The 288358-nt window shown below is 42.8% G+C and overlaps 3 protein-coding genes across 8 annotated transcripts in view; 1 reads left to right on the forward strand and 2 right to left on the reverse strand.

Moving 5' to 3' along the window:
• Positions 1-8997, reverse strand: part of LOC111154172 (UBX domain protein 2A) — a 52764-nt gene extending 43767 nt beyond the window's left edge. For 2 of the 4 annotated variants that reach the window (XM_022513605.1, XM_022513601.1), the window contains exon 1: positions 7264-7798. The gene's annotated coding sequence lies outside the window, so the exon portion shown is untranslated. Of the gene's footprint in view, positions 1-7263; positions 7799-8000; positions 8144-8431 lie in introns of those variants that run through there. The other 2 variants (XM_022513602.1, XM_022513603.1) reach the window with 2 other exon arrangements.
• Positions 8998-24207: 15210 nt separating this feature from the next.
• Positions 24208-181081, forward strand: LOC111154089 (ATPase family, AAA domain containing 2B). 3 transcript variants are annotated; one of them, XM_022513459.1, is made up of 29 exons: positions 24208-24718; positions 50065-50216; positions 56652-56701; positions 57051-57204; positions 58895-58997; positions 60267-60375; positions 61203-61244; positions 63220-63336; positions 65918-65993; positions 72880-72978; positions 75441-75552; positions 78155-78270; positions 80297-80471; positions 85903-85991; positions 95517-95676; positions 101342-101432; positions 108089-108400; positions 112380-112515; positions 120660-120846; positions 131129-131314; positions 143839-143974; positions 146448-146629; positions 150210-150369; positions 163396-163518; positions 166275-166412; positions 169860-170543; positions 174519-174646; positions 174970-175098; positions 177603-181081. In XM_022513459.1, exons 1-29 carry the CDS (start codon positions 24503-24505, stop codon positions 177642-177644), a joined length of 4404 nt encoding a protein of 1467 aa, XP_022369167.1. In that variant the 5' UTR covers positions 24208-24502; the 3' UTR covers positions 177645-181081. The 3 variants fall into 3 exon arrangements, with proteins under 3 accessions (XP_022369167.1, XP_022369166.1, XP_022369168.1); XM_022513458.1 differs by lacking the exon at positions 61203-61244 and having other exon boundaries at positions 146448-146644; XM_022513460.1 differs by lacking the exon at positions 61203-61244.
• Positions 181082-207739: 26658 nt separating this feature from the next.
• The window catches only part of LOC111154102 (kelch like family member 29), a 301414-nt gene continuing 220795 nt past the window's right edge, over positions 207740-288358 (reverse strand). Inside the window, exons 4-14 of the mRNA XM_022513488.1 lie at positions 269044-269185; positions 265996-266508; positions 230708-230846; positions 222074-222276; positions 221015-221274; positions 218384-218582; positions 218047-218229; positions 217681-217861; positions 212309-212502; positions 211811-211955; positions 207740-209916 (exon numbers count right to left, since the gene is read on the reverse strand). Of these exons, the coding sequence (XP_022369196.1) occupies positions 209733-209916; positions 211811-211955; positions 212309-212502; positions 217681-217861; positions 218047-218229; positions 218384-218582; positions 221015-221274; positions 222074-222276; positions 230708-230846; positions 265996-266508; positions 269044-269185 (2343 nt within the window). The 3' untranslated portion in view covers positions 207740-209732. The remainder of the gene's footprint in view (positions 209917-211810; positions 211956-212308; positions 212503-217680; positions 217862-218046; positions 218230-218383; positions 218583-221014; positions 221275-222073; positions 222277-230707; positions 230847-265995; positions 266509-269043; positions 269186-288358) is intronic.

Here is a 288358-nt window from a genome sequence, read left to right on the forward strand (position 1 = left end):
CCACCCAGACAGCCCCTCAACTTTAATTTCAAAAATTTATTTTTAGATATATTTGGAAATTATCTTAGTTACAGGGATTCCACATGACTGTTAAGTTTACTTAATAGTCCATCTTTTCATTATTTATTACCTTTTTTTTTAGATCCAAGAGTATGGACTCATGGGTTTTTTAGTCAATGAGTTTTGGTTTTTTTTTAAAGATTTTATTTATTTATTTGACAGATAGAGATCACAAGTAGGCAGAGAGGCAGGCAGAGAGAGAGGTAGAAGCAGGCTCCTTGCCGAGCAGAGAGTCCGATGAGGGACTCGATCCCAGGACCTGGGATCATGACCTGAGTGAAGGCAGAGGCTTTAACCCACTGAGCCACCCAGGCACCCCTAGTCAATGAGTTATAACTCACTAATATCACCATTTATTTTGATGTTCCATTTCTCAGATTTGTCCAGTGGGAATCCCTTCAGCGTGATGTCCTTCTGATACGTATTTATCATCCTGTAAGCATCTTCTTAATTTCTGGAGCAAGAATATGCTCCAGGATCATTTGTTCTTTCTCTGCCCCAGTCCTGGAAACAGACTTATCTCTAAGGAGCCTAAGGTTACTTTTTTCTTTTTTTTTAAAGATTTATTTATTTGACACAGAGAAAGAGTACAAGCGGGGGGAGCCACAGGGAGAGGGAGAAGGAAGAGGAGCCTGACACAGGGCTCAATTTCAGGACTCCGGGATCTTGACCTGAGCTAAAGGCAGATGCTTAACCGACTGAGCCACCCAGGTGCCACCCCCACTTTTTTTTTTTTACTGTATTTAGAAACCAAGATCTGGGTGTTTGGCATGTTTGTTTTTTCTACTGTGTTGTTGTTTCCAGGACCTCTCAGTGGACAGATGGCTTGGACTACTTTAAACATTGATTTGTTTGCTTAGTTCTCACAATATTTTGTTATAAAGGCAAAACACTAATATGGAAAATTTGGGAAAAGAGAGAAAATAATCCATACTTTTATTACCCCTAAACTTCTGCTTCTTCCTCTCCATTTTTCATACACATTCAAATGAACTGCTAGTATATTAATGATTTTTGTTTCCTTTATTTTTCATATCTGTGCTCTCTTTTTCCATTCGGCTATATAAATTGCTTCATAACTATTTTTAAAGGATACATATTATCCCATTAGGCAGCTATACCATGACTACTGGGAATTTAGTTTCTTTCAATTTTTCCTAACAAATAACAGCTACGGTGGGTAAATTCTGTATATACAGCTTACTTTGTCGTTCCTTTAAATTCCCAAAAATGTGGAAGATCAGTGTGAAGAATATATGAGTATTTCTACAACATGTTAGTGTACCTTTATTTAAAAATGTAAGCATGTTTGAATAGAAGACAAATCTGCAAAATAATACCCACCAGACCTGTCCTAAAGCTATGAGAATGAGAAAATGGCCACAAGAAGCAATCCACTGCTACCATGTAAAGCTCTCTCTCAAAAAAAAAGAAAAAGTCTCCAAAGTATCTGGAGGTGAATTTAATCTGGTAACTAAGTATCTGGTGGCAGCAGCCTTTCACCAGATAAAAAAATCAGTCTGAATGATCTTAGGGCCTGCTAATGGAGCTGGGCCAAAACCCATAAGAATTTGTGTTGAGCACTAATTCCCCACTTAGCCTTTGTTTTGTTAAGAATTAATGAAGGAGACTGGGCTCTGCTCTGGAAAATATCTATCACTGAAAGTTGTTTTAGATAACTCTAGCTTTAATTATGATTGAATATAAATTGATAGCAGATTTATTTCTCAACCTTTTCATGAGAAAATTGTGAAGAACTCTTAAAGACAAGAGGAAACAGAAAGGCGAGGAAAAAAGAGGAAATGCAAAGGGGCTGAGGAGTGAGTGTGGAATACCAAGTGAGGAGGGACAGCACCATCAATGGCATTCCAGACTCTTGCCTTGTAGCTAGAGGGTAGGATAGGAGTCACTAAAGCCACAGCACCCAAGACTATGGCATCCAACAACTAAGGCAAACTGGATGTCTCTACTCTATTGAGTATTCTGTATTTCTTTTTTTTTTTTTTTAAGATTTTATTTATTTATTTGACAGACAGAGATCACAAGTAGGCAGAGAGGCAGGCAGAGAGAGAGGAAGGGAGAGAGCCCGACATAGGGCTCAATCTCAGGACCCTGGGATCATGACCCAAGCCGAAGGTAGAGGCCTTAACCCACTGAGCCACCCAGGCACCCCGGGGGGGTTGTTTTTGTTTTTTGAAGCACTTACTTTAAACCATGTTAAGTTTATTTTTTATTATTATTTTTTAACTTAAATTCAATTAATTAACATATAACAGATTACTGACTCAGAGGTAGATAGAGCTCAGTGATTCATCAGTCTTATATAATACGCAGTGCTCATTACATCACACGCCCTCCTTAATGTCCATCACCCAGTTACCCCATCCCCCCACCCATCTCCCCTCCAGCAACCCTCAGTTTGTTTCCTATAATTAAGAGTCTCTCTTTTTTTTTTTAAAGATTTTATTTATTTATTTGACAGACAGAGATCACAAGTAGGCAGAGAGGCAGGCAGAGAGAGAGGAGGAAGCAGGCTCCCTGCTGAGCAGCGAGCCCGATGTGGTGGGGCTCGATCCCAGGATGTGGGGCTCGATCCCAGGACCCTGAGATCATGACCTGAGCCGAAGGCAGAGGCTTTAACCCACTGAGCCACCCAGGCGCCCCAATTAAGAATCTCTTATGGTGGGGCACTTGGGTGGCTGGCCTGATCTTGATCCTGGGATGGAACCCCACATCCGGCTCTCTGCTAGGCAGGGAATCTGCCTCTCCCTCTCCCTCTACCTGCCACTCACTCACCCTCTCTGTGTCAAATAAAAAAATAAAATAAAATCTTTAGTAAAAAAAAGTCTCTCATGGTTTGTCTCCTCTGATTTCACCTTATTTTATTTTTTCCTCTCTTCCCTTAGGATCCTGTTTTGTTTCTTAAATTCCACCTACCAGTGAGATCATAGGATAATTGTCTTTCTCTGATTTACTTTGATCTTTTAGTTTTTTTGTTGGTTTTTTTTAAGATTTTATTTATTTATTTGACAGACAGAGATTACAAGTAGGCAGAGAGGCAGGCAGAGAGAGACGAGAAAGCAGGCTCCCTGCTGAGCAGAGAGCCCGATGTGGTGGGGCTCGATCCCAGGATGTGGGGCTCGATCCCAGGACTCTGAGATCATGACCTGAGCCGAAGGCAGAGGCTTTAACCCACTGAGCCACCCAGGCGCCCCGATCTTTTAGTTTTGATTTCACTAATTAAACCTTTTAAAACTTTTATATATTTACTGAACCTCCAACCACTATGTGCAAGGCACTGGTTTAGAATTAATGAAGGAAGGGTTAATGGGACAGATACAGTAGCCTAGGAAGTTTACAAACTAACAAGAAAAATATACTGAATTAATAAATATACTGGGGGCGCCTGGGTGGCTCAGTGGGTTAAAGCCTCTGCCTTCGGCTCAGGTCATGATCTCAGAGTCCTGGGATCGAGCCCCACATCGGGCTCTCTGCTCAGCGGGGAGTCTGCTTCCTCCTCTCTCTCTGCCTGCCTCTCTGCCTACTTGTGATTTCTGTCTGTCAAATAAATAAGTAAAAGCTTTAAAATAAATAAATAAATAAATAAACAAACTGAATAAATATACTGAATTAGCAAACATGGCATAGAATTATGAAGTAAGGGCGCCTGGGTGGCTCAGTGGGTTGAGCCACTGCCTTCGGCTCCGGTCATGATCTCGGGGTCCTGGGATCGAGTCCCGCATCGGGCTCTCTGCTCGGCGGTGAGCCTGCTTCCCTCTCTCTCTCTCTCTCTCTCTCTATCTGCCTGCCTCTCCGTCTACTTGTGATCTCTGTCAAATAAATAAATAAAATCTTTAAAAAAAATTATGAAGTAAAAACTGAATCTAAGATGGACATAAAGTCATTATTTAAAGAGTCATCAGAGGTGCCCAGGTGGATCAGTGGGTTAAGCCTCTGCCTTCAGCTCAGGTCATAATCTCAGGGTCCTAGGATCCAGCCCCGTATCAGGCTCTCTGTTCAGCAGGGAGCCTGCTTCTCCCCCTCACTCTGCCTGCCTCTCTGCCTACTTGTGATCTCTCTGTCAAATAAATAAATAAAATCTTAAAAAAAAAAAAAGTCATCATTATTTTAGGCATTTCTTATCATAAATGAGTAATATGTAATAAACCATGTAAAATCTATTTGTATCAGCTGAGTCAACTACAGTCATCACAGTCATGTGACACAAATGAACCTAAGTCATGCACTGTACTATAGAGAATAAAAAAAGCCATCTGACAAATGTCTGTCACCAGCATGAAACTTGGTATTAGAAGAGACAGATGAGTGGAATTTCCTTCATTTTGCTTCAGTTTACTTCCAATTAGTACCACTACCATCTTATATTTTTATTGTGTATCACAGTTTATCAAACACCTTCCCAATTATTATCCCACTTACTCCCAACAACTGCAGTGATAAAATCAGTCAGGAGAGAGACTAGACTGAGCTTTCTGGAACATATCCACCAGAAAAAAAATCCAGTCAAAATAGATTCAGACTAGTAAGAATGTATACATTAGAATTCAAGCAGAAAAAATCTGCATATTAACAATTGTACTTATTTTTGTAAACGTACATGACAGACTGAATTTTTTTTTTAAGATTAAAGTACATAAAGTTTATAAAGATATACCGTGGAGTATGCTATCTTTGTGTAGAAGCTGAAGTTTCTCCTTAAGGATAAAGCCATTCCTGGCATTAAACACAGCACAAAGGAACCCACGGATCACATTTCCATGTGGAGTCCTTTTCACTTATGGAATGGAGTGCCAGCCACCAAGCCTCCAAGAGCAAACAAATCACAGTAGCATCAAAATCAAACACTTCAAAAGATACTTTGTATATTTAAAGAATTCTAGTTTCCTGTTAAATAATAAATTTAAAAATTTGGAAAGTTTCAGCTTATCTTAGTTGCCATCAGAGTAACTGAAAATACTTTTTTGTCTTCTCCTAGAAAAACTGTTAATGAGAAAGTTAAATACCCCTAAGGACCAAAGTGATAAGTGACAAGAGTAACAGGGGAAAGGGGCACTTTAGCAGAGTCTGTCAAAGTCTCTAAGGCAGCCATCCTTTGACACCAAGACATTTTCATTCCAGGGCTCCACTCTGAAGTGTTATCTACCTTGCAAAACCAAGGGCAAACACAAATTCCCTTAGAAAACTTGCCACATTTTCTCTGAAAGACTAAACATAAAATTATTAGCAGAGTGAGGAGAGATCAACTATGCACCATTAGAATATGCTCTCTCTTCACAGCCACAACTCTAGGCCCAAATATGATCTCTTGGTGGTTTCCTCACTCCATTCTTGTCCCCACCTCAAGGGAGTTTCTACACAGGAGTCAGGATGCCCTTTTCAAAAAGATCAACAAATAAATAAACTACCCCCAACATGGGATTTGAGATCAAGAGTCTCATACTCTACCACTAGGCCAGCCAGATGTGACCTTTTTGAATAAGACACTAATTTGAGGGCTCCCTGCTCAGCGGGGAGCCTGCTTCTCCCTTTCCCTCTGCCCCTCTGCCTGCTTGTGCTCCCTCTGTGTCAAATAAATAAATAAAATGTTAAAAAAAAATACAAATTTGACAGAAACTTCCCAGCTTGAAACCTTTCAATGACCATCCACTGCTCTTCAAGTAAGGTCCAAATATTCTGGGTTAATATTATAGAGAAGTTCACTGTACTGTTAGCTCATCACATTTGAGTAGTGTGAAAATTTCACTATAAAGCTTTAAGGTAAAGGAAAAAAAAGCCAGTCCCAAATTCTTAACACTACTTAAAAGACCTGGCATTATCTCTCTTGCCCCCTTTTGCATTCCACACTAAATTCCACTTGCTTTGACCTTTCAGTTCCTTAAATTTCCCTAACCTCCCTCTGGGGAACCTATTTCCTTCACCTGGACCTTTCTTCCCTCCTTTGGGGAGCCACCTTTCACCAATTCCTATTTACCCATAACATCTTAGCTGGAAGATTACTTTCCTAAGAAAACTTTAACTGATTTCCCAAGCTGGTTATCCCCTTGTTACCTGTTCTCACAATATACTACATTCTTCCTTTTTAAGCTTCTGTCTAGGTTTACTGGCATTTACAGTGGAGCCTTGAACAATACAGGTTTGAAATGCAACAAGTCTACTTATATGAAGATTTTCTTCTACAAATACAGATATTTCTAAATAGTGCATTTATAAATGTACTATATATATATATGTATAGCATATTATAAATGTCCTACATATAGTATATTATAAATGTATTTTCTCTTATGATGATTTTCTTCATAATATTTTCTTTCCTCTGGCTTACTTTATTATTAAGCACACAGCATAATACATGTAACATACAAAATATGTGTTAACTGGCTTTAAGGCTTTCAGTCAATACCAGGCTATAAGTAGTTAAGTTTTGGGGGAATCAGAATTCATACACAGATTTCCAACTGTGTGGGGGCTGGCACCCCTAACACTCCCACCCACTCACTGCTCAAGGGTCAAATGATGAGACTTGTGTAAAAAAAAAAAAAAAAAAAAAAAAAAAAATCTACAGGGGTCACCACGGTATCATGGTCGCTCACCAAACAGTAGATACTTAAAAAATTTGAATAAATTAAGTAATTAACATTAAGCACTGAGTAACTGAAGTACGCATGTGTGTGTACACCACAGTGCAAGGCTAAGAGTCAGTACCCAACAAATAGGAGTTTCTGTTAATACTGCATTCTGCCTCGTATCGTTACTACTTGCTTAATTGATCACTCTCTCCATCCTGCACACCATTCCTTCTCGTTTTTGGACGCCATCAGCGCCTAGCACTAACCTCAGCGATATAAATAGATGCTCAATATTCACTGAATTTAACTGCCTTTAAAATCAATACGCCTGGGGCACCTGGGTGGCTCAGTGGATTGAAGCCTCTGCCTTCGGCTGGGGTCCTCCAGCAGGGAGCCTGCTTCCTTTCCTCTCTCTCTGCCTGCCTCTCTCTCTGCCTGCCTCTCGGCCAATTTGTGATCTGTCTGTCAAATAAATAAATAAAATATTAAAAAAAAAAATCAGAACGCCTTCCGGCATATTTACACACAAGACGTAACACCAACTTTTAAGGAGTCTTCCCCTTTAAAAACTAAACAGTAATTTAAAAACACGTAAAACACTCCCAAAACACACCTGAGCCATGACTTTGAAATACGGAGGCCGATTTTCACGTCGTTCATACAATGTCATACTTTCCAGTTCCACACGGACATCAATAAAGACTGTCAGATTCCTATCTTTATTTTCCATTATCTCAAGTGATGTACGGAAGAAGCCAGGCTGGACAACACCCTAACGTTCCTTACTGCTAACGACACACTGCGAGTAAAAGGGCGCACACACACAAAATTAAACATGGAAAAAAGCAAACTCGAAACCTGCAAAAAGACTGTCGGGGGCGACTCGGTGGTGAAGCGACCTGAGAAACGGCCACCCCAAACAAACGTGCCTGGTACTTCTGCACCGTGCTTCTGCAGCGCACGCCTTGGGAAACGGGAGCATCTTAAGTGCGTCTAACTCGAAGTTTCCGAGCCCCCCACCCCCAAACCCCGAACGGAAGCCCTCGGCGGTGCCGGCTCGGAGGTCGCCACCACGCAGGAAGCAAGCACAGGAGGCAGGCCCGGAGACGCGGCTCACCTGAACTGGCCAGGAGTCTCGCCCCAGCCGCCGCCGCCAGCGAAACCGCCCGGACCCCGGGCTCACCGAGACCGAGACCGTCTCGAGCGCTGCGGCTCCACACGACCCAACGACACCCTTTCCCCGTAACCCGGGACAGCGCCCCGCCTGGGAAACGCCCGCCCGCGGCCGGCGGGGAGCGGACGTCCCAGCCCCTCACCCCGCCGAACGCGGCGCGGCCCCAGCGCACTCACCTCCAGGCGCGGCCGCTGGAGGGGGCCGCGCCGCGCTGTCGCCTCGCGGCCTGGTCCTCGGTTCGCTCAGGGGCCGCGGGCGCCACCGCCGCTGCCGGGCTGGAACCCCTCAGACTGGGAGCGCCGCCGCCCCCAGACCCGCGGAGGCTCGCGGGCTGCGTCGCTGGGACCCAGCCCGCCTCTCCGGGTCTCCGCCGCCGGGCGCCGAGCGCGCGCCGGGCAGGCTCCGCGCAGACCCGGGAGCGCGCGCGGCGGGGGGCGGGGCCGGTTGGCTCAGCCGCCGCAATCGCCTGCTCAGCCCTTAGCTGACGCGCGATAATGGCGGTAGTCTACTGCCTGCCATCCGCGGTGTCGCTGGCCGCCTCCTCACCCGGCCCCGAAAATGCTAGGAGCGAGGCGTGGGCTCAAAGAATAGCCCAGCGTCTACTTACCTCTGTACCTCCGCAGCCTCTGATTGAGTCCGCGGAGAGATTTCCCTGCATTGTGACAACGTAGAACTTAACCCGAGCCCTGTGATTCTGGAAAGCGACGTTAAAGAAATCCCCCACCCTTTTGTGCTCCCGAAAGGATTTACTGCAAGGAACCACCCTTCCCGGTGTAACTCAGATATGACTCACGCGTGCCCCCTTGTTTTTACCTATGACAGGTCAGACAGAGACCGTCCAAATTGCCTTCGTTTTTGCCTCGTAAATGATAAGGTGAACAGATTGCACTCACTGACCAATCTGGACGAAATACGGGCTCCCCTGACTTGACCAAACTTTAGTTAAGCAGCTCTCTTTCCACCAGGCCCCTAAACTTTGACCCACCCTCAGCCTGAGCGGGTCTGCAACCCCTTCTCATCCACCACTCCTGAAATTTCGGGAGAAATTTCACCTCCCTGCAAAACACTGATGGGCTGTGTGATCGTTGCCACCTCTACCCGCTCCTCCCACTTCCCCACACCCAGTTCCTTCGAGGCTTTGTTCACTTCTCCCGGTGGAAGAAAAGCACCCCCCCTTTTTTTTGCGTGACCTTGGGGACAGTTGCAGATCCCCTGGTCAGAGTTCCCCTGGAGGCATAGTGACCCTTCACCCTCCACACCCCGTTGGAATAGTCTTTTTCCCTCTCCTATCTCCTGATGCTGCCGTTGTCTAGGTACCTCACATAACTAGAATCATACAGTATTGGTCCTTTTGTGTCTGTCCTTACTTCACTTGGCATTGTATTTTCAAGGTTCATCCACGTTATAGCAAGTACCACAATGTATTCTCCTTTATGCTGGACAATACTCCGTTGTTGTATATACCACCTTTTATTTATCCACTCACCTGCTGATGGACATTTGGATTGTTTCCACCTTTTGGCTATTGTGAACGATGGAACTATGAACATCTGTATACAAGTATCTAAGTCTCTTGCTTTCAATTATTTTGTATGTATCTAGATGCAGAATTACTGGACCATATGGCATATGTTTAACTTTTTGAGGAGCTGCCAAACTGATTTCTACAATGAGTACAGCATTTTAACATTACCTGCAGCAATGCATAAGCATTCAGGTTTCTCCATACCCCTGACAGCACTCATTATTTTCCATGGTTTTGCTGTTTTTATAGTAGCCATCCTAATCGACGTGAAGTGGTTGGTATTCATTGCGGGTTTGATTTTTATTTCCCTAGTGACTAGTGATGTGAGCATTTTTTTCATGAGCTTATTTTTTTCTTTTTTAAGACTTTGTTTATTTGGGAGAGGGAGAGAGCAGCAGGAGCAGTGAGAGAGGGGCAAGGGGAGAGGGAGAAGCAGACTCCTCCCTGAGCAGGGACCCAGTGGAGGGGCTAGATCCCAGGATCCTGGAATCATGACCCAAGCGGAAGACAGATTCTTAACTGACTGAGCCACCCAGGCTCCCCTTTTTTCATGTGCTTATTCATGATTGTATATCTTTGGAAAAACGTCTAATTAAGTCCTTTGCCCATTTGTATGTATGTATGTAAATTTTACACCCAACCTGGGGCTCAAACTCATGACCCTGAGATCAAGAATCCCGTGCTCTATCAGCTGAGCCAGTGGTCATAATAAATTAAATAAATAAATAAATAAATAAAAGGTTTTATTTATTTATTTGACAGACAGAAATCACAAGTAGGCAGAGAGGGAGGCAGAGAGAGAGGGGGAGGCAGCTCCCCGCCAAGCAGAGAGCCCGATGTGGGGTTCAATCCCAGGAGCCCAGGATCATGACCCAAGCTGAAGGCAGAGGCCCCAACCCACTGAGCCACCTAGGTGCCCCATATTTGCCTATTTTTAAATAGGATTGTTTTTTGTAATTGAGTTGTAGTTTTGTGGGGTTTGTTTTTTTTTTTTTTTTTAGTGTCTTCTGGATATTAATTCCTTATCAGAGATGTGTTTTGTATTTTCTCCTATTCTGTGGGTTGTTCTTTCATTCTGTTAATGGTATCCTTTCATATACAAAAGTTTTAAATTTTGATGAGGTTCAATTTATTTATTTTTCCTTTTTTTCCCTATGCTTTTGGAGTCATATCCAAGACATCATTGCCCAAATTCAATGTCATGAAGATTTTCCCATTTTTTCTAAGCATTTTATAGTTTTAGCATTTAGATTAGGTGTTTGATGCATTTTGAATTAATTTTTGTACATGGTGTAAAATAAGGGTCCAACTTCATTCTTTTGCATGTGTATATAGTTTTCTCAGAACCATTTTTTTGAAAAGACTATCCTTTCCCCATTTAATGGTCTTGGGATAAATATCACTCAGAGTTATGGTATATACTTCTTTTGACATGCTGCTGGATTTGGTTTGCTAGTATTTTGTTAAGGATTTTTGCATCTATATTCATTTTTTTTTAAGATTTTATTTATTTATTTGGGGGCACCTGGGTGGCTCAGTCATTGTCTACCTACAGCTCAAGTCATGATCTCAGGGTCCTGGGATCAAGCCCTGTGTCCAGCTCCCTGCTCACTGGGGAGCCTGCTTCTCCCTCTCCCTCTTTCCCTGCTTGTGTTCCCTCTCTGGCTGTCTCTCTCTCTCTCTGTAAAAAAAAAAAAAAAAAAAATCTAAAAAAATATTTTAGTTATTTATTTGACAGAGAGATACAGTGAGAGAGGGAACACAAGCAGGGGGAGTGGGAGAGGGAGACCCAATGTGGGGTTCCACCCCAGGACCCTGGGATCATGACCTGAGCCAAGGACAGACAATGACTGAGCCACCCAGACACCCCTATATTCATTTTTTCTGAAAAGAATTTTATTTATTTATTTGACAGAGACACAGAGAGAGAGAGAGGGAACACAAGCAGAGGGAGTGGGAGAGGGAAACACAGGCCTCCCACCAAGCAGGAAGCCTAAGGTGGGGCTCCATCCCAGGAACCTGGGATCATGACCTGAGCTGAAGGCAGACGCTTAACAGCTGAGCCAGTCAGGCACCCCTGCATCTATATTCATAATTTTGCTCTGTAGTTCTTTTACTGTGATATCTTTGTCTAGCTTTGGTATTAATATAATGCTGATTTCATAGAATGAGTTAGGAAGTGTTTCCTTCTCTTCTATTTTTCAGAATATTTTGAGAAAGATTGGTGTCAATTCTTCCTTAAGTGTTTGGTAGAATTGTTTAGTAGAATCTGTGAAGTCATCTAGTTCTGAGCTTTTCCTTGTCAGGAGGTTTTCGATAACTGATTCAATCTCCTATTGTAGGTCTGTTCAGTTTCTATTTCTTCTTGAGTCAGTTTTGGTCATTTGTATGTTTCTGGAAATTTGTCTGTTTCATCGAGATTGCTTAATTTGTTGTCATACAATTGTTCATAATATTTTTTTATGATTTTTATTTCTATAAGGTTGATAATAATGTCCCCACTTTCATTTATTATTTTTTTAAAAGATTTTATTTATTTATTTGACAGAGATCACAAGTAGGCAGAGAGGCAGGCAGAGGAGGAGGAAGCAGGCTCCCTGCTGAGCAGAGAGCCCCATGCGGGGCTTGATCCTAGGACCTTGAGATCATGACCTGAGCTGAAGGCAGAGCCTTAACGCACTGAGCCACCCAGGAGCCCCTTCATTTATGATTTTAATAATTTCTGTTTCCCCCCTTTTTTTTTCTTGGTCAGCCTATCTAAACTTTTGTCAATTTTGTTACTCTTTTGAAAGGACCAGCTTTCAATTTAATTGATTCTCTCCATTGTTTTTCTATTCTCTATTTTTTTAAAATCTCCACTTGAATCTCTATTACTTCCTTCCTCCTACTAGCTTTGTGGTTTTGTTTGCTCTTTCTTTAATTCTTTTCTCTGTTATTTTTGGTTTATTTGTTTTTGGGTGCCAAAACCCAGGATTGAATCTGTTGGCTTTTTCTAGTTGTGAACCAGTATAAGCTCCTTAAGGATGCAAACTGAGTCATAGATTTGTTAGATATTCTCCAGAGCACTTTTAAAAAAGATTTTATTTATTTATTTGACAGACAGAGATCACAAGTAGGCAGAGAGGCAGGCAGAGAGAGAGAGGAGGAAGCAGGCTCCCTGCTGAGCAGAGAGCTCCATATGGGGCTCGATCCCGGGACCCTGGGATCATGACCTAGCCGAAGGCAGAGGCTTTAACACACTGAGCCACCCAGGCGCCACTCCAGAGCACTTTATACAGTAGCTATTACACAGGTACATACCAGGGGCAGTAAACGCATCTTGAGTTGATAGAAAAATGATAGGTGACCCTCAGGAATCTGCTCCTGATGCTACATCCCGTTTTCCAGTTGGTATCCCTTCCAACCATCCAGTCAAATTACAAATACAGTCATCATCTTTGAGCAATTCCCCTACCTCAGGATGAATATCTAGGCCAGATCTGTCCAATAGAACTTTTTGAGGTGATAGAATGGTTTCTGCACTGTCTAATATGTTAGCTACTGGCAATATTTTGCTACTGAATACTTGAAATTTAGGTAGTATATCTGAGGGACTGGATTTTTAGTTTTTTTAATATTTCATTAATTTATTTGACAGAGAGAGTGAGATCACAAGTAGGCAGAGAGGCAGGCAGAGAGAAAGGGAGAAGCAAACTCCCCCTTGAGCAGAGAGCCTGATGGAGGGCTTGATCCCAGGACCCTGAAATCATGACCTGAGCCCAAGGCAGAGGCTTCACCCACTGAGCCACCCAGGTGCCCCTGGGTTTTTAGTTTTTTAATTTAAATTTAAATAGCCATATGTGGCTAGTAGTTATCATATTGGACAGTACAGAATTCTAATGTCACCAATTCTGATTTTGTCCCATGATTCAGTATTTATTCAAAGTGTCCTGTCTTTTTTTTTTTTTTTTAAGATTTTATTTATTTTTTGACAGAGAGAGACACAGTGAGAGAGGGAACACAAGCAGGGGGAGTGAGAGAGGGAGAAGAAGGCTTCCTACTGAGCAGGGGGCCCGATGCAGGGCTGGATCCAAGGACCATGGGATCATGATCTGAGCTGAAGGCAGCTGCTTAATGACTGAGCCACCCAGGCGCCTGACATGCTTCTTAAAAATATAGCCTCTTGGAACTCACCCTATGCCTACCGGATCAGTATCATCTCTTCCCTGAGGACCCCCTTATATAGTTACAGTATTTTACCTGAGCTCCATCAGAAGTAAAATTAGGGGCACCTAAATGGCTCAGTGAGTTGAGCTTCTAGCTTGATTTCAGCTCAGGTCAAGATCTCAAGGTTATAAGATCAAGCCCAAAGTCAGGCTCTGTGCTCAGCAGGGAGTCTGCTTGAGATTCTCTCCCTCCCCATCTGTCCCTCCCACACTCATGAATGCCCTCTTTCTCTCAAATAAATAAATCAATCTTTATTTTTTTTAAGATTTTATTTGTTTAATTGAGAGAGAGCACAAACAGGAGGAGCAGAGCAGCAGAGGGAGAGGGAGAAGCAGGCTCTCCACTGAGCAGGGAACCTGATGTGGGGCTTAATCCCAGAGCCCTGGGATCACGACCTGAGCCAATGGCAGACACCCCACTAGATCCCTCTAAATAAATCAATCTTTTATTTTTTTATTATTTTTTTAAGATTTTATTTATTTATTTGACAGACAGAGATCACAAGCAGGCAGAGAGGCAGGCAGAGAGAGAGAGAGAGGAGGAAGCAGGCTCCCCACTGAGCAGAGAGCCCGGTGCGTGTCTCGATCCCAGGACCCTGGGATCATGACCTGAGCCGAAGGCAGAGGCTTTAACCCACTGAGCCACCCAGGCGCCCCAATAAATCAATCTTTTAAACAAAGTAAAATTAAAAAAACAAAATCAAACCTAATTGTGTTATTGCTTATCCTTTCTGGGTTTTTTTTTTTCAAAGATGTTATTTACTTATTTTACAGAGAGAGACACAGTGAGAGAAGGAGCACAAGCAGGGGGACTAGGAGAGGGAAAGCAGGCTTCTCACAGAGCAGGGAGCCCAATGCGGGGCTCGATCCCAGCACGGTGGGATTATGACCTGAGCCAAATGCAGACGCTTAACAACTGAGCCACCCACATGCCCCTCTGTTAAGTTTTTATATCCTGTATCATTATTTCTGTTTTTATTTTTACTTTCTCCCAGCCTGTGACTTGCCTTGTAAAAAGGTGTCTTAAAAGTGTTTTTCAGGGGGCACCTGGGTGGCTCAGTTGGTTAAGCAACTGCCTTCGGCTCAGGTCATGATCCTGGAATCCCAGGATCGAGTCCCACATCGGGCTCCCTGCTTGGCAGTGAGTCTGCTCTCCCTCTGAGCTCTCTACTCTCACACTCTGTCTCTCAAATAAATAAATAAATAAATAAAATTTTTTTAAAAAGTGTCTTTCAGGGGCACCTGGGTGCCTCAGTTGGTTAAGCATCTGCTTTCAGCTCAGGGCATGATCCCAGGGTCCTGGGATCAAGCTCTGCATGGGTCTCTCTGTTAAGTGGGAGCCTGCTTCTCCCTCTCCCTGCCACTCCCCCTGCTTGTACTCATTCTCTCTGTCAAATAAATAAATGAACTCTTAAACAAAAGAAAACAAAACAAAAAACAACAACTTTAAAAAGTGTCTTTCAAAAAAAAAAGTGTCTTTCAAAGAGCCTAATTTATTAACATCTATAGTTTACGTTTTTGTGTCCATTATAAGAAATCTTTGCCTACACCATAATGATAAAGATTTTCTTTTAGGCTTTTCCTTAAAAAAAAAAAAAAAGTAGTTTTAGCCTTGTGTTTAAGTTTATAATCAATCTGAAGTTAATGGTCAAGGTTTATTTATTTATTTTTTGCATAAGAATTGTCATTCTAGCATTACTTATTGAAATGTATCCTTTCCCTGTTAATCACCTTGGCCTCTTGACAAAAATCTATTGATTATATGTGTGAGTCTCTTTCTGGACTTTCTATTCATTTCCATTGAGCTATATGACTATATATTTACACTGCCTTGATTATTATAATTTAATAGGAAGACTTAAAATGAGGTAGTGTAGTTCTCCACTTTTGTTCTTTTCCGATTGTTTAGGTGACTCCAGGTTCTTTGCATCTCCTTATAAATTTTAGATTCAGTTTCTTAATTTCTAAAATGTCTTCTGATTTTTACTGGAATTGACTTGAATCTATTGATTAATTTGGGGGATAATTTTCATCCTAACAATATGAAGTATCTGGTAAACCTCTCCACTTGTTTAGTTTTTCCTCAGCAACACTTTTTAGTTTTCATTATATAGATTTTCCATATTTTTAAAAATATTTATTTATTCATTTACTTGTCAGAGAGAAAGAGAGAGAGGGAGAGTGGGAGACAGAGGGAGAAGCAGGCCCTGCTGAGCAAGGATCCAGATGCAGGACTCCATCCCAGAACCCTGGGATCATGACTTGAGCCAAATGCAGATGGTTAACCAACAGAGCCACCCAGTTGTCCTTAGATTTTCCATATATATTGTTAAATTTATCATTAGCATTTCAAACTATGTCCAATTGGTCATTGTAAGTATATAGAAATAATTTTTATAAATTGATCTTCTATGCTATGATTTTACTAAATTCACCTATTAGTCCTACCAGAGCTTTTTGTTGTTTTTTAGATTTTGTAAGATTTCCTATGAAATTATCATGTTTGCTGAAGACAGTTGCTCTTCGTTTCTGAATTGTCTATCTTTGGGGTGCCTGGCTGGCTCATTTGGTGGAGTGTGTAACTCTTTTTCTTGGGATTGACATTACCTAAAAATAAAAATCTTAAAAAAAAAACTATATACTTTTTATTTGTTTTCCTTTACTATTGCTTTGCCTAGGACTCCTAGTACAATTTTTTTTAAAGATTTTATTTTATTTATTTGACAGAGATCGCAAGTAGGCAGAGAGTGAGAGGGAGAGAAGCAGGGATGCTGAGCAGAGAGCCCGATGCGGGGCTCAATCCCAGGACCCTGGGATCATGACCTGAGCTGAAGGCAGAGGCTTTAACCCGCTGAGCCACCCAGGCGCCCCCTCCTAGTACAATGTTGAATAGAAATTGTTAGAGCGGACATTCTTGCCATGTTCCTGAAATTCAGAGGAAAGCCATCATCCTTCACCATTTGTTGTTATATTAGCTATAGGACTCTTTAGATGTTCTCTGTCAGTTTGAAAAAGTTACCTACTAATTCCATTTTGAATAAATGTCTGTCTGAATCTAAGACAACCATATGGATTTTTTTTTTAAGAATTTATTTATTTATTTGACAGACAGAGATCACAAGTAGGCAGAGAAGCAGGCAGAGAGAGAGGAAGAAGCAGGCTCCCCGCTGAGCAGAGAGCCTGATGAGGGCCTTGATCCCAGGACCCCAGGATCATGACCTGAGCAGAAGGCAGAGGCTTTAACCCACTGAGCCACCCAGGCGCTCCCATATGGATTTTCTCCTTTATTATATTGATATGGTGAAATACATTGTTTTAGTTTCAAATGTTTAATTTTGTATTCTTGGGATAAATCTCACTTAGTCATGATTTATCATTCCTTTTACATATTCATGGATTTGATTTGTATATGTGTTATTAATGTTTTGTTACAAAGGTTTGTGTTCCTGTATATAAAAAGAATAGCTGTTTGTGTTTTCTTTATGTTATGGGTTTCAATATCAGGGTAATGCTGACTTATAAGTGAGTTGAGAAATGTTTCCTTTTCTATATTCTAAAATAATTGGTATAAAATTGGTATTGTTTTTCTTTAAATATTGGATAGACTTCACAATTGATGTTATCTGGGTCTGGTGTATTATTTTTGGGAAAGTATTTAATTACATATTTAATTTATTTAATCAATGATGGGGTATTCAGATTATCTTTTTTTTTTTTTTTTTGAGTGAGCTTTAGTAATTTCAGTTCAAGGAATTTGTCTACTTCATCTATGTTTTGGAACTTATTGGCATAAAGTTGTTCGTTATATTTCTTGTCTCTTTAATGTTTATAGCAGAGGTTGGCAAATAGTAGTAGCCCACGGGTCAAATCTACTCTATGGGGGCGCCTGGGTGGCTCAGTTGGTTAAGCGACTGCCTTCAGCTCAGGTCATGATCCTGGAGTCCCAGGATCAAGTCCCACATCGGGCTCCCAGCTCCACAGGGAGTCTGCTTCTCCCTCTGACCTTCTCCCCTCTCATGCTCTCTCTCTCTCTCAAATAAATAAATAAAATCTTAAAAAAAAAATCTACTCTATGGTCTGTGTATATGTGTGAGCAAAAAAAGATTTTTGCATTCTTGTTTTTATTTATTTATTTAGATATTTATTTTATTTTATTTTATTTATTTAAGAGAGAGTTAGAGAGAGAACAAGACGGGGGACGGTCAGGGGGAGAAGTGGAGTCCCTCTGAGCAGAAAGCCTGATGGGGCCTCTATCTCAGGACCTTGGGATCATGACCTGAGCTGAAGACAGATGCTTAATCAACTAAGCCACTCAGGTGCCCTAGTTTTTGCATTTTTAAAGGATTGTTAAAAAGCAAAAAACCAAAATGAAACTAAAACAAAGAAGGATATGTGTGACCATATATAGTCTGGAAAACTTGATTTATAGACTGGACTTTTATAAGAAGAAAGAATTCTGCTGACTTCAAGTCTGTAAGATCTTGAGTGATGCTTACACTCTCATTCCTGAAATTAATTTGATTCTTCTCCCTGCCCTCCCCCCTTGATTGATTTGGCTAGTGGCTTATCTTTTTTCTTTTTACGGAAATCAACTTTTGATTTAATTGAATTTCTAGTATATGTGCTGCCGAAGCGAGCACAGATTTAATTGAATTTCTATACTGTTTCCTGTTTTATTGTTTTATGCTTTAATATATATTATGTCCTTCCTTCTGTTTAATGTGTAGTATCTTTGAAATTCATACAAGTTTTTGCATATATCACTAATTAACCCCCCTTTATTGCTGAGTAATATTTCATGTTAGTGATATGCCACAATTTGTTTATTCATCTATGATGAACATTTCCCCCCAGTTTTTTTTTTTTTTTTAAGAGATTTTATTTAGTACAGGCAGAGGGAGAAGCAGGCTCCCGGCGGAGCAAGGAGCCCAATGCGGGACTTGATGACAGGCTCCTGGGATCATGACCTGAGCCAAAGGCAGTCCCTTAACCTACTGAGCTACTCAGGCACCCTTCCCTCGCAAATTTTTGACTATTACAAGTAAAGCTGCAATAAGCTATGGTCTAAGGCTGGGAGGGTGGGTTTAAAAAAGGAAACACAGAACAAAACAAAATTATGGTCTACAGGTTTTTGTATGAATATAGTTTTCATTTCTTTGGAATATTTAGGATTGCAATTGCTGGATTATATTGTATTTAGATTTTTAAGAAACTGCCAAACTGTTTTTTCAGATTTGGGCTGGCTATACCATTTTATATTCTTACTAGCAGTGTATGAGATTTCCAGTTTTTCTGCTTCATCACCGGCGTTTAGTACTGTCAGTGTTTTTTATTTCATTTGTTTTAATAGGTATATACTGATAACTCTTTATGGTCATAATCTGCATTTCCCTACTACTGATATTGAAATGTTTTCATAAGCTTATTTTCTCTATTCATCTCCTCTTAGATGAAATATATCTTCTGGGGCACCTGGGTGGCTCAGTGGGTTAAGCCTTCTGCCTTTGGCTCAGGTAATGATTTCAAGGTCCTGGGATGGAGCCCTGCATCAGGCTCTCTGCTCAGCAGGGAGCCTGCTTTCCCCTCTTTCTCTGCCTACTTGTGATCTCTGTCTGTCAAATAAATAAATAAAATCTTAAAAAGAAAAAAGAAATATATCTTCTGGTCTTTTCCCCATTTTCTAATTGGAATTTTTATTATTGAGTTTTGAGAGTTCTTTTTGATGCTATTATTATTCTTATTGCTATGTTATTTTAGTAAGCTCTATGCCCCACATAGAACTTGAACTCACAACCTGGAGATCAAGAGTCACAAGGTCTACATATCAAGCAAATCAGGTGCCCCTCTTTTTTTTTTTTTAAGATTTTATTTATTTATTTGACAGACAGATCACAAGTAGGCAGAGAGGCAGGCAGAGAGAGGAAGGGAAGCAGGCTCCTTGCTCAGCAGAGAGCCTGATATCGGGCTCGATCCCAGGACCCTGGGATCATGACCTGAGCTGAAGGCAGAGGCTTTAACCCACTGAGCCACACAGGCACCCCAAGCCCCTCTTTATATTCTTGGTGAGTCCTTTGTGAGATATGTGGTTTGCAAATATTTCCTCTTGGTCTGTTGTTTGCTTTTCATTGTCTTAACTGGATCATTCATTATTTTAGATTTATTTATATATTATATATTTTTATTATTTAATTATTTATTTTAATAATTAAATTTTAATATTTATTGATTTTAATATGTTAAATATATTTTATATTATAAATATTTATTTTACACAAATATATATTTATTTCATATAAAATATATTAAATATAATAATTTAAAATAAATTTAAATAATTCAAAATAATTAAATTTAAATAATTTAAAATAATTAAATCTTAATATGTAATTATTTATATATTATTTATATATTATATAATATAAAATAAATATATTATTTATTTATATATTTATTTATTTGACAGAGAGAGACACAGTGAGAGAGGGAACATAGCAGGGGGAGTGGGAGAAGGAGAAGCAGGCCTTCTGCTGAGCAGGGAGCCCGATGTAGGGCTGGATCCCAGGATCCTGGGATCATGACCTGAGCTGAAGGCAGACTCTTAATCATCTGAGCCACCTGGCCATCCCTACAGTTCTATTTTTAAGTAATCTCTACACCCAGCGTGGATCTTGAATATACAACCCTGACCTCAAGAGTTGCCTGTTCCAGTGACTGAGCCAGCGGGTGCCCCCAAGGAACTAAGTTTTAGATTTTCCCGAGATGTAATTTTTCATTTTTTTTCCTTTTATAGATTGCCCTTTTGGTGTTACCTTTAAGAACTCTTTTTACTTTTGTAATTCCTAGCTCATTCTTTTAAAATTCACCATCATTTTTGCTCGTTATTTTTTAATCTTTTATATTATGTACTTGAATATCAATTTGTAGGCCTCATTCTGTCGTCTATTCTTTTCTGCTGGCTGTTTTTCATGATTTTTTTAATGTTTTGTGATTTTTTTTAAGGGAGTCATATTTATGAGACTTAATTTTTTTGCATGTTCTGATGAAAGTGCATTCTTTCACAGATAATGTATGTTTGCTTTTCCTTTGTGCGAAGAATCATTTTTGGCTTAAGCCTGTATAACTAAAGTTATTGTCCCAAGTTTCTTCAGACCTAATAGATTTGGTGGATTTAGGCTGTAAATCTGAGGACCACTTTGTTGTTCTGAATTCTCAAGGGATGTGTTTTTTTCCTCTTCATTCTTAGTGTAGATGTTGGGAAAGGCAGTTTTCCTCACAGTTTCCTGAGGATGGGTGGTGGGAAGGTTGGCAGGTTTATTTCTAGTTCGTCCTTATATTTAGGTGTATCCTTTTGTACCAGGATTTTGCAGGGTGATTGCATTAGATGCTTTAACTTGAGCAGGTTCTGGGGTTTGTCTAGACCTTTTTTTTTTTTTTTAAGATTTTATTTATTTATTTGTCAGAGAACGAGAGAGCACGAGCAGGCAGAGTGGCAGGTAGAGGGAGAAGCAGGCTCCCTTGCTGAACAAGGAGCCTGATGCGGGACTCCATCCCAGGACTCTGGGATCATGACCTGAGCTGAAGGGAGATGCTTAACTGACTGAGCTACCCAGGTGTCCCACCAGCTCATGTAGTTTTTTTTCTTTTAAGTGATTTTTAAAAAATATTTATTTGACAGACAGAGATCACAGGTAGGCAGAGAGGCAAGCAAGCAGAGAGAGGGGGAAGCAGGCTGCCTGCCGAGCAGAGAGCCTGATGTGGGGCTCGATCCCAGGACCCTGGGATCATAACCTGAGCCAAAGGCAGAGGCTTAACCCACTGAGCCACCCAGGCAGCCCCAGCTCATGTAGTTTTAAGCAAAGTTTAAAAACAGATTTTTATCAACTTTTTCTCTGGTTCATATTGCAGGAAAAAAAGCAACTTTTTAGTATCTTCTTCAAGTCTTCCTTTTTTTCCCTTTTTTTTTTTTAAGTCTTCCTTTCTTTTGTCCATAATATTCCCTTATTCTATTTGGTGGTTCAAGATGCATCTCAGGGCTTTAGTCCTTAAGTTCCTGCTTGAATTAGAGGTCTGTGCCTCATTCTTAATCACGTTATATTGCAGCTTGCTGGTTTCTTGCCTGTCTTCTTGATTCCCTCTTGCCTGTAAGTAATTTGGAGGGCCAGAACTATGTGTTGCTATTTTTTTCCCCTATTTCTTGGCCTGGCAGAGTACCTAAGACCAGATGGGTTCAGAGCGGACATTTATTGACAGTAAATGGTACTGATTATTGATGTGGGATTGTTGAACCCAATGGTGAAGACAGAATTCTTGAGATGTTTCACAGTGCAAAAAGGTGTGTCTTAATTACAGTACAGGGACAGGACCTGTGGGTAGAGAGAGCTGCATTGTGACTGTGAGGAGTGACTAAATATATAGGGTTTTGTATCCTGTGGAGGTGAAGTTGACCTTAGGGCTCCAGGATGTTGAGTCTGTAGGTTCCTGGAGGGCTATTATTGTTTTTCTTTTCTTTCTTTCTTTTCTCTCTCTTTCTTTTCTCCGCCTCTTTTCCTTTTTTAAAAAGCTTTATTTAATCTCTATATCCAACATGAAGCTCGAACTCATGACCCCAAATCAAGAGTCACATGCTCCTCTGAGCCAACCAGGTGCCCCAAGATTGTGTTTTTCTTGTAAATCATTAAGACAGCTACAAACGGGTTTTAGCTCAGGTTGTGATCCTGGAGTCCCGGAACTGAGCCAGGTGTTGGCTCCCTGCTCTGCTGGGAGGCTGCTTTTCCTTCTGCTCCTTACCCAGCTCATGTGCTCTCTCTTCTCTCTCTCAAATAATTGAATTAAATCTTAAAAAAAGGGGCACCTGGGTGGCTCAGTGGGTTAAAGTCTCTGCCTTCGGCTCGGATCGTGGTCCCAGGGTTCTGGGATCGAGCCCCACATCGGGCTCTCTGCTCAGTGGGGAGCCTGCTTCCTCCTCTCTCTCTGCCTGTCTCTCTGCCTACTTGTGATCTCTGTCTGTCAAATAAATAAATAAAAATCTTTAAAAAAAAAATCTTAAAAAAACCCCACACACAACAACAAAAAAAATAGCTACAAACAAAAATAGTGAAGTTTCATGTCCTACATAACTGGGATATTTATCAGTTGACTATTTGTTTTTCCCCTGCTGTTGTTAGGCAGTCACTAGTGCCTGAGGAAAATTAAATATATATCGTACGTTAAGCGGGGGAGCTTTATGGGCTGCCAGCTTGTGTTTTGCCCTCTCATCAAGAATAATAGCTCAAATCATATCCTGGCTTTCTCAATGGAGGACTATATAAACAAAGACAGAAACAAAACAGGGAGGAAAGCACACAAATCCTTCATATTCTAATTTGCATGCAGGACACTTCATATACAAACAAAAACCTGTCTCTTTCTTTACTTTTTTTTTTTTTTAAACCAGCCTCTTTCTATAGGAAAACTGTATTCCCTTCAGGGGTCTCCTACAAAGCTAACTGATTCAGGAAAACCAGGTCTGTTTCCGTTATAAGGTCTCCACACCCATAAGACGCTGGTTTTTAAGTGGTGGGTGGTATGTTGCAATAATGGAAGTGGACTTTGCCTATTATCCTGGCATCCATACTTCTTTCCAAGCAGAGCTATTACCTCCATTCAGTGCTGGACGAAGTTTTGTTCAACGACGGCGCTTAGATGGCCAGAATGCTTTAATTTTGATGCAGCTTGAGTATTTTTACAGGATTTTTCTTGAGCCTTCAATTTTTCTTACTGCAGCAAACGGGAAGAACTTAAGCCCAGAGAATAACAGACTCTCTATCGCGAATATATCGAGAATTTTGGTGAAATTAACATAATTTCTACTGTACTGGAGAGCTTTTCAATTCTTTTGTTTTAAACCTTGAAAGTTAAATCACAAATTTTATACTTTGTGTTCAGCTTTTTATATTCTTAATTATTGCGCGGGTGGGAGCGACCGTGATAAAGGAGACTCTTAAGAGAAAGAATTCATTCTTTGTGATTCTTAGATCTACCTGGCTAAGGTTACGGAAAACGACCCTTTCTTGTTTTGTATACAGACGCAGGGGCCTAGCGTTTGTACTTCCTTAAACTTAACATGTGCCAGAAGCCGCATAGATCTATTTTACTATAGTCTTATTTTTACAGCCACGAAAAGTGAGACTCAAGTTCGGTGTCCTGCCTCAGGTACCTCTGGGATTTCCAACTCAGGTCACCGCGCCCTCGTGTCCCCGTCTATCTCCCGCCTTTGCCGGTCGTTCCTTGCTCCATCCAGCCCATCTGGGGCGATGGTGCAGATGCTAGGGTACTAGGGCCGGGAAGGGAGTGACAATTCCAAAGACAACACCCGCGCTCTTACCCCCAAGCCCCTTTTGGTTAGTCCCATCCCCCTCCCGGACTCCCGGCCAGACCTGGAAACCATAGAGCTTACACAGCCCAGAGCGTCCCTTCTCGGGCAGCCGAGCGCTGACGCCGCGCCGCTGGGCGGGGTCTCCTCGAGGGGCGGAGGGAGAGGAGGGGGAACCAGGCAGGAGAAGGGCTGGCCAGCCTTGCAGCGCCCCGCAGCGGCCACGGCCGGAAGCACGGTCTCGTCGGCCCTGCGGCGCTGGATCCCTGACGCACGGAGCTCGAGAGCGAGAGCGAGAGAGAAAGGGGCAGAAATGGCGGCTCCGCTTGGCTCCCGCTGAGGAGGGTGAAGCCGGTGGAGGGTCTGAGCTGTCGGCCTGGAGCATCGCTCCCGCTTCCCGCTTTCTGCCTTCTCACGCCTACTTCTCTTCCTCTGCCCTACTCTCGCCTGTCCTCGTCTACGCTCCGCAGAGTGCGGGTCGGCTCGTCTCTCCCGGCCCGGCTCCACTGGCCCTGATTGCCCGGCCGGCGGGCCGGCCTTCCTTGGCTCTCCCGGGCGCGGCGGGCGCGGTGTGGACCCCGTCCCCCTGGCTGGACCATGGTGAACACCCGGAAGAGCTCTCTGCGTCTTCTCGGGTCCAAGTCGCCTGGGCCCGGGCCTGGGCCTGGGGCCGGAGCAGAGCCTGGGGCGACCGGAGGCAGCAGCCATTTCATCTCCTCTCGGACCCGCTCCTCCAAGACCCGCGCTGCCAGCTGCCCCGGCGCCAAGGCCGGGGGAAGCGGTGGCGCCGGCGTCGCTCTAGAAGAGGCCCGGGTAAGAGCGCGGCGGCTCGAGTCCGGAGGCTTGCGAGTGCCGGCCCAGCCGCCGGGGCTTTGTCTGGCCGGGTTAGGGCAGGAAGCCTCCAGTGGAGACCGCTTGGGCGGCTGGAGACCGGGTCTGCGGGTGCGGTGAAGGATGGCACCCGGCTAGGTAGGGCTGCGACAGCTTTGCTGGTCCGGCTCTTTTGTGTAAGGAACAGGACTGGAGTGTGGGGGGAGAGAGCTCTGGGGGGTCTTTTCGGGGACATTAGAACGGTCTGCTTTCGGTGTCCTTGCCGTGCCTTAGAGGGGGAATTCTAGGGAAGCAAGAGCGGAGGGCCGGAGTCGCCGGGTGGAAGGGCTGGGGAAGAGAAGTGAAAGTTTTCTGCGGTGTCAAACCCTTCTTGTAAGTGTGTCAGCTCCTGCCGGTGTCTTAACTCCAGCTTACTCTCAAACTGTTTGGGGGTGGTTCAAGTTGGTGAGGAAGTGAACGGAGAGCTCCAGTTGGCAGCCAGGCAGGGATGCTGAAAAAAGTTTGTAGCTGCTCTGACACCAACTTTAAAAACAAAATCGACGCTATCGCTTCTCCAGGCAGGAGAGATCAAGCATGATTTTGTGGCTGGGGAACCAGCCAGCTAGCTAACCAGGGTTCTAGCAGGGACCCAGTAGAGCTTTCCAGTAGAGCTTCAAGTCTCAAAAGGGGCATGTCGAATGTTTTGGATTGTACACACTGTCTTCAGGTTGTTTGGTTTCCTGGATGTCTGCATTTTTGTTTTGGGAATAGTTTATAAAAGGTGAACTAACACCATGGTCACACAGTCGCAGACGTGACATTTGAAGAAGGCTGGTGATTTAGTTTTTTTAAAAAGTGGTTGAAAGATCTTATTTTATAAAACTCTAAGCTAGCACTTGTTTTGTCACTTTAAGGGAATGGATAAGTTTGTGTTAGGAGGTTGGTTATGAATTCAGAAAAGAGTATTGCTTCTGTCTAGCAAGAGGCTAATTTACTGAGACTAATTTGGCTGGAAATTGTTACTCAATTAAAATGCTCCTTTGATTTCACACCATTTTATTATTGTGGGAGGGAAACAATATTTTATTTTCTATGGGGTCTACAAGATTATGGTTTGTGTGTGCTTTTTCTCTATCACATACTGTTCAGACACTAATCAGAATGAACTGACGGAAATAATCATATATTTTTCTGTACTAGCCTGAAATATATTTATTGTATCTCTGAAAATATATTTGGTTTTTATTTTGCTAGAAGTCTGGAAAACATTTTAAAAAACTGTCTTGTTAGACTCTTTTGGGGCAAACATCTCTTAGGTTGAAATAAAGCTAAATCTGAAAGTTGTGCAAACTATTTAGAATAATTATTTTGAAAACTTGGCATTTTGTAGAAATTACTCCCAATGTGTACAAGCTTATTGACTTTCTGAAGCTGACATATATTTTAAAACAGAAGTAAATTTAAGAAAGGTCTGTCTTCTACACCTAAGTACAAGTAAAATGTTTAGAGTGTAAGCATTTAATTGTAGTATAATGGTTTGAATGCCTAGTCTATTAGAGCAGTATCTAATTCATCTGAAGCAATTAGCTCATCTGTCACTGATCAGTTTGTGGTCCCATTTTTGAATTCATGGATATCATGCTGTCCTTACCCCCTGAGGAATAAGGTGAAGTAATTTGTCAAGCAGCTGTTACGGAGATGTTAAAAGGCAAGGAATCGATAATCTAATGTAGAAATGAATGTTTGGTAGCTTTTAAATTGCTGGAGGAATGAAAGGCAGTACAGCTTTTTCTAGAAGGATGCTAATGAAACTTTGTTTCAAGGATCCCTTGAAAATGTTTTAAAAGGCTGTAAATAACAGGCTAATGAAGATTTACTTTAAAATATTTGTTTTTCTGTTTTAGACTTGTCTTCTGGCTGTAGTAGATGATAGAATGATCTAATGGCTTTCTCTGAGAAATTTAAGAAATTTACTAATCCTGTCATTGGTCCTTTAAAAGTGGATAAGTTATAATTCTGAGTTTAAGTTATGGACTATATATTTACGAAGCAATTTCTGAATATTTCGTTGTACGTATTTCTAAGGTGGGTTGATATGAGTGTGGTAAGGTCTTCTCTCAAGTTTATTTTATGAACTGCAAGAATTTAGTACTCTTTCCTGTGTATTTAAATAGGCACCCTCTGTGTCTTTGGAGTTTTAGCCATTTGCTAGTGTTTGTAATGACTTACTTGTTGGAAAATGGAGTTGTTCATGCTGTTGCTTTAGGAGACCCTTATTTTTGTAGGAAGAAATGTGTTCCTTTTTATAAGATACATAATTAAGGAGGTCCTCCTTTTTCTTCTTTTATGTTCTTCACCTGATGCTGATTTCTTCCCTTATTCCCCTCAACCTCTCTGGATGCTTTTTAGATTTCATGTGCTGTTTAGAGTTACTTCATTTGCTTTAAAAGTCATAGGACCATGAGCTGTGCCAATAATTTTGCCTCCCCCCCCCCCCCGTATGTGTAGAATTGGGAAATACACATATGATACATTTTGTAGGTTATGGCCATGATTTTCTTGTGCCTACACATTTTATTTTTTATGATTATTTACTTATTTATTTATTTGAGAGAGAGAAAGAACATAAGCAGGGGAGGTGGCAGGCAGAGGGAGAGAGAGAAGCATGCTTCCCGACAAACAGGAAGCCTGATGGGGGGCTCGATCCCAGGATTCTAGGATTATGACCTGAGCTGAAGGCACAGCCCAGGCGCCCCATGCCCACACTTTTTAAATGTCAACTTGATTTATGTAGTTAGTTGTGATACTCTGATAACTGGGTTTTTTTGTTTGTTTAGTATGTATAAAATTTCACCTCTTTTAGGTCAGTTAATATGATCAATTAGCATTTATTTGCTCCACCAAAGAGTCACTCTCAGCAGACTAATATTATATTCACAGAATTGGAAAGCAGTTTTTGAAAAATATTTCAGCTCTTTTTTTATTTCTGTTAGGCCTGTTTGCTTTTGACTTCATCACTAGTGTGTTATGTTTTTTGGGAAGGTTATATAGTACATTCTGAGGCCCCATCTTTGTTGAGAGGGTTAAAATAAGTATTTTGAGTAACTTTATAGGTAAACTTGCTTTATCTTAATTTCATTAAAACAAGTCTTTGAGTCCTTTTTTAGTATGCTCTTTTATCACCTTGTACTTATTCTTTTCCAACACCCATGCATTTACCAACATAATAGAAGCAGAGTGGCAGAAATTGATGGTTAAACATGAAAAAGAAGTCTGAGAGCAAAATGTAGTAATGCATAGAACACTCAGATGAGTAGGGAAAAACACAAGTTCTTCAGAGTAGAGCAAGTTTTTCGTCATATGTATCAGGGTCTTGAGTAATGTGTTAAACAATGTCCCCTGTTACAGTTTTGAACCAAAATAGCTGTGGAGTTCATAGGGATTACCTGTGGTAGCCAACTGAAAATGCAACTTTATTTTTTAATTTTATTATTATTATTTTTTTAAGATTTTATTTATTTATTTGACAGGGAGATAGAGAGCACAAGTAGGCAGAGTGGCAGGCAGAGGGAGAGGGAGAAACAGGCTCTCTGCTGAGCAGGGAGCCTGATGTGGGACTCTATCCCAGGACCCTGGGATCATGACCTGAGCCAAAGTTAGCCGCTTAACCGACTGAGCCACCTGGCACCCTATTATTATTATTTTTAAAGATTTTATTTATCCATTTGACAGAGAGAAAGAAAGCACAAGTAAGCAGAGCTGCAGGGAGAGGAAGAGGGAGAAGCAGACTCCCCAATGAGCAAGGAGCCCCATGAAGGGCTTCATTCCAGGACCTTGGGATCATGACCTGAGCCAAACACAGATATGCCCAACCGACTGAGCCACTCAGGCGCCCCTGAAAATGCAACTTTAAACAATTCAATTACTGGCCATTTCTGTAGTCTAGATAGAGTTTCAGTTTTTAAGGTCATGAATGAAACTTAAAATATCTGTATCAGTGAATCCATATTAATTCCTTAAAGCATTTTCGCTGGCACGTAGTCTTTGTAACCATTCTTTGATAGGTCCTTGATTGCATGTTCCTTAAATACCTAATTATAGATAAACCTGTATAGCCTCTAGAAACCAGCTGGACGGGTAATATAGGATTATTACTTGTTAGGAGGGCTAAGGCCCAAACCAGTAGCTTAGCATGAATGAAGAGTGATCCTGTTTCTTCAAGGATCCACCTCAGAAATGTGCTGTATTACTCTGAATTGTATATTTGGCATTTCTTTTCACACATACACAATGAAATTTCATTTGTGTGCCCTACTGAGTTGATTTCTTGGTATTTGGGTTTTGGTCTTTTATTGGGACTATTTTATCTTTGTTATACCTCTCTGCTGTGGGAGGATTTCATGAAAAATGAGCTATTGAGTAAAAGGCAGTTGGGATTTTGGGATAAAAACTTATACGAAAGTACAAAGTTAGAGGGGAAAACCATACATAAAATGTTGTGTTTAAATATAAACTAGAGGGGCGCCTCTGTGGCTCAGTGGGTTAGGCCTCTGCCTTCGGCTCAGGTCATGATCTTAGGATCCTGGGATCAAGCCCTGCATCGGGCTCTCTGCTCAGTGGGGAGCCTGCTTCCTCCTCTCTCTCTGCCTGCCTCTCTGCCTACTTGTGATCTCTCTGTCCAATAAATAAATAAAATCTTAAAAAAATATATAAACTAGACAGTTTTAGAGAGTTATGTTGTGCGTGGCTTACATCAAATAATAGAAAAGACATCTAAAAGGGTGCCTGGGTGGGTGGCTCAGTCGTTTGCTCAGGTCATGATCCTGGGGTCCTGGAATCGAGCCCTGCATTGCGCTCCCTGCTCAGCTGGGAGTCTGCTTCTCCCTCTTCCTGCTCATTCTCTCTCTCTCTCTCAAATTAAAAAATAAATAAATAAAAGATTTAGACTCTTACAGCATATACTCAAAGGATATAGTAACAAATACAAATTATAAATAAAATAAATAAAAGATTTTATTTATTTATTCATTTATTTGTCAGAGAGAGAGAGAGAGAGAGAGCACAAGCGGGGGAGTGGCAGGTAGAGGAAGAAGCAGGATTCCAGCTAAGCAAGGAGCCCGGTGTAGCGCTCCATCCCAGGACCCTAGGATCATGACCTGAGCTGAAGGCAGGTGCTTAACGGACTGAGCCACCCAGATGTCCCAATAAATAAAATCCTAAATTAAAAAAAAAAAGAAAGAAAAAGACATCTAAATTCTAAATTACAGTTACTAGGCTATAATTTGTATTTGTTACTACATCCTTTGAGTATATGCTCTAAGATTCTAAACTTCAGGTGCTTTTGAACTTTAACTATGTTGTATTTTTTTTTTTTTCATTTTTAGATTGTTATTTTAGTTTCATCTGGAGGTAGAATATGTATCTTTGGTTAAAATTTTTCTCCCTTGGGGGTATCTGGCTGGCTTAGTTGGGAGAGCATGAGACTCTTGATTTTGGGGTCATGAGTTCAAGACCTACGTTGGGGGTAGAACTTATTAAAAAAAAAAATTCCTAGACTTTTCTATTAGAATAGTGTATAAGCTTCAGGAGGGTAGGCACTGTATCTTATTTCCCCTCAGTTGCTGTATTCCAAGGGGCTAGCGCCACATCTGACACATAGAAGATGCTCAATACATTTCTGTTAATGAATAGTGTGTTAAGGAGCCAATTATGTTGTGAAAATATGGATGTTTAGAGTTTGAGAATAGAAGATTAAATACAGTTCCTACTTTTAGGGGTATAGGTATACACATAGTATACATACAAGAAATTATTAACAAGACAAGTCAATTCAAGTAGGGGCTAAATGAATGACACAGATAATCAATGGGGTGAGTTCTAATCCTTTACTCAGTGTTTTGAGTGGAAATGTTTGAGGTCCTTTAAAGACAAAAATTGTATTTACAGCTGTTTCCTGAATGCCTGCAGTATTGCCTGCCAAACATAGTGCTCAGTAAATAATTTTTGAATGAGTGAATGGAAAGTATGCTTCATTTTATTTATTTTATTTATATTTTTATAGCTATGCCTACTCTTTCTTTCTTTCTTTTTTTTTTTTTTTTAAAGATTTTGTTTATTTGTCAGAGAGAGAGAGAGCACAAGCAGGGGGAGTGGCAGGCAGAGGGAGAAGCAGGCTCTCTCCCGAGCAAGGAGCCCGATGTGGAACTCGATCCCAGGACCCTGGGCTCATGACCTGAGCTGAAAGTAGATGCTTAACCCACTGATCCACCCAGGTGTTTCAAGTATGCCTCATTTTAAATTGTTTTCATGTTGGGGCACCTGGGTGGCTCAGTGGGTTAAAGCCACTGCCTTCGGCTCAGGTCATGATCTCAGGGTCCTGGGATTGAGCCCCGCATCGGGCTCTCTGCTCAGCAGGGAGCCTGCTTCCTCCTCTCTCTCTGCCTGCCTCTCTGCCTACTTGTGTTCTCTGTCAAATAAATAAATAAAATCTTTAAAAAAAATTATTTTCATGTTGGCAGGCTTTACTTTAGCTGTATTTACTTGTTGCATTTTGCTTTTCTGCCTATTAGTGGTAGCCTGATAAGGAGGGTAAACTAAGGTTTATTTATTTCATGCCAGGTGTTTAATGCTGTCTCATTTAATCCCTGCAACCCTGTAAGGCAGGTGATGGTACCCCCATTTTACAGTTGAGGAAATGAGTTGTCAAAAAGGTTAAATGGTGTGTAGAAGACCAATTAGGTAATAAGTAGTAGGTAATAAGTAATATTAAATAGGTAATAAGTGGATTTCATATTTAAATCTAGTTCTGTTTTCTCCACTTTGGTATCTGTTTCATCTGTACTTATCACTATTCTTTGATGCTGTTCAGTCAGTAGTTTCCACAAATATCTGGCAAAGCAAAGAAGGCGGCTGGTGTGCAGTCAGGAAATTCTCTACATACTGTGTATAGACAGATTTTTACTAGACTGTCTAGAGTTGTGTCTTGGATTGTATTGGGACTAAAAGTGGGAATAGTGGCCTATAGGGATATGAAATATTGGATAGTGATTTTCAGTAATTGCTGCCTTACTTCAGGGGGTGGGTGTAGGAAGACAAACAGATACGTTGTAGAGAGATCATTTTGCAGTATTGTAAAGATGACTGGGGGAAAAAAATCCCTATAAAGAGAGCACTGTGGTCTACAGTAGAGGTGTACTTGTGCTGCCATCTTTCCCTTCTGCTCTGTGGTATTTGGCAAAAGTGTGTACATTTTCTTTTTTATAAAACATCTAAAAAAAGATATTATTTATTTATTTGAAAGAGAGAATAAGAGAGAGCCAGCGTGAGAGTCGGGAGGGTCAGAGGGAGAAGCAGACTCCCTGCCGAGCAGGGAGCCCAATGTAGTACTCAATCCGGTAACTCCAGGATCATGACCTGAGCTGAAGGGAGTTGCCCAACCCACTGAGCCACCCAGGCACTCAGTGTGTACATTTTCTTTTATGCTCTGAGAATCTGTTTATTTGAGGGGGTAGGTAAGTGTTTTCCATTTGAAAAAAATGTGTCATGCTTTAAACCTCTTGAAAAGAGATTATATAGCATACTTATACAATAGAGATACATACTAGTGAATTAAACATGTTTAGCATTATTAGTTTGTGTCTGTATTCTAGGACCCAAATTAGAATCTCTGGACCAGTGGTGCTTCACATCCCCATAAAATGATATGTTCTCTGATCTTGCTAGACAGGAACTTGGAGAAATTCAGCTTAACTTTGGTGGTGAGGTGTGCTTATTCCTTTGTTTTTTCATTCAGTCAATAAATATTTATGAAGTACAACTACATTAAAATGTAAGTGGGCAAGTGTGGGTAAGTATGGGCAAGCATTTTTGTCTTTGGTTCACTCTTACAGGACTGCCATGTTGTAAAAAGTCAAGGAGGCGCCATTCACCCTGTAGTCTATGTGAATTGTATCCCCTGGAATTGTGCACTGCAGTCTTTTTATGTTATATGCTGCAGTTAACATCCTCATACAACGTCCCTTGAGGACTTGGTATAGGAATTTTTTTTTTTAAAAGATTTTATTTATTTATTTGACAGGCGGAGATCACAAGTAGGCAGAGAGGCAGGCAGAGAGAGAGAGGGAGAAGCAGGCGTCCCGCTGAGCAGAGAGCCAGATGCGGGGCTCGATCTCAGGACCCTGAGATCATGACCTGAGCTGAAGGCAGAGGCTTTAACTCACTGAGCCACCCAGGTGCCCCGGTATAGGAGTTTCTTTGAGATACCCAGGAGTGGAACAGAGGATACATGTATTTAAATATTACTTCACATTTGCTGCTCTGGTCTCTACTTCTAAGAGTAGTTTATAGGAGGTCCTATATCCCCAGACATCTGCCAGTATTTGGGAATATTTAGCTCCCCCCCACCAGGATTCTTATGGAATTTTTTTTTTTTTTTTTACAGATTTTTATTTATTTGACAGATCACAAGTAGGCAGAGAGGCAAGCAGAGAGAGAGAGGAGGAGGAGGCAGGCTCCCTGCTGAGCAGAGAGCCCCATGTGAGGCTCGATCCCAGGACCCTGAGATCATGACCTGAGCCGAAGGCAGAGGCTTTAACCACTGAGCCACCCAGGCGCCCCTGGAATTTTTATTTATTATTTTTTATTATGTTTAATTAGCCAGTATATAGTACATTGTTAGTTAATACCTAGCTTTTTAATTTCTTTTGTTACTAATTTTATGAACAACACTTTATGTCCATAGTAATGTTTTTGATTGATTATTTGATACTTAAATCTTGTCTCTCTCTCTTTTTAAAAGATTTTACTTATTTTGCAAGAGAGAGCATGTGTGCACCAACGTTGTGGGGGGGTTGGTAGCGGGGGAAGAGGTAGAGGGAGAAGCCGACTCTCTGCTGAGCTGGATGTTCAAGGATGCAGGACTTGATCCTAGGACCCTGGGATCGTGACCTGAGCTGAAGGCAGACGCTTAACCACTGAGCCACCCAGGTGCTCTCTCTCATCTCATATTAGGATTCTACCTAATTCTTTGTTGTTCAAATCTTCCTGTTGTGTATATATATGTGTGTGTATATATATATATATATCTAGATATATATATATATACGTGTGTGTGTGTGTATTTAATTTAATTTAATTTAATTTTTTAAAGTAAGTTCTGTACCCAACCTGGGCCTTAAACTTATCACTCCAAGATCAAGAGCTGTATGCTCTACTGACTGAGCCAGCCAGGAGCTCCCGTATATCCCCCTGTCCCCCCCTTACTTATTTTAAAAAAACTTTATTTTGTTTTTAAGATTTTATTTATCTGTCAGAGAGAGTGTGCACAAGCAGGGGGAGAAGCAGGCAGAGGGAGAAGCAGGCTCCCCACTGAGCAAGGAGCCCAGTGAGGGACTCCATCCCAGGTTGCTGGGACCATGACCTGAGCTGAAGGCAGACGCTTAAATGACTGAGCCACTCAGGCATCCCTCTATATATTTTTATTTTTTATTTTTTAAAAAAATTATTTATTTGAGAAAGGGAGAGCATAAGCAGGGAGAGCAGGAGGGGAGAATGAAGAAGCAGGCTCCCCTCTGGGGAGGGAGCCTGATGCGTGGCTCAATCCCAGGACTCCCTGAGATCACAACCTGAGCTCTAAGCAGATTCCCAGCTGACTAAGCCACCCGGGAGCCCTCTCCCTATATTTTTAAAGAAACTTTTTATTTTAGAATTGTTTCTAATTTCTTTTCTGCTTTATTCTAGATTCAGTGATTGTCAAGAAGTATATTGTTTACTTTTCCAAACAGTGGGCAATTATTTTATAATTATCTTTTTGTTATTTACTTCTAGTTTAATACCACTGTGTTCAGAGAACATACTCCTTATGATTTCAGTCTTTTGAAATTCTGATTTATATTTGTCACCTTATTTATGATTAGTTTTAGTAAATGTCCTGTGTATATTTCAAAAGAATGTGGATTTTGCATAGATTATGTCAATAGGTCATATTTATGAACCTTCTGATTTTATTTTATTTTATTTATTTATTTATTTAGAATGGGAGGGAGAGAATGGGCAGGGGGAGGGGAGAGAGCATCTTAAGCCGGTTCCACTCCCAGCACAGAGCTTGCCTTGGGCCTGATCTCAGTGTCATAAAGCTTTAAAACTGGCTCCCCATCCAGCACGAGTGAGCCCAGTGTGGATCTCCAGTGGGGGGGGGGGGCTTGTCGAGGGGCTTGATCTTATGACCTGAGCTGAAATCAAGAGTTGGATCCTTAACCTACTGAGCCACCCAGGCGCCCCGTTCTTTCTAACTACATGCTGTTTAACATATTCTGGTAATGTTCTACCTTCCTATCTGTATTGTCTAGAATTTTAGTTCTGACTTTTTTTGTGGGTATAGGTACTTTTTCTCTTTCTTTAATTTGTTTTTTTTTTCCAGTAGGAATAAATTTTTTTAAGGTATCAATTTGATTATCTTTTTATATTTCATATTATCATCTTTTATTTGTCTTCTTTGTGAATACTTCCTCCAAGAATATTTTTAGTTTGGGACTTTTTGTGACAAACTCTCTGCAGCATTACATGGCTGAAAATACTTTCATGATGCTCTTTTATTAAAATAAAAAGTTGGCTGAATACAGAATTCTAGGTTTAATACTTAAAGAATATTACTTTATTGTCATCTTGTATCCAGTGTTACTCTTTAAGTTTGATGTTGGTCTGATTCTTTTGTAGGTGTTCACTCTCCTTTGAAGCTTATAGTTGTTTTTTTTTGTCCTTGTGCATACATTTTGCTAATTTTATTTTATTTTTTAAAGATTTTATTTATTTGTCAGAGCGAGAGAGCGCGCGCATGCGAGCAAGCATGAGCACAAGCAGGCAGACTGGCAGGCAGACGGAGAGAGAGAATCAGGCTCCCTACTGAGCAGGGAGCCTGATGTGGGCGTCGATCCCAGGACTCTGGGATCATAACCTGAGCCGAAGTTAACCAATTGAGCCACCTAGGCGCCCTGACATTTTGCTAATTTTAGGCATCGGTTTTTCCTTTACCTTTTTTTGTCAATCTTGGCTCTTTTATTCTGCGGTTTTTCATCTTTTTAAGACTGTGGTCAACTTATTTCACTTCATTTAATTTTAATTTTAATTTTTAAGTAATCTCTACATCTAGCATGGGGCTTGAACTCATGACCCTGAGATCATGAGTTCATGCTCTTTTGACCAAAACAGCCAGTTGCCTCAATTTTTTTTAAAGGTTTTATTTATTTATTTGACAGAGAGCACAAGCAGGGAGGGTAGAAGAGGGAGAAGCAGGCTCCCTTCTGAGCAAGGAGCCCGATGTGGGACTCGATCCCAGGACCTCGAGGTCATGACCTGAGCTGAAGGCAGTTGCTTAACCAGCTGAGCCACCCAGGTGCCCCCAGTTGCCTCAATTTATTATTTCTTAGTAATAATTTAAAATTATCATTTCTCAAGTATTACTTCTGGGACTCTCATTATTCAGAAATTGGCACCTACAAAAATTTTGTCCCTAAATTTACAATTAAGCAGACTGTTTTTAAGGACTTTTGATGGCATACTGGAGAAATTTACGACAGTTACTTTTTTTTTTTTTTTAAAGATTTATTTATTTATTTGACAGATTACAAGTAGGCAGAGAGGCAGGCAGAGAGGGGGGTAGGAAGCAGGCTCCCTGCTGAGCAGAGAGCCCGATGCAGGGCTCGATCCCAGGACCCTGGGATCATGACCTGAGCCGAAGGCAGAGGCTTTAACCCACTGAGCCACCCAGGCGCCCCAACAGTTACTTGAGTAAACAAGAAACTTACGGTTACTTAAGCTACTTGGTGTTCCTTGTGGCTGTCTTCTGTTGACCATTTTGGTTTGATTTCATTTTCTTAAGGCAGTGTAATATTCCATATATATAGATGCATATGTATGTGTATATACATACATATATTCATATGTACACATCTATCTATATATATGCATCTATATATACATCTCTCTATATATATCCCACATCTTTGTTCATTCATCTGTTGATGGACACCTGAGCTCTTTCCATAGTTTGGGTATTGTGCATTGCTGCTATAAACATTGATGTCCCTTTGGATCACTACATTTGTATCTTTGGGGTAAATACTCAGTAGTGCAATTGCTTGGTTGTAGGGTGGCTCTGTTTTCAACTTTTTGAGGAACCTCCATATTGTTTTCCAGAGTGGCTGCACCAGCTGAGCATACACTTATTTAGAAGTGGCAGTTCAGTTGAAAGTGGAAATTTTCTTTTTTTTTTTTTTTTTTTTAAGATTTTTATTTATTTATTTGAAGAGGGAGAGAGAGAGTGAGGGAGGGAGGAACACAAGCAGGGGGAATGGGAGAGGGAGAAGCAGGCTTCCTGTCAAGCAGGGAGCCTGATGTGGGGCTTGATCCCAGGACCCTGGGATCTTGACCTGAACCGAAGGCAGACGCCTAGCCACTGAGCCACCCAAGCGCCCCCCCCCCCTTTTTTTTTAAGTAATCTCTGCACACACCTTGGGGCTTGAACTCATGACTCTAAGCTCAAGAGTCGCAGGCTCTCCTGACTGAACCAGCTAGGTGCTGCAGGAAATTATCTTTCTTAACATTCTTTAATGTTGTTAATTGAGTAACTCTGTGTACCAGATAGACACTGAAGATAAAGGAGTACGTAAGACTCTAGGTCTTAGCTCTTTGACAAAATATTTCATTTTTATTTAAAAATTATGAATTACAAAATAAAAAAATTATGAGGGGCCCTTGGGTGGCTCAGTTGGTTCATGATCTCAGGGTCCTGGGATCAGCCCTGCATCAGGCTCTGTGCTCAGCAGGGAGTCTGCTTCTCCTTCTCCCTGTGCCCTTTCCCCTGCTTGTTCTCTCTCTCTCAATAAATAAAATCTTTAAAAACAAGTAAAATAAAATCTTTAAAAATATTATGAAAGAAGTATCTCAAGCAATATGGAAGTGCACAGAAAAAAATAAGTCCTTCCCCTCCTCCCCTGATTCCTCCAGTTCATTTTTCCTAGTGATAACCTCTGTTAAAGCTGATGCTCATCTTTCCAGACCATGGCACATGTATTTATGGGTGATTTATATGTGTGTCTTTTGAACAAATGGAATTATAATCTATATATTATTTGATAGTAAACTGTATATGTTTATTTTTTTCGTATTAGTCCTTCTTGATGACTTTCTAATTTTTTTTGTTGTGTCGTTATACCATTTATGTAACTGTTCCCTATTGGTACACAGGTTGTCATCGTGTTTTTAATATTATAAATAATATAGTAGAAAATGCCTTTTTTAAAATAGGTGAAGTGGAATTACTGGATCAGAGGCATGTATCTTTTAAATTTCTATAGGTTTTCCAGATTATTCTCTAAACAGGTTAAATCAATATGCATCCCATTCCCCAATACTCTCAGAATTGCTAAGTTTTTATATAACTTTTACTGGCTGATATAGGAGTTAGGCTTTAACTTTCTTTCTTTCTTTTTTTTTTTTTTAAAGATTTTATTTATTTATTTGACAGAGAGAGATCACAAGTAGGCAGAGAGAGAGAGGGGGGAAGCAGACTCCCCGCTGAGCAGAGAGCCCGATGGAGGGCTCGATCCCAGGACCCTGTGATCATGACCTGAGCCAAAGGCAGAGGCTTAACCCACTGAGCCACCCAGGTGCCCCAGGCTTTAACTTTCTTGAAGAGCAGAGACTGTCTTGTCATCAAGTATTTTTAGTATCTAACACAGTAGGTGCTTAATAAATTTTGTTTGTGAAAGAAATGAATTTACTAAAGAGAATTTTTAAAAAAAAGATTTTATTTATTTGACAGAGTGGGAGAGATTGCAAGTAGGCAGAGAGACAGGCAGAGGGGGAGGGGGAAGCAGGCTCCCTGCTGAGCAGAGAGCCCAGTGTGGGGCTCCATCCCAGGACCCCGAGATCATGACCCAAGCCGAAGGCAGAGGCTCAACCCACTGAGCCACCCAGGTGCCCCTAAATAGAATTTAATAAGCCTACGGAGTTATATTAATCCTGTAAGGCCAAGCAAGTGCCCTTATTTGAGAGTTTATCTGCCGTCAGTCTGTGGATAACGTTTGTACTTCTGACTGCCTCACTTGGTTCTTCTAAACAGTCTTAAGAGGTGAATAGTATTTTTTAATTTAATTTAATTTAATTTAATATAAACATATATATATATATATATTTTTTTTATTAATTTTATTTTTTATAAACATAGAATATCTTTTTATCCCCAGGGGTACAGGTCTGTGAATCGCCAGGTTTACACATTTCACAGCACTCACCGTAGCACATACCCTCCCCAATGTCCATAACCCCACCCCCCCTCACCCAACGCCCCCTCCCCCCATCAACCCTCAGTTTGTTTTGTGAGATTAAGAATCACTTATGGTTTCTCTCCCTCCCAATCCCATCTTGTTTCATTTACTCTTCTCCTACCCCCTTAACCCCCAATGTTGCATCTCCTCTCCCTCATATCAGGGAGATCATATGATAGTTGTCTTTCTCCGATTGACTTATTTCGCTAAGCATGATACCCTCTAGTTCCATCCACGTCGTCGCAAATGGCAAGATTTCATTTCTTTTGATGGCTGCATAGTATTCCATTGTGTATATATACCACATCTTCTTTATCCATTCATCTGTTGATGGACATCTAGGTTCTTTCCATAGTTTGGCTATTGTAGACATTGCTGCTATAAACATTCGGGTGCACGTGCCTCTTCGGATCACTACGTTTATATCTTTAGGGTAGATACCCAGTAGTGCAATTGCTGGGTCATAGGGTAGTTCTATTTTCAACATTTTGAGGAACCTCCATGCTGTTTTCCAGAGTGGTTGCACCAGCTTGCATTCCCACTAACACTGTAGGAGGGTTCCCCTTTCTCCGCATCCTTGCTAGCATCTGTCATTTCCTGACTTGTTAATTTTAGCCATTCTGACTGGTTGGTGTGAGGTGGTATCTCATTGTGGTTTTGATTTGTATTTCCCTGATGCCGAGTGATATGGAGCACTTTTTCATATGTCTGTTGGCCATCTGGATGTCTTCTTTGCAGAAATGTCTGTTCATGTCCTCTGCCCATTTCTTGATTGGATTATTTGTTCTTTGGGTGTTGAGTTTCATAAGCTCTTTATAGATTTTGGATACTAGCCCTTTGTCTGATATGTCGTTTGCAAGTATCTTCTCCCATTCTGTCAGTTGTCTTTTGGTTTTGTTGACTGTTTCCTTTGCTATGCAAAAGCTTTGATCTTGATGAAGTCTCAATAGTTCATTTTTGCCCTTGCTTCCCTTGCCTTTGGCGATGTTCCTAGGAAGAAGTTGCTGCGGCTGAGGTCGAAGAGGTTGCTGCCTGTGTTCTCCTCAAGGATTTTGATGGATTCCTTTCTCACATTGAGGTCCTTCATCCATTTTGAGTCTATTTTCGTGTGTGGTGTAAGGAAATGATCCAATTTCATTTTTCTGCATGTGGCCGTCCAATTTTCCCAACACCATTTATTGAAGAGGCTGTCTTTTTTCCATTGGACATTCTTTCCTGCTTTGTCGAAGATTAGTTGACCATAGAGTTGAGGGTCTATTTCTGGGCTCTCTCTTCTGTTCCATTGATCTATGTGTCTGTTTTTGTGCCAGTACCATGCTGTCTTGATGATGACAGCTTTGTAATAGAGCTTGAAGTCCGGAATTGTGATGCCACCGACTTTGGCTTTCTTTTTCAATATTCCTTTGGCTATTCGAGGTCTTTTCTGGTTCCATATAAATTTTAGGATTATTTGTTCCATTTCTTTGAAAAAAATGGATGGTACTTTGATAGGAATTGCATTAAATGTGTAGATTGCTTTAGGTAGCATAGACATTTTCACAATATTTATTCTTCCAATCCAGGAGCATGGAACATTTTTCCATTTCTTTGTGTCTTCCTCAATTTCTTTCATGAGTACTTTATAGTTTTCTGTGTATAGATTCTTAGCCTCTTTGGTTAGGTTTATTCCTAGGTATCTTATAGTTTTGGGTGCAATTGTAAATGGGATTGACTCCTTAATTTCTCTTTCTTCTGTCTTGTTGTTGGTGTAGAGAAATGCAACTGATTTCTGTGCATTGATTTTATATCCTGACACTTTACTGAATTCCTGTACAAGTTGTAGCAGTTTTGCAGTGGAGTCTTTTGGGTTTTCCACATATAGTATCATATCATCTGCGAAGAGTGATAGTTTGACTTCTTCTTTGCCGATTTGGATGCCTTTAATTTCCTTTTGTTGTCTGATTGCTGAGGCTAGGACTTCTAGTACTATGTTGAATAGCAGTGGTGATAATGGACATCCCTGCTGTGTTCCTGACCTTAGCGGAAAAGCTTGAATAGTATTTTTTAATTACAGGGGTAGTGCTGCTATGTAAGACTGGTCCTGTCCAACATTTAAGTCTGTGGCATTTTTCTGTACCCATGTCTCTTTCTTATTCATTCATTTATTTATTTTTAAGGTGTTATTTATTTGAGAGATAGAGGGAAAGAACAGAAGCAGGGGGAGGAGTAAAGGGAGAGGGAGAAGCAGGCTCCCCATTGAGTAGGGAGCCCAACATGGGGCTTGATCCCAGGACCCTGACATCACAACCTGAGTCGAAGGCAGATGCCCAACCAACTGAGCCACCCAGGTGCCCCTCTTTCTTATTTTAAGTAATGTATTATTTTCAGATTAAAAATTATTTTCCACAAAGAAAAATGTATCCTAAATTATAGTAGACTGTTTCTGTTTTTTTTATACAGTTCCTCAGCTCATTTCGATATATTTTTATCTCTTTGTATATCCTTTTATATATTCGTTCATGTTTAGAAATCTTAAACTAGTAAGCCATTGCTCTTGGGATATGTGAGGAAAATTTAGGATCTTTTGTGAGTCTGAAGTTTTAGGACTTTGTTGGAATAGCATTGGCTCTAAGCAAATAAATAGCCGTGTGAGTTTGTTTTCTGCAGTCATGGTAACTGCTGAAAGAAAAATTGACTACTCTTCTAAGCTTTCTCATGAAAGCAGGAGTACTTATTTTGAAAAAAGGTAGATAAAAGGACTGTCTTATATAGGAAACTGGAAAAGATTGATTGTACTCATACACTTTTTGATCTAACCTGGGTGATAATGTTCCTATTTATTTTTTGTCTCTTTGAGGATCTTTTTCTCATCAGTTATCTTACTCTTTAAAATTTTATCTCATTTATCTATTTTTTAAAAAGATTTTATTTATTTATATGCCAGAGAGCACAAGCAGGGGGAAAGGCAGAGGGAGAAGCAGACTCCCCGCTGAGCAGGCAGCAGGACACAGGGCTCCATCCCAGGACTCTGGGATCACAACCTGAGCTGAAGGCAGACAGTTAAGACTGAGCCACCTAGGTGCCCCTGAAGTTTTTTTTTATTCTCTTCTGTGGTTCCTTCTATTTATAAGAGACCATGTCATTATTTATTTATTTATTATAACTATTTTAAAGATTTTATTTATTTATTGGACAGAGAGAGACAGTGAGAGAGGGAACACATGCAGAGGGAGTGGGAGAGGGAGAAGCGGGCTCACCGCTGAGCAGAGACCCCGATGCGGGGCTGGATCCCAGACCCTGGGATCATGACCTGAGCAGAAGGCAGATGCTTAAGGACTGAGCCACCCAGGTGCCCCTGTTTTTTATTTTTTGTCTTTATCTTTTTTTTTTTTTTTTTTTTTAAGATTTATTTATTAGAGCGTAAGAAAGAGAGAAGGTGAGGGAGTGAGAATCTTAAGCAGATTTCACACTGAGCACAGAGCCAGTCGCAGGGCTCCATTTCACGTCCGAGGGTCGGGACCTGAGCCAAAACCAAGAGTTGGACGCTTATTTAACTCACTGTGACTGTGCCATCCTCTTTATCTTAAAAGAGAAAATTCTTGGGGTGTCTGGCTGGCTTGGTTGATAGAGCACATGACTCTTGATCTTGGGGTCATGAATTAGAGCCCCACATTGGCAGTAGAGTTTACTTAAGAAAAAAGGGCGCATTTAAAAAAAAACCAAAAAACGAAAGAAAATTCTTCCCTGACTTTTTTGACTTTGTAACCTCTTTAGACTGTTGTCTCATTTCTTTCTTCACACTGACACTTCCTATAATAACTCTCTAGTCATCACTTGTATTTTCTCACTGCTCACTCAGTCCTTCACCTGGCAATTTCTATCCTGCATTTTGGAGAATTTGCCCTATCAGAAGTTATAGTGATGTTCTAATTACTAATCACAGGTTTATCAGCTTTTTTCCCATTAAGTCTTTTTGGAACAAACTTCCACTCCCCTCTTTTAGTGAAACACTATATATTTTTCTCTAATTATACAAAAGCTGTCTGCTCTTTGATTGAATGTAGGCCTTTTTAAGATTTTTTACTTGTGTTCTGTTTTTTCATTCTGTATGTTACCTATGATCCATCTTTAAAAAATTTTTAAAATATTTATTTGAGACAGAGTGAGTGCCCACACAAACACCTGGGGGGAGAGAGAGGGAGAAGCAGACTCCCTGGTGAATGTGGTGCCCACGTGGGGCTCCACTCGGGGCTGGATTCCAAGAGCCTGAGATCATGATCTGAGCTGAAGTCAGATGCTTAACCAACCCAGGCCCCCTTAACTATGATTCTTCTATAACCATGTCATATCTATCTCTAGTACTCACCTCAATCTGTCTCAGAGTTGCATTTCCCACAGCCTGATAGACATCTCCCTACATTTCTGGCTAGAATTCTAAACCTAACTTTTTGAAATTCAATTCACCATTACACTTCTTCCATTAACATCTATCTCCTGGATTCCCCTCCATTCCCACTAAAAAATAACCACTTTCACACCTGCAGTTATTGTGCTTATTTGAATGCTAGTGTCAATAATTTCTCAGTTACTCTCCTTTCTAGAGTCAGTTTCTTATTTTCTGCTTCCACAGTTCTTCATGAGGCCGTCATCAAGCCTCAGATTAATCTCATGGTTTGCTAATTCACTTATTTCCTTGATTTTCTCATTTTTTACTGTTATACTTGGTTATATTCTTTTTTTCTTTACATTAAAACCCAGGTTCTAGATTTCTGATGAATACCCCTCTGGGCAGGAAGTCTTCCCTAAAAATTAAAGCGGTATAAATTCTTTTCTGCTCTATTATTCTCAAGTTCTTTTGCCTAGTTTTATGAAATTTGTGGTAGAATAGTGGTCAGTATTTGTAGTAGCTGATAAGAATGACTTAAGAGACTCTAAGACTCAAGGAGAAAATGATTCTTGCTAATTGGAAAAATTAACAGTTTTTAAGATTAGAGTTTAGAGTAAAAAGTCATTTAGGTGGGAATGACTTTATGTTGTCCTTGTACTTTTATTTTCTGTGGCATTTGGCCCTATTACTATGATACTTCTTTTGGAAGTTATCTCATCTTTGAATCATGTTCTTTGTGAACATCTGATCATTCTTTGTTCTCCATTCTTGTGTTTTAACAAAACAAAGTCCACATCATTTATGATATCTTTGTTCATCTCTACTGACAGTTACCATTTTTTCTTTTGTTTTTAGAGAATTATGTACTTCTATTGTATTTACTGTAATATGCCATATATTGACATTGTGACTGTCAATGCAGTAGATTGTGTATTGAGTTCAGGTAGTTCTTAATCTTTTTTACTGTTGTCCTCCATGTCTTAAGTACATAGTAGGCTCCTCAGTAAATGTTAAATGAAATTATTCCCTTGTCTGAGATGCCTTTCTTACTCATGGATTGTAATCACTCTGACACAAATTGCTAAATGACTGTGGGTAGGTTGCATAATCTTTCTTAAGTATCTTTGTTCTGAAACTGGCAACGCCTTCCCTCAAAGGGTTAGGTTATAATTAACTAGTAAAATGCTTTGAAGATGAAAAAGTTAATGTTGAGCATTATGATCATCCTATTAAAGGCTACTGTTAGTACACAGGTTTTGTAGGTAAAAGCTTTCCCAAAGCTTTAAGTTAATTAAATGGTGCTGAAGTAATTAATTTCTATGTATTTACATTTTGGTTTTTTGCTTTACTTAAATCCCTAGATTTCTTTGGAGGGAAGGAGCTTTTTGTGATGTTACTTATTTTAAGATCTCTGTCATGGAGCCAAGTCCAAATTGAAACCCTACCATGATAAGAAAAAGACAACAGAATAGTGCAATAGTAGGATGGTGTGACTCAGATACTTAAATTGTATTATATGTTAGAAGTCCTCAAACTTTTGGGTACTAAGAATCATTCAGAGGCCCTTATTAAAAATATTCCAACTCCAGAGATTTAGTTTAGCAGGTTATGTTTCTTTAAATGAGAAATCAGGTGATTTCTGATTCAGTTAGTATGTGAATAACACTTTGAGAGACACTCCTGAATGGAACTGAAAAAAGCTAGTACAATCCGAGAAGATGACCTGAGATTAAGGGTTGCACATTTTACCAACTGAACCAGCCAGGAGCCCTGGAAAATACGGGTCTTGAGGGTTGAGTGGTGGGATTTGGTTAGGAGTAATGCTGACCAGGACTGTCTACATTGGTGAAGTAGTTCATAGGTTATCAGTTTCTGTATTCACAAACATGCCTTAGTGTAGAACACATGACATTGCTTCCTCCGTGACTGCTTGTCGAGAACATTATATAATAATGCTTTTCAGACATTATGTGCACAAGAGTCACCTGAGGATCTTGTAGAGAAATGTTTTCTGATTGGATACTGTGGCATGGAACACATTTGGAGTGACAGATGTAGAGAGTAATCAAGTCTTGGATGAGTAGTTGAATTACATGACCTTTAAGATACACGTTAACCTTAGTGTTTTATAAATTTCTAAGGTGGAGTGTCTGAGATAATAGAGAACTATTGTATATTAGGAATGGCAGGACCTAATTTTTTTTTCCTTAGTTCTGTCACTCATTTCGTTAGCCATGTGATGTTGGGCTAGCTAATATACTCCATTAAAGAGTGGGGATTAGAGAAGGTAAGAGCCTGAAGAAGTGAAATTTAGTGCTATTTTAAGATTTTCTATTTTAGAGTGAAAGAGGGGAGGGGCGGAGGGAGAGGAGGAGACAGAGAGAAGCAGACACCCTACTGAGGGCAGACATGATGCAGCTTGATCCCACAACAGATCACGGCCTGAGCAGAAATCTAGTAGGTTACTTAACTGAGCCACCCAGGTGCCCTAAAGAAGTACATTTTTAAAAAGCACTCATTTGTTAAGTACAGTAAGCGTGTTTATTGATAAAGTACTATTATATGATTGAATTGCATCCTGAATAGTTTTTCCCCCTCTACTGAGGATAGATTGGAAGTAGCTAACCAGTTTTTCTTGGAAATTTAAAATAATAAGTGATGCTGTATGTTATACAACTAACATGTTTATTTTCCTTAATTATAGACACTCTGATGTTTGAATATCTAGTAGTTTTTAGTGCGAATGTAGTCTTGTGACTTAAAAAAAAAATAGCTCTTGGCAAATTGTATTACACTACAAAATTAGAAATTGGTCTTTCTGTAAAAAAATTTTTAGTAAGTGAATGTTAAATCTATAGGTTATGCTTGGGTATGTTTAAACATATACAATGTTACAAGTTTTTGTTGGTTTGTTTTCAAGTAAGCTCTAAGTACAACGTGGGGCTTGAACTCAAGACCCTGAGATCAGGAGTCCCATGCTCTACCAACTGAGCCAGCCCAGCACCCTTATTACAAGTATTTCTTAAGTTTGTTTACTAATGGCTACATTTTGACTAGTTATTGTGTAAGTAGTTGTCTTGCTTTGGGTAAGTAGGATTTAGAAGTGTGCATTTATGAAAAGGATAGTTCTTTTTTCTTTTCTTTTCTTTCTTTTTTTTTTTTTTTAAAGATTTTATTTATTTATTTGGAAGAGAGAATGTGCCTACAGGCGGGGTAGGGGATGAGGCAGAGGGAGAGGCTGAGCAGGGAGCCTGAGTAAGGCTCGATCCAAGGACCCTGATACCATGACCTGAGCCAAAGGCAGATGCTTCACCGACTGAGCCACCGAGGTGCCCCTGAAAAGGATAGTTCTTATGTTTTACTTAAATTTCTAGTATAGGGGTGCCTGAGTGGCTCAGTGGGTTAAAGCCTCTGCCTTCGGCTCAGGTCATGATCCCAGGGTCCTGGGATCAAGCCCCGCATCGGGCTCTCTGCTTAGCAGGGAACCTGCTTCCTCCTCTCTCTCCTGCCTGCCTCTCTGACTACTTGTGATCTCTGTCTATCAAATTTAAAAAAAAAAAATTTCTAGTATAAAAGGAAATAAAACTTTAATATATTTATTTGGTAGCATATAGGAAATGATCATGTATACCTTTGAAATACTGATCTGTAATATCAGGTGATGAAGTATTAGCATGTGAATTAAATCATCTCTAAAGTAAAGGTTAATCTTCCTGTGCTCGCTCTCTTTTTTTTTCCCCCTGTGCTCTCTTATTTCCCCAATATCCAAGAAATTAAGTGGTAAAGAGGAGAGCTGCTGTGCGGATACTGACATTTCTGTAGTCTGAGGACATGTGGCTGGGGAGGGAATAATGGAAATGCGATGGAAGGAAGTCTCTGGTTGAGAAATTGGTTATTTTATTTATTTTTAAGAGATTTTACTTGCTTATTCATATTCAGAAACAGAGAGAGAGGTAGAGGGAGAAGCAGGCTCCCCAGTGAGCAGGGAGCCTGATGTGGGACTTGATCCCAGGACCCCAGGATCATGACCTGAGCCAGAGGCTGACACCCAACCATCCGAGCCATCCATGCACCTGAGAAATTAGGTACTTTAAACAAATTAACTAATTTGTTTAAAAAAGCAAATAAATAAATGTATTGAAGACAATGGAAGCCATGGTTCTTCGTGAAGAGCTTACAAACATGAAAGGGGAAAGTCTAGAAAGAAATTTAAGGCATGGAATTAGAATTAGAAGTCTTGGTGTACACATGTATGTTATTATTCATGCACAGATAAAGAAATAGGTATGGATGTGTACATTTATATGTATGTTTATATTCGTATATTTCTTAGCTGTCTGTGCTGAGAGGACTCAGTAACAGTGAAAGCCCAGTAACAATGAGCACACCTAATGCCCACATCTTGGTTTCTTTCTTTCTTTCTTTCTTCCTTTTTTCTTCTTTTTTAAAGCTTTATTTATTTGAGAGAGAGCATGTGTGTGTGCACGAGTGGGAGGAGGGACAGAGGGAAAGAATCTTCTGGCAGACTCCTGACTGAGCATGGAGCCCAACAAGGGGCAGGATCCCATGACCCATGAGATCATGATCTAAGCTGAAACCAAGAGTCAGAGGCTTAACTGATTGAACTATCCAGCCGCCCCAATTTCTAAATACTGTCCTTGATTTAAAGGAGTCAGGGCTCTTTAGAGAAATGACTAATTCTAGAGTCAGGGAGGGAAAGTGTAGGGTGAGTTTAGAGATTTCTTTTCTGTCAGAAAACAAGGAAGTTCACAAAATGATGGGATAAGGTCGAAAGGGTACTGGAAACACTTCAAAAGGGCCCTCAGTTGCCAAATCTTGTGTAAATTGAGCAAGAAAATAGAGTAATGGATTATAACCTGTAGTTTAAAATAAGAATCCATGAGTTAATACTGTTAAAAGTAATGAGTAAATGAATTGGGCAAGGGGATGGAGGGAAAGCTCTTTAAAGTAAAATTGGGGGTGGGGGGGGTGGCCTGGATGGCTCAGTCGTTAAGCCTCTGCCTTTGGCTCAGGTCATGTTCCTAGGGTGCTGGGATTGAACCCTTCATCAGTTCCTGCTGAATGGGAAGCCTGCTTTTCCCTCTCCTACTCCCCCTGCTTATATTCCTCCTTTTGCTGTCTCTCTGTCAAATAAATAAATAAGATCTGCTGTATGTTATACAACTGGAAAAATAAAGTAAAAAAAAAAATAAAATGTGACAAAATGTAGAAGGACTGATAGGATTAGGTAATCACCATCACAGTGGTATTGGATGGAAACAAAAATAAATAGTCAATGAATGCTAATGGCTGGTGGGTGGAGGTTTGATGAGGAATAGGATATTGGTGAATTAGCAGAATAATTCCTCATTAAATCTAATCACACACAAAGGGAAAAATAGTGACTTTATGGTGGAGAAACCTGGCAGATACCACCAGCTGGACCAGGTAATCAAGGTTATACCTAATGTTGGGTAAGTAGAGTATAGACAGTATTATTTCTGTATATTTTTTCCCAAGAATGTATGGTCTGAATTTGGTTATGAGTAGTGTCAGACCCACATTCAGGGTCATTCTAGAAACTAAAGAGCTGTACTCTTTTTTTTTTTTTTTTTAAAGAGCTGTACTCTTTATTTTATTTATTTATTTTTATTGTTTTTAAAGATTTTATTTATTTATTTGACAGAGATCACAAGTAGGCATGACCTGAGCTGGAGGCAGAGGCTTTAACCCACCAAGCCACCCAGGCGCCCCTCAACTCTAGTTTTAAAGAACAAATTGCTAACACATTCAGAAATAACAAGCAGGGACAGAAGATAGACTGTTAACAACTCAGAGTTTAGGAGATTTTCTTAAATTGGAATTGGAGCAGAAAAATGGAATTTTGGACTAATTTTGGTGGATAGTAGATACACCCTTTTTTTTTTAAATTATTTTTTAAAAAGATTTTTATTTATTTATTTATTTGACAGACAGAGATCACAAGTAGCCAGAGAGGCAGGCAGAGAGAGAGGGGGAAGCAGGCACCCCGCCGAGCAGAGAGCCTGATGCGGAGCTGGAATCCCAGGACCTGGAGATCATGACCCGAGCTGAAGACAGTGGATTAACCCATTGAGCCACCCAGGCACCCAAGAGCTGTACTCTTTATAGTTATAGTCAAAGGCATGAAAGATGGGGGAAAGCTAAAGAGCTATTCCAGATTGAGGACGGCAGAAGAGATCTGATAACTGAATACGATATATGTTCCTGGATAGGATGCTGAACCTGGATCAAATAAAATTTGAATGTGAATTGGCTCTGTGTTATATCAGTGTTGACTTCCTAATTGGAAGGGTTATATGATGGTAATGTATCAAAGTATCTTTGTTTTGGGATGTATGCACTGGAGTATTTAGGAGAGAAGAGGAATCATGTCACAACGAGGTTCATATGCACATCTTTGTAGGTTTGAAACTATTTTAAAATAAGAAACTGTATAGTTTTCTGATTATAAATGTAATCTAATTCCCTTGTTTCTGTATTTACAGATTATTACATTTACATACTTGTAGAGTGATTCATTCAGTAAATACTTATTGGTTGAATACATACTGTACTTTATCAAGAATGTAGGAATTCTATGTTTTAAGAGGAATAATAAATTTTTAACTGTCTTTCAGAAAGCTGAAGTCGATGGTAGTTTAAGTGATAGCCATGTGTCTCCTCCAGCCAAACGCACTTTGAAACAACCTGATTCTGTTTGCAAAGACAAATCAAAATCACGAAGTACTGGTCAGCGAGAGGAATGGAACATATCAACTGGACAGGCCAGGTGAGGAGTGAGAACTCATCCACTGTTTTTTCATGAATTATCTGATATGATTGAGGGCTCATATTAATGCTAATTTTCTTAAATTGTAAAGCCACTATTATCTAGAAATACAAATTTTTAAACTTATGATTTTGTATGTATTTCCTCTAAATAGCACATAAAGTATATTTGCTATGTAAAAATATTTAGTATATAATAGAAACTATTATTACTAAACAATAAGGATTTCGATAGATCTTGAATATGCATACATCTTTATACTCCTGAAAGTTTTAAATAAAGATATTTGGTTAGAATTATATATTTATTTGAAAATAAAGTCTTCCTCTTCTAAAATTATTAAATATTACCCTTGAATTGATATACTGAAATGTAATAAAATAAAAATTAAATTAAAAAAAATCTTTTCATTTGTCTGCTTGTTGTCAGTTTAAATTTGGTTTGGTTCAGTATGTATCAGGAAAACTTACTTTTACACACTTACCAAAGTAAATAGTAATAATTTAATGTAGATGAAAGAGGCACACACACAGAAAAGATTTAAACTGTGATCTCAGAATTTTTAGCTTCTCTTTTCTCCAGTCTTTAACGTAGAAGTGCTGATGATGTGCTGACTACAAACAAAAGTGAAAGGGAAATCCTTTGGTTTCCTTCCTCCTTGAAGTACCTAAAAATTACTTGGTTTTCTATGTGCACATAAATTCTGGGTACTGTTACTCTTTTTTATTTTATTATTTTTATTTATTTTTTTTAAGATTTTATTTATTTATTTGACAGAGATCACAAGTAGGCAGATAGGCAGGCAGAGAGAGAGAGAGAGAGAGAGGGAAGCAGGCTCCCTGCTGAGCAGAGAGCCCGATGCGGGGCTCAATCCCAGGACCCTGAGATCATGACCTGAGCTGAAGGCAGAGGCTTAACCCACTGAGCCACCCAGGCACCCCCCGTTACTCTTTTTTAAAAGATATTTTTAAAAAGATTTTTATTCATTTGAGAGAGAGAGAGCGCAAGCATTAGGGAGGAGCTGAGGGAGAGGGCGAAGCAGAGTACCCACTGAGCTAGGAGTCCTTTGGCCAAGGAGATCATGACCTGTACCAAAGGCAGATGCTTAACCATCTGAGCCACCCAGGCGCCCCTGGATACTGTTACTCTTTAATGAAAAAAAAATTGGGGGGTTATATAGACTTTGATAGGCAGTATACATTTACTAGTCCTTAAAGAGTCTTTTACCTATTTCAGTATGTTCCAGAAGATGCACCATTTTACTCTAAGTGTTTATTTTGCATTGTCTGGGAGCTAAGTAGGAAAATCTTGAATCATAGCTTGTTGATCTTTCTTTTCCCACACTCATTCATCTGTTTTATACAGATCCAGGTCACTATAATGATGTTACTTAAAATGAGTACTGCCCTTTAATTATACTTCTAGACTTGATCTACCTGTTGTAATCTGTATCCTATATTTATTAAATGAATGAATCAGGTGGCTTTTTCTAGATAAACGTTTCTTAAAAATGTTCTTCTAGTGTCAGAGTTTAATCTTTCACTGTAAGAAAAATAACAGTTTGAATATATAATGGGCATAATAATATATAATATATAATATATAATGGGCACTTGATTTTCTTCATCTTAGCCACTCAGAGGCCTTTGTGTAAATTGATCTTGATTATGTCTTTTTTATAAAAAAAAAAGGCCTCAAAAAAAATTTTTTTAAGATTTTTTATTTATATATTTGACAGAGAGACAGTGAGACGGTGAGAGAGGGAACATAAGCAGGGAGAGAGGGAGAGGGAGAAGCAGGCTCCCTGCTGAGCAGGGATCCCGATGTGGGACTTAATCCCAGGACTTGATCCAGGGACTCTGGAATCGTGACCCGAGCCAAAGGCAAATGCCCAACGACTGAGCCACTAGGCGCCCTCAAAAACTGTTTTGGGGAGAGAGTTTTACTTCCACTTAGGTGTCTTAATGTGATACTCCTTTTTTGAAAAAATACTGAGTATATTTTGAATAAAAAGCTCAAGAAATAATGAATACTAACAATGTATTATTTATATTTTGGTAGAAGAATAACAATTTAAAAGTTTTTTGAGTTAAAATTTTTTTTTTTAAGATTTTTATTTATTTATTTGACAGAGAGATCACAAGCAGGCAGAGAGGCAGGCAGAGAGAGAGGAGGAAGCAGGCTCCCTGCTGAGCAGAGAGCCCGATGTGGGGCTCGATCCCAGGACCCTGAGATCATGACCTGAGCCGAAGGCAGCGGCTCAACCCACTGAGCCACCCAGGCGGCCCCTTGAGTTAAATTTTTGTCTAAGAATGCAAGTGCTACGCTGTTAGAATGTTTTTGTGTTTTAGATGAAAAGAAGACACCATTTGACCTATTAGATTCAACAGAATTGAATTTTGAGGGAAGCTTGTAGTTAAAAAATTTTAGATTTGAGAGTATAAATACAAAAATTGGGATTTGTATGGAAGCTTGTATTTGTTTTTATGTCATGAGATTGAGAATCCCGATTCCTTTATTTTGGTTATCTAAGGTCTTATGAAGTAAAATTATTAAGGTTCTTTTACAAAAGTACTTTGTTACAGAAGTAATTCATTTGGGGGAAAGGTGGATACAGGTAAAGATTAGTATTCACTGAAAAATAATGAATCCTAAATGACTTTGTAAAGACTACGAAATTTTTAATTTTTAATTTTTAAATTTTTTCCAGAGAGAGAGATTGAGTATGAGCAGGTGGGGAGGGACAGAGGGGGAAGGAGAGAGAGAATCTTTTTAAAATTAAATTAAATTAAATTTTATTTCATTTTTAAAATTTAAATTCAATTAATTAACATCATGTAGGAGAGAGATAATCTTAAGCAGGCCAGTGCAGAGCCCAAACAGGGCTCAGTCTCACAACCCTGAGATCATGACCTGAGCCAAAATCAAAGAGTAGGACACTTAACTGACTGAGCCATCCAGGTGCCCCAAGACTGCTAAATTTTAAAAAAAAATTACTATTGCTTGGTGAAATAACTTTTCTTTTGAGAGCTCGGTAATTGGATGAAGGTAGAAGTAAAAGTGGAACTAGAACTTTGAAGTTTTCATAAATGATTTGAAATAGATCATGAGTTTTCTTTTTGGGGAGACATCTGGGCTTATATTTAAAGGCTCAAGTTTATCAACATAATTACAATTTTTTATAAAATAAGGATATTTTGGTTAAAAATTTTACTATATATTCTTTATCTTATATGTAGAAATTCACAAATATCCATCCATTCTAGCCTAGATAGATGTCGTAGCTTATAAATATTTTGAGTAAATTTTTGTCAGCTGATATTTACTTAGCTACTATACATTTATTGAACTGGATGCTGTGTGTGTGGGCATGTGCACATGTGTCTGTCTTTCTGTGTTTTTGGAGGAGGCACCCTAGAGAATGTGACATGCATTTAATGTCTCTAGAATAATAGAAACACATCCTCTAAGATATAAACAAATTTGAATCTTTGATAAGACTAACTGTACACTTAAATATAGTATATGTGAAAATTTTGTTTTGTGGTCAGATGAGAGAGTAATAAGGTTAGGCAGAAATGTAACCACTTGTTAAACTGCTGAGGCACATTAGAATTGTAGGCAGTATTGGTTAAGGTCTTTCCAAACTGAGGCTTTTCCTGAAATGAAGTTTAAAACCCCTAAGTCACTAAATGCCTTGGATTTATATGGGAAAGGGAGAATAAGTAAAGATTGCTAGTAGCCTCATAGTGTATTTCATTGGTAATATGCTCCAGATAACTAAAGGTGTAGAAAATTCTTTTTTTTTTTTTTTTAAAGATTTTATTTATTTATTTGAGAGAGAGTGTGAGTGAGGGACGGAGGGAGAAGCAGATCCCTCGCTGAGCAGGGAACCCAATGCGGGGCTTGATCCTGGGACTCCAGACATGTCCAGGATCCTGCGACTCCAGGATCATGACTCAAGCTGAAGATAGATGCTTAACCCGGTCACCCAGATGCCCCAAGGTGTAGAAAATTCCAACATGATAATCATCTAATGTAAAGTAATGCTGCCACCACTTAAGAAATTTAGGAAAAAAATAAAAAATAAATACAAAGTTTAGGAAACATAGATACAGGGAAGTATCCCCCACCTACTTACCCTTTTAAAAATAAACAAAGGAGATTTCATAATCATAAAAGATTTATTGGAGCTTTCATTTAAATAGTGAAGTCACTTAGTTACATTTTAAGTGATTAACTTTTGGTAACATTGATTTAAGAAACTTCTTTAGACATATATATTATTGTATAGGCAGACCAGTTCTTAAAATCCCAGTATTTTTTCTCTTTCCATACTCATGTATTTAATATTATGTCTCCTTTTTGTTCTTCTTCGTCTTTATAAAGAGAAATGGTAATGGAAAAAGGATGACAATAATCTATGATTCTAAGATAATTGGTTTAATTAAAGAATACGTTTTTTTCCTTTTAAAACCGGTATTTCTTAAGCAACAAAATAAAAGCCAAGTAAGCATTGTCTTCAAGAGTAACAAAAAGCTTATTGTGCTGTTTTTCCAAGGACGTTGCTACTGTTCAGAAAAGTTTTAGATTTCTTTTGTAGAGTGATTTCAGGGTTAGCATCTTACATTTTTGAATAATTTATGTACAGTTTCAGCGGTTTGGTTTTGCATACACTAAAATTCACTTGGAACCAAGACATGTAAATAAACTGATCAAACTGAGTTAATATTATGTTGGGTCCAAAGCCAGAGTATATTTATGAAGTAGTAAAATTGAGTTTTCTGTGTGGTTTTAAGTGACTTCTAGAAAATTTGTTATGTATAATCTTCCAAGGAATGATATGTTAATACACCAATTTCACTACTTTATCTGTACTTTGTATACAAAGGTGCTAAAAATGAAATACCTTCCAAGGGGTGTAGCATATTAGAATGAGATAGTTTTGTTGTTTTCTGGGGGAAAGGGGACTGGAGTTTTTTGTTTTTGCATTTTTGACAGTATAAGTACATATAACAGTTTGAGTTTTTGTGTATATCCTTTAGTCATCCTAGCTCTGACCTTTTTTAGGCAAGGGCTTTTATAATTAGGATTTAATATTTAACATTTAAAATTTAGCATGAGGAGTGCTGGAGTGACCCAAAACGTTAGAATATTTTAGTTAAGAAAATTTGTACAAATAGGAGTGGACGATATAGGCTTCCAGTTTTGGAATAAGTAAGTCATGGGGATGTAAGGTATAGCATGGGGAGTATAGTTAGCCAATGGTATTGTAATAGCATTCTGTGATGACAGATGGGAGCTACACCTGTGGTGAGCACAGCATAATGTATAGGCTTGTTGAATCATGGAGTTACGCACCTGAAACTAATGTAACATTGTGTATTAAGTATAATTCTATTAAAAGAAAATTTTGTGCAAACGATATAGATAATAGGAGATAATCATATATTTGCTATTTTCTAAATGAGTCCTTTCCCTTTTTTTAATTTTTGAAAATGATAATCATTGGGTATTTAAAAAATACTTTAGTAAGTTTACATCGACAGTTCTTTTATAATGTAGCAATTTAGTTTTTTTTTTGACTTTCTGATAATACAAAAGCATACTGTGGATTTTTTCAAGTCTTCATGCTTTGATGGTCATTTAAGTATCCCTTACTGAATTAACATTTACTTTCCTTGACCCAAAAGGGAGAATTGTACAATGACTATTTTGAGAAATTAGCTATTTTCATTTGTCAGGTTAGAATGTGTAATAAAATATTTTGGAGAAATTATTAAATGGTATTGCTGTTCAAGGACTTTATTTTTCCTACAGTTTATTGTTTGAATAAATTTGTCATTGTTTGATTTTTATTTTCTTTTTTCCTTTTTTTTTTTTTTTTTTTAAGATTTTATTTATTTACCCGACAGAAATTACAAGTAGGCAGAGAGGCAGGCAGAGAGAGAGGAGGAAGCAGGCTCCCCGCTGAGCAGAGGGCCTGTTGCGGGGCTCGATCCCAGGACCCTGGGATCATGACCTGAGCCGAAGGCAGAGGCTTAACCCACTGAGCCACCCAGGCGCCCCCTGATTTTTATTTTCTTAACCAAAACCAATAATAAATGTCTGCGACCTTTGCTGCTTATTATGTCAGTTAACTTTATGGTACATGTTGAGCTTCAGCCTCTCTGGAATTTATAGAGTTGAAGACAGAGTAAATTCAGTTTATAATCTGTTAGTAAAGCTTTTCTTGAAGTAATGAAATGAGTCATTTCAAGTATATGTTACTAATTGGTATATTACCAATCTTAGAGTAAAATAATGTCATCTTTACTCTGAAAAAAGTAATATTACTGACATTTTAAAGATTAAAATGATTCCACCAGTATTGCGTTTCTTGCTTCTTTAAATGAATGTTGATGTGTTTGCATATTAAATATAATTGTGTTCTAGGTTAACTTCTCAGCCTGGTGCTACATTACCAAACGGACATAGTAGCTTATGTGAGTATTCTGTTATGAAACTGGTTAGTATTGAAATTCTTACTCATTAGTTAGTAAGTGTTAAAGTGGGGTAAAATTTACTAGTATGTTCAGCATATAGTTGGAAATGACTGGATTTCCATGTCATACTGAATACTTATGTAATTGTTAAATGTTGAGAAATCAGTACAAATGAAATTATTTAAATTACTATGACAGATTATAGTTATCAAAATTTTAAGTTATTGGATATTAAAGCCATTTAAGAGGTTATGTTAAATTTTTATAGCCTTTTAAAAGTAATTTTTGATGTATCTTTTTTTCTTTTCATACTCTGTACTTTGAAATGTAAATCTCTCTCTTCTTGTAGCCCTTCGAAGCCATCCCCTTCGAGGGGAAAAGAAGGGAGATGGGGACCTTTCTTGTATAAATGGTGACATGGAAGTCAGAAAAAGTTGTCGTTCCAGGAAAAACAGATTTGAAAGCGTGAACCAGAGTTTGTTATTTGATCAACTAGTAAATAGGTATGAATGCTTATAAGCAGTTTAATTTAATTAATTTATTTAATTGACTTATCAGATTTTAAAATTTCAAAATCAGATTTCACATTTCAAAAAAAATCATTTTTAAGCTAGTTATGTTTTAAAAAATAACTTAAGCACTGACTTAGTAATAAATGCAATTATTTTAAATTTAATTTGAATTAATAGTGGTTAGCAGTGATTATCAGTTTCTAGTCCATTTACTGGATTTAGTAGTTTATGTGATAGTTAAATTTTTCTCATCCTTTTAAAGTTTATACATAAATAATAAAAAAAAATAATTTTATTCTCTGTACTGTTATAGTCCTTTAATATTTGCTCATTAACAATTTGTTTCTGACAATTTTCAAGCAATTAATTTCCATTGTTGATGTGTAGTAAGTATACTTTTCTTTAGTCAAGATTTTGAATTAATGGTCTTTTGAGACTGGGTATATGGGAAACAGTGAATGAGCCTAGCAGATTGCTCAGTATCTCCATGCAATGAAATTTTACTCTTCTCAGATGATAAATTATCCTACTTAATCCTTGCAGTGATCAAGAGAGAGGGGAGGTTAGTGTAATCCCTGTTTTATAAGGGAGGAAATTATATTCTATACTGGTAATGTCAAATTCAAGTATTATTATTTGTTAAGTACTTTGATCATTATCTGGACAACACAGTAAGTGGTATATAAATGTGTTTAAAAGAAAATGTGGTAATGTGAGCCTGTATTTCATGGAGGTCAGTGTTTTCTAATTTTTAAAATTACCTGTTCAGTTAACCTTAATGTAGGTTTTAAACTTTTTTTAACTAGGCTTCATGCCCAGTGTGGAGCCCAACATAGGTCTTGAACTCACGACCCCGAGATCAAGACCTGAGCTGAAATCAAAGTCAGATGCTTTACTAACTGAGCCAGACAGGTGCCCCTGGCTTTAACTTTTTTTTTTTTTTGCCTTCCTCCCCGCTAGCTTTAAACCTTTTTTTTTTTTTTTTAAGATTTTATTTATTTATTTGACAGAGATCACAAGTAGGCAGAGAGGCAGGCAGAGAGAGAAGGGGAAGCAAGCTCTCTGCTGAGCAGAGAGCCTGATGCGGGCATAATCGGTGTCCTGGGATTATACCCTAAACTGAAGGCAGAGGCTTTAACCCACTGAGCCACCCAGGCGCCCCTAGCTTTAAATTTTTTACAGATTCTTTATCATAAATTTTCTTAACACCATCTTCAAGTAAAAATATTGAAAATTTTTTTCTTTGTCTTAGATTTGGTAGTTATTTATAGTGGTATTGTGGAGTTAAATATTTGGAGTATTACAGATTTTATTTTTAAAGCAATCTTGACACGCAACATAGGGCTTGAACTTAAAGCCCTAAGATCAAGAATCGCATGCTCTACTGACTGAGCCAGCCAGGTGCCCCAAATATTTGGAGTATTATAAACAAATGTTCTGTTTCATAAGTTTTATTATAGCAATTATATTAAGGTAAAAGATGGTCTGGATTTTGGGGGGCATTATCTTTTATTTATTTTTTCTTATCATAGCACATATGGGGCATTATCTTCTGATGGATGCTGATTCAGAAAGTTATTTAATTGGGTTCCATGTACAGTTACATATCAGATAATTATGCTTTGATGAAGAGCTCTTTCACATGTCTGACACATTTTGTGGTTTTATTCTGTGATTGTAGTACTGCTGAAGCTGTACTACAGGAAATGGACAACATTAACATCAGACGGAATCGTCGGTCAGGAGAAGTAGAAAGACTTAGAATGTGGACTGATACAGAATTTGTGAGTATATTAACTTTAACAACCTTGGCAAATATTTTGTTTTTTTTTTTTTTTTTGGTTGCAGAATTCAAAGGGAGGATGAGCAGCATTTGGATTTTCTTGAATTAACAGATTTGTTCCTTTCTTTTTTCCACTTTGGTTAGGGATTTTATGTTTTCTTCTGTCCTTACTCTACTTCCCACAACCTTCCCCAAAAGACCCTCTGTGCTTTTGTCTTAACAGTACCACTTTGGGTCGCCTGGATGGCTCAGGGTTAAGCTCTGCCTTCGGCTCAGGTCATGATCTCAGGGTCCTGGGATCGAGCCCCTCTCGGGCTCCCTGCTCAGCAGGGAGCCTGCTTCCCACCTCTGTCTCTCTGCTTGCCTCTCTGCCCACTTGTGATCTCTCTCTGTCAAATAAATGGATGAAATTTTTTTTTTTTGGTCCAAAGATTTTATTTATTTGACAGACAGAGATCACAAGTAGGCAGAGAGGCAGGCAGAGAGAGAGGAGGAAGCAGGCTCCCCGCTGATCAGAGAGCCCGATGCGGCGCTCGATCCCAGGACCCTGAGATCATGACCTGAGCTGAAGGCAGAGGCTTTAATCCACTGAGCCACCCAGGGGCCCCTGAATGGATGAAATCTTAAAAAAAAAAAAAAAAAAAAGTACCACTCTGATTGTTAACTCTGCTGATTTGAACCTTTAATGTTCTTTTTATTGTGTACTGAATTAATTAAAAACACCTTGACCTTCATAATCTGGTTTCAGCTTTATCTTCTCACATACCATTGCCCAGATATAAACAAATCATTCTTGTTCCTTTATCCTTAACCAGTGGTAATAGTTCTGGTTAGGGACTGCTGCAATCCTACCTTTATTTCAAGGTTCATCTCAAATGCTGCCTCCCTTCCCTTTCCTTAGCAACAAGAGGATCATCTCTCTGAATTCTGTGGTACATTGTACCTTTCTTTATGGCATTTAGTTTGTTTTACTTTGTTTTATAGTTACCTGTGACTTGTCTTATTCTATCCTACTAGGCTGTAATTTGCTTCAGGGAGAAAGTATGTTCATGGCATTGGAGTTTTAAATTTTCAAATATTTTATACATTTGTTTTATTTTTCCTTTTGTCCCTTGCATTTATTGAATTCAGGAACCTCCATTTTTTCATGAATCTGTGCCTTCAAATAGGTGCTTAGTAAATTTCAAGAGTGGTCATATACCATTGGGTTAATGGTATTTATGGATAGGAATAAAATCCACGTTAATTGACAGCTTTCTCTCTTTAAAAGGAAAACATGGATATGTATTCAAGAGTGAAAAGGCGAAGAAAATCACTGAGAAGAAATAGTTATGGGATACAGAATCATCATGAGGTCTCCACTGAGGGTGAAGAAGAAGGTTTGTAAAGTACCTTATGAAGTAAATACTACAAAGTTGAGGTGGGAGGGAGGAAGCATGTGTGAAGTAATAATATGCATAATATTGCTGGGTGGGTGATTTTTGGCTTTAGAGGTCTATATTGTATAATTTGGAATAATTTTTATTTGGAATTCTGAGTTTTTACCTTCACCTGGAAAAATGCCTTTAATACTATCGCCATTATGTAATTTATTAGTAGTCCTCCCGTGACCTAATCTGGTGTGACATTTGCTATGGACTGATTTGTTATTAGGTGAGGCCTCTTTTGTGTTTCGATAGATAGCTTCTAACTGGAAGCCTCTGTCCATAGTCACTTTCTGTCTATATCCTCTGAATCTCTGATTATTTGGGTCCCAAATTTAGTTATGGACCAAGAAGTAAATAGTGACTTTCGGAGAAAGAGGGCCTGCTACTGTTGGTGGAATAGGTTGTACTGCTCTTTTCCGAGGCTTGTCTGGGTTCTGAACTGAAGAACCCTGGCTGAATTTTTAGGGTTGGAGCTGGGAACATGATGGAAGTAGCTTTGCCCCAAAGATTATAAATCAGTGACTAGAAGTACACCTATAGAATTCAATTCTGTAGGTGTTAATTTTTATTGAAATGGATTTTCAGAAGATTCCATGTATTGTAAATATAGGATAGTTGTATTTTACCAGGAAATCTTACCAGTTCCTATTATTTGTATAGCTTAGATGGAGAAGATGGGTTTTTTTTTCTCAAATTTTCTAATATATTATTAGTGCGTTTTGAAGAGCTGATATTTCTAACAAAGGTACTTTATTGAGCAAATATTATTGTTGTTACAGCTAGAACCTCTATATTGCTTCCTTTGGAGAAAATCAGTATAGGTGAGACAGATTTATAATGTGACTTTTGCCTTTTCATTAACTGAACACCTTTGTAGAGTTTTCAAAGTAGATTTGCCATGTATAGAATTTCTTCCTACAATATTGTTGTGCAGGTGTTTCTCAAAATGTAATATTTTTTGAGGATTTAAAGAGACTTAACTTGGGTATAAGTAATTTATTTAGAGAATAATATTGTATCTACTGATTTTCTCTAGACCTTAATAATAAAAATTTTTATAAACTTGGAATAAGCTTTCAGATGTCATTATTAAAATATGAAGTCCTTTGCATTTTTAGTCTCCTATTTCACTCAATATTACTGGTGGTTTTAAAATTTTTCCTGTTCCTTAATATGGTTGTGTTGTGTTGACAATTCCTGTGGTTAAAAAGTTAATCACAAAGTATATTGGATTTGGGGGCCATAAGCCAGTAAATTTTTATCTGAGTTTAATTTAATTTATTATTATTTTTAAAAGATTTTATTTTTAAATAATGTCTACACCCAACATGGGGCTTGAATTCAAAAACCTGAGATCAAGAGTTACATGCTCTACTGACTGAGCCAGCCAGGCACCCCACCTCAGACTTTTATTTTAAACTGTAACTTTGGGTTCCCCAGGTCGCTCAGTTTGTTAAGCATCTGCCTTAGGCTTAGGTCACGATCCTGGAGTCACGGGATCGAGCCCCGTATTGGGCTCCCTGCTGAGCAGGGAGTCTGCTTCTCCCTCTGCCCCTTATCCTGCTCATGTGCTCTCTCGCTCTCTCAAATAAATAAATATAATTTAAAAAAATATATATACATATATATAATATATATGTATATATATTACATATATATGTAATAAATAGTGGTTTGGCTGTAACTATGGTATGACCTCTATCTACAGTTTATTTTTTTTTTAAGATTTTATTTTTTTGAGAGAGAGAGACAAAGAGAATGAGACTGAGAGCATGAGCAGGGAAGAGAGGGAGAAGCAGGCTCCCCCTGGAGCAGGGAGCCCGAAGGTGGGGCTCAATCCCAGGACCCTGAGATTACGAACTGAGATGAAGGTAGACACTTTACCTACTGAGCCACCCAGGTGTCCCCAGCCAAAGCACTTTTAAAAAATAAACTTTCAGGATTTATGTACATTATAATTTATTTTTTTTAATTTTTATTTTATTTTTTTTAAAGATTTTATTTATTTACTTGTCAGAGAGAGAGAGGGAGAGAGAGCAAGCACAGGCAGACAGAATGGCAGGCAGAGGCAGAGGGAGAAGCAGGCTCCCCGATGAGCAAGGAGCCTGATGCGGGACTCGATCCCAGGACACTGGGACCACGACCCGAGCCGAAGGCAGCTGCCCAACCAACTGAGCCACCCAGGCGTCCCTATAATTTATTTTTAAGTGTATAGTTAGGCAAATCATAAAGTGATCACTTATGTCAAGAAATAAACCATTAACAACCCAGAAGTCGGCTTCATGCTCCCTCACAATTCCTACCTGCATTTTCCTACCAAAATAGAACTAATTTGTGCTTATCTGTCGTCAGCAGGCTTAACAAACCATTATACTGCCAACAAAAATTGCTCTTGCTGTAACATTAGTAATTATCTTGTAAGCATATTTTTTTGAACTACCAAGTGCTATTTGGATACTAACCTTATTCACTGGTGGGTAACTGGCCATTAAATGAAGTTTGATCCAGTCAAATTTTGATTTATCTTCTCTTACTGTTTTATATGACCAAAGATCATAAGTATACCTAGGTTATTTAGCAGAGAGCTATATTATCTGTAGGAAAGGCATTTAAAAAAAATACCTATCTAGGTTGATTTTTAATTGTATTGATATATGCTGTATCATAAACTGTTGACACTTTAAAATGTCAACTGTGCTGAGGGTAAAAGACAAAATAATAAATACTCATTTCTAGAGTGAACCAGTCCTTGTGGATTAAAAGAATGATTCTTTTCTTTCATGTGGGGGAAACTAGAATCTCAAGAGGAAGATGGAGATATAGAAGTTGAAGAGGCAGAAGGAGAAGAAAATGATAGACCATATAATTTGAGACAAAGGAAAACAGTGGATCGATACCAAGCACCTCCAATAGGTAAGAGATGCTAAAGAAACTTCTTTTGTAGTTGAGCAGCTTATTCTGCTTCACCTCTTTAAAAAAATTAGTGCTGCTAAATTTAAAGATTTTATTATTTTTTTATTATTATTATTATTTTTTAGATTTTATTTATTTATTTGACAGAAATCACAAGTAGGCAGAGAGGCAGGCAGAGAGAGAGAGGAGGAAGCAGGCTCCCTGCCGAGCAGAGAGCCCGATGCAGGGCTCGATCCCAGGACTCTGGGATCATGACCTGAGCCGAAGGCAGAGGCTTTAACCCACTGAGCCACCCAGGCGCACCTAAAGATTTTATTTTTAAGTGATCGCTACATCCCATGTTGGGCTTGAATTCACAACCCCAAGAGTTGCAGGCTCTACCAGCTTAGCCAGCCAGGCACTTCCAGTTTTGCTGAATTTATAAGAATGGAATCTCTTGTAGTTCCATTTATCTTTTTTTTTTTTTCTTTTAAAGATTTTATTTTTATTATTTATTTGACAGAGATCACAAGCAGGCAGAGAAGCAGGCAGAGAGAGGAGGAAGCAGGCTCCCTGCTGAGCAGAGAGCCTGATGTGGGGCTCGATCCCAGGACCCTGGGATCATGACCTGAGCCAAAGGCAGAGGCTTTAACCCACTGAGCCACCCAGGTGCCCCTATATTTATAGGGATTATGCAATCATCACCACTGTCCAATTCCAGGACATTTTATTATTTCTTCACTTTCATACCCTCAGACCTTGGCAACCACTAATGTACTTTGTGTCTATAGATTTGCCTTTATGTGACCTTTGGTGTCTAACTTGTTTCACATAGCATAATGTTTTTAAGGAAGGACTGAGATATTTATATGAGATAGTTCTACTCAGATTTTTTTTTTTTTTAATTTAAAGATTTTATTTATTTGAGAGAGAGAGAGAGAGAGAGAGCACGAGTCGGGTGAGGAGTAGAGGGAGAAGCAGACTCCCTGCTCAGTAGAGAGCATGATGTGGGACTCCATCCTGGGGCTCTGGGATTATACTTAATCCCGGAGTCCCATGATTAAAAGTGAGCCACCGAGGCACCCCAATACTTAAACTCTTATGCTTTAAAATGATGATTGAATCTCTGGAAGGGGTGGGTCAGAGTTATCTTACTAGAGGCTTGCCTCTAGTTGATGCAGATTGCTATGCAGACATTACACCAGGTAGGAGTCACTGTCACAGATAGCCCTGTCGATAGTGGGGGAGATTTGTAAAGATAGAAAAAAGATTGTGAACCATTTTTATAGATAAAAGAAATCTTTATTGGGGTATGAAATGCAGTGTACTGCGAGTATACATATTTAATATGTACAGTTTGGCAAATTGGATATACCTTAGGTACGTACCTATGAAACTGTCATTACCATCAAGATACTGAACATGTTTATCAACCCCCCAGATTATCCTGTTGCCTGTTTGTAATCTGTTTTTAACCTTCTGGAACCATCTCCATCCCAGTCCTCAAGAAGGCACTGATCTCATCTGCTTTCTCTAACCGTAGATGAGTTCACATTTTCTTGAATTTTATGTACAATATATACTCTGTTTTGTCCAACTTCTTTCACTCAGCATAATTTTAAGACTCATCCATGTTGTTGAAAATTATACCAGTGTGTTTCTTTTTATTACCAAATAGCATTCCATTGTATGGATATATCATAATTTGTTTATTCATTCATTTGTGGATGAACATTTAGATTGTTGACATTTTTACTGTTTTGCTGTTACAAATTTGTTATGAACATTCATGTGCAAGTCTTTGGACATATTGTTTCATTTTTCATAAACACTGAGGAGTAGAATGGTTGGGTTTGTTATTAGGTTTATGTTTAATGTGCTAAGAAATTGCCAGACTGTTTTCCAGAGTGATTGTACCACTTACATTCTCCCTAAGAGTACATGAGAGTCCAGTTGCACCATTCTGTTGCCACATACTTGGTATGGTCCGTTTTTGAAATTAATTTTAATACATATTTACTGTAGTTTAAATGTCCATTTCCCAAGTGATGTTGAGCATCTTTATGTGCTACTTTGCCAGCATTACTGCTGGTGAAATGTCTGTTCATATCTCTTGCCCATTTTTTCAGTTGAGTTGTTTATTTTTTCAGTGCTGAATTTTAAGAGTCCTATGTATTTTGGCAATCAGTTCTTTATCAGATACATGATTTGCAAATATTTTCTTTGTGTGTAGCTTGTTTCCTTTAATTTCTTGATAGTGTCTTTCAAAGAGCAGAATTTGTAATTTTGATGAATTCCAATATATTAAGTTTTTTAATGGATTAAGCTTTTGGTGTGGTATCCAAAACAATCTTTGTTTAACCCTAGATGATGAAGATTTAATTTAACATCTTTTTAGAAAGTTTGTTTGCAACTTATGCTATTACCTGCTACAAAGTTTTTATTTTTGCTGTACTCCTTCTAGATAGCATTTGGAACTTGAACACATAAGACTCACTTCTATTCAGAAAGTTAACAGAAGTAATTTCTATTCCTTTAATACATCAGTTTATCAATTTATCATTAGTTATTTCTTTGCTGTCTTTTTTTCTTTTTCTTTAAGTACCGGCTCATCAAAAAAAGAGGGAAAACACACTGTTTGATATTCACAGATCTCCAGCAAGAAGAAGCCATATCAGGTATGTTTTGTTGGTTTTCAAAAGAGGAAAAATTTATATCAGTTATTTAGATATATTCTTTAAATAATACATTACGAAATGTCTTATAATTAGAATATAGGTATTGATGGTGTTGGTAATGTCAATGAGGAACTAAATGGTGATTAAAGACTAGTAGTTATTATCTTACATGTGACTGTTCTCTTTCTGGTTCAGTTTGCTTGGAATAGTTACTGTTTTAACAATTATGTTCTCTACAGCTACATAGCTCTTTGGTGATCTCTTAGTAGAGTTGAATCTAAACAACTCACATTGCTTTCACTTGAAACAGTGGTTCAGTTAGTCTTTCCTGTTTTTCCCCCTTTCCCCTTTCTTTCTTTTTTTTAAAAGTTTTTATTTATTTGAGACAGAGAGAGAGAGAGAGAGAGAGCACATTAGCCAGTGCACACATGGGTAGGGGAGGGTTGGCACAGAGTAAGAAGGAGAAGCAGACTCCCTGCTGAGCAGGAAGCCTGATTCAGGGCTCCATCCCAGACCTAGAGATCATGACCTGAGCTGAAGGCAGATGCTTAACCAACTGAGCCACCCAGGCACCCATTATTGGCCATTTTTATATCTTCTTTGTAAAGATTTCTGCTTAAATTTCTGCCCTCTTAAAATGAAGTTGTTTGCCTTCTTACTGAATTTTAAGTTTTAAAAATATATTCTGAACATAAATCTTTTATCACATGTACATATTATAAGTGTTTGCTCCATCGTTTGACTTGGCTATTTGTTCTCAAAATGATGTGTTTTGAAGAGCAAATGTTTAAAAATTTTTTTAAATGAATTTTTTTTTTTTAAGATTTTATTTATTTATTTGAGAGAGAGACAGTGGGAGAGAGCATGAGCAAGGAGGTCAGAGGGAGAAGAAGACGCCCCATGGAGCTGGGAGCCCAATGCGGGAAAAATAGTATAGGTTTCCCTTAAACCTCTTACCCAGTTTGTTGTTGTTGAATATTTTATTTACTTATTTATTTGACAGGGAGAGAGACGCAGTGAGAGAGGGAACACAAGCAGGGGGAGTGCGAGAGGGAGAAGCAGGGAGCACAGTGCGGGGCTTGATCCCAGGACCCTGGCATCATGACCTGAGCCGAAAGCAGACTCTTAACAACTGAGCCACCCAGGCGCCCCCCTCTTACCCAATTTTCGTCATTGCTAACATGTTATGGCATGTTAATAAAACTAAAAAGTGATATTGGTACATAACTACTTACCAACCTTCAAGGTTTATTTGGATTTTAATAGTTTTTTCATAATGTTCCTTTTCTGCTGCAGAATACAAATGAGGGTATCACCATATTACATGTAGTTGTGTCATGTCTCCACAGTCTCCTCTGGTCTGTGATAGTTTTTTGTCTTCCTTATTTTTCATGATCTTAATAATCTTGATGAATCCTGTACCTGTATCTTTTTTTTTTTTTAAAGTTAAGATTTTATTTATTTATTTGTCAAAGAGAGAAAGAGCACAAGAAAGGGGAAGGGCAGGCAGAGAGAGGAAATAGGCTCCCTGCTGAGCAGGAGACTGATGCAGAACTTGGTCTCAGGACCCTGGGATCATGACTTGAGCTGAAGACAGATGCTCAACCGACTGAGCCACCCAGGCATCCCACTGTCCCTGTATCTTGTGAAATGTCCCCCAGTATGTCTAATCATGTTTTTCTCTAGGTGAGACTGGGGTTAGGATTTTTGGAAAGATTACCCAGGAGGAAAAGGATCCTTCTTGTTGTATCACATCAAGGGGAAAATTATATCCATATGACATCACTGATAATGTTAAGTTAACCTTTATAATTTGGTTAGAGTTGTGTTTGCCATATTTCTCCACTGTAAAGGTACTGTTTTTCCATTTCTATATATTTTTTTTAATATAAACAAATTACTAAGTCTTGCACACCTTCAAGGAAAGGTAGTGGTTTGGAAATTAAGCTCTATCTCTTACAGGGGGAGTGTCTACCTGTATTACTTAAAATTCTTTTGTAAGACATTGGCATCCTCCCCTTAAAAATATTTATTTAGTCATTTATATTAGTATGGATGAGTCCTTATTTGTTTTATTTTGTTGCTCAAATTGTACCTGCTTTAGCCATTGTGTCCCTTTTATATGCCTCCATCGTTTTATTTTTTGAGTAGTTCCTTATTTTCTGTCATTACAACATGCTCCAGGCTCATCGTAAACACTCTGTGGCCCAGCTCTAGGATAAGCCACCTCACTAAGGATCCCTGTTTTCTTTTATTGGAGAATAATATTTAGAAGCCAGTATCTAGATACTATGTATGTTTGTACATAGGACCCTCTTGTAGATAGCTAGGTAATCTTATGTATGTACACTAACCTATGTATACAGACACATTTATAATTGTTTCTGTACCCATCTTTATATTAAGCTAAACATGAGTTCTTTTTTTTTTTAATTTTTTTTTTAAAATATTTAATTTATTTATTTGACAGAGATCACAGGTAGGCAGAGAGGCAGGCAGAGAGAGAGAGAGGAGGAAGCAGGCTCCCCGCTGAGCAGAGAGCCCGATGTGGGGCTCAATCCCAGGACCCTGGGATCATGACCTGAGCCGAAGGCAGAGGCTTTAACCCACTGAGCCACCCAGGCGCCCCTAAACATGAGTTCTTACTGAAGTGGGCCACTCTAATCCACTGTCACAGAGTTTATTCTCATCTTTCTTGTTTATTGTAACTTTCAGACATTGAGAGGCCTGACTCCTACTATCTACATCTCTTATTGGTTGTTTCAAATTTATATGAAGATCAGAATATCTATTTTTTTTTTTAAAGATTTTTATTTATTTATTTGACAGAGATCACAAGTAGGCAGAGAGGCAGGCGCAGAGAGAGGAAGGGAAGCAGGCTTCCTGCTGAGCAGAGAGCCCGATGCGGGGCTCGATCCCAGGACTCTGGGATCGTGACCCGAGCTGAAGGCAGAGGCCTTAACCCACTGAGCCACCCAGGTGCCCCAGAATATCCATTTTTTAAAAATTTATATACTCACTTGACAGAGAGATCACAAGTAGATAGAGAGGCAGGCAGGGAGAGAGGGAGAAGCAGGCTCCCCACCAAGCAGAGAGCCTGATGTAGGGCTCGATCCTAGGACCCCGAGATCATGACCTGAACTGAAGGCAGAGGCGCAACCCACTGAGCCACCCAGGTGCCCCTGAAGGCAGACTCTTAACCAACAATCACCAGGTGCCCCTAGTTTGGATATTTTAGGTCCTTTGCATTTTCACTTAAATGTTGTAATCAGCTTGTTAATTCATTTCTTTCTTTTCTTTTTAAAAAATTTAATTAATTAATTATGATCCCAGGACCCTGGGATCATGACCTGAGCTGAAGGCAGCTGCTTAATGACTGAGCCACCCGGGTGTCCCCAACATTTATTTTATTTTATTTTTTTTAGAGAGAGCACATGCACGTGTGTGCATGTGAGTGGGGGAGGATGGGCAGAGGGAGAGAGAATCTTAAGCAGATTTCACGCTCAGTGTGAGCCCCATGCAGTACTCGATCTCAGAACCCTGAAATCATGAGCTGAGGCAAAATCAAGAGTCCGATGCTTAACCTACTGAGCTGCCCAGGTGTCCCTCTTTTTTTTTTTTTTTTTTTTTTAAAGAGTAATCTCTACATGCACTGTGGGGCTTAAATTCCCAATCTGAGGTCAAGAGTCCAGTACTGGGGAAGCTGGGTGGCTCAGTGGGTTAAGCTTCTGCCTTGGGCTCAGGTCATGATCTCAGGGTCCTGGGATCAAGCCCCAAATTGGGGTCTCTGCTGGGCAGGGAGCCTGCTTCTCTCTCTCTCTCTGCCTACTTGTGATCGATCTCTCTCTCTCTCTCTGTGTCAAATCAATCAATCAATCAATCAATCAATCTTAAAAAAAAAAAGAGCCCGGTGCTCCTCTGACTTAACCAGCCAGGCACTCCTGTTAATTCCTGCAATAAAAGCCTGCTGGGATTTTGTTTGGATTATATTAAAACTGTAGGTCAGTATGGGGAGAATCGATATTGTAATAATTTTTAGTTTGCCAGTCCATAAACATGTTATATCATCTCATTTAGTTAAGTCTTTTGAAATTTCTCTCAGCAGTGATTTGTAGTTTACATTGTATAGGTTTTTCATGTCTTAAATTTATTTTTAAGTATTTCCTATTTTATGCTTCAGTGGAATTGTTTTTAAAAATTGTTTTCATGGGACGCCTGGGTGGCTCAGTTGTTTAAGCAGCTGCCTTCGGCTCAGGTCATGATCCCAGCATCCTGGGATCGAGTCTCACATCGGGCTCCTTGTTCTGTGGGGAGCCTGCTTCTCCCTCTGCCTGCCACTCTGTCTGCCTGTGCTCGCTCGCTCGCTCTCTCTCTCTTTCTGACAAATAAATAAATAAAATCTTTAAAAAAAAAAATTGTTTTCAGGATGCTTGGGTGGCTTAGTTGGGTAAGTGTCTGCTTTCAGCTCAGATTCATGATCCCAGGGTCCTGGGATGGAGTCCCACATTGTATCATACTCCATTTTCAGCAGCGGTCTGCTTCTCCCTCTGCCTGCCACTCCCCCTGCTTGTGCGTGCTCTCTCTCTGGCGAAAAAATAAACAAAATCTGTAAAAAAATATATATTAAAAAAAAACCCTGCTTTCTAGGGGTACCTGGCTGGCTCAGTCAGAAAAGCATGTGACTCTTGATTTTGGGGTCGTGAGTTCAAGCCTTACCTTGGGTGTAGAGATTACTTAAATGAATAAATAAAAACTGAAAAAAAAAAAAAACTGAAAAAAAAAAACTACTTTCTAATTGTTTGCTACTAAGATTTAAAAATAGAATTGTTTTGTCTGTTACTTTGTATCCTATGACCTTAGCAAATTTTGTTTTTGGTTCTAGTAGTTGTTTTGTAGATTACTGAGCATTTTCTGTATAAACCATATTGTCTGCAAGTAGAGACAGTTTCAGTCTCTGTGAGTTTTATTTCTTTCCTATTGTAATGATTAGGGTCCTCAGTACAGTGGTGAATAGAAGTTCTGAATAGAAGTTACTATTTCTCCAGTAAGTAGGGTATTAGCTGAAGGATGTTTATTTGTTTTGTTTTGTTTTTAAGATTTGATTTATTTATTCGAGATGTGAGAGAGAGTACGAGAGGGGAGGTGGGGCAGAGTGAGAGGGAGAAGCGGGCTCTCCAGGTCCTGGGATCAAGCCCCGAGGGAGGCTCTCTGCTCAGCTAGGGAGCCTGCTTCTCTCTTCCCCTCTGTCTGCTGCTCCCCCTGCTTGTGCTCACTCTCTCTCTTAAATAAATAAATAAAATCTTAAAAAAAAAACTTAAAAAAAATTAAAATAGGGGCACCTGAGTGGGTCAGTGGGTTAAGTCTCTGCCTTGGGCTCAGGTTATGATCTCAAGGTCTTGGGATCGAGACCCATATCGGGCTCTCTACTCAGCAGGGAGCCTGCTTCCCCCCCTCTCTCTGCCTGCCTCTCTGCCTACTTGTGATTTCTCTCTGTCAAATAAATAGATGGAGCCTTAAAAAAAAATTAAAATAAAAAGTAAAAAGGATGAGTAGAATGGAGAGAAGTAGATGTTTGTATCCTAACCTTAAAAGTAAGGTGTGAACTATGTGGAATTTAGGAAACAAAACAAATGAACAAAATAAAAGAGAGAAACCAAAAGACAGACTCTTAACGATAGAGAATAAACAGATTGTTTCCAGAGGGCAAGGTATGGGGGGATGGGTGAAATAGGTAAAGGGGATTAATATACACTTAGCTGGATGAGCATTCAGTAATATATAGAATTATTTAAAAATTTTTTTAAATGATTTTATTTATTTATTTGTAAGAGAGAGAGAGAGCACAAGCAGGGAGAGCAGCCAGAGGGAGAAGCACGCTCCCTATTGAGCAGAGAGCCAATGCAGGGGTTGTTCCCAGGACTCTGGGATCATGACCTGAACAAAAGGAAGACGCTTAACAACTGAGCCACCCAGGCGTCCCTGTTTTACTTAAATTTTTTAAGATTTTATTTGTGAGTAATCTCTACACCCAATGTGGGACTCAAACTCACAACCTTGAGATCAAGACTTGTATGCTCTACTGATTGAGCCAGCCGGGTGCCCCTCTATCTTTTTGTATTGCTTGGACTGATAACATTTATATTTTTTCTGTGACACTTATTAAATCTTACTTGATTAATTTATTAGGTTAATTCTAAATGTAAAAAACCAGTTAATAGCTTTTACATTTCTTTGAATAATTACAGTGTTTTTCACTGTAGAGCCAAGTTGGGTGTTAGGATTAAATTTTGTTTTTGAAAATATTGTATTTATTTATTTGAGAGCAAGAGGGCAGGGGGAGGAGCAGAGGGGGAAGAAGAGGGAGAGGTAAGAATCCCAGCCAGACCCCGCACTGAGTGCAGAGCCAGATGGAGCTCAATCCCACATGATCTCCCACGAGATCATGACCCCAGCCAAAACCAACCAAAAGTCAGCTGCTCAGCCGACTGAACCACCCCATGCTGCCTTTTTTTTTTTTTTTAAGTTTAAGTAATCTCTGTACCCCCCATGGGGCTCGAACTCAGGACCCTGAGATCAAGGCTTGCATGCTCTTCAGACTGAGCCAGCCAGGTACCCCAACAGTGTATTTTTTTTTTTAACATTTTATTTTTATTTTAAGATTTTATTTATTTGACACAGAGAGAAAGATCACAAGTAGGCAGAGAGGCAGGCAGAGAGAGAAGGAAACAGGTTCCCTGCTGAGCAGAGAGCATGATGCGGGGCTCGATCCCAGAACCCTGGGACCAAGACCTGAGCCAAAGGCAGAGGCTTAACCCACTGCCAACAGTGTATTTTTAAAAACCATTTGCTGCTGTAATGATTTTAAGGATTTTACTCTCTTTAATAGGAGAAAGAAGCATGCCATTCATAGTAGTGACACAACTTCTTCTGATGAAGAACGCTTTGAAAGGAGGAAATCAAAAAGCATGGCAAGAGCAAGAAATAGGTTAGTAAATTTTTTATTGTGAAGAACAGCCCTTTTTTGAATGGGATTCTTATCTGCACTAGCACTTTGCTAACACTGATATTCAATACATATTTTAGACTAGAGTAATGCACTGACTTGGTTTTTAGTTAGTAATTCTTAAAATAGAAATCTGATCTTGGGAAACTTCTCATAAATTGTTTACTGGGTAACTACTCAATGGAATGCAGGAACGTAAAGGAGGAAGAACCAAGGGGAAGAGGCCAGCAACTATGGTAATATTTCCTTGGTACCTTTCCTGTAATCCAGATACATTTAATTAGGCTGATTTTAGGTGTTTATAGTGAATACAGCACTCAGAGTAAGATTTGGTTTCTGTGGGTTTTGTGTTTTGTTTTTTTTAAGATTTTATTTATATAATTATTTGAGGGAGAACATGAGAAAGGGAGATCTTGAGTAGGGGGAGAGAGGCAGAGAGAGAGGGAAAAACAGACTTCTTGTTGAGCAGGGAGCCTAATGCAGGGCTGATTCCAGGACCCTGAGATCATGACCCAAGATCATGACCATCACTTAACTGACTGAGCCACCCAAGGGCCCCTGATTTGATTTCTAATAAAATTGTCTCAGGAGCCCTTCCATTTTATTGGAAAATTTGTTTTGTTTTGGTTCAGTGAGTGCCATCTGGTAGTCTTTGCCTACCTAGGGCAAATGACTGTTTATTATGTGGCTCACAAAAACCTCAGGAGTTTTCACTGGGTGAGAGAACCAGTATTTTGTCTAGTAAGTAATTAGAATGTCAAATGAAAATTTTTTCTTTAAAACTTGAGTTAATTTTCTAGCTTATATTTATACCAGTAGAGATAAGTTATATTTAGAAAACTTATGTTTAGCAAAGTATTTCTATAATTTGGCATTATATATCTATTGTAGAAATACCAAATTTTCAGTTAGTTGGTCTTGGAAACAAATTTGGATTGGTGTAGATTTTATGCTGAAAATAATTCCTCATGTGGATGATGGAAATAAAATGTAAGAGAAGACAAAAAAATCTAAGTTTATTATTTTTTTAATTTCAAAATTTAAAAAAAAGATTTTATTATTTTTCAGAGAACACAAGAGCACAAGCAGGGGGAGCAGCAGGCAGGGTCAGAGGCAGGCTCCCTGCTGAGCAGGGAGCCCGAGGCAGGGCGCGATTCCAGGACCCTTGGGATCATGACTTGAGCCAAAGGCAGACACTTAACCCATTGAGCCACTCAGGTGGCCCAAAATCTAAGTTTAAATAAAACAATTTAATGCCTTTTTAATGTGAACTATTCTGATACTTGGTTTGGAAGTATTTTTTTTTTTTTTTTGAAATATTTTTTTAATGCTAAGTTAGGATTCAGAAATGTGAGTGAAAAGTACATTCGTTATAGAAACTATACTTCTGGGGTGCCTGGGTGGTTCAAGGGGTTAAAGCCTCTGCTTTCAGCTCAGTTCATGATCCCGGGGTCCTGGGATCGAGCCCCGCATCGGGCTCTCTGCTCAGCTGGGAGCCTGCTTCCTCCTCTCTCTCTGCCTATCTCTCAGCCTACTTGTGATCTCTGTCAAATAAATAAATAAAATCTTTAAAAAAAAAAAAAAAGAAAGAAACTATACTTCTTTTGAGGTTATTTATGTCATCTTTTTGGTTTTTATACAAGATAAAAAGAGGAAGTAGATTATATTTTCTTAGGGGGAGTAAAATTAAATAAGATTTTAGGTGGCTAAAGATCATTTTTAAGGTAGTTACGCAGAAGACAAGGGTTAGTTTGCTCAAAAGTGATCTAAAATTGTTTCCTTTGAATTAAAGAGAAAGAAATTTCCTTAATCATGTAGACATACCCACATAATACCTGAGGACAAATATAAATATTATAATAAGGTTTGAGTTTATTTAATACTGTATGTAATATACACATAGTAGATCTATTTTAATTTTATACTTGTATAATATCCAGTATCATATGTTGTTTTCTAAGGTGGAATAGGTTGGGTTCTTTGGACGGATAAATAGATTAGTGATCTTGTTTGTTTTGTCTAGTGAATACATTTATTTTTAGCCTTGAAAGTTGAAAAGTACTTTAAAAATATGAAATCCTTGTTGTTTTCTGGGTTTTCAGAAAAAGGAGAAAGATGAAAATGTGTCAAAGATTTACACTTATTTAAAAAAAAAAGATTTACACTTATTTTGATGTTAAAAATGTAAAACTTCTGGGGCGCCTGGGTGGCTCAGTGGGTTAAAGCCTCTGCTTTCGGCTCAGGTCATGATCCTAGGGTCCTGGGATCGAGCCCCGCATCGGGCTCTCTGCTCGGCAGGGAGCCTGCTTCCTCCTCTCTCTCTCTCTGCCTGCCTCTCTGCCTACTTGTGATCTCTGTCTGTCAAATGAAATGAATAAAATCTTTAAAAGAAAAAAAAATGTAAAACTTCTAATGTTCTCTACTTGGATTTTTATGAATTTCAGGTGTTTGCCTGTGAACTTCAGAGCAGAAGATTTAGCTAGTGGTATTCTCCGAGAACGTGTCAAAGTGGGTGCAAGCTTGGCTGATGTTGACCCAATGAACATTGATAAATCAGTAAGTTTTGTAAATGGTTTTCTAGAATGAGCTTTTTAAAAACATGTTACTTCTTGTTTCTAAGTCAACACAATAAAAATAAAAACCCAGATATCACTATTATTAGTGTTTTGATGCATATGATTTGAAACCTAGCACTCTGGTACCATGTGTTGTTTACTCAAGTTGTTGTTGTTTTTTTTTTTTAAACCATTTCAGTGTTACTGGCATATATAATAAAAAATGGGTAGGAAATGAGGCTGACAAATAAGGCAAGGCCCCATAAATTGTGGTATGTAGTGGGGCATTGTTAAAGCTACTTAGATTTCATGATCAGATTTACATTGTAGATGAAATACTCTGTCTATGTTGTAGTTAGTGAATTTGAGGGAAGCAAGGCTGGCATTAGGGAAACTGGCTTAGACGTAGTTGTAACATAGTAATTAGGAGTAATGGTGATGGTAGGGTAATGACGGAAAGAAGAAATAGGTGGATTTGACAGAATTCAGGAGAGAATTCAAGTTTGATGAATTGGTTGGATTTACTGCTTTTGGCGAATGAGGGAGAGAAACAAGTTGAATATATGACCTGAGTTTCTGGCTTAGGGAGGTAGGGAGCCTCCAGAGGTAGGGAACATTACAAGAAGAATATATTTTAAGGAGTCAAGATAATTTAGTTAGTTGTAGACATGTTGAGGTGTCAGTGGCACATCACAAATGGAAGTAATTTGTAGGAAATTAATTATTTAGGTTTGGCATTAAGGAGAAATATCTAGAAATTCAGATATGGGTCCCCAGTATAAAGATAGTTGAGATCGCTATGGGAATGGATTATCGTACCGGGGGAAAAAAGTATGTAGTATGAAAAGTGTGACAAGATGTAGAGGATATAGTAGCTTCTTACTGTTAGTATAATCTTTTGGGGGGAAATATTTTGGAATAAGTTTACTGCATAACCAAGATTGTATTTTCTATTTTTTAATTTTGTTCCATAAGCCTATCTATATGACATAATTTGATTCTCATATGAGAAACTTAAGTTATGAAATGTAGTTGTATAATATTTCAAAATGAAATGTTAGCTATCTCCAATCTGAAAATATTTTTTAATTGAGGACCTTATTTAGAAAATAATTGAGGGCCATATTTAGAATATTGAATTCACAGTCTCATATTCTCAGAGGACCTTAATCTTTTTTAAAAAAATATTTTATTTATTTATTTATTTTAGAGAGTGTGAGTGAGCATGAGTTGGGGGAGGGGGACGGGAGGAGGGCAGAGAATCTCAAGCAGACTCTGCCCTGAGCGAGGAGCCCGAGGGGGGTGGGGGGGGGGGGGGTTAGGGTTTGATCCCGCAACCCTGAGATTAACCAGTTGAGCCACCCAGGTGCTCTTCAGAGTACCTTACTTAATGATCTTTGGTTATTTGGTTTACCAGCACCTTACTTTCTTGAATCTAGTCAATTTTAGATGTCTCTGCCCTTCAGTAAGAGTATTTCTTTAAAATTTGATAACGTATATAAGAAAATATAGTTTCTCTTAGAATGTTTCTGTTAAACTCTGCATTTATTTTTCCAGATTATTATTTTTTTTAATATAGTAACATTTCATTGTGAAACATTTTCAAGTACCGTTAATAGATACAAGGGAAGAAATCTGCCCTAATCCAGCACTCAGAGGCAATCACTGTTAATATTTTGGCAGTATTTCCTTCAAGTGCTTTTTTCTATACAATTTTTATTTTACAAAGTCTATTAGGTATGGGGTACCTAGGTGGCTCAGTCAGTTAAGAGTCTGACTCATGATTTCCACTCAGGTCATGATCTCATGGGTCATGAGATAGAGCCCCCATGTCAGGCTCTGTGCTCATCAGCAAGAAGTCTGCTTGAGATTCTCTCCCTCTGCCCCTCCCCTCACTTTCTCTCTTCTCTCTCAGATAAGTAAATCTTTACAAAAAATAAAGAAGAAATCTGGTTGGGACACCTGGGTGGCTCCGTGGGTAAAAGCCTCTGCCTTCGGCTCAGGTCATGATACCAGGGTGCTGGGATCGAGCCCTGCATCGGCCTCTCTGCTCAGTGGGGAGCCTGCTTCCCCCTCTCCCTCTGCCTGCCTCTCTGCCTGCTTGTGATCTCTTTCTGTCAAATAAATAAAATCTTAAAAAAACCCCAAAAACCTGGTTATGTAAAGTTTAGCTTTGGAGTGTCACAGACCATTGTAGTAGCTAAGATGTTTTTCACCCAACTTCTAAATCAGTTTTTATTCCCTTGTGGACATTATTGCGCTTGCTAAGAGTATATGTGATAGATGGTATTTTGAAAGGCATTTAAAATACTAGAGTGTGACTACAACTTATCATCTCCTATAGATATCCATTAAAGTGTTAGATTGGCTATTAATCTTGTCCTTAGTTGCTAGGAGATTAAAGAAGGGTAGCTTTACTTAGCTGAATTGAAATGTAAACTTGAATTTTACTGCTAAATTTATTTTTCCACATTTCAAATGTGTAATTCTTTGTAGTACCCACTGAAGGCATATATTTCTGAATCATAAGACTATTTCAAATTTTAAAAATTCTGTAAGCAGTTAAAATTATTTTATATTAAACTTTTTCCTTTCTTCCCAAGGTGCGGTTTGATAGCATAGGTGGATTGAGCCATCATATTCATGCACTAAAGGAAATGGTAGTATTCCCACTTCTATATCCGGAAATTTTTGAAAAGTTTAAGATCCAGCCTCCGAGGTAAGTAATGGTCTAGATATTTATTATTGTAACTACTGTTGATTTATTAAATTTCAGTTAGTAAATGATTAGAAGTATTTCATCTGTATTTATTTGATGTGTTCTAACAATGAGAATTAAGAATGAAATTTTATTATTTAATATTCAAAGTCTTTGGTACTGAGTGTATTCTTGAAGTTCACATTTTAGCATTTAAGAGTCAGTCATAAGATACAAATCTTTATGCAGGCCTTGAGTATACAAGTGGATTGCCAAAATGGATTTTCTTTAATTTGGCCTCCTAATAACATTGAGTTTGAGTCTTTATGTTGTTTAATCTTTGGAAACACAATTTCAATTAAGTGTTTCTTTGACTTGATGATGGGGTAGTTTTGAAATGGTAAGCTTGATATTTATTTTTATGATCAGATTGTGTTTGATAATAAAATAGCTAGGCTGAAAAAAGGCTAGAAATTACGTTAAAGGAAATAGGGCGAAATAAAATATTCTGAAGATGTATATATAGACTGTTAGGTTTAAACTGCTAAATATTCCTTTTCATTTTCCATCTGTTTCAGGATGTAAATCTTGTTAGAGTCATCCTCTATTCCATTAATCAGTAGATTAAAAATGTGGCTTATAATTCTGAAGTGGCTTTTTAAAATCACAAAAGCAATTTGTTTGTTTTTTGTAGATATAACTTGAATTTTAAGCATAATTATTATTTTCAGAGTCATTAAAGTAATATAGCTATGGAAGAAGCTGAAACAAAATGGAAAGAGATAAGCAGAAAGTGTTATATGTGGAGGGTAAACTTACTCTTTAGAGATGAGTAATTTTGTATATATTTTAAAAAATTAAAAAAAATATATTTTATTTAGGGGCGCCTGGGTGGCTCAGTGGGTTAAAGCCTCTGCCTTCAGCTCAGGTCATGATCTCAGGGTCCTGGGATCGAGTCCCGCATCGGGCTCTTTGCTTGGCATGAAACCTGCTTCCTCCTCTCTCTCTGCCTGCTTGTGATCTCTGTCTGTCAAATAAATAAATAAAATCTTTAAAAAATTTTATTTATTTATTTATTAGGGAGAGAGAGAAAATGAGAGAGCATGTGAGGGGGGAGGTCAGAGGGAGAAGCAGACTCCCTGCTGAGCAGGGAGCTGGATGCAGTACTCAATCCCGGGACTCCAGGATCATGACCCTAGCTGAAGGCAGTTGCTTAACCAACTGAGCCACCCAGGCGCCCCAGTTTTGTATATTTTTTATATAAAGGCTTATTTTATACATGTATGTGTATGTTAAGTTTATATTTTGTCTATATTAAGCACATATAAACATTTAATATAGGTGAAATTATTCAGTAATACCTTTATATAATCCTTTTTTACTCTACAGTATATTCTAGACACCTTCCCATATCAATAATGTGTGTATCATTCTTTTTGACATTTTAGTAGTATTTTGTTTTATGGATGTAACAGTGTATTTATCTGTACCTTATTTTTTTTAAGGTTTTTTTTTTTTTTTTTTTTTTTTTTTAAGACTTTAAGTAATCTCTATACCTAACACAGGGCTCGAACTCACAACCCCAAGATCAGGAGTCGCATGCTCCCCTGGCTGAGCGAGCCAGGTGCCCCTATCTGTGCATTACTAATAGATAGCACTTAAATTTTTTCAGTTTTTTACAGTTAGAATTAATGTTTTTTGGAACATCCATTTACTATCTATATTATATTCTTTTGAGTCTTTCTATATGCTACATTCTAAGATAAGAAATTTCTGGGTCACAGGGAGAACACATTTAAAATTTTCTTATGTCAGCCAAATTACTCTTTTCTCTGATTTGCCTACCAAAGTTTTATTGTTGAAAACATCCATGAACGCTCTCAGCAAAGTGAAACTTTTGTCTTTATACTACAAGGAAGCTTTCCTGGTGCGTAATAGCTATCATATATATTAGTACAAATTTATATGGGTGATGCATCCTTTTGTGTTCATTATTAGTGGTGGTGATAGCATTACCTTACTTCTGTTGACTCTTTTTTTCCTTTAGGGGCTGTTTGTTTTATGGCCCTCCTGGCACAGGTAAAACCTTGGTTGCCAGAGCATTAGCTAATGAGTGCAGTCAAGGAGACAAAAAGGTCGCTTTTTTTATGCGAAAAGGAGCAGACTGTCTGAGCAAGTGGGTTGGTGAATCTGAACGGCAACTTCGGCTTCTTTTTGATCAGGTAAGTGAAATCAGCTTATATGAGTATCTTCTTTAAAATAGAATATTTGTTATATTTAGTCTGTAAACATAAACTGTTCATAAGGAGTCATATTTCCAATCAGTATTTTTAATTCGGGATCAATAATCTGAATTTGTATGCTTTAGATGTATTTAATAGCAGTTTAAATAGTACTAACTTAAGATGATTCACAAACCATTTATTAAGGTGGCTAGTAGGCATATAATACCTTGTTAGGTGCTTTTGAGAACCTGGAGTATAACATACATGTTATTAGGTTTTAATCTAATTGAGGAAATAGAATAAGCATAAGAAGTTAAATATCTGTGCAAGAAATCTCACAGAGCAGTGTATTATTTTCATGAGCTGTAAATATGGTGCTAGGAGAATTCAGTAACGAATGTTCTTTCTTTCTTTATTTTGAGAGAGAGAGAGAGAGAGAGTGTGTGTGCAGGGAGGGGGTGCAGAGGGAGAGAATCCCAAGTAGACTGCACTAAGTGCAGAGCCCGATGTGGGGTTCCATCCCACAACCCTGAGATCATGACCTGAGCGGAAACCAAGAGTCAGACATTCAACTGGCTGAGCCACCCAGGCACCCCAGTAATGAGTGCTTTCAAAAGGCAGGGTTAGGTGACTGAATATCATGTAGACAGTCTTCATTTTTTTAAAAATTACTATAGCTTTAACAATATTATTTCGTAAGACTTTTATTAACTTAGTCTTGTTATAAATTCACTTTTGATTATTTGAACTAGTGAAGGATATCATTCATATTTGGCAATGCAACTTTAATTTCATTATATCTAAGGAAATTACATGAAATTAAAAAATTTTCAGTAAGCAATCTTTGAGTAGTCATTACTTGAGTTCATGTGTATCAAAGTCCTTTGTAATTGGTAAAGCACTTCAAATATTCTTTTTATTCATTTTAAAATTTATTATTATTATTTTTTTAAGTTTTATTTATTTGAGAGAGAGAGAGAAAGCACAAGAGGGGGAGGGTCAGAGAGAGAAGCAGACTCCCTGCTGAGTAGGGAGCCTGATGTGGAACCTGATCCTTGGACTCTGGGGTCTTGACTGGAGCCAAAGGCAGATGCTTGACTGACTGAGCTACCCAGGGGCCCTCAAATATTATTTTTAGTTAGTATGAGAAACTCCCATGTTCTAGATAGATAATGGGAGTAGAAGGAGGAATAGGGTACAGTTTTTGCCTTCAAGGTGTTCAGTATCTATTGGGAAGTGAAACAGTTTGCTTGAAGAAAATTTACTAATATTTGAAAAATACAAATATAGAGCAGTATTGGTAGATGAAAGAAGAATTAGTTTGGGAATGCTGGTATATTGTCCAGTGACTTAATTTTAAATTTTTGACAGGGCTATATAATATGCTTTTAGCTCCTTCATGCTGGGAATAGGAATGTCTGTTGGTTTCATTCAAAACTATGGCATAAATTAATGCTTTTTAAAATCTAAATCCGGGGGACGCCTGGGTGGCTCAGTTGGTTGAGCAGCTGCCTTCAGCTTGGGTCGTGATCCCGGTATCTTGGGATTGAGTCCCGCATTGGGCTCCTTGCTTGGCAGGGAGCCTGCTTCTCCCTCTGCCTCTGCCTGCCACTCTGTTTGCCTATGCTCACTCTCGCTCCTCTCTCTCTGACAAATAAATAAATAAAATCTTAAAAAAAAAATCGAAATTTGGTTTATTTCTGTTTCATAGTTTTCTTTGTGGGTAAGTAGGTAAGAGTAGTTGGGATGCTCTCTTTTCTAAAATATTGCTGATAGTCATTATTAAAAATTTAAGATTTATTTATTATTTTAGAGAGAGAGAGAGAAAGATTGAAAGCAGGTGTTGAGGGGAGAGTCAGAGGGAGAGAATCTCCTGCAGACTCCTTGCTGAGCATGGAGCATGACATAGGGCTTGATCCCACAACCCTGAGATCATGACCTGAGCTGAATGAAATCAAGAGTCGGACGCTTAACTAAGCCACCCAGATGCTCCCATTACTGTCTTTTTATTTATTGATTTCATTTTTTATTAAAAATTTAAAATATTTTATTTATTTGATAGAGAGCGAGCGATAAAGAGCACAGGCAGGGAGGAGAGGGAGAAGTAGGCTCCCCACTGAGCAGGGAGCCTGATATGGGGCTCGATCCCAGGACCCCAGTATCATGACTTAAGCCAAAGGCAGACACTTAACTCACTGAGCCACCCAGCCACCCCCACTGTTGTCTTTTTAAATGAAAGAGTCCACATTCTTAAATTAAGGGCATGATCTATACACTAAATGAAATAAAGGAGGTATGGGGCGCCTGGGTGGCTCAGTGGGTTAAAGCCTCTGCCTTTGGTTCAGGTCATGATCTCGGCGTTCTGGGATCGAGCCCCGCATCGGGCTCTCTGCTCGGCGGAGAGCCTGCTTCCCCCTCCCTCTCTCTCTCTGTCTGCCTCTCTGTCTACTCGTAATCTCTGTCGAATGAATAAATAAAATATTAAAAAAAAAAAAGAAATAAAGGAGGTATAATATATTGGCTAATAGTTTGGTCTTTGGAGGTGCCTAGGTGGCTTAGTTGGCTACGCCTCTGCCTTTGGCTTGTGTCATGATCCCAGAGTCCTGGGATGGACCCCATGTTGGGATCTGGGATCCCTGGTGTGCGGGGAGTCTGCTTCTCTCTCTCCCTCTGCCATCACCTCCCCCTCTGCCTGTCCCCAGCTTATGTTCTCTCTCTTTCAGATAAATAAATAAAATCTTAAAAAAAAAGAGTTTGGTCTTTGGTGTCAGAAAATGTTTAACGTGTGGCTTTACTATTAAGTATATAACATGAAAACATCTGATCCTTAGTTGCCTCTTCTATAAAATGGGAAATAATACCATTCTCACTGGACTACTGAGAGATTTCACAGAAAGGAAGTATGTAAAGTGTTTACCATAGTGGCGGACACATAATATACTATAGTTTGTTTCTGTAAGGCTTTAGTTCTGAAAAACAGCTGTGTGTTTTGTGTATATAAAAGTAATGATCAAATCTTTATTTCTTTTTATAAAATTTATTTATCTATTTAATCAATCAATCAGTCATTCTTTACACCCAATGTGGAGCTTGAACTCATGACCTGGAGACCAAGAGTCATGTGCTCTACTGACTGAGCCATGCTCTCTACTCACTAAGCCAGCCAGGCTCCACTGTTTTTCTCTTACTACATGATTCTAGCTTTATAAAGTTTTTTTCCCCCAAAAACCAAGTTCTGTAGTTAAATGCCCTTTATTTTAAATTACTAGGGGTCACCTGGCTGGCTCAGTTGGTTAAGCATCCCAACTCTTGATTTTGGCTCAAGTCATGATCTTAGGGTTGTGAGGTGAGCCCTACGTTGGGCCCTGCACTGGGTATGGAGCCTGCTTAAAATTCTCTTTGTCTTCCCTCTGACCTTCTTCACTGCCCCCCCCCAATTTAAAATTATTAGAAAACACTGGATGTTTAATGCATATCATGTCAATAAGAGAGGAAATAAGAGAGAAGTGGGAAATTTATATCTGGTTTTTAGTAAGTTGACCATCCTATGAACTAAGAATTTGCTGTAAGTAATTCTGAAACATAAATGATCGAGTAAATTATATAGTATAAAAACTTTTCATTTGTAATCTAATATTTTTTAAAAGATTATTTGACAGAGAGAGAGAGAGATCACAAGTAGGCAGAGAGGCAGTCAGAGGCGGGGTGGGGGGAAGCAGGCTCCCCGCTGAGCAGAGAGCCCAGTGTGGGGCTTGATCCCAGGACCCTGAGATCATGACCTGAGCCGAAGGCAGAGGCTTAACCCACTGAGCCACCCAGGAACCCCTCTAATACATATATTTTTTTACCTTCAGTTAAGCTCCTGCTTGATTTAAGATTTGAGTGAAAAATGAAAACTGTGAAAGTAATGGAAGAAAACTCTGGAGAGTTTTTGTTTCTAATCTCAGAATAGGAAGAGTCTAGCTATGGAAGAAAAGATCTGTTGTATAAATTTCCTTTTTAGATTCTGCATTGCAACAAAATGCCATAAGCAAAACCAAAAGATAAATATTTAAATGTTTCCCTTGCAGACAAAATTTTGCATTTTCTTTTACAGAGGGAGGTCTAATTTTTAAAATAAGTAGTTCCTTGAAATCACTAAGCCAAAGACCAATGAGCCAATAGAAAAATTGGCAAACGAGGGGCGCCTGGGTGGCTTAGTGGGTTGGGCCCCTGCCTTTGGCTCAGGTCGTGATCTCAAGGTCCTGGGATTGAGCCCTGCATCGGGCTTTCTGCTCAGTGGGGAGCCTGCTTACTCCTCTCTCTCTTTCTCTCTCTCTCTCTGCCTTCTGTTTTGCCTACTTGTGATCTGTCAAATAAATAAATAAAATCTTTAAAAAAAATTGGCAAGGATATGAACAGAACTTTGATTAACAGAGCAGTAAATGGCTCTTAAAGATAGGAAAAGTGCTCATTTTTATTGATAATAGAAATAAAAATTAAGGGCGCCTGGGTGGCTCAGTGGGTTAGGCCTCTGCCTTCGGCTCAGGTCATGATCCTAGAGTCCTGGGATCGAGTCCCGCATCTGGCTCTCTGCTCGGCAGGGAGCCTGCTTCCTTCCTCTCTCTCTCTCTGCCTACTTATGATCTCTCTCTGTCAAATAAATAAATAAAATCTTTAAAAAAAAAAAAAAGAAATAAAAATTAAAATGAAATGAGATTTTTATCCTAAAAAATTAGTCAAGTTGAGATGTTTGATAATACATTTTGAGGTTTCTTAAATATTGCCTGTGAGGAGGTAAGTTGGTACGTCAGTGGAAAGCAGTTTGAAAATATCTGCCTAATTAGAAGTGACATTTGCCATTTAAATCACTTTTAATATTTATTATATTGATAATGTTTATATTTATGTAAAATGTTATACATGAACAAATACTTATTCAAGCATTGTTGATAGTAGGAAAAGATTGAAAATAGCCTAAATGTCCACAAATAGGAGACTAGTTTAATCATGGCACGCCCATACATTAGGGCATTTTGTAACTGTCAAACAAGAATGAAGCAATCTTCATGTGCTTATATGGAAGCTAATTAAAATATATTGTTACATGGATAGACTGTGTTATTTGATAAAAGCAGTGTGTATAAAAAAAAAAAGCAGTGTGTATACTGTATTTAAAATGCATCAAATAAAATAATATTTTTAAAAGTACATTTTTGTGTATGTGTATAAACAACATGTCTGGAAGAATAAATACAGAACCGTAACTGTCTGCTGGGAGAGGGCTTGTGGTTGGAGACTGGCTGGTAAGGAGACTTCATTTTTATTGTATATTTCTTAGCTGCTGTATGTTCTACCTTTTGTTTATATTACCTATTAGGAAAATACAATAATGAAATATAAAAAGTTAAAACTAATATAAATAACATTTGTTTTCTTTTTATCCTAGGCATATTTGATGAGACCTTCCATAATATTTTTTGATGAAATAGATGGATTGGCTCCAGTTCGCTCCAGCAGACAAGATCAGATCCACAGGTGAGTTTTCTTAATTTGATTATGTTGGATTCTTTTCACTCACTGACCTAGTAGTTGGCCTTAGCCTTTGGGTGAGTGCTAGGAAGCTTATAAGATGTGAACTGTGTCCTTGAGGAAGACTCCTTTCACTTAGTTTAGGGGTCAGGAAACTATGACCTGTGGGCCAAATCTGTCCTTTTGCCTGCTTTTGTAAAGTTTTATTGGAACATATCTATGTTTGTACCTTTTGCATTATATCCAGTTACTTTTGTGCTTCAAAAGCAGAGTTGAATAAGTAGTTGCGAGAGAAAGATTGTATGGCCTCCTGCAAAATTTAAATACATTTACTTTCAGGCTCTTTACATAAAAAGTTGCCTAATCCTGACTTAGCATGTTTTTGAAATTTATCCATGTCATATATATTAATATTTTGTTCTTTTCCATTTCTGAGTAGTATTCATTGGGAAGGGAGGGAGGGACACACAGAGTGAGGGAGGGAGAGTATATGTGTGTACCACAATTTATTATATTTGTTAATCTATTTGATGGAGCTTTAGTTAAATTCTGTTTTTGGCTATTGTGATAATGCTACTGGACATTTGCATATACATTTTCATGTGCACATGCGTTTTCATTTTTGTTCGGTAAATATCTAAGAGAGGAATGGCTAGATCCTATGGTAAATGTATGTTTTAATTAATACTGTTTTCTAAGTGATTGTACCAATTTATGTTCCTGCCTGTAATGTATGAGGACTTGGATTGCTCTTCATCCTTGCCAACATTTGGTAATGCTGTTCTTGGTAACTTTAGCCATTCTAGTGGGTTTGTAGTAGTGGATTAATTTGGATTTTCCTGATGACTAATGATATTGAGCATCTTAGTATATGGTTATTGCCCATTTATATATTTTCTGTTGTTAAATATCTTAAAATCTTTCATCCCTCCTTTAAAAAAAAGAGATCAGGGACGCCTGGGTGGCTCTGTTGGTTGGGCAGCTGCCTTCGGCTCGGGTCATGATCCCGCTGTCCTGGGATCGAGTCCCGCATCGGGCTCCTTGCTCATCAGGGAGCCTGCTTCTCCCTCTGCCTCTGCCTGCCATTCTGTCTGCCTGTGCTTGCTCTCTCTCCCTCTCTCTCTCTCTGACAAATAAATAAATAAAATCTTTAAAAAAAAAAAAAAAAAGGGAGATCAGATTGTAAGTCTTACTCTATCATACAGTTTCGTTATGTACTCTCAAGAGAAACCCTTTGTCAGGACTGTGGTTTGAAAAATTTTCAACTAGTCTGGCACTTTTTTGTTGCTTAACTGTGATTTTTGAAAAGCATAAGATTTTAATCTTGGTGAAACCCATAATATCAGTTTATTTTTATATGTATTTTTTGTTTCTTGAGAATAATTGTGTAAACCAATTTGTCAATAATTCTGTTTTCTTTTAACATATTAATAGTTTTAGTTCTTAAAATTTGCTCCGTGATTTTTTAAAGATTTATTTATTTATTAAAAAGATTTTATTTATTTATTTGACAGAGATCACAAGTAGGCAGAGAGGCAGGCAGAGAGAGAGGAGGAAGCAGGCCCCTGTTGAGCAGAGAGCCTGATGCGGGACTCGATCCCAGGACCCTGGGATCATGACCTGAGTCGAAGGCAGAGGTTTTAACCCACTGAGCCACCCAGGCGCCCTAAGATTTATTTTTTTCAGAGAGAATTCATATTGGTGTGAGTAGGAAGAGGGGCCAAGGGAGAGAGAAAGAATATCAAGCAGACTCTACAGTGTGTGCAGAGCCCAACTTGGGGCTCAGTCTCATGACCCTGAGATCATGACCTGAGCTGAAATGAAGAGTCGTCTGCTTAATTGACTCAGCTGCCCAGGCGCCCCTAGCTTTGCTTTTTAACAACTTAGCTGTGACATGTGTCACTATGGGCTTTGTGTTTATTCAGATTCATGTTTATCATGTATTTGCAAATTTGTCTTTTTTCGATCTTTTTCTCTCCATCTTGGATAATATTTTCATCTATCTTTGGTCAGTCCTTGCTTTTTACTTTGTCGTGTGCATTTTGTTGTTCAGCCAACACATTTTTTTGTTTCAGAAATTATTTTTTTCAGTTGTAGAACTTACATTTGATTTTTTTTTCTTTTTTAGAGAGTGTGAAAGTGTGTGCACATGTGTATGTGAGCATTGAGGGGAGGGGCAGAGGGAGAGAACCTTAAGCAGACTCCACACTGTGTAGGGAGCCTGATGTGGGGCTCAGTCTCATAACCCTGAGATCATGACCTGAGCCAAAATCAAGAGTGAGATGCTTAACTGACTGAGCTACCCAGGCCCTCCTTGATTCTTTTGCATTATTTGTATTTTTCCAGTGTGATTTTCATGCATTTAAACATTTTGTTTTACTTCATTGAGGTTAATAATAATTGCTTTAAAATCCTCTTGTGTTGGGGCACGTGGGTGACACAGTCAGTTGAGCGTCTGACTCTTGGTTTTGGCTTGGGTTGTGATCTTAGGGTCATGAGATTGAACCCTACATCAGGTTCTATGCTTAGTGTTGAGTTTGCTTGGGACTCTTTCTCCCTCTGCCCCCTCCCCCACATTCACATGTGCTCTCTTTCTAAAATAAACATAAATAAATAAATCTTTAAAAATCCTCTTATGTTAGAAAAAAAATCCTCTTATGTTAGACCAAGTTTTGTGTGTTTTTTTTTTTTTTTTTAAGATCTTTATTTATTTATTTGAGAGGCGGTGAGAGAGAGAGCATGAGAGGGGAGAAGGTCAGAGGGAGCAGCAGACTCCCTGTGGAGCTGGGAGCCCGATGGGAGCGGAAGGCAGTTGCCTAACCATCTGAGCCACCCAGGTGCCCCACCCACCCTCTTATGTTAGCTTCCACATCTGGTTTCATCTCACTGTTGGGCTTGTTTGTTTTCTTCTGAAAATATGTTCTGTTGTTTTGGTACTTCATTTGTTGGGCAATTTTGGATTGGATCCTGGATTTATTAATGCTCGTTTGGGAAGGCTCTGGATTTTATTATTTTTCTTTTATGAGTAGTATTTCCTGTGTTTTACAGATAATTTTCTGCTTTAGGATTGAATTACAGACTGTTTCTTGGCTGGCAGCTTTGATCTCCTTTCAGATCTTTTTTTTTTTTTTTTTAATCTTTACCAGTACTTTCTTTGCTCTGTGTCTTTGTTGTTAGGGTTCATTTAGAGATGTGGGTAGATGGAGTTTGGGGATGTCTTCCCTGGCTCTTGACTTTGTGGGATCCCCCATATTCTTTAGTGTTAATGGTCAACCTTCTCTTTTCTGAACTCTCAGGCTGGAAAGTTAAGGGGTTTCCCTTAACATAATCTTCCTTACCTATCTCACTGTACTTAGCCCCATGCTGAAAGCCAGAGGGAGGGGAACTTGCTTTCTCTATGTTCTTCTTTTCTCCAGATGACCATGAATTTCCAGCAAAGTCTGTATGTCTCTGTTTACTCACTAGTTCCTTCAGTGTTTTTGTATTATTATGTACAGGTTTTATAATTATTTCCTGCAGCAGAGCAAGGGGTTTATCTGGCAGGGTTTTCATCCATCAAACCTGGAAGGGGAACCTTTGAGTACCGAGTATGCAGGTTTTAATTTCTAAAGTAATTACTAATAGAAATATGTTGTAATTTCTAAAATGTTAGTTGGTAGTTGGAGGGATAGAATAATAATAAAAAAATTGAAATGCAGTCAAGAAGACGAACAGAATCATAGGACCAGTGGGAGAAACATACAAATGTAATTTAGATTTAAACCCAAATACATAAAAAATGACCTGAAATGAAAAGGGACTAAATGTTCTTCTTCTTCTTCTTTTTTTTTTTTTAAGAGCTAACTGTTTATTTTAGAGAAAAAAAGTGCCATGTGATTTGGCGGGGGGAACCAAGGTAGAAGGGGGAGAGAGAGAATCCTCAAGCAGACTGCCTGCTGAGCATGGACCCCAACTTGAGGCTTGATCCCAGGATGCTGAGATCATGACCAGAGCTGAGATCATGATGTGAGCTGAAATCAAGAGTCAGCCGTTTGAGCAGCCGAGATGCCCCAGACCAAATGTTCTTTTTTTAAAGATTTAAAGATTTATTTATTTATTTTAGAGAGAAAGAGATAGCATGGGGGTAAGGGGCTGAGGGAGAGAATCTTCCAGCAGAGTCTGATGCGGGGATTGATCTTACCACCCATCAGATGGTGACCTCAGATGAAACTATGAGTGAGAAGCTTAACTGACTGAGCCGCCCAGGCTCCCCCTAAGTGTTCTTTTTAAAAGACAAAGATTGTCAAACTGAGGAAAAATAAAATATGATGATACTTTGTTTATAAGAGATATACCATGTATAAGGGTATAGAAAGATTCCAAGTAAAATGGTGGGAAAAAAGCATGCAAAACCTTAGTCAGAAATACACATAGCAGTGTTATTCATAATAGCCAAAACATAAATAATCCATTAACTGCTGAATCCGTAAACAGAATGAGTTATAGCCATACAGTTCACCCTTAAAAAGGAATGAAATTCTGACACATGCTGCCTGGGTTTAGCTTGTATGGGTACATGTGACATGGATGACCCTAAGAGACTTAATGCTAAGTGAAGTAATTCATACACAAAAGGTCACATGTTACACTATTTTATTTATCTTATTTATTTTTTCAAAAAATATTTGTTTATTTAGAATGAGTGAGTGAGTGCATGAACTGGGGAGAGGTGCAAAAGGAGGGAGGGGGGAGAGAATCTGAAGCAGACATGGGCTTGATCTGAGCCACCCAGGTGCCCAATACTATTTTATTTATTAAAAATGTCCATAATAGTCACTTGTAAAGTGGGCATGAAAGTATGCCAAGTTAATACTAACAGAATACTGCTGTATCAGTATTAGACAAGATAGACTGTGAGGCAGAAAGCATTATTATACATATAAAGGGACCAACTTATAAAAGCTTCAGTTTTTTTTATTAATTTTATTAACATATAATGTATTATTTGCCCCTGGGGTACAGGTCTGTGATTCGTCAGGCTTATACACTTCATAGTACTTACCATATCACATATCCTCCCCAATGTCCATAACCCAACCACCCTCTCCATACCCCCCTCCCCCCAGCAACTCTCAGTTTGTTTTGTGAGATTAAGAGTCTCTTAACGGTTTGTCTCCCTCCCGATCCCATCTTGTTTCATTTTTTCCTTCTTTAACCCCCAAGCCCCCTACTCTGCCTCTCAAATTCCTCATATCAGGGAGATTATATGATACTTGTCTTTCTCTGATTGACTTATTTCGCTTAGCATAATACCCTCTAGTTCCATCCATGTTGTTGCAAATGGCAAGATTTCATTTTTGATGGCTGCATAATATTTCATTGTGTGTGTGTGTGTATACATATACACACACATACTACATCTTCTTTATTCATTCATCTGTTGGTGGACATCTAGGCTCTTTCCATAGTTGGCTATTGTGGACATTGCTGCTATAAACATTAGGGTGCACGTGCCCCTTTGGATCACTACACATGTATCTTTGGGGTGGGTGAACACCTAGTAATGCAATTGCTGGGTCATAGGATAGCTCTGTTTTCAACTTTTTGAGGAACTTCCATACTGTTTTCCAGAGTGGCTGCACCAGCTTGCATTCCCACCAACAGTGTAGGAGGGTTCCCCTTTAATATTTGTTTTTGATAAGGTCACTCATCTCAGAGAATGAGGAATATAGATATCTATAAAAACCTATTACAAACTTAATGTTGAAAGATGAAAACGTTTAATATGACAGTTATAAGCATGACTATGAACACTTTTGATCAATGTTCTACATAGATCCTGATCAGTGTAGTCTGGTAAGACAAAACAATATAAGGTGTGTGTAATGGAGAGGAATAGACAATGCTGTTATTATTTATAGATGATGTAATTATGTATATAGAAATTCCAAAGCAGTCTATAGATAACTTCTTGGATGTAGTAATGAGCATCTAGCAAGATTAAACCAATCATGATAAAGAATTTTGCCTTTCTTTGTACCACTTTTTTGTATTGACAAAATGACTCTGGAATTGATATGGAAATAGAAGGAAATAATAGTGTATACTTTTGTGGAAGAACAAGGTAGGAGTATTTGCTCTGCTAGTTATTAAGGCCTCTTAAGGTTAAGATAACTTGATGTTGGTGGAAGACTAGACCAATAGACAAATGGAATGAAAATCAGAGCCATAAATACATCTACACATATATGGGTGCTTGATTTATAATAAAAGAGACAATGCAGTACTGTTGGGAAGGGGTGACCTTTTCAATGAATAATGCTGGGAGAATTGGGTATCTGGTGAAAAAAGAAAATGGATCCTTCTTCACACTATGCAAAACAATTCCAGTTGATTTTATTTAGATCCATATTTGAAGGTAATACAGATACGTTTAGAAGATATGTAGGAGAAAGATTTAGGGCAGGCAAGTAGGCCTTGAATATAGTATTAAGTAGTTCAGACTGTATTTTGAACACTAATCAAGGCTACTAAAGGATTTTGATCCAGGGGCTGGCCATTTGATTTTTCTAAAGAAGTCAGCTTCTGATAGAATCCAAGCTAGGCTGTAATTCTGTTTCTGGCCATAGTTGAGACTGTTTTCTGAAAACCCTTCTAAAGAACACTTAAAAATGCTGATAAATATATTTTTTAAGGTGTATTTATTTCTATGAGAGGGTGGTAGAGATGGACAGGAAGAGAGAGAATCTCAAGCAAATTCCCTGCTAAGTGCAAAGCTGGACTTGGGGCTTGAGATCATGACCCTGAGATTATGACCTGAGCTGAAATCAAGAGTCAGATGCTTAACTGACTGAGCCACCCAGATGCCCCCAATGTGCTGATAAATCTTTTTTTTTTTTTTTTTTTAAAGATTTTATTTATTTGACAGACAGAGATCACAAGCAGGCAAAGAGACAGGCAGAGAGAGAGGAGGAAGCAGGCTCCCCGCCGAGCAGGGAGCCCGATGTGGGGCTCGATCCCAGGACCCTGGGATCATGACCCGAGCCGAAGGCAGAGGCTTTAACCCACTGAGCCACCCAGGTGCCCCAATGCTGATAAATCTTAACAAACACTTGAAATACCTATCTGTGATTGGAATGTACTAAGGAAAAATTTGAGGTTAAATATGAATTTACACTTAATGATGCTTATTTTGCATCCTTTATATCTGAAATGAGACACTTAGATCATTAATTTTAATTTATTTAATTAGAAAGAACAAGCACAAATCCTTACTATACATGTACACTGGGTCTCTAGCATTTTGGTTCCATTTATAGTTTTGACAAACATTTAGAACAATTTATTTGGGAGTGAGAATGATTTTTTTTAACTTATTGAGCATATTGGAGAAGTTGTTTCAGGCAGGTAGATAGAAGTGAGAACAGTTAGAAAAACATTAGGAAGACCTTTGTTACTAGAGCTACGGTTTTTGTATAATTAGACATGCAGCATTTTTATTCAGAAATGTTTAAGTCATAGTTTCAAAAACTAAAATATGCACAGAATGATTTTGAATTGAACTTAGTTTAAAAAGTAGCCATTCTAAAGTGGTCATCCCAAAGTATAACAATAATGCAAATGTAATTCTGTAGGAATCTAAACATCATATACATTGCCAGACATAAATTCCCCCCCCGATTGCTGTCTTATTAAAAGACACTTTTATATTTCTTTGAAATTCTTAGTCAGTTTTTAGTAATTTCTACACCTAATATGGAGCTCACATTCACAATCCAGAGATTCAAGAGCCAGCCAGACACCCCTTTATTTCTTTTTTAAAAAGTTTTATTGACATGGTATTCATACATCATGCAGTTCAGTCATTTAAGCTGTTTGTTCATTGGCTTTTAGTATATTTCCAGAGTTGTATAATCATCACAATAATCAGTTACAGAACATTTTCATCTCCCCAGAAAGAAACCTTTTAACCTTTAGCCGTCACTCTCCAGCCTCCTCTTTAGTACCCCCAAATCCTAAGCAACCCCTAATATACATTGTGTTTCTATAGATTTGCCTATTGGATATTTCATATAAATGGAATCATACAGCATGGGGACTTTTGTGACTGGTTTTTTTCAGTTAGCTCAGTGTTTTTGTTTTTAAGATTTTATTTATTTATTTGATAGATCACGAGTAGGCAGAACAGCAGGCAGAGAGGGGGGAAAATAGGCTCCCTGCTGAGCAGAGAGCCCGATGCGCCACTCGAACTCAGGACCCTGAGGTCATGACCTTTGCTGTAGGCAGAGGCTTAACCCACTGATTAGGCCAGTGTTTTCAAGGTTCATCCATATTATAACATCTCTCAGTACTTCATTAGTTTTTATTTACAAATTATATTTCATTGTATGATATACCACGTTTTCTTTATCCATTCATCAGTTGTTGGACATTTGCATTACCTCCATTTCTTGGCTATTGTGAATAAAGCTGCTATGAACATTTGTGTATAAGTCTTTTATGAACATTGCTGGATCATATGGTAACTGTGTTTAATAGCTGATGGAACTGTCAGACTGTTTTCAAAAGACATATACCATTTTACACTCCCATCAAGCAGTGTGTGAATGTTCCCATTTCTTTACATCCTTGTCAATACTTACTGTTTGTCTTTTTGATTATCATCATCCTATTGGGTTTAAAGTGGTACCTTAGGGCGCCTGGATGGCTCAGTCGGTTAAGCGTCTGCCTTTGGCTTGGGTCATGCATGATTCCAGGGTCATGGGGTTGAGTCCCACGTTGGGCTCTCTGCTCAGCGGGAGCCTGCTTCTCCCTCTCCCTGCTGCTCTCCCGCTTGTACTTTCTTCCTCTCTGTAAAATAAATAAATAAAATCTTAAAAAAAAAAAAAAAAAGCAGGGGCACCTGGGTGGCTCAGTGGGTTAAGCCTCTGTCTTCGCCTCAGGTCATGATCTCAGGGTCCTGGGATTGAGCCCCACATTGGGCTCTCTGCTCAGCAGGGAGCCTGCTTCCCCCCCTCTCTCTGCCTGCCTCTTTGCCTACTTGTGATCTCTCTCACTCTCTGTCAAATAAATAAATTAAAAAAAAAAAAAACCAAGCAAACTTTAAAGTGGTATGTCATTTGGTTTTGATTTGGATATCCCTGAAGATGGACCCTTTGTGGAGAAATGTCTTTTTAAATCTTCTGACTGTTTTTAAGTTGGGTTTATTTTCTTTATATTGTTGAGTTGTAATTGTTCTTCTAGACCCTTATCAGGTATATAATTTGCAGATATTTTCTCCTATTCTTTAGGTACATTTTTCCTGATAGTGCAAAATTGTTAATTTTTATGAAGTCCTTATCTCTTTTGTTGTTGTTTCTGTGCTTTAGGTGTCTATTAATAATGTTTTAATACTTTCAAAAATGATTTCTGTACAGTATTTTACATTAAGACTTAGTCATGCCATAATTTTATTAGCATGTAAGACTGTGAAGTTTAGTGTAAGCAGCAGTTTTTACAGTTTTTTTCTTTCTGTTTTTTAATTCATAACTTTGCCTGAAACTTTTGTTACAGCTCTATAGTGTCAACCCTCCTTGCTCTAATGGATGGATTAGATAATAGGGGTGAAATTGTTGTTATTGGTGCTACAAACAGACTTGATTCTATAGATCCTGCTCTTAGGAGACCGGGTCGTTTTGACAGAGAATTCCTTTTCAACCTGCCTGATCAAAAGGTAAAAGTTTCTGTTTTTAATATATGAAGATATATTTGTGATTCAGTTATGAAGCATATATGCACTTTGAGAGTGCATTTTATGAACTTTCATTTTAAAAATTTTGTGCTTATGGGATATCTTAGTAATTCTAAAAAAATGCTTAAATAATTTAGTCTTTTTCTCTTAACAGCTTTTAGAACATTTATGACTTTCAGGAAGAGGAAAACCTGTAGTTAGGTTACTAAAATGCTTACTTACTCTTTTCTTTAGCTTTAAATTTAGATTGTAGTAATTATCTTAGATGGCAGGTTATATACCTCTGGTTAGCCAAAGGAGCTGTGTTCCCATAAAAATAATGTTTTTAGAGTATTAGTGAGATTATGAATAAGAGCCCAATGTGCAAATTTTCATAGAAATGACCATGATATCATATTTAATTAAAAGCAGCAAAAGTTACACATGGGCAATGTATAGTCATTGTGTAAAATGTTATTTAATTCTGCTTGACATTTTTACTGTTGTTCTTGGTTTGAGCAGTTTAATCATTGACTATGTCTTCATTGGAAACTTCCAAGTTTGAAAGGGGGAGATATGAGAAGATACTTTATTTGACAGTGTTTCCCATGTAATTTAACATTACAGATAAGCATAATTAAAACATTTATAACATATAAATATAACCTGAAGAAAGAAGATACTATTTGTGGATGTATAATATATATCCATATATATAATATATTATATATAATATTATATTATATAAAATATAACAGTTATACCCATATATATTACATATATCCATATATAATATACACATTTGTAATTGTTATATAGCTTTGATTTTAGATTGTTATATAGCTTTGATTTTAGATCTTCGTGTAAAATGCCTGGTTTACATACTTAGAGTAAAAGGCTGTGATTAAGACAGTGTACAAGACTAAGGAAATGAAGGCAATGTGCTGCTGTGTAGAGCAGTTCATACTTCAGCTTGAAATCAGTCTGCACAGTCATTAGTAGTTGTCTCAGTTTTTGATTGACGTCTAACTTAGAGGCTTTAATTTGGTACTGAATTTACCTGACTTTATCAGGATAGGAAACCTACCATATGCAACATCATTTTCAAAACCCAAGTGTAGCTTTCAGGGCTCTATCAGTGCATTGAGGTGTGCTTAGTTGTAGGAGACAAGGCTGAGGTGGGAAGAGCCTATTTCAGCATGGGGAAGCATCAGCTATCTTGTTTGGGCCATCTTATGGTCCAAACACATCTTTTAGTGTACGTGGATAATGTGTTTAGTTCTAAGAAACACAGCCTGTGTTCATTTTGGCACAGGAAAGCCATTATCTCATTAACCAGTTGTCTTCTAGTCATGTGGCCCTCAGTCATATATGCCAGTTATAGTCCTCACAATTCAGGTGCAGCTCACAGAGATCAAAGATTTAATAGTAAACAAGGTCTAGAATAGCACTGTCCAGTCAACTTTTCTGTAATGATGGAAATATTCTGTATTTACATTGTGCATTGAGCACTGTCCAGTACGGTAGCCACTAATCACGTTTAGCCCTTGAAATGTCACTAGTGGGACTGAGGAACTGAATTTTAAATTTTCTTTACAAATTTAAATAAAAAAGCATCACATGGGTAGTAGTTTGCTACATTGTACAGCAAGGATCTTGACATAGTTTTCCATGTGAATTTTAACTTCCTACATTTCAAGGAAACTACTTTGAGACTTAAACCTGAGGTCATTTTTCTTGGTCTGTGTCTGTGGAACAGGCTTAGACTGTTTTTTTTTTTTCCTTAGATAATATTAAAGTCATGAGATTATAAGATTAAATGAAATTATCAAATCCTCTGTCCTAAGGAACGGTTCATAAGGTAGAAGGAAAAGTATGAGAGTGAATTCTGGAAGCCAAGTGAAGAAAGTGTATCAGTGAAGACATTGTGACTAACTTTGTGATATGTTGCTGAATTAAGTCAGATGAGAAAATTGGCCATTGGTTTTAGCATTATGTAGGTTATCAGTGAACCTGAATGGGAGCAAATTGACTTAGTGTTGGGTGCAAAAAAATTTAACTGGAGTATGGTTAGCTTAAGAGAGAGCAGGAGGAGAGAAATTGGAGACAGAACAAAAGTTAAGTTTTTCAAAGAGTTTTGTTACAAAAGGAGGCGATAGGTGTTGAGGGAATTGGAGGCAAGAGGGAGTGTGTTATTTTTAAGCTGGGACAAATAGCCAATAGAGAAGGAAATTCTGGTGATGAAATTGAGAAAGAAGAATTATCACAGTATGTCCTTAATAAGCAAGAGGGGCCATAGTATTTACTACATGAGTGGTGAGAATGACTTTAGATAGGAATTGGATAGTTTGTGATACTAGGGAGAAGACAGAATATTATGGGTACAAATGCCTACAGGTAGACAAATTTAGTGTGGAATGTCTCTGGAACTTTTCTTACTGCTTCAGTTTTCTCAGTGAATTAGGAAGCACGGTCCCAATGAGAAGCTGAACGTGAAGACAGAGAAACTGAACTAGTCTGTTAGGAGATAGACCTGACGAATGATCTAGGGAAGGATTAAAGGCAGTGATAAGGATCTGCTTGGGACTTTAAAGTGATACCAGTCAGAGTGTCATATTAGTTCTGCAGTTTGGGCAATGGAATATCGTGACTCTTGCTGTTTGACGAAATAAGTTAAAAAAAAAAAAAAAAAGTGAAAGCAAGCCTTGATTCTTCCAAATTTTAGTAATTTTTAAAATTCTTTATTAGCATAAAATAGCACATACCTTCTTCAGGTGGTAATGCTTTTTAATTTTTGTTTTTTTTCTTTATTATCACCAACACTTACGATTATTATTATTATAAGTATTATGTGTGTGTATATGAGTCCTGAGAAATGAGCAGCTTGAATTTGCCTCTGCTCTTAATAATAGAGGAAGCTACTTTCCATTAGGGGAAACAATGTAACTTACTGTTCTGTATGTCATAAAAAGTGCATCATGAATCATTTCTGATTTAAGTAATTTCTTTTTCTATTTCTTGTTTTTTTTTTTTAAGATTTTATTTATTTATTTGACAGAGATCATAAGTAGGCAGAGAGGCAGGCAGAGAGAGTGGGGGAAGCAGGCTCCCCACCAAGCAGAGAGCCCGATGTGGGGCTCTATCCCAGGACCCTGGGATCATGACCCGAGCCAAAGACAGAGGCTTTAACCCACTCAGCCACCCAGGCGCCCTCTATTTCTTGATTTTACAATAAAGTAAACTCCGATTGATTATATAGAGAAAGATCAAGGCACTAAATGTATTAGAGATCTGACAATAACTTTTGACCTTAAGCAATTAATTTCATTCCTCTAAACCTTTACTTATTTTGTGAAAAGACAGTATAAGAATAGATCTTTTTTGAGACATCTTCCAGCCTGAATTTTTTTGGTGTGTTTCTGGTTCTGAAAGGGTCTTCTAAAATTGATGCCTATGCTGCTAATGAGGTCAAGTAGATTCTTAATGTCATATTCTAGAGAATATAAGGTCTTGGATGGTTTTTTTTTTAACCTTGATTTTATAATTTTTTAGTATCTATTCAGGCAAGTACTTCAAGTCGGAAAAAAATAAGGGTCACATCGTTGGTTTATTTTTGGTAGCTGAACACTTAACTTGGAACTTGGAATTAGACCAGAAGCTATTGTTACCAGATTTTATCAACTTTTTGAGCAAGGTTTATCTTGATGACTTTGAAGTTCTTTTTGTTTTGTTCCTGGACCCCAGATTCCTCATCGAGCTAATAAGACTATCATGTTGGTTATAATTTTCTTTTTCATATTCTTTTTTTTTTAAAGATTTATTTTTTTATGTTGGAAAGAGAGTGCCAGCAAGTGCACATGAATGGGGGTAGGGGCAAGAGGAAGAAGGAAAGAGAGAAAGAGCCCTCAGGCAGACTCCCTCTTGAGTGTGGAGCTCCATGTAAGGCTTGATCCTGGGACCTGGAGATGACTTGAGCCAAAATCAAGAGCTGGCTGCTCAGCTGAGCCACCCAGGCTCCCCTGTTTTTCCTAGTCTTAAAAGCTCAAGTAGCATTGTTTTGTTTTGTTTTGGTTTTTAAAGATTTTATTTATTTACTAGAGAGAGAGATCACAAGTAGGCAGAGAAGCAGGCAGAGAGAGAGGGAGAAACAGGCTCCCCGCTGAGCAGAGATCCCGATGTGGGGCTTCATCCCAGGACCCTGAGGTTATGATCTGAACCAAAGGCAGAGGCTTAACCCACTGAGCCACCCAGGTGCCCCTCAAGTAGCATTGTTGAGGGTATGAGTGCATTTAAGTTTTACAGAGTGTTTTTCCTTGAAAGAAGGCAAAAGTGAAAATAAAAGTCTGATATGACTCTTAATGATATACTGTCAGTTGATTATGGATTCTTACTACTTCAGTTGCTTTTTGACTGTGAAAGAAGAAGAAATTTCATTTAATTTGAAACCAGGATCTTAAAATTTTGATTGTGCTATACAGTTCGATTTAAGGTAGAGAATGCTCTTTTGAAAACAAAAAAATCAAGGTAGAATTGCTCAAATATTTGATTTTTTAAATGAATTAAATTAATATTTACTGAAATATCACCTTATTTATTAAATGCCAAACATTATATTTCTTTATTTCATTGAAAACTTTTTCTACTTAAAACTTTTTCCAAGTTTTAAATTACTTGTTTAGCTTGTCAGTCATAATAATTTATGCATATGATAGAACCAAGAGTTTTATGAAATCTAAACCTGTAGTTTGTTTAAAAGTTAGCACTAATTGGGGTGCCTTACTGGCTCAGTCAGCACAGCATGTAACTTTTGATCTTAGGGTCATGAGTACAAGCCCCAGGCTGGGTGTAGAGCCTGCTTTAAAAAAAAAAGCACTGAGTAATGTATGGAATTGTTGAATCATTATGTTATCTATCTCAAACTATTTATTTATTTATTTATTTATTTATTTATTTAGTTAGTTAGTTAGTTATTTGACAGAGATCACAAGCAGGCAGAGAGGCAGGCAGAGAGAGAAGGGAAGCAGGCTCCCCGCTGAGCAGAGAGCCCGATGTGGGGCTCGATCCCAGGACCCTGGGATCATGACCTGAGCTGAAGGCAGGGGCCCCTCTATCTCAAACTTTTATAACACTCTATATTAATTATTATTTAAAAAAAGGGTTATACATGTTATAATACATTAAAGTTCCTTCTTCATATGTATTTGGGTAAAAATGATCTGATGTGGTAGAATAGTGAAACTTAGTTTTGAATGTAGTCCTAGATCAGTGAATATCAGTCACTTAGTCATATGTTCCATTAGTCAGTTCCTTCACCTCTCAGAATATTAAATATGTTAGTTTGTGAAACAGAGACACGATCTCTCTTACATACTATTTATTCTATTGTTATTGTGGGAATCAGAGTTGATGTAGATGCCATGGTATTTAAAATAGTTGTTTTTCAGGGCACCTGGGTGGCTCAGTGGTTAAAGCTTCTGCCTTTGGCTGAGGTCAAGCTTCCCCCGCTCTCTCTCTGCCTGCCTGCCTACCTGTGATCTTTGTCTGTCAAATAAATAAATAAAATCTTAAAAAAAAAATAAACAATTGTTTTTCTGGGGTATGGTGAGTGCATAAATGTGTTCCAGCTAATACATTTCACAGGTTGTTGATATTATACTTTTTTTCTTAGGCAAGAAAACACATTTTACAAATCCATACCAGGGATTGGAACCCAAAATTGTCAGATGCTTTTTTAGGTGAACTGGCTGAAAAATGTGTTGGTGAGTGCTATTATTTGAATTCTTTGATCGTTATTGTTTGTTCTGCTCAGCCTGCCCTTATGTTTGGAATGTGAATGAGTATAGTTATGTCTGTGCAGTAAATGGCTGGCTCTGCCTTTAAATGTAAGAATTATTTTGAACATTTCACTTGAAATTAAACACTTCTAAGGTACAATTTTAGCTGCCATTAGGTGTTTGATTATTAACAAAGCTAGTAATAATATGCCTTTCATTGAGTGCTGGATTTCCATAATATTACTGCTGTGCGTTCTTTTGGGAGTTGTTCCCTCTCAGAAATTTTACTAAGAAAAATAAGCTTAACCTTGAGAAATAAAGTCCATGTTGAGGGCAAGACTGTAGTCTTTTACTTTGCAGATTATCTGATGTGCTCGTCTTCATGCCTGTGGTCTAGAAAGAAGTTGAGTGAGAGGAGTCTTCAAAAGAAAATATTTATTGGCATCTGCTAGTATTTCCCAAAATATAAAACTTCCCAATTTAATGTTAAATTATTCACAGAGTAGAAGATCCTCCTTACAGCGTGAATGAAAACTATTGTCCTAAAAGGATGTAGTGAGAGAGATGTGCATACATGATCATATATAGGAGATGGAATTCAAGGGTTTTGGAATTCAGGTTTTTGGCTCTAATTAGGTCTGAAATAAAAATGATTACACTATTAAACAACGGAGTATACACACTGGTATTTCTCCTTCATTCTTTTTCTGTCTTTTGTCTGTTTTCCTCTTATTCTCTCACAAATAAAAATTAAAAAATCTTTCTCCATGAACTTTTTAAGCATTATGAAAAATCCCCAAACTAAGTTCACTAACAATCAGCAGTCTGCTTGGGAAGACTTTAAACTTACCAAAACCAGAAAGAACAACTTAGTTAAAAAAATCATTGGGATCCACCATCAGATATTAAAACTTAAATAGAGCATTAGTCCATTCAGTTAGCTACATCCGAATTATCCTCTTCATCCACAGGGACCTCCATCTCCGAAGCAGCATCCCTCAGCTTTTGAACCACAAAGACCTCGACATCTTCTGGTGAGGAGAAAACGTAAATCTCTCCAGCACTACTCCAGTTTAAGCTTTGCCTGGTATAAGAGAGCATGCGCCAAACCCATTTCGTGTAAATTTGGCTTGACTTTTGCAAAGCCTTGTGCTGCTTATGGGAGAGGGTGGTATTTGGTACAAAATCCAGTCTTTTCCCTTTTTGAAATTTGACCCCTTTTATTTCCTACTTTTTATGATATTATTTTATTAGAGTACTGATGAGACTGGGAAATCTTTGTAGATTTTTCTGTGACTCAGTCTCAGAATGATCCTTAACTGAAATAAGCAGAAGTCTTCAGATAACTTTGGAAATCCCCTAAACAATAGGTATATTAAAATTACTTGCTGTTACCCTATCTACCATCTGAAATGTTACACTCTAATTCTTTATCCTAAATATAAGAATCTTAGTTTCCTTTATTCATTTCCAAAGGCCACAACTTCTCATTAATTCCCAGTGATTTATTTTAGCTTTTAGTCAGTTTCTTAAGTTTAAGCATTTTAAAGACATGATTTCTTACAGGACTAAAAAAGTTCTCTTGCCTTTTGAGGGTGGTGGTGGTGATGTTTTAGGATCTGCTTCTATCTACACCATTTTCTTCCTGGAGAGTGACATAAGAAGCCAGTTGTACATTAAGACAAAAAGTCAAATGCAGGTCTTCAAACAGGAATGAAATAGTAATACACTTTAAATTCATTATGAACTTACCACTTTCTGTATCCCAAACACGTTTTAACATGTATGGGTTCAGTTCAGTGAAATTTATGCCTAACAAAAAGAATATGTTGTCTTGATAAAAAAACTGCAAAGACAGCTGACCTCTTCATATAGAGGTTATGGATTTGGTATCTTTTACCTTGAAATAAATTCCCAAGTACGTGGAGAGGTTTGGATGCTTAATAGGGGTGATTTTTGAAAGTAGTCCTCACATAATTTCAGTGTCTAGATCACATTCACAAATAGTAGGAGCTTAAGGTTATGAGGACCTCAAATCTAATCATATTTCTCTATTTATTTTCACTAAGAGGGCCGAAACAGTGGAAGTGTATCAACGAGGCATCTATCTTGTGGGCCTTCATTATGTTTGATGTTTTATTTAAACAGTAGACTTCATGGGCCGCCTGGGTGGCTCAGTGGGTTAAGCCTCTGCCTTCGGCTCTGGTCATGATCTCAGGGTCCTGGGATCGAGCTCCGCATTGGGTTCTCTACTCAGTGGGGAGCCTGCTTCCCCCTCCTTCTCTGCCGGCCTCTCTGTCTACTTGTGATCTCTCTCTCTCTGTCAAATAAATGAAATCTTAAAAAAAACAAACAAACCCAGAACAGTAATTTGATAAAATTTTAGTATTAACACTGTCTAGTCTATAACCTTTTTGTATTTTCAGTTTTTCAGACAAGTTTCCATTTTAGTGGTGGTTAAGAATGCTTTTTCTTGGGGTACCTTGCTGGCTCAGTAGAGCATGCGACTCTTGATCTCAGGGTTGTGAGTGTACGCCCCACATTAGGCATACATCATACCTAAAAAAAAAAATGCTTTTCTTTCTTTTTTTTTTTTAAATTAACATATAATGTAATATTTGTTTCAGGAGTACAGGTCTTTGATACATCCATCTTCACAAAACCCTGCACTCACCACAGCATCCTTCCCCAGTGTCCATCAGCCAGCCATACCATCCTCCCACCCCACACCCCCCAGCAACCTTCAGTTTGTTTCCTAATATTGAGTCTCTTAAAGGTTTGTTTCCTCTGGTTTCATCTAGTTTCATTTTTTCAAAAGAATGCTTGTCTTTGGTATCTAGATATTTGTGTTCATCAGAATATTAGAATTTTAATGGTAGAATTAATACATTTATGGAATTCTCATGAAAGGGATGTTGATATTTTCTTTTAACATCAAGTTTTAACTTTCAAAGGGCTGTAGTATATTTTCCATTTATTTATTTATTTGTTTGTTTGTTTGTTTAAGATTTTATTTATTTATTTGACAGAGAGAGACACACAGAGAGAGGGAACATAAGCAGGGGGAGTGGGAGAGGAAGAAGCAGACTTCCTGCTGAGGAGGGAGCCCGATAAGGGCCTTGATTCCAGGCCCTGGTATCATGACCTGAGCTGAAGGCAGCCAGCTAATGACTGAGCCACCCAGGCACCTGTATTTTCCATGTATTTAGAATGATCATATTATCTATATCTATTTTCCTACATCAGGATGCTTTGGAGAGTGAAAAAATTAATTAAGACAGGACAAGAGGCCCAAACCAGGACATGTGATCTTAAATACAATCTCTTTAGCCATGGTTATCATGTAATTTTAATTTTGTTTTAGAGTCTAGTAAAGGAGGCATATTATTAATCCAGTAGTTCTCAGTTTTTTGTTTTGTCTATCAGAATCAATTGTAAAGCTTTCTCAAAATACACATTTATGATATTAAATTACCAGAGATTCTGATTCACTAAGTTCGTTAGGAATCTATTTCTGTTTCAGTTTCATCATTTATTCAGATCAGTGGTCAAGATTAAAAACTACCGATATAAACCAGTAATTCTCATTCACAGGCAAATGTAATGAAGATAAATCCTCTTTTTTCTAGTCTGTTGATTATGATAATCCAAGTGAAGATTTATTTCCTTAAATGGGACCTATTGTTGCCCTTTTAAATTATCTTTAGTAGAGTAAGCAAAAATGAGTAGTACATTGCTATTATGTAAGTTACTAACATGTCAAACATAAATGTTATGGGTATCATTTGTTACATAAAATATCTTTTAGTGGCTTTTTTTCTGTTCTTTGTTTCTGAGCTTTCTAAAAAATTTAGGCTTCTTGCTCTTAGAAATAGGATCATATGGTATGTTTGCCAACTGTGTTGTATATGCTTTCAAAGAAGAAAAAAGAGTGGTGGTTTATATTGTTTGAAGATGGTAGATTGTTTTTTACTTCCTCTGAAATGAATTATTTCATTAACTGTTTATGACTAAGATGGTATTTTATAGTTATTTTATTGAACTACTATAACTAGGATATGTTCAGCATAGGAAAAGATACCTTTTTTCATGTTTATTCATGAGAAATAGAATAAAAAATGAAAGACTAATGGTTAATTTGGTTATTTTGAGAATTATTTGGGAGATTGTTGTCTTGGGACAGTGTTAGTGCTTTATCTGCTTATAATTTTCTGAATTAGATTTTCACAGGTTATACTAAGTTTTCCCTTAACTCTGAATATTTCTTTAAGAATGGAATATTTTTGTGTTTTTCCATAATTTTCATTGAAATTTTTATTCATAGTAAGTTGGCTTAATAATAAAAGAATTTAGATTTCTTAAAAAAAAAAAAAAAAGCCCAGTAAATATAATTCTTCCACTTTTTGTGGTAGTATATGGTAACCTCACAGTTACGCAATCCCAAACTATCACCTTGGAGTTACTGTTTTCTTCTTTCATTCGTGAAACATTTATTGGATATCTACTGAATGCCAGGCTAGGCATTATTTTCAGTATATGAGATATGTTAGTGAACAAAACTGATCAATACCCATACCCTCACAAAGCTCACATTCTGGTTGGGGAAGGCAGACAGTAAACATAATAGGTAAATGATAAAAGTGGTACATGCTATGGAAAAAAGGGAGCAGAGTAGGGAGGATTTTTCTGTTTCTGTAGGACTTGATCAGCAAGATCACATGCCCTACTAATAATAGAGATACAGTTCATTGTAGGTGTGTGAGTCACTTACAGTTTGATTTATACAGTTTTGTGCCTTAATGTTTTTTTCCTGTTGTCAGGGTCCGTAATCAAAGGAGCGAGATTGATACAAAGCGATACAAAGCGAAGGTCAAGCTTTCTCGCCAGGCATGGAGAATCAAACTGACTGGTCAGGGCTGTCTCTTGCAAAGAGGCGACCCCTCCCAGCCTCACAGACTAACTTTTATAGAGGTAGTTTAACTGGGCTATACACAGGTGGCCAATGAGATTGCAATACACAGAGAAAACTGCACAGTCATGCTAGGTGTGCCACACACAGAAAAAACTGCTAGGTAACACACAGAAAAAACTGCTAGGTAACACACAGGTGGCCAATTGAAATTCAGTTTTTTTTGTGTGTCTAGCAGTTTTTTCTGTGTCTAGCTCCTTTGATTAAGGACCCCAACACCTGTCATTTAGTCTGGGGCTATTTTCTGCTCACAGTTTTTCTAATCACCGTTTTTATTTTATTATTTAAATGTTCCACAAGGTCATTGCATAGTATAAAAAGATAAATAAACTTGATGCCACTCTTTGAAGAACTTAGGGTCTCAAGTTTTAAAACTAGTTTGAGTGGTGGTTCCCCCTGCTAGCATGCAAGTTTAATTGCTGACATAAAAAACAACATGGCTGATTTGAGGTTTTCTTCCTTTTTGTGGTTAAGACCTAACAGTTTGTGTGTTTTTGTATGTATTTGTTGCTTAAATGAGTGAAATGACTTAGAAGCAGGGGCTTGATCTGTTAACTACATTATCAGTTAAGTGTGGGTAACGGCTAATACCCTGTGTTGGTATAGCCTGTAGAACTAGATTATCAGTTATTTTAAGCTAAATGTATATATTAAAAGGAAGTTAATGTGGAATATTAATGGATTCTTAGTCCCTTTAATACCTTTGAAATTATTAGAGATGGTGATGACTTTAAACTATAATTTTTGGGGTAATTAAATAGAAACTTGCTGTGGTTTGCGCCCAGAGTTAGTAGGAGAATAGTTCTGTTCTTGACCTTTCTGCATATGTTCTACATTGTACTATTCCCATATGTGTTTGGTAATTAGTAATATTAGAAAAGTTTATAGGTGGGCACCTGGGTGGCTCAGTGGGTTAAGCCTCTGCCTTCGGCTCAGGTCATGATCTCAGGGTACTGGGATCAAGTCCCACATCGGGCTCTCTGCTTGGCAGGGAGCCTGCTTCCTCCTCTCTCTCTGTGCCTGCCTCTCTGCCTACTTGTGATTTCTCTCTGTCAAGTAAATAAATAAATTAATTAAAAAAAAAGTTTATAGGTAAGTATAATGTTAGAAGGACTAAACTAATTATTGGGAATAGTGATGAAGGATTGAGATGAAACTTACTCTTTAAAAACCTTTCCTGGGCGCCTGGGTGGCTCAGTGGGTTAAGCCACTGCCTTCGGCTCAGGTCATGATCTCGGGGTCCTGGGATCGAGTCCCGCATCGGGCTCTCTGCTCGGCAGGGAGCCTGCTTCCCTCTCTCTCTCTCTCTGCCTGCTTCTCTGCCTACTTGTGATCTCTCTCTGTCAAATAAATAAATAAAATCTTAAAAAAAAAATCTTTAAAAACCTTTCCTGAAGAAAGTTTTACATTATAATCAGTGATTTTGGCACAGAATACATGGTTTGTTTTGGTATCGCTAGTTCATGTGTTGTTAATTAAAATATTCGAAACATTTTTAGTCTGAGTAAATTTTACTAGGTGACTTAAATGGTCAGTTTTTGCTGATAAAATTACACATAATTATTGATTTAATGTTAATAACTATTGAGGTAAAGATGTATATATTTGCAAACTATAGTTGGTACTGGGAGAATGAACTTACCTTTGTTATTCTTTTCTTTTTGTGCATTAGGCTATTGTGGAGCTGATATCAAGGCCCTGTGCACTGAAGCTGCCCTGATTGCCCTGCGGAGGCGTTACCCCCAGATCTATGCTAGCAGTCATAAACTGCAGCTAGATGTTTCCTCAATAGTGCTCAATGCCCAAGATTTTTACCATGCAATGCAGAATATTGTGCCTGCTTCTCAGCGTGCTGTCATGTCTTCAGGACATGCACTATCCCCCATCATAAAACCACTGCTGGAAAGAAGCTTCAACAACATCCTAGCAGTCTTGCAAAAAGTGTTTCCTCATGCTGAAATTAGCCAGAGTGACAAGAAGGAAGGTACCAAAAAGTAATTTTTCATATTGTTAAAATGAAACAAGTACAGGCATAAATAAATTCCGAGTTTCCTTATAAGGTTATAATATATAATGTGTTATTCTTTTATATTTGCCATGAATATAGAAAATGTATCTATTTCACTCACTAGGTTATAGTCTAGGCCTGGTGTATTGCCTAGGTGTGGTAGTTGCCTAATGAATGTTTGTCAAAAGGAAGAATGAATGTTAGTTCTGTTTGTTACCTCTTGGGACATTCTCATTAATGTAGAAATGTTACTATCTTTAGAAAAGGTGACTATAATATGATGGCTTACATTTATTTTATTATAAAGCCCTTAAATAAATTATCACTTACTAATCCTCATAATAGTCCAGTGGGGCAGGTACTTTTATAATGAAAAGAAGGAGACTGGAAGACTTAGGAAGTATTCCCTTATTTGAGGTCATTCAGTAAGTTTTAGGACTTATTCAGACGTGGGCATCTGATTATAGTGTTTGCTCGTTGCTCATAATGTCCCTCTGTTGCTTATAATGTCCCTCTGGTTTCAACTCATGAAATCTATTTTGTTGGTACTGTCAGGGCACTCTGCAGTGTGCTATATTAGTAAAGTGTAAATCATTAGTAAGGGAGTAAATTAGAACCTGGTTGTATAAGGTGATATAAGGTCTTGAATTCTAACTTCAAGATTGGACCTGAGATAAAAATAGAATACTGCCTTTAAAAAGTCATCCATTGCGGGGCGCCTGGGTGGCTCAGTGGGTTAAAGCCTCTGCCTTCGGCTCAGGTCATGGTCCCAGGGTCCTGGGATCAAGCCCCATATCGGGCTCTCTGCTCAGCGGGGAGCCTGCTTCCTCCTCTCTCTCTGCCTGCCACTCTGCCTACTTGTGATCTCTGTCTGTCAAAAAAATAAAATCTTTATTAAAAAAAAAAAAAAAAAAGTCATCCATTGCAAGTGCTTGGGTGGCTCTGTTAAAGCGACTGCCTTCAGCTCACGTCATGGTCCTGGAGTCCCAGGATGAGTCCTGTGTGGGGCTCCCGGAGTCTGCTTCTTGCCCTCACCCTCTTCCCACTCATACTCTCTGTCTCTTATTCTCTCTCTCAAATAAATAAAATCTTAAGAAAAAAGAAGTCAGCCATTTACAGGGAAACTTTAGGTTTATATACTGGGGTCTGTGAACTTTGAAGAGAAAGTAATGAGTTTTAATTATCTTAATTTTTCCAGTTCCTAATACCTTATTTGGCATGTAGGCTGCACCAGAAAATTGTTCAGTTAATTATACTAACATTAAAAATATTATATGTAGTAAAAATCATCTATAGTCAATGCATTTTGCTGTCTTTATAAATACTTTTTTGGAAACTGTATTTTTCAGGGATAGATTCTCATGAAATATCACATGGATTACTTGATCTCCTAAGTTTGTTAAGTAGGGTGGGGAATAAATATTTTATTATGAATGTGCCAGGTATTCTGCCATGAATCATACATTTCTTATCTCTGATTTTCATAACTGAGGATATGTATCTTTTCCCCAAAATTTATTTTTAAAGATTTTATTTATTTATTTATTTATTTGACAGATCACAAGTAGGCAGAGAGGCAGGCAGAGAGAGAGAGGAGGAAGCAGGCTCCCTGCTGAACAGAGAGCCCCATGTGGGGCTCCATCCCAGGACCCTGGGATCATGACCTGAGCCGAAGGCAGAGGCTTTAACCCACTTTTCCCCAAATTTTTAAAAAAACTGTCATGTTTAGAAAATAATAAAAATCGTATCTTCCCATTTGAGAGATTATGATAGTTCATCTTTTTATTTATGATATTTTAAAATTTAAATTCAGTTAATTAACATATAGTGTATTATTAGTTTCAGAGGCAGAGTTCAGTGATTCAATCTTGTATAATACCCAGTGCTCATTACATCATGTGCCCTCCTTACTGCCTGTCACCCAGTTACCCCATCCCCCGTCATCCCCCTCCAGCCACCCTCAGTTTGTTTCTTATGATTAAGAGTCTCACATTGTTTGTCTCCCTCTCTGATTTTGTCTTGTTTTATTTTTCCCTCCCTTTGCCTATGATCCTCTGTTTTGTTTATTAAATTCCACATATGAGTGAGATCATATAATTATCTTTCTCTGATTGACTTACTTCACTTAGCATAATACCGTCTAGTTCTGTCCATGTTATTGCAAATGGCAGGATATCATTTTATTTGATGGCTGAGTAGTATTCCATTGTATATATACACCACATCTTCTTTATCTCTGTATATAGACATATGATATAGTTCCTTTATTTTCATTTGAGAATTTTTTATGGCATTATTATCTGTTTTCTTATAAATTTTTAAAGTAAGTATAGAGTATTCTTTAGTTCCATTTTTTTCTTCATGTGCCAGTAGAGAAGAGAAAACAAATTATGATTATTTGATTATTAATAATTATTTTTTAGTTATTTAGATATATTATTCTGGTTTGTTTTGGTCTTACCATCCTTCGTGGACTGGTATATGAAATTATCACTCAAAAGGTATTCAGTTGGGGACACATGGGTGGCTCACTTGGTTAAGCGTCTGCTTTCAGCTCAGGTCATGATACCAGGGTCCTGGGATAGATTCCCGCATTGGTTTCCTTGCTCAGCAGGGAGCCTGCTTCTCCCTCTGCCTGCTACTCTGCCTGCTTATACTCTCTCTCTCTGACAAATAAATAAATAAAATCTTAAAAAATATTTAGCTTATAAAATCCATTGAAATGTCTATCTGCCAGCACAGTTCAGTACCTCTTTGTAGAAATTATTCCTCTTTTTTTTTCTTTATTTTTATTTTATTTTTTTTTGGGGGAGAAGAGTATGATTTCTATCAGTGTTAATTCTCTCATTTCTCCTACACATGTAGCATTACTTTTTATTGAGTGAATTGACACTTTTGTTTGGTATGTGTGAAGCACAGTTATTAGTACTTGAGGTTTAGCCCAAGTACGTTTTTAAGTATTGCACCCTCAATAGAGATAATGGTTCCAGTTTGTCCACTGAACTGTAACAGATGGCAGGCTCAGATAGAGACTAATGTTACTTGAATGAGTGCATTTTTAAGATTGGTTTTGTTTCCATAGAATTCCTGACTCTCTTACCTAGACGTATAGATGTGTGTGTATGTGTATGCCATGTTAGAAAATAAGTCAGCTTGTTCCTTGTTGTTTTTGTAAAGAGTTGGCCATAACTCTAGCACCCTAGCAGCTAAGCAACTACTTGGTCAAGTTGACTTAGAAAAAAAATTTTTTTTTTTTAAAGATTTTTTATTTTATTTATTTGACAGACAGAGATCACAAGTAGGCAGAGAGAGAGAAGAAAGCAGGCTCCCTGCTGAGCAGAGAGCCCGATGCGGGGCTCGATCCCAGGACCCTGGGATCATGACCTGAGCCTAAGGCAGAGGCTTTTAACCCACTGAGCCACCCAGGCACCCCAGAAAAAAATTTTTTTTTTTAAGATTTTATTTATTTATTTGACAGACAGAGATCACAGGTAGGCAGAGAGAGAGGAAGGGAAGCAGGCTCCCTGCTGAGCAGAGAGCCCGATGGGGGGCTCGATCCCAGAACCCTGGGATCACAACCCGAGCCGAAGGCAATGGCTTTAACCCACTCAGCCACCCAGGCGCCCCAACTTAGAAATTTTTAATAAATAATGTGAGTGTTTTAGGAGAGTGTCATTTCTTTTCCAGACTTCTTATGGTTAGTCAATGAAGTCTACTGAATCGCATCTCTTAGCACTAGGCAGTCTGTAAAGGTAAAAGAATTCCATTAATTCCATTTACAAATTATTTAAAAAACCTGCAGTTTGTCAGTTTGCTTGGTTGATCTGTATTATTTGATAGGTAACATATTAATATCACTGATTTTTAAACCAACTTTCCTTAGCTTTGGTGGGGCACTAATATTAAAGGACTTCATAAGCCTCATAATTGTTTTGATTTTTTTTTTTTTGAACAGATATAGAAACTCTGATTTTAGATGATAGTGAAGATGAGAATGCTTTATCAATTTTTGAGACCAGTTGTCACTCAGGATCACCAAAGAAACAGTCATCAGCTGCTGCTGTACATAAACCCTACCTTCATTTTACAATGTAAGTATCATACCTATTTTTTAAAAATTTAGAGTGATTTTTACTGTTTTATATTTAGAATTATGGTGTATTTTTACTTAAGGTTGTAACTTTGAGGACTTTTTTTCTGCTGTTTGGACACAATTCTGGGAAAGTTTTACTGTGTATGCTTCTTTGTGTGGTAATAAATGGGTTTATTGGTAAACTAAAGATTATTTTTTTTAAGCTGTGATTTTTTTTAAAAGGAGATTTATTTATTTAATTTGAAAGATTTTATTTATTTGAGAGAGAGCACACGTGGTAGGGGATTGAAGGGCACAGGGAGAGGGAGAAGCAGACCCCGGGAGCTGGATTCCAGCACGGTGAGGGCAGATGCTTGACTGACTGAGCCACCCAGGTGCCCCTCTTCTTTTTTTTTTAAACCAAGGTAGAAGGAAGGGGTTGTTGTTTAGAAAGTCAGCTTATGGTCCCCAATTTTAATGCCTTTTATTTTGAACTAAAATGGTCAAAATGAAATGTTTATCATGATCTGGAATATTTTAAATTGTAACAAGTGTCAGATGATAGTTTAGGGATTCTAAGAGTACTAAAAGGATTCTGAATTAGAAGTTTCTTAGTAAACAGATTAACAGATAACTTTTTGATTCTCCAAAACCTCATTAGTTTACTTCTTCCTGATGTTATGGTTTTTCTGTTTACATTCACCTTTATTCATATTAAAGCAGCTTTTGTCAGGCACTTTATTGGGGAAACAACTTTAGTGCTAATGTAATTTTAACTTAAGAGACCAAATAGTTTTCAACTACTAGCAGCTTCATCACTTGCATTTACATAGTTAGCATGATAGTTATAGGACCATAATGCTTTGTCAGGTAGGTCTAATAGCACTTTTATTAGAAAAGGCTGGATTGATTGTATGTACTTTTAAATTCTTTTTCGAGATATTTTGAACAAACTTAAGTCTTCAGCTTCAAGTTTCTCCCATGTAGATTTTGGTGAAATGTTAATTTGATTATTTGCACTGATAAGTCGTATTTTTTATTTTTTAAAATGAGATTAAGTTACTTTCATTTATTCTTTTTTTCTTTTGTTCTTTAACAGCAAGGTTCTTCTATTAGAAACTTTTCTTCTATTCCAGATCTTTTCTTTTATGTCCTCAGGGACATTTTCTTAGATTTTTTTCGGTAATTTCACAAATCTATTTTATTGATGGCTTAGGGAAAACCAAATAATTTTTTTCTGATTCTCACCTGACTATCCTGTGTGCATGTGTGTGATTTGTTTAGTTATTTGGATTTGAAATATATAACAGGGGCTAAGAAACTCTCATCAAAGGACTTGTTCAAATTTTATGAGTTAACTCTGTTGTCAGTAAAGTGATAAAGAAATATCTTTGATTTAGAAAACTAAATGTGCAGTTTTGAGGCTGATTTTTTATTAAGAACGTTCTCTGTCATTTAATGTGTATCACGGTATGGTTTTGTTTGGATTAAACTTTTTGAAGGAATTGGTTTAATTTTAGCTTCTTTTATGTAAAATTTCTAGTTCATGATGTGATTTTTATTTAATAGGGAGACAGCTATATCCTAGAAGTAAGCTTTTTTTGTTTTAGATGTTTTTATAAGTTCCATTCATTTCTTTTCTTTTCTTTTTTTTTTAAGATTTTATTTATTTGACAGAGAGAGACACAGAGAGAGAGAGAGAACAAAAGCAGCGGGAGTGGGAGAGGGAGAAGCAGGTTTCCTCCTGAGCAGGGAGCCTGATGCAGGCTTGATCCCAGGACCCTGGGATCATGACCTGAGCCAAAGGCAGACGCTTAACGACTGAGCTACCCAGGCACCCCCATTCATTTATTTCTTTATTTACTGACCATTCTCCCAATTTTTGTGTGTTTATGCCTGGCACTGTATTAGATACTGAAAACATAAGCATGAGTAAAGAAGTTCTTACTCTGGAGAAGTTCTTTTTATTGAGGGTGACAGACATTGTTATATGGCTGAAGTGCTTGTCAAGGAGGATTTGCTGTCCTTCTGAATATGAAGGAATAAGAGTTAGCATCTGATGCTCAATATAAACTAGACATGAGGCAAGTATATAAAGCTTGAAGCTTTCTATAGGACTCTCATCAATCATAATACAGCGTTTGTGGTATCATCATTTTATAGACAAGGAAACCGAAACGCAATGAAAAATAAGTAAATTGCCCATGATTAAGGTGCTGGAAGGTAGCAGAGTTAGGCTCTGTACTGTTTGTTTCCTAGGATCCAATTTTTTTTTTTTTTAATTATCTATGTGATTTCCAAGCTTAATAGGTAGATCGGGAATTGTATTGTTTTTTTGGGGGGTAGGTTGGACAGTAGGATTTTCATGCTTTCCAAAAAGCATACACTTTAGAATAGAGGTCTTTAATAAAGGCTGTATGTGGATTTTTGTTGTTGTTGTTGGTTTGGTTTGGCTTTGTGTTTGAACAAGTGTTAGTATGTGCATATCAATACAGTAAAAGTGCTAGCTAGATAGGTAGAAAGCATGACTTTAATACTGGTCTCTAGTAACACTAGCTTGGGTGTTGTTGGTGGGTTTCTAATAGGGAATAGTTTCCTAAAACAGTGTTGAAATCTTTATTTAGATTTAAAGTGAAATAGAAGTCAAGATATTTAAAGTCTACCAATCTGATAGAAAACCCTTATGATGGAAAAAAAGTTTTCTTTCTTACTGTTTATTACCATAAGGGGATTAGAAACAGAGCTTTCTGAGGTTTTCTAAATGAAAATAGCTTTGTTTTTTCTGATTAGAAAGATGATATACTCTGTAGAAAATTCAAGTAATAAAGAAGAGCATAAAGAAGAAAGTAAAAATTAAAGCCCAAGCACCTGAAGGTAATTTTTGTTAAAGTTTTGGTGACCACACTTCCATATACTCTCTATGCGTATAGACAGACCCACATATTATTTTATGTAAATTAAAATCCTCCTGTAAGGCTAATGTAACTTGCTTTTTTATCTACTATATTGGGAATGTTATTTTATGCCAGTATATGTTTAATGTCATTCTTTTAAAATAGCTACATAGTATTTTATTTTTTGGATGTTCCATAATTTTTATAACCTTATTAATAAAGATTGAAATTTCCAATTTTCTTCTTCTATGATAGATATGTGGATCTGGATAGGCATCTTTCTCAGTATACATTTTTAACATCATTATCTGATTCATAGCTTAGGGTAAATTTTAAAAACAGTGATTGCTGTGTCAAAGGGTATATACATTTAAAACTTGATACAGGTTGTTAAATTGACTTCTAGAACAGTTGTACCAATTTACATTTTCAGCACTGATATATGAGAGTGTTATTTTTCCTATACCCGTGTCAATTCTGAACACTGCCTTTTTAAATCTTTGCCAACCAGATAGATGAAAATAATATCTTCTTGTTTGAATCATTCATTTGTTCTTTCATATTTACTCATTCAGATATTTTGTCAAAGTGCCCATCATGTGCCATATGTTGTCCTAGGTACTTGAATATGTCCGTGAACAAAATGGACAAAGACCCCTGACCTCATTCATCTTATGTTTTAGATGGAGATAGACAATAAAACAATGAGTGTAATAGATAAAGTATTAGAAGATACACACTATGAAAAAAATGTAGAGAATGCTTAAGAGGTAAGGGAGTCCTTGGGAGTGGGAGGAGTTGCAGAATATCCTTGGATAGGTATTTTAGCATGTATGTGATATAATTGCCAAATTTAATTTTGGAAAATTTTGCTTTTTTCCATTGCCACTAGTCATGAGAAAACCAATTTTCCCAACATCTGCTTGCTAATGGTATTAAAATTAATTCTTAACTTATCAATCTAACAGATAACAGGTGTTTTCATTAATTTCATAATTTTTTCATCTCTATTAATAACTACCAAGTCTCTCCTCTGATCTGTAACTACCAAATCTTCCTTCCTCCCTTTCTTCCAAGATTTATTTATTTATTTGAGTGGGGGGAGGGGCAGAGTGAGAGTCCTAAGACTGCGCTGAACATGGAGCCCGGCACAGCGCTCAGTCCCATGACCCCAAGATCATGACCCAAGCAGAAATCAAGAGTCGGAAGCCCAACCAGCTGTGCCACCCAGGTGCCCCACCAAATCTTTCTTAAGCCAACATTGGTCTTGAGCTTTAGACTGTCTCTAGCTGCCTGTTGCCCTTAGTGTGCCACACATCTTTCAGAATGTATTGCACTGTGTCTCCCCTTCTCCTCCTGTGAGTCTGTTGAGCTACCATCCGTGCAGTTGTTAGGACTAGAATTGGACATCATCCTCAACTCCTTCCTCTCTTTCCACCGTATCTAGTCCGTTCCTTCTCATTTCCTCTGACACTGTTCTTATCTAGATTATCATTAACGTCTCATGCCTGGTTTATTACTGCAGACTCCTAACCGGTCATCTTTCCTCCCATTTTGTCTTCTTTTAAACCTCTTCCTCTACTGACATAGTGATCTAGAGTTATCTTCTGAAAACATGTGTATGATCATATCACTTCCCTACTTAAGCTAATATGTTTCTTCATTAACTTCAGTGCGCATTCCAAACTTTAAAAAAAAATTTTTCAATTTTTAAATTAACATATAATGTATTATTAGCCGTAGGGGTACAGGTCTGTGAATCACCAGGTTTACACTTCACAGCCCTCACCATAGTACATACCTTCCCCAATGTCCATAATCCAACTTCCCTCTCCCTACCCCCTCCTCCTGGCAACCCTCAGTTGTTTTGTTTAGAGTTTCTTATGGTTTGTCTCCCTCCCGATCCCATCTTGTTTCATTTATTCCTTTCTTACTCCCCAAGCCCCCCATGTTGCCTCTTAGCTTCCTCATATCAGGGAGATCATATGATAATTGTCTTTCTCTGATTGATGCATTCCAGACTTTTAACATGGTTTCTTAGCTCTTCATCGTCTGATTCTCCTTCCCTCCTCTCCTCCCTAACCCTAGAATCTTTACCCATACATTGCCCTAAAATCTTAAAAGAAGCTAGATGTATGAACTATTACAACAAAGGGCCAGGGGCCGCCTTTGATTCTTTGTATATCCTGTTTTTATTTCTTCAATAAAATTTGTCCTTTCTACCTCTAGCCTGTTGAGTTCGTGCTTTGGTAACACTTTCCAGGAAACCCTTTTGTCTCTAATTGAGGTCTCTCATAGCATTCTGTACTTAAAGAGTGCTGCTTGTTAACCACACTGGATTTTATTAGTTGTATATTTCCTTTTCCCACTCAATACTTTCAAGTATGAGCTCTATGATAGCTGGTGTTGTTAGGTATCCAGGGCTGAGGACTTACCGTAGGAAGCATTCTCCAGTTATTAAATGAAGGAACATTTTGTTACGTTCCTATTCTCTTTTTGAAATTTTTAAATTAACATATAATGTATTATTACTATTTTCTTTTTGAATTATCTGTTTATGTCCTTTGCCCAGGAAGCTGTTTTCTGTTAAAACACTATAAGCATAAGTTCTTTATACATTAAGAACTGTACTTTTTAGTGGCAGATTCTTTGTCTGATTTAGTTGTTTGCCATTTGGTTCAGATTGTAATTTTTGAGTTACAAAAGTTCGTAGATTTTTTATGAGTTAAAGGTATGTGAATCTCTTGTTTTTTCTTTTTTCTTTGTTTCTTAAAATTAATTTTCTGTGAAATGAGGATCTGAATCTTTTTAAAAACAGTATAATTCATCTCCATTCCATTTATTTTTTATGCTTATGATCTTATATGAAATTCTTTGAACTATAGTGACTTGGTTTCTGGAGTGCCTGTTATGTTCTGATCTGTGTTTGTTTTGTTTGGTGTAGTCTACATTATATCCTATTATTCCATTCTGTAATATATTTCAATGTAAAGTAGAGTACATCCTAACACAGTGGTTCAGCTTAGCAATTATATGGACCTGAATGAAAATTTGAAGTCTTTCACCACCCATTTGTACAGTCTCATACCTAACTTCTTTGAGTTTTGGTTTCCTCATCTGCTTAATAAGAGGAAGCTATGTATTTCATAGAATTGCTGAGAAAATTAAAGCTGTATGGAGTACTTATTACTAAAACAGGTTTAAATGTTCTGAAATTGGAGCTAGCACACTTAACCAAAATTTTCTTGATGTTCTTACTTGATTATTCTTTCATATGATATTGTGATTAAGTTTTAAATCTGTCTTCCTCAGTTTTTATTTTTTTTAGATTTCGATGTGACTATTTTTTTTCTCATTTTTAAATTCCAGTTAGTTAGCGTTTAGTGTAATATTGGTTTCAGGAGTAGAACTTAGTGATCATCACTTACATATAATACCCAGTGCTCAATACAACTGGTACCCTCCCTCCTTAATACCCATCACTCATCTAGCCCATTCCCCATCCACTTTGCTCCATCAATCTTCAATTTGTTCTCTATAGTTAAGTCTCTTATGGTTAGCTTCCCTTTGCCTTTTTCCCCTTTCCAGTTTGCTCATCTGTTTTGTTTCTTAAATTCCACTTATAAATGAAACCATATGGTATTTGTCTTTCTGTGACTGACTTCGCTTAGTATAATACACTCTAGCTCCATCCATGTCATTGTAAATGGCAATATTTCATTATTTTTGATGGCTGAGTAGTATTCCATTGTGTATAGATACCACGTCTTCTTTATCCATTCATTAGTCGATTGGCATTTGGGCTCTTTCCATAGTTTGGCTACTGTTGATAAGGCTGTTCTAAACATAAGGGGTGCATATGTCCCTTCGAATCTGTATTTTTGTATCCTGTGGGTAAATACCCAATAGTGGAATTGGTAGATCTCAGGATAGTTCTTTTTTTTTTTTTTTTTTTTTAAAGAACCTCCATACTGTTCTCCAGAGTGGTTGCACCAGTTTGTATTCCCACCAACAGTTTAAGAGGGTTCCCCTTTCTCCACATCCTTGCCATCCTTGTTTTCTGTGTTGTTAATTTCAGCCATTCTGACAGGTGTGAGGTGGTATCTCATTGTGGTTTTGATTTGTATTTCTCTGATAATGAGTGATTTTGAGCATCTTTTCATGTGTCTGTTGGCCTTGATATGAATATTTTAAATGTATGAAATAAAATACTATAAACTATAGTTAACGCTAAATGGGTTAGGAAGAATTGACATCTTTATATTCAGGCTCATTATGTATATGTACTTTTACACTTTTGCTAAGAATATTTAATATTGTTTGTTTTATTTTATTTTACTTTTGCATTTGTGAATAGGACCTCCTTTCCTTCCTTAAATTGGTTATTGATGGTATTAGGATCTGTTTTGATTTTTCTATTTTTGTCTTCTGAATTGTTACTTCTGGTAGGTTTTGACAGTTATTAGTTGATTCTTTTAGTTGCATTATTTTAGTGCATAATCATATCCTTTATAAGTAACAGTGTTGTCCTTATCTATTTCTATTAGTTCCATTTTTTATTTGCTTTATTCTTATTGCATTACTTAAAATTTTCTGCATTATCTATAGTGATAGTAGATGAACTTGTTTCATTTATCATCTTAATGGTGCTGTAGAATCTTGAGACCACAAGTTGAATTTAGTTTAATTTATTTCTCTAAATTTGATTTCTCTGTTGTAGATCTTTAGATATTATGTATTCAGGTACGGGCATTTAGTTTTTATTGGCTGAAAAACCAAATTTTCCTGCCATGGAGAAAGTCCCACATTTTTTTCTATCTTAAAAATTGTGGTAAAATATACATAAAATTTAGCATTTTATCTATTTAACAAAAAGGTCTTATATCTTGGATGATATTCAGATATACCAACTTCTTTGTTGAAGTGGAATTCTTACATTGACCTTAGATAATTAATAGTGTCACTAATGCTTAGTGTCTGAAGCATTTTCCATGTTAATGCATATGATAGGATGAATACCCAGGTATTTTTACATAGTTTTAGAATGAATTTTTATACTTTTACATCTTGGTTATTACAAAGGTCAGAGAGAGAAAAATTTTAGAAGTAGAATTAATGAAAAAATGATTCACTGTACTTAAATAAGGATAAGAGAAAGTTCTGTTAATTTGGAGTTACATTTTTAGTGTAAATGTTTTGCCTGATATTTCATACTGATCATCAGAGTGTATCGTTTTGGAATAATTATCATGTCTTACATGTATTGCAGGTCACCATATCATCAGCCAACCTCTTACAGGCCGAGATTATTGCTGTCTGGAGAACGGGGCTCAGGTCAAACTTCTCACCTTGCTCCAGCACTTTTGCACACTCTAGAAAAGTTCTCTGTGCACAGACTAGATCTCCCAGCACTTTATTCAGTTAGTGCCAAAACACCTGAAGAATCATGTGCACAGGTAGGTTTGTACCAAATCAGAGTACTTCTAGCTTTCTTATTGTTGTATCTCTGTAGTGTTTATAGATAAAGATTTTTCGAAGAACAGTAATGTGAATATTAACTTTCTGTTGGTTATTCATTAACATTCAAATATTAAGGCCAAGCATCCTTTTGATACATATCATGTTTAAATGTGAGCTCATAGTTTTCGACATGATATTTCATTCTTTTCTGAAATCTTAATACCCTCTTTCTTATATTGAGGCTCTGTTAAACACTGTAGAAAGTAAGTTTCTTTTGCCCTTTTCTTATCCTCTTTTCAACACTGTGGTTTCAGAGCCTTTCTAGACTTCTGTCTGTACTTGGAGCCTTACTGAAGGGAAAATGATAACCAATTTGAGATGTCAGGTTTTAAAATTAATGTAGAAAAATGATAGCAATTTAAACATTATATATATTTGTGTTAGTAGTCAGGTGTGTTTGTATATTTCATTTTCAACTGCTTTATGTTTGCTGGTTTGTGAAGTGCAAAGTTCTAGTGGGGCTATTTGTATTTCTTGAAGTTTTACTATATAACTATGAATTTAAGTGTGTCATGTTGGAACTAGAGGCTAGGGGAATAAGTTTTTTGAGCCAAGGGACCATGTCTTCACTATTTCTGTGTCTCTGACACAGTGTCTAGTTCATAGTAAGTGCTCATTAAATGTTTAATGTTTCTTACAAACAAATGAGAGGAATGTCACTTTCTACTTTGATATTTAGCCTACTTGGTCACTAGAGTAGTAACATTTAAGAGCATTGCACGTAACTTTTTTGGCTTTTTTTTCAGATACATTTTATAAACACTTAATACCTACATATATACTACTTAATTGAAAACCATTCTGTACCTTGTAGCAAGAAATATGTATTTTTTAAAAATAGTCAACAGCGTTGGTTTCATTTCTCTTTCACTTACAGCTGCCTGGGTATCAACATCTTAGTAGTACTTCACTAGTTAGAAAACCCTTTTTTTCCCAAAACCCATGGCTTAAATAAAAACCTATATACTAGTAATTTGTTCCAAGTTTTACACATTTAACTCATCCTAGCTGTATATATTTGTTCATATTTTTCCTTTTTAGTGACACAAAACTATTGTAGTTTGTATGCAAGTAAGAATTAATTACTCAGTACCATTAAAAATAAATCCAGGGGAGAGAGAATCTAAACAGACATTAACTGTGGAAGAAGAAATTGAGTATCAAAAAAGCACTAAATCCAGATAGTTTCATGGTTGAATTCTTTTAATCTTAAAGGATAAGATCATTGTAATGCTGAACTAAAATACAGAGAAAACCCTAAGACTGATCTCACTTAGGCAATGGTCATAAAGTAAATACTACAAATGGATTCTAGTAGCACATCAAAAGAGTAACATACCATTATTAAAGCATGCAAAATTGATTCATTTAGACATTGAGAGATATAAATATTGGAACACACACATTGAAGTTATAAATATTTGCCTGTGATATGGTTGTATATTTAGAAAATTTATAGGAGCTACTGAAAAATTACTGGGGACATTAAGAGAATTCTGTAAGATAGACACGTTCAGAGTTAATGTAAAATAGTTTTCAAGTTAGAAATATAATAGAAGAAATAGTCCCATTTAAAATAGCTATGAAGTTTACTTAGAAATTAAATGATTAATTCTCAGGGTCTAAAAGAAGAAAACTAAAAATTCACTGAACAGGACAGTTGAATAAGTAAAAAACATACTTTGTTTTTTAATTACTGTACTTAAAGGATGTACTCAATTTAAATTGCAAATTGATTAAAATATCAGCTACTTTGCTTATTGTTTGTAGCCTTGGAGAAATTGCTAACTTCTTTGAGATTTAGTTTTCTCATCTATGAAATGAAGTTAATAATGCTACATAAGGTGGTTGTAATTATTAAAATAAGCTCATCCAATAAGGATGGCATATAGTACCCAGTAGCTGTTAGCTGTCATTTTATTTATTACTACTCCTACAGCTTCTTTGCACAACTGAGAACTGGTAAGACTCAAAGTTGTGAGTTCTTTTTTAAATCAATGTATAAATTAAATGCGATCTCAAGTATAATATACCCACAGTTAAAAAAGAAAAGTTAGAAAAGGGCTTTGTGCTTCTAGAAAATAAACACGAGCAATGCCTGGGTGGCTCAGTTGGTTAAGCATCTGACCCTTGATTTCAGCTCATGTCGTGATCTCAGTGTTGTGCGATTGAACCCCACCCACATCAGGCTCTGTGCTTAGTGTGGAGTCTGCTTAAGATTCTCTTCTCTTTCTGGCCCTCCCCACTGCTTGTGCACATGCTCTCTCTCTCTCAAAAAAAAAAAAAAAAAAAAAAAAAAAAAGAAGGAGGAGCATAGCAAGGACAGTTCTAGAGGGAAAAAGATAGATTGAAGGGAGCCCTACCAGGTTTTTAAAAATGTAACAGAACATAGTAATAATATGTACCTGTGCAGGGACAGACAGACAAAGTATTAGAAGAGAGCGTGAACACTTAGGCCTGTGTAGAAATGAGAATTTAGTAGCTGATGATGATTAGAGTATGACAGTGGTGAGGATATGATGATAATAGTGATGACATTTGATATTATAGAATAGATGAATTATTTAATAAGTGGTCTTGGAAAACTGTCTGACTCTATGAGGGGAAAAAGAAAAGGAAACAAAACTGGATTTCCTACCTTTTTTTGTGGCCTCCAAATAAATTCTAGATTATCAATGAACTCTAAAAAGAGAATACACAAGGTCAATATATTTATTATCTTGAATATGAGGAAGTAGTTTCTAAGCAATGAACACAAGCCAGAAAACATAAAGATATGAATAAATTTTACTTTATGTAATTTAAATTACACATGGCAGAAATAATTGTTTTATAAAATTAATAGGCACAACCTGGCAAAAAAGTACATTTGTAACACACATGTCAAGGGTAAGTTTCCTAAATATACAAAAATACATTAAAATCAGTAAGAAATAATGACAGTGACAACCTAATATAAAAATTGGCAAAATATCATGCCATTTATAGGAAGAAAAGAATAGAAAAAGCAACCAGTAGAAGTTTGAAAAGATTCTTAGCCTCACTTATAGCTGAAGAAAATGCAAATTAAAGCAACAGGAGGGGCACCTGGGTGGCTCAGTGGATTAAGCCTCTGCCTTCGGCTCAGGTCATGATCTCAGGGTCCTGGGATCGAGCCCCAAGTCGGGCTCTCTGCTCAACAGGGAGCCTGCTTCCCTTCCTCTCTCTCTGCCTGCCTCTCTGCCTACCTGTGATCTTTGTCTGTCAAAGAAATAAATAAAATCTTAAAAAAAAAAAAAAAAGCAACAGGATACTATTTTGAAACAACTGTCTGGTTTATAAAAATAAAAAGCTTGGGGGTTCCTAGGTGGCTCAGTCAGTTAAGTATCTGCCTGTGGCTCAAGTTGTGATCTCAGGGTCCTGGGATTGAGCCCCACGTCAGGCTCCCTGCTCAGTGGGGAGCATGCTTCTCCCTTTCCCTCTGTAACTCCCCCTGCTTGTATGCTCTCTCTCTCTCTCTTTCTCCCTGACACAAATAATAAAATCTTTAAAAAAATTTAAAAAATGAAAAGATTGATGATGCCTGGTGATTTTGGAGTGTAGATTGGCACTGTTTTTTTTTTTTATTATTATTTTAATTACATACAACTTTTGGCCCAGGAATTTTACATTAAAGAATTTTTCCTAAAGATGTTTTAGTTGTAAATAGTCTCTGCTGGATGTACAAGGACATTTATCACATCATTGTATAGCATTGCCAAACTAAGTAAGACCAACAAACTAAATGTCCTTTAATGGGGATGGTCTATGATAAATTATGGTATATCCTTTTGTACTATGAAGCCATTAACAAGAAGGTGGTAAATTTACATAGGAGTATATGTGAAAGGAGATATTTATGAAAAAAGCAAGTTGTAAATCAGTTTATCAAAATATGATCTTAGTGTAAAAAAAACCTTAAAAAATTTATATCTGTGCTTATATATAAGTAGAAATTTTGTCCAAGAATAACCTAAAATACATAATAACTATTACTTTGGCTTGGGGGGAAGGAATATGGAGAGTTGGGGAATGAATATAACTTTGTCATTTTAGTTTACACTCTGCTGTACAGTTTGGATTTTTTTCTTTTTATATGTATACTTGACAGTATCAAGCAAACTAAAGATAAAATAACTTTGGAAGAGGATCATTTTCAGAGTGAGACGGTATTCTGTCTATAGTTGTTCTTTATGGTCATATGTGTATGTACATGGTCATAAATCCATTATTGACTTATATTAGGTGAGGACATACTTAGAAAGCATTGTAGTGAACTATATGTTGGTGTAGCTGGGATCCTAGGATTTTTTCTGCATTCTGCTGGGCATCATTGGGCTAAATTTGAATTCTGACTGTATACTCTTAGGTCTCTTTCTCATTTCTTGTCTTTTACTACTTTTTGTTGTGTTCTTGGAGAGGATGGAGAGAGGTGTCCTTTGGTAGTAGAAAAGGACAAAAACTTAACATTTATTGTTTTGGTTTATTACACTGCACTTAGTAGATATGACATCTCATCTTTGCTTTTGCCTCCAAGGTCCTCGGTTAGAGGTAGAGCTTATTTGTGAATGACTACACCTGATTTTCCAGTCTGCCCAGCGACTGAGTAGAATTTTGTAGATATGGTAGCTGAAACTGAACATTGGCCAGAGACCAGATAAACTGTCCTGGTTGATCCCTGATTATTTGTATCTTAAATACATATTTAAAGTTATTTTAAACTTGTAAAGATATTACTGTGTCTTCTAAAAAATCCGAAAGGAGACTATTACATTATAAATTTGAGGAATTTATTTTTCTTAGTTTGTGGAGCTATTAGTGGGTATAAGAAGGTATAAAATTCCTAGGAAAGAGAGCATACTAGTCAGGGGCTAAAATGCTGGAAAGAACAAAAACCTCTTCTCTCTCTTCCTTTTTTCTATATTCCCTTTCTTCCCTTTCCCCTTACTTTCTTGAGAGCTAGTCTTTCTGTAGGCAGTATTATCTCTAAATAAATGTGGTTTAGTCTGTGGCAAATTCTTCTTCTGTGCTTTTGCTCTTTTCCCCAGCCTCTAAGATACTTAATCTAAATTAAATTGGATTATTTAATAATGTGACAAAAACATGAAAGTTAATCTTAAAGGAAAGAAGTCTTAAATCACCTTTAAAGGGCTGTATTTATATATGTGATAAAATGGAACATAGGAAGAACCCAGTTTATATTTCTTCATACATGTTTAATTCTGTGTCTGTTTTGTAAAACCTATGCGCACACGTATATATATGAAAATCTTCCTTTTCTCCTTCATACCGCCTCACCTGATGATGAGTATTATAAATTGTGTGAAAACAGTAGAGGATTAGTGTCTACTATAGGGTTTTCTCATTGTTGATGAAGATTTAGTTAGTATTAATAGTTGTCTGGGAGTACTTATTAAAATTTCTGATTCCCTGGCTCTCCTCCCAGGGTTTCTGATTCCTTAAATTTAGGGTGAGCCCTGGGAATCTGCACTTTAAACCTGCATCTGGGTGTTACTATTCTAGGTCTTGAGTAGATCAGTGTTGTAGTTTGGCCAATCACTGGACACTAGGTATTTATTACAGAAAAATTGCCAGAGTTCATAAAGTGGTTCTGTGTGTGTGTGTGTGTGTGTGTGTCCCCGTATCTCTCTCTCTCTCTACCTACCTTCCTACCTGAGTGTTGTATAGTCTTCCAAAGGCTCTGGAAGGAAAATAGACAACCCTGGTGTAGCCTGGAAGATTTATGATTGTTCCATTAAATTCACAAGTAATTATTGAGCCCTACAATAAGTTTGGAGATGTTAGTAGCGACACTAAAAGACTTCCCTGTATTAACACCCTTAAAAAATTCATAGCTATGATTCTCCTTTTTTGACACCTTCAAATATATATATATTTTTTGCCTTTTTTATTATTTCTGCTGTTGATTTAGGAAAACCAGGATTGATGAGTGATTAATATTTTATCTTTTTCATTAATTCAGAAGTATGATTGAATTGATAAATTTATATATTATCTGTGAGAGAGTTTGGAGTTTGGATACTGTATGGTGTTTCAAATGGTCAGTAAGGATCTTTTTTTTTCTTTCTGTGAAAATATTAGTGTATTTCTTTTCCCAGGAAGAAATTGTATTTGGAAATGTTCAGGGGAAATCCTTTTTGGTTAACTAGCATGAAGGAATTTAGATACTTACCTATGTGTATCTTTGGATGCTCTTGTGTTTGTGCATAAGGGTTTCTGGATTTCTCCATAGCAGTCTGTGTATACTTTGGATACTCTTGTGTTTGTGCACATGGGTTTCTGTGTATTACTATAGCAACAATTTTCTTTTTCTTGAGTTGTAAACAAATTAAATTTTCCTAGTCCAGCGTTTATCACATCTACTGAAATTCTTGACGTTCTTAGGCAATGAAAATAACAAAAGGAATTTGAGTGATTTAATTTTCATAAATGTTTCTTTATATTACAATCATATAGAAACTCTAGTATATTTTATAACAGGCTGATTTTGTATGCTTATAAAGAAATCGAGCACTTTATTTCTTGAATCTTGATCCTAGACAGTGCCTCCTTTTCACAGAGATGCTTGATAAATCCTAAGTAAATAGAATATAAATGGAGTCAAGTGATATGATATGAAGTTATTTGTAATGCAGATACATTATTTATTATAATATTTTGTGATAGCATGGTATAAGGAATTAAATAAACTTAACAGTGCATTTTAATAGTGCTTTATAAAAAGCAAGAATATTTTAGCCTCCAAGATTTTTCTTTTACCTATGTTTTATAAATTATAGCAAAAGAGCAAGACAGATTCTAGAAATTTATTGATGACAAAAAGTTGTTTCCCCTCTCTCTTATATAGCCCCTTTTAGGAATGTGAGAGCTGTACTAGCTTGGAGCTTTCTGCTTCATTCACATTTGTATTTAAAAATTACTCTAGTTTCCCGTTTCTAAAGAAAGTGGCTTATTACGGGCTGTATGGTCTTAATTTTCAAAATACAGTAAATTTTCATGCACTACACAATTTAATTTGCTGGCTAAAATGCTGACTTTAAAGTTTAGCTTTTGAGGTGATAAGAACTCTTTCAAATATAGGTGCACTTTATGTAATTAGTGCCTCCTTATATGGATACTTTTAACTTCAATGGCCTGATTTTTCTCTTTCATATCTTTAATATTCAGAGGAAGTAGTTTGTGATTTTTTTTTTTTAATAAAGAAATTTTTAAAAAGTTACATAAGGGACCATGATGTCTGGGGCAAGAAGAGGCCAGAACGAAATAGAATATATTGTTTAAAGCATCAAAATGAACAGTTCACATACATTGGTGTTTGTTCATTTTATTTGTGCAAGAGTGCTGGTCATGTCAGAGGTATTTTGGAACGGTTGGTTCAGTAATTTGGCCTACTGTCTTTTTTTCTCTATAACAGTTTTTCTGTTTTCTACTACACCTTGCACATCCACCAATCCAAGACACCCTATAGGTGAGTATTTTTCTAGTTATCAAATGGCATCACTTGTTCCCAAGACAGTTGCCGCTTCACTAAAACTAGGCTTTATTTTTCTACTCTGAATCTGGTTAAATAATTTCACAGAGTGTATCTTATTCCACAACTTTAAAAGTTACCAGCAAACTGCTGAAGAACGGTTTTTACATTATGGAAAAATCACGATAGAATTAAACTTTTTTTCTGAATTTTTAAATACTGTTTTTAGACTATTCTTTTCGAATTTTCATTATAAAAAGCTGGAGAATTAGAACAGGTTGGCTGTGTATTTAAAGAAAATATGAAAGTTTAAATATTCTGAGGTTACATGGGGTAAGAAATTAAAAGTAACACTTGTTTTATTAGTGCTTTTGAAGTTTTCTAGAAATTAAGGATGTTTTTGCTGTAAAGGTTTAGGAGAGGAATTTTGAAAATAGCCCCTGGGTATTGATACTGCATGTAGTTGGATTAATTATAAAATCAGGTAATTATACATTCATGGACCAGAAAGCCTAAGCCTTTTTAATTTTCTGTATTTGTCTTAGGCTTTTTTCTTCCTGGCTTTTTCCCCCTTTAGGTTTTAAAATACAATTTTTAAAAGTTCTACTGATAAAGATACTTTCCTAAAGTCTTTGGAAATAAGTTCAATAGGATATCGTGTTCACTTTGTTAATTTGGGGAGAATTGGATGAAAAGAGGAAAGAAATAGAAAAAAAAAAAAAAAACAACCCCAAACCCCTCAACTCCTTTAGAGTTGGTGATGCTTTTGTTTCTAGTTCAGCCTTGCAAATGAGTTTAAAACACCTATAGTACTGCATTATTTAACTTCTGGCTCTGTAAAGTTTTTTTTATCATTTAACCTTCTTCTGTTGCTTTGCCCTTATTTTTTGGTACTTATAGCAGCTAGATGTTCTCAACACATATTTCTAGAAAATCTAACCTACAAGTATTAGAATGAAAGGCTACATTTTATATTTTTTAAAGGCATGTTTTCTCATTTCTCCTTGGGCATGTGGTAACTTGCATGGCTGAATTAGGTGGTTAGTTTTGTGAGGTTTTTCAGTAAGCTGTATAGCTCATTAGTCTTTTCCATGTAATCACACTTTTTTCCCTGCTGACTCTCCCTAGTTTTACCAGCACAGAATGGGAATTGGAAAGACAAAAGGCGTTGGTCACTGTCTTACACATACCATCCCTGATTTGGGTGGCATGTAACAATTTTTTTTTGTGGGGGGGATTAAATGCCTCACTTGCCTTTGTGCTCCTGTGTGGTTCCTTCCTTTTGCCAATATTTATGCTTGTTTTTCTCTTATGAATCTTCTACAAGAACTTTGGAAAACAATAATCCTTGGATTTTCAAGATCCAGGATAAGAGGGTGCGTGTTTGCAGAAAAGGTCAAAATTTGAGAGTCCTGGAGTTGTACTGTACAACTGTTCTGGATTGGTGGATATGCAAATATTAAAGGAAGGGAAGGAGCAAATATTACTTTTGATGTGAGTGATCATAACATCTACATTTCCAATTTGGGGGAAAATTTTATTTCAGCATCTTCCATCTGGTTTATTAAATTGGCAGTACATTTTATTTTACACAGAATGTTTAAGCTTTATAAAATGTAGCATTTGAAAAATTCATGCAAGTGGTAGGGTTACTCATTAAAGAAAAATAATCATTTTGATTCTTAGGAATGTTTCTGATAGTCCTGATCATTCGGAATATTAGATAAAAAAAATACTAGATAATTATTTCCGTATCTTGCACTTTACATAGGTCAATTGAAGCGTGTTTAAAATAAGGCAAAGTAGTAGAGAATTTTAGAAATAGAATTCTGAAATTGAAGAAAGATATTTACATTTATTCTTTCACTTGTAAAAAGTATTGAAGAGATGCCATATTAACCCACCAGAATTTGTTGATGGACTATTGAGCTGTTGTTGATACATATGTAAAGGGCAGTAGTTCTGCTTGGCAGCTTACTAATAGCCAACCTGGTCCTTATTGGCGTATGTTGGCCGAGTGCGACTGAAGCTCCGGTTAGGACTCTCTTTAACACCCGAGGAAACTTTAGTTTGTATTTTCTGACAATGGGAGTGTCTCAGAGCTTTTTGCTAATTTATTTACTGCTCTTTAGCGATGTGAAGGTATTTTGTGACTACTTTATGGAGGATTGAATTAAGGTAATAGGAGGTAAACAAGTGGTTCAGCAGGTAGTTCATTAATTTTAAGCTCTAGGGTGGTACATTGTGGTAAAAATGTTTTAATTCATATATTTAGTGATTTTAGGGAATGTGCACAAACATGGAAACTATGTCTTCCTTCTCTTCTTTGTGCTTACTGATACATCATTCTGACATGGGTGACATAGAGGTGCATGTTTATCTCTTTATTTGCAGCATATTTATACTGGTGTTTTGCTTTATTATCTTTACTTAATAAGTGGAGCAATTTGATACCTTTATGCTATCAATAAATACTGAATAGGAATAACAAAATGGCAAAAAACCCACACCCCTTCTTTTTTTAGGTGGGGCAAGGGTAGATAGAAGCTATTATGTGAGACTTGTATATCACATCTTGAAAGGCTTAAATATTTGAGCTGAGAATAATTGCAGTAACAGGCCTGACATTTCATGTATTTGGGGGTTGCTGAGTAAACTTTAGAATAATATCAATTTGAATTTTTAATGCCAGTTCTTTCCTTAATTAGATTTTTCGTGAAGCTCGAAGAACAGTACCTAGTATTGTTTACATGCCTCACATTGGTGATTGGTGGGAAGCTGTCAGTGAAACTGTGAGAGCTACTTTTCTGACATTGCTACAAGATATACCATCATTTTCACCTATATTTTTATTGTCTACCTCTGAAACCATGTACAGTGAACTTCCTGAAGAGGTAAGAACTGATTAAATATTTACCTTATCGTTTCAAAATAGTTGATCTTATAAATTGGACACGTTTAATTTATTTAATAAATTTAACTTATTTAACAAAATAAATACTGTTTAGATTCATGCTTTGGTTATACCAATTATTAGCTCTGTGATTTAAGAAAGTTAATGATTTAAGTTTCACTCTCTTTTTTGGGACTAATGATAGATTTGTCACTGTTACTGTGAAGATTGAGATAATTTATGTTTAGACTAGAGCCCAACATATGTATGATATGTACTATAAAGGCTGAAGCTGTATAACAGTTAGTTCCATTACAATTAGCCTTCTTGTTCTTACTGTCTGGTAGATTGTTTGCTGGGACTCGACCTTTCAGTTCTTTCCTTGGTAGCATTATTGTTAATTTGACTGTTAATTCTGCTGTGTGTAGTTTTCAAATCTGGTATTTAGTTTTTGAGTTCAAAGCCAACTCATATTTAATGTATTAGAATCAAAGGTAAAATCACAGAAAAAAATAGTCAACTTGTGAATGAAACTGATTTTTAAAAAATTGTGTTTTTAATACCCTAAGCTTACTAGGTCTTGAAATGATCACCTTTAGAAATGCTTAGAAGTATTTTGTCTTGGTGACACAGTTTATATGAAAGCTCTGCATGTTTTAAATGCTATAATGTAAACCTTGATTATGTAGAATTTTATGATTAAGATACCTGTTTACTGAGGTCTTTTTGTTTAGCACTTGTTAGCTGTCTTGCTGATTTTGTAAGTAAATATATTAAATTTAGAATAATTGATTTTTGGTTATTCAGAATATGATATTCTTTTTTTTTTTTTAAGATTTTATTTATTTATTTGACACAGAGAGAGAGAGATCACAAGCAGGCAGAGAGAGAGGGGGAAACAGGCTCCCCGCTGAGCAGAGAGCCCGATGTAGGGGCTCGATCCTAGGACCCTGAGATCATGACCTGAGCCGAAGGCAAAGGCTTAACCCTCTGAGCCACCCAGGCGCCCCCTGATATTCTTAATTAAGACCATTAATCACAATTTTTTTTATCATAGGGGCCAATAAAGTTTAGTAGAATGCTATATGTAGTAAGAGTCAGAAAAATGAAGTTGTACCAACTTAATAGTCTTTCAATTTTAGATAAACTTTTGAACCTATAATAGCCTCAGTTGCCTCATCTATAAAATGTGGGTAACAGACAGACTTCTTGGTGTGAGATGGTATATGTGAATTTATGTTGGAAACCACAGAGCTATAAAATGCTTGGTATTATAAAGTAGGTATTTACTTGAAATTGATTTAAATGGATTGAACCTGGACATAACCTAGAAGCCACTTTTAAAAATTAGATCCTCACTGTGAAGTAGTTTCATTATAATTTTCTAAGAGATAAAGAAAATTTGGGATAATTGAGGGGTCTTCTTAGGAATATATAATTACGTGTTCTTTTCCTTATATTGTCTGAAAAATCTGTAAGTAAAGGTTTTATGAACCCATTTTTTTGATACAGCAATTTTGCCTACTCCTATTTTCTGTTCACATATCGATTTCATTGTTGGTTTAGTTCTTTTTTTTTTTTTTAAACTAAGCTCCATGCCCAGTGTGAAGCCCAAAATAGGGCTTGAACTCACTACCCTGAGATCAAGACCTGAGCTGAATTCAAGAGTTAGACGCTCAACTGGCTGAGCCACCCAGGCCTACCCGTTGGTTTAGTTTTTTAAAGTTAATATTATATCATACAGATTTTCAGTATTGCCATATTATTGTCATAATTTTTAATGAATTCAACTTACTCATTATTTGTTTACTAGTGCCCTTAATTAGTAGCTAAAATATTAAAGAGTTATTAACATCGAATCCTGAAATTTCAACTCTTTTTTCCCATTTGTTTTCTCTGTTCTTTGCCATTATTAACCAAGTAGCTAGTAAAGCTATCATGGATATTCACATTTGTGGGGAGAAGATTATGAGAATTCTTAGACTACTCATTACATAACATGTTTTATACTTACTGTTCTTTGGAAATCCTTCGCTGCCCCTAAGACTTTGATTTAAATTTTAGCTTTGCTATTAGAATGCTTGCTTTTGAGATGACAAACTGAGATCGTAGTGAATAATAGGTAGCACATGTTGGTAAATGTTTGTTGAATAAGTGAAAAGCATAGAGTGTTGCAGACTAAGTAACTGTAGATTAGCAAAGTGCCTGATCTGTAGAACAGACAGTGTGTGGCAAAAAACCCAAGTGATTCTAAAAGCAGGAAACTGCCAGTTACTAGAGTGCCTTTAAGAAAGTACAGCGGGGGAAAAAATAGTGGAACAGAGAATTATAGGGGAAGGGAGGGAAAACCGAATGGGAAGGTCATTAGAGAGGGTGAAAAACCATGAGAGACTCAAGTATAGGAAACAAACAGGTTTGCTGGAGGGGAGGTGAGTGGGGGGTGGGGTAATGGGGTGATGGACATTAAGGAGGCATGTGATGTGACGAGCACTGGGTGTTACATGCAACTGATAAATTATTAAACTCTTTATCTGAGGGGCGCCTGGGTGGCTCAGTGGGTTAAGCCTCTGCCTTCGGCTCAGGTCATGATCTCAGGGTACTGGGATCGAGTCTTGCATCGGGCTCTCTGTGCAGTGGGGAGCCTGCTTTCCCCTCTCTCTCTGTCTGCCTCTCTGCCTACTTGCAATCTCTCTCTCTGTGTCAAATAAATAAAATCTTAAAAATAAAATAAACTCTTTATCTGAAACTAATGGTGTACTATACATTGGTTAATTGAGTTTAAATAATAAATACAGTGGATAATTTAAAAGTAAAATACAGATTTTAACCTGTCAAGTAGGCAAATATAAAAAGCAGTTGAATAAATCTCTCAAGGGCAGTCTGAGTAACAGATTTAAATATGTACACATATTTTGGCTCAGCAATACCATTTGTAGGGGTTTATCTGAAGAGTTTTTCACAGACTAACACAAAGATGCAGTGCAGACCACACACAAAAAATATAAAATATCATAGCCTTTATTCATCTATTGGAAACTGTCATATTGGAGAGAATTGGCTAAATTATAAATTTCTTCCATGAAACACGATGAAACCTTTAAAATATTGATGTAGAAAATAATGTCATGAGGTCCTGGCTCAGTTGGTAGAGCATGTGACTCTTGATCACAAGGTTGTGAATTTGAGCCCCATGTTGGGTGTAGAGATTACTTAAAAATAAAATCTTAGGGGCTTCTGGGTGGCTCAGTGGGTTAAAGCCTCTGCCTTCAGCTTGGGTCATGATCCCAGTGTCCTGGGATTGAGCCCCACATCGGGCTCTCTGCTCAGCGGGGAGCCTGCTTCTTCCTCTCTCTCTCTCTGCCTGCCTCTGCCTACTTGTGATCTCTGTTTGTCAAATAAATAAATAAAATCTTAAAAAAAAAATCTTAAAAAAAAGTCATGAAAAGATGTTGTGAATACATTGTTAAAAAATACAGGTAATCAGGATGTATAGTATTATCCAAATTTATATGGAAATAACTATATAGTAGTTGTATAGTTTTATATATTTAAATAAAGCTATTTATATATATAATTATTAACAAGTGTCAATAGTAATTATTACTGAGTATTAAGATTATAATAATTTTCATTTCTTATCTGTATTTTCTTTTTTTTTAGACTTTTAAAAAAAATTTGTTTATTTGACAGAGATCACAAGTAGGCAGAGAGGCAGGCAGAGAGAGAAGGGAAAGCAGGCTCCCCGCTGAGCAGGGAGCCCAATGCGGGGCTGGATCCCAGGACCCTGAGATCATGACCTGAGCCGAAGGCAGAGGCTTAATCCACTGAGCCACCCAGGCACCCCTCATCTGTATTTTCTGAATCTTTCGTAGTAAATGCTACTGTTCTCAGGAGGTAAACTCATTCAGGGATGAAACGAAAAGGTTCTCCCCACAGCTTTTAAAATAGAACAAAACTGGGTGCCTGGGTGGCTCAGTGGGTTAAGCCTTTGCCTTCAGCTCAGGTCATGATCTCAGGGTCCCGCATCAGACTCTCTGCTCAGCAGGAGGCCTGGTTCCCCCTTTTTCTCTCTCTGCCTGCCTCTCTGCCTGCTTGTGATCTCTGTCAAATAAATAAAATCTTAAAAAAAATAAAATAAAATAGAATAAAACCAAAAAAGAATTAAGTTACCATGGGGGTAATGTTTTTGTTTGTTTTTTTGTTTTTAAGATTTATTTATTTATTTATTTTAGAGAGCTTGTGCAAACAGGTGTGAGGGGTGGGGAGGGACAGAGGGAGAGGGAGAGAACCCCAAGCAGACTCCCTCCTGAGCACAGAGCCTGTCATGGAGCTCCATTCCCTGATTCCGAGATCATGACTTGAGCCGAAATCAAGAATCGGATGCTTAACCCACTGAGCCACCCCGGCCCCCCCTGGGGGAGGGGTAGTGTTTTATTAGTAATATAAAACTACTTTCTTTTTGTGGGACAAAGTAATAATTTCATCTTTTAGAGCTCTTTAGCATTCTCTTGTAGATGTTTCTTTGTAGGTACATCTCTCTCCTAATCCAGTAGTTCCCAAAGTAAGTTTGTACTTAAGGCAGTACATTGGAATATTGAAAAAAACATTAGAACTTCATTTGTGTTGGGGCGCCTGGGTGGCTTAGTGGGTTAGGGCCTTTGCCTTTGGCTCAGGTCATGATCTCAGGGTCCTGGGATCAAGTCCCGCATCAGGCTCTCTGCTCGGCGGGGAGCCTGCTTCCTTCTCTCTCTGCCTGCCTCTCTGCCTACTTGTGATCTCTGTCTGTCAGATAAATAAATAAAAGCTTAAAAAAAAAAAGTACTTTGTCTTCATATTTAGTATTTTGTGTATACAGGTTTTATAATAGAAAAGATAATATTAGTAGAATAGTATATTTAAATAGTGTGTTAAATAAATATACTAGAAGAGATATTTTCAGATTTTTTTTACTGATGAGGTGTTAGATAAAAAAATTTGGAAATCATTGCTCTAGATCACCTGTTATCCAAGGACTTCTGTGGGCCCCACAAGGCTTTCAGGGAGATGTCACATTCCTCTTTTTTCTAACTACATATCTGCTTGACTATGGGTTTTCTTCATGACTACAGTCAAAACAACATGTAACATTGAATGCGGAAGTGGAAATGAAAATCCAGTTGTCTCTCAGTAAGCCAGACATTAAAGAGAGTTGAAGAAATGTAAAACAATGCCATTTTTCTTGTTAAATTTTATTTTATGTATATTTCATATTTTGGAAAATACATTTCTTAAAAGAATATATTTTTCCAAAATACATTTTCAGTGTTAATATATAATGGATTTTAAATGAATACATAATTTGGAATGCTCTTAGTTTTATTTTTAATACATAATTACGGACAGATGTAACCCACATAAACAAGCTCATTTGGGTTCCCAAGTGGTTTTTGAGAGTTTAATAAGATCCTGAGACCAAAACGTTTGAGAACCTCTGACTTAGACCACAAGGTCTTTGAGAGGAGGGGACTGTCTTACTGGCCTTCACTTATCTACTTCTTGACACATTGGAATTACTTAGTAAATGTTTGTTGCTTAACATATAGGAATTTATCACTGAATCACCACATTGGTTTGAACTCTTGTTCAGCCTACTTTCTTTTTTCTTTTTTGTTTTTTGCAAAATTCTACTGTAGGTAAATTTACTTTTGTGGACCCTGTAGACTCTTTCTGAGAATAGCTGGAGAATTTGAGTTGAGTTACATGGGAATTGCAAATTATTTCTCTTCAGGAGAGTTAGAATAAAGAATTGAGGATTGAGCATCGGAAGGGACTTTTTAAACAAGGAAGCAGATAAAAAGTAGAAATATATAGGAAGGAAAACAAACTTTGGTCAGAAAGAATTGCATTTACATTTCTGAACAGATTCATAGTATGTATTTTGGTATTAAATTATTGTGGGCAGGCTCAAGATGATATAATTGGAAATGAATTTTATTTTATTTTTTGGTCTATTTATTTATTTTAGAGAGGGAGGGGTGAAGGACAGAAGAAAGAGAATCTTAAGCAGGTTCCATGTCCAGTGCAGAACCCCATGTGGGGCTCAGTCTCACAACCCTGAGGTGTGACCTGAGCCAAAATTAAGAGTCAGACACTTAACTGACTGAGCCACCCAAGTCCCCCTGGAAATGAATTTTAAGGAAATATCGCATTAGCTACACTTAGGAAAGTAAAGATTACAAGCAGCATTTTGTTATTTCAGTATTTCATGTCTTTTTGTGTCTCTCAGTTTATCATGGGAACTGGGAGTTAAAAATCAATAACTTAAGTAGAGAAATCCAAGTAGGGGCATTGAAAACTCAGATGAATGATTCACGTATACAAGAGAAGTATCTTAGTATTGATATATTTTTTTAAAGATTTTTTTTTAATTTGACAGATCACAAATAGGCAGAGAGGCAGGCAGAGAGAGAGAGGAGGAGGAGGCAGGCTCCCTGCTGAGCAGAGAGCCCAATGTGGGACTCGATCCCAGGACCCTGAGATCATGACCTGAGCTGAAGGCAGAGGCTTTAACCACTGAGCCACCCAGGCGCCCCAGTATTGATATTTTTGTTGTATAACAATTAAATGATTCCTAAAATTTATAAGGAAAGAGGTTATTGTAAGTCTTTTAAAATTACAACTCTCTGCAATAAATGAGCATGAATTATTACTATGTTAAGGTAAAATGTCAGTTTATTTTTATTTAATGGATTATTTACTTACTTTGTTTTGAGGAAAGCAGATTTTATTCATGAACACTGTCTTAGGTTCATTTCTGACCTAATTTCCCATTCCTTTTATCTTTGAGATCTTGTGTCTTAAAACATTAATTTTCCCCATTAGAGTCTGAATGAACTCTACCTTTAAAACTGGGGACTGACACCTCTAAGATTTAATAAATGAGGTAAAATGAAAAGATTTTGGTAATGAAAGATTTGCTGCCACTTAGGCAACTATTCCAAGGCACTTGTAGAAGCCAGTTACATTTATTATCTAACACAAGTTTTTTTAACTGTTCAGTAAGAAAAGTATTACTGTCGTTTTCCCATTTGACAGATGAAGAAACTCACAGCTAGTATGGTAGAGCAAAGTTTTGAACCCATATTTGCCTGATTACAAAGGTCATGCACTTAAAATGCACTGTACTCTATAAGCAGAGAGACCATTTCTGGATATTATGATGTTTAGGCTGATGAGTGGTCAGGGAAGTTTTAAGTTTTGTATTTATCAAGTTAGAACCGTTGTTTATTCATCAAAAACTTGTTGTGTGCCTGGGGCGCCTGGGTGGCTCAGTGGGTTAAGCCTCTGCCTTCAGCTCAGGTCATGATCTCAGGGTCCTGGGATCGAGCCCCGCATCGGGCTCTCTGCTCAGCAGGGAGCCTGCTTCCTCCTCTCTCTCTGCCTGCCTCTCTGCCTACTTGTGATCTCTCTGTCAAATAAATAAATAAAAAAAATCTTTAAAAAAAAAAACAAAAACTTGTTGTGTGCCTATTGTGTGCAATGCACTGTCATAATAAGTGAATTTGTTGAAGGCAGGTCCAGTGTCTGTTCTTCTCATGCTTTCATTCAGCGTGCTTAGCTGCTTTATGTGTACACACATACAGAATACTCACAAACTGACACATACATACATGTACATATTTCCAGTATGGTTAATCTTTATTGAATGAATGAATGAATAAAATAGGTGAAAAACCAAAAGATAGCCACTGTTCTCTAATAATTCAAAGTTCAGAGTGGGCCAACTGGGTGGCTTAGTTGGTTAAGTGTCCAGTTCTTTATTTTGGTTCAGTCATGATCTCAGGGTCGTGAGGTCAGGCTCCACACCCAGCACAGAGTCTGTTTGAGATTCTCTTTCCCTCTCCCTCTGCTCCCTACCCCCATAAATAAAAATACACATATATTTTTTAAAAAAGCGTAGAAGGAAGAGAGACCTGGAAAAAATAATACAGTATGAGAAGTGCTATGATAGTATAGCATGTAAAATATGTATATAATATGTAAGAAAACAATCCAGGAAAAACCTAATAAAGTTAGCTTTATCAAAATTAAATACTTTTAAAAAGCCACCATTAAGAAAATGAGGAAACAAGCCACAGACTGGGAAAAAAATATTTCAGATACATCAAATTGCATATCTTGATAAGACTTACATCCAGAATGTATTAGAACTCTTTCAGGGTGCCTGGCTGACACAGTCACTAGAGAATGCAACTCTTGATCTTGGGGTCACGAGTTCAAGCCCCACCTGAAAAAGTTGAAAAAAGACTGAAAAAGCAACCCACAGAATGGCAGAAGGTATTTGCAAATCATATATCTCATAAAGGGTTGATATCCAGAGTAAATAGCTCTACAACTGAAGAATAAAAACCCAGCCAACCATACTTCCCCTAAAGGAGCCATATTCACATGGCCAATAGCATATGAAAAGATATTGAACATCACTAATCAAAAGGGAAATCAAATTGAGACCACAATGAGATGTCAGTTCATACCCATTATGATGGCTATTATCATAAAAACAGAAAATGCACATGCCTGATGGCTCAGTCGATTAAGCGGCCTTGGGCTCAGGTCATGATCCCAGGGTCCTGGGATCGAGTTCCGCATCGGACTCCCTGCTCAGTGGAGAGCCTGCTTCTCCCTCTGCTTGTGCTCTCTTGCTCTCTGTCAAATAAATAAAAATCTTAAAAAACAAACAAACAGAAAATAGCTAATGTTGGTCAGGACCTGAAGAAATTTGAGCCATCGTGTATTGCTGGTGGGAATATAAAATTTCACAGTGTCATTGAAAATAAATTGTACAGTGATTCCTTAAAAAGTTAAACAGAATTATCCTATGATCCAGCAATTCTGCTTTTGAGCATACACTCAAAAGAAGTGAAAGCAGCGATTCAAACAGGTATTTGTATACCCATGTTCATAGCCACATTATTCACAATAGCCAAAAGGTAGAAACATACAAATGTCCATCAGCAGATAGCTGGATAAAAAAAATGTGGCATATGCATACAGTATAACATTTTTAGCTTTAAAATGGAAGGGAATTTTAACACAGGCTATAGCGTAGATAAACCTTGAAGACATCATGCTAAGTGAAATAGGCCTGTCACTATGGACAAATACGTGATTCCTCTTCTAAAAAGTTCCTAGAGTAGTCATATTCACAGAGATAGAAAGTAGAATGGTGATTGTCAGGGGCTGGGGAAAGGGAGAGTAGGGGTATCAGTATTTACTGAATACAGTATTTCACTTGGGGAGGATGAAAGAGTTTTGGAGTTCGATGGTATGATGGTTGCATAACAATGCGAATATATTTAATGGTACAGGCTGTATAATTAAAAATGATAAAAATGGCAAATTTTATGTTATGACTATTTTACCACAATTAAGGTAAAAAAGACTATGGTTAAGATTTAAATAGACATTTCACCGAAGAGTATGTAGTCTCTTGGGCTAATAAAGCATGGGAAAATATTGTTAATATCATTAGTCATTCAGGAATGGGATACCACTGCACAACTACCAGACAGTATTGAGTGTTGGCAAAGGATGTTAGAGAAAGTGGAGGCCTTATACACTGGTGGTGGAATTTTAAAGCATGTAGTCATTTTTTGAAAAATTGGCAGTTCTTAAGATGGAAGTCATAAACCTATGATATGACTCAGCATTTCCACTCCTAGGTAACTACAGAAGAGAAATATGTTCATACAAAGACTTGAATGCAAATGTTCCTACTACCATTATTCATAATAGTGGAAACAGCCCATTATTCATTCACTGGTGATTGGGGAAACCAAACATTTATATATACACACAGTGAAATACTGTTCAGCATTAAATGGAATGAACTGATAACATTCTACAGTGTGGATGAGCTTCAGTATATTATGCTAAGTGAGAGAAACTAGAGAACAGACTACATGATACAGTTCTAGAAAAGGCACATCCCTAGAGACAGTTAAATCAGTGGTTGTTGGGTGGGGAGTGTGAGTAGGGATTGATGGGCATGAGGGTGATCTTTGGAGATAATGGAAATGTTTTAAAACTGACTTGTGATGGTTGCACAACTGAATTAATTTACTAAAAATCATTGAAATTAAAGTTTAATAAGGGGTTTTAGAAGGTATGCTTGTCTGTATCTGGGAAGGTCAGAGAAAGCATCATCCAGAAAGCATTGGCTTGAGTGGAGGGTTAAAAACAGGGTTAGAGGGGCACCTGGGTGGCTCAGTGGGTTAAAGCCTCTGCCTTTGGCTCAGGTCATGATCCAGGGTCCTGGGATCAAGCCCCGCATTGCATCAGGCTCTCTGCTTGGTGGGGAGCCTGCTTCCCCCTCTCTCTCTGCTTCCCCCTCTGCCTGCTTGTGATCTCTGTCTGTCAAATAAATAAATAAAATCTTAAAAAAAAAAAAAAGTTTAGGAAAGAGTGGATAGCACATATAGAGATCATTGTGAACCAGTGTGAGAAAGCATGATTTCAGGGAGTTATCTGAGGCTTCTTGTCTAGTTGCAGCATGAAATTTGAGGCTGGGACTGTCAGAAGATAAAGCTAGGAGTAAATTTAAAGTGAAATGAGCCTACTTGTAAAGTGATGGATCTAAGCTATTGGTAATAACCTGGCAAGAGTTTTAGAGTATTACCACAGACTTACTCTTGGTATGCTTTTGTATTCACAAAGTTTAACACAGTGTTGAAAAATGATCAGAAGAGAGAATATTTAAAACTGAGATGAAATGTTTTGCTACTCTTGAACAAAATCCTGGTACTTCTAGGGTATTGCATTCTATTTATTTTTCAAGACCCAGTTAATGTTAGCTATTTCTGCTGTATCTCATCTAATGCCTCTTCACCCCTACCTCTTGCAGAGTCTCTTCTGTTTCTCAACAAGTGTTAGGACACTTCTGGTGTGGTACCATAATGCTTTCTTGTGAAACTTTTAAGATCCTTGACAGCAGGAAGTAATTGTATTTCCTTCAAGTTTGTAATGGCAGGATTTGGCGTTATGTTTAGCACACCATGGGCATTCAGCGGTAAATTTGCTTTGCAGAGCTTTTGAGGAAGGACCAGTGAAGCATAGATCAAAGGGTTGGGGGGAATTTTACATGAAAGTAGTCTACAAAAAAAATATTGGAAGGGCACATGGTGAAATTTTACAAATTCTTGAAGGATTTGGCTTCGTGTTGAGGTAAATAGTTCCCCATCCAAATTTTGAATTCTACTTTTCGTTGTTTCTTTTCCGTGTTAGAATTTTAGAGTTGGAAAAGGCCTTTAGAAATTACATAATGTAGGGTTTTTTTTTTAATTTACTTTGTGATCTTTAGCCAATTACATAAACCTTTCCAAGTTTAAGTTTTCTCAAGTATAAAATGAAGGACTCCTATATATACTTCATTGTTCTAAAGATTGAAATATTTAGAAATTTTTAGTCTTCAATTCAGTAAGTACTTAGACATAACAAAGAATGAATTATCTAATGTTTATCATAAATGTGTGACTAAATTTGGGCTAGGATCAAATGTTTCGAATTTTGATCCAGTGTTTTCTCATTGTCTCGTAGTTGGTTCTTCTTTCTATATTAGTGACCTTTTCCCATTTTCATTTGCAGTTGCCATTTTGATCTAGGGGAAGGAAATAGCAAACTTTACTCATTCATTCCATGCTAATTACACATTAGTATGTCCCAGTCATTGTGGTAGCTGTAGGAAAACGGATGAATAAGGGATAGTCCCTGTTCTCAGGGAGTTTGGTGTCTAGAAGTGGAATATAGACCTTCTAGGAAAACATAAAAATTGAAGTGTGTAAAATTAATGTGGATGATGTGGAGGTTTTAAGCAGCCTGTCTTGCAAGGGGGACATCTGGGGTCAAAGGCTCTATAGAGGAGGTAAACAAAGGAGAGGTATGTAAACACCAGTGCGAGTAATTGAGGGATGTGAGAATGACTGGCTTAATATTGCTTGGGAGTTTTGTTTGGAAGGTGGTGTTACTGTGGAGCGTTCTGGGGAGAAACTGAAGGTTTAGTTTATTTGCAGTGAAACCAGGATTCCAGAAGATGCAGTGGAATAGACTTGGGATGAAAAGAACCCAGGAAAGGAAATCACTAAATAGGAAATACACAGAAATAATGTACAAGAAGGCGGTGTTGTTAGCATCCTTCCAGCTCTCTAGTGTAGATTCTAGGTCATTACTTTCTAGCTCTTATGCAAGAAATCCTTTGAAATTTGCCATCTATTATAATTGGTTATCCTTTCTGCTATTATTTGTTGACTCTTCCAGAGATAGTATAATGTATTAATAACTTGGGCAACTGGTCATTCTCCCATTACGGATTAGACAATGAGGTTGAATCTCTCAACAGCATAGCCTTAGGACTAGGTTAACTAACCCCACGTGAACCCCACATGAATAAAAATTAAAGATTGTACTGGAAGTTGAAGAAATTGTAGTTTGGTATAATAAGTATACTTTTAATTCTCTACATATTTAATGTCTTTGTGTGTATGTGTGTAGGTTAAATGTATCTTTAGAATACAGTATGAAGAGGTCTTGTATATTCAAAGGCCTATTGAAGAAGACAGAAGAAAATTTTTCCAAGAATTGATTCTCAATCAGGCATCAATGGCTCCACCACGGAGGAAACACACTGGTAAAGTTCCCAGAGCCTTTAGGGAAATGGGGGAAGGGGATGGGGAGTGGAATTAAGAAATGCCCTTTCTGGGTGCCTGCGTGGCTCAGTTGGTTAAGCAACTGCCTTCAGCTCAGGTCATGATCCTGGAGTCCTGAGTTTGAGTCCCACATCAGGTTCCCCCTGCTCTCCAGAGAGCCTGCTTCTACTCTCCCTCTGCCTGCCACTCCTGCTGTGCTCTCTCTCTCTCTCTCATTCCGTCAAATAAATAAATAAAATCTTTTTAAAAAATGCCCTTTCTCTGTGAAGTGTGTAAACCTGGCGATTCACAGACCTGTACCCCTGGGGATTAAAATATATTATATGTTTATTAAAAATAAAATAAAATTAAAAAAAAAAGAAAAGAGAAAAAAAATGCCCTTTCTTGTCACTTTAAAAAAAAAAATTTCTTGTGGAAGTAAAGTCAGTTTTTTAGATTCTTCTCTTTAGATGGACACATTTTCTTTGGATGGAAATTTCTCTTTAGATGGAAAGGTAATTGTGTTTACCTGACTTGAGATTGTGAAGTACAGCCTCATAGTTACAGCTTTACTAACAAGCGACTGTTAATGAAGTCTTCTTATCATTTCAATTCAGATGCCCTGGTAGATTTCACATTCTGAGGCTCAAAAAGTCTTCAATTCTGTTCTGTTTTAGTTAGTTTAAGTACAGAGGACTTGAACAATAATTTTGAGAACACTGGGTGGTGTGCTGATTACTTTGTGGGTCAAGGTAGGTGTGATGGGTCAAGAGATGATCAGAATGTTTACCTTTTCTGGTTTATTTATTTTTCACATTTTTATTGAGTACCTATTCTGTTAGGTATCTTATGGTAGGAACTTGGAAACCCATCATGACTTTAAGTATTAGAATTTTCTTGGATTTGGCTTAGTAGCATAATATTTCAAATTTCAGCCCCTTGACTTAAGTGAGGAATGCATTCTAAGTCGCTTAAGAGACTCTTTCTAGTCTTAAAAATGTATAAAAGATGAGGTCTTCTTTGTAAACTTTCAGCCTCTTCTTGAAAATAGCAATCCTGTTACAAGTTTTTAAGTGTCTTTGCCATCATTCTATCTTTATGTTTCTCATGTGGTTGTTGGAGGATATTAAATACATTTCTACCCCTTCCAAGTCCTTGCTTTTCTGAATTCTACTTCTGTTTTTTATTGATTATCTTATCCAACATGTCAGTCATTTAATTGTTCTTTAGTGACTCATTTCCACATTTTCTCAGAGTTCTAAAAATGAGCATCTATCAAATGGCTGTAGTTGTGGTTTTTTTTCCCCCTAGAAACCTTGGGAAATTAAATATGGAAGTTATACCTTCTGATTATTGGTTGTTCCCTCCCGTTAATCTAAATAAGTTTTCAAAATATTTCATTATGAAAATGATTCATTTTATCTTGCATATTCCAGATACATTTTAGTCTCATTCATAGATTGAATTTTCTGTGTTAAAGATTAACATAATTCTTTTTCTTTTTGAGTTGCTTCTATTTACTTTCATTTTTCATCTTAGGGGCTATTTAGAAATCAGCCATAATCCTTAAAAGTTTAATCCTGAAATTCAGTGTGATACTGGGAAAGTCTTTTAAGGAATTAGGGAATAATGTGTTTAGGAAAGTTACTTTACTTTTTGAGATTTTTGTTTGTTTGTTTTAGGGTAGATAGTGAATATTATAGATTTTATATATAACACTGTAGACTGGATTTTCTATCTTATTCATGTTTTTGGGATTCTTCCTCTAGTCCCTCCCCCCCCCCTTTTTGAGGGAAAGAGAGGGTAGGAGGGGCAGAGAGAGAGGGAGAGTCTTGAGCAGGTTCCACTGCGCAGCACAGAGCCCCACACAGGGCTCGATCTCATGATCCTGAGATATGAGCTAAGCTGAAGTCAAGAGTCAGGTAAACGACTGAGCCATCCAAGTGCCCCCAGTTTGTAATTTTTTTTTGCTCCCTGCACAGGTACATGCCATTCACTACCCCTACTATGTTGTACTAAGAATATGAATAGAGGACTTGTCTAAAATTAGAACTTTTGGGAGGGGGAAGGACCAGAGAATGGTTACTTGCCTATTTCACTCTCATGCAAATAAGGCAACCCCATTTTGAGAAGAGGGTTTTTAAACAACATTGACTTTAAGCAAATCAGCATATAGTTCTTCACCTAAAGATATTTTTGTTGATTTGAAATATTTCTAGTAAGTTTTATGTAAATCATATTTCAAAATCAAATTATTTAAAATCATATATATCATTTGCCATTTAAAGGAGTCCTACTATGAATTGTTTTATTAAATCTATTCTTTAATGTACTGTTACTTTCCATTCACATTTTTACTTACTGGCTTTACAGGTGGTTTGTATGTACTTGGAATTCTTTTTTGAGTGAATGACAGAAAAATAATTGCTGTCCTGGATCTGTTGGAATCTTAACATTTTCTTCTATTTTCTTTAGGTCTTTGTGCTATGGAAGTGCTTCCCCTTGCACTACCTTCTCCACCTCGTCAGTTATCAGAATCAGAAAAAAACCGGATGGAGGACCAGGAGGAAAATACTTTAAGAGAGTTGCGGTTGTTTCTCAGGGATGTAACCAAGAGGCTGGCCACAGATAAACGCTTTAACATCTTCAGCAAACCGGTGGATATTGAAGAGGTCTTGTTTCAGTAGTGTGCAAACAGTGAAGTTGAACTGGCTAAAAGAAAAAAATGTTGACATCTTTTTTTGGAAGGAAAAAAAACAAAGGCATGGATGAATATTACCCCTAGCCTGTAAAATTTTAATCCATGTGATAACTACCGATGTCATCAGCAAAAATCTGGTGACTTTTGGATGAAAATAGTGACCAATTTGTATGTCCTCTTAATTAGTATTGATCTTTGTGATCTCTATCTCTTCAGTTTAAGAAGAGGATTAAAAGTTACTTTAGTGAAATGTCCATACTAGACTATTTTTATTCCAGGATAAATCTTGCTCTTAAAAAGTATATTGGTGTTAACCAACCAATACCAATTAATTTTGGCATTTTCCAAATTATGTATACTTTAGCGAAAGTGGTGGCAAAGAAACCTGAAATTTATCTTTCATATTTTGGAAATGCCTGTGACTAAAAGATGCTGTTTGAAGTTAAGTATATCCTATGTAACTAAAATTGTTTTTCCCTGCAAGGATTTTTCTCTGCTCCCAGTGGAAAATTTCTCACTTTTTATGTGTATTGTTTTGTGTCCTTGTGGGAGCATGGTTTGTGATGATAAGAAAAGAAATTTTCCATTTGGAATCTACTATAATACTGTAGATGAAATTTTTTTTGTTTTGTTTTGTTTTTGTTTTTGTTTTTTTATCCTGGGATAATGTAGTGTGTGGATGAACACAATACAGTCTTTACTGACCTTCTTCTTATAGTTCAGACTCCATGTTTGAACAGCTTTGGTGTTGTTGGTTTTAAGTTTTTTCTTCCATCTTTTTTTTTTAATTTGAATTATGAAATGATTCATAGTTTAATGTTGTGTCCTTGTTGTGAAATCTGTACTTTTGGACCTGAGCAGATTCCTTTGGAATCATTACGTCATCTATGACCGGAAAGAATAAGCTAGCATTATGGGTTTTTCCCCCTCTGAAAGTAGCTATTTTTCCATTTTTGGTTTTTGTTTGTTTTTTGGAGTAAAGGGACTGTCTGTAACTTTATTTGTATATTTTTATTTATCCACAATACATAGTTTTATTCATTGATCCTTTTAACAACCTCACAAGGTCATTATTATTCTTATGTTGCAGCTCAGGAAACTGAGGCTCCTAGGCAAGCGACATAGCCAAGACTGAAAGATTTTTTTGAAATTCAAAGTCCACATTCCTTACATTATATCACAGCTATACCTTAAATCTTTTTCTACTGAAAAGACAGGAATTGCCTAATTTGCTTTAGCAATTAATACATAACATTTTACATTTTTGGAACATTTTTTCCCCTCTTAGTGTTACCAGATAATCTTAAAACTGTCAGACTACTTTAAAGATTATTTTAGATGTTTATTTTTATTTGAAATTGGGTATGGGTCTCTGACACTTAAATTTTTTTTTTTTTTAAGATTTTATTTATTTATTTGACAGAGAGACAGTGAGAGAGGGAACACAAGCAGGGTGAGTGGAAGAGAGAGGAGAAGGCCCCCCGCCAAGCTGGGAGCCTGATGCAGGGCTTGATCCCAAGATCCTGGGATCATGACCTGAGCTGAAGGTAGAAGCTTAACGACTGAGCCACGCAGGTGCCCCTCTGACACTTAATTGATAAGGGTTTGACTTCAAGTCAACCTACTTTACTGGGAGTGAACCAGTTTTGCCCTTCCCCCAGAGAACTCTCTTTCATTCTAAACAGAAGAAATGATCAGATTTCAAATGCCATCTGTGGTAGAATAAAAGTTTTATAAAAGGTGGTAAGGCATTGGAAGGGAATAGAAAATGTTGATTAGATAAAACTTTTATTCAAGGGTTATGTTTTCTTATTTTCTGTTTTATTCTTTTTTTAATGTTCATTCTGCTACTGGTTCTTTGCTCTTAAAGCTGAAAACATAGAGGTCTCTCTGAAGCATGAGGGGAAAACAAGATAACTTTTTTTTTTTTAAACATTTTATTTATTTGAAAAAGAGAGAGCAGGGGTAGGGGGGTGAGGGAGGGAAAGGGTAAAGGGAGAGGGAGAAGCAGACTCCCTGCTGAGCAGGGAGCTGGACTCAGGCTCATCCCAGGACGCCTAGATCATGACCTGATCCAAAGGCAGATGCTTAACCAACTGAGCCATCCAGGTGCCACACAAGATAATATTTAAATAACCTAAAAAATAAAAATTTATATTCAGATAATGAATTTGACATGTCTAAAAACTTTGTGGAATTCCAAAGCAGACTTCAGAGAAAACAGAAGTTTAGAAAATAAACATTGAAGTTAAAATTAGATATTGGAGCAAAAATTTTATAATCTTCAATAATGTAAATTTTTAGAAAATGTGTAATAGAGAGTGAGAGAGAAAGTGAGCATGAGTGGAGGGGCGGGGCAGAGGGAGAGGGAGAAGCAGATGCTTAACCAACTGAGCCACCCAGGCTCCGCCGATAATATAAATTTTTACAGTGCTTTGCAGTTAATAAACAGTTTCCATATGTACACAAGGCATGCCAAATGCCAGAACCAGGAATCTAATAAATATCTTCTGAGCTCTTATTTGTTCAGTATAGCTTCACTGCCTCCCCTATAAGGAAATTTTCAGCTCCTGGAAATTAAAAAATTATCACATGCCCACACAGTTACCTAAAAATTTAAAAAAATGTATAAAATATGTATATGTTTGTGTATGTATTTACCGTGGAGAAAAAGTGACCTTTATTTTCATAGAACAGAAATTATCCTAGCTCCGGAATTTGGTCCTGGATTAATTAGATGTTTCTAAGACTGCTTTTGTATCAAACCTGATTATGTGATTTGAGATTTGCATTGGGGGAGGCAATAGGTAAATAGGTTGGTAGAGCTTTCTTAGTGGCCGAATGTTACAAAACATTGGGCAAATCCTGACTTACTACCTCCCTATTTTGAGTTATCTCCCAGAAAGTTGGACATAGAGCACATTTGCTTGTGAATTCATTTATCATTAGGGAAGTCCAAGCAAATTTTTACTAGTCATTGAAGGCAATACTTATTTTTGTTGTATAATTGACTCAGAATGTTTGTAATGACTCCAAAGGAGCAGAAAACACTTTCCATGAAATGATTCACCCTAGAAAATGAGAAAGAAAAAAATTTTTTGTTTAAAGATATTAAAGAGATTTACGAGAGAACTTCTTTAGTAATATGAAAAATCTATGTTTCTTAATTTCCTTCAAAAAATTTCTTGAAGTAATATTTGTTGATACGTACTGGGTGTTTTTATGAATACGTTTTCTTCTCAGGTAGATCCAAAGGATTGGGGTGGGGGGAAAAAGCTGACAAAATTGGCTTTTATATTTTAAAATGAGAAACATTTCAGTTGTTGATTTGGATATGACTTGAAACCGAAGCTTTCATGGAAAGTTGACTTCAAAGTAGTAACTTTAGTAGTATAAATTGTTTTATAACTTTATCCTTATTTGTAATTTTTAAGATATTTAGATTTAATTTTTAAATAACCACATGGTTTTGTGTTTTTCTGAGTAGGTCATATGAAATAGAAGTAATTTTCATTAAAATATCCTCTTTGTTTTAGGTTTCAGATTATCTTGAAGTAATCAAGGAACCAATGGATTTATCAACAGTAATAACTAAAATTGATAAGCATAATTACCTGACTGCTAAGGATTTTCTGAAAGATATTGACCTCATCTGTAGCAATGCTCTAGAGTATAATCCAGATAAGGACCCAGGAGGTAAGGAGGCTCTGGGCAAGGTTCACTTTGGTGATCAATAAGATAATTGAAAGTGTAAATACTAAAGCATGCCCATGTTTAGGTAGATAAATTAGTTTTAAGGACATATTATTGTATTTAGAAACTTCTTTATGAGGAACTCATACTTAAATGTAATTATTATTTTATTAAATTAAATAATGGATTTAAATTAGGATTTTATATTAGGTATTCTGTTCAGTGCTTAGTTTTTACTTTTTGTACTTAGATTCTTATTTTGTTCAGGTAGGGTGGAAAACTGAGTAATTGAGAATTGAATGTGAAATTTATTTGTTTAGTAAACAGCAGTGCTGATGAACACTGGGAATTCCAAATAGATGGGAACTCATTATAGGATAAGTTTATATAGTAAAAGACCCCTTTAGGGCGACAGCATGTATTCTGTCGATTGTGGGTATTTTTAATGTTATTTTATTGTTTTGTTCCTAATCCCACCCTGTACTCAAATCTGTAGTCCTAGCTCTTTGAGTACCCTCCAGGAAGGACCTCTAGGAACATATCTGTAGTTAAAACAAGATGAATTGACTGATTCATTGTAACATGAAAGAATATATATCATTTGGATTTGAGCTTGTGCTGAGGATTTTGGAGAGGATTTAAGAAATGTCAGGCATTGTAGTAGATTGGATGCTCTTAGGAAGTGGGGGTAATTTTGTGATTAGATATTTTAAGAACCTGAAAGGCAAGAAGAATGGAAGAATGGAAGAATGGAGCAAGGCTAAAACTGGGATGGGTAAACAGTCATTCATATTATCCAAGATAGGGTTATATTTGGTTATTTTTGTAGCTAGAACAATGTTCATGCTTTTGTCTATGTTTAGATATGATTGTGGAGTGCTCTTGATTTTATCTTGATTCATCATGGTCACCAAGTGGCCTTTTCTGATGTTGTGTTCTTAAAATTGTATATGTTTAATATGAGTACACCAAGGCCAGCTGATGGTGTCTGGCCAGTTTCCAGCTGACAGAGACTGTTATTCTTTCACTATGCTGAGAATTCTGTTTCTTCAACAGGCAATAGATAATTAAGATGCTTTTTACTTCTTTAACATTGATTTAACTTTCAGTTATCTCAAGATAGTTAGAATATAGTTTCTGCCTTGCTTCTGTATTCATGGGCACTTAGGCCACTTGTTAGAATGACCTGGATTTCTCACTTTCACATGAAATTATGTGTTTCTCATCTAAATTTAGACGACAGCATGTCATAGACCCTAATTCCAAGTTTAGAGGCAGAATAACATTTTACATAGCTGTTCTTAAGCTTTGTATTAGGACATTTGCCTCTTGTTTGTTTTTGTTTCTTTTGCTTCGTTTTGACTTTTTATCATATATGTTGTATAGAAAATTTTCTAGAGATTAAAAACAAAGAAGATAATTAAAGTAACTTGTAATTCCATTACCCTGTGTTCTTTCTGTCTCACATACACAGATATATTGTATATGGAATACATACATACATAATATTTTTACTAAGATGAGAACATAATTTTTGTGAACTTTGTCATTCATGTAGTATTTTGTGAAAAGTTTGAGTTAATACATTTCTGCTACATTATTTTAATCACATAGATGTACTGTTATAACTAATACCCTGTTGGACATACTAGATTTTTTAGTTTTTTTCCTTTGTTATAACACTGATGAATATCTCTGTAGCATAAATTTTTTGCACATTCCTGTTTCCTTAGAATGAATTTTTTTTTGCTTAGAATGAATTTCTTAAAGTGGAATTTCTGAATCAAGGAATATATATCTATATCTACATACAGATATAGATATAGATATCTTCCTTCTAAGGCTTTTAATCTGTACTGTTAAATTTTTCCCACAATTTTTTCTTTTACCAGCAGCATCAGGGCCATTGTTAGCCAATATAACAATTTTGTGTGAGTGAGAGAATCATCTTCTTCTGTGTAGATGGCATCCAGCAACCGGACCACACAGTCTGGGTAGTGAAGAATAGGCTGGATGTCAGCTTCATTTAATTTCTTTGCTGGGGCCCTTGGTGAGGGTACAGTCTGCACAGATGTGTATAGTAGCCTTGACCAAAGTATGAAAGTACTTGAGTGCCTACATTGTGTCTTAGTTTTCAAGATACAGAGGTTGTAGGAGGTAATAAGAGCTTGGGCTTTGGATTTATACCTAAGTGTTAGTCCCAGTTCTGCTATTACCTAGTTCATTAACATGATTGAGTTTAGTCCTTCACATTTTAGTATCTCTATCTGCAAAATAGGGATAATTGAAGTATTCTTCTCATTGGGGTGGTTGTATGGGTTAAATGAGAAAGTGTATTAGGTTAAATCTTACGGAACTACCGTTTTCATATGGTTCAACCTAAATATATTAAGCCCTTAGCATAATGCCTAAGACTTGTTAAGTGTTCCATAGAGGTTAGTAGTTCATATTTTTATTTTTGTTATCATCATTAGTTTATTTAAATTGTGCCTTAATTTTTCATAAAGTCGTTGATTAGCGGGTACGTGTGTATTAAATTCCCTGGACCACATTTAGGAAAAAATCTAGGGACTGATAGTGAAAAATAAATTTGAATGGTTAGAGAAAGCCAGTTGAGGTCACTCAAAATTTCCCGCTCATGTTACTTAATTATAACCACATTGGGTTAAACATAAAGGTCAATCTGGTCAATTCAGATTTTTCACCCTATGTTACTTTATTGTAACCACATTGAAATAATACTACTTTTGAGGAAGAAACCATGTTTTTTGGTGCATAATAAGCTTTTCCTATCTGATGCAGTTGTATAATCAAAGAATAAGACTCTATCTCACAGAGTTGACATGGTATACTTATAACTTTCTTGCTTCACTGTTTTAGATGCAAAGAGTGTGATATAATTCAAAAGCACGATTTTGGCTCTTAGATTATTTCGTATCTTTAAGTTAAGAGGCTTATTTTTTTCTTAGCAGCAGAACCACTTGTTATGTATTAGGAAAACAACCTCAGGGTCCGTTGTGTAGCAAGTGGAAATTACATGAGTGTTGTATTACTTTTACAAGCTCCCATGAGTATTTGGAAGCTTACAGTGTTCTGTTTTGCAGAACTCTTGGCCATTTGGGGAAAAAACTAGCATATACATAGAAGACAAAAGCCAGTATTTTGAAAGCTATCCATGTTGCCTAATTGTTTACCCAAATTCTCTCCCTTGAGGATGATGTGGACAGAAATTAAATACGTTAGCCAGAAGGATTTTAACTTGTAGTTCTGAATGTAACTAGTATCTCAGATATTTGACCCTAATTATTATCTTATGGATCTGTATATGTTAAGCCATTCCCCATTCTTTGTCTTGTAGACATCACATTCTCTACCCCCCAGTCTCATTCACAAACAGACCATTATTGAGCTCATTTTGCTGAAAGTTCAGACTTAGTCTTGTAGTCTTCTCAGAATCTGTTTTGTACCAGTTTGCTTAGGAATAAAGCTCGCAGCTTTACCCTAGCTTTTGGAGCCCTCTGTGGGCTGTGCTTCAGCCAAACCCATTAATATTTTCTATTAGTGTTTGTGAGTACCATGTACTAGTTACTGAACCGGGTGCTTAGAATACAAAGATGATTGTGACAGTCCTTGCCTCTTAACGGTAGAGATACTCAGATGTAATACATGTTGAATAACTGCTCTGTGGCAGACATTATGCTATGTGTTATGGTATTAGTTTGAGAGAGTTTTCATAACAAAATGCTATAGACTAAAAGAGGCTTAAAGAACAGAAATTAATTTTCTTACAGTTCTGGAGGCTCAAAGTCCTAAATGAAAGTGTCAGCAGGTTTGGTTTTTCTTGAGGCTTCTCCTTGGCTTGCAGATGGCTACCTTCTTGCTGTGCCCTCACATGGTCATTTTTCTATGTGCACAAACCCTTGGTGTCTCTTTATCCAAATTTCCTCCTCTTATATAAGGACACAGATTGGATTAGGGCCTATTCATACAACCTTATTTTACCTTAATTACCTCTTTAAAGGCTCTACTTATTTTTATTTATTTTTTTAAAGATTTATTTATTTATTAGAGAGAGAGTGCGAGAGCAAGAATGAATGGGAGAGGAACAGAGGGAGAGGGAGAGAAATCCTCAAGCAGAACCCCTCCCCAGCCCACCTCGAGCACGGAGCCCATCATGGTGCTCAATCCCAGGACCCTGAGAACGTTACCTGAGCCAAAATCAAGAGTCGGATGCTTAACCGACTGAGCCACCCAGGTGCCCCTGCGATTATAATAGGTTATTAAGGTATAGAGATAGTATAGAGGTGGCAATTACAAATTTTGTCTTGAAGTGACCACAGATTATTATAATGCAGTTTTATAAGGTCTCTGTTAGAAATATGTACACAGTGTGAATAGAGCACAGAGGAGAAGACACTACCCAGAAATGACTAAGGTTAGGAAGGGCATTCATTCCAGGCTGAGAGAAGTAGTGTACAAAATTATAAAAAGAAAGTGAATGTGGCTGGAGAATAGGGTGGGATAGTGTGGAATAGGGTGTAAGAGTGAATGGAAATGAATTGATTCCCCTTCTCACCAAGTCTCCATTTACTGAGCACCCATGTATGAGATATTCTCTTACGGATAAATTGTGGTCCGTGCTGGAAACGTACAGCTCTGGCCTGGAAGATGCCTAAAGCCTACGTAGTAGTCTTAGTGAGATTGAACACAGAGAGCTTAGTGACAGATTGCTTAGATGTGACTGACAGAACTCGAGAATGACTTCTGAGTTTGTGGTCTGAGTGGTTAAGGACTATGAGAAGGAAACCAGTGGAGGAACAGGTTGATGGGCATTATGCTATATTTAATTTCAGACGTGTTACCATGAGTTAACTTTTGGTGCACTCAGATAAAACAGATATTGCAGAGTAGTAGTTGTGTATACAGTTCTGGAGCTTGGGAGACATTTGGGCGAAAAACTTGGTTGGAGTTATCAGCGTGTAGGAGTGAATGAGATCATAGAGGTGGTATATGGGATGAGAAGAGAGAGAAGCCTAGGAGGAATCCTCTCCTAGGAAATTTAGGTCCCATTTCTCAGTTTAGGTCGAGTCTTAACTGTTGGAACTTATGGTACCTTTGTTAAATGTATTGCCCCTCTTGGGAGAGTGTACAGCTTTTTCTTTGTAAACCAGTTTTATTCAGGTGTAAGTTACATAGAGTACATTGTTTTTTAAAACTACATGTATCTTTTAAAATCCACTTACCCTTCAAGGAATATTAAAAGCTACATTCATGAAAGGTTTTTTTTTTTTTTTTTTTTCCATGTCCTTCCAGTTATAAGTAATCCCTTCATCTTGGAATCATAGCACTGTGTAACTTTTCTGAGACACTTTTTACCTACCTCTCCACCACCTGCTCCCTTGGCCTAAGGTGGTTACTTGTTCACATATCCTTATACCTTGTGTTCACCTCTAAGCTGATTGGGAACAGGATCTGTACAGGTGTATGTATGGAGCATGTTTTTAATAAATGTGGCCAGTGAGTAAATTTCATCAGTTGTTCTCTTGTTAGGTACTAACTGAAGGAGTTTCAAATTATATAGAAATTATAAAGTGGAGACATGATAACATAATGGAGATATGAGCCAGTAAATACATGAAATATCTTTTTTATGAAATAATTTGAGATGAAAAATTATCCCACAAAAATTAGTTTTGCTTAAAATGTTAATCTTTCTTAATAATTTTATGGGAAAAGAACAGCTAATGTACTTCTGTTTGCCAAAATATAAAAGATACACTGATGCATTGATAATAGTTACTACATTCATAAAGGCAGTGATTCTTTTTTTAAATTTTATTTTATTTAAATTCAGTTAATTAACATATGGTATATTATTAGTTTCAGAAGTAGAGGTCAGTGATTCATCAATTGTATATAACACCCAGCGCTCATTATATGCTGATCACAGTTACCCTATCCCCCCACCCGCCTCCCCTTCAACAGCCCTCAGTTTGTTTCCTATAGTTAAGAGTTTCTTATGGTTTGTATCCTTCTCTGATTTCATCTTATTTTATTTTTCCCTCCCTTCCCCTCTATGCTCCTCTATTTTGTTTCTTAAAGTTCACATGTGAGTGAAGTCATATGATAGTTGTCTTTCTCTGATTGACTTACTTTGCATTATACTTACTAGCATTATACCCTCTATACTAACATTATACCCTCTAGTTCTATGCATGGTAAGAGTTCTTTCTTTCTTTCTTTCTTTCTTTTTTTTTTGATGACTGAGTAATATTCTATTTTACACACACACACACACACACACACACACACACACACACCCCACATCTTCTTTATCCATTCATCTATTGATAGACGTCTGGGCTCTTTCCACAGTTTGGCTGTTGTGGACATTGCTGCAACAAGCATTGGGGGGCAGGTGCCCCTTCAAATCACTGTGTTTGTAGCCTTTGGATAAATAGTAGTACAGTTCCCGGGTCATAGAGTAGTTCTGTTTTTAACTTTTTAGGGAACCTCCATATTGTTTTCCAGAGTGCCTGTACCAGCTTGCATTCCCACCAACAGTGTAAGAGGGTTTCTCTTTCTCTGCATCCTTGCCAACATCTCTTATTTCCTCACTTGTTATTTTAGCTATTCTGACTGGTGTGAGGTGGTATCTCATTGAGGTTTTTGGGTTTTGTTTGTTTGTTTGTTTTAAGATTTTATTTATTTATTTGACAGAGAGAGAGATCACAAGTAGGCAGAGAGGCAGGCAGAGAGAGGGGGGAAGCAGGCTCCCTGCTGAACAGAGAGCCCGATGCGGGGCTCGATCCCAGGACCCTGGGATCATGACCTGACTGGAAGGCAGATTTTAACCCACTGAGCCACCCAGGCGCCCCCTCATTGAGGTTTTGATTTGTATTTCCCTGATGCTGAGTGATGGTGAGCATTTTTTCATGTGTCTGTTGGCCATTTGTATGTCTTCTCTGGAAAAATGGCTGTTCATGTCTTCTGCCCATTTCTTGACAGGATTATTTGTTTTTGGGGTGTTGAGAAAAGTAGTAATTCTATTAATTTTATAGATGCTCATCAGTTTGCCCCAAAAATGCAGGTGGTCCTACCTTTATTTTATAGATATAAGGGGGTTAAGGCTCAGAGTTTATGTACTTAGTGTGCATACCACAAATCTTATATGGCACAACAGAATGGATTGAGTTCTGTCCTCAGAGCCAGTGTGTGTGGTTTTTTGTTGTGCTTATATCACTTTCATATTACATGGATTTTGAGATTCTTAAGATCATAAAGTATGAGACAAAAGAAGTAGTAAATACATAACTACATTTTGAAACAAGGATTTTAAGTCTGATGTCCATGAGAGTCTATAGAACATCTGAAACTGTATACATGTATAATTTTTCATTTTCATCACATGCTTATAAGGATCTAAGATTACCCCCTCCCACCTTTCAAAAAAATGAAGTTTGAAGACATGACATCTGTTCTGGTTTTAATGTTCTATAAGCTTATGATTCTTTGCTGTGTATAAACATAGACACAGTTCTAAGCTAAGAATGATTAAAAATAATTACAAGGATAGGCACATGAAAAATACTATTTCCTCATAAATGCAGATGCTCTTCAGAATAAATTCCGTATTCTTCAGACCAGCGGGAAATTTTTATAGTTCTTTTTTTCATTCATGCGTTCATTCGTTCATTCATTCATTTCCCATTTAAGTGTGGATGGAATATGGATGGGAGGTATACATTTAAAAAGAAAGACCACTGAGTTATTTTAGAGTGATAATGTGCCAGATACATGGCTTTATATTTTCACTTATCTCTTTCTTTTTCTTTTTCTTTTTCAAGCTGGGGTAGAAAGCTAGTGGCAGAAAATTGGGGTATCACATGCACCACAAACATTGTATTATCAGCTTGAAAGTATAGCTACTTCTAAGGATGTTGCTTCTAAGGAGCAACTTAAAACTTCTAACAGTAGAGCAGTAGTTTTGAAAAAATAAGGTACATCCTAGTTTGGATTTTTACACAGCGTTTTGGTTTGGTTCTCAAAGAATATTTGAAAGTTATCAGGAAACTTCTGATTTTGTCTATGATGGGGTAAAAGAAACTGAATTTTCCCTCCTACCTGAAACAGTGAAAGAAACTGAACAAAATGTGTGAAAAAACAATTTTGAAGTCATTGGATATCAGGAAATGAAGGATAGTGTTCCCCAAAAGATGAGAAACAAATAAGTTGAGCACTGTAGTTGCTTGGAGAATTTCCAGACTGTGGTACAGGAAGAAAGAGCCCAGGCAGGACCTGGAAGTCTACCTGAATTACAGAGACAGAGCTGGGAATGTAAGGAGGTCAAAGTAGGTGGAATTCTCAGGGCAGAAAGAAAGCTGCACAGAGAGCACTCTGGAGATCTGCAGAAGATCCTCCTCCTGTCTTGAGCTGAACACTGGTGTATACATGGGAGGAAACTGTCTGAGACCAGAGAAAAGAAATACTCCTTGAACTCAAGGAGAGCTGGCAGTAGTGCAGCAAATAGTTAGAGCTAATAAACCAACAAGGAGATAAAATGGGATCAAATATAAGTACGCATCCGAAAGAAGTAAGAGAAAGGAGGAGAAGGGAACAAAGAGCAAATGGAACAAGTGGAAAATAAATAGCAACCTTACAAATAATAACATAAGTTACAGTGAAAGTAAGTGGTCTATTTTGGCATAGTCTCAGTAGCTTAATTTTGCTTTTGTTTGCCTTCCCTAGAAAAATGTTGCTAAGGCTAATGTCTGGGAAATTACTGTCTGTGTTCTCTTCTAGGAATTTTATGCTTTCAGGTCTCACACTTAAGTCTTTAATTAATGCATTTTGAGTTTGTTTTTGTGTATGATGTAAGAAAGTGGTCCAGTTTCATTTTTGTGCATTTGGCTGTCCAGTTTTCCCAACACCATTTGTTGAAGAGACTGTCCTTTCCCCATGTATATTCTTGTCACTTTTTTGTCATAGATGAATTGCCCATGTAAGCGTGGGTTTATTTCTGGGTTTTCTATTCTGTTCTGTTGATCCGTGTGTCTGTTTTTGTACCAGTACCACACTGTTTCTATTCTTAGAACTTTGTAGTACATCTTGAAATCTGAAATTGTGTACCTCCAGTTTTGTTTTCTTTTTTCAAAGATTGCTTTGGCTACTTGGGGTTTTTTGTGGTTCAGTATGCATTTTAGTATTCTTTGTTCTAGTTTTGTGAAAAATGTTGTTGGCATTTTGATAGGAATTGCATTGAATCTGCAGATTGCTTTGAGTAGCGTGGACATTTTAACAAAATTACTTTGTCCAATCCATGAACATGTAGTATTTTTCCATCTATTTGTATCACTTTCAGTTTCTTTCTTCAGTGTTTTGTAGTTTCCAGAGTACAGGTCTTTTACTTCTTTGGTTAACTTTATTCCTATGTGTTTTATTCTTTTTGGTGTGATCAAAATGTATACTTTAAATATGTGGAGTTTAATATCTCTAATACATCCTTTTTGTTTTTAGGACTTAGGGAAGAACAGAATGTTAAATAATAAATTCAGATTATACAGTTGTTTTTTGGTCATAGATTCTTGAGACCTATATTCATTTATCTTCATATTTTTATGATATTTCCTTTGGATATTTATTTTTATACATATCAAAATAAACTCTTTAATTTCTGACATTTTTCCTCCTTCCCTCAATTTTTTCTCTAATTTTTTGCATCTTTATAAGTATTACTTCCATTTTCCATGCAAGAAGCTAGAGAGTTATCCTTGATCCATACCTCACCCTGCACTTCATCATCAAGTTGCATTATTGAGAACATATTTCAAGTCTGTAATCTTCTCCTTTTCACCACCCCCTCCCTCACCTCCACCCCCACCCTCGTTCAGTTTGCTCTCCTCTCTCACTAAAAAAAAAAAGCCTTCTGATTATGTTCCCTGTTTTTATTCTTGATCCCTTCAATACAGTTCCCAGGTAATGGCTAGAGATTATCTTCTTTTTTGAAAAAGGTTTTATTTATTTATTTGAGAGAGAGAGAAAGAATGAGCACGTGCACGCACCTGAGCAGGGGTGATCAGAGGGAGAGGGACAAGCAGACTCGGTGCTGATGTGGGGCTTGATCCCATGACCCTGAGATTATGACCTGAGCCAAAGTCAAGACATGGTTGATTAACTGACCAAGCTTCCCAGGTGCCCCTAGAGATGAGCTTTTGAAGATCTTAATTTAAATCATGTTACTTCCATGTTCTGATCTTTTTAGTGACTTTTCATTGCTCTTAGATAAAGTGTGAGTCCTTTAAATAGTCAGATTCCCATTTGTCTCTTGTACTTTTTTTTTTATTTTTAAAAGATTTTACTTATTTATTTGACAGAGAGAGAGAGAGAGAGAGAGAGAGAGACAGTAAGAGGGAACGCAAGCAGGGGGGAGTGGGAGAGGGAGAAACAGGCTTCCTGCTGAGCAGGGAGCCCGGTGCAGGGCTTGATCCCAGGGTCCTGGGATCATGACCTGAGCCGAAGGCAGACACTTTAACAACTGAGCCACCCAGGTGCCCCTCTTTTTTATTTTTTTTTAATTAAGGTTTTATTTATTTATTTGAGAGAGGGAGGGAAAGACAGAGCAAGCACAAGGGGGATGAGGGGCAGAGGGAGAAGCAGACTCCCTGCTGAACAGGGAGCCTGTTCAGTCAAGGCAGACACTTAACCAACTGAGCCAACCAGGTACCCTATTTATTTGTATTCTAACCACAGAGGCTGCCTTTTAGTTTTTTGAAATCTCTAAGATCTTTTTACTCCAGAACTTTCTTCCATGGTATTTTCTGAACCTACGCTGATTTCCCCCTTACTCTTCAGGTGGCTTCCAGTGCGTGCTTTCAGTCTCAGTTTAAATTCCACTTCTTCACAGAGGCCTTTCCTTACTTGTCCAATTCAGATTTACCCCCACACCAAATACCATGTGGGTTTTCCTCATAGCCATTACTCAAGGTTTTGGGGGATATGGGAAGGGTGAGGGAAATGTTTATATGTGTGTATGAGAGATTATATGATTAACATCTCTGTCCTATACTAATATGAAAATTTTCTTCGAAGTGGGGACCTCTCTTGTTCATTACCATGTAGCTATTACCTGGCTCAGTCCTGGTACAGTTGCCATTATTTATTGAATGAAGGTTTAGAGAAATGTGTTGGAAGGAAATATACCAGTGTTGCCTTTTGAGTGTTACGTATTTTTGTAAGATTTCCACCATGAACTGTTACAGCTTTCTCATAAGAGCAGTTATAAATAAAATGTCCATCTATACTTTTTGCCTTTACTAGGGTTGAAAAGCAGATGTTATTTTGAGACTTGGGGTTTTAGTTCTTGACACTTTGTAAAATAAGTGACTTTGATATATTTACTTGATTTTTATTTTAAAAAAAGATTTTATTTATTTATTTATTTTAGAGGAGTCGGGGTGGGAGGAGCAGAGGGAGAGGGACAAGCAGACTCCTGGCTGAGTGCGAGCCTGACATGGGCATGAAATTGAGAGTTGGATGCTTACCCGATTGAGCCACCCAGGCACCCCTTTCCTTTTTGTATTTCAGAGCTGCATAGCTCTCAGAAGTCCTTTTTATGTTGTACTGTTCATGAATAGGGGCTTCCGGATTACTGTAAAGCAGAGACTCAGTGCAAGTGTCAGCTGTAGTTTACCTAGCCAGGTAGACAGGTATGTGTATTTGCCTCCTTGATTTACCTGTGATTTTATTTTTTTAAGATTTTTATTTTTATTTGACAGACAGAGATCACAAGTAGGCAGAGAGGCAGGCAGAGAGAGAGAGAGAGAGGAGGAATCGGGCTCCCTGCTGAGCAGATAGCCCGATGCAGGGCTCGATCCCAGGACCCTGGCATCATGACCTGAGCCAAAGGCAGAGGCTTTAACCCACTGAGCCACCCAGGCGCCCCTTACCTGTGATTTTTATACGGTCTTGCAGTCTTCAGCTTAGAGTGTCTTGCTGTATTTTTTTGTTTCTGTTATGTTTTTTTAAGATTTTATTTATTTATTTACAGAGAGAGAATGAGATCACAAGTAGGCAGAGAGGCAGGCAGAGAGAGAGAGGAAGGGAAGCAGGCTCCCTGCTGAGCAGAGAGTCCGATTCGGGGCTCTATCCCAGGATTCTGGGATCATGACCTGAGCCGAAGGCAGAGGCTTTAACCCACTGAGCCACCCAGGTGCCCCTCTGTTATGGTTTTTTAATAGGTCACTGTTACTTAGGGTGTATTATCTTTAAGGTGTATTATTTTCTTCACAGTTTTGACCAGTTTTCACTTATGGAGAAAATTATGTACGATTCTCTGATCGTTATCTGTGACAACTCTGATGCTGGGCATATGGTGAATGTCCTCTGAATCTCTTAACATTTTTTACTGAACATCATACATTTTTGTTTTTTAAAAATACAAAATAAAGCTTTGTATCTTTGAGATAATGAGTTGTTAAATAGGCCTTGTACAGTTGACCCTGAACAACACAGGTTTGAATTACATAGGTCCACTTACACATGGATTTTTTTTTTTTCTGGTAAATTCAGTACAGCACTATAAATATATTTTCTCTTATGAATTTTTAAACATTTTCATTTCTCTAGCTGTATTATAAGAATATAGTATATGATACATTTAATATACAAAATATGTGTTAATAGATTATTTATGTTACCTGTAAGACTTCTGGTCAGCATTAGGCTATTACTAGTAAATTTTGGGGGGAGTCAAAAGTTATGGGTTTTTGACTATGTGGGGATTTGGCACCTCTGACCCTCTGTTGTGCAAGAGTCTCCTGTACTTTGAAGTTCTAAAAAGTACAGTTTTCAGAGAATTATCAAGGTGACTAAGTGGTGTATTATATTTATATTTTACTCATCATTTAAATGAGCTTGTTTCTCACCTGGAAATGCTTTTTACAGTTTTATTTAAATGTTTGTATTCTTTGCTTTCTCTTTTTAAGATGCCCTTTGTTTATGTTATTTCAAGTATACCAATTTTTTTAACAGATAAAATAATTAGGCACAGGGCTTGTACCCTGAAGGACACTGCACATGCCATCATTGCAGCGGAATTGGATCCAGAATTTAATAAACTCTGTGAAGAAATTAAGGAAGCAAGAATAAAAAGAGGTGAGTTATGGAAATGAGCTTGCTCCTGAAGACCAAGAAATCACTGAGTGTTACCAAATGATGTTTCTTTAGGGTTACTGGCATTATGAAAATAATCTCCTTTGAGGCATAGACTTTATATATTCCTGATACTAATGTGCCATACAAATTCTCAAAGGTATTTTAAAATTTTACTTTCTGTGACAGTTTTAGGAAGTACAGCAGTGCAAATTACAGAAAGTTCTTTTCAGTGAAATTTTTTTTTGGAGGAGTAGATCTGTTGATTATTGATTCTTATTCTTGAAGGATTTATAGGCTTTTATATCTGTAGAGGGTTTACTTTTTAAAAGTTTTTAGGAATACAGTTTTTGTTTTCCCTATTGGCATTTATGTGTAGTTTTATTAATATAAAATTAACAGAATTAGCAAATATGGTTTGTTCATTTAGTGTATAAGCTTGTCCTTGAGGAACTCACTTAGTAGGAGACAGAGAGAATTATAAAACAAATCAAGTACTATTGAGATGTATGAGTTGGTCAAAATGTTTATAGCACAGAGGAGAGACCTCCTTTTAGGAATCCCAGCATTTTGTCTAGAGTTTGGGGAATGAATAAAGGAGTGTTGTTTCTAGTGGAGCAGAAGAAGGGAGGCAGTGACAGAGGAGGAGGAGGTATTTGTAAGCGCAGCAGATAATAGCATGTGTAAAGGTATAGAGATATGAAATAACATGGTATATTTGAAGAACTACAAACTGGTATTGAAGCTTTATGGAATGGTGGGAAATAAAGGCGAGCAGAGTCCAGGACACTGGAATTAAGAAGCTTTTTTCCTACTTTGTTAGGCCTGCCCTGGTCACCATAGCACATGGCATTTTGTCTTTTGTTTTGGTCTCTCTTCCTTATTTGGAATGTAAGTATTATGAATGGCTTATTCGTAGCTCTACGGCAGTCCCTAGAACTGTCCTATAAATATTTGAATGCATCGATGCCAGTACTGAGGAGCTTCAGACTTAATCCTGTAGGTCAGTGTTTTTCAAAGTGTGTGTGTGCCTAATACCCACATCATCTTAGTAGACTTAGTGAATTAGATTCTCTGAGAGTAGTAAGGCTGAGAAATCTGTACTTTAACGAACTATTCAAGTGTTTTTTTTGTACACTAAAGTTTGAGAACCATTGCGATAGTCAATATGAGTCACTGAAATATTTTGAACTGTGAAATGAATTGGTAAATTACTTTGGCAGTAGGAAATAGCAAGGTCTCAGTGTGTCAGGAGAGGAGGATGAGAGTCAAACAACTGTTGGAGCCAGTTTGGAAAACAGTTTGGCAGTTTCTAAAAAATTAAGTATAACATTTACTATACGACCCATGATTCTACTCCTGGAAACAGCCCAAAAGAAATGAAAACATATGCGCTTATAAAGACTAGTCACAGCAACTAAAAACTGGAAACAGTGCAAATGTCCATCTACTGGTGAATGGGTAAGCAGAATGGTATATCATAAAATGGCATACGGCTCAGCCATAAAAAGGAACAAATTATTGATACATGGTACAACATAGATGAGCCTCAGGAACATTACCTGAAGTGAAAGAATTCAGTCACAAAAGACCACCTGTTTTGTGATTCCGTTTGTATGAAACATTCACAAAAGACAAATCTGTGGAGACAAAACGTAGATTCGTGATGGCCTGGGGTAGTTACCCAAAATTGGGTTGCTGTGGTGATGGCATAGCTCTGTAACTTTACTAAAAATCACTTAATTGTATGCTTAAAATGAGTGATTTTTTTTTTGTTGTTATGTAAGTTGTACCTCGTTAAAGCTTTTGGGGGAAAAAAGCTGTTGGAGTTGTGCTGTTTTAATTATTATGAAGAGGGAATGGTATAGGATCAATGTAAATTGGGGCAGGGGAGGAGGCCATTGTGAAGGGAAGAAGAGTCAAATTGGCTACTCATATGACTGATTTAATATTTAGTAGATGCGAATTCTATCAGTAGAGGTAGGGAATATCTAGAGATAGGGATGAACAGGTTTTTTGTTGGGGAAAGATAAACTAGTTAGCTTTAATTTGACCCATCTTTATGATACCCAATTGGAGATACCAAATAGGCAGTTGGATATAGGGATCAGAAGCTCAAGAGATGCTTGGGCTAAACATGTAGATAGAGGAATTATTATGTAATGATGATAGAAGCCGAAGGCATGAGTGATACTTTTTGGTAGAAGGTATAGATCAGAGTGAGAAGAAAAGGGATTCCAGAGACAACCCTGAGAAAGATCAATATTTAATGACCACACAGAAGAAACAAGTCTAGTGAAGGAAATTGAGATGGAGTGGTTACTCTTAGGAAGATCAGTGTAGGAAAACCAAACTTACTGCGGTGTGGTTTGACAGATGAAAACAGTTCAAGTGAATGGGGTTTAATGACCCAACAAACACTTATACATTCTAAGATGGCAGAAATAGTAACTTAGAAAAAATATTATCATTGTCTTACAGTCATAAGACTGTGTGGCTTTGCAAATTAAGCCGAGTAAACATAGGGTTCCTTTGGGGATTAAGTGTTCCGCATGGCCTGCTGGGTTATTTCTTTTTGATTTTATATCTCGTTTCTTTCTCATCTTTAAACAAAAGATACTGTTTTCATCTGAATTACAAACTGTCCAGGTGTAATTAATGACTAAAACTTAGTTCTTTATTTCAGACTTTTTTTTAAACCATGTTGCTTTATGTAGCTGGGAATATTTAAATAGGTGTTGCTTATCTTTTGCCCGCAGGCTTATTGGTAACAGCAGAACAAATAAATCCTCATGGCACTGGAGCTCGGAAGACTGAAACTAGAGTTGAAGAGGCATTTCGGCACAAACAAAGAAATCCATTGGATGTCTGGCACAACTCTGCAAATAAATGTGCATGTGAGTGTCTGAGACCGTGTTATCCAGTAGTGGGAAGAGCTGAGAAGGATGCAGATTTTTTAGGAGTTGGGGGGACAGACTAGGTGCTGCTGTGTTCTCACAGGTCTTCTCATCTTTTCTCTGTCCAGAGGTGAAGAACTTGTGCGGTGGAATAGAAGTATATTTCTCTAACTGTAGGGAAAGAGGGCCTGATTCAGGAGATATTTTTCTTTTCTTTTTTTTTTTTTTTTAAGGTTTTATTTATTTATTTGACAGAGAGAGACAGAGAGGGAACACAAGCAGGGGGAGTGGGACAGGGAGAAGCAGACTTCCCACTGAGCAGGGAGCCCGATGTGGGGCTTGATCCCAGGACCCTGGGATCATGACCTGAGCCAAAGGTAGATGCTTAACAACTGAGCTACCCAGACACTCCTCTGTACAGCCTTTAAAAAAATTAATTAATTAATTAATTGTATAGGCTTTTAAATCTAGTTTTGTTTAAGTGAGATGTATTTAGAAAGGGAAAATTCATTGTTCTAGGTTGTTGTCACTTGTGCTCATTCATGCTGAATGAGAGATTTCTGAAAGACGAATGTTAACGAACACAGCACTTTCCTAATAATAGTCCCTATGTTTGCTGAAGATAGCCACCCTTGGAAGATATATGCTGTTCTGGTATAAAGGTGGTCATACTGTTGAAACTCTCAGTAAAGCTGGCCATAATATGTTCTTTGACCAATGGCATTGCATTTGAATGAATGAATCAGATTCATTTTTTTTTTTTTAAGCTCTTTTCTCTGTGGTATTTGGCATTCATATGTGAGAAAATTTGAAGGACTTAGTGGTGTATTTGGTTCCATGAAATTGATTAAAGCTATTTGGTGTAGTTGTATCTTGGATCATGATCATGACCTGGATTATGTAATGTAGCACTCTAATTTAAACCTTGAAATCCTGTATGTTCTCTGCACCGGATACAAATATTTACTAAAAGCCATTGAAAATTAGCTTTAAGCAGTTTAAGTTCCTTTAAACATTTAAATGTTATTTTAATCTACAAATGTGAGTTTAGTTTTCTCTTACCAGTAGATGGCATATGTGACTCATCATTTGCCTGTTTCACATTAATTTACTTGAGTTATAAATCTAAATATCCTTAAGATAGAGTTGCTTTCCTAAGGTTTTAGTTTTGGAAATAAGCTCAGAGAGGCTATAAAAATTGACTCTAAATATTGTGTCCCCATGGTGGTTTTTCAGACAACATGCTCCTGTAAAAGGAAGTAGTGTATGAAAGATTAGGTCCATAAGTGGATACTACTACCACATGTCCGGTGCTGTAGAGATACAGCAGTGTAAACCAAAATCCCTATTCTTGTGGAGCTTGTATGATTGATTTTTCTTATTTTACCAAAATCATACCCACAATTAGAAATAATTATATAAGGAGGAGAAAAATATCTCTAATTTGACTTTCTCCCAAATGAAAACATTTTCTTTGTTCTTAGCTGGGATGAAAGTGTTAGGAATAAACTTGCTTCGGTAGGCCTTCTAAACCTTTACTTAGTGCCCACAGATCAAGTCATTGAGCTGGCTCTTGATTGAATAGAGTTTAGCTGCTTCTTGCTGTAGAGTTAGATGGCTTAGTGAGGAAAGAAAGGGGAACTGTTTATGATTTGGTTGTGTTGCTGGAGAATAAGTGAGGTCACAATGTTTGGAGTGATTGTCAGGAAAAACCTAACAGCTCCACCTTTTAGAGGAAGAGCAGGCTGAATTTTTTTTCACTTTTAATGTGGACTGGATTAGTTTTTCATATAGTTAATGGAATACTTACAAATGCCCATCACTTTAGCAGGGGAAATAGGAATGGAGAGATGATTCTAATGATTTGGTTTTGAAGGCAAAATCTGTTTTGAACCAAGTGACAAAATAACTTGAATTTGGGAAATGATTTCAGAAACCTTTTGTAGATTTATTCTTAGATAAGAAAAAAAGTAATATTTATGACAATATTTGTCAATTTCCTGTGAATACCTGGATATCTCTACAGAGACTCAGTAAGGATTAAAGTTGAAAGGTTGAAAAATTTGTAAACACATATATGGGGAATTAAAGATTCCTGGGCCCATTGTTACTGAAGTACTCATAAAGCTCATGACTGTTTCTGGCATCTGGAGATGAATGTGGTCTTTTTTTTTTTTAATTTTTAAAATTAGTATATAATGTATTTGTTTCAGGGGTACAGGTGTCTGATTCATCAGTCTTCACAATTCACAGCACTTGCCATAGCACATACCCTCCCCAATGTCTGAGATGAATATAGTCTTTACAACTTCTGTAGGTCTTCCTTTTTACATCACTGACATTTTCAGTGGTTGTTAATGTTGTTGCTGCCTTGATAGCGGAGGGCTTAACTTTTTTCCATATTTTCTTTTCTTTTAAATACTTTGTTTATTTGAAGGAGAGCAGAGGGAGAGGCACAAGCAGACCCCGTGTTGAGCGTAGAGCCCAACGTGGGGCTCGATCTCAAAATCAAGAGTTGGACACTTAACTGACTGAGACACCCGGGCACCCCCCTTTTTACATATTTTCGAATAACAACTGTGTAACCAGTTGATCAGCTTGGTGAACCATTTATAGCAGAGGAGGCTAACAGTTGTCTAACCAAATTGTCTATAAACTTTGTAGGGTTTCTCTCTACTACTGCACTTTCTGTGGGTGATTCCTTCTCTGGAAGGAGAGGCAGTAGATAGTTATTTGTGGGATACCTGTAACAGTTCTGTCTTGATACAGTGGATCATGTGTTCATTTTCTTCCATGGTTTAGGAGCTTTGGGGTGATTTTGCTGGCAAAGCACTCATTTTCTTGGTGGAAATCTGGGGCTGTGGCCCTCAATTTTCTAGGTAGCCTGGTAATGTAGTTGGTCATTCCCTACGTATTATATGCTTGGCCCCTGGCTGTTAGGAATTAAGAACAGCTATAAAGTAGAATCTAGGATAATAGAAAAAAAATTAATGCTGGGTAAACTTATACTCAATTAAAAAAAAAATTTCATCCTTCAGAGTTCAACACTGACTTCATATTCATTCTCCTTATAGGTTGTGAGGATTAGTCAGCTTGGATTTCAAGAGCTAAGTAGTGGGGCACCTGGGTGGCTCAGTGGATTAAGCCTCTACCTTCAGCTTAGGTCGTGGTCTCAAGGTCTTGGGGTCAAGCCCCGCATTGGGCTCTCTGCTCAGTGGGGAGCCTGCTTCCCTCTCTCTTTCTGCCTGCCTCTCTGCCTACTTGTGATCTCTCTCTGTCAAATAAATAAATAAAATCTTTTAAAAAGAGAAAAAAAAGAGCTAAGTAGTTCTTGTGTGTTAAACCAGTATGGGTTTACTTTCTTTTGGGTCTTAATATAGTGAACATTTGTAAAACAAGTGTTGCACTCCAAGTTCTATATACCTGTTTTCCTTCTCTCTAAAATAGTTCGAGTTCGAAGAAAATCAAGGCGGCGATCACAGTGGGGTAAAGGAATTATTAAGAAAAGGAAAGTCAATAATTTAAAAAAAGATGAAGAGGACACTAAATTTGCAGACTACGAGAACCATACAGAGGACAGGAAGTTGCTAGAGAATGGAGAGTTTGAGGTAAGCACTGACTGCCATGAAGAAAATGGCGAAGAGACCGGAGACCTCTCTATGACCAACGATGAATCATCATGTGACATCATGGACATGGACCAGGGGCAGAGGCTTAACAATGGAGCGGGCACGAAGGAGAACTTTGCATCTACTGAAGAGGAAAGTTCCAATGAGTCTCTGCTCATCAACAGCAGCGGTTCTCTAAATCCAGAACAGACCTCTAGGAAAGAGCCTTTCCTTAAAGGAAGCTGTCTCAATGGTGAGGCCTCCACTGACAGTTTTGAAGGAATACCAGTTCTGGAGTGTCAGAATGGCAAAGCTGAAGTAGTCTCTTTCTGTGGTAGTGGTGACAAATGTAGTTCTGAACAAAAGATTGTCCCAGAGGACCAGTCAAAAGAAAAACCAGAAACTTCGAATGAACATCATGGAGATGATCCTGAGAAACTAGACGCCCTGGAATGTAGCAGTAATGAGAAGTTAGAACCCAGCCCCGAAGTGGAGGTTAAAGATGCAGAACTGGATAAAGAAGGTAGAGCGAATATTTTTTTAAAAAATTGAAGTTTTAAATTCCGGAGTTAACTAATGGCATATTTTGTTTGGTCCCCAGTAGCACTAGTTGATACGCAGTTATACCCCTCTGAGAATCTGTTAAACTTTCATCTTTTTCCCTAGGAAAGTGTGCATATTCATGCCTAGTAAATTTTGGTGGGAATTTCAGAGGGTTATGGTCTAGAATGCATCGCTTTCCTGGCTGCTTACTCTTTTGTCTTCCACCTGATTATTATCCCTATCTGAAAGGATTTATGGATAAAGGCTGAGTAAGCCCACAGGTGTTAAGAAGATGGAATTCTAATAAGAATGATTGGGGTGGGGTAGGCTTGGCTGAGAAGAGTTGGGTACTAGATACTGTATGGTATCCTACGCTCATGTACACTCAAGTTAAATTACCTCTCCTGTTTGTTATTTTCATGTGGCTTTGAGCTGGTAACTTAGGCTCTTCAATCTTTTTTTTCATCTTCTAAATTAAACTTCAGAGTGGTGTCACTGTAGGGATTAAATAAGTCATGTATATTAAGCGCCTCTTTTTGTGCCTGGCAAATACCGAGCTGTATTCATTCCAGGCATTCACTGTTAGTTGAATCTAAGGGATGCTGAGTCTAAGAGGCTCCATTGTTTTGTAAAGCCGGTGGTATAGGAAGCAGTAGAACCTGTGCTGTCAGATCTGCCTTGTTCTTGCAGACTCAGAGCACCCTGCTAGCTCCCGCCTTCCTATGGCTGTGTGATTCCTTTAAGCAGCAGCAGAACAGGGGGCCTGGGAATTTCTAGCCCTGCTTTGTTTATCATTCTTTAGCCCATAGTGGGATGGGGTAAATTAGAATCTAGCTTTAGCTTGGGATCAGGGCTATGTGGGAATAGTTTTTTGCCCCAACTTTTTTTTTTTTTTTTTTTTTTTATTTGAGAGAGATTGAGAGAGAGCATGAGAAAGGGGGGGCCAGAGGGAGAAGCAGACTCCCTCCTGAGCAGGGATCCCGATGTGTGGGACTCGATCCCAGGACTCCAGGGTCACGACCCGAGCCGAAGGCAGCTCCCCAACCAACTGAACCACCCAGGTGCCCTTTGCTCCAAGTTTTTGAGCCCTCTAGCAGAAATAGGAAGTAGAAAGATAATTATTCAAAGTCTTAGAATTCTCTTGATGGATAAAGAAGATGTGTGTGTACTGGTCTTTTTTTCTTTTTTCTTTTTTTTTTTTAAGATTTCATTTATTTGACAGAGAGAGAGTGCATAAGCAGGGGAATGGGAAAGGGAGAAGCAGGCTCCCTGCTGAGCAGGAAGCCCCATACCAGATGTCAAGGCTCTATCCCAGAACCCTGGGATTAGGACCTGAGCTGAAGGCAGACGCTTAACCAACTGAGGCACCCAGGCGCCCATGTTCTTAAATGCTACCTGTTGAGAATTTTTCTTTCTCTTCAATATTTAATAATAGAAGGTAGTTTTAAGGGCAGTATTTATTCCGATATTTATTTATTTGTGTTTGTCATATAGACAGAATTTAAAACATGTTTTAAAGCTAGGGTTGAGTAACAGAGTAGGGAGAAAGGGAGAGATCTTCCTGATGAAGCACTTTGGGTATAAGGTGAGGAGTCTTTTTTAATGTTCTTTCACTATGAGATTTTTAGTATGCTTGCAAAAAAGGTTTAAATTAATATTATGTTCAATTGGTTATCTAAAAACTTTATAAAGATATTTGTTGTATAAAAACTTTACCTGAGGGGCGCCTGGATGGCTCAGTGGGTTAAAGCCTCTGCCTTCGGTTCAGGTCATGATCCCAGGGTCCTGGGATCGAGCCCTGCATCGGGCTCTCTGCTCAGCAGGGAGCCTGCCTCCTCCTCTCTCTATGCCTGCCTCTCTGCCTACTTGTTATCTCTATCTGTCAAATAAATAAATAAAATCTTTAAAAAAAAAAAAACAAAAAAAAAAACTTTACCTGAAATTTTCACTTCTGTCAGGGCAGGGTTACCTAATGCAAGTTTTCAGTTTCCTGGATGTCCATGGATTTGGTAATGTGATATGGAAGGTCTTAAGAAAACTCTTAGCATATGTTAATTGAACTGTAAATAAAGACTTTCACTCTAGAAGCTGTCTGAAATATAAAATATCTCTCCTACATGGAGGTATATGTTTCCCAAGGCAATATTTTGGTTCTTCTACTGTTTATCTCTATAGCAAGCATTGATTGGAGGGAAATGTTTAAAGGCATGGGAGTAAGAGAACTAACACAGGAGGGAAGGGGAAGGTTCTCCGTAGTGTTTATGAGATGGGACAGGTCTGCTATATGGTTCTGAAACAGGGATGCCTGGGTGGCTCAGTTGGTTAAGCGGCTGCCTTCAGCTCAGGTCATGATCTCAAGGCCCTGGGATCTAGTCCCATATCTGGTTCCCTGCTGAGCAGGGAGCCTGCTTCTCCCTTTACCCTGCCAGTCTCCCTGTTTGTGTGCCTGTTCTCTCTCTGACAAATAAATCTTTAAAAAAAAAAAAAAACAACAAAGTTCAAACAGTTTGAGTTTGTCTTTGCATTCCTTCCCCCTTGGCTTTTTTTTTTTTTTTTTTTAAGATTTTATTTATTTATTTGTCAGAGAGAGAGAGAGGGAGAGAGAGCAAGCACAGGCAGACAGAATGGCAGGCAGAGGCAGAGGGAGAAGCAGGCTCCCTGATGAGCAAGGAGCCCGATGTGGGACTCGATCCCAGGACGTTGGGATCATGACCTGAGCCGAAGGCAGCTGCTTAACCAACTGAGCCACCCAGGCGTCCCGCCCTTTGGCTTTTTTTTTAGAGTATGCCTACCTACGGGATCACAAGGCTTATGGCCTGTCTGCCCTCTGTATCTCTCAGAGTACCTGGGGCTGTCAAATTATGCTCAGCCACCTCTAAATTTCTGGGGTGTTTTTTGTGTTTTTTTTTTCAGTGTAGCTGGTCTCGGTATGTTGTTGGGAGGAAAATAATTAGATTATGTGTAATTCACTCTGAGGTAGGAAAGACCACCAGCCCTATTACTTTAAATGGGCTTATATTTTTATGGGGGGGGAAAAAAGGTTAGAAACCAGATAAATTTCTAATAGAAATCTGGACAGGAGGTGCCTGGGTGGCTCAGTGGGTTAAAGCCACTGCCTTCGGGTCAGGTCATGATCCCAGGGTCCTGGGATCGAGCCCCATATCAGGCTCTCTGCTCAGTGGGGAGCCTGCTTCTTCCTCTCTCTCTGCCTGCCTCTCTGCCTGCTTATGATCTCTGTCAAATTAAAAAAAAAAAAAAGAAGAAAGAAATCTGGATAGTGTAAAAGAGAAAATAAGTATCAGTTAGTGTTGAAGTTTTTTTTGGTTTCTTTTTGTTTTTAACTTGCAACAGAAATAGACCTGTAGACAGGTCGGCCTCACTTGGTGTGAGTATCTGCTTTTCTAGGTTGCTTCCCCTCTTCCAATTCTGAAAGCTCTAAATTTTAAAATGATGGCTATCGTAAAAAGAGTAAAGAGGATTTACAGGTTAGTGCTTAGAGGTGATGATTGCTTTTCTCTTCCTTTAAGTGGATTATGTTTATTAGATGATACTCTAATATAACTTGGCTTTCATAGTTGTGGTTTAATTTTCTTCAATTTGGGTTACTTATTTTTAAAAATTATCATTTACAGGGACGCCTGCGTGGCTCTGTTGGTTAAGCCACTGCCTTCAGCTCAGGTCATGATCTCAGGGTCCTGGGATCGAGTCCCGCATTGGGCTCCTTGCTCGGCAGGGAGCCTGCTCCTCTCGCTGCCTCTGCCTGCCTCTCTTGCCTGCTTGTGTGTACTCACTCTCTCTGGCAAATAAAATCTTCAAAAGAAAAAAAAATATCATTTACAGAATATACCCTTATTCCAAAAAATTTTGTGGTGGGTAGAAAAATTTATAGTTGCTTAAGCTTTGTTTTTCTTAACTTTTACTTGCTGCAGTGCATTTTTTTTTTTTTCAATTGTAGGTGCTTCTAAAGTAAAGAAATACCGTAAGTTAATTTTAGACCAGGCAAAAACAACAAGCCTGGAACTGGTTCCAGAAGAGCCGTCTGAGCCTGTGCCACCTCTTATAGTTGATCATGAGAGATTGAAGGTAAGCTTTGCTATTCCCAGTCGGTCTTAAATGAATGGAAAGAGATTATGTTTGTAGGCAGTTGAGTAAAACTAGTTCTGATAATCTCTTACTTTACCTAGGAATACAAGTGCTTTAGGGCTTCTAGTAAAAGAAGAGGTAGGTGTGTTTTGAGGGGTTTAGAGAATGGTCTTGGGAATAAACTAAGCCTTAGAATCTTCTAAATGTGTCACTGTTATACCATAGCCTATGGTGTGTATTGGCGAGCCATTTGAATACATCTGTTTCAGTGTGAAAATGAAACCAAACTTCATTTTATTCTCTTTTCTTCTAATTTTTCTTAGAAATTGCTTGATTTATTGGTAGATAAAAGCAACAATCTTGCAGTTGATCAACTTGAGAGATTATATTCTCTTCTTAGTCAATGCATCTATCGTCATCGTAAAGATTATGACAAATCACAACTTATAGAGGTAAGTGCTCAGTTCATCCTTAGAATAAACAAATACGTGCTTTTACTTGTCCTAAAGGATAAAAGAGGAAAACATTTTTTTAGTGTATATCTTTCACCAAGTAACTGAAGAATGTTTTGAAGATTTAAGATTAGAAGATTTGTTGAGTTACAGTCTGAAGAATAAATCCTTTCTGTATCATTTTGTCTCAGGACAGAAGTAATCTGAGATTCTTTGTTTATCAGACAGCACTTCGTGGTTCTGGGTTGGCAGATACCTAGAATAGCATGTCACAATTCTCTTGTCCCTTCCTATTAGTGACATCACTGAGCATATCACTTTGTCCTACTGAATGTGGGGATGGCCTCACAGTCCTTACCACTGCGACCTAGGCAGCCACTGCTGATTAAAGGAGTGGCCTGAGCAGTGAGAGCTGTTTGCCACCCCATTGATGATTAGAAAAGAACTTAGAAGTCATCTTACTCATCAGATCTAGTCTTAGGAGATGGCCACATGAAGGAGTGGTTGTTCTTTTGCTTAGACACTTTAGATGTGAACCGTTCCCTTTCTTTTTTTAAAGATCTTACTTATTTGAGAGAGAGAGAGAGAGTGAGTGTGTGAATGGGTAGAGAAGAAGAGGGGGAGAATCTCAGGCAGACTCTGAGGTGAATGCAGAGCCCAGCAAAGGACTTGATCTCACAACCCTGAGATCATGAGCTGAGCTGAAACCAAGAGTTGGATGCTTAACTGACTGAACCACCCAGGTGCCCTGAACTGTTCCCTTTCTAGAGAACTCTGGGCCATAGTGAGTTCTTCCTTATAAATATCAGTTAATACCTGTTTATATAATTTACATCATTAAGCCACACTTCTGCTTTTTGAGGTCATCTGGGCAAATGTAGACCCACTAAATGGCTAAGTGACTGAGTTAGACTCCCTATTCATTTGCCAGTTAGTTTGTTTATCTGATGGACTGATTATTAAATACTTCCTGATTGCCTGTAGTTCCAGATACTGTGCTAAGTGTTTGGGCTGTAAAGTCCCTGCTCTCAAGGAGCATTTCTAGTATATTAAAGGTTTATATGTAGAAGATATGATTATTTTTCATGTTCAATAAGGAATATTGGACTTGAATCAGAGGGAGAGAACATTTAAAAGTTATTTTCTAATCACATTTTTAGGAGTTACACTTTTATGAATCTCTACTGTCATTATATATATAGAAATAATAAGAAAGCACAAATGAGAACATAAAAACACATCATCCACATCCCACTATCGAGGAAACTAGTCAGTGTTAATCTTATGGGATATCGTCTATCCTTTAAAAATGTCTAGATGTGTATAACATATGTATAAGTATGTGAATACATACTTAAAAATTGGGATCAGATTGTATATTGTTTTATAATCTGACTTTTTTCCTTATTCAGTAACAATATGATGAAACATTTTTATTGGTCTGAGAACTTTTTTTTTTTTTTAAGATTTTATTTATTTATTTGACACAGAGAGATCACAAGTAGACAGAGAGGCAGGCAGAGAGAGAGAGAGAGAGAGGGAAGCAGGCTCCCTGCTGAGCAGAGAGCCCGATGCGGGACTCGATCCCAGGACCCTGAGATCATGACCTGAGCCGAAGGCAGCGGCTTAACCCACTGAGCCACCCAGGCGCCCTAATATGAGAACTTTTTGATCAGATGATAATCTAGCCTGTTGTACAGAGATGTAGAATATAATTTCAGCTGTTTAAAGGGGGAAAGAAAAACTGGATGTCTTAGATGTGTTGGACACTTGGCTTTCTGAATGAAATGTGTAGGGTAGAGTTCTTGACCTTTTTTTTTTTTTTTTTTTAAATTCCTGAACTTGTTTATTTGCATGAGTTGACATTTGATTAGCTTGAATGGAATGAATACTCTTCAGCAGTGAAACATTTTTCTGTAGGGGACTTGGAACCCTGTAATCTAGGGGCCTTTTTCAGGGAGGGAGGGGATCTGTAGCAGAATCACCAGTGAGTGGCATTTCTTGTGGTGATGGCAGTGACTGTTTCTGCCCCCCCCCCCCCACCGCCCTTTTTGTTTTCAGCTCTGATTAGAGTGAATAGCAGTAGGAACAGGTGCCTTCTACTTCAAGTTTTACTACACTGAATACATTTATTTTGCTTTGAGAGAACATGAGTAAAGGATGGGCTCAGACTCTGGAGTGAGGCTACCAATGCATAAATTCTGATTTTGTTGTTTATTAGCTGACCAATTATTTATGTATATAAATTTCTTGGTACAATATCGGGCATAATAAGTACTCATTGAGTGTTACTAGCATCATCTTCATTAGTCTAAGTATCAAATAGGCATTTGGAAGCATCTAGGGCAGATAGTCTTATAGAGTAGCTATGGTGTTATAATCAGAAAATACTTAAAGCTTAACCTGTATCTAAAATTCTTTCTCTAAAAAAGTTAAAGTGAATTTTCCCTTAATAATTTTGTCTTTTCTATATTAGATAACATGCACTTTTTTTCCTCTTGTAGGAGATGGAAAGAACAGTTCATATGTTTGAGACATTCCTATGAACTTTTCAAGATGAGTGGTTTATCCTCTCCCATCTGCTCCTGACAGAGCAGTCTTCTGAGCCATTCAATTTCAAATTGCACCAATTATGTGCAGAGCCTTGGTGTAAAGTGCTCTCTCACTCATTCTTTCTCTCTGTTGAATTTGGTGCTATTGTCTCAGGTACCTGAAACCAACCAGCCTACAAGAACCAAACAGAACTTCAGAAACATGTTGTATTTTCCACAAATAAAAAATACAACCCCACAGATTGGAGATTTTGGTGCTACAGAAACTGCTCTCACTTCTGCTCCTCTTTTCGTGCACTCTCTTTTGGAGACTTCTCTCTTAGGGAGCAGACCAGCAAACAGGAGGAAACTGGATGGGGCAGTTCTAACTGTGTTGAATTGTTTAAACAGTGGGCAACCTGTTTCGTTTCCTTTTTTTGTTTTGTTTTGTTTTTCTTTCTCCTTTTTACTCCTTTTAGCATATTTGTTTTTATTTGTTCCTCTGGGTAATGGACTGAAACCTGTTTTAGAGTTGGCTATGGTATATTCTGGTGGGAAACTGAAGAAACTGGATGAAATTAGATTAGGCTCTTTAGAACTGCCTTTAATGTGCCTTTTAATTCATTTGAGAAAGATAAGGCTAAACAAAGGAATGGGCTTGTTTGTAGCAAATGAATTAGAATGTCTCTTTGGTCACAACCTTGAAAATAAGTTTTGATACTCTGTGTCGTTAAGAGGCAACCAGTGTTTTGGTATAAAATGCTTGTCTTGTTTTCCAAACTCAAATCAAGACAATAAGCCACATGATATATTAAAATAGTAAGTTTTCCTGTATGGTCTGTTTCTGTTTAAGAAACACATAATAAAACAACAACAACAAATAATACGCAGTCCACCGAAAAACTTACAGACTTTACAGTATTGCTGACAATGATGACCAGAAATTAGGTAGATGGCAACATTCTTTTCCTCTTTCAGTGGCAATTTAATAGTTATTCATGTTTGAGTTCCCAGAGAAGAATGATTTCATGTATAGTAAATTGTTACTGTTTTGTTTTAAAGCCAGGACTTGCCAATGGACAGAAAAGAGGAATTTGTCAGAAACTCCATAAATTCATTTTCTTTATGCATAGTTGCTGGTGAGCTTTGGTATGGTTCTTGAATAACAGTATTAATGTTTAAATCCCTTACCATAAGCTTACCTTCACAATTGTTCATTTTGATCGGAACCCATTTTGGATCTTGTTGAGTGATTTCTGTGAATTGTACTTACCTAAAATTAATTATGGGTTACTAGTTTTACAAAAACTTTCTACAAATTTGGAGACACAGTCTAGGCAGTTGCAAAGAGGCAAAGGGAGTGCAGTGACATTTTTTATCAGATGATTTTTAAACAAAAAAAAGTAGGAAATTTTGACAAGTTGGCTTGATATCTTCATTCATTATAGCCGTTAGCTGCAGGTGTGTCTTTCCAATATATGCAACACATGTAGTTTGGGTTTTAATTAGAGCAAATGGTCTTGGACTACTGCAGAGATACTGAGCTACCTCAGCTTTTTGTATTTTAGTTACCAGTAGTGTTTACAGAGTCCTGTAATCACTTTGCCACCGTTTACATGCTGAAGCTAAGGTACTTGTCTCCTTGTCCCTGGCTGTTTGTAGTGTGTTTGTCGCCAGCGCAGAGCACACACTGGCTGTAGGCTACTGCAGTAATCTTAAGTGCTTCTTTGCATTGACATTTTGCGCCTTCTAATTATAGCTTAATTTTTTTTAAATGCCACTTTTTTTCTTTATACCTAGTCTATGAAGTTTTCATAATATTCAGTTAGTCATATAATTCAAGATGCTACTCATGTAGACACACTGTATTTTTAAGGTGGGCAAGTGCGATTAACGATGAACCATTTTAAAGGGGAGGTTATTTGAAACCTCTAATTTGATTATTGGGAGGATTTTCATGCTTTCTTTAGTATTTATTACCATCATACCAGTTCAGACTATTTTACTGTCTAATACATTAGCATTTTGTATTTTGATGGAAATTGTTACAGAATTTAAAGATTTGATGAAATAAGATGTAGCAGATTTTTTGTAGCAAGTTTCTGCTAAAAGGGTTTTTTGCAAGTCTCAGGTTCTTGCTGCACTATTTTTTTTTAAATATTTATTCCAGTTACTCTAATTCAGAAGCATTCTGTTCAAGTAACAGCAGCACTTGTGAAAGGAAAAAAAAAACGCACATGTTCTTAGTAGGTTACTAAATTTGTACCAGTTAATTAAGATTTTAGCCATCAGTGGGTTTGACAAGGGAAATTTATTTATGTTCAGCATTAAAATGCTTCCAAAAGATCAAGTTTTTTTATTTTAACCTTTATATAGATGGAGAAATAGGAGGCAACCTCAGTATGATAGGAACTGCCACTTTGAACAGTTTAGGTCTTAAAGAGAAAGCCAATCTAATGCCAAGGGGAGAAAAATTCGCTGAAATTGTATCAACTCCTCCACTCCCCTTCCCCTGCCCCCACAAAAACAAAAAACAAACAAAAAAACCACACATACCAGTTGTGCTTACTTTACAGATATCTGGTGGTTCTATAGTTTAAAGCAGCTTGTGAAATTATCCAAGTGGACTCAGTTTTGTTTACCTTTCTGTAAGTTCTTAATTTTTGCTGTATAGCATTGGCAAAAATATGTACAAATTGACCTCTGTTCTTATTTCCTATTGTGAGCATTATAAATGATAGCTCCTGTGTAAAACTTTGCTCTCAGATCAGTAAAATATGTATCACAGCACAGCCCAACAGTAGTTAATGCTCAGCTGTGGGGACCGTGGGAGCTTTTTGAAGATGGAACCGCACTAGGGTTGAAACTGATGGCTGTGGAGTTAATTGTGTTTTGAGCTTGAATCTCACCTGTGATTAATTTTTTTTTTGTTTTGTTTTATGTCCTTTCATGACTTGATTTTTCTCATATGCCAATGTATTTGTAGGTTTACTGGATTTTATTTTTAGGGAGTGGGGTGGTAATATCTTCCCATTTTTTGATTAAGTTGGTTCAGCTATGGTGCTATTCAGTAGGTATCTTCGGTGTCTGGTCCCGTAGCTGAATGCCATTGTTATTATAATTATAATTTGTAATCACATTGTAAGCTTGAATTTGGACTTGTACCTGCATCTTTTGTATTTTGTACATTCAGTTATTTAGATTTTGGGAGTCCTTTTTGGTTTCAGTCATGTATGTCTACTTTGTAGATTAAGTAGACTTCATCAACTCTGGTCTGTTTTGGGTTTATAGTTTAATTTAGAATTGTGTTAAATTGATGTTTTGCATTTGACTTCATTTTACATTAGTTTGAAGTAAATTATTTAATTTTTGAATTCTGGAATTTTGAACATTTACTGTAATTTGTAATATAACTGCTGTGAAATACTTGAATAAAGATGACAAGAAAAACCTGTCTTTCTTTAGCCTGATGATGATTGCTGTTGGCTGCAAATGCAGCACCACTGCCGTAGCTGAACTCTTCTGTGTGGTTCAGGCATGTTGACGTTTATTTATCTAGCTGTGTTCGAGGGACGAGGCAAGCATAGGGTCCCCCTGCTGCTCTGCCATCTTAACTCCCCTGGTCGGCATATTGATGTTCGTTAAGCACCCACCAAAATCTCATTAGAGCGTTCTTTTAGATTTTAGTAGCACTCTGTATTTTTTAGCTAAAAGTTTTCAACATGTTGAGGAAATGTGGTTTTAATTTCAGTGGAAGACTGTCTAAAATGTGTTCTATAAAAGCAAATAGATTACTTCTGATAATTTTTCTATTTGGAAGACTGCTACAGTAACAGGTACTTTGGTTAACTTACTTTATAGACTTTTTCTCTTTGATCAGGTAGTTACCAGCATACTTTGCATAGTATATAGAGTTTAAATATGGAGAAAGATTTCATACCAAAATTTTGAGGGGCTTGTTGCTTCATGGGAGTAGAATGTTCTTGGCTTTAGATTGCCCATGTGTCTGCTGTCTACCTTGAGATACCTTTTCATGTCCTGAGATTAGTATGCTGATCCTACTCAGCAGAAGTTCTTGCGATGCCTGGGTTGCTCAGTTGGTAAGCGTCTGCCTTCAGCTCAGGTCATGATCTCAGGGTCCTGGCATTGAGCCCCGAATCGGGCTCCCTGCTCTACAGGCAGTCTGCTTCTCTCTCTCCCTTTGCCTGCCTCTCTGCCTGCTTGTGATCTCTCTCTCTCTCTATGTCAAATAAATAAATAAAATTAAAAAATAGTTCTTAATTTTCGTTTTTTTAAAAATCATAGTAAAAAGGAACTGGTTGAATTTGAATAAGACTGTTTTTATTGATTCCGTGTATTTTTACTTTAAATTGTCTTTAGGGGCGCCTGGGTGGCTCAGTGGGTTAAAGCCTCTGCCTTCGGCTCGGGTCATGATCCCGCAGTCCTGGGATCAAGCCCCGTGTCGGGCTCTCTGCTCCGCGGGGAGCCTGCTTCCTCTCGTCTCTCTCTCTCTGCCTGCCTCTCTGTCTACCTGTGGTCTCTGTCTGTTGAATAAATAAAATAAAATCTTTAAAAATAAAATAAATAAATTGTCTTTATATCAGAAGACTGGTAGTAATAAACCTGGGAAACAGATTTTTAAAAACATTGTAGTCAAATGTTTATGTAAGTAATGTATAAGCACATTTGAGTCTTTTAAAAAAGATTTTATTTATTTAAGACAGAACACAAGCCGGGGTGAGGGTGGCACTGAGGGAGAAACAGACACCGCACTGATGAGAGGGCCTGATGCAGGCCTCGGTCCCAGAACCTTGGGATCATGACCCGAGTCAAAGGCAGGTGCTTAACCCAGCAGCCACCCAGGTGTGCCCTGCATTTGAGCCTTAATGAAGTTTATGGAGGTCTGGAGAGAAGTTGGGTTTATTTATCCAGTTTTAATTCACTTTGGACTCAAAACTACAGTAAAGTAAGACACTAATCGTTTAAATATCTATTTCATTTATTGCTATTCCCTAACACCTGCATAGATATCTGTTGGCAGTCTTTTTTTTTTTTTTTAAGATTTTATTTATATGAGAGGGCAGGAGCCAGAGAACAAGAGCAGATGACAGCACAAGCAGGGTGAAGGGCAGAGGAAGAAGCAGGCTCCCTGCTGAGCAGGAGCCCAAAGCAGGGCTCCATCCCAGGACTCTCAGATCATGACCTAAGCTGAAGGCAGATGCTTAACTGACTGAGCCACCCAGGCACCCCTTTTGGCTATCTTTTAGGTATAAGTTCCCTCTCTTACCTGCACAGTCTTATCTCTCTCTCTCTCTTTTTTTTTTAAGATTTTATTTATTTGACAGAGATCACAAGTAGGCAGAGAGGCAGGCAGAGAGAGAGAGAGGAGGAAGCAGGCTCTCTGCTCAGCAGAGATACAGGGCTCGATCCCAGGACCCTGGGATCATGATCTGAGCTGAAGGCAGAGGCTTTAACCCACTGAGCCACCCAGGTGCCCCACAGTCTTGTCTCTTATGTCCTAGGTACTATGCTAGACACATTATCTTTCAGTAGCTCATAGTTCACTAGGGGAGGCTGGTGGGTATACCAGTAGTAGTGATCAGTGGGATAAGGGTTGTAACAGAAGGGACATGGTGGTGTTCAGAGTTATAAGAAGGGGACCAATTAATTTTGTTTAGGAGTGGGGAAAATGAAACTCTTCCCAGAGAGAATTGGCATTTTATTTGCCCTTTGTTCCTTTCTGGCTCTTCTAGAGTGTAGCCCCACTTTACCAAAACCTTTTCTTAGTTTTCTTGGAACCCTTCATATTACATCATATCTCTTTATTCATACCACTCACCATGGAGTATCTTTATTTTCAACTACTGAAATCTTGCTTATATTTCAGGGCTGGGCTTAGATTCTCCACCAATACATCTCCCTTACTGTATCTTTCTTTCTCAGAACTTGGCTGTATTTTGTAGTGCATCGCATAGTGAATTACTAATGTTAGGCAAAACAGTAATGTATTTATGTGGGAAAGGAAGTATCACGTTTTTTTCTGCATTCCCTGTAGGAATTTAAAACAATGCTGGGCTTGGGACGCCTGGGTGGCTCAGTGGGTTAAGCCTCTGCCTTCAGCTAAGGTCATGGTCTCAGGGTCGGTCTCAGGATCCTGGGATCGAGTCCCACATCTGACTCTCTGCTCAGCAGGGAGCCTGCCTCCCCCTCTCTCTGCCTGCCTCTCTGTCTACTTGTGATCTCTCTCTCAAATAAATAAATAAAATCTTTAAAACAAAACAAAAACAATGCTGGGCTTATAGTAGATGCTTATTTCTTTTGGTTTAATTGATACAGCTGAAATTTACTTAAATCATCCTTTCATTGATTCAGCAGGTTTATAGTGGGTATCTACAGTGTGCCAAGCACTGTTGTAGGTGCTGGAAATAAAGCAGGAAACAAAGCAGAAAAGGTTCCTGTCTTCATGGAGCTTATTACTTAAATTCTTTTAGCTATAGTGTGCCAGATTTCTGTCATGGTTGATCAGGTTCAAGTTATTTTTTAAGAAATGTTCTTCTGTCTATAAACATTGAAGAGTTTTTTTATTAAAAATTTTCAAGAACTATTCCTTTTCTTCTATTTCCCATCTTAGTGAATAGAACCATATCCATCAAAGTTCCAAAACCTGTCATCCTAAATTTTATCTTCTTTATGGTGCATCTCATTCTAATCATGCAGCATGTTCTGTTGATTTTTATCCCTCTAAAATGTCTCCTGTCCATCACACTTTCTTCATCATATTGCAGCTGACTTAATCTGGGCACGAATCCTTTTGTCTGAACTACTGCGGTAGTCACCAATTTGAGAGAATGTAAAGTTGGGCAAAGACATAGTATCTGTTTTAAAAATTTTTAAATATATTTTATTGTTATATTTATATATATTTTGTTATATATTTTATATGTATTATATATATATATAAATTTTATGTGTAAGAATTTTATAATATAATTTAACATCCTTACATCATATTTACTAGGCACTAGGGACTGTCCTGAGTGCTTTACAAATACAAATACACACTTAATTCTTTGAGAACCTTATGAGCTATGTGTTGTTATTATCCCATCTTACAGGCAGGTAGACAGGGGCATAAAGTAGTTTGTCTGAGGTCACACAGCCGGGATCCAGATGCAGTCAGTCGGGCTCCAGAGTTGATACTCTTTAATTGCTGTGCCTCATCGCTTCTTGTTGGGGTAGAGAAACGTGCAAATGTATTTCAGCATACTGTGTATGGCATGTGTTAACGACTGAGTTAGCCATAAGGTCCAATGGGTATACAGAGGCGGAGCATGTAGCCCACCTCATCAAAGCCTTCCTAAAAAAAACTGACACCTGAGCTGAGGCATCAAGGTGGGAAAGGTTTTCCAGGCAGAAGGAACGACAGAAGCATATACTGAAGAGTAAAATAGCATGACAGCTGCAGGGGAAAGTATAAGCGGTTCCTAATCACCAAAGGTCAACATTTATTTAACACATTTATTTGAGCAACGCCACTTGCCAAGCACAGTTCTTGGTATTAGAGTTAAAGCTGAGGCCAGGACAGCAAGGTCCTGGTTCTCTTGGAGTACAGTGTAGTGGGCAAAGTGCAAACAAGATGTTATCTAATAGTGGGCCAGTGCTTGTGTGCTAACACAGTAGTAGTAATCGCAGCAGCAAACATCTGAGTTATAGGTACTGTTTCAAAGATTAACCATTTAATTATCATAGCATCTGTGAGCTAAGGACTGTTGTTGGTTCCACGTAACAGAAGGGGATACTGAAATACAGACTTGGCTGAGCAATTACCTGATGACTTACCCGATGACGCTACACAGCTCATGAACTAGCTGGGATTCCTGCTTGTGTGCTTTCAGAGCTTGGATTCCTAACTGGCCTATCATTGAGGTGAATGATAAATGCATTTGCTCTTATTCAGGTTTTTTAAACTGTAGAGTACTGCAGAGACTGGTACAACATGCATGTTCCCATCGTCCAGAATTAAATGTTAACCGCTTATAATTGTTGTAGTTCTTATTTATATAATTTAAAAAATTTTTATTTTAAAATTATTTTTTAAAAGATTTTACTTACTCATTTGCGAGAGAGAGAGAGCGCACAAGCAGTATGTGGGCAGAGGAAGCAGACTCCCCACTGAACAGGGAGCCCGCCACTGTGAGGCTCGATCCCAGGACCCCCGGGATCATGACCGGAGCCAAAGGCAGAGACTTAACTGACTGAGCCACCCAGGCGCCGCTATAGTTCTCTTTTTTAAGAACAAAATTCTAGATAAAATTGATGTCCTCTTCCTACCGCTGTCCAGTCACATTCTTTTTCTTCCTCAGAGGGAGCCATTCTAATGACTTTGATGAACATCTTCCCTGTCTGTTTTTGTTTTTTTTTTTAATATTTTATTTATTCATTTGACACAGAGGAGAGAAATCACAAGTAGGCAGAGAGGCAGGCAGAGAGAGAGGGGGAAGCAGGCTTCCCGCTGAGCAGAGAGCCCGACGTGGGGCTCGATCCCAGGATCCTGAGATCATGACCCGAGCCGAAGGCAGAGGCTTAACCATCTGAGCCACCCAGGCGCCCCATTCCCTGTCTGTTTTTTTTTTTTTTAAGATTTTATTTATTTGACAGAGATCACAAGTGGGCAGAGAGGCAAGCAGAGAGAGAGAGAGGAGGAAGCAGGCTCCCCGCTGAGCAGAGAGCCCGATGTGGGACTCGATCCCAGGACCCTGAGATCATGACCTGAGCAGAAGGCAGAGGCTTAACCCACTGAGCCACCCAGGTGCCCCTCCCTGTCTGTTTTTAATTCATTATTTGAGAAGGTAATTATTTGAGAAGGGTGCTGAAGCCAGAGTGAGTCTGAATCCTAGTTGGTCTCTTCTTGGCTGTGACAGGAAGCAAGTTACTTCACCTCCCTGTACATCAGTGTTTATCTGTGGGGAGGGGATAATGATAGCCCCAGGCCTGTGGTAGTTATTGTGAGGATTATGCATTTGGATCAACAAACACATTGTAATGACCTTAGAACAGTCCCAGGCACATGACCTGTTTAATATGTTTTAATCATGACTACTGTAATTATTACTGTTTGTGTCCATCAAAATGGTTTGGTTTTTTTTTTTAATGTACATAAATGGAATTATTTTACGTCTTTAAAAATTTATTTTTAATTTGAAATTCATGAATGTGGTTTAAAGAATTAGAAGGCTTGTTACAAAAATTAGTTATCTCCTGATTCCTCCTCCCTCCCTTTCTCCCAGCAAAAAGGGAATATTCTCCCCAGAGCCAGTTGTTTTCAAAATCCTTAACTAATTAAGGATGCATCTCTGTATTTCTAAATAATGTTCTTATGTGACTACTTTTTACTTTCCAATTTTTGCCTATATCGATTTCCCCCCACGGAAGAGAATAGTCACAACTGTCCCCCGTGCACCTCCACATTTCTGTTTTCTCATCCTCCCAGTTAGTTTTTCATTGTTGTTACATCATTATTCAGTCTTTACATGATTGTGACTGTGTAAAAACTCTTGACAGCTGAGATATTTAGGATGCTATGGTTAGTTTCATGTACACTTTTTTTTTATCTTTGCTGTTATTTGCCTAGTTTTCTATTAACAACTAGTTTGCCCCTAAATTTATCCCCAGCAATCCAGCTCTTATCTTCAGACATACAGGCATTCTAGCATTTCATCATCTTGAGAAAGTTTCTTCTGGAACATTCTAACCTTTTTCATTGATATGTTGAAGGTCTTACATAACTTTTTCTGGGTTCTCCCTTCACTCTACTCCTTCACCTTTCTCTACTGACATTTGTATCCTTTATTGGTGGCAAATGGTCTAGTGCTATTCTGATTCCTTTTTTTTTTTTTTTTTTAAGATGTATTTATTTATTTTAGAAAGCACAAGCAGGGGAGAGGGGGAGGGAGAGAGAACCTCAAACAGATCCCCCCACTGAGCATGGGGCCCCCTCCAACCCCAAGATCATGACCTGAGTCAAAACCAAGAGCTGTACACTCAACTGACTAAGCCACCCAGACTCTCCTATTCTGATTCTTGATGTGTTCTCTTGATTTTGTTTTCCTTTCTTAAAGATTTGAGAATCTTCATTTTTACCCTGATGTTCTAGAATGTCCCAGAAATGTCTGGATGGGTGTCGTGCTAGTGGGCCTCGCTGCTCTGAAAATTCATGTCCTTCAGTTCTGAGAAATTTTCTCGAGTTATTTCTTTATGATTTGTTCACCTAGTTTTGTTGTTGTTGTTGTGTTGTTACTGTTCTGATTCTTCATTTCTAGAATCATAGTTCTTTAGATATTGACCTTCCCAGACCATTCTCTAAATTCTATTTCCTTCCCAGTTTTAATTATGTATTTAATTTTTTCAGAGCTGTTTTTTTCTTGATTTTTTAAAAAGATTTTATTTATTTATTTGACAGAGACACAGTGAGAGAGGGAACACAGGTGAGTGGAAGAGGGAGAAGCAGGCTCCCCACTGAGCAGGGAGCCCAATGCAGGGCTTGATTCCAGGAGCCTGGGATCATGACCTGAGCCAAAGGATGTAAAGTCGGTTAGTCTCTCTTGAGGATATTAATAATTACTTTTTCTTTCTTGGTTTTTCTTCTTCCTGCAGAGACACTTTTCCCTCCAAGTTGCTTTTCCTATTTATTTTGGCTCCTGTTTAATATTGTAGCTTTTTCGTAAATGTTCAGTAATTCTTTGCTATCTGCTCATATTGATGAGTGGAGGACTAAAAAGCTACTTTCAAAGCATTGTGTAAGAATATCCAGATGGGAGAGTAGCAGAGCCTTCTCTGGAAAATACCATGAGCCCACCATGGAAAAAAGCTAAAGATGGTCACACTGGGGATTCCCTGAGGAGGCCATGCAGCCAGATCACCTGACAAAGTTGTATAGATTGGAAATGATGAATACAAAGTCGAATAAATATTGGCTACCTCAATATCATTCTCTGTTCTTTTAAGAACTGACCCTGAAATTTTGCAGTTTGCTTGGTTATCCCAGTTGAAGTTTCTTAGTGGGAATGCCTTTGTTTTTAGATTATTTTTAATAATCAAGTTTGAGATTTTTGAAAAAAAAAAAAAAATACACACACACACACACACACACACACACACACACACATACTCCTTTAGTTTGCTCTCAGCTTTGCCTTCTTAACCTCATTTTCCTTTTATTAGGCCAATATATTAGATCCAAGAACTCAAAAGGAATGACAGTGTTCTTTGGAAGATTTTGCACTGATGGCTTTTACCCTTTTAGGAGTGACAGTTTCTTTAGAGCACTTGGAGGTGATGGAGTTGGGTTTTCTTCTCACTTTGACTTCTATTAATGCCACCTATTTTCCCGACAGCCCCTCTTATTCCAGAAACAGAAATGATTGGTCTATGTAAGACCACTTCGATTAATGGTCCTACTGTTAATGGTTAATTTGGCAGATCTGAAAGACCACATACCAAAAGACCGAAGACTCTGATTTTCTTACGATAATTTCTATTTCTTTCTGGAATTCTGGGTATCTAGAATTTTTTCAGGTTAGTGTTTTGATTAGCAGAAGAAGGATAACTTCAGGGAAAGAAGTCCTATACTAGCTAATCCTTTTGTACTTGTTCCTGATGACCTTCAAGCCAAGAAAGATGAAAGGAAGACTGGACTGAAGATAAAAAAAGGTGAGTAAAGGAGGAAAAAGTTTGGTGTTATTATTATATATGTAAAGTAATGTGTATTATAAGTTAACACAAAATTACCTTGGCCTTTTCCCTACTACTCATCCTACTGGAGATATGGAAGTTAGGAGTGTGGCTGTCCATGGCAACATTAAAAAAAATAATTATAAAAGTAAGCTCTAGGCCCAGTGTGGGACTCATTGACCCAGGGATTAAGAGTCCCATACTCTACCAGGCACCCCCATGACAACAGTTTTTTTTTAAATTAACAGTTTTTTTCAAATTAACATTTATTAGAGAATGCACGATGGGGAGGGGCAGAGGGAGAGGGAGAGAATCCCAAGCAGACCCCACGCTAAGTGCTGAGCCTCATTCCAAGATCACTACCTGAGCTGACACCGAGTCCGTCACTCAACTGACTGTACTACCCAGGTGCCCCAACAGCATTGTTTTTTAATGTCAACAGCTGCATTGTGGGGTAATTGCTAATAAGTTGCAATGTAAGTATTAATTAAAAGGCCAACATTTTAATGAGTTGTAATGGTTTTGGGAGGTATGGGTCAAAAAGTTGTTTTGAGGGCTGAGTAGACTGAAACTAAAGATTTATTATATGAGAAAGTATGATGGAAGATAAAGCTGTATAGGTAGTTTGGGGTCTTGTTGTGGAGGACCAGGCCAAAAAATATATTTGTACTTTATCATGTGGCAGTCCTGGAATGTTTTTGAACAGCACCAGGACATGATGAAAGTGAAATTTTAGAAGTATTGATTTGCCAGGAATATGGAAAATAACTACTTCCTTTCAACAAGGTATATTGACTACCTACCATTTGCTGTAAGTATGTGCCAGGCACTGAAGTTACAAAGATAAGTAAAATAGTCCCTGCCTTTGGAAATAACTACTCAGTAGAAGAAGATATATTAAGAGATTTTTTTTTTTTTTAATTTAAGTAAGTGCAATGATAATGGTATAGCAGAGGTGCTATCAGAGCACAGAGGAAGGAACTTAACCCACCTAGGAATTCGTGAGAGGGTTTTCTGGTGGATGTGATAACAGCATCTCAAAAAATGAAGGAATGTAATAAAAAAAACTGGGGAAGAACATTCCAGGCAGAGGGAATAGTATAACAAAGGCATAGAAACAGAGGTAAACATGTTTCTTTCTTTTTTCTTTTCTTCTCTTTTCTTTTCTTTTCTTTTTTCTTCCTTTCTTCCTTCCTTCCTTTCTTTCTTTCTTTCTTTCTTTCTTTCTTTCTTTCTTTCTTTCTTTCTTTCGATTTTATCTATTTATTTGACGAGAGAGAGGAAGAGAGAGAGTGAGCAGCAGGCAGAGGGAGAGGGAGAAGCTGGCTGTCCAAGTCCGATGCAGGGCTTGATTCCATGACCCTGGGACCATGACCTGAGCCCAAGACAGATGCTGAATTACTGAGCCACCCTGGCGCTCGAACATATTAATTTCATACAACTATGGGCACTTCTGGCTTGCTGTATTCTGAAGCTAAGTGAAGAGAAGAGTAGTGTTTGAAGTTAGCAAGGACTTTGCATGCCTTTCTTGTATTCAAGGTGAGAGGTGCTGCAGGCCTGAATGAGAGAAGTTGTAGTAAGGAGGATTTCTTCTAGAAAATGTAGAGGTAAAATCACTAGAACTAAGTGATTGGATTTCAGGGACAAGGATAAAGGAAGAGCCTCGAATTGCTCTTAGATTTCTGCCTGGGAAATCAGGTAGATTCGTAGCATCATTAACTGAGAATAGATGGGAGAGTAGCAGATCTGGAGTGAATGCAGTATGGGAGATTTTGACATCCAGGTCCAGCAGAGATTTATTTAAATATATCCAAAGCATGGGAGACTTCAGAGCTAGGGACTCTTTGGGGTTAGCTGCTGTAGGTGCATTCCAACCACAAATGTACATCAGATGTAGGTGGTTCTTCGAAGCGGAAAGAAAATGGTACATAGAGGAGCGGTAATGTTTGAGCAGCGGTAGGGATGTCTTACAAAGGAGACTGATCGTAACTTCTCCAAAGCAGGACAGCCAAGGGCTACATCACAGAACTCAAGGAAGAGAGAGTTTATGTTTGAAATGAGCTAAATATCAAATGTTCCAGTGGAGGCTAATTAAATATGTACTAAAACCTTGCCAGTAGATACGACAATTTGGTGATCTTTGTTGTTCTCAGGAAAAAGGGAAGGAGTGAGAGTGTAACTAGAGAGGTGCACAGGGGTGAGAAAAGGATTCTAATAAAAGTGGAAAAATGACTGAGCATGTTTATATAGTGAAGGTGATGATAGCAGCTAACACTTACTGAAAATATACTGAATTCCAGGCCTCCCTCTAAGGGCTTTCCATGTGTTAACTCATTTACGCCTCACAGCAGCCCTAGGAAGTAGACACTGTTCTCCTCATTTTACTTGAGGAGAGTTTACCACAGAGAGATTGTTAAATGGTTGACAATGGGTCAAAGAGCAGAATGAGAATTTGAACACGAGGATTCTGACAAAACAGCCACTTATTTGCCACTGTCCTGTACCACCTCCATAGAACCATGGAGCTTGTAGATAGAGGGGAGAGCACTGTTCATTAATGGATCAAGATTGGGAAAGACTGGAGGGGATAAAGTCAGGAACCTAGGTGGGAGTTTTGGTCTGAAACAAGAGTAAGGATATTTTATTCTCGAAGACCAGAAACTAGGGCTACAGGTGGAGGTGGTGAGTTTGTGGGTCGGAGGGGGGAATTGGGAAGTTTAGGAATTTAATCACATCACACTTTTCCCATCAAATACATATTTATTATTAAATTCATACTTTTTTATTGTTAAACATAACACAGATAAGGAAAACTGCTGAAAACAAATGGATAGCTTATCATGAACTCCTATAAGATGTAACAACCACTGGGTGAAAGAAATTGTCAGCTAGTCCAGAAACTCTCTTTGTGCTCCATTCCGATTAAAACCCTCTTTTTCTCCCCGAGTAGTACCACTATCTTAACATTTATGGTAATGATGTTTTTGTTTTTCTTAGAGTTTTAGCAGCCGTGAGCATGTCTAAATCCTGCGTTTAAGTTTTTCCTTCCTTTTTGCTCCTTTGTCCTTTAAATCTCAACCTACAGATGGCTCCTCAGTCTCTTTTTCCTTGCCATTTAATTTGATGAAGAAACCAGGTGTTGACCTGTTGAATTTCCGACAGTCTGGATTTTGCTGATTGAATACCTATGGTGAGGCTAACACATTCATTTGTTTTTTGTATTTCCTATAAACTGGTACTTGGATCTGGAGTTGTGCTAGTATGATAGCAACTAGCCACATGTGTCTGTTGGACACTTGAAGTGTAGCTAGTCCAAACTGAGATATGCTATAAGTATAAAATGCACATTTACTTGAAAGATTTATTATAAAAATAATATGAAATGTCAGTAATTTTATATTGACTGTATATTGAAATGATATTTTGGATATATTGGGTTAAATTTATTAAAACATAATTTCCACCTAATTCATTTTACTCTTTGTAATGTGGTTACTAGAAAACTTAAATACATCAGTGCCTTGTATTATGTTTCTGTTGGGCAGCGCTGATCTACAGGCTTAATCAGATTTGGGTTTTATTTTATTCTTTTTTGCAAGACTATTCATAAATAAGAGTGTGTTCTTTTGTTAGGAGGCACATAGTGTCTGGTTATTGTTCTTCTTGTGATGTGAGCAGTGATTGATACTAAATGCAGAGATATCTTAATTCATTAGAGTGTGCAAAACTGAGAGTTCTAAGGAAATCACTCCTTTACTCATTTATTACTGCCTCGTCTGTTATCTGGTTATCCAGGGAGGATTAATGCTTGATTCTTTATCTTTATTAACCAGTTTTTAAAATGAATGATCTTCCTATTCAAAAGTGATAAATTACTTTTCTTTGTATCATTATGAATGCATAGCTTTAAACATATTTGATGTCGTTTAGTGCATTGCCATTATTATGTTTATTGCTGCTAACATAGTCCCATCTCTGGCCTGTGGGAATCTTTTCAAGTTGGTTCCTGAATCCTTTTGACAGAGCTCTACTAGTCTTTGTTTGCTTTTAAACTCTGCTTTGTCTGTAGTGCTATCCCTTTTTTTGTACTTGAAAATGACAATTTATGTCTTTTTTTTTTACCCCGTTGGTCAGTCTATTTTTACTCTTTTCAAAAAACTGGTTTTGGGTTTCATGGACTTTTTCCCTTTTTTTTTTTTTTTTTTTCATTTTCTCTTTCAGTTTTCTGATTTCTCAAGTTAATCTCCTTCCTTCTGTTTGTTTTAGGCTTAGTTTCTTAAATGGGAAGTTTAGATTATTGGTTTGAGATTTTTTTTTTAAGATTTTATTTATTTATTTGAGAGGGAGAGAATGAGAGAGAGCACAAGAGGGGGAAAGTCAGAGGGAGAAGCAGACTCCCTGCCAAGCAGGGAGCCTGATGCGGGACTCGATCCCGGAACTCCAGGATCATGACCTGAGCAGAAGGCAGTTTCTTAACCAACTGAGCCACCCAGGCGCCCTCTTTTTTTTAATATAAAGATTTACTGTTAAAATTTATAAGCAGTGTTTTAGTGGCATCCCACACGTGTTGATATGTTGTATTTTCTTTTTCATCCATTTAAAAATATTTTCTACTTTACCTTGAATCTTCCTCTTTGACTCCTGGGTTATTTAAATGTGTATTGTTTAATTTTCAAATATTTGGCATTTCCCAGATTTTGTGTTGGTTTCTCATTTTAATTCTGTTGTGGTCAAAGAACGTACTGTGTATGATTTTAATTCTTTTAAATCTATTCTGGTTTGTTTTGTTACCTAGCATATGATCTATCTTGGTTAACTTTTTTCTAAAGCTCCACATTTCTCTCTCTCTCTCTCTCTCTCTCTCTATATCTATCTCTACACCCAACGTGGGGCTTGAACTCACAATTCCAAGATCAAGAGTTGCATGCTGTACCTACCAAGCCACCCAGGTGCCTCTTAGTTTTAATGTTTTATATTGACCTAAAAAAAACAAGTGTATTCTGTTGTTGGGTGGAGGGTTCTACAATGTCAGTTAGATCACACTGTTTGCTTGTGTTGTTCAAGTCTCTGTATCCTTGCTGATGTTCTGTCTACTTATCTCAGTTACTAAGAGAGGAGTTTTGAACTCTCCAACCGTAACTGTGGATTCGTCTCTTTTTCCTTTTAGTTCTGTCAGTTTTTGTGTCCTGTATCAATGCTTTTTTGTTAGTTGCATACATGTTTGGGATTTGTTATGTCTTCTTTATTAATTGAGCCTTTTATAATTATATAATATTCTTCCTTGTCCCTGCTAATTGTCCTTGTTCATGGTTTTTGTCAATATAGCTACTTCAGTATTTTTTTTTCTTTTACATTAGTGTTTGTATGGTATGTCTTTTTCCATCACTTTACTTTCTTTTGCCCTAGCCTTTCATCTTTCCAAGCATAGAACTTTCTTCTCCAACAAGAATACGGCTCCCATTATCTTGAATATATTTCTTTTCTAAGTCCTTGATTACATAAAAAGTAGTTAAATAAGGGTTAACTCATACCACTTGGGGGGGGAACCCAATGAAATAGAGTTCAAATTATGTTTATAGTGCTTTTTGTCTTTAGTCTGAGGGCATATAGTCTAAATACTGTGTTCAAAAGTTACTTGGGTTAATCTCCTTTTCCTCTACCCCCATCTATTCTGATTGTTACTCTTTGAAATAAAATATAGATTCTTTTGTTTTTTGTTTGTGTTCAGTTTTAAGGTCCCTCCCATCCTTGTTTGTTTTAGTGTGTAAAACAGTAACATATATATAAAAGTCATAATTATTCAAAACTAGTTAGACCTGAGAAGTGCCATTGCCCCCATCCCTTCCACCACGGAAGTAACCAATCTTAGTTTCTTTTTATCTGTATGGTGTTTCTTTTGCTAAAATAAATATTTATGTACATTTTCTTATTCCTCCCCCTTTCTTACTTTAATACTCCTTTATTATAATACTCCTTTGCACATGTTTTTAAAAAAAAATTAACAAACTTTTTTGTTGTTGTTGCAGTTTTAGGTTTGCAGAAAAACTGAGCGTAAAGGACAGAGTTCCCTTATATCTCCTTACCTAGCCCCTCCCCCACCCCGCTGACAACACCAGTTTCCCCTATTATTAACATCTTACATACTGTGCTACATTTTTTACATTTATGAGCAAATATTGGTATGTTATTATTATCATTATTGTTCTTATTATCATTATTTATTAAGTAGGCTCTATACCCAGCATGGAGCCCAACACAGGGCTTGAACTCAAGACCCTGAGATCAAGACCTGAGCCAGGATCAAGAGTTGAATGCTTAACTGTCTGAGCCACCCAGACACCCCTTGATACATATTGTTAACTAAAGTCCACAGTTTACGTTAGGACTCATTCTTTGTTTCATACATTCTGTGCATAGGTTTTGACAATTGTATGACATATACTCATCATTGCAGTTATCATTAAGAATCATTTCACTGCCCTGAAAACCTCTCACGCTCTACCTGTTCACTCCTTGCCTCACTCCTTGCCCACTCCTTGCCCACTGCCCTTTTTACCGTCTGCATAGTTTTTCCTTTTCCAGAATGTCATGGAGTGAAAATCATGTTTTATATCGCCCTCTCAGATTGCCTTCTTTCACTCAGCAATATGCATCTAAAGTTCTCTCATGTCTTTTCGTGGCTTGATAGCTCTTTTTTTTTTTTTTAACACAGCAACATTCCATTGTATAGATGTGCTACAGTCTGTTATCCATTCGCCTATTAAAGGACATCTTGGTTGCTTCTAAGTTTTGGCAGTTTTGAATAAAGCTGCTATAAATATTCATGTGCAGGTTTTTTTGTGAACATAAGTTGGCAACTCATTGGGTAAATACCAAATATCATGATTGCTGGATTATATGGAAAGAGTATGTTTAGTTTTGTAACAAACTGCCAAACTGTCTTCCAGAATGGCTATAGTATTTTACATTCACACCAGCAAAAATGAGAGTGAGTATCTGATGTCCATATCCTCCCCAGAATTTGATATTATCAGTGTTTAGGATTTTGGCCTAATAGGTGTGTAGTAATATCTTGTTGTTTTTAATTTATTTTTTATTTATTTTTGAGGGAGAGAGAGAAAGCATAGTTGGTGCAGGGGGTGGGATTGAGGAGGGACAGAAGGGAGAGAGAGAATCCTAAGCAGGCTCCATGTTGGGCTGATGTGGGGCTCGATCTCAGACCCTGAGATCATGACCTGAGCTGAAATTAAGAGTTGGAAGCTTAACCAACTGAGCCACACAGGTTTTAATTTGCAATTCCCTAATGATGTGGTGTTGAGCATCTTTTCATATTTATAATCTTTATAAATCATATAAATCTTTCATATTTATCATCTTTATATGGGAAGATGTGGGTTTAAATCTTTTGTCTATTTTAAATTGAGTTGTATTGTTGAGTTTTTAAAATTTTTAATGATTTTAGTTATTTGAGAGAGAGAGCATGAATGGTGGGGAGATGGCAGAGGGAGAAGGAGAAGCAGACTCCCTGCTGAGCAGGGAGCGCAATATGGGTTAAGCAGACACTTACCCGACTGAGACATCCAGGCTCCCCGAGTTTTTTTGTTTATTTGTTTTTTTAAGATCTTGTTTTTAAATCATCTCTACACCCAACATGGGGCTCAGATTTACAATCCCAAGATCAAGAGTGGCATGCTCTTACCACCTGAACCAGCTGAGCCTGTATTGTTGAGTTTTAAGAGTTCTTTGTATAATTTGAATAACAGTCCTTTATCAAAAACAAAGCAAAACAAAACAACAAAAAAAAAACCCAGTCCTTTATCAGAGGTGTATTTTGCAAATATTTCATCCCAGTCTGTGGCTTATTTTTTCATTTCTTAACTATATCTCTATCACTTTGCTTAAAATTTCTCTATATTACTATATTTCAAGTAGGTTTCTTTTAGAAAGAAAGCTGTATCTTTTTAGTTCTTTTTGAAAAACTCACAATATCTGTTTTTAAGTTGGGATATTTAGATTATTGACATTTAATGTAATTTTTTAAAATCATGGTAAAATACACATAAAACTTATCCTAATCATTTACAGTTAGTAGTATTTAGTACATTCATGTTGTTGTGAACTATCACTACTCTCCATCTCCAGAACTCTTTTTTTTTTTTTAAGATTTTATTTATTTTAGGGGAGAGAGAGAGAGAGCACAAGCAAGCATGAATGGGGAGGGGCAAAAGGAGGAGAGACTCTCAAGCAGACTCCGCACTGAGCAGGAGCCTATCTGGGTCTTGCTCTCGTGACCTTGAGATCATGACCTGTGGCGAAATGAAGAGTTAGACGCTTAACTGAGTAAGCCACCCAGGCGCCCCCCCCCCCCCAGAATTCTATCTTGGAAAACTGAAACTCTATTTATTAAGGAACAATTCCTCATTTCCCTCGTCCCCACGGCCTTTGGCAACTGCTGTTCAACTTTCTGTCTCTGAATCTGACTGCTCTAGGCACCTCATGTAAGTGGAATCATACCATATTTGTCCTGTGTGACTGACTTATTTCACTTAGCCAGAATTTCCTTTCTTTCCAAGGTTGAATACTATTCTGTTGTATGTATGTATCACATTAAAAAAATACATTTATCCATTAATGGGAACTTGGGTTGCTTCCACCTCCGGCTGTTGTGACTAATGCCGTGAATGTGGTGTACAAATATCTCTTTGAGTCCCTGCTTCCAGTTCTTTTGGGTGTAGGACCAGAAGTGGAATTGCCGGGCCATATAGTAATTCTGTTTTAGTTTTTTGAAGAACCGCCATGCTGTTTTCATTTTACATTCCCACCAACAGTGTGCAAAGATTCTAATTCCTTCCCAATCTCCTCAACACTTATTTTCTGCATTTTTGATAGCAGCCATGCTAATGGTTGTGAGGTGGTTTACATTTAATGTAATTATTGATGTGTTTGGATTTAACTCTGTCATTTTATTTGATCTTTTCTGTTTGCCTCTTTTTTATTCCACTATTTCTCCTCTCTTGGAGTCTTTTGGATGATTTAAATATGGTTTTGTGTATCATTTTAAGGTATCTGTTGGTAAAGGGCTTTGCAGATATGATTAAGAATTATGAGATGGGGCAGTTATTCTGGATTATCTGACGGAGCCCAGTGTCATCACACGGGTACTTACAGGAGGGAGGCAGGACAATCAGAGTCAGGAGGAGGAAAGGTGATGACAGAAGCAGAGGTTGGAGTGACGTTTTCTATGGTGGAAGGGGCCACGAACCAAGGAATATAGGCAGCCTCTAGAAGCTGAAATAGGCAAGGGAAAATGTTCTTTCCTCCAACTCCAGGAAGGAACACAGGTCTTTTAACACCTTGATTTTAGCTCATGAAGGCCCATTTTATTTTAAAAGATTTTTTTTATTTATTTATTTATTTATTTATTTATTTATTTTTTAAAGATTTTATTTATTTATTTGACAGAGAGAGATCACAAGTAGGCAGAGAGGCAGGCAGAGAGAGAGGAGGAAGCAGGCTCCCTGCTGAGCAGAGAGCCCGATGCAGGGCTCGATCCCAGGACCCTGAGATCATGACCTGAGCCGAAGGCAGTGGCTTAACCCACTGAGCCACCCAGGTGCCCGATTTTATTTATTTATTTGACAGAGAGAGATCACAAGTAGGCAGAGGGGTAGGCAGAGAGAGAGGGAAGCAGGCCTCCTGCTGAGCAGAGAGCCGGATGCGGGACTCGATCCCAGGACTCCGGGATCATGACCTGAGCCGAAGGCAGAGGCTTAACCCACTGAGCCACCCAGGCGCCCCTGAAGGCCTATTTTTGACTTCTGACCTCCGGAATCATAGGTAGTACTTTTGAGTTATTCTAATTCACTAAGTTTACAGTAATTTTTTATGGCAACAATAGGAAAATGATCCAGCTCCATAGGGCACCACCCAGGGAGAGGCCACCCAGAGGGGATTTCACACCCTCTGCTCTGTTGATTTGGGTCTGTTCTATGCATGTGCCGCTCGGGATTTCATACAATTTAAAGGACCTCATTCTCCTGCTCCCTCCTGTTTGAGATCTTCTCCCACACTGCTGGGTTCCCAAGAGCCCCCTTTCCTGGTGGTCTGGCTGGAAAGAGAGGTGGTCTGGCTAAAGGGATATGCCCATTATCATTGTCATAGCTGCCACGGGTTTAGGTCTGGAGAGTCTGGAAAGAGAGTTTTTTTTTGAGATTCTGGTTGCCCTGGAGTGTGATTTGGGACATAGAGGAGATTAAAGGCAAACCCGGAATTCACCGCTGTGTGGGTCATTGTGTGAGTGCTGTGTTTCCTGCCCAGTTCACTTGCTTTATGTATTTTTCAGAGTCCTTAGGTAATTGCTTATGTCTTTTGTCCAGGACTTCTGGTTGTAATCAGTGGGAGAGAGAGAGTAGAGTGTGCCTACCGAATCTTAACCAGAACCAGAAATTTTTTCATTTGTTACTTTAAGAAATTTCCTGCCTTTTTTTCCTCCTGTTTGTCATAAGCCATTACCTAATGTTTTTTAACTTTTACGTTCCTTCTACTTTAGTGTACATTTCTAATGTGATTTTTTTCTAATTCTAATCTTCTCTGTATCATTCCAATTTTAGAATATATGCTGCTGAAGCAAGCACTCTAATTCTTCCTGAGTTATTTCATATCCTTTGTGAGTTTTTCTAATTCTGGTTTATATGGTTCTTTCATTCTTCTATTATTGTTTTGTGTCCTTCAGCTTGTTTTGAAATAGTAGGTCAGAATTTTCATGTATTTTGTAGGCATGCTTTGTGGAGGACTTTTATTGCCTATAGGGGGTAGCTTCCTCCTTTTACAGTTTTTTCTTATAATACACTTATATGGGATTTTTCCGTCAGTCCTTTTGTTTTTCACTTTTATATGAAATTTTCTTGAACTTTTAGAAGGAAGCCTGAACTTCACAGTGCTAGAGCTCTCTCTTCTGTTATTTTTCTGAAGAGTTTAAATACAGGACTGCTTAATTTCTGAAATCTCTTAATTTTGTTCCCCTACCCTGCTTTTATCTGGGTCTCTCCTTTATCCCTGTGAGGTTCAGTTGAGACTTTCCCTAGTAACTTTGTCATATGGGGTGTGGTCCTGAAAAGGGGCTTTGACATATTGGTTTTGAGGATTCATGAGGCTTATATTTACAACGGAAGCCTTGCCCTCCCCTGAGGACTGGAGTTCGCAAGGCTTCTCGGCTCAGGTGCCCTCAGCTCTGCCCCCAGCTCTCCAGCGAGTGAGTGTAGTGGCTGTTCTTAATTCCATTAGATGCCCACGGCCCACTTCCTCACCTATGGACCGTGGTCTCATGGGTATTAGTGGTTTGGTCCTACCCACTTGGGATTGGGAGTTCTGGACATTCCTTGTCACTTAGTTTTGTTTTAGATGTTATCCATGAGTCTGTGAATTTTTTTCATCATGGTTTCTCTGTTTTTAATGGGCTCTTCAGGAAGATTTAAAAAAAAAAAAAACAAGAACAAACTATACAGCCATTGCCACCCCCCTCCACCTCGGTGGTTTTTATGCAGAGTGATGCTCCGGTGCTAAGAGTGAGGGGTTCTAAGTAGGAAACGTAAGGTGGAGAGATGAAGGTTTGTAGTAGTCACTGATGAAAGTAGGGAACTCTTCAGGAATGATGAGAATAAGGTGAGCTCACAGGTGAGGGTGGGGACCACGTATGAGTCACGGCACCAGCCTACGTGAATGTGTGTTTTTTCCCCTTGTAGCTATCACCCCAGATGAAGCCTCAGAGGAGGCTGATACCTGGGTTAGGATTACAATTAGGATTGTAATTTTGCCTTGCTGGTCTCATTGAAGGACTCGAGTCTTAGGTGGTTGAGATATCTTTGGGGGGAGGAATTCCATTCCTGGGTATGTGTGGATGTGAAACCAGGGTAGCCCGGGTAGGGCTGCTAACTTAGGAGACAATGGAAAGGATCTAAGAGCTGAAAATCTGTAGTGAAACTAGAGCAAATACAAAAGGGGAACCATGTGAATGTGCTAGATGGAGACTATTGTCAGAGCCAGAGTTGATTTCTTAGGGAAAACAGATACAGATTAAAAAAAGAAGAGTTTAAAAAAAAAAAAAAAAGTTTAGGGGCGCCTGGGTGGCTCAGTGGGTTAAGCTGCTGCCTTCAGCTCAGGTCATGATCTCAGGGTCCTGGGATCAAGCCCCACATCAGGCTCTTTGCTCAGCGGGGAGCCTGCTTCTCTCTCTCTCTACCTACTCGTGATCTTCCTCTGTCAAATAAATAAATAAAATCTTTAAAAAAAAAAAAAAAAAGAAGAGTTTAGTATCAGGTGGAATTTCATGTATTTGATCCCTGTAAGTTACCGAATGCTCTGGAATTTCCAATTTCTCAACAAATGGTGAATCAGTAGGCATTACCCTAAAATTGTCACAGGAGCTTGAGAGCCACAAGTAAACCACAGGCTTAAGAAAACTTTAGAACTCTTAATAAAAAACACATGAGTAGTCGGAGCCATGTGTCTGTGGCTATCTACACAGAGCACAGAGCTTTTCTGGTGTTCTCATTATGGCAACAAAGCAAAATTAATTTTGGTATGATATGAGATAGCATTATTTCTAAACATTGCATATAGTTACTTTGCTTATAGCATAAAATTCCTTGGGAAAGTGTTAGAAATTAGTTACAAATTTCTATTTTAGCATTTTAATGAGTGCAAAGTATTTTAACAAGACTTTGCAACAAAATATCCCTTTAAAAAGAAATGTGACAATCCACAAGTGGCATTATACTTAGTATATTACTGAAATAAAGGTTATTTGTGGTGTGAAGTCTCAAATTACTTCACATATTTAAAGGAAACATCAGTAAGCTGTCAGTTCTGTAGTTTACCAGAGTTTAATAAGGAAAATTCTTTAATAAGATTATGTTTAAAATGGAGTCGGTTGCAAAGAAAGGAGTAATTGCCTATCACACTATTAAAAAATCAGTTTCACATCTTTGGAATGTTTCTTTACACTAATTTCCACATTGTTTGAACATATATATATTTATATATATACACACACAGAATCAAAAGAGCAAAAGATCATCAAAAGCACTTCTTTTTCCCCACATGCTCAAGATTTTAAAGCTGGAATTGGATGGAAATGTATCTCATTATTAACACAAATGTTAATCTAAACACCTATTAAATAGAATTTTTTGTTTTAATAGATTTTAATGAGAATACTGGAATTAATGTGAAAGTTTTTGTATTTTCAGTGTTGATGGGACAAGTGATTGATTTCTCTGTTGCCTGATCTCTGATGCTATCAGTCCCCTTGTTGAGAAGATTGTCATGTTGTTCAAAATAAAGAAATTAATAAAGTACAGAATGCCCGAGAATCTTTTCTAGAAATTGTCAGATCACACATTTGCAACTATCCCTGGATATGTTTTAGTTGTATAGAGTGGTTGTAGTGTTACTGTTTATTTCAATCTTTTTATAATACAGCATAAGTGATGCTGGAGTCTTTTTGGCAGTTAGAAAGAAACATATTCGGAAAAAGGATTTGTTGACTTTAAAGAATACTGATCTTCTAACATATAAAAATGTATCTATTTTAAGAAATACTTTGAGAATTCTAAATCAGAATTTAGAATTTAAATGCTTCCGAATCTTTCATAATATTACCTTTACTTTCTCTTGTGCATCTTTCAAAGATGAGGGTCAGATGTACTGACCCCAGAACCCCATTGACTGTTTGAGTTTTTGTTTATTTGAGAGAGTGAGTGTGTGCGTGCGCATGTGCTGGGGTGGGGAGGAAGAGTGAGAGCTAGAGAGAGAGAGAGAGAGAGAGAATCCTCAGCAGGCTTCACACCCAGGGCTCACAACCCTGAGATAATGACCTGAGTCAAAACCAAGGGTCAGATGCTTACCAATTGAGCCCCCCAGGGGGCACCTTGTATCGTAATTTCAGAAGAGAAGAAAAGTTTCTAGATTTGGGGGTGAGGTGGGGGCAATTTGTGGCCAAATAAGTTTGGAAAACACTACCTATGTGTCTACTTTAGTAAAATCGGAGTGAATGTTAGTCTGTTTTTTGACCCTGAGAAGTTCTGTAGCATTTCCCAAATTTATTTAATCTCAACACCTTGCACAGTATACAAAAGTTTATAGCAGCATTATTCTTAATGGTTAAAATGTGGAAGCAACCCATGTCCATCAGCTGATGAATGGGCAAACAACATATATCCATTTAAAAAAATTATAAGTAATCTCTGCCCAACGTGGGGCTTGAATTCATGACCCTGAAGGCAAGAGTCTCATTCTCTATTCACTGAGCAGGTATATTAAATGGATAGATATAAAAATCGATACATTTGGGGGCGCCTGGATGGCTCAGTTGGTAGAGAATGAAGAACTGATACACACTACAACAGGGTGAGTCCTGAGAACATTATGCTAAGCGAAAGCAGCCAGAGACAGGAGACTGCATGCTTTATGATTCCATTTGTATGATGTGTCCCTCATAGGCTCAGTCCTAGAAACAGAAAGTAGATTAGTGGTTACCACGCACCGCGCTGGGGAAGCGGAAGGTGACCGCTCATGGACTCGGGTTTCTTTTTGCGATGGTGAAAATATTCTGCAATTAGGTAGTAGGGATGGTAGCTCAACTCTGTGAATATACTAGAAGCCACTGAATTGTATACGTGAAAAGGGTGACTTTTTATCATACGTGAGTTGTATGTGAGAAAAGCTGTTATTTTAAAAATAACCATAAGAAAGACGCTAGAGCAACAACTAAGGCGAGAAGTCATGAGGGCTTAAAATAAGGTAGTGGGATGGAGAGGTATGAGAGCGTGGAGGGGTGAGCTGGAGAGTCCCAAAGACTGATTTTTACCAACAAGGATGCAGAGTCCCTGGGCTGAAGCCCTGAGGAGACAGGCTGGTGCCTCCCTCGGCGCACAGTCCGCACCAGCAGTGGCTTCCCCGAGAGTGAAGCTCTGTGCTCATGGCAAATAAAAATGCTTTAGCATGAACTGTCGCTTCTTTAGTCACCTGTAGACCACAGGGATGGCCAAAGCAGTGCACAGGATCATAGTCTTGCCTTTCGACTTTCCATAACTCAAAACATTTTTCTTGCTGCCAGTAGAGTTTGAGTCATCCGGCCGTCACTACTCAGGGTGCGGCGCCCCGGGGTCAGGCGAGAGGGCATGGCCCTCGCCTGCCCACCACACAGTCTCATAGGACCGAGTGTGATCCACTTAAAGGCTGTCCTCACCTTTCATGAGGAAAGACACTCCAGTGACTTGCCAAATGTTACACAGAGGGCAACAGTGCCCCATGGGCTTATAGACTCACGAAGGTAAGCACAGATTTTTGGATTGTGTGACTTTTGCCAGCCTGTGGTAAAGGCAGACTTCTTGGAGTTGGCTTCCCATTTTCCTCAGCCCCTTGACCCAGGTAGGGGAACACTTTAACCTACCTCTCGGGCTCCAAGGTCCCGATGTGCCCTTTATAGCCGAGGATGGTGCGGCCGACACCAGGGCTGTTGTTCCCTCTTCTTCACTCTCCCAGGCCAGAGCCGTAGTCAGCAAGAATATTAGGAACCCCTGAAGAGTCCACGACAGAGTGGAGGCTCACAGGAGGAGTTTCAAATGAGGCAGCAATGGCTGGTCTAATATCTTACCTCAGTGGACTCTTTCCCTCCCCCAGAGCCATTTCCTGTGTGAATCCAAAGCCTTCAGTGAGCCCGTGTGTTGCTGAGATTTTTTTTTTTTTAAAGATTGTATTTATTTATTTGACAGAGATCACAAGTAGGCAGAGAGGCAGGCAGAGAGAGAGGAGGAAGCAGGCTCCCCGCTGAGCAGAGAGCCCCATGGGGCTCGATCCCAGGACCCCTGGGATCATGACCCGAGCCGAAGGCAGAGGCTTTAACCCACTGAGCCACCCAGGCGCCCCTGTTGCTGCGATCCTTACCAGGCAAAGGGGAAACTGCTTCCCAAGAGGACCGTGTCTAACACAGAGCAGCTCGTCTGCCGTATTCGCAAAATTCTTTTTCTCAGTACAGATTTCTGAGGGAGCTTGGAGAGGAGGAAAGAGTTTTAGTCTTGGAGTCATCAGAGCTATGGCAGCCTTGGAGAGGGCGTGTGAGGTAGCACCGGCCCTCTGCGGTCTCACCAAGCTGGGTTCCGGTGCCAGGGTGCCTCGGACCAGCCCTGTTTCCTGTCTGGAACCTGTGCAGCGGGGATAGTCATCTGCGGGACTGTTCAGAGGACGTGATAATGTACGGAGAGCACTTGGGCGTGGCGTGACTGTTCCGCATACGGGCCACTTAACTTTTCTAAGGTTGTTTCTTCAAGAGTGAAGATGATGCCCTGTGACTCTTAGGGTAGTGGAGGGGATCAAATGAAATAAGTATGCAATTAGGTTATACCAAGATTTGATTGAGATTTAATTAGAAAAGCCCTTCACAAGGCTCTTGGTAACCCATTCCAGAGTTTAGCACTAATATGTTTATCCTTATGTTGAACTAGAATTTTCCTTCTTTATTATTGTCCTTTTTATCTTGCTTGGCCTTCCAAGAACCCAAAAAATTTCATTTGTTTCATGAAAATCTTCATGCACTGAAAGATATATTTCATTCACCCCCAGGATTTAGGTTTAAAAAATAATGATCTGATGATTACTGCAACTTTCTCATCTGTAATTCTTTGCTACTTTTTTCTAAACTCATTCTAACTTTTCCATTGCTTCTGGTGGCCAAAATAAGAAATGATCTTTGAGAATTTCTTGGACGAAAATACAGGGGAAAGTTTACTTTCTATCCTCAGTTCCCCGTTAAAATACCTCTATCTTTTATTATAAAAGTAACATCTCTTTATGTACATTTGGGAGAAGAGGGAAGGAAAATTGCCCAGAGTTGTGTCCGTACAACTAATTGTTTTATGACTGCACATCTGGTTATTTTTATATACATATTTTATGTATCTTTGTAGCTTATATATCTTTGGACATATCTTACATAATCACAATCATGCCTATCTGTAGCACCTAGCTTGTAGAATTGTAAGGATTCGCTGCTTCAAGTGCTTAGCACAGGGTCTGGCATAAAGTCAGTGTCAGTAGGTGGGAGCTGGTGACGTTTCCTGGTGGGTGCCCAGAAGTGGATTTACTGGTTCAGATACCTTCCAGACTCCGGATACATGGCCCCTGCCACACTGCTTTCTAGAAGCCATTTCAGTTCCTCAAGCCCTTGGTAGTAAAGAGTTTCTCTGCTCCTCGTTCACACTTGGAGCTCCCCCAGCATCTCCCTGCTTTGTTTTTAGGTTTGGGAAGCTAATTTAGTAGGTGAAGATAATACCTCGTTATTGGAGTGTCATTATTTCATAATTACCGATGTTGAACTTGTCTCGCGCTTACTAGCAATGTTTCCTCTAACAGGGTCTGTCTACGACCTATTTAACAACCAGAATCACTGAATGTTTTCTTATTGAATTACGTGGGCTCTTTAATAAAGATAGTACTCCTTTGTCATATGGAGTGCAAACATTTTTCCTGACTGTTTTCTTCTTATTTTGGTTATGATTTTTTTTTAAAATTCACACACACACACACACACGCACACACACACACAGGGATCCATCTCCTCTGTGCCTGACCCTTGCCTGGTCTGAGTAGTAGCTTCAGTCCAGCAAGAGAGACTCCTCCCATGTTACATGGGCTCCGGATAGAGTGGTCACACGTGTCTTTCGTGGTGAAAGTACACAGACTCTTCCTAGGCCCAGAGAACACATTTCCCTTGATTTGGGGAAAGAGCTGACAAAGCTATTGCTCGGTTCTTATAACAGGTTATAATTTCAGCTCTTCCTGATTGGAATCTTCTACACGTTCTCCATCGTCTTCTCTAGGATGGCGTTTCTGGAGATAGCACTGCAGATAATTTATTTGGCAAGGGTCTGGTCAAGCATCACAGGCTTCAGCCAAGTCCTCAGAAGAGCTCCCACTCCCCCCATCCTGATCTACCTTCTTCGCATGTTTTCTTGAAGATGACACTAGGTCTTAGTGAGATTTGGGGACTGAGGGCGGGGGGCTCTTCACACGGATGAAATGCTGGTGAATCTCCCTTCTCCTACTACCCTGTTAAATAGAAACTTCTTTCCCTGCAAGAGAGCAAGCAATCCTACCTGCTCTCCAGGGAAGCCTTGTGCATATCCTTAGTGGAGCAAAGTCGGTCTGCACGTTCCCTTGCTAAGGAGTTCTGTTCTTTCTCATCCTCAAGGTCTGCACTAAAGTCTCTGGAACAGAGCCCAGTGGCTGAGGGATGAGAGCAGGAGCTGGCCTCCATGGGGTTTCTCGTCACTGTGGCCAAGATGGTGGCACACAAAGGCATTCCAGTGGCTTCTGAGTCTAGATCTATAAATATATTTATTATAATATAACAAGAACTTAACAATAAACATATACTATGTACAATACCAGTACAGAGAACCCTGTTTTATATCATTCACAGAAATAGCCAGTTTTGCTCCAGTGTGATCAATGAGGAGAGAAACGGAATTTCAATGTCATCTGTGTTGAGCCTTGCTGACCACTAACACCTCCTTTGGAGGCAGACGCACACCGACGCTAACGTTAGCCCTGCGCCAGGCAGTTAGGAATTTGTGCTCCAGTCCTTGGGTTCACACTTGCACCCTGTTTGACATAAATACTTTAAATGACATACAATGTATGTAGTTTTGTGCTTATTACTTTTTAAAAGAATAAATAATATTAAAAACTGCATAACGAAGCTCGGTATCTTGTCCAAGTGGGAGCCACACTTGTAATGCTAGAAGTCGATGGCCGACGTGAGAATTGGAGTTTTGTGTCGTCAAATACTGGAAGGTGGAAAGCACGTTCTGTCCTTTTTCTCCTTAGAAATGGGTTTCTATCATGAAATGACGGCAAGTTGACTTCCCGGATAGAAAAATGGTCAATGCGTATTTGGTACCAACTTCACCTAAATAGCGCAGTGGCGGCGGCTCTCTTCTTGCCCTGGAATGGAAACTGATCACCGCGTGAGGTTTGAGGGTCTGAGGACTGGCAGGAAGGCCTCTGTGTCATGAGCCACGGTGTGACCTCCCTCCTGGCTTCCCTTTCTCTGGTTAATACGCTACGGGAAGAGGGCTTCTGCTCACGCCCCTCAGGCCTTGGCTGACATGGCTCGTCTACAAAGGCTGTCCCCATCCTGAGAGCTCTTGAGGCAGGTGCCTTAATATATAGCTATAAATATCAAAAATAGTCTCCTGTGCTTTGTAGACATTTATTCTCCCTCCCTCCCTCCTGCCCTTCCCACCCGGCCTGGGTCCTCAGCTTTACCTCATGGAGGGAGCCAGAACTGGTTTCCTTCTGGAACAGAATCTTCTTTGACGCCGCCTCCATGAGGCACAGCTCTTCATGGGGCTGTCTGGGAGTTACATTTTTTTTTTAAAAATAAAACGGGGGTCCTCACCCCAACCCAGGAGAGATCCTCTATTCTGCACATAGAAAAAAATTAGAGCAAATGCCCCACTCTGACACTACCTACAAAGGGCTTTGGGAATTCCCGCATGATCCTCTCATGGCCTCCTCCTCCTCTCAGTACTTAAAAATAGCCTTTTTGTTTATCAAGAAAATGCCTTGGAAATCTAAATAATTCATATCAGACAAGAGAGAGCTAGCACAGTCACCTGTCCCTCTTCAGCAAAAACACGGTAGAAAAACCTGTGAAGGACAAAGGTTCTCCCAGCTGTCCCTTGGCTGCCCCCAAATGGCCGCTCCAGCCACATCTGGCTCGGCATGGTGGGGTCGGGGTTGGGGGTCTGGACCTCTCTTCCGGCCCAGCCTCCTAGACCTTGTGCCGCTCACACAGTATTGTCCCTTCTCTTCTCTCGGCCACGGAAAAGTGTAGATTGGTTAAAAACAAAAGTAGGAATCAAAGTGATAAGGACACTTTGATCTGATTCCAAGAGAGCCTGACACCTACTATTGTCACAGGATAATTGATCTATGGTGGTTTAGGGATCAAGCTTGCTCTGCCCGAAGGGAAAAAAATCAGCTTCTCTCTCCCAGTTGAAAAATATGTGAAACTCTATTGCACGGGGCAGAGCGAGCACCTCCGCTCAGAGCAAGTGCGTTTGCAGGCGCGCCCTGGCCCAGCTGCTCAGATGGTTGTGGCTCCTGCCGCGCGGGGTGCTCGGCCCCCGTTTCCCCCAAAGGCGAGGATGATTTTCTACATTCAATGTAGAGAGTATTCCAAATGTTTAGCGCAGTGATTCCCTTGATCGTGTCTATCAGCCTCTTACGGGTGTTGCTGAACATGGGTCGTTGTGAGTTGCATTGGCCTCACTGGACTTGACCAGTCTCGGCTCGGGCTTTCTGCGGACGTCAGCCGCTTTGAATGTATTTCTTGATGACGACGCAGCCGTGTCTGAACACGGGGCAGGGCATGTGGGGCAGGAGGGCCCACGTGTTGGTCGCGGGCTCGTAGGCTTCCATGTTGCCCAGGGCAGGCCCCTCGCTGCTAACGATGCCGCCCGTGGCATAGATCTTGCCATCAAGCACCACGGCGCTGTGGGGAAAGCGGGGAGAGGGTTAGCCCTTTCACGCCCCCCTTGGGCCTGGAGCTGGATGCTTAATACCCTGTCCCGGGGCGGGCGGCCTCCCTGCTCCCCCTTTGCGAAAGGTGTAAGGGATCTCATGGTTTGCCTCTGCCCCATGACCCGAGCAGCTGCAGGAAGACAGCCTTCCCTCTAGGGCCGGTCGGGGATGCCGTGTGTCTGAGGCCCTCCCAGACGTGGAGGACACCCCGGGACCTGCCGGACCCCTGAAAGGTGGCCGGGAGCACGGCCTCATGTACAGGCCCTCGATTCCGTTTACTGAGCGGCACTATGTGTTGCCCGAACGGAGAGGCTTCAACCGGTTCCAATCAGGTTGAGAACACAGCTCACCAGGAGAGAGAGGAGCTAAGTCCTAACTGAACGCTGCTGACTCCTTGACTGGGACATTTAGACTCCAAGCTCCCTGCTGGGATTGCGGTGCTGCCCACCAGTGACTGCTGGGCTGGCGTCCTCTCAGCGGGGTGGTTGCCATGGCAGCCCGGGATGCTGAACTGGTTCCATGCCGCTCCCACGGTGAGAGCAGCACACCCTGCTCCCATCTGCCCTTTCTGAATTCCTGCATCTTGGCTACCCTGTCCCACGCCTGGCTAGATCCATGCACCTGGTCCCCTAGTCCTCCCACATTTTTGCTAACAGCCCTGTCTTCTTCTCTGTCCCCTGAAGCTGAACAGATACCCTTGCGAAGTTGTCACCTCTCTCTGGAGTTCTGAGCCTGGAACGGAACGTGCTGGGCTAGACATCTTACCTGAAGTTTCCAGCCTTCTGCCCTCTAGTTGCCTGCCCCCTGGGGCCCTCAGATTTCTCCCTTGGTGGCACATTTTCCCCCTGCTTCTCTTGCCAGACCCAGCTTACGTCTCCTCACAGGCATTAAGTCTTTCTGGGCCCAATTCGAGTTTCCGATGAGGCACGCAAATCCTCCCCACAGGTGGTGCCCAAAGGCCAGTGTGAGGCCAGTGTGGTCAGAAGTGCTCGTACGCGCCACTGCCGGGAATATGCGACGGGAGGGTAAGGCCCGAGAACTGTAGAACCTTCCTGCTCATAGGCACTTAGCGGGTATCTAGTTCAACCGCCTGCCTCATCAGTAGAACTGCCCCAGAGGGCGGACGTTGCGTGTCCAAGGTCTGAGGACAGGTTAGCAGCAGGCTGTAGCTCTTCTACAGCAGGGGCTCGGACTGAGGGTTCCGTGATTACCTCTGCATGGGCACAAGAGGTCTTCAGGAAAGATCCACTATGCAAATGTCAAACATAGGGTTTCTGGGACCCCTTTTTATTTCCTTGTTCCTTAGTCTGGGAAAAGCTGGGCCCGGAGGAGCAGGGGCTGCTGTCTCACTGCCCAAGCTGGTTAATTCTCCCGGGCCACAGGGCCAGGCAGACCGGAAACCAAGCCAGACCCTGACCTCTACTCTCTCTTCCCATGGCTGCTGGTCCGGGTGTGTTTCTGCCCTGTCAGCTTTGAGACTCCAAGGCAGCCAGGCCTCGTACCACTCCCTGGATCGGCGGTCAGAGCGTCCCTTGGGAGGCCACTTGTCCCATGTAAGTTGCTGCACAGGTGAGACCTGGCACTACCTCCCGTCTGTGATGGGGCAGGTGGTCCTGGGGGATAGCTGTCCTATACCCGGAGAAGGTGTGGCCGCAAGGACCTGGGGCTGGTCCCTGTACGAAGCCCTCCATTTCTGGCTTGGAGACGGGTCAGCTGGGGCCACTGGGTGGGGCCTGTGGTCAGAGGGCGCTGCTGCTCTTGCTATCGGACGGCGGGCAGCCGTTCTGGTGCTCAGACCGTTCCTGTTCGCTTTCCCTCCCCACCCTCCTCCTCCCCTCCCCTGGCAGAGTTCCCGCGGCCCTCACCTGCAGAACTGCCGGGAGTGATTCATGTTTGGGCCTGCCTTAATGTTCCCTTTCTCGGGGTCGTAGATGGTGGTGGCTCTGGCATATGCCCCGCCCAGGATGAAAACGAAGCCATTGAGGGTGACCGCGGGAGCGTACTTGTTGTCTGTGAGGAGAGCAGAGCAGGCAGGTCAGGGCATCTCTTCTCGGCCTCCCCCTCTCCACCCCTTCCTTCGCCAGAAAGGCCTCCAGAGGACGGGCTCTGGCAGAGGACGGCTCCACCATCAGCCATTAACCCGAGGCCAAGGCCCAGGCCCAGGAGGCAGCCGGCACACAGACCAGCTTGCCTGTCGCCCAGGCAGTGGAGTCTACGGCTCTGGCCGGCCTGGCGGCTTGCCTCCCCCTCCCAGCCCCCAGACTGGGGTCTGCAGAACCACGGGGCTTAGCGGGCCTTCTGGGCTTGGGACACTGAGATGAAGCTCACGGTGAGGTGAGGGGGAGCGGAGGGCTGCTTCTCACCGATCATCGGGGACTCGATAAAGCTCCATGTGTTGGTCTGTGGAACATAAGACTGGAGGACCCCCGCAGCTCTGCCGGCTTCGTTTACGCCACCGAACACGTAGATCTTTCCGCCACACACCGTGGCTGCGGCAGAGTGCACGGCCTTGGGCAGAGGGGCCACGGCCTCCCATTGGTTGGTAATGGTGTCGTACCTGGGAAGAGAGGAGAACAAAAGCCCAGCATCAGCGGTGGGCCTTGTGCAGGGCAGCGGGCATGGCGGGGGAGAGGGGGCGCCAGCATCAGCTTCCTGCCCTTGGCATCACTAGCCCAGCCCGAGACCACACACATCTGGGGGGACTTGGGATGAATCACTCAAGGCCACCTGGGATCTGGCCCAACCTGGCCTTCGCAGTCGTCCTCCTGAACCTTGGTGGGCTCTTGTTTGCCTGCCGCAACCTCTACGCAGTTTCTCATCTCCTTTCCTTTGCTCACACAGGGCTCCCCAGCTTCTAGGCTCCTTCAGCCTTCTCTGTCCAGCTCATTCCTACTTTTTTTGCCAGACAGGGCTGCCCTGAGCATTTGTTGTACATGCAGGCTCTGGGCTGGAAACTGGGAACAGTGGGCTGGACCAGGGAGGGACAAGAGGAAGAGGAGACGGAAGGAGAGGCGGACTGGTGGGTTCAGTCGTTAACTGATGTTGCCGCGAAGGAAGGCAGAGTTACCCAGGACGACTCAGGGTCTCTGGTGTGGGAAACTGGAAGGAGGGAGCACTACTCAGGCGACAGGGAATTGAGGTTGGGGAGTTTGGAGGAGAGAGATGATTTCAGTTTTATTCATGGGGAGTTTACAGGATCCATGGTAACCAACTGGGGATGTGTGGGCGGGTGCAGCAGTGGACGTGTGGCCTATGTATTCCACGTTGGGATCATGGGCACAGAGATGGAAACTGAAGGTCAGGGACTGCACAGGCAGCATGTGGGCGAGAATAAGGCTGAAGACATTCGGGGGGAAACCCTGGCCTTTAAGCGGGGAGCTAAGGGGGGGGGGTTCTCAGAAGAGTGGCGGCACCACACAGGGCACAGCTCCGTGGGTGGGGGATGTGATGGGAGTTCCAGAAGTCCCCAGCAGGTTCCTGGAGGTCCTATCAAGGAGACTTTAAGTGGAATGGGAGGTGCAGAGCTATTTCCATATCAAGGATGAATGGGAAGGAAGGCAGTGGACATGACAGGTAGAGAGACTTCTTGTGGATGAAACTCAGCTGGGAAAAGGGGCAGAGAAGGTGGAACCTGGAAAGGTCTGCGGAGCTAAGAGATGGCTTTCCTTGGCGCGTGCTGATAGATGTCTAAAAACAAGCTCCCCAGGGAAAAAGACCTGCTAGGCCGCACTTGCTGCTTTCTGTGATGTGAACCCTCTCTCGGCCGATTTCAAGCTACCAGGGGCACAGGGAACGTGGCACTGGGAAGAGACGTGCTGCGGCGGACCGCTGGACAGAATCCCCACCATATAGAGACACAGCAGACACGCCTAACCTCCAGAGCACAGATCGTACAGAATACAGAAAAAAAAAGTGTAGCGGTGAGTTTTGAGTATGGGTTATCTTTGTTTTTAATATAATTTATTTAGTTCTAAGTCTACATGATTTGATTTTTAGTAAGACCTGTAACTAAGAACTGGCTTGCGGAGTACCCAAAAAAGGTACCAGTCATGTCTCAGGAGCCAGTATGAATGAGCTCCAGGGCACCACGGCTTTTGTTTTCATTTTAGGGGGAGAGGTTTACCTGTGTTTACAGACTGGGAGAAGGAGCCCAAATGGATAAAGAAAGATTAAATATAGACGAAAGAGAGGAGAGAGCTGATAGGAGAAGGCTTTTGGTGGGAGATGCAGGTTGCATCCAGAGTGGAGAGAGAGGTGGTGTCCACGCGGGCACGAGAGAGGAAGGCAAGGATGGTGTGAGTGTCGGGCAGGAGTGATGGCGGGGAGAGGAGAGACGTCTTGCTAGATGATGTCACCAGCTCTGTGAAGCAGGAGTCAGTGTTGGCGGGATATCGGTGTCCATGGGATAAAAGCCTTGATGGGGGAGAAGGAGATGACAAACACAAGTTGTTGAGAGCTGGCAAAACTACTGACAAGGGGCCTGCAGCACGAAGGTCCCAGTAGACGTCGGAAGACTTCAGTCTGGAGTGGGGCCAATCTACCAGACGGTGGAATTTTCTTCACCAGCGCTCAGCCCCAAGTGAAGGCACGGAGAAGGGGCAGAGTTGTAGGACCGCAGAGACCTGTGGCACACGTATGGTAGGACAAAGCAAGAGCACGGGGAAGCGACAGAATGTGTAGAATGTGAGTACCAGACAAAGCAGCGACAAAAATGACCACAGGGAGTGGATGAGAGAGACAGACTTGGGATCTAACAGTCCAGCCAAGGACCTGGGGTATCTGAGGTCTTCCTGGGCACCTTTTGGGTCTTTGTTCCTGGCAACTCCATCAACTGTCCCCACGGGGCTGCTCTCATAAGCACTCACTCTGGACCTTCTCCTTGGTGGCCCATCTCCCACTCACCACATGGCTCTTTCGCCTGTTCTGGACTCCGGGCAGGGCTTCCCCTGTAGGCTGGCTTTTTACCAGTACACCTTTCCTGGGAAGCTTGTGGGGCCCGCTTTTCCTCATGAGGATCCTTGGGGGCAGGAGCCATAACAAGGTCATGGCTTAGTGATCCAGAAGCTGGCCTCTCCCAGCCGGTGCCCCGGGCCCTGAGACAGGGAGGAGGGGACAGTGGGGAGACGTCCAGCTCTGTGCCTGTCAAGACTCAGGATTCGAGAAGAGGCTGAGGTACCTTACGGGGCAGCAGGGGCTGATTCCATTAAGTCCCGGACGAATGATATGTGGCCAGTAGGCAATGGAGTAAGTGTCTTTTTGGACAGTGTCAGAAGTTCAGATATGTTTCTTTTAGCCAATATGGCAGAGATCCAAAGAGCTCCTGCAGAAGGAGCTGGGTGACAGTGGAAGATTATGTGGCTGTTAGTCTTCAGGCTTTCGGTATAATGGCACATTCCGCCAAATGCGAATTTCCCCAGAGCTTGTTATTCCAGGTGGCTGATTGCCAAGCCACAAGCCCTCCGTCAGCTCAATCTGTCAGCTTCCTGCTTGAGAAGGATATGCTAATGACATGCAAATGACCCTGTGGAGTGAGGCACTCTGCTATCATTTATCCGGTAACCACAGCTCGTGCAATATATTGCTAGGAAGTATTAGACCCAGTTATTTATATAATGATATAATACAGGTTTGTCTGTTGCACTGTTGTTTTAATCTATAATTATATAATCTTGCTCTATTCCTGTAATACAGTAATGTAATATAATTATAATGTACCATATATCTCATTCATTATCAATATAAGAGCAATTTGTACCATTAGTGCCTCCCGGGGAACAAAGCACCCTCGTGTCTGTCCCCATTACCCTGACCTTCTTGTCACCCTGAATTCTCATCATTGCCACCATGTGGCGCAGGAATTACTTGCCCGAAGGGGCTGTAGGCAGCTGTGTTCCTCGGGAGGCAGTGGGCGTCCCCTCTGCCTGTGTCCTCCACCCTGCCTGCGGGCACACCACCCAGGGGTCTTCGGGTACGCATCCTGTCCCTGCAAGGACAGCTGCCAGATACCAGAGGGCTGAAGGGCTCAGGGCACCTTGTCATCCTGGACGGCTCCCCCATCTACCAAGGTTCCCGGGCTGGTCTTGCTCACACGATGACCTGGCTGATATTTCTTAGTGGCACGAAGGCCCAGTCCCCCAGGAAAGGCCGGTAGAAGCTGCTACCGGGCCTTGGAGAATTGCTCCCGAGCCCAAGGGAAGCAGAGTCTGTCCCTCCTCTTGGTGCATTTGATCCTCGAACAAATCCCTGTATCTATCAACAAGTATAAGTTTGCAAAATGAGTAATCAGCATTTTAGGAGATTAAAAATAGCTGACAAAAGCAAGACAGGATGACAGATCTTGCTCAGTTTACTCCTACATAGAAAACGTCTCCTTTTTCACGTGTTTATTATTGGACGACAAACGGCTGGAAGCTGGTGCTTCTGGAAGCCCTGGGACGTGAGGGCCGTGCAGCGGGCCCCACTGAAGGCCGTCAGCATCAGGGCTGACCCAGGTTCAGCAGCACTGGTAATATCCTCATAACCATACAGGGATTCCCCATTAACTCCAAATCAATATGACAATTAGATGTCGTTACTGAGCCATCTCTAGGCTCCACTTGGGGGAGTTAAAAGCCCACAGTGAACATCCAGAGCTTGTCTCACTCTGAAACTATCTTTGCTGGAACATTTGTCAAGTGTCCAATTAGCCACCGAGGGAAAAAATACAAATTGAGGGGTACGTGTGGGTCTACAGGCAAAATGCTGTCGCACGGGAAGTTGTGCTTTCTGTGACAGCTGATGACGTGAGCCGAGGGTGGTGGGCAAGCCGCGGGAGAGGATGTGGAGAAGAGGCTCTGGTGATCTCAGCAGCGCCCTCCTGGGCTGGGACCTGGGGCCAGCTCAGCCTAACTTGCCCCTCTCGGGGGCACTAGTTTCTCCAAACAAGGGACTGCTCTGAGGCCCCCTTGGCTTGCTGCTGACTCACTAGTCTTTCTGAGTTCTCCCCGTGTCTTCTCCCCCAGGTGTCCATTCCCAGCAAGAATGGTCTCCAGCTCAAGGGGGAAGATGAAGTATTTCCACCCTGAGAAGGGCCCACCTCAGCCTGTGGCTGCCCCCCTGCCCCCACCCCAGCGTCTATCCCTGATCCCGACCCTCTGTGGCCAGTTGTCAGTGGGCCTCAGGGAGGAGGCCCGCCGGGGACTTCCAGCAGAGGGCAGGCTCACACACACTGTTCTCCAGCCCATTGCTTTGTGTCTGTTTCTGGAGAATTCTAGATGGTTGACCAGCCCTGTGTGCAGTGACCATTCCCCGTGTTGAAAGCAGCTTTCCCGGGATGAGTGGGAAAGAGGGAGGAAGGGGCTCCCTGATGTGGCAGGGATGTGGAGGCCCGGCCACGGACGCGGCATCCTCCCATCTGGGCTGTCAGCTGCAGCCTTGCCCTACACCCCCTGCCAGTCTCTGGGCTGGTACCTCCGGTGCTGGGGCACCTCCTAGATGTCCGGTGAGACCAGCCAAGCCCACAGTGGGTCTCTTGCCTCCAGCTTGTCTGACCCCTGAATGGGACAAGAGTGCCCCATCTCAGCGGTGGCAGCTGTCATCCTTCCTGCTGCACTCTCACCGTTCTCAGTCCTCCCTCTTTGCTGTGTTTGAAGAGCCCACGACTGTCACCTTATAAATGTCCTTTCCCCTTGGCCCCAGCTGGGTGGGTGCTCGCGGCAGGAGCAACACGATCTTAGCTGCTGTCACCGTGGCTTACCTCTCCACGTGGTCCACGTTGCCTGCCACGCCGAGTCCCCCGAGGGTGTAAATCTTCCCGTCGTAGACGAGGCTGTTGTGCCGACAGCGGGGCACCGTCATTCTGGAGACGAGGTTCCAGTTATCGAGCAGGGACATGTAGCACCAGACATCGGCCAGTGTCACCCCCGATTCCATGCCCCCTGCAGGCAGTATGGGTGCAGAGAGCGGGCAGGAGTGAGGATGGGCCGGAGGACAGGCGGGGAGAGAAGCTTTCACCTGCAAAGTGGCCCTTTCCGGGCTCTGGCTTTCCTTAGCCCTGGTGTGGGGAGAGGAGCCCCCCGGGAAGTCGGTGTTCAGCCCCCAGCCCAGCCCCGCGGGGCCTCACCTGAGAGGTAGATGTTGTCCCCGGCACTCACTACGCTGAAGAACTCTCGGTCGTAGAAAGGCAGCGAGGCCAGGGGGTACCACTTGTTGTTCTGCGGGTTCCAGCAGGTGACAGCCACCAGGGAGCGCTGGGTCATCCCCACCATCTGACGGCCCCCAACCAGCACTATGACCTCGGCCACACCTGCAGAGGCACCGATGCCCAGCCTTCGGACACAACCCCACGCTGTCGGCCGCCGCGCCTGGCGCCTCTTGGGGAACGGGGTGGGGGGCGGCCCAGAGTTGGGCTGACCCCACAGCACCCGCGTTTGGGGAGCGGGGGGCCCGTCCCTCAATACCTGCGGAGAGGCGAGGCCGGGTTCGGGGCGTCTGCATCTCCTGGCGGGCGTGGGGCAGCATGTGGTAGCGCTTGGCTTCGTTGACCAGGTCCCGACAGGCTTCTGATGACTTGATGAGCTCCTCGTTGTCCACCACGTTGAGCAGATAGCTGGGGTGGATGAAGGGGAGGCGGACCACGGCCAGGAGCTCCGCCGCGTACTGCGGGGTCAGGGAGACACAGGGTGGGTGAGATTAGACGGTCGAGCCGCCTCTGGGCCAGTCGTACTGGGAAGAAAGGAAGGATGGGCGGGGTACGGTCCCACACGGGAAACTCCAGTCTGCGTCTGGTCAGGGAGGGTGGACACAGCTCACCCTGGCCTAGGAGTGACGGGGGGGCCTCCCATCAGCCAGAGGCGAGGACTGGAGGAGGTCAGGTGTGCTGCAGCTGAGCCCGGGGCGAACCATCCATCCAGCTCTCTGGCACCTCATTCCTGCCTCCTCCCAGGACCTGGGGCTTGGCTTCACCGCAGGCTGTAGGAGGCTGAAATGGGGCTCCTGAGCCCCGAAGATGTATACATGGGGCAGGAAGTCAGGAACAGGTGGGAGGGCCCAGGAAGGCTGAGAGTGACCACGAGGCCTGCAAGTCACACCCATCGGAGCCTATGTCTCCCCAATACCTAAAGACCCCTTGAGTGGCACCCCATGGCCTCAGACGGGCGCGTGGACTCTCACCTGCACTGAAGGCTTTTCACGAACTGACTGGGACCCCTCCTGCCTGGCAGACTCTTTGCCCACCACTGGGCTTTGGTTGCATGCCCAAACGGTTGGCTACATTCCTAACGGCCAGAGTGCCGGTAAGGCCGGTGAGCCCCGGTCCCTGAGCTTCAGGGGCACACGGTGAAAATGCAGGTGAGGGGACGATCCGTTAGGAGAAGGCGCTAGAGGGGCCCTGAGGAGGAGTCTGCTTAGGAGTTTGGGGTGCAGGTGGGAGGCTTCCCAGAGCGGACGCCGTCTGAGCTGGGAGTGGAAGGACTGACTGCCGGTTTCTCCAGGCCTCCGGGGAAGAGGAGGGAGGACGCCCGGAGCACAGGCAGAGACGTCGGAGTGTGACGGAGAAAAGTGCATCTGGGGGCTTCTACGGAACTTATTCTTGGGTGCCCGAGGTCTTTGTTGGGGGGTGTAGCGGATGGGGGAGATGATGCTGGAGATGTGAGGGAGATCAGAGCCGGACCGGCCCTATGCCTTGCCTGCCGGGGCTGGTGTGCTGGGTCCCGCAGGGGGCGTGTCGGAGCTCACGAGGGGCTTTCCACAAGGAAATGACACGATCACGTGTGTTCTTTAGGAAGACTGCTCACTCGGGCTGCACGGTGGGACTGATTTGGAGTGGGGGAGACAGAAGGCAGGGCAGCCACCTCAGCAATGCCAGTGAGATGAGGGGTCTGAACGCAGAGCGGAAGTCGGCCCTCCCGGGAGGGAATAAGGACGCAAAGTGACAGGCGCGTGCAGCCCAGATGGACATGGAAGGGATGCGAGGGATCCAGGCTTCTGTTTTGGGTAATGGGCAGAACTGAAGGGAGGAATAAAAGATGTACTGCTTTGAGGGTGTACAAATTAGAGGGGCTTGGGGAACCCTGGTTACAGGCGTGTCATAGACAATCAAAGACAGAGCGCTGGGCCGAGACCCAAGTGTGGGGGCCGTGGCGGACGGCAGTCACTACTACAGCTGTCCAGCCCGACTCCCTGCCTCCCTCCACCAGTGACCCCTGCCTCCTCCCCGCCTGATCGGAGGACCCTCTCCTCTTGGGTACAGCGGCTGGGCCCCAGCGGAGCGCCCCATGCTGCTGATCCCAGCACCGGGCCGTCCTTCCCTCCCTTGTGCCGCTTCTTGCTCCCCATGCGAAGAAGTACCCTTGCCATTTGCACTCGCTGCCTGGGAGCTCTGGGTCCTGGCCTCCCTGACTCTGACCTCCCCTTTGCGGCTCTCCAGGTGGCCTCTGAGCGCTCCTGAAGCTACCTGTGTCTGCACTCACCGCTGGGGGCCCCTCACGCGTTAGAATCAAGGCAGTTCCACTCTGAGCAAGGCCTTCGGCCAGTGCTTTCTGCCCCAGAGATCCCGCTGGAGTGTGACAGTTCTCCGGTGACTCGGACACCCCACCAGGGGACCCGGCCCTCCTTTCCTTCTGCCCTGGATTCTGGCTCCGATTTCTCCAGCTGTCCCCTCTGAGGGCCTTTCCTTCCCTCCTGTGATGTGTGCAGTGGCTTCCCAGCCCCAGCATGGTTTCCACGGCTCCTCCTGCCGGGGCTGAGCTCACAGGAGGCCCAGGGTCCCCATTTCTCCCTGCAGGCCCTGTGGCCTCTGGCTGGTCTGAGTCTCCTTCAGGTGCAGTGCCAGCTCTGGGACCCCCCGGTGACTGACTTCCCGTCTCTCCTCCCTCTCTTCATCTCTCTGCAGCCTACAGGAATGGCTCTGGCCTCCCTCTGCCCAGGCCTATTGGCTCCTTTGGGCTCCCACTGATGGTCAGACCAGGAAGTCCTGCGTCCTCCACCTCCTTTCGTCCTGGCTCCTGACGCCGTCCTGGCTCCTGACGCCGTCCTGGCACAGGGCCCCAGACCCAGGGGGAAGGGTCAAGCAGGGTGGGGGGGGGTGCTACCTGCGCCCGGGACACGGGGTCCTTCTTGATCCATTTGATGACAGTCTCATACACTAGCTCCTCGGCCTTGGTGTTGAGGCTGTCATTGGAGATGTAGGCGATGAAGTCATCCTTGGAGATGCTGAGGATCTCCTCCTGGGCCGCCACCTCAGGGAAGATCTGCAGCGCGAAGGCCTTGGCCATGTGGTAGAGCTCACTGCACTGCATGGCCTCGGCCATGGCCAGGACCCCCAGGCAGTTGCTGGCCGTCAGCTGCTTCTCTGGGGGCAAGAGCATAGGTCCACTGACCACAGGGCCCTGGAAGGGTGGCCCTCTGTTCCTATCACCTGACACTCTGGATCCCTCTTGGAGCCTGCGTCCTTCTTGTGACTTGCCTTCAGCATCCGGGATCCCCGCATCCCTGGGGCTGTGGATCGACCCTCTGGGTTTTCCTCTGCCCTGCCGCACGCTGCCTCCCCCCTGGGCCTCGCTCCACTCTGGCAGGTCCCACCAGAAGGACTGAGAGTGAGGCAAGGGGCGTCAGCGCGAGGCCTGGTGCTCCCTCAGGGCTGTGGGCCTCAGAACTTGGGCCTGGGCTGGGAGCGAGGGTCGTGTGGAAACTGGGACTGGCTCTCACTTTAGGATCGCCCCAGCAGTAACTCCCCTCACAGGCCCACCGGCCACCTCCCACGGGCCTTAGCCTCTAGGCCTCGCAACAGTCTAGCAGGCTCTCCTGAGGTCTGGCTAATGGTTATTCTAGCCTGGACATGTCTGGGTCTGTGCCAGAATACAGTTGTTCAAATTTTCTTTTTCTTTCTTCCTTTCTTTTTCTTTTTCTTTTTTTAAGATTTTATTTATTTATTTGACAGAGAAATGGAGAGCACAAGTAGGCAGAGTAGCAGGCAGAGGGAGAGGGAGAAGCAGGCTCCCCGCTGAGCAGAGAGCCTGATGCGGGGCTCGATCCCAGGACCTCAGGATCATGACCTGAGCCGAAGGCAGACGCTTAACCCACTGAGCCACCCAGTGGACCCATCCACGCCATTCCCTCCAGGCAACCCATGCCCCCCTGCCCGGACTCACCGAGAAAGGACACACAGACTTTGCAGAAGGTGTGGAACTGGAACTTGCTGGCCGCCTCCAGCAGCGTCTTGGCGTTGGCGGAGTCGATGACCAGGGAGCCCGTGTACACAAACTCCAGCAGCAGCTCGAGGACATCGGCCTGCAGGTTGGACAGGACGAGCTCCAGCTTCTCCCGGCCGCACTGGCTGCCGTCTGGCGCCGACCTAGGCACAGAGACCAGGGTGTCCCTTACCTGCCGCCCTGCGGCCACGGCGCCGCCTCCTCACAGGGCTACATCTCTCTGCACGCCTCGGTCACGCCCTTCATTTTAGGACTCAAGGGACACAGCAATGACACACCTGAACCTAACGGCCTGACACAGGATCTGAAAGAGAAGAGTCTGACCAGAGACGCCCAAAAGAACAGAAAACCCTGCTTATCACTACTTGGCATGTCCATGCAAAAAAAGATGCAAATCAAGAAGCATGAGCTGTGGGTGGGGGCAAGGACCGGGACTGGCCTCAAAGGGAAACAATACGGCTCCGCCCTGAAGCTGGCTCCTGTGTCCCGGCCCGGGGGGCCCGTGTGACCGGGCCCCCAACTGGCAGTGAACACGGCCAATCCAGAGACGCCCCTCGATCGCCCCAAGCTATCCCGGAACCCTGACTCCAACCCCAGAAACATATTGTTTCCTTTTAGGCATGGAAAGGAAGCCCTTCATGACATTGCTTTGAAACTGAGGACGAGACGAGATAGACGGACAGAATGGTTAGAGCTGGGGGGAGGGGAAGGGGAACAACCAAGGACTTCCGCCACAGACAGCCAGCAGCCATGACCTGGGACCTGGCCCGGGGCGGGGCCCTCCTGCCACATGGAACACGGGGTCAGAAGTCAGAGTGGCCTGCGTGTAGAGTGTGCATCGGTCTTGTGAACTGGGGGGAGCAGGGGGAGGGACACAAATATATAAATATGTTCATATCTGGTGTCTATAGAAATACGAAACCATTGCAAAGTCTCCTAAGGCCTGGCAGCCGCTCCCTAAAGCTGGACCTGGAAGGAAACAGATAAGATGAAGCAAAAATCACACGATACCGAAGTGACCAGGAGGAAAGACACCCAGAGCGTTAGGAGTCAGGAGGCAGGTTTTTCAGAGGTGATTGGCTTGGCACCCCATCTCGGCCACTCTGACCAGTCCTGCTTGGTCCTGCCTGAGCTGGGCAATGACCCCTGCCATCTCTCTCCTCCAGAGGAGGCCAGGGGGCAAGACTCTCGTGACAGGTCCCTTGGGCGCCCCTGTGGCCAACAGTGGGAGTGTGGGGGTATCCAGCAGCTGCAGACCCCGAGAGAGGCTGACTCCTGTGTGGGGAGGGAGCTAGGGGACCTGCGTGCCCCTGCCCTGCCACTGACAGGTGGGCCACCTTGCCTCTCTGGCCCTCAGGCTCCTCTTCTGCAAAACAAGAGGACTGAACTGGATGAAGTCTAAAGTTCCATGGAGAGTTTGTACAACAGAGGCTGGAAAACTTGCCCAGGAGACTCTGCTCTACCCCACAGAACCTGAAATGCCCCCATGAGAGCAACATTTTCTGCAGTCCGGCCACCAAGGGCTTTTAAGGCACCAATAAGACAGGGCAGTGAGCAGATGAGCTGCGACTCATGGTTCGGGGCTCCCCTCCCCACAGCATGGCTCACGCCACCAGGGTCCGCAGGGGCCCTGCCTCCAGGCTTGGCGGGAAAGCTGAGAGGGAACAGTGCTAGCTAAGCCGAGGGTCTGAGCATAGCCCCTTCTCAAACCCATAGACATACACGGGGTGTGTGACTTTTCAAGTGACTTAACAAAATTACCCAGGCATGAAAATCTGTCCCGACAGCAGTGTTAACGCAGTGTGTTAAGTATAAAAATAGTTCATTATGGGATCACTTGAAAGCACAGAAATCGAACTCCTCCGGGGCCATCTGGACAACCTCTTACTCGGGCTTGGCGGTCTCTGCTTTCATTCCTACATGCTGCTGCCTGGCCTTTTTTCCTCACACCCTTCATACTCTGCGGAGGTCCCACTGGGCCACAGCTAGGGCAGGGCCTATGAGGCCAAAGTCAGGCTGCTCACATTCTCCCAAGTTCCCCCAGCCACTGCTACTTCCACCTCGGGTCAGCCCCCCAGTCCACCTACGGTTCTGCTGCAGAGGAGATCCAACTCGGTGACGAGCTAGGGTGGACTTCAGCTGTGCGCGTGCACACACACACGCACGCACGCACACGCACGCGCACACACACACACACACACACACACACTGGAGTGCACATGATGCATGACCCCGAGAACCCCCAGCCTGACCCTGTGGGGAGGGGTGTTGGGCAGATGGAAGGCCGGGGTGGGGGGCTCACGGCCCTGAGTGTGGAGTCTGGTGGGACACGTGTGGCTATGCTTGTGGGAGATGCTTGTCCTGCCCCGAGCCTGAGCCGAGGAGAGGACCCCAAGGACAGCGTGCTGCCTGCATGGCCAAGGAGTGTGGGGATGATGTGAGGAGGCCCATGGGGTGTTGGTCATCACAGGTGCGGTCCAGGGCTGGTGAGGCCCACGGTCCCTGTGATGCACAGCTGTGGCCACTCCTTCAGCACCCCTGGGAGGGCTGCCCATGGAAAGCTGGGGGCTGCTGGGCAAAGGAATTCAGGGAGTGGGTGGAGGCCCCTAGGGCCAGATGCCACGCCACGGGCAGAATGACCATTCCCCTTGGTTATGGCGGAATATTTGGGAACGTCAGGGAAGCTTTGTCGGGTGGCTGAGTTCAAGATCTGTAGTGGGGAGGCCCCCGGCTGGGAGGTCTTATGTAGCTCATCTGCACGTATGTGTTTACTGTCCACACAGCTGTGGGGCCGAGGGAGGCCTGTGGTGACTTTCTATCGCTGACCCTCAGATGGTCTTGGGACTGGACCTCAGTGATCCTTAGGTCTCTTCCCTATGAACTGGGATCTCTGGGAGGCACTGCTCTTGATGGATGGCCCTGGTCACCAATGGGGAGCTGTGTCCTCCACAGAGGACTTTTTCTGTCCCTGTCCTAAGCTGGTTCTTGGGGTCCAAGCATCCTGTTCCACTTAGCAGCATGGAGCACTGGGAGCTGCTGGGCGGTCTGGGTTGTAATGTGATCTCGGAGGGAGGAGAAGCAGGGCAGGAATTGGCAGTGATAGCCTTGTCAGGCTGGGCTGTGAACCTGACCCTGGAGGTGGGTGTGTGGGGCTGGCTGGTGTGACCCAGCCCACACAGGCCCTGTGGGTTCTGTCAGAAGACCAAAGCTCCCCAGGCTCACCTTCTCACAGGGTATGGGACACAGCCTCTGCTTGGTAAGGCCTGGGACTCTGGATGGGCTGGGAACGGCACATCCCCATTATAGACCATTTGGGACCCTGTTGTCAGCAGTTTGCTCACCTGGATAAGAACTGCCCTCTCCAGACTTTGGTCCCTCATCGGGCTCTCACACGCCTCAGTAATCAGATGCTTTCATTTTGCAAGTTCGATCTGGAATAACTGGGAGGCAACCGTGGGGCGGCGCTGGCTGGGGGCAGCCACGGAGCAGGTGCAGAAGATGGGTGGGTGGCCTGGCCTGCTCCGGCCCATCCGTGGTGATTCGGCGATGGGTTTGACTCACACTGTTTTGCTCGCCTTCGAGATGGGTCTCTCCTTCTATTATCTGGTCTTCCAGCCACACCTGTCTGTTCTACCAGGAAAGGGGGGCAGACTGCCACCCACACACGCCCAGCTTCACGGGAAAGGAGGGGAGAGACAGCGGACGGCCTTCCTATTGTTTGTGGGGTCACCCTATGTCCAGGCTCTGTGCCGCTCAACTCTGGAGACCCCTTTTGCTTCCCCTGGAGAGAACAATGGAGGGAGAGGCCCAGAGCCTGCACGCGAGGCTTGTGAAAATCAATTTGGACAAATCAATGTGTCCATCTGCTTTCATTTACTATAAAAACAGAATAAAGTTCAAATGTGTCATTGGCTCTGAAAGACTTGGTGGGATGAGGGTTTTGGCTGGAAGGTAGAATGCTGGGTCTCTGTCCCGTTTGGTGTGATGAGGGGACAGCTCTCCCCTGCGGTGTGACATTTCCTCCCACACCCCGGCTTGGGGGCCATGTTTGGAAGCACGGGCAGGGAGGGCAGGAGCTCTGCTCTCTCCGAAGGACAACCCCAGTCCTCTCTGACGGGGCTAGTCGACGCCTCCCGTGGCACCAGCCGGCCCTGAGCCCTCCTCGGCCCCCGGGGATAAGTGAAGAGACATCTCCACTTACCCAAAATGCCCAGGGCAGACCCAGGTCCTGCTCAGCGGGGTTTAGAAGTGACTCTGGGCTCGGGAGGTTGTAAACCCGGAATGCCACTAGCTCTAGTCTGCTCCAAATATCCTTCCTCCTTCCTGAAGCCCGGGGCTCAGCCCACTCAGTAGTTCTGGGGTCCCGCACCAGCCTAGAGGCCGGCGAGGCGCAGTGAGGGCACAGCCCCAGCCCTAGCATCATCCCAAGACAAAGCCACGGCTCTTCCTCCTGCCCTGATTGTCACAGGGACTCAGATGGGGTGACAAAGGGGAGGTGAGGCAGCCCAGGGGGCTCAGCATGGCTCCGCGCTTCCTGATGGCCTCCCGGAGCCTCCTCGGTGCTGCTGTTCATGCCCGAGGCTGGGTATGGGGACAAGTGAGCACTGCAGAGGTGGGGACTGGGTTTTCTCTTGGGCAGATCTGGTGGCCAGTTTACGAGTGTTTCCAACAGATGCACAAGTGTGCATGCACACACACACACACACACAACATACACACACACGCACAAACTCTGCATCCCTTTCCTCGCCTATCTGTCCACACTACCAACCCTGAGTTTCACTTTCTTTTCGTATAGGCTTCAAGCACAAATAAAGACTACCCTTCTGCTCTTCTCTGGGTTAGCAAATGGACGGTAAGAGCATGAACTTTGGAGTGAGACCTCCCATCCCAGTCCTACTGCTTCCTTAAAATCCTCTGGGCCTCAATTTCTCCATCTGTAAAGTGGAGACACTAATGCTACTTGTTTCTCAGGGTTAGTGGGAGGATTTTCAGGATGACATTCGACATTTCTACAGGCTCCTTGGGGAAATGAAATGAAATAAGGGAAGGCTATGGAGAGAAGCTGTTGCAGCCGCACCAAAGGTATACACACACGTGAGGACAGTGTGTGCACAGAGTGGGGGTCGGCCTGGGGCCTGGCGAACGGGGGCAGGAGAGCGGGTCAGGAGAGGACACTGAGAACCAGCTCTGCCGCTCACGGCCTGACTGTCGTCCTTGTGAAACACACATCTGACCAGGACAGCTCCAGGCCAAAAGCAAAACCCCCCGAGGGCTGGCTCCGCCTCCTTTGCTCCATCGCCACCTGGCGCCTGGAATGGCAGCGACACTGAATCGCGTGCTGGGCCTTGCCACCCCTGCTGTCCCTGAACGTCCCTGAACGTCCCTGAACGTCCCTCTTCCTACAGTCAGGCGCTCTGCGGGGGAGGGCGGGGGGGGGGCTCTAAACCCCATTTCTGTGCTCAGGGCTTCCTCAGGACAGAGACCCTTCTCATCTAGTGTTTCCTGCGAGAGGGGCTCCTGCTGTTGGCTGAGCAAAAAGGACCGAATGACTTGGTTTCCCCACATCTGTCCTGGGGCTCCAGGTGAGGGTCTCTACACTGGGTTGTGGCTGGGGGTTGGGGCAGGGGGCTCACTGGGGCTAGAGTCGTGAACATGACCGGCCCCAGGATGGAGGTGGGCAGGAGTCCAGCCTGAGCCCCCAGGTCTGCGGGTCCTGGGACGGCAGAGAAGAGTGGGTCACCTGTCCTGACAGTGCTCACTGAGGCCATCATGGAAGGAAGGACCAGGACACAGACCGTCCCTCCTCCCTCTGGCTCTTAAGTGCAGCTGCCGGAGAGGGAAGCCCCTGCCTCGGTTCAGCAGGCAGGGCCCCGCCTCTCCCGCCGGGCCTTTCTGGCCACAGCTCACTGAACCCGGGGTCCCAGCCCGAAATGACAGGGAAACGACACCGGCTGCTCCCTGACCACTGAGGGGGTGAACTTCTCCAGGACGTTACATGGCCCAGAAAGGAAATCAGCTTTCTGCAGACTCTGCTCTCCTCCCCACAGCAGGAATTTCTTTGCAGCTATGGGCAGAAATGGTGATGGATGCCAAGCTTAAGGAGGGGGAACTAAAATTTAAAATGGCTGCAAATTAATATTATGACCTTCTGCCACAAGGGCGCCTCTGGGCTCAGCTTTGGCCTTCCCTCCTCCTTGAGTGACCCTCCTCTACGCTGAAGGGGTCTCCCCAGACCTCAGGCCTCTCTGCATTCAGGTCTACCATCTGTCTGTTGCCTGGCAGGCATCTGTCCCAGGGCACCCTTCAGACATGAAAACCTGCCACGCCAGACACTCATTTCACCCCTCGCCCCCAGCTCTGCCCTGACACTGGTCCTTGGACCTGCCTTGCACCCCGTGGCCTCACCATTCTCACGTCCTGGGGCTTGCACATGGGAAACCTCTGCAGGGCTGGCCGTGCCCATCCCGTTACTGCCACCCTGGAATGTTGGAACTGGAAGGAAACCTGGATGTCACTGGAACCAACCTCCTGCTTTACAGATGAGAAAACTTGAGGCCTACAAGAGAGGATGTGACTTGCCTGGGGTCGTAGGACAAGTGGCAGAGTCAGGTGTGGAACCCAGGTCTCTTAGCTGCGTGGGGGGGGGTGCCCTCTCCCTTTCAGGGACTGCCTCTTCGTTCCAGGGCCCACCATTTCTGATTAGGGCCACTGAGGCACATCCTACAGTTCTTTCACCTTCAGGTGGACATCCCTTTCCCACTGCTCTGGATGCCCCCACAACCTCAGACCAAGCCCAGGGCTCTAGCCCAGGGGTCGGGCTTGCCCATCTATCTAACCCCAGCTCACATCCATCTCTGGGAAGGCTATCTTCCCCTCCACACTGCTTATGACGGCCTCTGTCCCAGCTTTTCATTGCAGGCAACCCATGCCTTATCTGGGGCATTCTAGAACATTCCTTATATTCTAGAACATTCCAGGCAACCCACCTCTTGCCTGGAATGTTCTTCCTCCTTCCTTTTTGGCCTAAGAAGCCTTCACTACTTTGGGTTCCCACCAAGTGGTGTCCTCTGTTGTGTACGAGAGTTTGGCTTTACGTGTAAGGTCTCTAAAGACAGTGAAATGGCTCCTGTGCTCCTCTTGCCCACCTCTGTAGCCCAGGACTGGGCCATCACTTAGTACCAACCTGCCCCTGCATCCTGCCCGCTCTGTGCTCTCCAGCTGGTCTGTAGCAGGGACCAAGGCCCTAAGATGCTGGTCACTGCCAGTATCAGAATTTGCCAAGAGTGGCAGCACAAAGACCTCCCTTGGCCCGAAGAAGCCACTGGACGTGCCCCTTTACCCCAGAGCTCATGCCCCTGACCCCTGTGCTTGGTCACAGAGAACCCAAGCACTGGGGGCGGGAGACCCAAGCTGTCCATGAGACTGGAAGTCACAAAGAGCCTGCCCCTTCCTGCATGGCTGGGGCCAGCGCGGCTGGGTGGGGCTTGCACGCCGGGCAGCTCAGCTCTAAGTGAAAGGACACAACAGATTGGAAAGGAGATGCCAGCCAGTGTGCCATCCTGAAACAAAACACAGTCACTCTGGGGTTAGTTGGCAAGTCCAAACACAGCATTGGGAAGCAAGCAGAGGTCCTGTCCTCCCACTCTGAGCCCAGTCCCGGCTCAGCGTCCGCCCCGGAGAGGCTGCAAGGCAAAATGAGCAGCGGCATTAATCTGCTGATGGTGAGAGAAACAGGAGCGTTACCCTGGGCCGGCCCCCTCGGCTGCTCTCCCTCACTAAGGAGCTAGAAGGTGGCCCCTGACTTCTTTGCGAGGGTATGAAGCAGACAAAAAAAAAAAAAAAAAAAAAAAAAATCAAAAAAAAGGAAAAAAAAAAAAAAAAAAAGATGCTCATGCACCATTAAAACTCATTCAGGTAGAAATAGCCGGGGCAGAGGGCGGAGGGGAAGGAGCAAAGGCTGAGAGAGACCGTGTTTAGGACACACCTGGTCTGTGCTCAGACAACGCCGGTTTAGGCTCCGTGTACAAGTATCAAGGCATGCAGCGTGAATGCGGATTTGGCTACAAGTCTCTTCTCCCCAACTCAAGCTGTGGAAAAGCGGCACCGTGGGCGCCTTGTGCTCCTCAGCGGGGGACAGCCTGGTCGATGTGCTTTCCTGGCATTAAGGTCACTATCGACAGCAGCGATGATGGTGCCTGGGCCCCTGTGCTGAACCAGTGGGGACAGTGTGCAGGGGTCCCTTAAAGTGGAGTCCGCAGTCCTCCTAATCTCAGGGAGGGCTTGTGAGCCACTGAGAACTTGGGATCCTCGGGGCAGGGAGGGGGTGTTGTCTACGGCTGGCAGAGGCCCCTGGTGACCAGCAAAGCTGCATGGGGAGGGCTGGGGGCAGTGGCTGCTCTGGGGCTGTATGTGAGAAAGGGCACTCGGGGGTGGGGGGGGGGAGGAGAGATGGCTACTGGCTCTGTGACAGGGAGTCACGCTTCAGGAACCTGCAAGAGAGGGGAGGAGAAAAGCGACACAAAAGCGTCCTACAAAGGAACAGACCCGACCACAGCTGGAAGGAAGGCAAACCTTTGAATCAGGTCCTTGAAATACAAGCTGCAGGAAGCTAGAACATTTTGGTGGACTTCAAACTCTCTGCCTTCAACAACAATTTTCAGGTCTGTAAACGCTTTCGCTCTGCGCTGCTGGTTCAATTCCTTCAACATTTCTGCAGAACAGAGAAGACAGACAGGGCCAGGTTCCCATTAAGAGTTTTTTTTTTTTTTTCTTAATTAAAAATTTTTCTTTCAAGAAGTAGAGAAATCGGAAAATACTTGATACTGTTTCTTGGCAAGCCTGGCTCAACACTGACAGTCAAAAGAAGTCACAAACAGTATGTGTCAACAGGCAGCAACTGGGAGGGGCAACAGAACCAAAGGAAAGACAACTTTCCAAAAGCAAAAACAAAACAAAACAAAAAAACCCAAAACCAACCGAACAAACAAACAAACAAAAAACCCCAAACCAAAACAATACAATACCAAAAAATATATATATACATATCAAACCCAGAAATTGAAAGGCTGGGGGAAAAGATTCCCATACTGACAATTGGAAACACAGAGAATACATTATCACAGACAACTGAAACTGTCGTATAACTACAGAACAAGTTCTCCAAATGCCAATGAGTGCTGATGCATTGGATGCCAAGTAAAGCACGGCATTGTGATGCAAGATGGGCTGGATACGGATCAGAGGAATAAAAACCACAGAACCTGCAAAAACAGCATCCCTTATGTTAGACACTCAAGCCATGGCACGGGGTGAGCTTTTCTCCCTCCCTCCAAGGAAGGAGGGGGTGGAATGGGGGTCTGCCAAGCACTTCTTCCGTGCACACTCTGGGACTGCCAGGGAAGGCTGGCAGGAAGTGGGGGCTGGGCACACCTCCTCCCATTTCCTTGGGTCATTCTCTCCAGACTCCCACCTTCAGCTGAGGCTTCAGCATGGGAGAGCCTGGTTTGCAGCCCCCAGCAGTTCCCAGAAAGTGGCCTCCGGAGCCTTTCCCACCCTGATGCACACCTACCTTTGCCTGGTGTCTTGGCCACCTGGGGCCTGCCCAGAGAGTGCCCCATGCCCGTGGGCTCTGAACCTGGGGATGTCTCCCAGACCCTCCTCAAGGCTCAGAAGGGGGAAGGAGCAGAGCCTGACAGGTACCCTGATTCGCTGATACAAACTCCCATTTTCAAAAGTTAGGGCCTTCCGACGACCAATGTTCCCACTAGACTTGCCTTGCCTGCCTGCCCCCCTGGGGTCCTTAGGTGCTGGTTGCTGGACATCAGAGGCCCAGATTCTTGGCCAGAATGACCGAGACCATTGTCAGGCAGGGTTATGTCCTTTGGCAGGTGAATAGGAAAGGGGTTCTGCAGAACTGAGCCCTGCTTCCAAGCCCCCCCCACCATCGCCCTGAGCCCTCCGGTCGATGCTGCCCCTAGGCTGGTGTTCTGGAACCATCCTCCAGCATGCTCTGCTCCAGCCTGACTGTCATCTCTGTCCACATGGGCTGACATCAGCTGCCTGTCAAGACTCCCTTCTGAGCCCCGCCCTGCCTCTGACAGCTGTGCGTCCTCGGAAAAGCCCCTGTGCTCTCTGAGCCTCTGTCTGTATGTCAGCAGAACGAAGCTGGAGGCTCCCGCTCTATTCGCAGAGCCTGGTGAAAATCCCCGAGCTCAGGCTCAGGCAGGGGACTGTGGGCTCGGGGGCTGTGAGGTCAGGTAGGTCCTTCTTGGCAAGGACATCCCGGGCTCTGGTTCTGCTGAAGACCAAGGCACATAGAGAGAGAGAGGTCTGAGTTGTGCAGGCAGAGCTGAATCACTGACCACACCACCAAGCCTACATCAGGCCGGGCACCTGCGGGGATGTGTTGGGGGCGCTGGCTGGGGCCTCCAGAAAGCTCCCTGCGGGTGTGCTCCGACCTGGACGAGGGAGACCAGCAGCGCCTGAAGCACCAGGTGGAGGGTGTGGAGGGAGCCTGTGGGGCCGACAGGGAACAAAGCAACGATGGGGCGGCAGGCAGGGTCAGACGTCAAGAGCCTTGGAAGGGGGCTCCGGTGAGTCTTGTGGGCACCAGGGAGCCATGGGATTCTGTTCAGGGGAGCGACAGGTTTGGACCCGGGTGCCAAACGAATCACTCTGGCAGCCCCCTTAGGGGTGGGACCGGGAGGAACCGGGTAGGCTAGGGGCTGGAGGCCAGGAAGGAGGTGGGGGAGCACTGGGCCTCAGAGCCAGGCCTGGGGGAGAACCTGAACTCTGCCTACTATCAGCTGTGTGACCCTGGGAAAGTGTCCCTGAAGCCTCAGTTTCTCCTTTGTTGAAGTTAAATGAGCTAGCCCATGGTAAACTGTTCCGTGGGCCTCGACGGGTGGCAGGCACGATGTCATTGTCAATGGTGGTGACGGCTCCATGATCTAAGTGAGGAGGGACAAAGGCCTGAATGGCAGTGGTGACGGAGGACAGAGAAAGACAAGTATTTAGGCTGGGAAACTACGGCCCTTAGTGCTGGAAGGAAGAGGGAGGCCGGCAGGTGCGAGGACCACTTGCGGGAGATGGAGGGAAGGGAGGGGGTGCTGAGTTCAATTTGAGGTTGGGGTTCGGGCCTATGAGACGCTTCGGGGAGAGGGGCAGGAGGCAGGAGGCGTCTGCGGCCCGGGCAGGAGGCGAAGCAGTGGAACCTGCAACCTAAGTCCGTGGCTCGGGCAGGGACACGACGTGGTCGGGGAGCCCGCAGGCTCGGGTGGGTTCAGGCTGAACCGCTCGCTACGCTCACAGAGCAGCTCCAAGAAGAGCCACCAACTGAATTCATTCCCGAAACAGGAGCCAGGTGGTGATGTCAGCTTTTTGAGTGAAGTCATGTGGGGGCTAAAGAGTTCTGGGCTGGAGTTCCAAAGACCTGGATCCTGGTTCTCGTTCCAGCTTTGCCACTAATTGGTTGCGTGACCCTGGGCAAGCTGCGCCAGCTTTAGGTTCTCAATCCCTTCGAGCCCCGAGAGGCACCTGCCGGGTGCCTCCCAGCTGTCAGGCTGCAGGGAGTGATAGATGCACCCCCACACGCCTGCTGAGTTAACCAAGCCCTGGGGGCCGGGAAAACACAGTGGTTACAAAATACCACTCCTCCTGGGCCCAAAGCATTCTGATTGTTTCTGAAAGCTCTGACTTGCGACTAAGGACCCGGCAAAGATGACGTGTGCAGCCCCAGCCCTGCAGCGCTGCCTGCTGCCCTGGGATTCCTGGCTGGATCGAGGAGGTGCTGGGAGATCCAGGTCACCATCGAAACGCAAGCGCTTTCTACTCTCGCTTTGTGGAAATCTGGATTTAATAGCTGGGCAGGATTACTCAGTTTCGGAAAAAAATTTTCAATTTATGAAAGTGCTCACCAGGGGATTCCTCTTCACAGCAGGGACCCAAGTGCATTCAAGGTTTCGATCAGGCGGTGTGTGCCTATTGCGGCCGGCTGAGCGCCCAGCTGGAGGGAGCCCTTGTTTTGGGACAGCACGACCCAGGATCCACGGGAGGAAGCCAGCACTGGCTCCAGGCACAAGCCGCCCTCCTGCCTAGCCCGCTGTCTTGGCTGAGGACAACCACTTAATGTGCGAGGGGCTCGGAGGAACATGGGGTCCTGGGGAAGCTTTCCAACCAGCCGTGCTGTGCCCAGTTTGCAGGCGTCAGGGCAGAGCCCGGCAGAGGCTGGGCCTTCGGGGTAGACCCTGGTAGCACCCCCGCACCCGGCAGAATCTGTTTCAGGCTTGGGGAGGAGGGGGAAAGTCCTGATTTAGGGTCCTTCCTTTTTGGCTGACATCGGAGAACTGTTTTCTGGCCTCCCAGGTTTTGGGTGGGATGCCCCACCTGTGTCCACAGGACGCCTTGCCTTCACCTGGCCACAGAGTGGCTACCCTTTGCCCTTGGCCTTTGCCCCTCAGTGGGGAACTCTCACAAGTCCAGGTCACTGAATCTCCCCCCTCTGATTCCTCTCCTCCCCACACCAAGCCCACCTCCTTTACTGCCTAGAAATCTCTGCTGTCCATTCTCTCCAGGCCTCAGGAACAACTGGGCTCTGTCTGAGCCACTGACGTCTGGCTGTTTCCAGCCCTAAGCCACCCAGCAACCTGGCAACCCCTCCCAGATTAAATAAACCCTTCAAGGCTGAGCAGGGGGAGCAAGGCTCCTCCACGCCCCGCTGAAGCCTCCCTGTACCCCAGGCATGTCCCCTCCCAGCCCTCACCCTTCTCCCTGCCCCAATCTCTCTCCCTTCCTTCTTCTTCTGGCTAATTACCATTTTGTCCTGTAATACCAGTTAAGGTGTTACTGGGTCCCAAGCCTCTGCCTCCTTCTCCTCCTCCTTCCCCAGCCATTCACCCTCCTCCGTGCTCCCACAGCATCCCGTGCTTACGTCTTCAGAGCACCCTGTGCATTGTAATTACTTATTTACATGTCTGTCTCTTGCACGTGACTGTGATTTATTTATATTTTTATGTTCAACATCTAGCACAGGGCCTGGCATATATACAGCTGGTGTGGTAGATGACAAATTTCTTTGTCTCCCCTCCCACCAAGGGGTGAAGTTCTTTTCCCCACCGTCTGAATCTTCATTGCCCTTGTGACTTGCTTTGCCATGGAATGGGGTCGAAAGGACATTGTGTGAGTGTGCGCCACAGCCTCAAGAAAACTGGCTTGCTTCAACTCACAGTCTTGGACCCCTGCCCCTACTACCCTCTGAAGAAGCCCGAGCGACTCTTTTGGAGGATAATAGGCCACGTGGAGCAGAGATGAGTCATTCACACTGGCCAGCCCTCACAATATCAGCTAAGCCTGACCTAGAACAGCTGAGCCCAGCCCCAAGGGCAGATGAGAATCATAATCCAGATCAGTGGTGGTTGACTTAAGCCACTACATCTTGGGATTTTTTGTTACGCAGCAAGAGCTAGCTGATACAGAAAGCATGAATAAATGATAGGGCTCAAGTGCTTGTGAAACTTCCCCTCCATCAGGGTCTCCTTCACGGGTAGTGTTTAAGCTAATTTTTTTTTTTTTAATTGCAATGAAATTTAGCATCATAACTGGTTTTAGGCATATGGTTCGGTAGCATTAAGCACTTTTATAGCGTTGTGTGGTCAGTCCCTGGAATACTTCATCTTAACAAAACTGCAACTCTGTTCCCATTAAACAGCCGCTTAATGACCCTTCTACTTTCCATCTCTATGAATCTGACTGCTCTGGGTACCTTGTGCTTGTGGAATCATGCAGTATTTGTCTTCTTGGGGCAAGCTTACTTAACTTACTATAATGCCCTCAAGGTTCATCCGTATTGGAACATGGGTCAGAAATCCCTCCGCTTCTAAAGCTCGATGCAATTCTTTTATATGGATGCATCACAGTTCGTTTGCTTGTTCGTTTATGAGTGGACGCCCGGCTTGCTTCCGGCTTTGGGTGACTGTGAACCATGCTGCCGTGAGGCCCAATTCTTGACACTCAGTGGCGGACGTCTCTAACTGTGTCGGCTCAGCCCCCGCTGGAAGTGGCGGGGTAGCCTGGCTCTAAGGACCCAGCACCAAGCGGCTTCGGGGAGTGGACACTGGGGAGGGTCGGCCTGGACCTGGATGCTTTGTTTAGAGAAGAGGGAGGCCACAAACAGAACCAAGCCTGGAGATGACATCGCAGCCCAGCTTCTGAATATTTTTCACCAAACGACACGAGTTATTTGTCAGAGACTAATGGGCTCATTCCGGCTGGACTAGAAGGGCTGTCTGAGTTGGTAATAAAGAGGAAGAGATGTCAAATATTAAAAGGCAACGCATTTCAGTGGCTTTGCAGCAGAGAAGTCCATTAAATCAGAGCCCCGAGAAAGGTTGTATAGCCGAATAATTTTTTCCAGAGCTCAAGAAAGAACCCAGCTAGGTGACAAATGCTCCTGATTCCAGTGGTATTTATGACACATATTTGATAAAGGACTTGAAAAAATTATAAACTCAGAGCAGTTGTGAAATATAGTGAGAAAGCCCAGCAATGACTGTGTCACACCTGCCCAGAGGATAATTCATCCTGGAGTGGAGGAGCCTGGTGTGTGCAGATACTGTGGGGACAAATGGCGACTTTGCACAAACAGAGCTTCCTGCTGCCATGGCTGGGTCAGGCCATAGACGGTCAGGGACAGGCTCCAAAGCTGAATGTCACCCTTCTTCCTCCCCTGCCTGCGGCTGATCAGATAAACACATCCTCTTTTCCAATGAACAGCTCAGAATCGACCTGGAGTTCCAGCTGGGCCCTTTCTTCTAGGTGAGGCAGGATAAAACCGCCTGTGGACCGCGTGCCCAGCCTGAGTTGGAGGGTTGGTCCTCTATTGGGAAGTCATACCTGCCCCAGGCCAGGGTCTGACAGTCTCACACAGGCAAGCGCTCCCAGGAAATGTGTCCTTCTAGAGAAAGGAAGCGTGAAAGACTCAGATGTATTGCCTGACTTAGAGTTTTAGTGAGGAGACCTTCTGGTTGTCCTGTTGCCCAAATGGAAATTCCTACCATTTATTGGAAAGGGATAAAGCCCTAAGGACAGTCACCACCACTCACTAGCCTGCCTTTTCCAAGGTGTCTAATGCTGGGTGACAAGACCTATTTCTCAGGCAGTAAAATTTGGCACAGAAGGGCCTTTCTGTCCCTACAGCCCCTGTCCCAGGGCTACACACTAGGGCATGCTTGATATGCATTTGCTGGGCAGAACTGAGGGTTACCTTCCAGTGGGAACATTCTCAGGCCCTCCAAGATGATACAAAAGTCATGAAAATTTTCTCCTTAAAATTTTAAAAAATTCTCATAAAACTGCAAAGGTGGGGGCAGACCACTGGCTGGGAGGCCAGTGGGCAAACCCTGAAGCTGCGATCAGAGGGAAGGACCCCAGCTAGGTGGACACTGGTTGCTGTTAGTCCTTCCTGCCTCCAGAAAAATTGCCTCCACCTGGCTCCTTCCCCTGCTTTGAGGATGAAATCTGAGTTTACCCTCTGAACAGGAGAGGATGGAAATGTCATGGGGGTCAGGGCTAGGAGACCTGGTGGCAAGTCTGGGGCTTATGAGAGCTGGCAGTGTGCAGACAGCATGCAGGAGCTGGGAATGCAGGCTGACATGCCACAGCCAAGGTCGGGGGATATGCAGTGAATAAAGCATCCCGGCAAGTCAGGTCAGGACACTGAAGAGCTCTGTGGGGATCAGAAGCCTGAAGGTGGTGTCTGCAAGTGTAAGGGAGGCCACAGAGATGGACTGGGAGCCCCTAGGAGGTCAGGGGTCTGGAGGGAAGGTGGCCAGACAGTCCCTCTATGAGGCAGAAGACAACTCCTGGAGCCAGAACTTGGTACTAGGGAGGTGGGTACCCTGAGGGCCCTTGGTCCTCAGGACCAGGGGAGGATGAGACTCGTGTTTGGCCCCAGGGAAAGAGCTGAATCTGTTGTCCAGATAGGGGTGCCCAGATAGGGGTGGGGATGGGGAGCTTGCCTCTTCCCCTGGGCCTCTGTGAAACTGTCTTGTGCCTCTAACATGTTTAGAGACACTGCTTCTCTTCCACTGGAGGGTAGATTTGTGGAAGGTGGGCAGTGGTTCTCAGCTAGAGGGACTAGAGTGTCCAGAGGCCAGGCCACAGTTAGGCCACGTGAGAGAACCATTTTCAGCACCTTGGAGAGCTCTAGGCACCCAGGGGTCTGGGCAGAGAGTGGGAAGGGCTCTAGAAAGGTTGGGGGTACTAAGTCCACAGCTGAGTAAGGCTGAGGTATGGACAGCTCCTTTCAGAGGCAGACTGGGAGCTTCAGATGCCTTCTGTCTGTCTGACCCACTTGTTTCCTCATTAAACAGGTGGGCTGGGCTTGGGGGTGTGTTGGGGGTCTATTCGCAGACCCGAGGAGCTTCTGATTTACCAGGAAACACACGAAATGACTGTGGTGCCAAGTGAGGGGAGTTTTGTGGGGCAAGCGCTGGGTAGAGGAGGCTCACAGAAGGGACTGCTGGCTGGGTTGGTTGAGCAGAGGGAGGCTTGGGTGGGGAGACAGTGAAGAAAACACTGGAAAGATGTGTAGCAGCTCACCAGGTGGGCTGGAGGGGCCAGGTGTGAACCATATGCATATATGTGTACGTGCGTGCGTGTGTGTGTGTGTGTGTGTTGGAGTGTGTAGTGTATGGAAGCATGTGGGCATGACCATATGGTATGTGTGAACATGTGGTTGTATATGAGCCTGTGTGTACATGTGCCAGCATGTGTGTGTGTGTGTGTGTGTGTGTGTGTGTGTGTATGTGGTATAAGACGCAGGCCCATATTACACTGTGAAAAACAAACCCAGTGTGGTCTTTAACCCACGGGAAACTGGGGGCCATTGGTGAATTTTATGAGATAGGGTGAGAGAGTCAAGTTTGTCTCTTCCACTCAAAAAATCGGCTCAGAATCAACCATCAATGGCTCACCTCCGTGTACCCTACATTCTGCCCCCATCCCTGGCCTTCCAAACCATCGGATACTTCCTTTCTGCTATTCCAACCCATTCTGATGCCCCCTTCTCTGAATTTCCAGGTACGGGGCACTGGGCCCAGAGCTGGGGTCGCAGTGGGAGCTGCAGAAGAGGGAGCAATAGTCCCAGGGGAAGGGGCAGCTCAGTGGGGACACTGACTGACATCAGTGGGGTCAGTGGTGGTGCTGATGGCCTTCTGAGGAGGGAGAGATGAAGGGTCTGGGGAGGGAGGGTTGGAGTGGGATGACCAGGAAGTACAGGGGGTGTCACCGGTGGAGAACCAAATGCACATAACAAGACGTATTCTTAATTTACTAGTTCACAGCCTAATACATATTTACTGAGAGCCTACTATGTGTCAGGACCTGGATTATGGACACGAAACCAGTTTCCATCCTCAAGGCGCTCACAGTCAGATAGGGGAGGTAGATGCTGCCTCGGACTAAGGTCATTTGGGTTGCTTGGCACTGGAACCCCCTTCTATGGGGAGAATTCCAAGGTGGACAGGAAGCTGGGCCCTGTGGAGTGAGTCTGGTGGGGGCAGCCTCCTGGTAGCTGGCACATTGCCACAAGACCTGGGCTCAGCTGGTCCCAGGATGTCCTGGGGGGATGCAGAGCCAGCCGGTGATGACCACAGTGCTTGTGGCAAACCAGCCCAGCTGGCAGCTCAGGGGTGCTCGAGCAACCCCGGGAGGTGTGAGTTCGGGAGGGAACGGTGCCAGTGGGTACTGACCCTGACATGGATCTGCCTGTGCTGCCCAATCCCCAGCCTCGGATCAGTTCCTGCTCTCCTGAACTCTCAGAGCGGCCGTCTATGGGTGGTGTCATGTGACCTGAGTGGCACCAACATGGACACATGTGTTACACTGTCATACACAGGCTGATAAACACCCCTTGCAGCAGAGCCGGCCTGGGCCACTGGGGGAGCACAGGGAGCAGGTGGAGGAGGGAAGTCCCGTGGGGGTGGGGGTGGGGGACTTGGCTGTGTCTTGGGAGGGGGGTGGGGCTTGTTAATGGTGGACAGGAGGGCATTTTGGTTAGCAGTCTGCCTGTGCAAAGGCCCACGTCGCACATCAGCACACAGGCCGCGTGAGCAGTGGGCAGCTGAGTACGGCTGGAGTGGGGAGGGGGGGCGGGGGCTCTGCGGCTGGAGCACCCACAATGGTCCCTGTGACCGGCTTGTGTTAGGAACTGTAGAGTGTGGGCCTGGGAGGAAAGCTGAGAAAAGTCACCCAGGTCACCTGGGGTATAGAAGGGTGGGATGCGGGGAGGGCACATATCTGGAGAAAGCTAGACCCTGTCCCGAGGGGCTGCTGCTGATTGGGGGGTGGGCGGTGAGGATGAGGCCCGGGCCTTTAGCCTGGAAAACAGTGGAAGGGACCCTGAGCTCTGATGGGGAAGCAGGACCCTAGGTCTTCGAGAGCCCATGCAGGGCTGGGGCCGAGGGAAGGATTTTCTGAGTGCTGTCCCCCTCTTCAGCCCACCTCCCTGCTGGCCTGGGACATGGCATCCAGGAACCAGGTGCTGGCTGCTGCCTCTCTTCCCTTCAGCATCGTGCATGTGCCCCTCAAACTGATGTGTCCCCACGCTTTGCCTCGTGGGCTGTGAGTACAGAGGCCTTTCTACGAGGAGCAGCCACCAGCCTGTGGTCTATCCTTGGCTGTTACCATTTTGTAGCTTTCTATTTTACTACTCACTATTTTAGGGGCAAGACGTCAGATTTCCACATACGCATGAGGATCCGTAGCTGGCCCCTGCCAGAAGAGAACAAAGCTGTGTGTGCTGCGTGGAGCAGCGCCGAATGTGCCCCCAGAGAGGGACAAACTCTAGACGTCTTTGCCCGGAAGACAGAGCTCAGCGAAGGCAGCTGGGGGACTGTTGCCACCACACCCTGGAACCTAGCCTAGCCCCCCAGGTGGAGAGGACGGGGCTCTAGGTGCAGAGTCTGAAAATTCGTCATCCCGCGCCTCTGCTATCATCATCTGGGGTAAAGGTGGAGAGTGCTTGCTACCCTCATTCCCTGGACAGCGGGCAGCGGGGGGCAGAGGAGGCCCAGATGGAGCCCTGCTTCCCTGCCTCACTGCCCTGGATTCCCAGAGGGGCTGGCTCTTCACCCTCGACTAGCCAAAATGACCACCCCATCCTCTTTCCATCCAGAGGTCCTGGCCGACCTGCCTTCCACCCGGGTTCCTGCGGAGCCTGGGCGAGACAGTTGTGTGTGTGGGTAGCAAAGGGGCTGGCTGGGGAAGAGGCCGAGGGAGGGGCCCCAGAGCTTCCTCACCCATCATTCCAGACCCAGGGAAATAGAAGAGCAACAAGGACCCAGAGGAGGAAATGATATCTCAAATAAAGGGCAAGAATCCCAACAGACATGATCTCAAAGCCTCAATTCTCATGAGTAATGTTCCACAGAACCTTGCTTTGTTGCAAGCGTCCTGAAGACTTAAGCCCTTAAGGTCCAGCCAGAGAGGACGTTCGTAAAGTCAGCCACCTGCCCCAGGAAGGGAGAGGATGGCACAGAGAAGGGGTGGTGGGAGGTGCTGGAGAGGAGAAGACAGGGCGGGGGGAGGGCAGGCAGGAGAGAGATACAAGAAGTGGGGGAGACATGGCCCTCCCCGACCTGCTTTAGCAAAAGCCAGTGTTTCCCGAGACTCCGGAGAGTGCAGTCCCAGCAAATAAATCAATAGTTTTAAAGGATTTGCAAGAATTAGTGAACCAGAGCTGGGAGCACGATCAGTTCAGTTACCCTGGTAAAGAGGGAAATGAAACGGAAAGCCCAGATGCCAGAGGCTAATGGCAACTCTGAACACTTCGAATCACATCGCAGGAGAAGAGAATTCGTGGCTAGAGAGGCCCTGGGGTAAGGATGCAGGGGAGGAGCACGTGAGCCCCTGTGTGTGTGTTTGCAGGGGATGGGGACCCCACTTGTGTCTTCCGGTATGTCTGGGAAGGGGTGTCTCTCCATGGCTGTTTGCCCCTGCGTGTCCATCTGGATCCAGTCCTCCTGCCGGGCCTGGCCAGGGTCAGGTCTGGGGCAACACCTTGCCTCTTGTCATTTCAGGGGAGACGAAAGCCTGGGATCATTTCATTTTCTTCATACTGCTAATGGTCTTGAATGATCACGCAAGCAATCACCATGATCATTTTAGGAAAATTAGCAAAAAAGAAGAAAGTGCCATCTGTTCTCCAGGTGACCAGGTGTCAGCTTCAGGCCCTGGCACAGAGTCAGAGGGTCAGGCCTGCCTGAAAGCCAGCCCAGGTGTCACACCTGCGGAGAAACCCTGGCCACCAGGGAGGAGCCAGCCCTGGGTCCACAGCTGGTCTCCCTGTCATACCGGCTGGCAGGATGCTTGTGAAGGAGGCACCCTAGGCTTGGTCCCAGGAGGTGCCTGGAAGACGTCCCTCCTTCCTGTCTCCTGTCTGCCAGCTCAGGCCTCTCCCCCGCTGATCCTGCTCGCCTAGGTCTGTGATCCTTGCCTGGAAATTCTGTCTCCAGTTAGACGAGAGTTCTACTGTGAGGGAGAAGCTGCCTTTCATTCTCCCAACTCCCAGAGCCTCACACCGTCTCTGGGGCCCATGGAACTTGTCCTGGGGAAGCCCACAGATACTGCTAGGTGGGTCTGCCACACTCTGTGATGGCATAGAGTCTGAAGGAGGCCCCCCCCCCCGCCCACCTCCAGCCTCCAGCTCCAGGCCCAGGGGTGGGCAATGCTGGACCTGACCTGGGAGCTGTCCCTGCCACCTGTGGGCTGTGGCTCTCCTGCCCAGCTCTGTCTTGCTGATAATGGTGTCCATCTGGTACCATAGCTCCTTTTAGGAACAGAAGCCATCTCCAGGCTCCCTGGATCTTCTAGTATTCCACTGTGGTGGCCCAAGCTGGTTTCCATCTAGGGTGGGTCTGAAACCTCTGGTCAGTGGAGGTGAGGATCTCAGTGGAATGAGAGGGTCTGGGTGGGTACAGCCCTGGCCTCAGGAAGCTGCAACTGGGGCCTGGGGCAGGCGGGGAGAAGGCTTTCTCCAGCACAGCTCACCTAGGGCTAGGAAAGGTCTGCGCTGCAAACCATAGGGCTGCCTGAGGCCCAAGGAATGACCCCATGTGTTCCAGCAAAGGAGGATCAAGGGTAGGAGTGGGCTGGGCCATCCTGACTGCCACCAGAGGCTGCTCTCTCTGCTCCCATCTGTCCCCGGAAGGTTTGAAACCGACACTTCCCTCCTTGCTCACCTCTGCAGGCCAAGGTCCAGCTGTGCCTGTCTCCTGTTAGCAAGACCTGTGTCATCTACCGTGAGCAGCATCTGTTCATGGGGTACGTCTGCATGGCAGCAGGGGACACGGCCTCCCGCTCCCCTGATAGGTGCCGGGGAGGGGAACATAACAGACTTTGATCATTGCTCACAAGAGCTTTCAAATGCAGAGCCTGGATCTGGCTGGTCTCTGTACCCCAGCACTTGGCATAGAGTCTGGCCCTGATCAGGTTTCAGGTAGAGATTTGAGTGAATGATGGGGGGGAATGAATGAAGAGTTGCTGGACTAGACAAGGTGTTGTGGAAGAGGAGACACTGAGCTGGGTCTTGAATGGGAAGGATTTGAGCCAACAGCCATGGAGAAAGGGCCGCCCCGGAGTGATGGCAGAAGCAAAGGCCCAGAAGCAGGGACCAGGTGGGGCAGGTGGGACAGGTGGGACAGGTGGGACAGGAGGCTGGGTGGAGAGACGGCAGCAAGCATGGAGAGCGAGAAGCTGCAGAGCGGCAGAACCCAGGGAACAGCCACACGGAAGGATGTGAGGCATTTCTGGGCCTCCAGAATTTTCTTTGCTCAGGCAGCACCCATCAGGGAAGGAAAAAGCCTGCAAGCCCAGGGCTTGGCTCTCTCCCAGCCTGGGGTGAGGAAGGGAAGGAGGTGGGTGGGGACAGGCGGGCTTGCTCAGAACACAGGGCCTCCTTCTCCTAAGCTCTCACTTCCCAGGCATTTGGAAGTCATCTGGAAGGACAAAGAACCAAGGGCCTCGGACAGAACGGCCCCTGGGCCCCACCTGAAGCACTGAGGTCTCCTAGGGGCTGACTGAAGCTCCAGGTGGAGTTCAGGGCGCCCCGTGGGCCAGGCCAGGAGGGGCAGTGGGTGTCCAGATGTTCTAGAGGGCATGGGAGGACACAGTATGGGGACGGTGAGGAACAAGGGCATGGTGACCTTTTGCTGAGAGCCCGTGGTGTGCTGGCAAGGCCCTGGCATGTCACCCACCTTGCTGTGCTGAAGTTGTGAGTGTCCAGGACATACGGTGGGGGGGAGGGGGGAGGTGACGTGCCCTGTGTCTCCAGCTGGAGGCTCAGGCCGTTTTGATCTGACATGGGCCTGGCCCTATCTAAGGCATCAGGTCTCAACCTGTCTCTTCCACCCAAGTATTCACAGAAATCCTTAACACCTGGGCCCACCCCCAGATTTGCATGCATAGTATGGGGGACAATCTGGGCTCCAGGATTTCTAAAAGCTTCCTAGAAGATGTTGATGTGTAGCAAAGTTTGAGAATCTCTGGTCTCATGCCCCAGCGCTGTTCTTGGTTTTTTTTTTTTTTTTTTTTTTTTTTTTTGCCTTTTTGTTCTCATTCCTAAAGTGTCCAGATCTGTGCTCAGAGCTCAAATAAATTTACTGAAAAAAAAAAAAAATAAAATTAAGGAACAACAGCTCAAAGAGCCAGCAATTTATGCAAATGAATGCAAATAAATACACACTCCATACATATGTTTATGCAAATAGTCTTGTGGTCCTTGCAAATCACTCACCCGCCTGCAAGCAGCTGTCTACGATTTCTTGGTGAGAGCCCTGGGCAGGGTGCCCGGGTTAATGACAGGTGATATCACGACCTCCCAGAACAGACATCTCTATTAGCAAGCTCATCCCAGAAGTCCTCCGGGGAGCTGCTCACAGAGCCCAGCTCTGGGCACCAAAACCCCCTTGCCTCTGGACTCAGGCCTCGGGACTCACTCAAGCCCATGGGCCAGGGAGGGACCAGGAGCGGCTGCCCAGTGGGCTCTTCGAGGCCATCAGGCCTGGAGGCAAAGAGAATGAGGGCCTGGCAACTGGTAGGCGCCTGGTAGCTGCCAAGAGGACAGCTCTGACCCCCAAGGGCCTCGCTGGGCGGCCTTTTGCTCTGGGTCAGTCTGGGTAGGCCAGCATGTGGCTGCGTACTCAGCCCCACTCAGATAGGCTGTCCCAGGTGTGCTTTTGGCCTGACTGCGTCCTATGGCTCATTTATATAAACCCAGTGGGAGATACAGAACCTCAGAAGAAAACCTGCCTAATCAACATGAGATTGGCACGAACACCCACAGCCCCCAAAATGGTCACTGTGGCCTCAGCACTAGTTTGAAACGTCTTTTCCCAGGCCCCGGGAGACACCCATGGCCTCCGTAACTTTGGGACACCCTTGCCTCATTGCCTCAAGGATGAGCCAGTCCTGCAACCCTCTGGCCCCTGACGCTGTTCCCTGAGAAGGACCAAGAGGAACTGAAACCTCACTGCTTCCCTTCTGCAGGCTCAGCACTCCCCAGGGTGTCCTCCTGGGCTGGGCACACCCACCTAGTGGGTGGAGGGAGTTCCTCAAGGAGGGCTGGGAGAGGACTAAAGATCCGTCTAAGAACCAGGGCCCTGGCTTCCGGGATCCTAGCTCAGCCTGCTGTAGACAGCCCTGAGGTCACACTCAATTCCTTATTTCTCTAGTTGCCACGTCCAGGAGATGGAGGCCATACCATTTGGGAGGCTCTGGGGAGCCAGAGTGTGAGCTCTGTGAGGGAAGAGATTTAGTTAAGGATGGCAGGTTGGGGCTCATGGCATTTTTGTTGGCTGACTGAATGAACAAGCATTTCCTCCACAACACACATGCAGCCCTCTCTTCCCCCGTTGTCCCTGTCACTTTGTGTACAATATGGGGTGGGGGAGGCGTGGCCCATCCCTATGAGGGAGCTCCCCTCTGGGATGGCAGCCATAGACAGTGTTCCCTGTGCACAGCCCATGTGGGGAAATGCCTCCCTCGTTGAAAGGCCAGTTCCCTTGAGCACAGCTCTCACTCTGGGGGGAGCCGGTGGCAGGGAGATGGCAGAGGGGAAGCAATCCTTTCAGGTTGTGAAGGAAACCCAGTGTCTACTGTTACAGGCGGGTGCCGGGGGTCAGATGGGGGATGACTCTGTCTCAACAAAGACCTGTTACAGCAACCCAAAGTCTCTGAGCTCGGGCGCCTGGGTGGTCAGCTGGTTGGGCGACTGCCTTTGGCTCAGGTCATGATCCTGGAGTCCCAGGATCGAGTCAGGCCGTCGGGCTCCCTGCTTAGGGGGAAGTCTGCTTCTCCTTCTGACCCTCCCCCCTTCTCGTGCTCTCTCTCTCTCTCATTCTCTCTCAGATGAATAAATAAAATCTTAAAAACAAAAGGTATCTGTGCTCCTGGGGACAACCCACCCACCCAGGCCCTAACAAGCTCCAGAATCCAGTCTAGTGAAGTCCACCATTTTGTATTGGGGTACACGGCTTGGGCTCACTGGCCACCTGCCCTCCACTCGGTGCCCTCAGGGTCATTCTTAGTTTTTGTCGGTCCAATTTTCCAAGAGGAAAAAGAGCTTTCCCCCTCAGAAACATCTCCAGAGTACCAGCTGGCTCCGGCTCAGACACCAGCATCCCCAGAGTTGCCACCCAGGCTGGTGATAGAGGGCCAGCCCCTGGCAAGCACTATCTCCCTGTCGCCTGCTTCACTCCTGCTGGCTTGAATTGCACTTCTAGAGGGTGATTTTATTCTTTAATTATTTCAGGCTGACCCTTCACCTCCTCAGCTTTTCCAGGCTGTTTGGGAGATTCCCTGTGGCTCCAGTCACTCAGCGGCTACGTGATAAGGAGCAAAGGAGATAAAGGCTATAAAGGCTTCTCCTTTGGAGGAAAAGGGAATGATGAGCCCTGGAGCCTCCATGGCTGGTTGACTGTGGCCTGGTCACTGAGTCTGGGTCTGCTTCTTGTCAGGCTGTTGTCTGGAGGGACCAGCCTTTGCCCACATGTTGACCCTGGGGGAGGCCGGCCATGGGCATTCTGAGACTTCCCTCCTCTTAGCTGAAAACTGGCTGGAAAGGTCAGAGGTGAACGGAAGGCACACGGGATAAATTTCTGTGGTCAGTGGGACCCACCAAGCTGACAGCGAGCTAAACCAACATTATCAGGAAATAGCCCTATCCCTCTCCTGGCTGGGGGTAGAGACCTACTACCAGACCAACTCACTCAGGACCGGTGGACCCAGGACTGGTCACCCAGAGTCCAAATTTGAGAGCCTAGAACCAATCCCAGAGCCCAGAACAAACCCAGAATTTACACCTAGAGCCCAGAGCTTAACATTTAGAACCTAAAGCCCCAGACGCAGCCCCATGTTTGACACAAAAACTAGACTCCTGATTTAAAAACCTGGCGCTCGGACAACTGGACAGAGTCCTGAGAACACTCCCAGCCCTGGTGTGCTAGAAAGTTCCCTTTGCTGCTTCCAGCACTCTGACTGGCACCTGACAAGTGTGTGGAGTATTAATTATGGTCAGAGCTTTTCAACATGCAATAAAAAGCCTTTTAAACCATTCCGATGGGAGGTGATTAACTCTATTAAGTGGCATTATGGATCTTCCTATCTGTTGCTTTCATAAACATAGTTGTAGGCGGAATGTTTTATTAAGGGCATAAAAATGTCCCACATTACAATGCATAAGCACATATTGATGTGATATTTCTTTACTGTGCTTCACGTCCTGGTCCCCAACCACTCCGAAAAGAAACTACATGTCTTAATAATTTATGCTCCAAGTTTTAACCAGGATTATCAATGGCGGCTTTTGAGCTTTCTCTTTTGGCAACACAATAGATCATAGTAAAAATGCACCGACAAGCGATGTGTCCGTTTGATTTTTTCCACCTGAATCAGCAGCCCAAACTCCAGACACAGCAGTTTAGGGCAAGCAGCACGCTGAAGAATTTAAGTCTAAGCATTTAATCTGTTCTTTCCATAAATTTCTGCTGCTTGTGCTTTATAATGATTCTACCAGAGGAAGTTTATTTATATCGCGGATTTTCAACATCAGCACATTGAGAACACAAGGGCGATCGCTCAGTCAATAGCTTACAGCCATGTATAATATCACTCCGGAAATCAAAAGCCCATTTGAAGAAAAGAAGGCTCAGATTAAAGTCACTTTAAGACATCAATAACTCGGAACTGGCTGTAGAGAAGTTATAAATATCCAACCTGCGCACATGCAAATAGGCGTCCGCAGACGCGAGGCGGCCGCCGAGCGCCCGGGAACTCCGGCGGTCCCTCCCCTCCCCGCGGCCTGTGCCGCGGCGCGGGGGGCGGGCCCTACACGTCACTGGGGGCGGGGCCTCCCCTCTCCGGCCCGGAGTCCCTGCAGGCGCGGGCATTTGGCCGCTGCGCTGAGCCGCCACCCGCCGGGTCTGGGGCTCCAGCTGGGCGGAGCTTGAAGACCCGCGCGGAGTAGGAACCCAGCCTGAAAACCCAAAGCACTGAAGAGACTGGCGCCCTTCTGCGTTGCTTACCACGTGCCAGGTGCTGGGGCAGGGGGCACTTCAATTACATCCGCCGCCCTCCGCCATCTTTCTGACCCCATACCTGTCCTAGCTGCCCACCCCCCCGCCCCAACTTCCTCTGCCGGGAGAGTGGGGGTGGAGGGGTTGGAGGAGGAAGCACCCGCACTTTGTAAAGCCCCTCCTTCCCCCAGGGTGCATGCACCCTGCATCCTCCTCTGATAACTACCGATTACATTATATCCTTTATCCCCATGGTAACCCTAGGACAGATGGTCCCCACTTTACAGATGATGAAAGTGAGGCGCAGGGAGAGTAACTTGTCCCTGGCCCACTATATATTTTGCTGCTTCCTGTTTGCCCTAGCTGCCTTCCTCAGGGCAGGGCAGGCCCAGGGCCCTAGGAAGTTATAGGTCACTTGGGAAGGTGATGCCCAGGGTCCAAGGAGCATCCTAAAAGGTCATGATGCAATAAAGTAAGGGGATGCCGTGGTTGGGGCTGGGTAGAACTGCCTCAGAAGGCAAGCCGGAGGGCTGGCTGGTATGGCCAGCCGGGTGAGATCCCTGGGATGCGCCCCAGGATGGGTGGAAGGAGTCACAGCAAAGCCCAGGGTCTGGAGCTAGCTTGGGGCCAGGGCTCTGGTCTTGAGGTGGTGAGGGAGACCTCAGGCCTTCAGGAAGGAAAGGCAGACAGGATGAACCCACTGGGAGGGGCTCTGACCTAAAGTGGGGGCTGGTGAGCTCAATGGCCACAGACTAGCAATTGTACTATCCTGGGCAACCCTAGAAATTGCCAGAGCCTCCAGTGGCCAAGGGCTTATATGGCCAAAGCTCCGGACATCACAACAACTCCTCAGAAGAAAGGGGAACCCTGCTTATTGCCCAGGAGCATGATGTGGTCCTGCAAAGCCCAGGGATCCATCAAAAAGGGGGTTACCTATGGTCAGTGGGCAACAACAAGATAGGTAATAAGGTTAAACCCTGCAAAAGTGTCTGGATAAGAGAGACTGTGCTAAAGGGCTGGCCGTTTGAATGAAGTTCTACAAAATCACAGAAGCTGATGACGGAAAGAAGACAGACATCCCATCTTCAGGATGGCTTTTGTCTAAAAATGCCCTAACTCAGTAGTCGCCTCTGTCCTTGCTCAAGTTGTCCCGTCTCCTTGGACTCCCACACTCCCTGCTCTGTGCTCACAACATTGTGGGGTTTACACTTCAGCACCGTGGGCAGAACTAAGCGCTTACAGCTATAGTCCCTTCATTCATTTATCCACTCATACCTTCAGCCAATATTTACTGAGCACCTACTATGTGCAAGGCACCATGGGACACATTGATGAACAAAGGATCAAAAGCCCTGCCCTGTGGGGCACTGGTTCTGGAGGACGTTTGGTGACCTGTCTGTCTCCTCTTTGTCAAGGGCAGGCATGGTTTAGCTGGCTCATGAGGTTTGGTCAGTCACGCATTTCGCTGCACCAGGTCCCAAAGCTCCCAGCGAATGGCTGTCCAGAGCCTCAGGCTTCATGACTCATCATCTCTCTTCCCTTCTTCCTAGTGCACCTGGGCATTGCTCATATTTTTTTGGGTTCCTTCCCAGGACAAGGGTCAGTGGTGGGATTTTTTTCTTCCTGATGGGTAAGGTCAGGTCCTTTCAGGTCAGTGACCTCATCCTGGAAGGGGGATTACACACTCCCATTCCCACTCTCTGCCCCGGTGCTAGGAGGGCTCCAAGCCAAGCCCCAACCATAGCTTAGGAGGGTGCGGAGCCAATCCTGTGATGAAGGCAGAAGGAGGCTGTGCACGTGTGTGCCGGGTGCTGCCTGTGTGGCTGGGATGTAGCTGGAGGAGGGTACAGGAGGGTCTCCTGGATGAAGGGAATGTTCAAAGCTTGGGCTTTTCTCCTTACTGTCTGGGGCAGAGACTCCCTGAACACCTGAGCCATCCCCAGCTGCTTCCTATCCCCAGGGGAGGAGCTGGATTCCCATGGGCTGGGGCCTGGGAGGACAGTTACCTGAGCCCCCCTGACGTTTTTGGCTGTGAGAACTAGCTCTTCTTAGGTTGGAATGTTGCACTTTCCTGGAACTCTCTGATGGCCACATGCATGACGGCTTCCTGTAGTTCCTCAGGAGGGCCCTCTGGTTTCTGTGCAGCAGCCACAGGGGACTGTGGGATGGCCCTGGAGAACCCTGATTAGGTCACCCTTCGCTTTACCCAAGAGGGAGTCATGGCAGCCCTAGGCTGCCACTTGAGCCTGGGGTGTCTGGGAAGGTTTTCCGGAGGAGGAACAAGACTAAAGGCAGGTCTGAATAGGGGTGGGCCTCCTGAGCCACGAGCAGAAGCTGAAGTGAGTGTGTTGTTGGGCGGAGGCTCTCAGGGCCCAGTCCTGTGGGGCTGAGGGGTGGGAGAGGCTGGAGGGGTCAGCAGCCTGGAGTGACAGGTGAGGGAGCTTCATGAGAAATGGGGACCCTTGAAGGATGTTGACTAAGGGAGGGCCTGGTCACATGGTGCTTTAGAAAATCTACTCTGACGGCAGAGTGGAGAGTACCCATGAGCAGGCGGGCCTGGAGGCAGGAGGAGCTGAGGAGTGAGTCCTGAGGGGCTGAGCAGAGGGCGGATGGCAGAACTGAGACCACACAAAGGCTGACCAGGTGGGAAGGAGGGCCTGGCTGAGGGAGGGCACTCGAGGGCCCTGGAAGCCAGTCTGGTGGGCTGAGCTTGAAAGGCCCCGGTGGAGATGAGCCAACAGGCCCTAAGTCCTTGTTGGGGTGTGGGGCTCCCCGGCCATGGGCCCAGCTTGGGTCCATGTGAGGGCATCTCCTTGGGTCTGACTGAAGGGCAACCTGCAGCAGCTTCTGCGGGGAGCCAGGGCCCCTGAACTCTGACCCTCTGCATCTGGCTCCTCATTTTATAAACACGTAGAGATTCAGTGTGAGGGGGAGGGCAGGGGAGGGGTTGAACTGGGCTGGGAGCCAGGCCCTTTCTGTGCCGTTGTGGCAAACAGGGCACCCTCAGGGCCGGTCCCAGAACTGGAAACTGAGGCTATTACCGTGTGTACATGGTGCAGGGCAAGGCCCTGGGGCCAGATGGCCCAGTGTCCACCCCGACTGTGTCCCTGACCAGTTGGATACACACGGGAAGTTTCCTTCATGTTTTTGAGCCCAAGTTTCTCATCTGTAGAATGGGGCCTCTGACCGCAGCTGCCGTGAGGATTACACAGTGTGTGTGAGGCTTCGATGAGAGTCTGGAAAGCAGTACCCTCAAGAAGCCACTTTCTAGCTCAAACTGCACACCGCACAACTCCAGGGGGCGCCCATCACCTTACACTCATCAAGATTTCTCTTGTTACTGTGACAGTTTTCTGGTAGATGGCAAGCAAGGGTCTTGAGAAAAGGGTATCTTAAAATTTTACAGGGAGTTGCTAAATTGGCCAGCGGCGGGGGTGTTCTAAAGTCATTCACAGTCGAGTGGGGGGAGACAGACATGAAAATAGACCATCAAGATGCTCGCTGGTGAGACGGGTGAGTGAAGTCTGCATGCGTGCTGGGGTGAGCTGAGGAGAGCCTCCCATCCTCTGCTGCGCTTCTGTTTCGGGCCCCGGCTGCTGCCCCGGAGTACTGGCCTCGAAAACTGGAGTGTTTCAGAAACCCCGGCCTCGCAGGTGGTCTGGGGCCTCGGTGCACCTGGTGCCAGGCTCCCTGACGGTCCTATCCGGACTGCAGAGCAACAGGCAGGCCGGGAGGCTCCTCTTGGAGAAGCCTGAGTGAGCAACCTCTGCCTTGGAATGTAAATGCGAGTGCTTTCCTCTGCAGTTCAGTTCCACCATGGGAAAGGCAGGCGAACGCAAAACAAACAACCAGAAGACCTCTGCGCTCTGGCCCTCGTCCCTCAGTGATTCCTGACCAGCTCGTAGCTCCCCTCCCACGCTGGACAAGGCAGGCCTGCAGCAACTCAGCAGCCCTCCGGCCGGCCCCTCCCCGTTCTCCTCCGGCTGCTCCAGGCCCAGGAAAACCAAGCCTCAGGTTCTGTCGGTAAAGGGGTCATGGTGGCCTGTGCTGAGCACCTGGAGGGGACATTTGGGAGCTTCATGCAGAGCCCTCCCTTGCCTCTGCTGCCTCCGGTCTAATCGGCAGTGGGGGGAGGCTAGACCCTGGGAGGCCCCGACTCCCGGGCTGAGCAACCTGTTCTGACGGGGGCGTCTTCCCTACCCTGGCGAGGCCAGGCCGATTCCTGAAAGGAAGGGGCTCTCCTCACAGAGCCCTGAAGCTCAGGCCGGGGTTAGGCTCTGGTGACACAGGCAGCTGAGCCTCAGAAGAGAGAAACCCTCAGCACTGTGTCGGCCTTTGTAGGGAGGAGGGGACCCTCACTGGGGGTGCAGGTAGGAGAGGAGGGCTGAGAAGAGGAGGACCAGCGAAAGGGAAATTCTAGGGCCTAGTTCAGACGGAGATGCTGCCTCTAGAAGTCTCCCCAGGGCTCCTCATGGGCCTTTACTTTGAAGGCTGATGATCCCTAAGGGCATTTGTCAGGGAGATGAGAGACCTGGGTGGGGGGGGGGGAGGGGATAATGCTGCAACCTCTCCATTCTTGCACCTGCCAGCACCTTGGGAGCTTGGAAGGCTCTGGAAGCAGGATCTTCCTACCGAGTGACCAACCAGCTCAGATGAGGCTGATCCGGCCGGGGGCTGGGGGGGCAGTCCTCTCCTCCTGAGGCCGAGCCCTGAGGGCTCCAGGGGAGCCCCAGGCCCAGGGGAGGAGAAGATGCCTGCTGGGCCTCCAGCTCTGTCCTCCAGGCCTCGCAGAGTCCCCAGCTCCCTCCCAGAGAGGGCCAGTGAATTTTTCCTGCTCTGCTGAGCTCCTTCAAAGATATCAGCACATGGTTAATCTTCCTTCTGTTCAGAAATGCAGAGTAATTTGCCCGAATGGGGGTTTCTGCATATTTATACTAATGTCTGTGTTTAAAGCTTATGAGACAGGGAATTGCTGAGAGATGTCCATTAGCAATATATACAGACTGCAATTATTTCTTTATGGTGTGTGGTTTGACTGCAGAATATTTTATTTCAATGGAAGTAGCAGGCTTTGCCTACTGTGTTTTCTTATGGGCCCAAAGAAATCAATAAGAACAGAACAGAAGTGAAAAGAGGCAAGAATGAAAGGAGTGTGACCTTTTAGGATTCTGGGAGCCTTGAATATGCTACTGCAGGAACTGCCTTCAGCCCCAGAGTCTAAATGCATGCATCCAAGTGGGGGCCATTCTGTACGTTTAAGACTGTGGATGAAAACTGGCAAAGCCTCGCCAGGACAGGGGCCAAGCTCTCAATTCATTCACTCCCGTCAGAGACAAGCCGGAAATAGGAGCAAGGGGTGTCCTCAGAGGACCCCACTTCTGAACCTCCAGCACCCCTCCCCCCCAACCCGTTTCCACCCCAGGACAGAAGCTCAGAAGAGAAGCAGGTTTTGATCTGAAACAAAATAAGCCTCAAGCTTCGAGGTTCACAGACCAAGGCTCTCTGGCATCTCCTAGGATTCTGGTAGAAACCAACTTCTCCCTGGGTGTGTGTGGGGGAGGTGGAAGGAACAGGGCTGTTTCGGAACCAAAGAGGAGGAAGAGCCAGGCCGAAGACCAGGAAGGAAGGGCCTTTTGTGGAGTTGCAGGCAGTGGGTGGCCCACCTGGGAGAGAGTGTGGCCGGGAGGCCAGGGGAAAGCCTCCCTGCTGAGGGTCCCATCTGTGCTCCCCTCGATTCCCCCTGGGTGCCCAGCCAGCTTCTCCTGGCTGCTCGGCTGACTTTGCTATCTTGGTGTTGAGAGTCAGACAAACCCTGAGCAGGCCTTACACCGGACCCCACACACTCCAGAAAAACACCCCAATTATCAGCCACTGGAGGGGAATCCTGGCACCTACGATGGTCCCCAAGATGCGGAACTGTCCTGATGGGCTTTTCGGATAAGAAAGGCCAGACAAGCTGGGCAGAGGATTGCAAACAGATGATATCTGACTTTGTGCAACAGGTATGTCGAAAACGGCGACGACATCTTCCACATCTTCTGCCGGGGGCCCCCGTACCTTCTGGTCCTTCCTCTCGGGCTGCTCTCACATCCCTCATCCTCCCAGTTGGGCCTTGGCACAGCTGGAGCATCTCCCTGGCCCCACAGCTGTTTCCTTCTCGCCAGCGTCTACCATCTCATGGCCGCCATCGAGCGGCCTCCATCTGCTGCCTCAGCTTTCCCTCAGTCGGGAGGCACCCTCCTCTTCCGGCCTCAGAATAGTTCCCTGAAGTCAGTGCTGACTTCTCACTGCCTTCTTGCACAGAAATCTTTTCCAAGAGGTGCTGGGGTCCAGAAGAGGGACAGATGGTCCCTTTCTTTTTATAACACGGCAAGTCTTTGGAAGTGAAGAGCTATGAACACAAGTTTTGCCTTCAGCAGATGTTCTGTGGGCACAACAAATACCACTTTGTGTTCTTCAGCAACTGTGAGCAGTGTTAACTGGGGGGGAGACTGGAATCGGGCAGAGCATTGGCAGAACATATTCAGGGGGCCCCAGGGCCAGGGCACGATGGTCCCTGTTCAGTCTGCAGTCGGGCTGACGGCCGCTTGTGTTTCTCCTCAGCCGGTTCCAGATCTACGCTTCCTAGAAACTGTCTGCTCACCTTCCCCAAGCCCAGGGACCACCCTGGGCCCTGGCCAGTCTGGAAGGGCCGATAGTCTAGCTGTTCTCATGCGCCTCTTCCAATGAATGCTGAGGCTGGGCCTGAGGCTGTGGGCTGGCATGGACACTATTCAAGAGATTCCTGGCTCCATTTGGTCACACTCTTCCTTGAGCACCATGAGCCTGACCAGTCCCCATGGCTGTCCTGGGATGATCTGAGGACTTTGCAAAGGGCAAGAATGGCTGGCCAGGCATGACATCTTCTGAGCTCCCAAGGAGCTGAAGGCTACCCAGGCATCAGTAGGAAGCCATTTCCAGGAGCCCTGTCCTGGTGGCTCCCTTGTCCCTCCGTGACAGAGGTACATGGCATCAGTAACGGCTTCTGAGTGGGTATGCTGCTGTTTGGTGGGTTTCAAGAACCATGATCACTTAAAAGGGCATAAGCTCCATAGACCTCATTAACTTCGAAGATGTATCATCTTTGCACGGAATTCCTGACTCCTCCCGTGGCTGGTTGGCTCCATTAACTTTACTGCATTGGCAATACTGTGTATAAGATGCCGAAGATGCCACAGTGGGGAGGAATCTCCGGGGCGGCCTGACTCCCAAGCTCCGGTGGCTTCTGGGGTGGCCAGTGCCCTGCCTGCAGTCTCCTCCAAGGGCCCAACGTCCCTCATGGGTTTACTTGAGGAACTACATCCATTCCCTCACCCGTCCATGCACCACACAGTTCTTCCGGAGATGAGGAAAGAACCCAAGAATCGCTGATTTATATTGAGATGTGACCCCAGGAGATGTAAGATAGCCATCGTGACCCATCATTAGCCCCGATATGCTGAGCCCCCGACCAGGTGGGGAAGCTTCGAGGTGTGGTACAGTGGGATGGGAATGGGTGTTAGAGGCAGGCAGCCTTCATCCTGACTCCCATTCCCACTCTACCACCCACATCCGGGCAAGTGTCTCAGCCAAGCCTCAGTTTTCCCTCCTTGAAGCCACTTCAGAGGGCAGCCGCAAGGATTACATTAGTGCAGAGTGAAGCTACAACGGATATAAAACATCCACTCCATGCCCTTCTGAAAAACAGGGCTGTGTCTACCAGCACGGACCGCTGCCCCTCCTCCCCAGCCGTGCTCTCCCAGGCCACTCATCACCTATCCCACATGGTGAGAATTTACTCCTAAGCAACAACCCATCCCCTCCTCTCCACCCCCTCACCCCTTTCACACCACTACAGTGTTGGGATAGTACCTTAAAGATCATTTAGAAACCACGCCCTCCCAATTCTATAGGTGGGGAGACTGAAGTTCAGGGCTCTCTCCAAGATATCACATTGTCCCCAGAAACTGTCTCTAGAGAGTCCCCTGTTGAAGCCATTCCCACTCCTTAAGCAGTCACTTTATCTGCAGCTAGGAGTTCTTTGCCTGGAAACCTCTGTCCTTGCAGACCGAAAGCGTCATAGAGACGGGCCCCTTGTGCTTGGATGCTCTGGGCCTGCTCACTGGGCCTCTCCCGGCCATGCTCATGGGACACACGTGACCAGCCTGCTGGAATCAGAGCGCCACCTCCCACAGGACCACTTACTGGCTGCCAGCAGCTCCACAAGGCATGCATGGGAGGAAGAGTGGGGACCAGACACCCCCACACTTATGGGGGGGCCCAGTCATAAATGGCACCATGTGGCCAAGGTCAGTGATGGCCCCAGGAGTGCGGTCTACTGGGGAGGAGACATTGTCCAGGCAAGATGACACGGACTAACTCTAACTCCATTTGCCAACTAGACTGACAGGTAGCCTGTTAGGCACTGAATTGTGTCCCCTCGCCCCAGTCATACGAAGCCCTAACTCTCAAAGCAACTGTGTGTAGAGACAGGGCCTCTAAGAAGTGACTCAAGCTAAATGAGGTCATGAGGGTTGGGCCCTAATCCATGTCCGACAAGGAAGAGCCAGCAGGAGGGCTTGCACAGAGGAGAGGCCAAGGGAGGGCCCAACAAGGAGATGGCTACCCGTAAGCCGAGGACGGAGGCCACACGAGGAACCGACCTTGCGGGCACCCTGATCTTGGGCTTCCAGCCTCCAGAACATCGAGGACACTAACAGGTGTTGTTTCAGCCGCCCTGTGGGTGGCAGGCTGTGAAGGCGGCCCTGACACGCTCAGACACAGCTGATTCCACAGACAGCAGGGCTACACAGATCCGTGGTTGTCCAGGCCGTGTGTAGACCTGGGTCTGCGACACGGGGCAATGACAACAGTGAGGAGTCACGTGGGAGAGGAGGGAAAGGCCGTGCAGGGCCAGTGGGCCAAACCAGACAGCTCATGGCGCGGCTGCTAGGTCATCCAAAGGGCGGCTGGCATAGCTAGAAGGTAAAAAAGAGCATTTTCTTGATGCACTGATGCACACTTGGGCTTCCCTCTAAGATACGTTTTTGAAAAGAAAGAGCGTTATACAGTGAAAACAAGCAATGGTGACTGCTTCAACAGATCGCAAGCATTTGGGCCGTTTTTCCCCTTTAAGCAATCTACACGATGTTTTCGGTTCCTAACATGCGTGTGCTATTCTGACCTTTTACGCTTCTGGAATAGTGAGTGTGCTCTTGAATGGAATGTAATTTCAGCCACAGCCAGTGTTGTGTCCCGTTTCCTCCCTCTGGTTTCATGGTTTGGGACACCGTGACCTCCGCATCACAAGGGGACACGCAGCAGGCACCCCACAGCTTTGTCTAGCTCTTCTCCTCTCAAAACTCATCCCCAGCCTCAAAAACTGAAAAATGTTAGGGATCAGCCTGGCTCGGCATGTCCTTCCTAACAAAGACAGCCTGTGTTAGATGTTTGCAGAATGATCGGGCAACGGGAAATTTGCCATTAACCTGTCACAGTGGGAGAGAGAAAGGTTTACAAATTCTAGACCCTGGGTGTGCACCGATTTCCCAGTGAGGGGTTCATGGCCCTCAAAGGTTTCCTACTCAGATCAAAGCCCCTGAAGACCACAAGGTCTTCACCTGAAAGACCAGAGTGGCCTTCCAAAACCAGAATGATTTGACCTTGACTGGAATGACTTGTCCTTGGCCAGAATGACTTGACCTTCGCTAGAATGGCTTGACCTTGGCTAGAATGACTTCACCTTGCAAGATCAGAATGACTGATAAAATGGACTCTTGCCCAAGTTCATTATCTGGATCCTTATCTGGCCGTCACTAACTGGGCAAGTAAAGCCACCAAGCTGGAGGAAAATCCAGGTTTCCTAAACTCTGTGTACCAAGACGACAGGGAATGGACTTCTGGGGCCCTCAAGTGTAAATCACTAGCTGGACCTGTCTTGAATCAGGACAGGCCCTATGAGCCATTTGAATAGATGTGTGTGTGGCTCTGTGGTAGAAATCACAATTCTGTGTCACTGGCATTGATTTCAAACATTCTTCCCTAAGATCTTGCCTCCGTAGGACTACCTCCCTTCTGCTCACTCCCCTCCATCATTCTGACTGCCTTTGAGGCCCAGTCCATACTGATATCTCTTCTCCAGGTCCTGTGGCTTTTATTGCCGGGTCCCCTGGACTCCCCAAGTGGGGTACAAGCTCCTTCCACCACGTTGGCAGTGTCTGGAACACTCTAGGCATCCCCATGGGTCTTCAGGTTCAGTAGGAGCGGGGAGTGTTACGGGGCAGCCAGCACATTCCACAGCGCCTTCTGAGTGGAAAAGCCAATGTGGGCCTTGCACACAGTAGGTGCCTTATACTACACATATTGCTTGCTCAATAAATGCTTGGTGGTAGAGCAGGGAAGGAGGTGACATAACTGAAGCCGCTCGGTGGTCTCTGAGAGTCAGTGATCTAGAACTTGGTGGTCATCCCTGCTGGTATCTGCGTGGGCTTGAAACCAGGGTGGCTGGCTTCCTGCCATGGGTGAGTGTCACTTCCTGAAGCCCCTGGACAGGAAATACCCCTCCCTCTGCTGTCATCTGAAGAGCCCTCTCATTGCCATGGTGTCTTGACTCCGCTGGCCCTGCCGGTCAACAGTTAGGGGCAGAGCAGGATTTCTGATCTCCAAAATGCTCAGCAGAGATTTCGGGCTGAAAGCCCATATGCTACTCCTGGTTCTGTGCACTCAGCTCACTCAGGGCAGGGGGTAGGCAGACACTGTGTTGAGCAGAGGTCCCCTGAGAGGGTTGCACATAGGCTGGGGTATTTGGGTCACCCCCTGTTCTGACAATCTCCGAGTGGTCTAGGGGCCTTTGCTGCGTCTTTCTGCTTGCCTGTTTCGCTCATCATCAAATGATCTGTTAACACAACAGTTAAGCCCTGGACAACCCTCCAATTAATGATTAACAAACCCCAGGGGGCTGAGCCCAGCGAAGGGGAGGAGGGCTCTCCGAGGCAGGCCTGGGGTAGGCACAGCACAGGCGAGGACCCAGCACCTTCTGTAGAAACAAGTGTCAAATTCCACAGCCACCGAGACACGTATTTCTTGGGTGAGGGTGTGTGTTGGGGGGGTGGCAGTCTGGAAAGGGGAAAATTAGGGTAACAGGGGTCTGTGGATTTGGTTCCAGATCGGCACTGAGGGTTATGTCAGTTAGCTCTGGGAGATTGTTTTCAGCAACCTTACTTTAGAAACAATGGAGGGCCTGAGCCAAAGGAGCACGACAATATTTCTTCTCCAGGGTTCTCTGTATCAGTGGCGGTCGTAACAACAGCTAATATTGTGGGCTTACTACGTGCCATGCACTATGTTAAGACTTGGCATACATTATTAAGTCCTTAAAACGTGTCTAGGACGAGAGCACTAATATTCTCTCCATGGGACTGATGAGGAAACTGAGGCAACTCAGAGACACCAGTGTTCCAGCACAGGTCCACTGGGTCGGCGGGTGGTGGGGCTGGAATTCTATGCCAGCAGTCTGGTGCCGAACCTGGGCTCCTGGCCACCTTCCGTGCTGTTGGCCCCATGTGTTGGTTGGTCTGCAGGCGCAACCCAATCCTATCTGTCCCATCTACTGATACGGCCCCGGAGGAGGACCCACGCCACAAGTTTGGCACCTGGGGTCCAGCTGAATCTCGCAGGACGCCGAGATCCCCTGACGGCAGATAGAAAGGAGCCCTCCTCCGACAGCTCCTGGAATTAGGGGGAGGGTCTCCCCAACAGCGTGATGCCTTCTGGTTGTCATGGCGATGTGGAAGGGTGTAAAGTGTTACAAGGGGGAAGAAAGCAAGGTCTTGTGTTCAAAGTGGATCTCCGGGGACAAGGGGCTTCAGACATCACCATGGGGGCACCTCCCAAGGTAACCTGGCCTCTGGCTTTTTCATGTTACCCCGGGCCCCTAGAAGACCACAGACACTGAAAGGAGGCCCTGGCATTGCTTTTGTAGAGACTTTTTGCAGAGACTTTTGTAGTAATTAACGATATGCTGGGCACTATTCCAAGGGCTTTATGTCAAAGAACTCAATCCTCACTATGATTTTAAGAAGCACCTTTTGTTATTATCCCCTTTTATAGACAAGGAAACTGAGGCAGAGTTTCAGGTTCCCCTATGCTCTGGGGCAAGTATGTGGGGGGAGGTGCCTGCCCCCAACCCAGAGCCTCGCCGCCTAGTGGGAAGAATGACACGGGAGCAGGGCGACTGTACTGTAGGTGCTTGGCCAAGGGCAGAGCACAGCTGGAAGGGAGAAAGCCCCTGTCCTGACATGGCTTCAGGGCAGCCTGTGAGTGGAATGGCCGAGATGCAGGTGGAGGCAGGTGGGAGTCAGACCCTGGGGCACCACGCGAAGGGTTGGGCACTATCCTGAAAGTAGCAGAGGCTGGTGGAGGCATTCACCGGGAGAGACGGGACTGGACCTGAGCTCTGCAGACTATAGTGGCTGCACGATGGGCCTGGACAGGAGGGGACACGCCGTGGGCCTGGACAGGAGGGGGACACACCGTGGGCCTGAAGGCCACAAATGCAGGCCAGAGGTGTTAGGGCCTGAGAGGGGAGTGGTGGTGGGGACAGAGAGAGGAGAGATCTGGAGGAGGCAGAATCAAAGGCGTTCTCAGACTCAGTGCATAAGGGGGATAAAGGCTGGTCAAGGACAACTACAGGCTTTGACTTTGAACTCCTGGGTGGACTCATGACGTCATTTCTGAGACAGAGGCACGGGAGGAGCAGGTCTGTGGGAAGGTGATTTCAGTTTGGACATCTTGTGCCTCTGGGCTAACCCTGTGTGGGCAAACAGCTTCATCATGAATTCCCAGCTGCTTCCAGAATCTGCACAGAGCAGTGTACCCTGGCCTGTCAGAGGGTGGGGCTGGGATGGGGGGGGGCATCTGTTCTGGGCTCCACACCGGGGAGAGCAGTCCAAAACCTTCCTGCCAGAAAGGCCACACGTCGACTCCCTTTTACGCATGGGGACATGGTGGTCCCGTGACGCTGCCTGACCAGGGGCTGCCAACCGTATGAACAAGCTTGGGCTTCCTCCATCTCCTCTGCACCGGGGAGGGGGCTCTGCTTCCCACCCCTTCACCACCTTCCGTCTCTGCTGAACTCTAGACCTGGGGTCACTGTTGACAGGAACAATGGTTTGCAGGGTTAGGAGGGCAAAGCTCTATGTATGTTCATAGCCACAGTCTCATTCAAACCTCCTCCAGGCCCGATGAGGATGGTACTCTCATCCCATTTTAAAGATGAAGACAAGGAGGCTCAGAGAGGTTAGGAAACTTGTCCCTGTGACATTCAGTGTGCCTCAGGGTTTCTTTTCCAGATCCTGTCTTTGCCACTCGGAGACGACAGAGTGGCTGCTTTCCAAGCAGAAAGTGGCATAAAGACACACAGAGCTCCCCCCGGTGGGGGTCCACCGGCAAGGATGAGAAGGAAGAGGTGTGAAACCACAGGGAGGGGCTGAGCCCATCCCATAACATGGCTCCCCAGCCGTGGGAATCCTCGCGGTCCCTCGCCCTAGGCCTACAGAATCTGAAGTCAGAAGAGACAAGCCCTCACCGCTTCAGGTCAACTTGGATTTTGCTTTTTGGTTCAGAAAAAGAAGGGAGCAGGTGCAACCTTGCTTCTTTCTCCTTGGAAATGCAGGTGAAAACATAACCTTTCTGCAGCTCACCATTAGTCTGGGGCTTTTAAAGGTCTCTGGCTACCTTGTTAGCCCCCAAGAATCATTTGTGGAAAAAGGAAGGGGATAGAAAAATGACACCAAGAGCTTGCGCCTCTGCCCTGACACGGCTGGGCTCCCATCGCCCCGGGGCAGGGACATTAGACATCCCTCACTCATCTCACAAGTCCTGACATTGGCCGCCACATCAGCCCACAGATTGCTTCTCAGTTTTCAGTACAACAAGACAAAGGCCTCAGGTATATAACAGGATTCAAATGGAACTAATTCTTTTTTCCTCCCTTATCACTTTGCACACATGAAATCTATTTTAATTAGTTTTCAACACATAATCTTTTTTTTAAAGAATGAAATCCTACCCCCAAATTGTTCTTAGAGAAAGAAAGATTTATCTTATAAGTTTCTTAAGAAAATCTATATGTGCTCAGTGCATTTAAATAACACTCATTAAAGTGAACTGCACGCAAGCCGGCTTCTCTGTTCACAGACGAGAGACAATCGCTTGACCTATTGCAAATCAAAAAGCATTTCCACACCACCTTTATTTTTCAATTGGTTAAGTTTTAAATTAAAGTCCCAACGCCCTTTTTGGGAAGGCAGACTCACATAGCCCCAACAGAAATTTCAGCTCCGTCGATTGGAAGATAATTACAAGAAACAAAATGTGAAATTTTAAATCAGGGCACTAATGAAGTCTAAAAATACCCATCCAGAGGCCCATCTCTCTGGCTGGCAAGACCTGTTCCTCATGGAGGGGATCTCTCCATAATTACTCAACCCCGGGAGAGGCCAGGTTGTCATGTCAAACAATAGAGGAAAAATCGCGGGACTTTAATGAGCTAGATCTCAAGGAGCTCTACAGTGACTCTTATTATAATGCCGGGCAAGCTTTCAAACAGAACAGGAGAGAAGGAAAGTTCTTTTTCTTTTTCTTTTTTTTTCTTCCTTAAGTGGAGTTCTGACGAGTGTTGATGCCATCACGCCAAGCCTCCTGGTTCCCACTCGGAGCCAGCTGTGTGTCATTTAGGAGTGTGAAATCAATTGGGTTTTGGAGATGTAAAATCCCTCGGGGAAAAATTAAAAGTGACCCAAATCCAAACCCACTCGGTCTTGTCAGGGATATGATTCTCACGTGGTAAGTTTCAAAGATTTGGTTTTAGAATCTGGGTTTCTTATTTAAAAAAAAATATATTCAGTTGTTTGACACTAGATCTGACAGACAAATTATAGCTTTAGCAATAAAGGCTTTTAAGATTAGAAATGAAAGGAGAAATTACTTTACAAAAAAAAAAAAAAACCCAAAAAACAAAAAACCACACAACCCACCCAGGCTTGAGTTTGGAGGCATTTGTATGTTCATGCTTCATCGTCTTTCTTTGCCACAAATATAAGGGGAGAAATCAGCTCACGAGGGCCATAAATAGAGAAGTGAGTTAAATGTAATCTCTGGGGAAAGAGCCCGTTCCCTGGCCGACTATGGAAATCAACATGACAGATGGGTCACCGGTTGTCGCAGGCTGGAGCTGGAGGGACCTCACTGGCTTACCAGAAGGCAGGGCTGTGCACCCTTTCTAGGCTTACCCTATGCTTGGCCTCACCTAGCCCTGAATCCACCCTCTAGGGCTAGCAGGACAAACCCCAGGAGGGGCCCTCTCTCTCCTTCCCTCCTGTCTGAGGGTTTGGGATCGCCACAGAGGGTGATTCTTGCCCTCCGGCCCCAGAGAGTTGTATGGCTCTACAATGACCCGGGGGCCCAGTGGGTCTCTACTGCCTGTAACTTCCTGAGCTTATGGGCTCAGATGCGTGATGAGAAATTGCACGTGTGCCTTTGGGGAGGTGGACCCCAGTTCTGTGCTAAGCCCCAAACCAGGGACTTTAGATCCAACTGGGCCTGTTCCCTCTCTGCCCAGAATAAGTCCTTTTCCTAGATACATGTCTGAAACTTGGCAACTCAGCAAGACCTTTCATCAGCCCTAGGAGGCCTCTGGGGGCAGCAGAGATGCTCCTGTGATGGGGAGAGGGAAGCCCACCCAGTGCCTGGCCTTTGGCACAACCCCGGAACCAGCCAGGACACCCAGTTCCCAGTGTATCAGAGCTGGCAGCATATAAACTGGGAGTGCTTTTTTTTTTTTTTTTTCTTTTTAAGGGAAAGAGAGCTTAACCAAAACAATTCAAACAAAAAATCAATTTAGTCAATTTTTTTTTTTAAAAAAGATCTTAAACAAAGCAAGAGTTTACCAGAATTTAGATGTAATTTTCTGTAATTTTGTCATTTAAAACTAGTGCTGATTTCCAAAACAAAGGCAGTTGGGGCGCAATCAGATTGGGAATGAAACCCAATGGAGATCTAGACACGGCTTTGTTGTTGGGAAGCCTGACGAGGTCTGAAAATTGCTCACAAGGATAAGGATAGAGATGCATGAAAGCAGGCTGGAAAGAGAATGGCTAGTGGGAGTCATTGCTCTGCGGGGAGAGGCAGGCCCCCCCCCCACCCGAGGAGCCGTCTCCAGGGGCTGTTGGCCAGAAGACAGAGAAGTGATGCCCAGAGGTCCACACCTCCTAGGACCGTCTACTCCCCTTTTCAAAGGAGGCCTGGGTACCCCAGCAGGCAGACCACCCACCGTGTGCCCTCCTGCCTGCGACTGGGGCCAGGCCCGGCTGCCTCCCCTCTGCACTCAGCAGGAAAGGGGCTTGGCTGTCTGGAGCTCTAAGGGATAGCAAACAAGTCTGGGGCAGATGAACCCCAGCAGTGTAACATCTGTGGTCCCCCGTCCTCCTGCCCCCTTCTGCATTTCAGCTGGGTAGACCGCTCGGACAGACATCAGGAGTGAAGCCTGTTTGCTGAAGCACTTTGTCCTGACACTAAGGCCGGGGGCTCATCCTGCAGGCTCTGTTGAAAACTGCCCCGGGGGGTGGGGCAAAGGGGTGACTGAAGGCTGAGGCTAGAGGGGCTCTTTCTTGGAGGCTCCCAGAGCCACCCTTGCTTCCTTGAAACCAAAAATCCAAGTGGCTCAGGATGGCCTGGCAGTGTCTCCTGGGGAGGAGACATTCCTCTCCCCTGTGGTCTGGGGAGCCGCTCTCACCCACCGCACAGCAGAGGGAGCTCTTCTGGGGAAGGCCACAGTTCGTGTTCTGCCTGTTCTGGGTGGGAAATGGAGAAGGCCGCACAGAGGACTGTTCCACGGAGCCCTAAGAGGAGCACATGCTTTCTGCTCATTCCATACCTGGCCTCGCCTTGAGGTCAGAAGGGAGAACGGCCTAGGGCTTGGGCTGGAGGCAGAAGGACCCGGGACTTTGCAAGGCTCTCCCTTCCCTTCCTCTCCTGGAGGCTCACAGGCATTTGCCTGGCCTTCCTTCGCTCCCCCACCTTCCCCTCTGCCTCCTCTGAGGCCCAGCCACCTTGGGCAGGGGGAGGCCCCACTACTGCTTCCAGGCTGGGTGAGGCCAGCGAGGGAGCCGCTGGAGAGCACAGGACGCCAGGAAACGCACGCCTGTCTGCGCTGTCGTGACCACTCAGGGAAGCACAGATGCGGGCACATGGGAGTATGTGGGCAGCGGAACTTACCTTTGGGGTGCCCGGGGTCGGTGAACTCATACTTCCCCACGCCAATGGTCCGTAGCATCTGCAGCCCGTGGGCCGAGTCAGTCGTGGGGGGCCCATTGGTGGCAGGGGCACTGCTGGGGAGGGTGGCAGACGGCTGGGCTGGTGGTGGTGGAGGCAGCAGGGGCCCGGCCATATGGCCGTTGCCCACGGCAGTGGGTCCCGGGCGGGCCACCTGCCCCACGCCAGGCAGTGTGGACATGGCCAGGGGCTGCGGGCTGGCATACAGGGCCTGGGCGGGCATGTTGACCACCACGCTGCTCAGTGGCTGGGAGGGTGGCTGTGGGAGCGAGTAGTGGCCTGGCATCAGCGGGAGCTGGGGCCCCACGTGGGGAGGCAGTGAGGGGGTCACCCCAATGACCGGGGCCTGGACGTTCACAGCCGGGCTGAAGGTGGGAGGCTGGGCCACTCCATAGGAGTGTGCGATCAGGGCAGGCTGGCTCCCGGCGGCCACCGTGGTCACCCATGGCCCTGTGCCTGCAAGGGAGACAGAAGAGATGTCATTTGCTGCAGACATATTCCCTCGGCAAATGCCATCTGCCCCAGGCCCTGGGCTGGGCACGGAGGTCACAGAGGCGGACAAGACACCCACATCCAGGTACCCCCAGATTACAAATCTGTGATAATAGTAGCACAGGATAAGTGTGCTGGGGGTCCATGAGCAGATGGACATGGAGGCCCAGAGAGGGAGCACAATCTGCTTGGGAGAGCTCAAGAGGCAACAAAACCGACAGGAAAAAAAAGCAGAGACCTTCAAAGAGTGCTGGGTTCAAATCTCGGCTCTGCCATTGATTAGCCAGGAGCCCTGAGCAAGTTGCTTATCTTCTCTGAGCCTCACTCTTCCCGTCTGTTAGATGGAACTAGCAACACCTACCTCAGAGTTCTCCTGGGAAGAACTGAATGAGGAAAACGTATTTGGAAAAAAAAAAGAGAAAGAAAAACTAGCAGAGTGTCTGGTATGTGTTAAATGTTCCATAAATGTTGGTGTTTTTCCTTCCTTTCTGGAGAAAAGCTGTCTGGAGGAGGTGGGGAGAAAAGTGGACTCTGAAGACAGTAGGTGTTTGCTGGGCAAGGTGAGGACTCCAGAGCCTGGAGCCGTGCAAGAGCCCTGTGGTATGGGAAGGGAAAGAAGGAGGTGTGGGCAGTGGGGGAAGCCGTCCAGGGGCTGGAGTCCACTGCCCTGCTGGGGGGCCAGGCTTTCTCCTAAGCAACCTCTGCATGGCCAGTCCCGGGGAAACAACAGAAGTGCATTTTGGCCTGTAAGGGAATTCCGTCTGAACAATGGGGCCCAGACCCACCTCCTGAGACTTGATACAAGATTCGAGGCCAGCTGAGCCCAGGTCAGGCCGAGCAGGGCCAGGTTCCCCTGAGCTGAGCTGACCCAAGCGTGCTTGTGAGTGAAGCCAGAAGACACTGTGACAGGGAAGGACACTCTGGGTCACCTCTGACTGAATGAGTGTGGGGCTGGGTCTCCATCACCCAAATGCTACCTTGGTTTCATGATGCTGTTGGAGTGGCAGTATAGACTGAGGAAGAGAATGGGGGCCAGGGGACCATTCAGGACCCCCAGCCCCAGAGTCGAGAAGGGGAGCTGGGAGCTCCCTCACAGAAAGAAAACTAGTTGTCTAGTTGGAGACAACTAGAAGCTGGCAAATACTGGCGAAGCAGTGCTGGCGAGATTCTAGAATGGGCTGCTAAGGGGGACTGTCCCCAAGCCTGAAGAACAGGAGCCAGCTGTGAGCCAGCCTGGTGTCTTAAGCACAAGGCATGACATCCTAGGCTCATTTCTCTCCAGGATTAGCTGGGGAGCCTGGAACGATGCACCAGAACTTGGGAGCATGGCCAGTGACTTCTCTGGGAGCTCTGGTGAAGGTACAGAAATGCCCATGGAGGCGACTGATTTATGAGAGGGTGTCTGGCCCAGAGGATGCTGGGGACCTAAAGGAGGTTTCTACTGATGGGCCCTGAGTCCTGCTCACCCTATTTATCAATGAGCTGGATGAGGAGAGGGAAGCTATCACCAGCCAGCTGCAGGTGACATAGTATCGGGAAGGCTAGGCCCAGGTCAGCAATAAAGACCCGAAATCTAAGAGATCTAAGAGTCCTGTGGGGAGATATGGACTAGGACTTGTCCGTGAGTCCCTACACTCCACTGCCTCAGGCAGATTGAGAGAAGGGGGTCAGAGTTGCTGCCATGACAGTCTTGGGGTGTCACTGGTGACGGCACATGTCTGGGGCTAGCAGACAATCAGAAGTGATCTAAGGCTGCAGTGGTCAAAGTAGAGGGGTTGAATGAAGGAGGTGCTGGGCATGGCACATGTGGGCTCTTGGCATTGGGTTCTGGGCCCTGAGGGACGCAGAGGGAGATATAATTCTCTGGAGGGTAAACAAACTGTCAGCCACAGGCTCTGGAGTGCGGCCGAGGAACCTGGGGTGTTTATCCTGCAGAGGAACTGGAGGGGAGGATAAGTGGGGTGTCCAGGTATCTGCAGGGCTGTGGTGTGGAGGGCCAAGGAGCCGAGTTCTGTGTATCCTAAGGGGAGGTCTGGGACCAACAAGTTGTTGTTATGGTCAGAGCTGACCCAAGAAGGACTGGGGTGCTGTAGGAGGTGGGGAGCCCCCAGTCCCAGGGGGAGGGGGAGCATCCCGGTTCTCCTACAAACACCCACAAGGCGAAACCTCCCTGGAAGGTGTGGCTTGAGAAATGTGTGAACAGGAGTACTGAACTTTGGGAGGGGCTGTTCACAGTAACACAAAGCAGATTCAGAGTCACTCCTGTGATGCCGCTCTCATTCCTTCCTCCTCCCCAAAGCTTTCATGAGTAGCAGAGAAAGGGGTAGAGATGCAGCTACCGTCCAGGGCACACAGGGTCCCGACCCGCAGGCAGCCTGAGCCTAGGACTGCAGACCCGTGGGCCGGGGCCTGCTGACAAGCTGGAGCACCTGGGGGGCCTCTGACACCCCTTCCAGCCCCAGGGCGGGGGGAGTCTCTGGCTGCCGATGACATACGCACCTGGATTGTCGCTCTCCCTCATCTGTTTGGAGGGTGGCTCATCAGTGTCCCAGGGCGTGGACTGATTGATGGGTGTCTGCCCCCACCGGATGCTGGTCGTGAGTCCCTGGGACTGATTGTCCGCTTTGGAGATTCCAGGGGCCTGGGGAGAAGCAGAGCAGGAGGGTGAGCTCAGCCTGGCCAGAGCTGCTGCCTTGGGACCTATTCCCTGAGCGGTGCCACGTGGCCAGCGGGCCAGAGGCAGAGCCCGGGAAGGCCCCAAGCCCAGCACCCCCTCGGAGTGGCAGAGCATCTGGGCTTAGTCCTTGTTAGGCTTCTGTTACAGTCCCACCCCCGGGAGCACCCACCCAGTGCCTCCCCGGCCGCCTTCTACAGCCGCTTACTCCACCTGAACGATTGCAAAGGAAAGCTTTCTGTGCTGTGAGAAGTGAAGCTCCCACAGACCTTGGGTCATGACTAAATCACAGCGTCTACGGGCGTGAGCCGTAGACCCTTGTGTCTTAAGCCCAGGCTCAGTGCCACTCTGGGCCTGGCCCTTTGACCTGTGAGAAGAGAAGACCGCTCTCTGAAACACCACCGTTCGGCTCCATACCACGGTCTGAGGCCCCCCCACGTGCCACTTAACGGAGGAGGTGTAGGGAGGGCAGGGGCTGAGACCCGTGGGAGGACAGCCCAGCACAGGGGACATCTTCCCTGGGACCCTCGGCTCCTCATTGTGGGAAGGAGGCAGGCTCTCTGTCTCAGGATCTCATTCACTAACTTAGATTTTTAGATGAATGAGAAAATGAACCCCGGGCTGAAAATAAACATTAGCACAGCACTGGTCTCTGAGCAACAGCCTTGATGGAATAGTATATGGTCATTAAAAATCATGTTTACTGAAACGCATAATGAGATGGCAAAATGCTTATAGTATAGTGTTAAATGAGAAAAGCAGGACATAAGAGGACACAAATAGAAGCTCACATGTAAAACGGTATGAGTAGGAGAGAAAAAACCAAAATGCTAGCAGGGGTGTTATCCTCGGTGGGAGGAATATGGGTAACTTCTATTCTCTTGTCTCTACTTGTCTGTATTTGCCAGATTTTCTACTAGGGCCATTACCATCATAATAAGAAAAAAAGAAGAACAAGAAGAAATCCTACAGCATGTTGGAGAGCCTGGGATCACTGGGAATGTGGTGGGGAGGGGGGTAGGGTCTCAGCACAGGTGGTTTCAGGAAGTTTCTGCAGTTTCCAGGACTGCAGCCGGAGCCCCAGCCAGGTTTGGGCTGGTTGCAGGGCAGAGACACTCTCTACTGGGGACAGCCACAGACGGCCCAAGGGGCCTGAGGGGCGTCTGCAGGCTTCTCCCAGGTGGGGACCACGGTCTTTCTGACTTCTCACAGAAGCTGACCCAGCGAGCCAGCTGGGAGGGCGGTGCCCCCAGTGGGCCTTTGGGAGCAGCAGGGCTGGCTGGGTAGGGGCAGGTGGAGAGGAGGGAGGACAGCACTTTTGGGTCTTGGATGCCTAACGCAGAAGACAAACAGCCCGCATTATGGCCTGCTGGGAGGAGTGGAGCCGGATCCCGTTAGGACCTGTGGGCTGCACGGAGCTAATTACATTAGGCTGCACTTTCTCTCTGGCCTGCATTTCTGATGCTTCGCTTCTGTGAACAGAGCAGGAAACAAAGGGAAAGAGTGACTTTCTGGAGGAAAGAACAATTCAGTGGACAAGCTTCCTTCTCATCGGGACAGATGGGAGCTTGGGGTTGGCTGTGGTGGTGGTGGTGCTGGTGGTGGGCGCTGGGGAGGAGGCTGGGGATTTAGCCACACTCACCAACAGTCCTGTGGAACTTAGGGAACAAAACTGTGGCTTTTCTAGCATTCTCTAGAGGGCTTTGCAGCGGGCCCTGTCTGTGGTCACCTCCGCATGCCCAGCTTTCCCTGCGTGCTCGTGGACTGGGAGGAGCAGAGGTCGCTTCCCATAACCAGAGGCTTGCGAAGGGGAAGGAGCCTGTGGGATGTCTCAGGGCCCTGCCTGGGGGTGAGGTTTGAGGGATGACACTCCAGCCTCCCTGGGCACCCTCTGCCAGGAGGGGGCGCTGCAACCCTTCTCTGAGGCCCCGGGGTTCCTGGAGGCCTCTCAGGCCAGAGACAGGTCTGGTTTGCAGGGTCCTCCTGCCCTTGCCATTCGTCCCTGCTGAGTCAGCATGGTGTCTCCTGGGCCTGGTACTTTGGGGCAGGGTTGGGCAGGGCTCTGGGAGCTTGGCAGCTCTGGCCCTATGGTGGCTGTGGCCACCAGTCTAGGGGGTTGGGGTCTCTTCCTCCACAGTGAGTACCAGATTCTGAACTAGAAAACTCCAGGAGTTCCTGTTTTTGCTCTAAAACTGGGGAGTTTCTGTACTTGAAACATTGCACACTTTTCCAAGGGCTTAGTCCCTTGGCTCCAAAGCCCTCCTGGCAGGTCCTTCCGTTACACGTTTGTTGGTTAGCCGGGTTGTTCAGTAAGCGAGCACTGGGCCCCTGCTCCATGCCAGGCCCTGCCCTGTGCACCGGGGACACAGTGACTGAGACTCAGCCCTGCTCTCAAGCAGCTGCTCCCAGCAGAGGGGGGCACTTAGCTCTACACATGGCAGGCAAGTTAGCCTCCAGAAGGAAGCCGGGGGCCCAGGGGTGAGCCCAGAAAGGCTGGGAGCACTGGGCGTGGCTACCACAGTCCTTCTGCTCGGCTGTGTCTTTCATGACTGTTACAAGCAAGTTCCTATGTACAAGAAAGCCGTTCTGCTGTGAGAAGGCAAACGGGGTCTTTCATTTTTTCCTTTAGGAAAGATAAATAAGGCCACTCAGTCTGCTCCCACTAGCAACTCCTGAAGCAAGGAGCAAATCACAGCTCAGAAATTTCTGCTTATTTTTTTTTTTTTTTGAAACAACGAAAACGAACATTCCTTTCTCCCCTCCCTCCAGAAGAAACTGGATGTGGTTGTGCATTTTGCCACGCGCCTGGGCACCCAGGTGGGTGAGGGATGATGCTGCTGGTGATGGGAGTCGGCTCGGCCTGACCAGAGCCCCTCCTCCCTCGAAGGGCTCCAGGCCCAAAGTAGAAGCCTCCCAAGTTCTGGAGGCTTCGGGGGCACCATGTACAGGTCCATGGCTCCAGCTCCGAACTGAGCTCCCGCTAAGACTTTCTCCCTTGGTCTGGAGTCCCCAGAGGTCTCTGACCTCACCGAAGGCCCTCCAGGTCTTGCCCAGCCAAAGCAGGCCTCCCCAGTTCCACTTCTCCTTGCCAGGGGGATGTCAGCACAAGACTGCCACAGAAACCAACCACGAGGACAGCCCAGGCTGGGAGCGGAGGAGACGAAGGCAGGGATGGGGGAGGCTCCTCCGGCCCCTCCCATTGCATCACCCGGAACGTCAGTGAAGCCACCCGATGTCTGGCCTTGTGCCAGCATTCCTGGCCATGCTTCTGCTCCCCCGTCCTGATGACACTGGGCAGGAAGAGGCAGATGAGGAGAGCCCTCCTTCTGCCTGGTGCTTCGGAGTGGCCCTCTCTGCCCATCGCTGGGCCGGCCAGGCTTCTCTCTGCTTCCCTTTAATGAGATGCTAATAGGATGCATCATTAACGCGGCAGCTTTTAAACCCCGAGCTCTTGTAAATTTTCAAAGGTCACATTTTACGGCAGCTGACAGCATCCTGCTTCTTCCAGCGACAGAAGAACACTAAAGACCCTGATCCTTTACGGATGAAGCTTTCTGTGAGGCGGCGGCCGGGGCTGAGGCGCCCGCTGGTCTGGGGGGTAGGAACCTCACCCCGTGACAAGCCTCACGGGACCCCTGGCTTGGGCTGTACCAGCCCAGGTAAACATCGCCCACCTAGTGGTATTTGGGGGCCTGCTGTGCTTGGGGGGGGGTCTGTGTGGGGCCAAAGGTGGTGCACAATGCAGAGGTGCCTGGCAGAGGGGATTAGGGGGCACTTTTCCTCTGGGGATTCCCCCGTGAGGCTGCGACCGTCCAGAGGGGCTCATTTTGGCTAGTCTGTCCACTCCGAGGGAGCACCTTTTTCTATTTTGCACAAAAGTGCCACGGAGGTGAGCATCCCAGGGGGTCAGGAAGGTTTGAGAGGTGATGGGAAGGAGCTCGCCTGGGGCGCTCATGTGCCTGCTGGTTCTGGGACCGATGCACTGTGCATGCAATGATCACAGTCTCCTCACACTGCCTCTCAGGGCCTGTACTGACCCCGACCTGGTGGGGCAGCTCTGTGACAACAGGGACCTGGTGTGGTGCCTTGGCCCTCTGCAGGTGCCCAGGGAACGAACGAGCAGGCAGCGTCTCTGAGCTCCGGGGCTGGCCAGCGGTAGGAGCATTCCTCACTCCTAGTGCAATGCATGGGGTGTGTTCCAGAAGAGTGGACCGTGTCCACTGTGTGGATGTGGAGTAGCTCGGTGCCCGTGGGAGATGGCAGGCAATGAGCTCCCCTTACTGGGGAGATGAGGATCCAGACTGTGGGGGACTTGTGTGTGGGGGGCCCCCCAATGTCATCGCCCTGAATGCTGTCAGGGGTTTCTTGGAGGCCTGGCTCTGTTGGCCCCTCCTGCATGCCTGAGTGGGATGGAAGATGTGGGGTGCTGAGGTTGACACCTGCCTCCGTGGCGCTGGGGGATGGACGGAGGAACCAGAGCTCAGCTTCTTCCACTGTTTGTCCAAGGAGGTCAGAAGAAGGTGACTCAAAGGAGCTTGGAAGTCAGGGACAGCATCCAGAAGGAATGGGGCTGGTGTTGGGCCACAAAGTCTAGGCAGGATTCACCAAGGGAGACGGATGCGGGCCGAAGTCACCACCAAGAACCTCACAGCAACAAGTGCGTTTCCCGCCTGCAGACATTTGACAGAGTCAGGCTCCAGAGTCCACTTTAGGGGTTCAAGTGGCCTCCTCTGGGAGGAGTAACGACAATGCCAGCGCACGCGTCTGTCTCCTGCTGATGCTGATAAACCTGCCTCCCCAGATCAGAACCTGTGAGCTTTGACCTTCTTGTCACTTGTGGTGACTGACAGGGCTGGCAGAGACTGCCTTCTGCTGGGCGTCGTGAACACGGCTGGGCCCATCCTTCATAGCCATGAGCCTCTTCTGCTCAAGGGACCCCCGAGTCCTCCAGCCCTCACCTTCGTTTAATGGGCCGGACAAAGCTTCCCTGTTCACTGTGGGCCAGAAGCACTGCGGGACCCTGGGTCATAGTGATAGTCAAGCTCGGCTCCTGCCCTCAAGCCATCTGCACCAGCAGGATGGGACAGGCCTGTCCAGGGACCAGGAGGATGACCCAGGCTGGGAGAGTGGCCTCAGGAATCAGACCCATGAGGCTATGACATTATGCCAGCTCAGGGCCAAGCCTTTCAAGAGGACTGCCAGGCTGTTCCTGGGCCCCTCAGCAACGCCGCTCAGAAGAATTCCACCAGGCAACTCTGGTCAGTGCCACGGAAGCAGCAGACGGTCTAGCCAAGACCTCTCAGAATTTGTGTATAAATCTGTGAGGTATTTGGGGATATTGTTTAAAGCCACTAGAAGAAAAAAGTCTACTGTGTATATTGCAGAATAGCAAAAGACCAAAAAAGTCATCTGCGTGCTGCTCTTGACATATGAAAGCGACAGTTCTATATGTATCCTTTGTGTTCCACAAAAGATGCCTGCCGCTTAACTCTAGTGGGGACCAGGCATAAAGGTTTCAAGTAAAGCGAGAGCAGCGTCTCCCCAAGCATACCCCAGCTGGGTTGGGGCGGCGGGGGGGAGAGGTCTTGGGTGAAAACGGACAAGCCACAAGGAGGACGATAGCAGTGGGTAACCCAGAGCTGACCCCACTCTGAACTTGACCTGCAGGCTTGGTTTTGCCTCACGACTTCCCATAATTTCCGCCTAAACTGGAAAAGACAAGCATTGGCTCTGGGTTTTGAAGGCCCCTTGTGACGAAGGACTGCTGCTGTTCTGTGGCCTGAGCCCCCCACTGGATGTTGGGCATCGTCTCTGACTGCCCACACCTTGCCCACACCACCATCCTCCCCCATCCTGAGGTGGGAGCCAGAGAACTTGCTCTGCCAGCTTCCCTTGAAGCTGTGTTCCAGGCGTGGGCCCTGCTGCTCAGACACACTTGGGGGAGGTTTTGGTTTGGAAGTTGGGCAATGTGGGGAAGCCAGCCCAGCTCGGAGCCCACGGTCTGCAGAGGTTGGTGGCAGAGACCCACGGATTTGGAAGCACGCTGGTGGTGGAGGCACACCACCGGTAGAGGCCCTGGGGTCCTAGGAATAGCATCCGCTGTGAAAAGCTGTTGTTTCCTTTCCCTTTTTACTCTGGAAGGTTCTCAAGGCTCCTCTGAAAACAGCCAGAGTCGGTTCCCACCCAGCTCCCAGCAGAAGCGGATATGCTCAGGGCCCTCTGATCACCAGGCCCTGGGCTATGCTGGGAATCCCATCACAGCTGCGGCTCACACAGCAGGACAGGCCACTCCTTCAAAGAGTGGTTGTTTCTTCTTCTTACCATCCCTCCCCCTGCAAGGCATTGAGGTTCTTCACGGTGTCTAGCCCACCTTTGGGGGCGGGCGGAGGCCGGTTTAAACTATTCAGACCCGTATACTGGGGCTTGAGTGTTGGAACCTCCCCGGGGCTCTTGCACCACAAAGGCAAGACCCTAGGAAGGTGATTTTTACTTGAAGAATGGTATTCTAAGGTTGGCCATTCAGGTTTGGGGAGGAGCTATTTTGGTGTCTGGGTTTTTTTGGTTATAGCTGGTGTTTATGCCTAGGTTGTCGGCTTTCTAGGACCAGCAGGTTGTCGGTGAGAGCTCGGATACCAAGGTCACACAGATGGAACGCCAACCACCTCTAACGTAGGGGTTCTCCAACGTGAGTGCACGTGAGTATCTGGGGGTGTGTATGTGTGTTAGGAATCCAGGTTTCTGAACCCACCCAGAACTTCTGATTCAGTAGGCCTGGGGCAGGGGGCCCCTGAGTGTGGTGGTGTAACAGGCCGATCCGGGGAGGAAGGTAGTCTATGGACCGCAGTCTGGGGAGTGGTGACAGTTTGGATGTTCAAGGTTGCAGGTGTGTGGGGAACCTAGCTGCGGAGGCTACTGGCCAGATGCTAAATGGGACAGATTTCTGGGTCTTGCTCACGCGGCTCATGGGAGCCGGCTTCTTGGTGGCACCGTCTCCACGGACGCCTGGCCCCAGCCTTGGTTTCAAGGGGTCAGAAGGATGTTTTGTTAGATGCTAAAGCTAGAAATGTGTGGCCTCTGGGAAGAGCATATGACATTTATGGGTCTCTCAGTTCTCATTTCATGATTGCCACCGAACTACAAACAAGAGAATCATCACAGTTAAATCCCCACGCGGGGCTCGGGGAGGCTCTCCGGAGCCCCTCCTGCTCTCATTAATGAGGCTGCCCTCTCTGGCCCCCTGGACCCAGGCCGGCGCCCTCGGCCTCCCCTTCAGAGCACCACCATAATATGCTCCAGAGACCGCTGAAATTTCTAATAATACTAACCAATGATGTGTTAAATTGAGACACTTCTGGCTCGAATGCCGGAAACTGCATGATGGTTTAAAGGACCAGTGCTTACCTTTCTCTATCAATTTGCTGCTAAATTGCTGCTTTCGGAGCAACTTATAGAAAAGTAATTCTTTATTTAAATTTTAATTTCAATCTTGTCATTTTAAATATATATTCAGATTCCAATCATATTACAGAATATGATGATGTCTCTGGGGGGGCATGTGTTCCTGCCGGCAACCTCGGTGGGGGTAGAGGATGTGTTGGGGGGGGCAGGAGAGCCTGGTAAGGAGGGAGTGGCCCCTGGGGACAGCTCGGCAAGGGCAGCCCAAGTGCTGGGGTGGGAGATAGAGCTGGAGGCCAGTGCTCGTCCTCTAACCTGGCCTTGTGACCCGAGGCTTTGTTGCCAGCAACCACTGATCCCTTCTGGCGCCTTCTCTCTCACGGGGCACCCCAAGGGCACCCCAACAAGACCAGCCACAGACACACGCCAGGCACAGATGGAATGGGGCTGCCCGGACTGCCGCCATCTTTACGGCTCACATGTATTGGGCGCCTTCTACATGCCAGGCACAGGCATGACGTGATTTCCTTCCACGAGGAGTTTGGTGATTTCATCTGTATTTTACGGATAACAGTAATTGGGCCTGGAGAAGTTTGGTAATAGCTAGTGTAGGCCAGACTCGGGCCTCTTAACCAATGTCTGTTCTACCCTTAGGCCCTCGGAAGTGATCTGGGGTGGCTGGAATGTTCCAGGCCACCTGGCTCCAGCCATCCCTGCTGTGGCCGACCGCCCCATAAAGAGTTCAGCCATGTCAAGGCTGCACCCACCCACCCCGTTGGGGTAACACTGAGACACCCGCCCCTGGTGCTCTGAGTACCAGCCATGGCCTCCCCTCCCCACACTGTATCCAGCCCAACGGAGCCTCCTGCTCAGACCCTCACAGCACACTCTACTTCTCTCATGTCTCCCATTCCCTCAGGCCACGCACCCTAAGCCATCGCGGATGTGTTTCCCCAAATGCTGCCAGTGTAGCCTTGACACTGTCTGGTTGGGCCAGTTCTTCTGTCTCAGAGCAGGGCCATATAGATACCTCCCCTCTCTAACGCGGACGGTGCCGCGGGGCCCACCTTCAAGTCCCTTCAGTCTCCAGCTCTCCCTCTCTCCCTCCCTCTCTCAGCAGCCCTTCCCCTGGGCTTTCCAAAACAGGGACTGAAAACTTGAGAACTCGTTGTCTGACCACCTCACCTGCCACTCTAGCATCCATCTGCCTTCCTCTTCCACGCTGTGCCCTCTGTGGGATTCTGGACGTCCCCCCATGCCCCCGAACTCTGTACTGTAGCCATCCTCTTCCTCTGGCCGGCCTCCTCCTTCCTCCTCCTTGAAACTCCCTTTCCTTCTGTTTCTGGAACAGTGCCCTTCCTGGTTTTCTACCCAAACGGCTTCTGTGGCGATCCCTGGCTTCCCCTCTCGTCAGTCCTCCCACGTGTCCCCCACCCCAGGGCTCATGCCAGGCCCCCTCTCTCCCTCTCTCAGGGCTGTTCGGGCCTTAACATCTCCCATAATTATTTTTCTGATAGGAAACATCTGCGAGGTAGCCCCTGCTTTCGAAAGAACCCAGCTTCCGATAGTACTCTGGAAGTACATTTGCTTTTTCCTTTCCCCACATCAAAGTCTATACCTTGGAGACATTTCTGCTGAAAGTGCGCTCGGATGGCTCCCCTTACAGACGTGAAGCCACCGTGGCTGGGGCTGGGTTCGGCACTGTGCTCTCTCGAGGGCCCTGTCTGGCCCCCCAGCCCCTTCCCTCCAGCCCCCTGCCCCCACGGATGGGCCTCGTGGACAAAAGACATGATAAATCTGGCAGAACCTTGCAACTCAAAGCTTTCAACTTCCCTCTAACAACTTTCAACTGAAAACTTCTTAGTCCCATTTCCAAGTTACTTTTCATCCATTACAAAACCCACAAAATTTTCAAAGGGGCTTTGAAATAAGATCACCTAGGAAAAAAAAAAAAAAGCCCATCACAAATGAAAGTCTTTGAAAAGAAAGAGGCCCTTTCCTGTGCTTCAGTTCCCTCTGATATCAGTTTCCCTTTCATTCTGCTGAAAGGTACAGGGCAGGCCTGGCCCTCAGCAGACGCCTGTGATGTGAGAGAGCGAGTGGCCCAGACGGACAGACGGGGCCGGGGAGGAGCGCGAGGGGCACCTGCTCGCAGGGCTGGGATGGGCCTTTCATCGTCCCCCCAACAGCCGTTGCTCCTTGTAACCCGCGTGGCCCGCTCAGAGGCCCAGCTGCCCTGCGCGTTCCTGTTCACCTTGGCCTTGGTGACGAGGCAGCTCCCTCCGGAGCACAGCGACCCATCTTCATTCTTATCAGCGAAGTGGGCGGGAAGGGAGGCTTGGCCAGAGCAGCCTCACCCTCGCCTTTGATGGGACATTTCCCAAATGCCGGCCCCACAGGCAGTGACACTCCGGGACCAGCCCTCCACCTCCCAGCCTCAGAGCCGGTGACACCCCCATCCTCCCCAGGGTCAGCTCCAGACTCACAGAGGCACAGCGGCAAGAGCCGTTTCGGTGCCTTTGTCGTTCTCAGATTTGAAATCCTCAGTGAATCTGGTGAGACGATCCTCTGTGCCGGTGTGGGGCTGAGCCGGGAGCGGGTGTGGGGATACACGTGCGTCCCTGACTGAACTATGTGCTGGTCCGGCCTGACCCTCAGAGGCCTGGACTCTGAGCACCCAATATTGATTCTGGACCAGGCTCCCAGGCCTCCTGGAGATGGTTCCCAGCCCCTCCAGGGGACACAGCGGGCTCTTTTTGGGGCCAGGGACTGGCCTGGCCACTTTGCCCCTTGAGGCCCTGACAGGCCCTCCCTAGCGGGCATTCGGGGAGTAACCAAGCCTGCCTTGGGTGCAGGACTCGCCCCGGAGCCAGTAAGAACCCCAAAATGAGTTCTGGCTGGCTGTCTGCACCTCCCCCTGGGGGTCCTTTCTTCAACAAACACCTAACACTCCTTTTAAAACTCCTGTGGTCTACCCTTCGAGTCGTGGGCCTTGGCAGAGGATTCCTTACTTTTTTCACACAGACAAAGGCCCGCCGGGGAGAGGGGACAGTTCTGAGTTCTGAGGGCCTCTGCCGCGTGACTCGCACAGCCGACTCTCCGAGCATGAAGTTAACTGAGAGCTCGGCAAGGCGGTCCTGACACAGACATCTTTAGCGACCTCATTAGAGCCTTAACAAGAGAGGGGATTGTGGCAGGGTCGCCCCAAGGTCAGGCGGGACAATGAAACAAACAAGGCAGCACAAATGTCCCCGTGAGGCAGCTCCTCAGACGGGATGGCACCTCTGAAGGAGCTGAAACAGTTTCACTGCCGGGACTTCAAGACTCACTGATGCAAGTCAGCACCCGAGCTTGTGTCTCGGGACTGGAGCCTAGGTTCTGACGTGGTAAGCGACCGACCAGCTCTGCGGTGGAATATTCCAGAAGCATGCAGGGACTCCATGAACACCTTCCCAGCTCTCTGGCCCTCTCTCTTTCTCTCTGCTTTCTGCTTGCTCAGGCTTTCTGTCATGATAACAACTGGCAGCCAGGCACGGCTCTGAGGGAGAGGAGTGCCCTCTGGCCACAGTCCAGCTCAGCTCCCTTAGTTCAGAACTGAGGTGGTTTGAGTGATTTTTTTTTTTTTTTTTTTTTTTAAGGAGGTGGCATCGTTCAGTACCAGTCCGTCTCTTCACAGAGCTTGCTGGATTTCTGTCCCAGCTCACTGGAGGTCCAGGTGCAGGACGGAGAATGCTGGTGAAGGGAATGGGAGTCACAGGGAAGCAGCTTTTTGGGGGCAGGTTGAGTTTCTCTTCCTCGGGAGTGACAGTGGAGGAGGACCAGGGTCGCAGGTGACCAGAGCAGCAGAAGGCCCCGGCCCTGCTCTGTAAGGGGCTCGTATGACCACGATTCTGTCTCCCGGGCTACTTGGACCTGACTCCGCACGGGGACGGCCGAGGGAACGCACCCAGGGCTTGCCGCCTGTGGCTGCTCACTGCGGATCCCTGGGTCAGGCCAAGGGGTCCCGGACCAGCCCCCTCCACCAATGCCCTGTCCTGAGCGGGGGGCCCAGGCTGCCCCGTCCAAGGCTGCCTTCCTCTCATCGCCGAGTGTGGCCTCCCCCCTGCCATGCCCTGCTCCCTGGCTACCATAGCTTCGTCAGTTCGTGCTGGCGCTCATTGGCTTCTGCTATATCATTCATTCATTCATTCATTCACTCCACACTTACTGAGAAACTACCCCGTGCTAGATGCACAGGGAAGAACAGTCTACGGCCTCGGAGAGCACACCGGCTAATGGCAGAACCGAAATCAAAATGGTAACAGCCAACAGCTACTGAACCCTTAGGTGCGCCACTTTCTACCCTCAAGGCCGGGAGTAGTTTGAGGCCAAGTTCCGGCCGTCCGTCTGTTCTGTGTGGACGCAACTCAGGCTGCCATAACAAAATGCCATAGGCTGCTTGATGTAACAACAGAACTCACATCTTGTGCTTCTGGAGGCTGGAAGTCCAAGACCGGGGTGTCAGCATGGCTGGGGTCTGGTGAGAGCTCTCCTGGGTCTGCAGATGCCTGCCTTCTTGCTGAAAATTCTAGTCCCTCTTCTTATAAAGACACCGATCTCTTCATGGGGGCCCCACACTCATGATCTCATCGTAATCTAATTATCTCCCGAAGTCCTCATCTCCAAATGCCATCACAATGAGGGTTAGGGATTCGACAGACGAAATCTGGCGGAGACACGGTTCAGCTGATGGCTCCTGCAAAGCATGGACACAAGGACGGTCTGGAAGATGCTGGCCGGCTGGGGAGAAGCTCGGTCTGTGAGCTGTGTCCGGGCTGCACTTTGTCCACCAGACCCCGAGGCGTGGGGGGTATTTAATAGAGGGACACCCACGGGCCTGACCAGCATACGGCGGGTCTGTGCACAAGCCTGAGCTCTAATTTTCTGACGGTTTGCTTTTTTCCTCTCACAACATAATCTCCATGATCTCTAGTCTTTCCTGAATGCTGTTGAAAGTCTTGTTGTATTTATCTCCGGAGAATCTGCCATGCCCCTGTGCAATTTTCCATTGTCATGGTTCATTTTAATTTCCTCTAAGGCTGTTGGCCACTCTTGTGTTCAGAAATAGCTTGTTCCACTTAATAAAAGCGCTTAAATATGCAGACACGAGAAGTTTCCTCTGCTTGCTCCTAAATAACATAGTGAGTGGAGCGAGTTTGCGTTCCCTGCCTCGTGCAGTGAGGCTGAGCGCACGCCAGGTGGCTTCCCGGGAAGGAGAGGCTTGGAATGAAAGGTGCAAGGGTAGAAACAGGATCCAAGAATTTCTAGGGGAAACCCAGCCAGCCCGGACTCCACACATTGCCATTGTCTGGCTGGCAGCACGCCGGTCTCCTGAAGCACCTCTCCCCTCCACAATGATCAGGGCTCCGGTTTGAGGCCTACTCCCCCTCTAGCTTGCCCTATGACCTTGCACAAATCAGCCCCTCGGAGCCCCTGCTTCTTCACCTATAAAGCTTGCGTGGTAAACCGGCTTCGAAAGACTGATTCCGGTGAAGGGCAGACGTCCCCTGTTTCCAAGGGCTGGCACAGAACCCGGGACAAAGGAAAGAGCACACGGCATTCAAGAAAGGGCAGCTAGCTATTCGGACCTGAGGGGACCCAAGAATGCAAGAAGGAAGCTGTGCCCATGGCAGTCTTTCTTCTACATCCTTTTCCTCTGGGCTCCTGGGGCCAGAGGATCCCCCACAGGCTGTGGATTATGGAGAAAGGACAAAGGAGAGGAAAGCAAGCTGAATCTGAATTCACACACCACACCTGTGGGAAGTCTGGTGGTTTGGCCCCGAGACCAAAGCCAGGGCACCGCGGGCTCTGGCGACAGTTACTCCGAATTGCAGGTCAAGGTCTTGGGGCTGTGTTGGGCTTGTAGCCCCAGGGAGTCAGGGGCAGAGTCGCAGGGCACCCTTCTTTGGCTTAACGAACAACGCTTAGGAACCACGAGTCTAGGGTGCCTGGTGGATGAGAATAGGAAGGAGGAGGCGTGAGTCGCACTGACTTAAAATTCCTGATGGAAGGGCAGCTCAGGAAGCCAATTCCTACCCCGTGGGGCTCAGCAGGACATGGAAGCCTCCTGGCCCTACAGAGAAACCTCAAGCTTAGCTCGGGTTGGGGGGGCAGGCAGGGCTAGAAGTGCCACTCGCCCAGGAACTGCTGTTCCTGAGAATCACCTCTGGGGCAGGGGGCTCTTCACTCCTATAAATACCCTCAAATAAGCCTGTCCTCTCACTCGCCTGCATCCAGGGTCAAGCCCTGACATCCTAGCTTACGCACACACGCATACACACACACAGACACACACACACGTCTCCTGACACACGCATACCTTCTCCAATCCCGCACAAACCCACACGGCCTCAACCTGTGCGGGCTTCGGGGGGACTCCAGCCCCCACAGGGCAGGAGACGCTGGCAGATACCCTCTGCTTGCCCCCAGAATCTTTTCTTCTCCCACAGCTCTGCAACATGAGTCCCCCGTGGCCACTTTGAGCTTCCCTCCCAGACACTTTTTCCTAAATCAGCTTCCAATCTGACTCATTTCAGTTTTAAAACAAGAAAACATCAACAAACACGATGGAGGGAAACAGATGGTAACAATTACAGGAGGGACAAAACAGCCATTCCCTCTAGAAGGGGCAGGCAAACATATTGTCCCCTGACAGTGCATTGCCCCCCAGCTACCACTGTGTGAACCTGAGGGCTGGGCTCCCCAGGACTGTCCCCACCTTGGGGCACAGGCCAGCCCTGGAGGGGCTGTGAAGGCCTCGGAGCACCACAGGGCAAGGCCTCCCTGAACCAGGCAAGAGCCTGGTCTCCGGGGAGGGAAGTCTGGACGTTCCAGTAGATTCCAGGCCACCTCACAACCTCTGACGTCCTGTCTAAGGTCGGAGATGTGGGTGGGACGCTTCCTCTCCTGCTGTGACTGTAGCCGCAGGTCTCCCCTGCCAGAGCCCTGAGGGCGGGACAGGGTCTCTCACCTTGGTGGGGAGGGCCAGGCCGCCTGGTTCAAAGGCAAATCCTGCAACTTACAAGTTGGGTGGGCTGAGCCAAGCTAACGGACCTTTCTGTGCCACTACTTCCTCACTCCTAATAGGGATAATTCTAAAGATTTCATTTATTTATTTGACAGACAGAGATCACAAGTAGGCGGAGAGGCAGGCAGAGAGAGAGGAGGAAGCAGGCTCCCCGCTGAGCAGAGAGCCTGATGTGGGGCTCGATCCCAGGACTCTGGGATCATGATAATTCTAGAACCTACACCACAGGAGCGTGCATGAATATGTGCAAAGTTCTGAGGACCAGGCCCAGCACACAAGGACGCTGCATGTGCCAGCCATCTTGTTGTTGAGCCCCACGCAGACAGCCTGCTTCTCGTCAAGGTCTGCTGAGTGGAGGGCATTGCAGGAAGGGGAAGCCGCGCCCCGAAGGTAGAGCCGAGAGGACAAGCCCTGCTGTTGAGGCAAGTGCCTGAGGCCCGGGAGCATCGGATGGCCAGGGTCAGGGTCCTGAGCCGGAGTCTGCTGGGCTCTATTTCTCCATCCCGTGTGTTTTGAGCAGAACAAGGGCGCTGCCCTCTGGCAGATCAGACTGGTGGAGATAGGCAAGGAAACAGGTGCATGCCGGGGAGATCAAGTGCTGTGACAGAGGGGGGCACCCCCCTCGCCCTGTGGGCCTGGGAAAGCTGCCTGGGGGAGAGGCTGAGTCCCAAGGGGCAGGAGGATAGGTGTGGGAGTGGAAGGACGGGTAATGGACAGTTCTGGGCACAGGGGGCATGATGCCTTTGGGAGTCAGAACAGCAAGGCATCAAGAATGAGGGGTTCGAGTGCCCCACGCAAGGGTTCAGTGTCTCTGAGCCTCAGTTTCCCCATCTGCCGGGTGAGAATTATAGTCCCCTCCATCCCAAGCCCCATGTGAAGAAGAGAAGCAAGGATGTGTATCAGACATGCTTCGCCGACGTCCCAGCACGTGAGGTGCTCACCGCAGGGGACCGCCGTGAACCCACCTTTGGGACGGGGCTTTCTCCCACAGGTCCTGTCTTAGCCACACTTACGTGCGCAAGCTCTCACGCAGGGTAAACGTTTCCCGGCACACCCGCGGTCACACGTCGTCACATGCTGCTGTGGACTCAGTGTCTGCCCCCAGAATTCATGCGTCGGAATACCGATCCCCACGTGGTGTTGGGGGCCCCTGGGGGGGGGTGACTGGATCTCAGAAGTGGAGCCCCCCGGAGGGATTGGCCCCCTCTCTGCTCTGCGGTGAGGAAACCGGATCGGTCAGCAGGCTGCAGGCCAGAAGAGCCTCTCACCAGCCCCTCACCACGTGGGCGTCCTGACCTCAGCCTTCCAGCCTCCCAACTGGTGGCGGATAAATTTCTGCTGTAAAAAGCCCCCCGGGTCACGGCACTTTGTCTGGCAGCCTGAGGTGGAAAATACACGCACACTCCCACGTGCTCACATACAAGCAGACACCAGTTGGCACGCACTGTGGATGCCCCGTCTCCCCCTTGGCTTCCATCTGGTCCCCTCTCCCACCCCCGGACTCCACTGAGCCTCCAGCCCCGTGGGAGGTGCTGTGGCCGTGCCTGTTCCAGGGCCCTGGGTGAGGTGGGCTGCACTTAACCGCCACAGAGCTGCCTCTCTGTGCTCCTTGTGGCAGGCCGTAGCAGGCGTGGGGGCTCCGGGATGAAGGCGAGGAGGGCATATTCTAGCCCTTCTTGCCCCCTCCTGGGGCCTGTTCCTTAAAAACGTGCATCAGGCCACTTCTCTATTAAGCATCCCCAAAATAAAGAGGGGAGACTCTCTGCCACACGTTATTTCGGCAGCTGCTTTATTTATGTTTTTTTTTTTAAGATTTTATTTATTTATTTGACAGAGAGAGAGAGAAAGAGATCACAAGTAGGCAGAGCAGCAGGCAGAGAGAGAGGGGGAAGCAGGCTCCCTGCTGAGCAGAGAGCCCGATGTGGGGCTCGATCCCAGGACCCCGGGATCATGACCTGAGCCGAAGGCAGAGGCTTTAACTCACTGAGCCACCCAGGTGCCCCAGTTGCTTCTATTTTAAAACGTATTCACATCCCCCCTTGTTCTCCTGGGGGGCCGGCATTTTCAAATTCTTCTCAGTCTGTGCATTTCCTGGCCTGGGGGAGGCTGTCCTGTTTGAACAGGGGGCGAGCCTGGTCCTCTCCTTCCGTTTGCTCTGGGAACCCACTGCTGTTCCTCCCTCGGCTCTCTGGGTAAGCTGGACAAGACCCTTCTCTCCGCTGGGCCTCATGCGCCCCTTTGAAAGTAGCAGAGGGTCTTGGCTGTCCCTTCATGTGTGTCTTGAGCTGCCAGGCTGTGCGCCATCTAAGACCTACTGCTTGCTCTGTGAACGCCGGACCCGGCTTTCCACTCAGGTTTGCCCCCTGGGGGTTCTCATTGTACGTGGCACACAGCGGCCCAGTTTACACATCCGTCTCTGCGGGTTTGGCCTTGCCCAAGTGTCAGTGTTTCTCAGGGTGCCATAACGTTCTCACGCCTTCCTCTCCTACACCTGCACGGGACCTTGCTTGCACTTCGGGACCTGATCATTGCCCAAATGCCAAATCTTCAGCACCTCTGATTCCAGACCCCACATGTTCAAATGCCGAGCAGACACCTCCACGGGGATGCTTAGCCTGCACCGCCCCAGATCGGCTCCCTCTGCCGAATGCTGGGCTCCAGAGCTGGTCCCAGCCCCCACGACGGAACTCCCGTTCCCCAAGGCTCAGTCTGTCGTATCCTTGAAGACTCTGCTCCGGCATCTCTTCCTGAGAAGCATTCCCTGAACAGCTCCCTGTCCTGGCTGGGCCACAGGTGTCACCTCTGGGCCCCAACACCCCATGAGAATGGAGCCCCGCATGTTCCTGTTTGCTCGTCTGTCCCCATCAGGTCATGAATTCCTTGAAGTCGAAGACTGTGCTTTACCTTCAGGAAAGGGTCCGGGACATAGCAGGTGCTCAGTAAAGGTTTAAGGGGGTGAATTAAGCCTTAGGAGGGGGGCTTCTCCTTGATGCTCTGAGAGGGTGGGCTTTATGCAGCTGGTGGCTTTACCAAGGCCACAGAAAGGCCTCCATGTCTCTCTCCGTGGTATGATTCCAGGGTGAAGTGTGTTGTGAGTCCTTTCTGATCAAGCTGTCCGTGGGGAGTCCTGACACCAGGCATTGATTTTTCGCCAAAGGGGAAGTGGTTTCCCTTTTGCATTCTGCATCCCGGCAGTCAGTTCCTGTGTTTAGACCCCGATCTCTTCTGTCCTTGTGGGACATGTCCACTTCTGTGCCACTGGGACCTGGTTTTCTAAAATCAGGGTCAGAGTTCCCGTCACTGAGATGCTTGGATTTCTCAAGGAGCTATGGCTGAGGCCCGCACAAATGGACCTATTCCCTTAATCCATTTCTTCCCACCCCTCTGGGAGCACCCAGTGCCCTCATAATAGTTCACTGGCCCAGGCTGGAACCAGACACTTAGCACCACCAGAGAAGCGAGCCCTAGCTCTCCACTGAGCCCTGGAGATGCCCCCAAGTGTGACATATTCGGCTCAGAGCCTCACTTGCTGCAAAGACCATTGCAGACCCATTACTTTGAAACGTTTCATTCCCATTTTCCTTTCCCTTCTAGCAGGGGATGAGCAGAGGAACAGTCACTGAGTCTGGGAACCAAGAAACAGGGGCTCTGACCAGAACCTGTCACCTGGTGACCACCCTTCTTCGGGTGGGTACTTGCAGCTGCTGGGTCTATGTCTGTCCACTCTATCCCCCGGTAGCCATGTTCAGGTATGGTTCAGGGACAGGTAGCAGGCCAGAGGTTACAGGGCCAAGGGCCATGGACCCAGCAGGTGTGGCCAAGTCCCCATATATATGTACTTGGGCAGTGCCCTTCTCTGCTTGCTAAGCCATGTGCCCTGCAAAGGGACATGTCAAGGGAGGGGTGCCTAGGTTGATTAATTTTCTTTGTCAACTTGGCGAGGCCATGGTGCCCAGATATATGGTCATACATTATGCCAGATGTCTCAATGAGGGTATTTTGGGCAAGATTAACATTAATGTTTTACTTATTTATTTTTAAGTTTTTATTTAAATTCCAGTAAGTTGACACACAATCCAATATTAATTTTGGGTGTACTGAGATTAACATTTAAATTAGTGGACTTTGAATAAGATTGCTTTTCCTGATAGGGGTGGGCCTCATCTAATCAGTTGAAGGCCTAAATAGAACAAAATATTAACTTCCCCTGAGCAAGAGGAGATTTTGCCAGCACACTGCCTTTGGACTTGAACTGTAACACTGACTTTTCTCTGGGTCTCCAGCCTAATGGCCCACCTTTGCCAGCTTCCATAATCACATAAGCTGGTTCTGTAAAATAAATATTCAGTCTCTATATGCATCCTATTGGTTCTGTCTTTTTGGAGAATTCTGGTTACTAAATCTCATATATTAAAATTGCATCTTTCTTGTATGAGGACAAGTGGGAACCATGAAAGGGAGATCTGCCCTGGTATGGGACATATGTACTGCATCTCCATGAGTTCAGGCATGCCCTGACTCGAAGGGTCCCAAGTCCTGGGGAAATGGGTGATGTTTTCATAGGGCAAGAATCACTACTACATCCCAGGTTGTAACTTTCTAAGGCAGGCAGACCAGGAGGTCCCCCAGTTTTAAAAAAATGGAAACCTGGCCATGCCACTCCTGTATCAAGCTCCTCA

This window comes from Enhydra lutris, unplaced genomic scaffold, assembly GCF_002288905.1.
Source record: "Enhydra lutris kenyoni isolate GAN:26980312 unplaced genomic scaffold, ASM228890v2 scaffoldscaffold35, whole genome shotgun sequence".
Classification (NCBI taxonomy): domain Eukaryota; kingdom Metazoa; phylum Chordata; class Mammalia; order Carnivora; family Mustelidae; genus Enhydra; species Enhydra lutris.

Bases quoted from the DNA above. Each gene is read 5' to 3' on its own strand.
- LOC111154089 (XM_022513459.1), top strand. From the start codon at position 24,503: ATGGTGAACACCCGGAAGAGCTCTCTGCGTCTTCTCGGGTCCAAGTCG. The intron at 80,472-85,902 runs GTAAGTGAAATC...TTTTTATCCTAG, and splicing joins TTCGGCTTCTTTTTGATCAG to GCATATTTGATGAGACCTTC. The intron at 120,847-131,128 runs GTAGGTTTGTAC...TTCCTTAATTAG, and splicing joins CTGAAGAATCATGTGCACAG to ATTTTTCGTGAAGCTCGAAG.